A 255,559-nucleotide genomic window follows, 5' to 3' on the forward strand; every position below is an offset into this window, starting at 1 on the left:
ACTTACTATGTAAAAGAAAATCTTTGTTTACAGTGTAGATGGCCGTATAAAAAGCATGTGGTGGGCCGGATCTGGCCCCCGGGCCTCGAGTTTGAAACATGTGGTTTGAGTTGATCTCATGAGTTTTTGCATTTAATGAGTTTCATTAAATTCAATCAGAAACAGAACGCTGAGCAAAATCATTTCCTGCGTTTGTTCGGGTTTCTGAGTCCCGTTGTCCCGGTTACCGGTGACTGACCCCAGTTTCCTTATCGGCTCCTCGTCTCATCTGGTCACAGGTCCGTGTAACCATGGTAACCAGTGTACCCAGTGTAACCAGTGAGAGTCTTTGCCTCTGCTCTCCTTTGCTGCCTGGATTGTATTTTATGTGATTCACCATTAAAACCATCATCATTTTGTCACTTCAGCCTGGATCCACTGTGTCTGCCTCTCCTCCTCCAGAACCGCACAGAATGACAGTAACATGATAACAACAAAACAAAACTAATTTCTAAACACACACACACACACACACACACACACACACACACACACACACTCACACACACACACTCTGAATTACTGTGATAATTAACATGAAAATGTGCATTCGATGAAACTAACTCCTGGAATCCATCTTCATTCCTTGTTAGTTTTGTTTTGGTTGGGAAGTAAAATCTCTCAGACTTGTTACTGTTTTTATTGCTGATGTTAAACGGATCCAGGTGTGAGAACCTCTAATGGGAACCAGAACCTCCTGAACCGAGTCCCAGTCTGCCGGCCAGTTCCAGACGATTTCTCCTGCTGAAACTAAACGATAAATTCACAACTAAAATCTAAAAATTACACACAAACTTCACCGTTGTGCATCGTTTTTCATTTGTTTTGATAAAATGTCAATAAAATGTAAGATGAGGTCTGATATCCATGATTATACGGAAGAGGATTAGAGCAACATTTTAAAAATTATTCAGATTTTTCAAATTAGAATTATAACTTTAATCTCAGAATTATTTATTTCTCAAAATTTAGATTTTGTTTCTTCCTCAGAATTCGGAGATAAAGGTCAAATTGTTTTTCCTTTTCGTTCTTTTAATAATTTTTTGTTTGATTTCTAATCTCCTGGATTCTCTGTCAGGACCAACATCTCCGTCTCCTGATAATCCAGCCAGCCGTTTTATTAAGCTGGTGAAGAAAATCTAAATCTGATTGGCTGTTTTTCAACTTAAAGAATTTATGATTAATATTTTCACATGGGGCTTTTTAAAAACCCTGCAGCTCACCAGCTGATAAATCAAATGTTCTTTGCTAATTCTTGTTTTGTTTTTGAATAATCTGTAATCTTTAATCCCTGTTAGGTCGCAGGATGCCACTGATCTCCTACATCAGGATCTGGTGCAGGTGAGAGAAACGTGAACTTTCTCTGACTTTATCTCTGGTTGAGTCAGTTTAACACTGAATTCACTGCAAACTAAACTGCAGAGCTGGGATAGAAAATTCAACCAGCTGTTTGGATTCATAACATGGAGATTTTCATGGCATCAGGAGCTTGGAGACCTAACAAACCAGCACCCTACAGAGGCATCTAAAAAGTGTCTGAGTCTGTTTGTTGCTCACTAAAATGATTAAAATATCATTATTATAATTTGTACTCTATTGCATGAATTCTTCCCAATGTATCCGATTTAGTTCTACATTTGGAAGTGACGCAGATCGGAGCATAAATAACGCGCCTGCCTCGGTCTGCGAGCCGAAACACAGCAGGAAGCGTAACAACTCTCCTTCATTTGGCTCAGACACAAAGAAAGCTAATTATCAGGCTGCGGATCCCGGGGGATTGTTTGGAGGGGAAAGTGATTAATTGGACCTAATCTGGAGACATTTTGTAGTAAAGGAGGAGTGACCTATCTGTCTGATAAACTTCCTGCTCCGGCTATCTGTGCTACATGTAGCACAGATACATGTAGCACAGATACATGTAGCACAGGGTTTGGGGCTCCGTCCCTTAAATCAAAGATTCATTAAAATGCTTTTCCAAAACAGATTTCCTCTAAAAATGCTCACTTTTATCAGGTTAATGAGGACAACAACAAGTGGTGGAAACGAGCCACAGGCAGCGTCCATATATGGGTCTCACTTCCTCTTTTAGCAGCGCTGTGGTTTTAACAGGCCTGCCTGTTGACAGAAGGCAGATTTCAAATCTGCTTTGAAAATAAAGGGAAGGTCAGATGGGATTTATTTCAATTTCATTCTCTTCATATTTGCAGGTTTTATGGCTCTGAAATGTTAAACTTGTGGCAAGTTTTGTAATTAGTTAATTAATTGCATTTTAATCATTAAATTAGCAAAATTTTCAATTCAAAATCTCTTTTTGCTGTTAAGTTATTGAATAAATAGAGATTTGATCTGAACATCAGAGATATTTCTAGTTTTAATCTTCTAGTTCTTCAGATTGGACCAAAGTTCTGCTACACTTTAGCATTGAGATGCTATTTAGCTAGCATAGCTTCACTGATGGGCTAACTGCTTTTAGCACAACTTAAACACAACAATCATCTTTTCCAGCGTCCAGTCAGATCGTTTAGAAGCAGAAATCAACCCCAGTGGGACCAGAGGAGACGCTTCGTCCTCCATCGCTGTTAGCAAAATTAGCTACATGTCTGTAGTAAATGAACCTGCCCTCCAACCATCTCCGCCTCCTGCTGGTAGTTTTCTCTCTGGTCACGCTGCGGTGTTTCTCCGGTTGACTGCAGGTGGAGCAGCGGGTGGAGCCGGCCAAGAAGGCGGCGCAGGTCCTGCATAAGAAGCTGCAGGCCTGCATGCAGAGTCCTGTAGGACTGGAGGCCGAACGGAGAATGGTAGCCGCCATTTTTCACACCGTGTCTGAACGACTTTCATGGATTTCTGGGACAAAACGACGTTTTTTTTCTCTGTTTCTGCAGAAGAAACTTCCTCTGATGCTGCTGTCCATCAGCATGGCGGAGAGCCTGAAGGACTTTGATGCTCAGTCCTCCATCAGGTGACGGTTCCCCCAGAAAACCTGCTGGTATTAAAAGATGTTAAGCAGGCAGGAAATGTAAAAATATTCCTGGGTAATTATATGTTACAGGAAAACGGCATCAGTGAAACGATATTTAAACCCAGAACTAGTTTTAAAAACAAGAATTCAAAAATGCAATTAAAATGAATATCAATTATTTACATTTCTGTTTAATCCAAATGAAGTCAGCGGCTCCAAAATATTTCCATTGGATAGATGCAGAATATTTAGATCTATTAACATTCAAACATCAAAATCCCACAGCAGAAAATAAACCTATCACATTTTTTCTTTATTTAAAAGCATAAAAACAGAAATAAAATTGTTATTATTTAAATATTACAGATGTCCTGTAGTAGACGTTTATCAAAATGATTTTAAAAATTGTCTTATTTTTTAAAAATAATGTAATATTTGTGGCTCTAACAGTTTTATTTAGTTAAACTGACACTAAAATGTCTGAATTATAAAAGTTCAGACATTTTAGTGTCTGAACTTCTCACAGGAGCCAATAGATTAACTTTTTAACTTAAAGCAAAATCTCATCAGACCTTCAGGGTAGATTATAATAAATTAAGGCTGCAACTAATGATTAATTTGATTAAATTACTCATTAATCTCTGCAGATTATTCTTTTAAGAACTTAATTTTTCATAAGAAAATAAACATTTTATTGCCTTTAAGTGAACAACAGCATTTCTTTAATGAATGTTTGATCATTTGTAGCAAAGGATGAACATCAACATCTAATTAGGAGATCAGATATTGGGGACTATTATTGATAATCTGATTAATAACTGGATGCAAAAGGTGATGAAATAATTTTTTCTTATTGAATCAGGTGAAGCTAAACGGAGTTCTGGACAGATTTAAATCTATTCATCGTCCAGTTGTGGCTTAATTTCTGATCTGAGTGCATCGTTCTTTCAGTTGATGGCCTTTTTGAGTCTTTATGCTCAAATCAACAATTAATCCATTACTAAATTAGTTACCGATTGTAATATTAATATTAATTCATCAAAATGTATCCGATTAATTCGACCCTGCAGTGAATATTGAACGGTTAGCCCTCTGCTGCGTGTTGCAGGCGGGTGCTGGAGATGTGCTGCTTCATGGAGAAGATGCTGGCCACCATGTTGGCCGACTTCGAGCTGACGGTGGAGAAGGAAGTCCTGGAGCCGCTCAACAAGCTGAGCGAGGTGAGAAACCTCCCGGCGCTGCAGCCGACGGCGTCATGCAGCTCAGCTCCACGACTTTCCACTGATTCATCAAGGTGCCCAGCAGGCTGGCCTCAGCTGGACCGGGTTCTTCTGAGACGCAGTTTGGACCCTTATTTTAGAAAATGCATAATTAAATGATCAAATATTTAAAGGAGTAATTTTATGTAAAATCCACTTTTATTAATCTTTCTGTCATGTTTTAATCCCGGTATGTTCTTTTGAGTCTTTCAAATCTTTTAATCTCCATGGCAACCATTCAGCTGTTAAAAGGCCTGGGTGGACCTAGCCCCGCCTCCCAGGCGCAGCTCCTCCCCCTCTCAGCTCCTCCAGACTAGCAGCAGCAATTAGCAAACATCAGCTGAGCTCATTATAGGAGCTGCTGCTCAGAGCAACACTGGTCGAAACTTTAAAGGGTTAATAAAGGAGCCATGTTGGGACGACTTCCTGGAGGCGGAGCTTCAGAAAGAGCAGGAGCTTCTTAAAGAGACAGAGGCCCAAATTCAAGGCGTTAAATCTGGTCATATTTGATATAAAAAGCATTTTTATAACAACTGACGGTAACATAGCTGCTTGATTGTTCTATGAAACTGTGCTATATGTCTGGAATATACATAATACTGCCTCTTCAAATATTTAAATATCTGTCTGTATAATAAGTAGATTCAGTAATGTGTTGCATTAATTTGTTGGACAGCTAGATGCAGCAGATTTTGCTCTTTAAGATGAATATTTTTTTCTCTCCAGGAGGATTTACCTGAAATCCTGAAGAACAAGAAGCAGTTTGCGAAGCTCACTACAGACTGGAACAACGCGCGGGTCAGGTGAGTCCCAGGAAGCCGTCTGCAAACACCTGGACATGACGTGGCAGGCACCAGACGTTAGCATCCGCCGGATGTTAGCATCCGCCAGACGTTAGCATCCGCTGGACATTAGCATCCGCCAGACATTAGCATCCGCTTGCGTTTTCACAGGAGCCAGGCGAGCAGCGGGCCGCAGGCCAAGCAGGACGGACTCAGGGAGGAGGTGGAAGAAGCCTGGAGGAAGCTGGAGAGCATCAAGGTGCCAGCAGCTTATTTACTTACCCTAAAAATGAATCCATACCTGCTTTTGCTGCGCTGGGATTGGATAACACATCTTATGTCACTTCCTGTTGTTGCTGTTTGTATTTGAGACTCTTGAATTTATTTAACTTCTCTGTCCTCAAACATTATTGAGTTATTCTAACTAAACATAGAGACGTTTTTCTGTTGCTGCACTTTGCATTTTGGGAACTCTTGATGTTTCACATGATTTTGTTGGGGCTTGTTAGCTTAGCTAGCCTAGCACTAGCTTAGCACCAGTGCTACTATGGCTGCTCCTTCTGGTTCTCCTCCTGTCTCTACGTCTCTGAGTTGTCTCTCTACGACTGCTTGTTAATGTCGTGGAGAAAAAAAAATCTCCAGAAAAACAAAGAAAATTTGAGATTAATCTCAGAAATTTTCTAGAAGAATAAGAACATTTTTGAGCTTGAAAAGTCGAATTCTGAGTATTCGAGTTTCAAAGATTGAAAATTATTCTTTTAGAAATTTTCTTTATATCATAGGTTCTTGATATGGGCGATATGGGCACTTTCTCAGGGCAGCATCAGAAATGGGAGGGTTAGAAAATGTTTGAGATTCATTTCTTTTTTAATTTTTTTACTGTCAAGCTCAGAAAATTTCTGACATTAATCCAAACATTTCTGAAATTAATCTCCAAATTTCAGAATTTCTTTAGCAGAAATTGACTCATTTTTTCGAACTAAAACACGATCATACATCTGTCTGGGGTTGGGCATTTATCATATTGTTTATCATTTATCGTGATAAATTTCTTGTCATGTTGAGAATTTTGATTTATCTTCAATAAATATGAAATAATTATGTGTTAAAGAAAAACTGCCCGTATTGTCGGGATTCTCCACTGCTGGTTCAATGAGAGAATCAACAGATATAAATGATTTCTAAATAAAATTAAATGGAGTTTAATGAAGCAAATCATTTGAAGAACCTGATTTCATATGGTTTTGTTTTTTATAATAGTTTTTATAACAGTTCCACAAAATATTGTGCTAAAACTTTAATCCCATGTCGCCCACCTCTCCCTCTGTCTGGTGTTGACCTCTGACCTCTGTAGGACCAGTACTCTGCAGACCTGTATCACTTTGCCACTAAAGAAGATGACTATGCTAACTACTTCATCCGTGTGAGTTGTGGTTCGAACACGCAGCCCTGATGGACTCCTCTCTGCCCGCTCACCTCTGTTTAATCTCCTGCAGCTTCTGGAACTGCAGGCGGATTATCACAAGAAATCCCACGAGTTCCTGGACAGAAACATCAGCGAGCTCAAAGAGAACCACAGCCAGAAAGGTGAGCGCCGCCGCGGCCCGTCGCCACTTCCTGCCCCGGAGAAAACGGGCTTTTAATTTGATATAAATACATAAACGTATGTAACCTTTCAAATAAAATAACCATGTTGTTTACTGATACAAAATAACCAACAGTGATGTAGAAAATACTGAGTAGACGAGTTCAGATTAGCAGAAACTTTAGCTCACACGTTGCAGAAACAGTTTCCAGTAAAACTCTGTATTATCACAGATAGAGAAAAGGTATAAAAGCTCAGAAACTTTCTAGGAAAAAAAGGAAGGACAAGTTGAAAACTTGCTAGAAAAATACAGAAATTTTGTGATGAATCTCAGAAATTTCCTATAAATTTTCCAGGTTTTGTTTTAGAAAAGAGTTTTTATTCTGTTTTCTCTCTACAGTTGCTCTAATACTCCAGTGTCAGACCAGGATTAGTTCATAATGTTACTTCAGTAAAAGTATAAAGTGCAGGGCAGTAAAACTTTGCTTATGAGAACCATTTTCCCTAAAATGTTGCTCCAGTAACCGTAACCAGCCCCGCCCCCTGCAGGTGGTGTCATACTAGCATTAGCATTATTATCTGCATCCAGCAGCACCAATCAGATCCCTCTGTTAGTTTTCTGCTGGTTTTTTCTTACACTGATCTGGACAGCAGCAGCATCATAAAACCAGAACAGGCATCTTAGTGGGCATGTTGCGTTTAAAGGCCGCTTGGAAAAACCAGTTCTGACTTATTAACGATGGATTAAACAGTTGTAACGGCTGACGAAAGTGTGGGAGCCCCTACTGTAACAAATCGAGATAGGGATAATAGAAAGATGACCACTCTGAGGTATAAATATTTAAAAAGTCAGCTTCCAGTCCAGGGACACGGCTGACTCTGGGTGGCCAGCGGCGCCCCGTTGGCCGCCGGGCGTTCTGACTTCCTGCCGACGTGTTGTGACTTCCTGTTGGCAGATCCGGCGGTGGGTCTCTCCAGCCTGAAGGTTTACGGCGAGCCGCTGCTGTCTCATTTGAGCCAGAGCGGCAGGGCGATCGCGGCGCCCATCCAGGAGTGCATCCACATGCTGCTGAGGACGGCCATGAGGGAGGAGGTGGGCGCACCGAGCCGACTCTCACTCACCTCTCAGACTTTATTCAACCAAACTGTCCCAGAACGAGGAAATGAAACTGAAATTATCTGATGCAGAAACTATTATAGCATGTATTACATTCATCCTCATTTATTCTGATACCCCAAAATAAAGACCAGAACAACCAGCTGAAAAAATGCAGATGTTCTGGTTCATTTCCTCAGAAATTCATTATAATAACCACCATTTAATAAATGGTTGCTCTGCAGAGGGGCTGAATATGAAGCCGGTTTGAATGAAATATTATTTTTGGTTTTTGTTGGGTAGGGCCTGTTTCGTCTGGCGGCCGCCGCCTCGGTGGTGAAGCGGCTGAAAACCTGCCTGAACCAGGGAGCGGTGGACCACGCCGACTTCAGCATGGACCCCCACGCCGTCGCAGGTACGCCTCAGCTCACTTCCTCCTCTGGCCACTCCAGCAGCCGCCTGATGTCACTTCCTGTCATTTACCACATCCTGTGGCCACCAGCAGAGAATAACAAAAAATGAAACTATGTCAGCCAATCAGAGGAGAGCAGATTTAACTAATGATGCATTTCTGATTTTGTTCACAGGAGCCTTGAAGTCTTACCTCCGGGAACTCCCTGAACCCCTGATGACCTTTGAACTGTACAATGATTGGTTTGCAGCTGCAGGGTGGGTAGCATGAGCATCACTTCCTTCACTTCTTCTTATTCCTGCTTTCAGTTTTTATGAGTTTGTTTCTTCAAACCCACAGAGAAAAAGATCTGAATGTGAAGCTGGAGAAGTTCAGGGAGCTGCTGCAGAAACTACCGCCAGAAAACTACAACAACCTCAGGTCTGTTCAAACTACAACAACCTCAGGTGTTTCCGTGACAACGATCTGTTTCACTATGAAGGCCAAATGAGCCGAGCTAACATCAATAACACAGCTGGTGAATTTCAAAATGGCTGCTGAGAGACAGTTTGCACTATGTTGCAAATGAATATAGAACAACATCCTGACATTTTGGGACATATTCTGTTCAGATATTTTATTGTAAAGAAAGTTTTCTTTTCTTTTTGACTAGCCGTTTTCTGGGAATCTAAATTTTGTTCAATCATCGCAAAAATGACAATTCAAGTAAGATAATTAGTGTTAGCAACCTCTCAACAGAACCCCTAATCAACTCACTGTGCAGATTAACTGTCTGGTTTGCTTCTGTGCAGATTTTGACATTTTAGTGTAAATTTGTTTAATTTAGCCTAAAACTGCCTCAGTGCCGCCCTCTTTGGGTCAGATGGCGGTACTGCAGTTTGGTTGACGTTCACGTCACTCAGCCAAACTTCAGACGTAAAACCAAAGAAACCAAGAATTTGGACTTTTGATCACAGAAGATTAAAGTCGGTATTTTGAGATTAAAGTCGGTATTTTGAGATTAAAGTCGGTATTTTGAGATTAAGGCCATTAAAGTTTGGTTCACTTCAGCAGACAAATGTTTCAGTGACTGTTTTTGGTTCAACCCCGAACCAAGATGGTGGCCGTCCTGAGGCCATGTTACTGCTGTTATCTTTGGGGCTACAGAGATAAAATGGTGCAAACTGTTTTATATGAATTTATTCGGCTCTAAAAGATTAATTCAGTCGTTTAACAACAGTAAGTCTCATTATGGTATCTAGACGACACACAACCAGCAGAAAGTTTAACTTGATGAGTAAATATGATTTAGCTGGGGGTGATATTTACAGTTTAAGCGTTAGCATGTTAGCGTCCAGTTGTTCCCGTCCAGCTCAGAGGTCCGTTGTAAAGCTTTACAAACTGCTTGACGTTCTGCTGTCGGTCCAGGTACCTGGTCCAGTTCCTGTTCCTGCTGTCGGAGCAGCAGGCCGTCAACAAGATGACTCCCAGCAACATCGCCATCGTCCTGGGCCCCAACCTGCTGTGGCCGCGCGCTGAAGGGTGCGTAGCCAGCTCCTGTTTCTGTGGTGACCTCTTCAGAAAGGTCAAGCAACACCCAGAGGAGACCAGCAGTCAGACAGAACAACGCTGGGGAGAACTGTCACATAACGTAACCTGTGTTTCCCTCATGAAGATTTAAAACATTATTACACGTTTTAACACCTTAAACATGTAAAAATGTTTATAAAATCGCTTCATCTTTTCATCTTAGATCTCCAAACAAATGAGCCGTTTCAAACAGACTTTTACCAACAATCTACAGCAACAGTGATTTATATAGAAGTTCTCAAGACCCGGCTTTTATTTTGATAGTCCACTTCCACTTTTTGACAAGTGAATTTGCATATTAGCCAAATATTTAGCTAGCTCAGAGATTGATGTTTGGAGCTAAATATTTAGCTTACTAAACAGGGAGGGAAAAAATTAATCAGTTTATATTCGTTAATATTTTTAACTAATGGATTTTAATTTCACATCTAGTTTCTGATTTGTTTAATCATCCGGGACGTTTTCCACTGACATCAATAGCAACAATGATAGTTGGATAATCCTGAGGGATTTTTATGGATTGAGATTAAATCCACAGAGCTCAAACGTTTCTGCTTCGGTTAGTTTGGCAGCAAACGAGCTCAATCCAACGTTTTTAACCAATAAGCTTCAGACTCTTTACACGTCAGAAAAACGTTTTTAAACTTATTTATCTGCGTTGAAAAAACCACAGAGAGCCGGATTGGGACGGGTTTATGTTTCATATTATCGTGATTTCATGTTTCCTGCCTGCAGTTCTTGGTTTTATATCCTGAGTTTTGTGGTTCTTGTTTGTGCTGCTGCTCAGGGAAGCTGCTCTGTTCGACATGGCTGCAGCATCTTCGGTCCAGGTGGTGATGGTCATCGAGCCGCTAATTCAGTTCAGCTCCAGTCTCTTCCCAGAAGGTAAACGCAACACTTTGAAAATAATTCAGAATATTGTGAAATTTAACTTTACAACCACATCAGTGAGTGCTGCTCTTGTTGCTGCTCTTGTTGCTGCTCTTGTTGCTGCTCTTGTTGCTGCTCTTGTTGCTGCTCTTGTTGCTGCTCTTGTTGCTGCTCTTGTTGCTGCTCTTGTTGCTGCTCTTGTTGCTGCTCTTGTTGCTGCTCTTGTTGCTGCTCTTGTTGCTGCTCTTGTTGCTGCTCTTGTTGCTGCTCTTGTTGCTGCTCTTGTTGCTGCTCTTGTTGCTGTTCTTGTTGCTGTTCTTGTTGCTGCTCTTGTTGCTGCTCTTGTTGCTGCTCTTGTTGCTGCTCTTGTTGCTGTTCTTGTTGCTGTTCTTGTTGCTGCTCTAGTTGCTGCTCTTGTTGCTGTTCTTGTTGCTGCTCTTGTTGCTGCTCTTGTTGCTGCTCTTGTTGCTGCTCTTGTTGCTGCTCTTGTTGCTGCTCTTGTTGCTGCTCTTGTTGCTGTTCTTGTTGCTGCTCTTGTTGCTGCTCTTGTTGCTGCTCTTGTTGCTGCTCTTGTTGCTGCTCTTGTTGCTGCTCTTGTTGCTGCTCTTGTTGCTGTTCTTGTTGCTGTTCTTGTTGCTGCTCTTGTTGCTGCTCTTGTTGCTGCTCTTGTTGCTGCTCTTGTTGCTGCTCTTGTTGCTGTTCTTGTTGCTGCTCTTGTTGCTGTTCTTGTTGCTGTTCTTGTTGCTGTTCTTGTTGCTGCTCTTGTTGCTGTTCTTGTTGCTGCACTTGCTGCTCTACAAACTCAAACCACAGCTCAACACAGCAGGTCAAAGTGAAACCGCAGCGTTAGCTGGTGCGGCGCTCTCCGTTAGCATGTCGGGTTTTTAGAGCGTTAGCTGGCACAGCACCAGCTTCAGACAAACCCAGATAAGTTTTGTGGTTTTGTACCTAGTTTAGATAACAACGAGAAAGATAATCATCTGTTAAGATGAAATGATGTCTGATGGAGTCGTCCTTTTGTTTCCAGCTGTTGACTTTGAGATCCCTGAGCTTCCTGACGTCTCAGACGCTCCAGCTCCTGCTGCCCAGACCTTCTTCTCAGAGAAGGACCGACTGAGCAGAACCGTGTCCTCCTCTTCGTCCACGTCCTCCTGCTCCTCCTTCCACCTCCCCCTGTCCAAAACAAACAGGTGCTGCTGAAGGCTGGAGGAACATTTCCTCCTCATTCTCCCACATCAGCTGAAATGAACAGATCAGGGTTGAACACAAAGAATTATACCTAAACCCCAGTGGTGGCTACCGCTAACTAAAGAGCCAACTGTGCTAACTATAAGGCACTAATCATAAACATTTGTTCTGCTAATGCTAAAGTGCTACAACATGATTTTTAGCAGAAGCTAATGCTAATGCGTTAGCTTGAGCAATATAATTTATCTGGAAAAAGCAATTTAGGGGAAGCTAAGTGCACTAAAATCTTTCAAAGTGAGCAGAAAATGGTTGAGTGCTAAGCTAAAAATTAGCTCTCCTATTAGCCGATTTGCTAAAGTGTGTAATTTTGAATGTGTGTGGTTTATTGGATTATAAAGTTTAAACTTTTGCTTTTAAAATAGTTTGTTGCCTTGTTAAGACGCTTCTGGTTCTCCTCCCGTTAGCACGGCTTCTCAGGACAGCGGCTCCGTCTTCCGGGCTAAATCCGGTTCTGTTGGCAGCCGCAGCGGCACCACCACCTGGGGAAGCCCCGCCTCTGACCCGGCAGAGGCCAATCAGAACGCAGCATCCAGCAGTTCGTCCGAGTCCAGCACAGCTCCAGCTCCAGCTCCCAGGCCGTCCTGTGGATCCGGATCCACTGCGGACCGGATCCCGACTCCGTCTCCCAGGGCGACGGCGCCAAGCCCGGCCGCGCCGATGAGGAATCTCACCCAGCGGCAGAGTTTGGACCAGACCCAGCTGGAGCCCATTCTGGAGGCGCCGCCTGATTCTCCCAAGGCGATTCTGACGATATCATCACCGTACAAACGTAAGCGATGGCAGAACTACTGACTCAGCATTTTCACTTTATTAAAATATATTTTAAAAAAAGGTAAACAAGCTTTAAAAGTTGAAGATTTTCCACTTGGGGACCCGATGTGTGTTCTTCACAGTTTGAGGAGTTTTTCTCTTTTTTTTTATCTGGTACCAATCGTTTATTTCCTCTTGTGGTTGTGAAAAGCAGCACGAGAAGTTAAAAACAGAAACTAGTGATCTGGTTTTTAACATCCAGGATGTACACAGGAAACAGGAAGTTTCTCACACCAGTGACCAAAATGTCAGCAGATCGATTTCCACAGCAGAAAGGGAAACATCTCTTCAAACTCTGAACCGTTTCTTACCGATGACCACAATCTGATCACCTGAACAAAAAATCAGCCGATGGTTCTGTGTGACCCAGTCTACAGGAAGATTTTTTACCCGGAAACAACTGACCGGCTTTAAAAAGGGATGAATAATCTCAGCAGGTTCCTGGTCAGTATTTCTGAGCGGTTTGTACGGCTGCCCTGCAGAAAGCAGGTCCTGCATCGGGTTCACAGGTTCTCTCTCTCTGTGCGTTTGGGCTCACAATATGGCTGAAAAACCCGTCATAATATAAACGTTTCATATCAGTCTAATCAATAATTATTGATTAGTTTTTTGTTTGAGATATTTGAAATGCCACCAAGCTGGGATGTGACTTTTCCAGTTTAATTCAGGTTTTATTTTTTAGCAGTTATGAAGAACGGTGGGGAAACGGGTTCCTCAGCATGTTGTTGCTAGGCAACCAAAGAGTGAGTGAGTTGATGCTACCAACCTAGCTGAGTTAGCAATGACAGGTTGAGTGGCTAACATCTGAATATTCTATCAGACATGTTATTGATTGATAAGTGTCTATCAGGAAATGTATTATTGATTTCTGGTCCAGTTTCCTCTCTGGGTTCCTCCTGCGGTCTGAAACTGATCAGCTGATGAGCTGTCAGTCGGTGTTTCTGTCGCCTATTGAACTGAAACACCAAATTCTGCAGCACATCTACATGTCAAGGTTGTCAAAGTCAAGCTAGCATAGCTAGCATAGCTAGCATAGCTCACATACGTCCTTTTACTCAGACAGGTTAAATAGCCCAAATTATTGTTAAATTTTTACTGTGAAAGTTTGCAAACTGGATCTGTTACTGTTGTTAACAATTAATAGATTACAAAATTAGCTGATGATTATTCCAATTATTGATTAATTTGATTTATTCTGATTAATCGTTTCAGCCTTGATGTAATTATTATTTAACTAAAGCAGAGCAGCAGAACTTGGTTTGAAGGTCCATTTTGTTTGTTTTTCTGTCCAGCGAAGCGAACCTTCAACCTGACCAAAACCAGTCAGACCAGTGAGCCGGTGGGATCGGTCCAGTTCTCCAAACCCAAAGCACCGGACCCGCCCAAGGCTCAGGCTCCGCCCCCTATGACCTCAGCCCCGGCCGCTGCCGCCACGCCGATGCCGGGCCCTCCGCCCACCAGCGTGAAAAAGCCTCCACCAAAAAAGGGCGGAGTCAGAGCGCCGAGCTGCCCGCCGCCTCTCCCTCCGCCGTCGCAGCCCAAACCGTTTCCCTCCGTGGCGCAGTGAGGCGCCATCGCACTCTGGCCCACTTCCACATCACTCCACTGATTGTAACGTTTTCGTCCCCAAACACGTCATTTATTTATTGTTTATTTGGTCCGAGTCTCTGCAGACCTGGAAGCAGCTGTTGGTGTTAAACTGATAAAATCATCCAGTTTTACTAAAAACATGTCAATGAATGCAAATCTAATTAAAAATGTCTTTATTGTTCATTCATATAATCATCTTTTATAACTGAAGCTGCGTAGCGGCACTGCAGGTGCTCTTACATATTCATAGGTCAGCTAATATCTTCATGTACAGGAATGTAATAAACGACGTATAAACTCGTCCCTTAAAGGCAAAACTTCATAAAAACAATAAAGAAGGTGCACTTTGTGTTTATAGAGAAGATCTGCAGCATTAAAGAGCAGCTACAGGGTTAGCCTGTAGCGTCCAACATGGCTGACCAGCAACAGGAAGAGCATTAGAAAAGCTACACTGTAAAAACTTAACAGCAATTATTTGAGTTTTTTAGCTTGTCTTAAGAGAAAAAAACCTTTTTATATCATTTTCATTATTTATTTAGTTATAAATGTCAGTTTCAAACTAAATATTTAGATTTTAAACTATGTGAAATATTTATATTCATATTAAATATTTAGCTAAATAGTTTACTCCAAATTAAATGTTTATTTTGCTAACTAAATATTTGGTTGTTAAACTAAATATTGATCTTCAAACTAAATACTTAGCTCCCTAACTAGATATTTATTTTGAAGCTAAATGTTTGGTTTCATACATTAATATATAATTTGGAGGTAAAAGTTTAGCTTGCTAACCAAATATTGACTTTGTGTCTCAACATTTTGATTACTTGGGTTGTGAGCTAAATATTTAGTTTGCTAATTTAATATTCAGTTAATATTTAAGCTCAAGGATCTCAAACTAAATATTTGTATGTCTGAATTATTTTTAAACCATGTGTGTCTCATTGTAATTAAAAATCCCAGGAGAGGCTCAACATTTATTATTTAGTTTCTAGGCAAAATATTTAGCTTACAAATCTAAAAGTTCAGTTTGTGATGTTTCTAAATGAACAAGGCGGTAAAACGTCCACAAACCCCATTTTTTCCTCAAACAGGTTAAATAACCCAAATTATTGCTGTTATTTTCTGACTAACTTTTCAAATGGTGAACAGAAACTGAAGGAAACTTTAATAAAATATGTTTTAATTAACTTCCTTTCCTCTGACATTCCTGGTAGAACAGGAACGTTTGTTTGCTCCTGTCAGTGTTTCCATTCTGCTCCATTCTAGAAACTCTAGATCTGCCGTGTTAATGACTTCTGTTCCCTTTTTGTGCCATTTTTCCTGAGTGAAATCAGTTTGTAGGGATGCAGTTTGGTTCGGACTTCCTCTCACCCAGAAAGTCGCTGCTGCAGAACAGGAAGTGTGAGGGGAACCAAGCGAACGGCAGGCTGTGAAACTTCCACAAAAAGCAGTTTTTATCCTCCCTGAAGGTGATCTGGCTGCTGCTTTTGCCACGCCTCTCATTTCCACGTCTTACTTTCTCCTCAGTCTCTTTCTCTTGAAGCCGGTTTCTGAGAAATGGAGAATGGATCCTTACCAACACTGGACCTGTGTTGCTGTTTGCAGAGCAGCTTGATTGGAATTAAAAAGGAACGACTGTCCCAGTTTCAAGGAAACCTTTTATACAGAATGCATGTTTTCATATTTCCATTCTGGTTTCTACTGCTTCTGAAAACAACCTGCTTTAAGAAACAAGACATTATTTGGCAATGAGTTTGTTTTTAGTGTCTGGAAAATGAGCCGTTTCAAAACCCCCCGATTGTTGAGTCACACTGCACCGTTACCTAGCAACCCTAGAAAAGCCAGCCTGTTACCTAGCAACCCCAGCAGAGCTCCAGCATGTTTGGTCAGCTGGTTTTCCTGATGTATGCGCTGTACAATGGCTGCAGGAAAAGACGAGAGTTTGGTTGTTGACTCACCATCCAGAAAGCATTTTCTACGACGGCGCATTAGGACCATCAAAGATGGGAAAATAAAACTGGAGTAAAACTGTTTGCCAAGTTTTGACATTAATCGCTGAAATTTTCTAGAGAAAACTTGGAAAATTATGAATTTCAGAATTTACTGAACTTTTAACATTTTTGTCTTTTTCTAGAAAACTTCATTTATAAATTTGAACATTTCTTGAGTTTACTCTTTTTCTACCCACAAGAGCCCAAAACAGGCCCTTATAACTTGCTGCATTCTTGTTGGTTGCGCACAAGGCGCCACTTCTGCCTTTCTAAGATGTACTGTTGTAAATTTGTGCATCTTTTTGCAGCCATTTTCACTAAGCAGCAACTAGTTTGGATTTAAAGTGACAGACGCCCTAAAAAGCTCATTCTTAGAGAAAATCTCATGATTTTGTGCAAAAACTGACAGACATGTTTGTTGTTGAAGAGTCCTGACCTCTTCCAGGAAGGTCACCGTCAAGAAGGTTCATTTGGTTCCTTCCTGTCAGACTTTGATTTCGTCCTCATCGTCCATGAAGCTGTAGGATATTTTCTTCCTGGGTTGACTCCGGAGCTCCTCCATCTTGTTCTGTCCTTTTAAGAGGCCGACGCCATAGTGGCGTGCTAGCACGTCAGTAGCGCTCTGAAACCGCTCGCTCTCCATCCGGACCCCGACCCGCTCAGCAGAACCCAGCAGCACGTCCGGTACTTCCCCGGAGAATCCCCTCACCGCGTTTTCCTCCTCACTCTGGTGAGGACTCGTCCCGCCACCGCCGTCCTCCCGCAGCAACGAGTCCACGAAGGACACGGTGGCAGAACCGTCCGACCCGCACGCCGACTCCGCCTCGCCCGTCCGCCACACGGCGGCGCTCTCCTCTGGGCGCCCGTCGATCAGGCCAAACACTTCGCTCATCAGGGACGGGCCGAGGTCAAAGGTGAAGGTGTCCAGGGAGGTGAGGGAGGGCAAGGAGTCGGAGTACGCACTGCGGGTCGTCCGTTTGGGTTCAGAGGTCATGATGGCGGTGGAGCAGGTGGACAAGATGGCGTCGGTCTGATCAGTGAGAGAGCCGCGCTGAACGCTGGAGGAGATGGACGGCTGCTGGCGCTCCAACCGGGACAGACGAGGCAGAGTGACGAACCCGGACTCCGGACCTGAAGATCAGAACCATCAGAACCATCAGAACCATCAGAACACGTTTCATCAGCAGTTTTCCTGCAGCCATCTTGGAGCAGAGCAGTAGGAAAACCATTCATGGTTTTAAATATTTGACTTCTAACAACAGCAGAAGTCACCAGTGGTGGGATCACTACTGCTAAGCCGCTAATAGCAGAGCTAGTTTTTTACTTAGCTCTCATCGCTAACTTTGATAGCACACTTAGCTTCCACTAAAGTTATCAGCTAAACTCAACGGCTACAAAACTGAAACCAGAAGTGAAGGTTTGTTCCACAGATTCACTTCCTGAAGTTCAAGTCTGCAGAAACTCGCAGAATAACTCGGTGGACTTGTCGGCATTGATTCATCAGCAACGAGGCGCCACGTAGCATGAGGTTCAGCTAGCCTCTCCACTCCGCCGTGTTGTGATTTAGTCTCACTGCAGGCAGAGATTCTAGAGATAGTTTAGTTTAAAGCACATGCAGAATGGCCTAGTCAAAGTCCAGACCTAAATCCAACTGAGACTTGCATTTTCAGATGTTCTTCATCCAGCTGAACTGAACTTGACCCATTTTCCAATCATTATTTTAAAATATAAAATCCATGTTTTAAACATTGATGATTTCCTCTTCCTGGGCAGCCAGGCTCTGCTTCATGTTGGTCTGTCATTTAAAACGAAAACCAAACGTTTTGTAGTTTATGGTTGAAACGAGACAAACTGAAAAGGTTTCAGTGGAGACAGAACAGCTGCAGCGCTCTGCGGTTTAAAAAGACAGATCTCTATCAGAGTGAAGCCAAACTGCATCTCAACGATGATTTCTGTTCAGATGGAGGCGTTTTATTTCTAATCAGAGTAAAATTATTACCAGCATAACGAAAATATTCAATACGACAAAAAGGATTCATCTTTTTATAGTTAATATAATAGTTAATATATTTCCTGAACTAAATAACAAACAAAGAAAGAATAGCTTCATTTTTTACATTTTTTATATCTTGTTGTTGGTAATGACTCTAATGTTGGTAATGTGACTCTAATTTCGGCCCATTTGTCAAAACATTTGTTCTCCCTGAGAAAAAACTTGAACTCCTCACGATGCGCTATGACGCGCAGATCCAGCAGGGGGCAGCACCGCCTTTCCTGGACAGCTCTGGTACCAACGAGGGGCTGAAATGTTTCTGTTGGCCTCGCAGCCTGTGGCATCATGAAGCCATGAGCAGAAAACCACCAGCTTGAATATTTTAGAAACCAACATGATCTGCTTTCCAACTCCTCCAAACTGAAGATGGAGTCAAAAATATTTTACATTGAAGAAAAATAAAAAACTTGTCTGTAAATCTGTTCTACTCAGAACAATCTGCAGTTTCAGCTTCAGCTGGTTGTTTCTATAAAAAAACTAAATAAAAAAACTCATTAAGTAGATATGTTGCTATCAAAATCATTTGTTACAAATGATCAAATATTCACTAAAGTTACTGACGTTTAGGCAATAAAATGTTTACTTTCCTATTTTCAAAATGAAGGTTTAGCGACTAGATGAAGAGCTTTGTGCAGTCATTCGGTCTGGGGTGTGATTACGTTTCATTAGTCTGTCTTGGTTTGGATACTTTCGTTACCTTAAAAACTGAAATCATAATTTCTTCCAGTCATGTTTGCTGTTAGTTTGATGATCTTTGTATTGAGTACATTTTGTTTTATGAGGTTTTATGATTCTACGACGCCCCGTTCATCTCTGCTGGAAAGCCAACATGACATCATCTGGGTCTGCTCTGCTATTTTGGGATTAAGACGGGGAGTGCCACTAAATCCCTAAATTGTCCCAAGGCTCAACCTTAAATGTTTTCCCTTCAGATGAAACTGCAGCTCTGTTACAGAGTAAAACAAGAGTAAAGGTCAGATGAGTCAACCGACGTTAGCTTAACGCTACGGACAACAAGCTATCGTCTGGGTTAGCTGAGTTCAGTCCTCCAGAGACATTTTTGTCCAAGATGTCCTCATAAATCCCCTCGGCTCACAATCAGCAGCGTTTGTTGTGAAAACATGGAGCTGTCTGGGCCTCACACACACGACTCAAGCAGTCTGGGTCTGTGTGTGTGTGTGTGTGTGTGTGTGTGTGTGTGTGTGTGTGTATGAAAGACTTAGTTATTTAAATTCAACACACTGTTGTCCTTTCGTCTGTAGGTTACCACTCAAGTTTCTCTTTATATTCCCTCTCTTCGAACAGCTTAGTTAACTTTAGCCAGTGGTGAGCCCTCCTCTGCTAATAAGCTAATAGCACAACAAATTTTTCATTGAGCGTTAGCATTATGCTAACTTTGAAAACGGTTAGCGCTATTAGCTTCCCCTAAATCAGGGGTGTCAAACTCCCGTACTCGAGGTCCTGCAGGTTTTAATGAGCCTCAGGTACAAAACCCTGGAATGAAACGGCTTCATTTCCTCCTCCTTGTGTGGATCGGTTCTCCAGAACCTTAATGATCTAATTATTCTGTTCAGGTGCAGCAGAGACACATCTAAAGGTTTCAGGACTGTGGCCCTTGAGGACTGAAGTTTGACACCTTTGCCCTAAATTCAAGTTTTCAGATAAAGAATTACTGAGCTGCTGGGAGCTCATTTTTTGTTTGCTCTTTTAGCGTTTCTGCTACCTTTGAAAACGTTTGTTTTCTAACTTAACTTCCCCTAATAATTTAAGCATTCTGGATAAAATTATAAAGTTGCTTTCAATTGGTTTTTGCTAAATTCCATGATGGTGTAGCGTGTTAACGAAGCTAATGTCCATGATTAGTGCTTTAGGGTTAGAGCACATAGCTTTTTAGTTAGCAGTACTGCTAACGGAAAAGTCCGTCACTGGTTGATTGTATCTCTGACTAAAGTACCAGTCATGTACTACAACTTTTTATTTTCAATGGTTGACTTTGTCTGATAGTTAAGCAGTTTTATAATCTAGAAAGTGTGGAGGGCAAGAGCAAAAACAGAAACTTTCTTTTTTAAATAAATTAATTTGTCTTTACGGTTCATTACTTTACATGTATCGGTTCATACCTACTGATGTATAAGACGACCTATTAAATTCTCACCAAACTGTCTCCAGCCCCGGGCCCCCCGCCCAGTACGTCCGGCCCCGGGCCCCCCGCCCAGTACGTCCGGCCCTGGCTGTGAAGATATTTTTGGCTCCTTTATTTAAAAACCGGGAGATTTTTCCGACTCACCGTAGGAGCTCTTCTCCCGGTCCGGCGGGGATCCGGGGAACAGCGCCCTGGCGGTGGGACTCCCGTTGGGTGCGTCGACGTCCAGCCGCGGGAGGGAGATGGCGTTCTTGATGATGGGCGACACGGCGGGCGGCGGCGGCGACAGCTCCTTCGCTGCGTCCCGGGGTCGGTTGTCCGAGCCCCGCCGGATGTGACGCAGCGTCCTGGAGAAAAACGCGCCGATCTTGCTGTCGGGTGAGGCGACGGAGTCGACGTCGCCGTTGCCGCTGTTGGCCGACCCGCCGTGGTTGCTCAGGAAGGACGTGTCTCCGAAGACGTCGCCGCCGCGTCCCACGTGCATGGTGTGGCGGAAGTCGCCCAGCGGAGGGCTGATCATATCCGCCGTCAGGTCGCCTTTATGGCGCCGCCGGCCGGGGGACACCAGGCCCTTTAGGCCGGACAGCTTCTCCTGAAGATTCATGACCACAGAACCCGACGGATGTTCTCCCAGTAAAGATCCGAACCGAAACCAAAAAACAAACCTCAGCTCAAAGTTTGGTCCTAGTTCAAGTTTTCAAGATTAAAGGGCAAATCCAGGTGTGCAGGACCAAACTCTTCACCAGACTGTTTATTATTTACTAACCAGTTTCAGTCCCACTTTATGATTTGATGTTTCGCATCATTGAAGAAGTTAAATTTTCAGAACCTGAGGGAACCGGGTCCAGTGGGGTTCAGTTGGGTTCCTGTTGGTTCTGCAGGTGGCTCCAGGGTTTGTCCTGGAAACAGGAACAGGGCATCTATGGAGAGGAAACACATCTGTGTTAAACCTGGAGACTCTGGCTGTTTCCATCTGCTGCTGTATTAATGTAAACATGAAACATCGCCGCGGTTCAGAGACGCATCAATCCTGAGAATCAAAACCTTCCGTTTTCCCTATAAATCTGTTCCAAGTGTCCGCTGGCGTGGAACCGGCTAAATTTAGCCCACAGTCCCTCAGAATCTGCTTCTCATCCCGACATGGGATGGACTTTGGGCCTCCGCTCTTCCTGTTGTGTCTCGCTCACATTTCAGCCGCTCAGACCGGCGGCCGACGCCTCGGTCAGAACATCGGACCAGTTCAGGACAGGAAGAGATGATAATTACTGCAGCCGATGCTCAGATTACTGACTGTAAGACCCACAGAGTGGATCCAAAAAATCATTTTATTATTGATTTTTATGGTTGTATTGTAATAAAAGTTCAGAGTAATAATTAGTAGGGTTAGAGTTGTAAAAATGTTCTCTTTAATTCGCTCCACTCAGGACTTGTGCTGGTCAGGGGTCAGAAAAAGGGAAGCTAATATCTCTGCAGACCCCACACATCCTGGACACAAACTGTTCAGGTGTTTGTCTTGACACAAGATAAAAACAATAAACATTAACCAACCTATATGTTTTAGAAAAATAATGATCTTTTCAGTCCTAAACTGAAGCTTTTCTAACTTCCTGCGGTAGTTTGCTGTTCTGGTCGAAAACGAGCATTTTTAACAATTTTTAGTATCTTTATCAAGATAAACGGACCGGACTGACAAACCGATACAAGAATAGATAGAGATCATATCGCAACATTACTTTTAAAAAATAGCCTCTAAATTTAACTACAAAGTGGTTTGAACTTGTAAAGCTGCGAAGCTAAAAACTTCTGATATTTTTAACTTCTGTTTTAACAATATAAATAGACCAGATGTAAAATATGTTTTTAATTATTATTTCTGTTTCCTGAAGCAGCTCAGCAGCTGAAACGTCTTTTTTTATTTTCAGTAACTGTTTTATATCAACACATACACATGTCCACCCCTGTCACAATTCACATCTTATTTATGCAGACCAGTCCAAACATTTAACCCACACCAAGGAAGCTGGTCGTACAAATCCAGCTCTGCCAAAAGTCGTCCAGGGAATGTTGATGAAGGAAACAGTCCAGCGGAGAAACATCTCCCTCAAATAGACATTGGACCCGTTAAGAGCCACTTATATTCTGAAACGTCTTTTAAAAGTTTTTCTGCATCCATTTCAGGAAAGTTTCTACATCCTTCAAGGTTCAAACCATGAAGCTAAATAAAGTTCAATTTTTAACTCATTTTTTGCAGCAGATGCCATCACTGTCCCAGTAATTCCTGGTGATAATTCTGGTTAATTTTCTTTTTACCCTTTATCTTTACCATAAAACCTTCAGCTTAGTTCTGCTTTTCTTCTTGGTAAGTCTTTGTAAAACCATGCAAACCGGCTTTTTGCCACATGTTTTCTGTTCCAGAAGAGTAATTGAAACCCCGTCTAAAAATATTTTGACAGCACAAAGAGCTAAAAAATGCCCCTCTGTTTCTCTTTAGAGGTTTTTCACAGCAGCTAAACGTCTGCAGGCCTCCAACGCACACGAAGCCCGGCCTGGTCTCATTAATGAGCCGCTGCGGTTCACAACACGCAGGATGGCACCGGGGCCCAGGCGGCCCCTGACCGCAGACCAGGCCGGCCCTGCGCCCGCTGCTCAGGGCGGCCGCCGGCAGAGGGGTGTCGCAGACATGCAGCAGAGCAGTGCAGGTGAAGCGGAGCTGGAGGAAAACAGGATTTCCCAAGTTTTTAAAGCGTAAACTCTTAAACAATTGAAACCAGAAGTTTACATACACAAATGAGACATACTTTTTATTCTGTTTCAGATAAATTAGGATTATTACCAAAAGTTTTTCTATGTGCTAAATCCCAGAATAATGAGAATTTTTTCAGGCAATTTTTATAACTTTATTCAAAAGTTTAGATACTTTACATCATGTGAATTTTCCAACTGTTTTTCCAGTTTGCTACATGGAAATTTTAAAAAGTCAATTTTTTCCATAGGTTTTTGTGCTGCAATGATGCAATTTTTCAGCTGAATCAAAAGTATTTCACAAAACTACAATGGAAGAGCTTTGTTTCACATCACATGACCAACAACAGGATGTTACTACTGGCAGAAACGACGACAGGAAGTTGTAAGATAATTACTGATCGCATGTTTTTTTTACATCTTATTATGTAAACAAACGTATTCACATGTGATTTTAATTGCATTTCTTATTTAATGGAAAAGCCACATTGTGTTTTTTTATATTGGTGGATAATAGATGAGGTTTTGTGCACATTGATAAAGGAAATGCAGCTTGTGTGAAAAAATGCATGTTTTTTTATGTAGTGTTTGTAAACTCCTGGTTTCAGCTGTAACTCCAGGAAACGCAGGCAGGCGTTCCTAATTACTCTGAGGTAAACCACAGATGTAGTTTATCTGGATATAATCCCATTAAAAGACCTTAAATCACGGCAGGAAGTAGCCCCAAAACTTCCTGCCAGGCATTTTTAATGAATAACTTCTTCTCTGCTCCTCGATGAAACGTTTATTATTAGCTACACAGAATCCTAGAGATTCAAAATATCCCAAAAACATGCTGACAGCATTAAATCTGAAGGTTTTATGGTTTAATCCCAGATTGTCTGTCTTTGTCTTAGAAATTAGAAGAGTAGGGAAGCGTTGACAGCAGCCTGGATTATCCTATAATCCTAGTCTCTCCCATCATCCCCCTGCTCAGCTGACCTCCCCGTCAAAATCTAATTAACTTGAACAAATTAATTAGAACAGGAACCGGGGAAAAGACAGCAGAGTGAAAAAACGTCTAAATTTAGAGGAATTAAAGCTGTGAACTCAGGAAGAGTTCAAGAGAAGCTTTCCCAGAAAACTGAACCATATTTAATACTTAATATTATTATTATTGCTCACTAATTCTCATTGCAGACAGAAACTGCAAAAAACCATTTCTGACACAAAAACAACAAACCATAAACAGTTTAAAGTCTTTCATGAACAGTTATTAGTGTGAGCGTAAAATTCAAACCCTGAGTTTTAAATCTGTATATTTTCTATCTCTTTAATCTGCTGTCCAACTTTTTGGACCAAACAGAACAAAACTCTAAAAAACAATTCCTGTTTCTCTACTCTGCTAACATTCAAGCTCATTTTTAGCTTAGCACTTTAGCTAACTTTGAAAACATTTAGCAAACTTAGCTTTGCCTGAATTAATTTCTTGGCATAAATTCTAAAAGTTAAATAATTTATTTGTATATTTCTGTAAACTTTCAGCTGAATGAAGTTAGTTAAAAATTCTTCAAGTAGTTTAGACATTAATATTCATGCTATTATTTTAAAGTCTGTTTAGCATTTTAGCATTAGCTGTTTTTTTTTATCGTTTTCTTCAGTAGTTCGTTGTGCAGCGCCCCCACAGGCCAGGAGGGGAACAAGTTTCTCAGTTAGTTTGGTTGTTATGAACTGCAGCAGCTGAAAATGCAACAAAAGTTGCAGTTTTGATCCTGGATCAAACAGAATCTGCTGGATTATCAGGCGGGAAAACAACCTAAAACTTCTTTTGTTGTTTAGTTAGTTAAATTAAAGTTAATTCAATTTGTTTTTACTTTTAAAAGCTAAACTACCAGATGAAGAACTGCAGTCTAAACATCCATCTAAAGATGCTGCGGTCGGGTTTTCTCTCTGATTTCATTCTTCGGAGACTCGATCCAATGTTCCCATGTCGTCTGAGCCGTTTATTCTTTGGATGGTTTTGTTAGATGTAAACCAGAGTAACCACAGTCTGAAGGGAGCCGAGTGTTTGAACACATTCCTGAGCAAAGCATCACTCGGTGGAGTCTCCATTACGACCATCTGATTGAAACCATGTTTGGGATCTTTCTCTTCTCCACGCTGTCCTCTTCCTCCTCTTCCTCCTCCTCTTCCTCTCCACCATCCTCAGCTCCTCTAAATGACATCAGGTTTTCATTTGTCTTGTTCTTAAATTTACGTAGATTTCTGCTGGTTTTGTTTCAGTTAAATCCACATTGGATTGAATATTTTAACTCAAGTCTTCCTCTCCTCAGTTACTCACTAACCAGGTGAACAAACACGCGATAAGGCCACGATTTTCAGGGCCACTGCTTGACTTTCAATTACGCTCCTATTTTCACCATCGGCTCTCAGTCCGGATCCAAGAAAAACAGCTACGTTTCCTCCGCAGCCAAGAAAAAACACTCGCATGCCTCCAGAAAACGTCCAGCCTGTTTCCTGGCACTCCTGACTTTCCTTCTTTGTGTTTGTGTTGCTGTCGACTTCCTTCTGTTCTCTCCTTCTCTCTCTGCCTTCTTATATTTCACAGATTAAAACGTTTCAGTTCTCAGACCCAAATATTGATGCTGTTAGTCACCGACTAATGCAGGAGGATTTTTAAAAAGCTGCAGATACGAATTTAATAAAATCTACTGACATTATTAGACAGTTTCTCTGACTGATGACATATAATGAACAGTGGCGCCCCCAATAGGTGGCCACGGGGGGCCTGGCCACCGCTAGAGAAGTTCCTGGTCCTGTAATAAGTCATATTGTTTTTTAGTCAAGACATAAATATAAAACCCAATAAATACATAAATAAGTGAATAAATTCATATGTCATAATTTAATCCATCCTAATCAACATTTTCTTAGTGATGAGTAAAAGTCATTATAAAAGGAAACAAACTTTATGCTCACAAACAACAACAGAAGTCCTACTCTGTTTTTGTCTCTCTGTAAAAATCTCTCTCTCTTTTTCTTTACAGTCAAATTTCTATTAAAAATTTCCTTTTTTTAAATTGAGTAGCTGCTTGGAAAGCCCAATTATTATTTATTAGCAGTTTGATGCCGTTATAAAGTGACGTTTGCCCTTTAATCTGCAGTAGTTGGTGTCGGGACCAAATTGTGTGCTTGAAGCTCTTAACAAGATGGTGCGTCGCTTAACAGGGGGTCAGAGGTCACTGACAGACAACTGGACTGTGACCATTTGCTGGTGATGTCAAAGGTTTCCAAACTTCACACTGTGAGGCCAAAAGGAGAAACTCGGCGAGCTCTGCAGCGTGAAAATCAACACGGCGGGTTGAGGAGCGGCCGATTTTCACGTCGGCTGCGTCAGTCACACCTGGAGGTCACCAGGGGTCAGAGGAATGTTAGGACCTCAGGAAACGTTTGTCATCAGCTAACAGCGCGCCGTCGCTACTGGAAATCATTTGATTACAAGGAAACATGCACGTGATAAATGATCCCAGACGTTATCGAGATACACAATAATATCGTTGGTTAGAGACCATTTTCATGAAAACATCCTCAAAGATCAATAAACTTTAAATTCTATTGAACATCCGACTCTGGAACTGGAAGATATTTTAAATATCCAAAGTAAATAAAAACAACAAATCGAATTAATCGTGAAGTTTCTGCTAGTTGAGACCAAAACACCAAACTGAAAACTTTTATCATCCAGTAGAAAGAGAAAAACAATAACTGGAAATGATTGAGTTTGTTTTCATTCATCATGTAATGAATTGATTTGTTGTTACAGAACCAGTCTGGATCCGTCCCAGCCTGTTTGCTATCGGCTTTTGTGCGGCCGTCTCTGCTTTTGATTGATCGTTGGTGTTTGTTTGCTGCAGGGCTGCAGCCAGACGTGGTGGTCCCGGTCGGGTCAAAGGGCACCGAACCCCAGAATCACGCCCACCTCACTGAGCCCTGCTTGTTTCTAAATTTAAAGCCTCTGGTTGTTTAATGTGTTTCACAGAATCGGAGGCGTTCCACAGGCGTGTAATTACAACCAAAGCCCAGCTGAAGTGTGGAAATACAGTGAATTATTGCTGCTGCTCCTGTTTGGATATGAATCTATGAATCTGCTGCAGACAGTTTGATCATTAACACCAGAATCTGAAACTGCACCAAATCTGTTCAGCTTGAGATAATAGAGTCTAATAATTAATCCCAGCATGCCACAGCGCTGATGTGGGGCTGTTTTGAATAACTGGTATTTTTGCTCAGCCTCTTGTTCCTGTTTTTTTTTTTGTTTGTTTTGTTTTATCTGTAACTTTCTGCTGGTACACCTGAATAAATGTTATTTCGGTTCTGTTCTTGTCCTCTTGGAAGTGGAACAACATTTCAAAATGTGTTTGAAATGATGTTCATGCAGCAGCAGCAATGAAAGCAGCTCCAAAAAGCCCCTGAATGAATCACACTTACTGCAGACAAAGCCTCTGCATGACCAGGAAAGTTCAAATCAGTTCACATTTACCTAAAAACGAGGCTGGATTCCCGCTAAGCGGTTCGGAGGCTCACCTGGCCGCGGCGGACCGGGATCAGGGCGATGAGACGCAGCGGCTCCAGGCTGGCTGTGCTTCACGCGGTCAGGACGCGCGCTTCGGGTCCGGGTGGTCCGAGCGAGCCGCCGGAGCTGTGGGTCTGTCCCGCTGGAGAGTTCGGGTCTGCGGGGCGGAAAGGGGCGGGCTGAGCCTCACATACCAGCAGAACCCTGGGAGAGCCGCTCCAGAGCTCCACATCCAAATCCGCCGATCGATTACTGATTAATTCAACTAAAATAAATCAGTTTCCTGATTTTTAATGTCAGCAGACGTCATCAGATGAATGTCTGCTGACTTTCAGCGCGCTGAGAAACTTAGGAAACATTTTAGTCATGTGGAATAATTAGGACACCCTGCCGTTACTTTCTGATTCATTTTAGCAAAACTGAGACATTAAAGTTACATTTATAAAAAAAAAATATGTTTTTACATATTTGCTAAGACTGTCTCCATGTCATGACAGTTTGTTGTGAGATAATCTGTGAAAGATCATCTCCTCCTGAGTTATCACTGATTTCTGCAGAAACAAACCACTCCCATCAAAAACAGCCAATCAGAGTCAGGAGGAGGGGCTTAACGCTGCCAATCAATCTCATGTTCTTACGAGAAACACCTGTTACAGGAAAACCATTTATCCACCATCATTGGAAGCTATGCCAACTAGCTTGAGCATTCACAGCATGCTATGCTAGCTGCAACTTATTAGATTGTGATTGACAGCGCTAAGACCCGCCTCCAGACTGTCAGTGGTTGGTTCTAGCTAGTTGATTCTTTTCTAGTGAGAAATAAAAGAACAACCAACATTTATTCAGATCCTGGCTATCGATGACAGAACGTCACATTTAGGAGATTGTCCTGTTTAAACAGGACAATCACAAATCCAAAAAGTTACCCAAATAATGCTTTACCAAGCATCCAATCCATCCTAAAGATCCAAAATGGCTGACATGTGTAATCAGCTGCACCTGGTTACCAAACTCCATTGTTGTTTTGCTCCTGCAAAAGTCATGAGCTCACTTCCTGTTTCCTCACTTCCTCTATGAGACTCAGATCTGTTTGAGAAGTTTTTATATCGTCAGAAGGAATCGCTCTGATTGCCATTCACGCTCCAGTCCGGTAGGTGGCGGTAAGTTGGTTTGTCAACAGTAAAAACCTAAAAGAAGGAGAAGAAGAAGAAGTGGCTTTTGGACTTTCAAAAATACCTTCCTACGCACAATAAGCGGTGAGTTAATTTTTTTTCAGTATTATTAGTAAAGCCTCTCATTGTTTTAACTGTTTAACCAATTTTACAAATTCAGTTTCCAACCTTTCGTTTCGCCAGTTATAAAGCTAACTGTTAGCTCAGCGCTGCCAGCTGCACCCGATCTCCATCATAAAACAAGATTTGGAAATCAAGGTTTTTTATAGTTTAATGATTTTATGTGCTTTGTATTAAGATGCAAACAAATTGTTCATTTTAGTATATTTAGTTTTGTGGATTTTCTTTTGAAAACAAGGTTGAAGCTAAAGCTAAAGTAAACATCTGTTTTGGTTAAATTTTTTGTTTAATCTTTTCTTTGTTAGTCAGATTTTATTTTTGAATGATTTAATATACCTATGAAATTTCTATATTTTATTACGATTGTTTATTTTGAACAGACAATAAAAAGTAAAATCAGAAGAAAACTGAAATGTTATTTTTTATTGATTTTGTTCTAAAAGCAGGTAGATGTTATTATTTTGAATAATTGCTGATGCCTTTTGAGTCGGTAGGAACAGTTGACTTTTAAACATTTTTATTATTTTGTTGGTCTGAATTGAAGCTGAAATGCTTTATAGTTTTAGTTTATTTATTTATTTTTGCTCTGATTTAAATACAAACCATTTTTTTCATAAACTTGTGGTTGTGGTCAGGAGTGTCCAGTTTGGCTTTGGGCTCCTCCAGAAATGAAAGTATCCTGTTTACTGATGAAAACCGCTCAATTCAAATAAAAATTTGAGGTAAACAGTATTTATTAGCACTTCACACGGTTTTAATGTCGTTCCATCTGCTGGTGAGCACATGAGTCACGCCTTGTAATCTGTTTGTGTTGCTGCTGCTTCTTAGCAACACAACAATTAGCAAATCCCTCAGATTTCCCAGCCTGCACCTGAAAAACACTCCACTGCGTTGTGACAAATTGTTGGTTTGACGTCCAACGTCAGGTTTATTCCAACCAGGACAGTTTTTGATTTATTTAAAAACTGAAATAAATTTATTTAAAAACTTTGATTAAATTTGATTTAATCAAATTTATTGTGATTTATTGCAGCTGCTGCCGTTAAACTTTAAATCAGTATATCGTCTCTATCGCCTTGTTGTATCTTGAAAGGATGGAAACGTTTTCATGCTGAAGCAGGACGAACTCAACAGGAAGAGGATCGCGTCCTGACCTCTGAGGTCAGCAGCTCGGACCTGCTTCCTGTCTGCTCTCCGCTGACATTTTATCTGCTTTTCCTGCTTTTGAATAAAATCAACTTTTTAGACATGCAGGCATTTTAAAAGCTTAACCTAAGTTATAGTCTAATTTCTACTCTAATTTAATTTCTCCAGGTAAATTCAAAGGCACTAATTAGAGCTAGTTTTTTTGTTTAGCACTTTAGCATTTTGCTAACCCAAAAACATTTAGCGCGTTTAGTTCCTGAAGCCTTAATTTCTTTAGTTTATTCCACATAAGCTATATGATGAATAATCCAACATGTGTATTGAAATCTTGGTTACTGACTGTTAAAAGTTCTTCAAGTAGTTCAAGATTTATATTCATGCTTTTATTTTGAAGTTGTTTATGCAGCATTTCCGTTTCCTTTCTTGTTCTTCCGTTTTTAGGAAAACTTTATTGAGTAAGTGGGAAGTGTACAACACAGCTAGAGGTGCTAATTGAACAAATGAATGCAGTAATTCACATATATGAATTGTTTTGGTGCATTAAGAAACTTTTAATTTTACCCACAATGCATGGCTGTTGCAAATTTAACCCTGTGAACGGTGGTCATGTTGTATCCTGTCAACACGGTTGAAGTTAGTGCGTTAGGGTGTTAGCATTAGCACAGCTAATATTTATGGTAAGTTCGTTAGGGTTAGCATAGCTAATGTTTTAGTTATCGATGCTCTCCACTGGTTTTAGCTTTGCACTTTAAAAAAAATACCTGAACAGGCAAATTTTCCACAAATAATCTGTTCTGTTCCAGAGTTAAATCTCTGAATTTGTGTCAGTTTATTAGCGAGCGATGTGAATCATTCATCCTGAAGTGACCCAGTTTGGTTCCGTTCTGTGAGTCCAGTTAGATTCTGGTACCAGAACTGGGATCAGCTGGTTACAATGATTCTACACTCTGGAGGAGGATTTATCGCTGGCATGAATCTGGACCAAACCAGCTGGCTGTGTGTCTGAGACCAGGCTTGCCACCTTTGACCCCTGACCCCTCAGGGTCCTCATGCAGGATTCGGTCAGGCTGATCGATCCATCATGTGAATCCTTACTGACTGTTCCCAAACCTTTGGCTCAGGTGTTGTCAAGGAAACGGGCCGACCAAAGAACCAAAGAACTGTTGATCTGCCTCTCAGAAACCAGTTCATCAGGAATTGTTACTTTTTAGTCTTTATTATATAAAATAATTTTAAAAAGAATAAATGAAATCAGGGACTCTTGGTGTCACATTTTATGTGACGGGATCAAAGCCACTGGGAAAAAACAATCTGACTTAAATTTTTTTCTTTTGAATATTAAACCCCCCCGCCCCCCCGCAATTTCATATTTTAATCTAAAAATTTAGATTTTCAGATCAGAATTCTGATATTTGGTCCTCATGACTCAGAATATTAAAGTCAGAATTCTGAGAAAAAATCAGAATTGATTTTGTTTTGGCCTTAATCATCTTCTGTACATTTTAAAGTTGGACTCCAGATTTTTGTATAAAATAAATCCAAGTTTATTTTATACATTTCATTTAGATATGATTGTGTTTTTATGAAATAAAGATTTGAAGCCTAATTTTTAAAATTTCCCTCAGATGCGACCGCTGGCGGGCCTGAAGGATGGAGACCGGAGCAGAACCTGTCTGACCACATGAAGTAGGAAAAGCAGCACATCCTCTGTTTTCTCTGAAGTTAGCAGCTTTCTGTCCCCCCTCCCCGCCTGTTTCTGCGTGCCTCTCCTTTCTCTCTCCTGCTGCAACCCAACATAAACAACTTCTGTCCTGAAGCATGTCAGCTATTTGCTCAGAAAAGCTTTTGGACGCCGTTCAGAGTCCCTGAAGGGAGGCAAGATTACAAATTTAGAGCTTTTCACAATCTCCCTCCCACTGTTTTCCATTTTTCTTGGTCTAAGCTTGTGTTTCTTCTCTAAACTCTCTCACGACTCGATCGTTTCTCACTGATTTGAGTTTTGTCACCTTCAGATCTGACCTTTTGTTCCTGCTGCTCTGGTCAGTTTTACCATATAGAGCCTCTGGGTTCCTGTCTTGTTTGCAGATTTGTCAGAAACCTTCATCACTTTGCTCTGATTAAGGCTCAGCCTGACCAGCGTTTGGTTCACACAGACTCCCAAACAATCCCAGTTTGGCATTTGCTTATCTCAGGCCTGTTTGGGAGAGCTTTTCCTAGAGTAATGACCCAGAGTGTTTGTTTTCTTGACAGCAAGAACGCATGAAATAAGAACTTGATGTGAGTGATCAGGGTCGGGATGCAGAACGTTGGAATTAAACAGCTTGTTTCTGGAAAACAGATGCATGAAATGAGCAGGAAACAGAAGAACAAACATCCCCTTCATACTTGTAGAGTTAGCTAGCATAAAGCACAACCAGGTGAATAACGAATGTTTTTCAGGTTACACACTCAGGTACAGTGATCCCTCGCCACTTCGCGGTTCACTTATCGCGGATTCGCTATTTCGCAGATTTTTATAATGCATTTTTTTTTTTTTTTGGTGCATTGTGCTCTGCATTCTGATTCGCTAAAAACTCACTCCCGCTTCTTGTATCAAAACATGCTACGAATTGTGCTATCATTTTGTCGTCTCGTGCAGTTATATGTACGCATAAAAACAACAGCAAATTAACATTAAGTTGGCCAAATTATCTTGTAATTTCGAACATCTCCTAAACCCATAATGTCGACGAAACGGCCTGGACCGACAAAAGCACCTTGCTAATTGTAAAAAAAAAAAAAGTTTTCTATTTCGCGGATTTCACTTATCGCGGGTCATTTTCGGAACGTAACCCCCGCGATAAACGAGGGATTACTGTAAACTACAGGTGGGATGTTGACTTGGACAGCTGCGCAAAAATCAGTTAATCAAGTTAAAGGACCAGGTAGTTTAAAAGAAAGCTAATAAAAAGGACTGAATGTAGTTAAAATACGTTTATAAGCTGATGACACTGTTGTTTCTAAAGTAGTCTGGTCAGATACGCAGGAGCAGCAGGGAGATCATTTTTCTCTGTTTGTAGATTAGATATTTAGTTTCTTCTAACTAATTGTTTAGTTAGAAGCTAATTATTTAGTTGGCTAATGAGTTTGAATGTTAATTAACCTTTTAGCTCCATATTTAATTTGAGCTCAATTTTTAGCGTAGTAGCCAAATATTATTTAGCTTGCTAGCTATACATGTTTGGTTTGTAGCTAAATGTTTAGTTTTCTAGCTGAATAGTATTTAGCTTGGAGCTAAATGTTTAGCATGAAACTGACATCTATAGATTAATAAATAACGTGGTGAAAACATGACTTTGAAACATGAAGGCCATTTTTGTCTGTCGGGTTAAATAAAATAAATGATTATTATTTTGTGTGTAACTTTACAAGCGGCTCCTCCTGGAAACCTGCAGCCAAACGCTGATGTTGGTCTTTAAAAACACACTTCAGAGTTCAGTTGATCTTTTCGTTGTGTTTCAGCTGCAGGTTCCTCTGCAGACGCGTTTCGCTGTTTTGTTGTTCTGCTCACAGTCAAAGGCTAATTTTATCAGCCTAACAAAGGAGAGCAGGGGTCAGGCGGGGTCAAGACGGGAAGAGGAACGGCAGATTTTCCTTCCTGGAGCCACCCATCGTTTTCTGGAGCCACAGATTTTCCCCTGAAGAGATTCTGATAAAAATATCTTATTCAAATAATTTAATCTCACTGAAAAGCTTCATATTTAACAATCGCTAACATCCAAACCTGCTTCCTGCCATCAGTAGGTGTGTGAGGAGAGAAGGCGTTACAGAGAACGAGAGAAAATTTATCTTCAAAACCAGAGAAATATCCTAAAATAGTTTTTTATGAAGGGATATTTCTTCAGCCTCTGCACCCAACGCTTTAAATGTGAGTCAGTCTGCTAACGGACGTACCTACAGAAGATTTGATCTAAAGATTTCAGGTAATGAAATTACACACAGTAGTTTGTAAAAGGTCCGTTCTGAAACGGTGCCAGACGTTTATCAGTGACTTTCTGCAAACAAGTTCAGTTTGTTTGGCTAAAGTTCAGAATGTTTCTGGTTTGATTCTCAGAGACAGAAGAGTTAAATATAAAGAGGTGAAATGCTGGTCATCCCTCCGTTTCTATGAAAAAATGAAGGTTTTCTAGAAAGAAATTAGAAATTTTTGAGTTTAACAAGTTAAAAATTGGCTAGAAAAAGAAAACAGAACATTTTTAGATTAATCTCAGAAATTTTCACGTATTTGTTTAAAAAATTAATTTTATTACTTTTGAAACTTGTAAATGAATGTAAACAGTGTTTACATCGGGCAGCTGCTGACTTCCTGCTGTGAGTCGATGAGTTTTCTGTTTTTTCTGCTCCGTTAGCGTCTGGATAAACATGAAACGTTTCTAGAAACTATTTTTCATCTGCAGAGAAACAAACAGAAACAAAACAAGGAGCAGAAACGACAACGTCCTGCTGACCTTTGACCTGCTGTAAAGAGACAGCAACTCACATTACTCATCCAACCGTCCATCCAACTGATCATCCATCCGTCCAGATTACCATGAAAACATGATTATTATCCATAGTTACTGGTAATCTGAATTATTATCCAGTTATTTTATTTTTGGGAAGATGAGATAAATCTTTTTGGACTCATTTTGCTTTAAATATCTAGTAGTTTCTTCTTCTGAACTTGGAGTGTAAACATTGTATTCCTAAATGTGAAAACCAGACGACGTCGCAGCGTTTCCAGGCTGAGTGATGTCACAGACGACCGGCCAGAAACCTCGGCTGGAAATCCCCGCCGCCGGTTTTATTTTACTGACTCCGCCCTCCGTCGTTGTGCTGCGGGGTCGTGGGGTTGCGACGCCCATGAGCTTCCTGACAGGAGCGGGGGCCGGGTTCCCCCCGAGCGGCCCCGCGCCGCCTGGAGGGCCGCCGCTGTTTGTTTGCTCTGCGGCGTTTCCGTGAATTCTGGCCCAGCAGGAAGCGGGACAATGGACCATTGTAGGAAAATACTTTCTGCTGCTGCAAGACCCGACAGAAAGACGGACAGACAGGAGGACAGAGAAACTTTATGTCGCCTTGGTGACCTTTGACTCCTCCAGGTTTACCTTAAAGGGGCAGTATTATGTGTCTTCCAGGCACATCCTGTCATCCATCCTTTCATCCATCAATCATCCATCCATCTGTCCATGGACTTTAGCAAGATTACCTTCAGTTGTTATTTAAATACTATATATACAAAATATGATACATGTAAAGGAGTTAAATTCAAGGATTTAACTCCTTGAATTTGGGTCTCTGTCTCTTTAAAAACTCCTGCTCTTCCTGAAGCTCCGCCTCCAGGAAGTCGTTCCAACATGGCTCCTCTATTAACCCTTTAACGTTTTTACTCCTATAATGAGCTCTTTGCTAATTGCTGCTGGCTAGTCTGGAGGAACTGAGTGGGGGAGGAGCTGCGCCTCAGAGGCGGGGCTAGGTCCATCCAGGCTCCCTGGACAGCTGGATGGTTGCCATGGAGATTAAAGTGTTTCTCAAACATTAAGTGAACTGCAGTAAATTCTCAGGTTTTTGTTCCTGAAACTCTGCTCAGGTTTCTGCGTTCAGGTAAAAACTTAAACCGACGCAAAGAAGGAATGAAGAGATCAGGCGGAAAGAGCTGCTGAATGCGACGTGTCACAGAGCCGCCGTGGTGTAAACTGTATGAACCGCTGTGTTTACTTGACCTTTCCACAGAGCGGTGACCTCTAGAGCTGTGATAAAAGAAACCGTGAGCCCAGAGTGTTAACGTGGTGAGGAATGTCTGCCTGAGCCGTGGGGCTCCCTGCAGGAGCATGACTGACCCTGCATGTACTGGCTTCACACACACACACACACACACATGCATACACACACAGACCTACACACACACACACACAGACAGCTGCACACTTTTACTGCAGCTTTGCAATCAGAGCGTCATTATTTAATGGCAGCAGTCATAAACATTCATTAAGATTCCTTCATGTTCATGCCCGTCTCATGCTAACCCTGCAAATAATGAGTTACCAAATATTTTTAGAAAAGCGTTAAAGATCGGCAGTCGGCCTGAAAACTGCAATCGGTGCATTAAACCAAATGTCTGAGCTGCTGGAGCTTCATGAAGCTTCCTGTTTCTGTCTTCAAGGTTCTGGTTGGTTCGCTGGGTAGCATTCCTCTGACTGAGCCAACAGGAAGTCAGTCCTGCAACCTTCCTGACGTTGATTTCTGGAGCGCCATCTTGGCCGTAAATCTTCCTGTTTCAGCCGTTTATAGACGCGTCCACTCAGACGGCCGGCCGCTCGCTGCACACACTGTCCTCAGAGAAACCCAGACAGTTTCTGCAGCTTTCCACCAGAGTTAAAACCGGCTGCTGCAAAAATAAAGGATTGGCTGACAGAGCAGAAGGAGACTCAGTCTGCCCTGAAGCTCTACTGTCTTCTGAACGTGTGTGTGTGTGTGTGTGTGTGACAGAGTTTACAGCCAGTCCAGCAGATTTCGTCAGAGCTGGGCAGAGCAAGCTAAAATTAAACTCAAGGATGTTTTGTCACTTGGGCCAAAAATAGTTTTTACACTCAACAAATTAAATATGTAAAACTTAAATGAAACTAAATAATCGGATCTGATGATGGAAAAGGATGTGCAGAATAGTCTGGAAGTGAATTTGTGTATTAGTTGAGTATTAAGCTCTGATGTCAGTATTTAGTTTGAATCATAAATATTTATTAATGTATGAATAAGATGATATAAAAGGTAATTTGTCTCTTTTTGATCCTGTTGTGTTTAGCAGACTTGTAGCTCATTGTGGTTCTGACTGAAAGTCACTAAACTGATGATTTTCTATTTCCTGGAAAACATCATTAAAACATGGATCCATTATCAGAAGATTTTGTAATAATTTTGCATTAATTAGCTGTACAGTCTGCGGGCCACATATGGCCCCCGCACCACACTTTGAACACCTCTGCTGCAGTTTTCTTTTTTAAGGTCAGAATATAAACTCTTCACATTCGCGCGTTTAAAACCTTTTTCCCACTGTTACTATGGCAACCGGCGGGCCGATTCCTCAGCAGGAGCAGAAACAAAACGACGGAGACGTTCTCTCTGCCAGGCTCTAACGGTTCAGAACGGCTGCAGGCGGAAAATATTTGGAGCACAAAGCAGTGAGTCATAAACCAGAGCGAACAAAAACCCAGAACCTAAAACATCTGAGGCTTTTTCTGGGCCCATTTGGTTCTTCTGGTCGGCCTGAACCCGATTCATTCTGGTTTTACCATGGTTTACTCTCCATCGGGCCGGACTGAAGCGCATGCTGCCTGCGGCGGCGGCGGCGGCAGCAGCAGGCGTCGTTTCATGGCTGAAGACTCGCTGGACAGGCATTTCCTGTGGGCGGGGCCAATCTTCCAGCCAGGAACCCCACTTCCTGTCTCTGAGCGGCGCCACGTCTGGACCGGCTCGTTCATGTCAAACCAAACTTCCTGCTGGTGGAGCGACGTGAAAACGTCTGACCTGAATGAAGCCACGGTGGTGGCAGCAGCATGCTGAGGGGTTTAGTTTAGACAGATACAAGGTTCCATATTGATAAGAATAAATCAATTAATTTTTGTTTAAAAAGTTCATAATTCATTTTATTTGCTTTATTTATTTTGAAATGTTTTGAACTTCCTGTGTTAAATATTAAGAATTTAAAGTTTGAGGATTTGTTCTTATATTATTATATGACTGGAAAATGATCTCAGAACAGCATTATTGTTTATCACGATAACTTCTGGGATGATTTATCGTCTAGTAATGTTTATTGTAACAGGGCAGTGAGGAGGCTGCAGCTTTAACTAGGACAGTTGCACAAAACATGAATCATAATTTATGCAGCTTTGTTTTTATCGTATAAAATCAATTAAGCTGCTGAATCTGATGTTTGGTGTCAGAAAAGCCCATAATGTTTGAAGCTTCAGAAGAACCGGTTCCCTGTGAGGTTTACGGCTCCGTCGGGTTTCTGACCCAACGCTGGAGCACCAACAGAAACAACCCAGCAATAAAAAAACAAATACAGGCCTGGCATGGTAACTAATGTTGCTGGGCGATAAACCGTCCCAGAAGTTATCGTGATAAACGATAATTTTGCTGTTTTGAGATCATTTTCAGTAACATGATGAAGTCAGAACACATTCTGACATTTCACCTGCTAATCAGCATCGAACACAGGAACAGAAAGACATTTAAATATCCAAAACAGACAACAAATAAAATCAATTATGAATTCTCTGTAAACAAAAATTACCTTAAAAAAGCATTAGTTGAGACCAAAACACCAAACTAAAACTTTTATCATCCAGTTTGTTGTAGAAAAAGAAAAATGATAAATCATAAAAATGGAAATTGAGAATTTTTTAATCATGTGATTAAAACATTTATAAAAAGTTGATGGATGAAACCAGAACCAACCGGTCCAGTACCAGCAACTGGACCTGCTCAGCAGATGAAACCATACAGTTTGGAAAATAGAAATTAAAATATAGATTTTACCTTCACAAACGACTCATTGTAAAGGATTATATAAAAGTTTTGGTCAGAAAACTTGTCTTTATTTGCTGGTTTTCTTTCTCGTAGGAATAAAGTTTGTGGAGTATTTCTGAAAGTCTGCTGCCCCCTAGTGGCCCAACAAATCCCTGCAGGACCAGATTTATTTAAATTGTTTATTTAAGGCAGAAAAATGGGAACATTTGTTTAAAACAGGTTGGATGGTGATGGAGAGTTACGGCCAGACGAAGAAATAAAACTGAGGACAAAGTCAGAATATTAAGAGAAGAATAAAAGTTATATTTCAATAATTATATTTTGAGAATGAAGTAATATGACTATTATCGCAATACTGCAACTTTATGATTGCATCATTTTGACTATTGTCTTAATTTTATGACTTTAGTGCCACTAACTTCTCATAATACTGAATATTTTATATTGAATTTATTCTCAACTTTGACTATTCTCGTAAAATAATATGATTTTATTCTTCTTTAGTCTCGTAATATGAATTTATGAATTGTATTACTTTAGCCTCATAATTTTTTTTGACTTTATTTTCATAATGTGTCTTTATCCTTTAATTTGATTGTTTTATGTTCTTGCTGTGGCCCTCATTGTTTCTGTTTTCTCTCATTCTTTATTTTTCTCACACAGTGAGTATAGAAGCTCGATTTGCTCGCCGTCTTGGAATCCCGGCCTGCAGGGAAACAAAGATGGCGGTAAAACCTGGAGCTGAACCGTCTGCCTGATGGTGTTTTCGGCTCTCACCGTCCGGGCGTCTCCAGGATCAGCGGGATGCCGTCCAGCCGCGGCTCGTTGACGGCGTCCCGGAACGCCGAGAGCCCGATGTTTCCTCTCCCGATGTCTTCATGCCGGTCCAGGTTGCAGCCCAGCTTCCCTGCAGAGAGCAGCAAGTAAAACCAACAAACATCTTGGTTATAAAACGGTAATTAATGGGGAAAAACAAGTGGAAGTAAATCTCACTAAAACTGAAGTTATAGTTATGATATCCTTTGTTTTATTGGTTATGAATCGATTTATCAGCCTTTTGAATTGATGTGAAATTTATATTTTCCCCCACAGAAGAAGTTTACAGCATTCATGCAAGACGGCAAAAGTTTGGAGAAAACGATAAGATTTTTTTAGAAATGTTATCTTCTGTTAAGTATTCATTTCCAATCGGTGCATATATAATCACTTTGCCTTCATTTTTAAAAAATTAATCAGCGTATGGAAAAACTAAAACTACTGCTGTGCCTAAGAAGAAACAACAATAACTAATTAATAAAAACTAGCAAACACTGTAAAAACTAATTAAAACAAACTGAAATAAACTGTAAAGTTAAATTGTGATGGAAAACTCAGAATTATTGTAATTTAGAATCAAAGACATCGCAGGTTTTTCCAGCTGCACCTTTGGAGTCGTTCAGGTGAACCGCTCTCAGGTAGCGAAGCCCGACCTCCTGATCAAATTGATCCAACATGGCCGCCACGCCGCCGTCTGCTGCCAGGTCGTGACCTTCCCAGAAGAAACGGAAAAAATCTGAAAGGTTTTGATCTCGTGCCTCTGCTGAGGGGAAGTGGAGGAGAGTTACCTGCAGCGAAGGCGTGGCAGGTGTCCAGACACACCCCCACTCTGCTCCGGTCCCTGACCCGGTCAATGATCCGCCGCAGCTCACAGAACCGACCCCCCACTGTGCTGCCCTGACCGCTCATGTTCTCCAACACTGAGCCACAAAGAAACTAAGAGTTTATGTCCAGTTTATGAAGCCAATGTCTCAGTACACTTCAAATAAGACAAAACTAACTTAAAGAGTAACTTTTCAGGGAGATACAGGAGTTTAAAGTCAATAAATCCTTAATATTGATGAAAACGTTTTAGTTCCACTGAGATTATTTCACTCATAACATGGACATAATATTTACACATAAATTAAATTATATATATATTATACACTATACGGAAATACTTGGTTAGTTTTAGTGTTTTGCAGTGCTTTTCGTGTTGATTGTCGCCTCGTTGTGCAGCAGAACCAGCTCTGATCTTTTTGTGCTGGTTGTTGCTCCGTACCTGTGACCACAGCAGGAGTTTGCTGGTGAGCGTGGTTGATGGCTGCGGCGATCTTGTCCAGGCACTGCTGGGTGCTGATGGCGCCCAGCGAGGATCCGGGGTGGAAGTTGTAGAGGCGGAGGCCGAGGCGGCTGCAGCGGCTCAGCTCGTCCACCAGCAGGGCGCGGCTCTTCTCAGACACGTCTGCAGCGGAGCGCAGCGCAAAGTCAGAGGACCGGCCGACCCGAGGCGACCGGCTCGCTGAAGGACAAACCGTCTTTGGGCGATCCGCAGTTCATCAGGTAGGAGCCGTGAGGCAGGATGTGATCCGGGTCGAAGCCGAGCGCGGAGCATTTCTCCTGGAACCGATCTGCAGCGGCCGGGTCCAGCGCCGGCCTCTTCCACGAGCGCTGAGAGCCCAGAAACAGAGCGAAGGCGCCGGCGCCCAGCGCCGCGCTGGACTCCACCGCCTTCCAGATCCCTCCTGCAGAGAGAGCACCAGCAGACGAGGTTATCCGGATTTATCTCTTTTCCTCACTTCCTTCTCCTACTACTGTCCCATTTGCACAATCTGCTGTTATTTAAACTGTTAACTTTCTGTTTCCTGTCAGGAAAAGGCGTCGGATGAGATGTTGCTGCCATCAGTTAATTGTTCTCCCTCTGCTGCTGTTGACCTGAAACTGGACTGAATTCATTAAAAAAAATACTCTGCTGTAGGAAGTCAAGTTTACCTTGAATACCAACATGAGCTCCGATGTATTTGTTGTTTATCCTGATCCTCCTTCGTCTGTTTCCTCCCTCCTCCTCCTCGGTTTCATCTCCCAAACCTTCACTTTTCCTTTTCCTGTCTGCTGCCATCCTGTCAAGGAAAAGTTAGGACTTGAAATCACAGCTACAGATCTGCCTTTGTGATTTTAGTTCTTGCCCAAATGATCTGAGGTGTACGGAAGAATATTAGGGCCACTGAAAAAAAATGAAATCTGACTTTAATCTTAGAAATATGAGAGAAAAGATGGAATTCTGATTTTTAATATTGTATTTGTGGTGTTCAATGTATGATTATGAGCAAAAAAGTAAATTCTTTGGCTACATTTTTAATTAGGGGGTTAAATGCATCATTTTGTGGAAAAAAATGTCATTCCGAGATTAAACCAGAATTCTGACAAAAAAAAAGTTACAATTCTTGGATTAAATTTTTAATTCTGGGGTTAAAGTCAGAATTTCGAGAAAAGTAAAATCAGAAACGGGTTTTAATCTCAGAATTTTGACTTTATTAAAAAGTATTTTGTCATTATTTCTTTAGATGATCATACAAAGAATGTTTTTATATAAAATCAATAAAATTAGAATTCTGACCATCATCTTTATGAGATTGTCTTAGAAAAACAGAGCATCTTCAGTCAGAGGTTTCTTCTTATTTACTGTAATACAGACCGCTACAGGAGATCTTTCTTGCCACTAACCGTCACTATCAACGACTAAAGAGTTTGAACGACATTTAATTTCCCATTGGGATCAATAAAATACTCTTACATTTGTAACGTTCAACTACAACGTAGCATTGAGCTACCAGTGCTTGGAAATCACCGCAGTAGCCGTATCTCGTTAAAACGACAAACAAAAGAGAACGATTCCCCGCAGCTGCTTCTGGCTAACCACATGACGTAAAAACGAGAAACTTTCTCACTTTAACAACGTGTAAAAATACGGTGTAAAGATACGGCCCTCTGACGGATTACAGATCCTTAAAAAGGCATAAAAGGCTCCCTCCGACTCTCCAACTTCTCACTCTGTTTCTGAACGACTCTTGAACGCTTCCGTCCCGTAGAGACACTATGCAAAGCGGCGTGAAATCAGCGTGAGGTCCGTAAAGGTCAGCAGGCTGTTTTACCGATTCCTCCCGCTGGGATCCGGCCAGTCAGAGCGCTTCCCCGCAGCTGCTTCGGGCTGCCCATTGGAGACGCTACATGCTGAGCAGCAAAATGGCCGCCCGTCAACCGACTGACTCCACAGCGCTTTGAAATTTAAATTCTTCTGCACATCAGCGTTTAGACGTGGAACATTAGTACTTATTTGCAAACCGGTAGCGTATTATTTCTTGGTGTTTTCATCATTTTCCGCCTACTTGACTCTCCGCTCAGGCGTCCAAGTCCTTGTAGCCTCGACGAATGCCTGAAAAAGAGAAAGCTCGCACTGAAGCACTTTAGCTAAGCTAGCTAGCAGGCTAGTCAACCTTCATATGTGATTCCTGAGGTGAGTCGCTGGTGCTGCTGATAACTGCTGATTTGGGTTAGAAATGGTGTGCATCCAAAAATACCGCAGCTGTCAGAGAAAAGCGGTGCTTGTAGCCTTGCTAACGCCTTTAGCTGCGGCTTCTAGCCGCTGTCAGGAACCTAGCTTATGTGTAGCGGAGCGTTATAGCAGATCTAGGGGTTCGGCCTTCTGTGTTTGCTGGTACCAGTTAACCGAACCTAACACTGGGTAGTCTGGTTAACATGTTTCTAGGCGCATTTATTTGACCGAAGAATGAAACCACGCCTTGGTGTTAGCATTAGCGGTCTATTAAGAATCGAGTTTGATATTCAGGCACCAGTTACTTTGGGTTCTTGGTTCTGTCCGTGCTCAGTGAATTTATTATAAAAGCCTTTTGCTGCATTTCTCCCTTAAGTCCCCCCAATCATTCTGACTTTGGCGTTAGCTGGTCTGCAAGCTGAAGGGATTAGAAGAATACATCTTGCATGAACGTTTCCTGGTGGAGTTGAGCTACACCTGTCACCTGGGGGTCCCTGGGGTCTGACTGATGGGAACATCAGCATCTGGGTGAATCGGAAGGCCTGAGGTCAGAAATGCTTCAGTCAGATGCCAGGTTGAGCTCAGGAATCCTGAGGGTTGGAAAAATCAAAAACGAAACTAACATCCAGGGCCGACCCAGCTGTTCTCAGAACCTTCCTGTTTATCTCTGACTTTATGTTCAGGCTGTCCTTATGATCTCAGGCGTCTCCTGTGATTATAAGTTTTGCTTCAGCTCACATTTTCATTAAGTTTATTTGCATATAGATGTATATTTCATGAACAGTGCATCTGCCTCTTAATGTCTACACATTTATATGTTCTAAATGCTTTTCATACAAATGATTACTGAGCGTTTTGTTCATCATTACAGATCTAGATGGATGTTTGTTTTTCTAAGGCTGCAGGATATAAACAGGTTTATGCAAATAATTTGGTTTTCCTGCCAATGTCAATCAACAGACCAGATCCTGCTGGGTTTTTTATTAAATGTTTTTTATTTCAGTATGAGGTTCTCTACTCATCAAGCCTGATGAATCTCACAGATTTATTGTTGTGTAGATTTAAAGCAAAATGTTCTGCTGAAATACTTTTATTTGCATAAAAAGCTGCAACTGTTTGTACTACTGATAATAAAACATTTATTATTCCAGTTACTTTGCATCACATTCAGCATTTAGTGGTTGTTTAAAGCCAACTATTTAATTAGCTAATAATTACCAAGCAGCTTGTTTAATGCTTAAAACATTTTAAAAGTAAATTATTGTATTCTACATTAGTTTCAGTTGTTGAGTCACTGTGAGCTAAAGCTGGACTTCATAGAGTTATATAAAGTTTTTTACAGATGTATGGAGAGATTAAAGACTTAATAAAATGATGTTCTTCACTATGATATTATGGTTTCTAGCAGTTTTGTTGTTGATTGGCCAGAATCTGTTTGGCTAGCCTGCAGTCTGCTGCTTTACAGTCATGCTGACTGAACTTTTTAAACCTTATTAAGCTACTCTTAGTTTCCAAAGCCAGATATAATCTTTTACAGTTGAGGTTACTTTTTTAAAATAAGTCATAGTTTGTTTTTGTTTTTTGTAGAAGGGAGAATCGGGTCGGGAGCAGCAGTTCATGGAAGACAAGAAAAGGAAAAAGGAAGACAAACGGAAAAGGGAAGCCTCTCAGAAGGCAAGTCGATCTGCAATCTGCAACGATTCGAGTGATTCAGATTCTCAAAGAAATTAATTACACAGAATTATGGGTTCAACATCAGAATCACAGAAAACAACTAATAAACCACTTAAACATTCCCTAATTTGCTTTGATTTCTTTGGATACTTTGGTTGTTGTTTTGATCTTCTGATTGAGGAGAAATTGTCCAACTTCATAACGAGCTGATCCTCAACCTTTTTATTTAATTTAACGGAGCTAAAACTGTATGTGATTTATTATGTTTGATTAGATTCAAGATCTCAACTTGATTATTTACTGTGATGTGAAAAATATTGAAAAAGCTTCAATACTACAGATTTTATTCCAACGTGTTTTTTTTAAAGAATAATTTATTTGTGGATTATAATGAAAAGATTAATTTAGTTTTCTTTATTTCAGGTTGCAGAGCAAAAAAACAAAGGTAATCTGAATTTTGTGTTTTTTATTTAACTGCTGTTTCTAACTGTCTTGTTTTATCTGCTGGATTAGTTTTAATGTTTGTCCTTAAATTTCTTCTAATTTCTTAACATTAACAGAAAAAAAACATTTTTTGTTTAAACAAAATGTTAACATTTGTGGGAAACAAGTTAGATTTTTCTGCAAATGTTAATTATTTCTTACTAAATCCTAATTAAATAACTGGCATGTTATTATTTTTAAACATTTGTCTTAATTAATAAAGAGATAAATTTGAAAAAGGTGTTTAACATGCGTCTTTGATTTTTGCTTCTCGTTTCGTCCCTGTTGGTTCTCCTCCGTCTGCTGCTGCCATTTATCAGTTTCTTGGTATTTCCTCCTCCGCTGCAGTGACGGACGTGACCAAGCCGGCTGCCGCCCAGTCTCCCGCCGCCCAGAGCAGCTCCGCCTCCCCCAGCCCTGTGCCCGCCCCCGCCGCCGCTCCGACCCCGCCCACCTCGGGCCCCGGCAGCGCCGCCGCCCCGGCTCCGGGCGGCAACAATGCCAAGCGCCTGGCCGTGGCCAACGGACAGCCCGCCTCCAACACCGGCTCTTCCTCCGCCGCCGGCCTCGGCGCCGCTGGGAACGGCGGCGCGGGCGGCGGCGGAGCCCAGGCGAATCAGCAGCCATCGCGCTACATGCCGAGAGAAGTGCCGCCGCGATTTCGCTGCCAGCAGGACCATAAAGTGCTACTGAAGAGGGGGCAGCCGCCGCTGTCCTCCATGCTGCTAGGAGGAGGGGGGGATGGCCCCAACACAAACATGGCTGCTGCTTCAGGTAACGCGGCGCGCTCCTTTACGCTGCAGGTTGTGATGGAGCAGAAACACAACTGAAACATTCAGTTCAGTCACACATTTTATGGTGCAACTTTAGAAATATTTCCAGGGAATTTGTGATATTTTTTTCTCATTAAACTGCTTTCAAAATTTATATGCAGAAAGAAAAACCTGATAAAAAAGATAAAATAAATAAAGATAAAAAAAAAAACAGATTTGAAAAGAAAAATCTTTAAAGATTTAAACACGTCGATTATTGTTATATTGCCAATATTAGACATCAGGTCAGGCGGAGGCAGCAGTGTAGTAGAGAAAATAAATGCTGCTCCTTTCTGTGTTGTTTTGGGGTTTTTGTAAAAATTTCAACAGTTGTGGAATTGCAAAACCCTGGAGGGACTGAGTAATGCAAGAATCTTTAGTATAGCTATGTTTTTCCTCCTAATGGTCCGGTCGACCCGGTTCTACTGGAACCAGAACTCCATCATCTGCTGTGGTTCTGAGTCAAACCAACCTGTTCCCCTCCTGGCCTGTGGGGGCGCTGCACCAACAACCACTGAAGGAAACCACACAAAAACCTCTGAAGACACTGAGAGCAACTTCCTTCTTCACCAGATGGAAACAAGATGGAGGCGTCAGATTTTAGTGTTGGAGGATTTCTCTTTAGTCTTTGGCTGAAGACCAGGAGACATTTCTGCTGCTAGCGCTAGGCTAACATGTTAGCTTTGGTTGGATTTACCCAGAAAGACTAAAGAAAAATCCTCCAACCAATTTTTGTGTTGTTTCCTTCAGTGGTTGTTGGTGCAGCGCCCCCACAGGCCAGGAGGGGAACAGGTTGGTTTGAGTCAGAACCACAGCAGCTGCAGGTGGAGCAGATGATGGAGTTCTGGTTCCAGTAGAACCGGGTCGACTGGACCGTCAGGAGGAAATCGCCATTGGACTCAGACTGGCCTGTTTGACTCCCGCTGACTTCCTGTTCCTTTTACAGATTCTGCATCTTCATTGGCTCTCACCTCACCATCAGTTGCTGCTTCTACTAATAATTATGCAAATTCCATGTGGGGGGCAAGCTCAGGCAGCCAGGCCCCCCCTCAGGGCAAAGAGAAGGTCATCGTTGACGGCAACGACCTGGAGGAGTGGCCTAGTATTGCTGGCAGTGATGGAGGAAACGGCGGCATGCCTGTGACGAGCATCAGTGCCTCTGGCGGCCAACCCTCACCCACTTCCTCCTTCTCTTTGCCCAATGAATGTATGCAGTTGCCTAACAGTGCGGTGTGGGGGTCAACTGCCCCCCAGGGTCATCTTGGAGGAGGTGCAGCTGGGCCTCTGCTGCAGCAGCCCTCCTCTGTTTCCAAAGCCCCTGCTGTGCCCGGGTGCCACGACGCCAGTGGCCACCTGGATGGTAGCAGTGGAATTCCAGGTGCCAACTTCAGTCCAAATGCCAACCCTTCAGCCTGGCCTGCTCTGGTGCAGCAGGACGGCCCCGCCGCTGCCGACAACGCCGCCTCCTTGGGGCTGGGGGGCGGGGCAGCCGAGGGTGTCGGGGGTCACCCATCTATATCTGTGAATCAGTCAAGCACCCATCAGCACCAACTTCACCAAATGCAATCCAGAGACAGAGACGTTGGAGGGGGGAAGTGGGACGGTGAATCAGCGGGACCAAATATTTCAGGGGGGGGAGGAATGGACCATGGTGTTGGGGGGAGCAGGGTAGGTGCAGGAGACCCGAGCCATGCCCCCTCCTGGAGAGGCCAACCTTACCCTGCAGCTTACTCCAAAACAGGTGCCTCAAGGACTGACGGATGGGAGGGAGGGGCAGCAGAAGGGGATAAAGGGACGTTGGGTTGGGGGCACCCTAGTGCTGAAAATGGGGGTCAAACCTCCGGGGCATCTCAGGGAGGATGGGGGTTACCAGTGGGAGCGGATCGAGGGGTTTCCAGTAGTGACTGGGGTGGCGGGTCGAATCCTGCAGCTGAAGAAATGAGAAACTGCAGCAGCAACAGCAGCAGCAGCGGCGGTAGCAGCACTGCAGGGAACCCCCCCACTGCGCCCTCATCCACCGCCCCCGCTGCTGCCAGAGCCTGGGACAATCAGAAAGGAGACGGGGAAGTTGGGGAATGGGGCGACGGCACCGGCGGGCAAGGAGGACGCGGAGGTTCTTCATCCAGCGGTGGAAACTCCCGAAGTGGAAGCGGACCTAACAGCAACCGCGTTCGTCGACAGGCGCCCAACGCAGAAGCTGCCTTACAGAACCTGCTCAGCCGGTCCGACCTGGACCCCCGGGTCCTGTCCAACTCTGGCTGGGGCCAGACGCAGATCCGCCAAAACACGGCCTGGGACGTCATGGAACAAAGCAAAGCTCCATCAAAACACCCCGTCGCTCTGGGCGCACCCAGAACCCTCAGCACTGACTCGTCGGGTCCGGGGGTCAGTCCCTCCTTGGTTCCCTCCACCGGGTCGTCGGGTGAAGGCTGGGAGAGCAGCAGCAACAGCAGCAGCAGTGGGGCGTCTCTGTCTGGGAGAGGCCCCCCATCCGCATCCACCAACATGAGGAACATGTCGCAATCTGGATCGGTGGCACCGGGTGTGGGGTCGGTGCTGACCCAGGGCAAGGCGGCGGGTTGGGGCGGAGGGGATAATCATGAAGCCAAGGACTGGGGGGGCGAGGAATGGAGGGGCAACAGTCGGGCAGAAAAGGGCGGAGGATGGGGGGAAGTCGGACAGCAGGAGAAAGGGACGGAGGGCTGGAAGGATGTAGGGGGGAACAACGAAGGCAGCGGCTGGGGGTCAAAACCCAAAGTTGGGTCGGGTAAGAACTGGTTGGAGCAAGAATCAAAATCAGGTGGAGGTTGGAATGAAGAGAGGAGGAGCGGCGCGCACTCAGGGGGGGATTTAGGTGGAGGTGGTTGGGGGAACTGGGACAGCAGCGCCCCCCGGAGGAGCTGGGGGGGGGCAGGCACAGGGGGAGGGGGCGGGGTGGACGGCGTTGGAGGCATGGCGCCCAAACCTCACCCGGGTTGGAGTGGAGGAAACAAAATGCACCAGATGCCAAACAGCCAGTCGGGCTCCATGCCAGGCCCGCCGGCGCCACCGCAACAATCACAGCCCCGCAATCAGAACCCGCAGCTGCAGCAAGCGCTGGACCAAGGGGCCATGCAGGGCGGCGGCGGCGGGAGGAAGATGGCCGCTCAGACGCAGAACCAAAGCTCAGGCTGGAACGCCGGACCAATCCCTGCCGGAGGCGGGACTGGACCAGAACCGAGCGGCTGGGAGGAGCCATCCCCGCAGTCCATCAGCAGGAAGGGCGAGATCGACGACGGGACGTCGGCATGGGGAGACCCGACCCATTACAACTACAAGCCGGTTAACCTGTGGGACAAGAACAGCGGCGCTGCTAGCCAGCAGCCACACGGGCCGGGTCAGAACCAGCAGCAGCAACCGGGACCGCCGGTCCAGCAGCAGCCCAACAGGCCGACCGCGGCGCTCCCAGGTACCAGAACACGATCCAGTTAGAGCCACAGTAACTTTTTTAAATCACCATGTTGTGATGATCTGTGAACTGATTGATCTGAAAAAATGAACCGCGAACAACCAAAAACAGCCAGGAGGAGGGACTTACTGCTGTCAATCATCCTCATGTACCCACTGCTAAATGTGCTGATGGCTGAGAATCAACAGTACAGGAAAACCGTTTCACAGCTTCATCAGTGGCTATGCTAACTAGCCTTACATCACAACATGCTGCCTGTTAGCCACACGAAGCGTCAACATCTGGCAGATTGACGCTTCGCTGTTTGATTTGCTCCAAACTAGTAGATTCAAAACATCATGCATGTTTTAAACGTTTGCTCAAAATTTACATAACCTTTGGTTGGAAGTGGCTCATAGCGATCAGTAGCTTTAGCAGATGTTGAGCTGAGATGGGCTGAGGTCTCAGACTCATTGTGTTCTTTATGGTGTAAATCCAGGAACGTTGTTGACGTTCTCTGTGTTTGTCTGCAGAACCTTCGGGTTGGGGCGGCGCGTCTCCCGCTAGTCCGTCGGTGGACAACGGTACGGCAGCCTGGGGGAAATCCAGCGACGCTCCTGCTGGCTGGGGGGAAGCCGCCGACGCCGGAGGGAAGCCAGCAGGCTGGGGAAACGTTCCTTCAAACCCAATCAGATCCGGTTAGAAAAACCTCCGCTTCATTTTAAACATTTCAAAATAAATCGTTTTCATTTCTTCAGTATGTAGGGAGCTGAATTTCAGACGGATTGTTTATCAACATGGCGGATACTTGACTGCATAAAGAGCTGGTTCCCATGGTTACCTCCCGCTATCTTGCTGTTTCAGCTAGCATGTTGTTGACGCACTACATCTCTGCCTGTTGCTGGTTGATAAATAATAATATTGTTGTTTTGACACCAGTTTCAGGAAGTTACTTGACACCATATTAAAATAAGTAACTTCGTCTCAGAGAGCAGTGAACTTTGGGGAGACATTTTAAATATCCAAAATAAAATCTGGTTCATTCTTTGGTTTTTCTGTTTCAGAACAAAATGCCTAAAAAAAATCTGTTTTTAAAATCTTGTTTCTGAATTCAAAATAAAATATATTGTTGTTTTAATATGCAGATGGGAAACAGATCCACGGTGAATAGTTTTCATAAAGAGTGGTATTTATATTTTATGTGCAAAGAACAAATGAAAGGACATAATTTCTGATTTCCGTCAGCCGTTTTCACTGCTCAGAGTTTCAGTCTGTTGTAGTTCAGCTGTTCCAGCCTCTGCTGGTCTCTTACAGAAACAACCACATGAAAAACAGGCAGCTGACAAGCTGAGCCTTCAGGAATCCAAACGGAGGCAGATCATCCGTTTGGATTTTGATCAACTGTTGGTTAACTCTGATTTCTGACCCTCATCTAAAGGTTCGAAGTCTATGCAAGACGGCTGGGGGGAGAAGGAGAGTTCGGTGGCGGCGTCACGCCACTCCAGCTGGGAGGACGAGGAGGACGGAGGAGGCATGTGGAACAACGCCGGCTCCCAGGGCAGCGGCTCCTCCTGGGGTCAGGGCAGCAACGGGGGCTGGGGGCAAAGCAACCCGGGGAAGAAGACCAGCAGCAAGGCGAGTTAAACACCGAGAATACCTCAGTGGGGTCAGAGGTCGCATCACAGGCAGCCGGTTACAGTTTTTCAGCGTTTCCTCTGGTGAAGCTCTGCTCTGGTTTCTTCAGGCTCCGCTGAAGGCTGCAGGAGATTCCTGGATGAGTCCCATCAACAGGCAGTTTTCCAACATGGGAATTCTGGTACGGCTGGAAACCAATGACCCAATCACAGCGAAGAGCAAGTTTTACATCCAGACAGAACTCCAGACTCGAATGTTTCAGGACTTCATGTGACAGACTGACAGACACAGAGTGGGACAAACCATGGAGCTAAATGGCTTTACTGAGATTTTATTATAAAAAATCTTTAAAGTGTGGCCTGCATTTGTTTTGTCATTTTAATTTGGATTGAGCACTGGAATTGGAAGACATTTTAAATGTACTATACCCAGCTCAGAGTTCCCATTTCCCAGGTACCTTAAATCCAGCATTTGTTGTCATGGTAACTCTGCAGCTCCTCCAGAGTCGCCATGATCAATTTTCTCCTGTCTCCATGTTCAGTTAACTGATCAGAGCTCTGGGAGAAATGCATGCCACACTTTTCAGATTCTTCTCCAACCTGCTGCTTAAAATCCCACTAAACACGTTAAAGTTTGTCGTTAGCTGTCTGTTTCCTCGGTGGCGCAGCAGAAGGTTTCTGTCTGACTGCGGTCCGATCTATCGACAGAACGACGAGCCCGGCGGGCCGAACATGGACCTGCCGCCGGAGAAGAAACTGGAGGCGGAGAAGAGAGGGATGGCGATGAACGACTACAACGGAGAGATGAGGAAAGGAGGAAGAGGGCCGAGTGGAGGAGTGCTGTACCGTCCCGGGTCCAAAGAGCCGGCGCCGGCGGACGCAGCGTCTTACTACGATAAGGTACGGCCTCACGCCCGCCGCCGCGTCCGAACCTGGTTCCCTCTTGTGACTCTGCTTTTCTTCCTGCCTGGTCGTTTCTGTCTGCGGCTCTGATTGGTCGGCCTGTGGCTGTCGCTCTGACAGACCTCACATTTGGCCAATCAGGATGGTTGCCTTGGAGACGAGGCGCCTTGCTCTCTGAACTCGCCTCCTACCGCCTTCAAGCCCCATTCCCTCTTCAGCCACTCTGTCCCCTTTAGACAAGTAAGACCTCTGTCCTCGGCTCGCGTCTCGCCGCCTGCGTCTCCGTTCTCTGGAGATTTTCTCCGCGGCCCGCCAGCGCTCCGCTGTTAGCCGCTAAGCGCTGCGTTTTCTGACTGCAGGGCGGCCACAGTATCTTTGGCGGTACCGGAGGAATGACCCAGTCACGGCATCAGCCCGGTGTCCCGCCCATAAATCAGTCCCCAGGGATGCGAGCACAAGTGCCTCATCAGTTCCTGTCTGCCCAGGTAACAAACGTCCCAACTTCCTGTTTCACAGGTAGAAGCATCACCTGAACCGGTGGCATCATTTACACCAAGCAGATCAATACATTCTTGAAAGTTTTGCATTTTATTGATTGAAAATGAAAAATGATAATAATCTGCAAGTGTAGCATCTTGGAGGTTTTTTTGTTGCTATAGCAACCTGCTAAATTCAAAAGTTTTCTTTTCATGAGGAGATGTTTGAGAGAGAAAATGTTTCGTTAAATTGTCGTATCGTAAAACGTTTTGGTAAAAATCAGTTGCATTCAAAGTTTCTTTCTATAACAAAAAAAGTTTTGTAGCAAGATTTTTTTACAAGACTTTCTAGTTTAAGGAGTAAAACATCTCGTTAAAAAGATTCAACAAGAAACTTCCTCGTTATGATTAACGCTCCTGAATTTATTTCTATTTTTGTAGAAACATTGTTTTTTTATTTCTTGCTCATAACTAGAAAGAATCCTCCAGTCCAATAAATCTTGGCGCAGAGTTGAAATGGTTTTCATCTCTGTAAATAATATTGAAAAGGTTATGGTTCAGTTAAAGACCGACTCTGACTGAAACACTTTATTATTATTAAATTCAGTTCAGACAGACTTGATTATTGCAGATTTTACCTGAATCTGCAGCTGAAATGTGTTTACATATTAAAAGTTTCTCTTTCTACTGATTTGACATCAACTCAGAAGTTTTTATACTTTGTTTGACCTGATTTGTGTTTTTATGCATCTTATGTTTTCTTTTTATTTTACTTTGTCTGTTGTAAAGGTTTTATGATTCTCATGTTTTTCTGCTTTTTAATCCACGTTTAGGCAGAAACTCTTCCTGTTCTCAATAATCTCACTAAAAGTCGTTTAGCAGCTCAGCGTGGCGACGTTTCAGTCGCATCTGGACTCTCTGGGGTTTGATGTGAGCAGAGTTTCTCCAGCGACGGTGGAGCTGCGAGTCCCGCTGCGCAGCGCGTTGCTAGTCTGGGTCACATGACCGTGCACACAGGAGGACGAGGGGTTAAACCTGCAGTCTGCCCCGTTAGGAACGAATCCCGACTTCCTCTTTCAGAAAAACAGATTTGTTTTCATCTAAACCTCAGGTGTCAAACTCGAGGTCCGCGGGCCAAATCCGGACAGCCGCAGCTTTTTATTGTAGCCGTCACTAAAACAGCTCTGTGGTTTAAATAATATTGAATCAAACTAAACAGTTTTTTATCTGCATACTGCTGAACTCCATCAATCAGTCCCTGCAGTTTCACACTAATGTGTAATTATGAATTTATTTAAGTGATGCTAACTCCCACATGCGCTCAGCAGTTGTTCTTTCTTCTGATGCTCAGTTTGCTTCATGTCAATTTAGTAAGTTAACATACAAAAACTCACATGCACCACCTGAAGCACAAATTTCCAACTTTATTTGGAAATATTTCTAAGTCAGTTCCACAAAACAATGATTTTAAATACAAAATATTACAAAATCCTGGTCAGTTTGGGAAGATATTAAACACATTTAATGTTAATAAGTATTTATGAGATGCAGCTGTTTTGATGGGTTGTGTTGGTGGATTCTCCAAGCGGTGGATCTGAGGATCATCTCAGGTTAACTTGCAGCCGCCTGTTGCTCTGCAGGTGCCGGGCTCCATGCTGAAGCCGATGGCGCCGCCCAGCGGGACGGTGGGGGCCGTCGGGGGAGGCGTGTTCCCCCCACAGCTGTCCCCGCAGCACATCGCCATGCTCAGCATCTACCCGCCTCAGATCCAGCTGCAGCTGGTGAGGAACCGCACCGCGTTCCTCTGGAACAACCGGCCTCTAACGGCAGCAGCAGTAAATCAGTTGATCACATGATCAGTTACAGCAAAATCAATCATTTACATTTGCACCGTTGGATGATAAAAGTTTCAGTCTGGTGTTTTGGTCTCAGACATTTCGTAATTAATTTAATTCTTTTATGTTTTATTTGTATATTTAAATGTCTTCCAGTGTTAAATCTTGATTAGAATTTAAAGTTTATTGATCTTTGATCATGTTTTTTGTATTATTACCATTATATTACTGGAGTTTGGTCTCAAAACAATATTTATTGCCATAACTTCTGGGACAGTTTATTGTCTAAAAAGATTAGTTATTATGGGCGGCTGATTCAGCTGCAGTTCAAACTGTCATTTAAAGGGCCAGTGTCACAAAAAATCAGCTTTTCAATCTGTCCTTCATTTGAATGTTTTTCCCTCCTCAAAATCAAACCTGGAGCGTTGCTTTGACTATTTCCTTTAATCTCCATGGCAACCATTCAGCTATTAAGATGCCTAGGTGGACCTAGCTCCGCCTCTGAGGCGCAGCTCCTCCCCCTCTCTGCTCCTCCAGACTAGCCAGCAGCAATTAGCAACCAGCTGAGCTCTTTAAAGGAGCTGCTGCTCAGAGCAGCGCTGGTAGAAACGTTAAAGGGTTAATAGAGGAGCCATGTTGGGACGACTTCCTGGAGGCGGAGCTTCAGGAAGAGGAGGAGCTTCTTAAAGAGACGGAGACCCAATTTCAAGATGTTAAATCAAGAAGTTATCTTGTGTTCAACTGAAAGTAACTATTAATTTATTTTGCTATAAAATGGCTCCATGTGCCTGGAAAACTAAACATGACGCTGGCCCTTTAAGAATCAGAGTAAGTTGAAAGATTTGCTAATTTCAGGACCTGGTTTCTCTTTCTGGTCTCGTTTCTTGTTTCTCTTTAATAAATTAATTTTAATAGTCGATCTGAACGTTTGTCCTGTTTTTGTGTTCAGGCTTGTCAGCTCTTGCTGCAGCAGCAGCCGCCGCAGCCGATGCTGCAGAACCAGAGGAAGTTCTCACCAAACGTTCGTCAGCAGACCGACCCTCAGCAGGTACCGCTACACCTGGCTGCTGCTCAAAGCGCCGCCAGCAGCCGTTTGCTGGGCTGTACACTCAGAAACAGGCCAGTTGGTGAAGGAACGCCGCAGTGGGAGCAGCAATGACGCTAAAACTGTACAAACATAGAAACATTTTGCATTGAACAGGTTCAATTATTAATCCTGGAAAGGAATAGCTGCGGTTATTCCTTGCTGTATTTATGCAAGGAATATAACTAAATTCCTGGAATATTTTCTAAAGTAACCACAAATCAACAAAACTATCATAAAATCCTGGAGGGACTGACTTTAGAATGGTCTAGTCAAAGTCCAGACCTAAATCCAGCTTAGAATAGGTGATAAAAACAGATGCTCAGTTAAATCTGAATGAACATGAGGGGATTTGCAAAGAAGAATTATAATATGAAAGTACATCTGATAATGTGCCAGTCCAGATTTTTACTTCAATAACTCTTCCTCCTCCTCTTCCTCGTTTCCTCCTCTTCCTCGTTTCCTCCTCTTCCTCGTTTCCTCCTCCTCTTCCCCGTTTCCTCCTCCTCTTCCCCGTTTCCTCCTCCTCTTCCTCGTTTCCTCCTCCTCTTCCTCGTTTGCTCCTCCTCTTCCTCGTTTGCTCCTCTTCCTCCTCCTCATCTGCCCAGCTGGCCCGCATCATGGCCGTCCTGCAGCAGCAGCAGAGGCAGCACCAGCAGATTGGCGGCCTGGGGGCCGGCTCCAAGTTCTCCCCCTCCCACCACGGCGGGTCGGGTCCCAAACTCCCCGGCGCCGAACCGCTGCCCCATCCGGGCCTGGTCGGGTCCGTGGCGGACCTGCAGCAGAAACCCTTTGGACCGTACTCTGGTCAGTGAGCCGCCAACTACCTGAATAAAGTCATAAACAACAGAAGGAAACAAAATTTAACCTGAAAAAGTTTTGTTCTGTTCATCTGTTTCGTTCTTCCATCGTTCGATCGAATGAACGATAACTCGATTAATCACATTCCTGGATTTTGATTATTTAATTTAATACTTTCTGTGCCCTGGGCGGCCATCTTGTTTGTTTACAGCTTCCGTTTTTTTGTACTTTGAGTTTTACAGTTCTGCTACTGCTAATAATTTGATGCTGATTTATTAAAAGGTGAAGGATTTTTTAGGCCAGTCATAACAACAAAAGTTTTGGGCGATAAATCGTCCCAGAATTATTGCGATAAACGATAATATTGTTGTTTTGAGACTCTTTTCCAGTAGTATAAAGATAACAATGACAAAATGATGCAAGAACACATTCTCACACCAATAAACTTTAAATTTTATCAACATTTAACACTGGAACTGGAAGACATTTTAAATATCCAAAATAAATTGGAGTTTCTGGAAACCAAATGGTCCTTCAGAATAAGAGCTTGTTTAGACCAAAACTCCAGACTGAAAACTTTTATCATCCAGTTTTTGGTAGAAAGAGAAAAACTAAATTATTGAGCCTGTTTTAAATGATCATGGATAATTGATTTATTGATTTCTATAAAGTATTATCGCTACAGTTTATTCCAAAGTTTGCTTAACATTATTTATCTACTTTTTAATTTTGGAGTTTTCATAAAATTCTGACATTGTTTTTGCAATATCATGATTTTATTCTCATAAATAAAAATAAAAACACCCGATCGGAGATCTAACCTGAATTCAAAGGACAAATAAATAGAAGCTGTAAACAAACAAGATGGCCGCCATGGGCGCGTCGACTCCTCAACTACAGAGTTTTAAACCATCAGAAACCAAAATGTGATTAATTACCGATTAATATTATTATGTTTGCTAATGGTTGTGTGTTCAGGCTTCGGTTCTGCTGTGAACCTGCCGGGTCTGGACCTGGGCGGCTCCATGGTGGGCGGCGCCGGCGCCATGAAGGACCCGGCGGCGCCGCAGTCCCGCTTCAAATGGATGATGGAGGGCAGCTGCTCTCCTGACGCGTCGTCACCGGAAAACGCTTTCCACAAAAACGGTGAGCGGCCGACGATTCTTTACAGAGGAACTGGAAAAATGATCCAGAGTGGATTAAAACCTTCAGGTTTCAGAAAACAAGCTGGTCAATTCAGGTTTGGTCCAAATCTGATTCATAATCAATTAGTTTGTTTTCTTCCATTATTTCCTAAAAAAAATCACAAATGATGGAAAATATTTTCAAAACGAGATTTTTATTTCAATCTTCCCTTCTGAGTCAGAAAATGGCGTCTCAGGGTCAGAGTGCAAAAATTAGTTTTATTATAAGAACATAGATATAATATATATATAAATTTTTACCAGAACTACAAAACAAATGTTGTTTTCAATGAGGAAAAAGCTCAAATAGTTAATTTTTAAACAGATTTTTTATGTAGGAGTTCTTTACACTTTTCTTCTAAAGTGAACTTTATTCTGGTTTTACTGCAGCTGAACTCTGGTGACATCATGACTTTATTCTGGTCAAATAAATACACATTTTAGCCTGACTCTCATGTTTCATCATGAAGTTGACCTGAATTTAAAGTCCGAATAAATAGAGGATGTAGATAATGTTTGTCAAACAAGATGGCCGCCGTGGGGCGATGACATCACTCTGAACTACAGAAACCAGGGAGCTTATTGGTGGAAAAACGGTTTAAAAATCCAGATTTTCCATAAAATTCAAACTTCAAAAATTAAAATCAGTAACTAAAAAAATTACATCATCAGACGGACCAGAATATAAAGTTATTTGAAAAATTTTAAAGACCAAAATGAAAAAATTCAAATAAAATTACTCAAAAGTAGAATGTACAACACAGGTGTCCAAAGTGTGGTTCGGGGGCCATTCATGGCCCTTTAAAATACTTCAGTTCGGCCACAAACTGCAAGTCAATAATAATTAAAAATGTTACCAATAAAACAGAAAACATTAAACGACCCAAAAGTTATAAATAGTTTTATTTTTCTTTAAATAAGGCAACAGTTTGACGTGATGTTTATGATTTTAACAATAATCCTAAAAGTAATTTTTTTCCAGCTAGTTACTAAAGTAACTAAGTACCTAGTTACTTTCTGGTTGTGGGTCACATTCATCTCCTTCCTTTCAGTCCCTGTGACCCCCATCAAGATGCCAGGCGCCTCCCATTACTCCCAGTTTGACTTGCTTGCTGGAGACGGAGCGACCGACAGCTGGCATCGCACCCCCGGCAACAAGATGGCCGCCAAGCCCAGCAGCGCCCCCAGCTGGCCGCCCGGTTGGTGCATCCCGCCGGGAAGCGGCGCCGGAGGAGGATCGCCGGCGCCGCTGACGGCCATGTTTGTTCCCGCTGCAGAGTTCCAGCCCGGCGTCCCGTGGAAGGGAATCGACCGCGTGGACCCGGAGTCCGACCCCTACATGACGCCGGGGAGCATGATGGGAAACGCGGTCTCACCCGGCCTCAACGACTCGGAGCACCAGCTGCTACAAGACAATACCGGTACAGACTGGAGGGTCAAAGGTCATGATGCAGGAAAACGACAAATTATCCAAATAATCGTTATGATGGACGATAATAAAAACGTTTTGAGACCATTTTCAAGTTGTTTATTGATGGTAGCATAAAAGTGAAAGTTCACTCTGAATAAATCGATCAATTAAAAACTTAATTAATTAAACAGATTCAATCATTTCCATTTTCATGATTTATCGTTTTTTTTCTCTTTGTACCAAAAACTGGATGATAAAAGTTTCAGTTTTGTGTTTTTGTTTCAATCAAAACTTTTATTGAAGAATAATTTTTCTTAGAGAGACTTCATAATTAATTTTATTTGTTTTGTTTATTTATTTAGTATTTTTAAAATGTCTTCCAGGTTCAGTTTTAAATATTCATCAGAATTTAAAGTTAAAAAAATTATTAATAATTTTATTTATAATTCGATAAATTATCCCTTCTTGCATATTTGACTTTTCAATGTTATTGCATTATTATTATTATATTACTAGAAAATCGTCTCAAAACAACAATTTTATCGTTTATCGCAATAAATTTATCGTCAGTTTGGTGACTGGATTAAAACCTCGTTAGTTTCTTCAGTTGAAGTGAGAAACTGAAGCAGCTTCATTACATTCATTCTTTTCTTTTGTACACTTCTAAATTTAATTCTTAATGGTTTGAAATGTTTGTGAAACCTGCAGAAACTTTGTCAATATTTGAGGACGCTAAACTTGTTTTTCTTTTTTTATGCTTATTTTTGTCTTTAAAACTTAGTTTTAATATAAATTTAAGCCTTCAGTCACAGAAAAATCTTCTTTTTGTGACTTTTTGACGTTTAAAGTTTTATTCCTTTGTAGCCACATCATTTTCTGAGTTGTAACTGATGTGTGGATGTTAAAGTGACCGTGGAGCAGCAGGTGAACTCTGGGGTCAGTTTGAGGTCAGACTGTTTGCCCCTGTGTTGCAGACTCCACCCCCCCTCTGAACACCTTGCTGCCTTCACCTGGTGCCTGGCCCTATAGTGCCTCAGACAGCCTTCTTAATGCACACCACTCAGGTAAATAAACTCACTGCCCTCCTTTTGCATTTTGATTCTGTTTCTTACACACATCACAGCAGAACAGGCAGTTGGTGAAGTTTGTTTGTGTTTGCATGTGTGTGTTGCTTTCTGCAGCAAAGTACACAGACTATAAGACCAGCTGGCCTCCAGAACCCATTGGACACAAGTCCTGGAAAGCTAGCCGCAGCAGCAGCAGCCAGGCCCAGCTGGCCCGGCCTCCGCCCGGCCTCGCTGGCCAGAAGCCGCCGTCGTCCTCCCCCTGGACCGGAGGAGCGCCGCGGCTCGCTGGGAGGGGCTGGAGCAGCGGCTCCACCAACACCGGTACAGCTAATGACGCTAGCCAAGCTAATGACGCTAGCCAAGCTAATGATGCTAACCAAGCTAATGGAGCTAACAACGCTAGCGAAGCTAACGATGCTAATGGAGCTAACGACGCTAGCCAAGCTAGTGGAGCTAACCTTATCATTTATCAGAAAAAAAGTTCAACAGATTTTTCTTTAGAAATAGAAATACTTTAAAAGATGCAAAACATTTAGAGAGACGTCGCGATCAGCTATAGTTCAGTTTTGGTTTAATTGCTGCTCTGAATGTGTTGATATTGCAGCAAACAGCCTTTTTTAATTAGCTATTGATTACCAAGTTAGTTAATTATTTCAATAATTGATTCATCCAGTTAGTCGTTTCCGTCATAACCTCTAATTCCACATGATTCTAGTTATAAAACCCAGACAGACGATGTGGAATATGAACAGATTTTTCATTGTGTATTTATTTTAATATGATGAATGTGAACGTCGGCACCAGAATAAGGTGAAGTTTGTCTGCAGGTTCGACCTGGAGCGACGGGAACGGCCGGGAAAGTTGCTGGTTGGTGCTCAGTAACCTCACGCCGCAGGTACGCCACCCGCCGACCTTACCGTAAACAGGAAGTGAGCTCCGGCTCTTAGCTTGGCGCCGTCTGGCTTGCTGTGTGTCCGCAGATCGACGGCTCCACCCTGAGAACCATCTGCATGCAGCACGGCCCCCTGCTGACCTTTCACCTCGGCCTGACCCAGGGCACCGCTCTGATCCGCTACGGCTCCAAGCAGGAGGCGGCCAAGGCCCAGAGCGCGCTGCACATGTAAGGAAACAGGAAACGCCAAAACCGTAGCCGAGTCCACCTTAGCAGAACAAAAAAAAAACGTTTAGCAGCTAAAAGATAGACACCAGTTGAGTTAGCATGCTAGTTAGCATGCTAGTTTCCTCAGTTGAAGCTTTTCACATAAATAAAAAATGAAATTTTTCATGATGGGGGTAGTTGGCCTTTGACCTTTGGAAACATTTATTAACATTAAACTGATTTGCTGCAGAACTGTTGGACAGGGAGCGTGCTAGCTTTAATGCTAGCTCTAATGCTAGTTTTAATGCTAGCTCTAATGCTAGTTTTAATGCTAGTTAATGCTAGCTCTAATGCTAGTTTTAATGCTAGCTCTAATGCTAGTTTTAATGCTAGCTTTAATGCTAGCTTTAATGCTAGCTTTAATGCTAGCTCTAATGCTAGTTTTATGCCAATTTTCCACCTTTGAAAGCTTTTTGCAGTGACAACAGTGACGGCCTCCATCTTGTTTTGCCCCAGGTGTGTTCTGGGTAACACCACCATCTTGGCGGAGTTCGTCAGCGAGGAAGAGGTCGCTCGTTATATTGCACATTCCCAGGCCGGAGGAGCAGGGAGCGAAGGAGCCGCCGCCGCCGGGACCGGCAGCAACGCCGGCGACCGGGCTGGAGCTGCCGCCGGGGGAGTGGAGGGCTCCGCCCCTTCCAGCGCCGTCAGCGCGTCTTCCAGCTCAGGGTGGCAGAGTCTGGACGGCGGCCCGTCGGACCCGGCCGGCGCCGCCCAGGCGACCGGCCTCGGAATCTTCACGCAGTGGAGCAGCAATGGCGGCGGTGTGGCGGAGGCGTCCCGGCCGGCGTTGTGGGGTGGGATGGGGGGGTACCCCGGCGGCGGCGGCGGCCTCTGGGCGTCTCCGGCGCTGGAGGACCGCCACCAGATGGGAAGCCCCGCCTCCCTGTTGCCGGGTGACCTGCTGGGCGGCGGCGCCGACTCCATCTGACCCGCCGAACTCCAACATGCAGACAACAGCAACACTTGAACTCAAAACCTCACCATCAGCATCCAGACCGCTCAGGCTCTGCCCCCTCTGGGTCGCCATGGCAACCAGTAAACTCGCTGTTTTTAGTACGCCACTTTGTTTTTGTATCTGTATTTAATGGTCAGATCTCAGACTTGCAGACTGAGCCCGTGTCCGGCCCGGCGCTCCGGGGCGCGTTCGTTTTCCGTTTCCGGAGGGAAGAGGGGGCGGAGCTTAGGGACGGCGCCACACTACTGAATCACACGGCGACACACGTCAGCGGAGGTTAGTCTGCCGGTACGGAGCGCCGCCATCAGAGAGGGACCCAGGGTAAAACACAAGCATCGTTAGCCAAACTTGCACTATTAGCCTCTGGGTTCGTCGACTCCTCCTCTTCCTCGTTTAGTTTTTTACTCCTACAGGTAAGACGTTGCGACAGTTGTGGCCTTGGCTGAATCCCATCATCACCCACTCTGCTCATATATTTGACAGTAACGTATCTCTCTGTCGGTGTACGTTGGTTGTTTATCATATTTTTTATGTTTTAAAGTCGGTGAATTTTTGTGTCGTTTTTTGTTTTGATGCAACCATGACTCGCTGTAAAGCTGCCCTCCTGCCTGCCTGAGTGCATGAAGAGCGTCCAGCGGCTCAACATGATGATGATGATGATGATGAATGTTTTTCCTTTATGTCCAGGAGAGATTCATGAGAACTGCTTCAGCATGTGTGTGTGTGCGTGTGTGTGTGTGTCTGCTACCAGTCAGGGAAGCGATTGGATGTAAACAGATTTTCTGGACCGTCTGCCTGAAAAGTTCAAAAACTGCTCTGGCTCTACACGTCTCTGATGTCTGTTGTTTGTTTTTTAGCAGCGTTTTTTTGTTTTCCTGTTAAATGCAATAAGAGAAATGTTTTGTTTTGAAGACAAAGCAGGAAACTGACGGCATTTGTGTGAAGATGCCATGTCCTACCATACCAAGCTGAGCTGGAACAGTGTTTTACAGACACGTTAAAGACATTACCTGTTTATGTTTTACTGTGTTTTTCTCTTTTTTTTTTTTTTTTTTGGGTTTATGTATCCGTTTAAATTAAGTCAGTCTTTATTATCACTCCTGTTCAGGATGTTTTCATTTATTTCATATGTTACAAAAAGGAGAGGAAGTTAATTTAAAGCAGAAAAGAACAAGATAATAAAGGTTGAGTTGAAGTCTGGTTGTTTGTGTGTTTAATTATTGGGAAAGGTTTGACTTTTATCATGAGATTATTAACTTATCCTGAAGGAAGTTCCAATGAAAATGCTTCTAAAACAGCCTGGATTTATGCAGCTTCACATATTCTAAATATATTTTAACCAGGGTCGGGACTTTAACACGTTACTTTCAATCAATTTACTTGAATTCCACTTTAGAGTCATTGGTTTAGAATTATGTCATAAACGAATTTAAACTCAATTAAATTTACTGAAACACGCAGAAAATAAAGTGCTTTTGAAATAATTTCACACATAAAACAATTTTGTCCTTTTTTATCAGATGCACAAAGTTTCTCTCCTGGTTTCTCTCAGATGTTTCTGAACAGCAGAAGTTAATTCCAGGTTACTTTAAAACAGATATTTAGCTAGCAGGCTAAGTATCTAACTTGCTAGCTAAGTTGGCAAGTTAACACTTTGCTAGCTCAGCTAAACGTTTACCTAGCAAGTTAGGTACTTGGGAAGCTAAATATTTAGCTAGGAAGCTAAGATTGAGTCTTTTAAACTAAATGTTCACAGCAAATGGGTATAGAGGGTTGAATACATTAAACAGTACTGTAGAAATATTTAGTTTACTAGCTAGATACATAAACTAGACATTTATTGCTATATTTAGCCAGAAACGACATATTAAGTTTACAGCAAATATAACAAAACTAAGTATTTAGTTAGCAATATTTAGTTAACCTAAACGTTTGTTAGCAGCCATGCTAACAATGGTAGCAGTGTTGGTGAACTTTTCCTGGAATCGTTGCAGGATGTGTGTGAATAATTCTGGTTGCGTAATCTCTGGATGTGCTGCTGCTTTAAGAACATCCGGGCATCTCTGGCTGTCTGCGGATGACATCATTGATATTGTGAGCGGTGTAAACCGAGAGCGGACTGGGTGTGAGGCGCAACCACGCAGCGGAGAATCAGCGACTTTGAGGCTTTTATTTATATTTTATTTCTCCGACTGAAATAAAATGCAGTGAAGTTGAAGCGCCGCAGCGGGAGGGACGGAGAGGCAGCGCAGCGTGCGGGCTGCGCGTTCAGGTCACGCATCTCTGAGGGTATGATCCGTCCCGGACTCCGTCGGCGCGCCGCTGTCCATGGTCCTGACTGAGACGGAGCGACCACAGAGCCGGTGAGGAGGTTCTGAAGGTCCTGGAGGTTCTGGGAGTTCTGGGGGTTCTGGGTCGTGTTGGGCTGCAGGGCGCGGTTAGGATCCGATGCTGCGGCTGCGGCCGTCGCTATCTGGGGCAGATGCGTGAAGCGTCCCGCCTTGTTGTGGCTCCTGGCGGAATATCTGCACAGATGCGTTAGAGGCTGCTCATTTTCCTGCGTTTGGATGCGGGTTGTGGGTTCCTCATGGAGTCGTTGGAGTGAAATGTGGAGCTGGTCCTCATGGAGCAGCGGGAGATCCGGCTTCCCTCCCTGCAGCTGCAGGACGGATCAGTTACACAACTCAGCCCGTCCTGCTCCGCTCTCACTCATCCAGCATCAACACAGGGGAGAACCAGAAACAGTTCCTGTAGGGAAACAGGAAACAGCAGCGATCATTAAGATCATTAAATCATTAAATCATTTAGTCTGTTAGAAGAGGGGAAAATGTTTTAGTCCTTCAACATCTTCACCATATGATGCTAAATATTTAGCTACCTTAAATATTTAGTTAGCAAATTAGATGTTTATTTTTGAACTTTAACATTTATAAATGAATGAATAATAAGGTGAAAATTAATCCTGTTTCTTTTCGTCTCTTCTGACAAATAAACCAAAATGTTGCTGATCATTTTTCTGTGGCTCCGTCAGTAACTGACTGGTTCCAGAGTTTCTTGCTGCCGCTGCAGCTCTCGGTGTTTCTGCGGTTCTTCGTTCCTCCTGGTTCCTCTGACCCAGACTCATCTTCATCACTGCTTTTCCTCCTCTTCCTCGTCTCCTCCAGTTTTCTTTGCGCTCATGACACAGCAGAGTTTCTTTTTCCTGCAGCTTTGCACCACTTTGTGTTTGCTGTATTGATCAGCAGTGACTGACCGATGGTTGTGTTGTGTTGTGTCCCAGAGAGGTGAAGCGCTCCGGAGCGATGGAGCTGCGCGTCGGGAACAAATATCGCCTCGGGAGGAAGATAGGCAGCGGGTCCTTTGGAGACATCTACCTGGGTGAGAATCACAGCGTCCTTGGTTTACTCACACACTTCCTCAGGTTTTTGTTTCTTTTTTTACAGTACTATACTCAGACCTCTTCTTTTTCAATCTGAAAAGTGTGGTGTGCATTTTGTATTCAGTTGTAAGTCTGTGCATAGAAATTTCATGTTGTGGGATATATTTAAGTCTAAAGCCTTAAACTTTTCCTCATTTTTGCTAAAAATGAGATCAAACTCAGTCAGACTAGATGGAGAACATCTTTAAATATCAGGTTTTAAGTTCGAGTTAGATCTGGACTTTGACTAGACCCTACAGTAAAGTGGGTTCTGTGACTTGAGGCAGTTGAGGCTACTGCTAATATATAACAATAATTTATCCTTGCTAGCTAGCAAAGGTATATTAGCAGCCATGTTAGCAGGAAAATTGGTTCTGGTTCCTGCAGTGGAAACAGAGGGAGGAGAAAAACTAATGTAGCTAAAACGATAGTTAGCAATGGTCAAAGTTTAGCTATCGTGCTAATTCCTGCATATTTACACTGCCATGAATTGTAGTCATGTTGATTAATGTGCACTGTGCTAATTAAATCAGATAGATTAAATTAAATGAAGCTTTTTGTGTCTATTGTTTGTAAATTTATGGTCAGTCGGTTTGACAACGTTGTTGATCCTTAATTCATTCATTCATTCATTCTGCGCTTTAAGTCTGTTTCTGTCCGTCTGTCTCTCTGTCCGTCCATCAGGATCAAACATCGCTACAGGAGAGGAAGTGGCCATCAAGCTGGAATGTGTGAAGACCAAACATCCGCAGCTCCACATTGAGAGCAAATTCTACAAAATGATGCAGGGAGGAGGTGAGGCTTCCAGATGACATGAGTTTAAATGGATCCAGTTTCCTGATGCTCCGATGTTTTCCCTCCAGTGGGAATTCCCTCCATCAAGTGGTGCGGCGCCGAGGGAGACTACAACGTCATGGTGATGGAGCTGCTGGGGCCCAGCTTGGAGGATTTGTTTAACTTCTGCTCCCGCAAATTCAGCCTGAAGACCGTCCTGCTGCTGGCCGACCAGATGGTGAGACAGACAGACAGACAGCAGTAGATAGGCTAGTGTTAGCATTGGATAGGCTAGTGTTAGCGTTGGATAGGCTACCATTAGGATTGACTAGTGTTAGCATTGGATAGGCTACCATTAGCGTTGGATAGGCTCGTGTTAGCATTGGATAGGCTACCATTAGCATTGACTAGTGTTAGCATTGGATAGGCTACCATTAGGATTGGCTAGTGTTAGCATTGGATAGGCTACCATTAGCGTTGGATAGGCTTGTGTTAGCATTGGATAGGCTACCATTAGCATTGGATAGGCTAGTGTTAGCATTGGATAGGCTACCATTAGCATTGGATAGGCTAATGTTAGCATTGGATAGGCTACCATTAGCATTGGATAGGCTAATGTTAGCATTGGATAGGCTACCATTAGCGTTGGATAGGCTAATGTTAGCATTGGATAGGCTAATGTTAGCATTGGATAGGCTACTATTAGCGTTGGATAGGCTAATGTTAGCATTGGATAGGCTGCCATTAGCATTGGATAGGCTAATGTTAGCATTGGATAGGCTACCATTAGCGTTGGATAGGCTAATGTTAGCGTTGGATAGGGTACCATTAGCATTGGATAGGCTGATCACTCACAGCTCTTACTTGTTTCTTTAAACAGAAAATGGTTGTCATGTCTGTAAGTGACAAACATTGACGTGTTTTTAAACAGTTTACTGTAATGCAACATGACATAAAACATAAACAAACTGTACAATAAAAAAGCAGAGCTGAAGTTGGCTTCAGGTTGAATACACTAATGTTATTTAATTTTCACAAATCAAATAAAGGTTTAACAAATCAATGTAGGTTTTAAATGTTCTGGTTCTAATGTGGAATAGTCCATGTTTGAAGAGCCTCAAAGTTTTTAAATTTAAACAAATTAAAATGACTCAGTTCAGTGAAACATTAGCTGGAATCGCCCTTTTTCCATTTGCTGAGTCAAAGTCTGAAGTTTGGCACCAAAATTCACAGTCAGAGGAGCAAAATGGCCGAACACCAGGGAGACAGAAATGTTTGGGTTCTGACTCGTCGTACCAACGCCGGGTCGACCTTTCCTCCCCAGATCAGCCGGATCGAATACATCCACTCCAAGAACTTCATCCATAGAGACGTGAAACCCGACAACTTCCTGATGGGCCTCGGGAAGAAGGGCAACCTGGTCTACATCATCGACTTCGCCTGGCCAAGAAGTACCCGGGACGCCGAACGCACCAGCACATCCCCTCATGAGAACAAGAACCTGACCGGGACGGCGCGATACGCCTCCATCAACACCCACCTGGGCATCGGTAAGTTTCCCCTGCTGGCCTCCAGTCTCACCGCGCCGCCGCCGCTTCACGCCAGTGAGTTTTCCTCCACAGAGCAGTCGAGGCGAGACGACCTGGAGTCTCTGGGTTACGTCCTGATGTACTTCAACCTGGGTTCGCTGCCCTGGCAAGGACTCAAGGCTGCAACCAAGAGGCAGAAGTACGAACGAATCAGTGAAAAGAAAATGTCCACCCCTATTGAGGTCCTCTGTAAAGGATACCCCTGTGAGTGGGAGGTCAGATGAGAAATGCATCATTTTGCAACAGTTTGTCCTTGAGATCCTCATCATTCCTTCCTGTCTCCGCCAGCTGAGTTCTCTACCTACCTGAACTTGTGTCGCTCTCTGCGGTTCGACGACAAGCCCGACTACTCGTACCTGAGGCAGCTCTTCAGGAACCTTTTCCACAGGCAGGGCTTCTCCTACGACTACGTCTTCGACTGGAACATGCTGAAGTTTGTGAGTGTCTCGTTTTTCTGTCTTTAAGTTCAGGAAACATCTTCCAGAAATGGGAGAACTTTGGCTTGTTTGAATGCATCCGTTTTCCCCAGATTGGACTCTTTTCTCTGTATGTTTTGCCACCGTCTTCAGCCCTACATAACAGATCTAGATATTCCAACTCTTTCCTAAACACATCGTCCAGAGATGCATCCCTGATCTTCAGGTCCACAAAGTCACATCCAAACCAAACCCTTCCGTCTGGGTTCTGTCCACCATGTTTGATTGGAGTTAGGAGGTATTTGCGGTGATACTGTGTGTCGTGTTTAATCCTCGTCTTCGTCTGTTTCAGGGTTCCAGCAGGACAGCAGAGGACGGGGAGCGAGAGAGGAGAGAAGGAAAGGAAGGTGAGGAGCGAGCCGGCGCGGGTCAGAGAGGAGCCGGAGGTCGAGCCCTGCCTCCAGGTCCGAACCCTGGTGCCGCCAACCGAGTCCGGAACGAGCCAGAGACCACTCCTTCCAACCAGGCGTCGCGTGGAGCCCAGCCGTCAGGTCCGGAGGCCTTCTGGGTAAAACACCGTCAGACCAGGTTTAGTTTCTGACCGCTGTCTGCTGCGCGCAGGAAACCGGTCGCCTCAGGCGGGCCGGGCCGAGAGAGCCGAGAGAGAAAGGAAGGTGGCGATGAGGCTCCACCGCGGCGCCCCCGCCAACGTCTCGTCCTCCGACCTCACTGCACGCCTCGACCAATCACGGATCACTGCCTCACAGGTAGGAAGTCTGGGATGGAGACCAGGCTCTCTGTTAGCCTGTTGGGTCTGTTGGTGTTTGGACTTTTAGGGTGATGGTCCAGTTGACCCGGTTCTACTGGAACCAGAACTCCATCATCTGCTCCACCTGCAGCTGCTGTGGTTCTGAGTCAAACCAACCTGTTCCCCTCCTGGCCTGTGGGGGCGCTGCACCAACAACCACTGAAGGAAACCACACAAAAACCTCTGAAGACACTGAGAGCAACTTCCTTCTTCACCAGATGGAAACAAGATGGAGGTGTCAGATTTTAGTGTTGGAGGATTTCTCTTTAGTCTTTGGCTGAAGACCAGGAGACATTTCTGCTGCTAGCGCTAGGCTAACATGTTAGCTTTGGTTGGATTTACCCAGAATGCCCTGTGCATTCACTTCCTGTCTTTAGAGCGGTTTCTGGTCCGCTTGGTGTTCACATTCAAACCGAACCCAGACCGAGGTTTGGAGGACCAGAGGTCAGAGGTCAGAGGTCGGTTAGTGTTCACACCTCACTAACTGAACTGGACTTTGACTAGGCAGACGGACTGGAGTTGGATTAAACCATAACCCTGGGCAGAGCTGAGGGCTGAATGCAGCCTTAAAAAATTATTAACAGATTTAGAAAACTTCCTGTTTTCCTCTAATTCTGAAAAAGGTTGAATTTTAACTGATGATGAATCGAAGCAGATGAAGAAACGGAGGACTGAAGAAAATATTCAACAAGAGAGAAAATTTAATCACCAAGAATCTGTTTCCTGTATTTCTACAGATGTTGGTTCGTCTTTAACAGCGTTTTAATAATTTAATGTTTTTTTTCGTGTTTGACCAGAATATGGATGAAGAACCTTTTTGTTCATGTTCTCAGATGATCTGAACCAGGAGGGCCTGGAGGTTTTTAACATCTGAGTTGCTTTAAGCTCCTCTGTTCTCCTCCATGTAGGTCAGTGTGCCGTTTGAACATCTGGCAAAGTGACGTTCTGCTGGTGAGCTGCAGGTCAGAAACACAGAAACACAGAAACAGAAACAGAAACACAGAAACAGAAACACAGAAACACCTTCACAGCATCAATCATCTGTTCCTGGTGGAAACATGGCAGCAGCTGATTGTAGATCAGCCTCAGTCAGACTCAGCTTTTCCTTTTACTGACTGACAGGATGCAGCTTTAGCCGTCCTGCAGAATGTTCACATCTTTAACTCTTTCACCTTATGAGGTATTAAAACTCAAACTTTATTGAGGCAGCCGACAGACAGCAAAACACGTAAACTCCAAAACACATATGAATGAAAAAAGAAAATCCTCCAGATAAAAAATGCTGCAAGTGCAAAAAATACAAGTAAAAACCTACAATGAAGAAAACAGATGCAAAACAAAATTAGCTGAAGCTAATGCTAAGCCGTTAAACACAGAAAATGATGGAAACTCATTTTAAACTCCTAAACACAAAAAATTAGCAGATGCTAACTCTAAATTACTAAGTACATAAAAATAGTTGAAACTAACACTAAACTGTTAAAGACATTTAAAAATTATTTAGTCTCTAAAACAAATTTATCCTTCAATAAAAGGTTTAGCTGAGACCAAATCAGCAGGTTTTATTAGAAAAACAATTAATAACGCAAAGGAAAATTATTGATTTTGTTTTAATTCATCATGTAATTAATTGATTTATTGCTAATTGTGACAAGCCCACTGCCCCGCCGTTCCCTAGCAACCCCTGACGAGCCCCAGCCGTTCCCTAGCAACCCGTTCCCTAGCAACCCAGTTCTAGTTCCACTGGCAGATTATTTCACTTAAAACAAAACATATTTCCCATATTATAAGTGAAATAATCTGCCAATAAAGCCAGAGCTATTTGATCAATAATGAGGAATTATTGATTTAAAACAAGTTCCTGTATCTTGATGAAAAGTGATTTGTATTGTTTTATTTCAACTAAACTAAAATATTTGCATTAGAAACTAAACAAAAATAAGATTTTTGTTTTTACAGTTTTTGACCAACAAGTCAGGAAACTTTTAGACCCTTTTTCAAAAGTTAAAACTTTACATGTAAATTTTCTGCTGAGCAAGTAAAGAAAATAATGTAAAAAAACTATTTTTCATTTGTAACTGAAGGATAAATAAATTAGTTCTGAGTTCTGCCGTTAAACCGTCCGGTTTTGTGACGTTTCTTTGTTTTGTGTCCCATCATGTAGCAACCGAAGGGCATCGAACCCCCGACTTTCAAATCCAAATCGAACGAATGAAGGCATGAATGGTGAGGGAGGCGGCGGGCGAGCGAGGACCCAGAGCGTCTGTCCGTGTGTCTTCCGGTGGGAGCAAAGCCTGATGGGAAACCAGTGGAAGAAGGAGAACCTCCAGCTGAACCAGTTTGGTTTTTGTTTCAGCGCTGGAACCAGGAGCCGGGCGATAAACTTCACTCCGTTTCACCTCCACATCAACACTGAGGCTCAATTTGCACAAAAACAGAACGAAAACATCAAAGTGCACAAAAAGGACTAAAATTACACAACTGTGATTTATACGTGTAATCGATGAAAAAAGATCGATTTGCTTTTGTTTGAGAGTTAAATCTGCTGTTATTTATTCTGATCTAAAGTTGAAGCCAGATATTTACATGCTCTGTATAAAACGACATTCTCACACTCTGAGGGTTATTTTCCTGTTTTACTGCAGTTAGGACTAACTTTATTTCTGTTAGTTAAATGTCAGACTCATGAGGAAGATAATGTTTCTTAATTTCCTCTTGACTGGGATCAAAGCCTCTCAGGACGGTTTGCTGGAGTGGATCCAGTGGTTTCAGACACGACTCTGATTGGACGCCATTAAAATCTTTAATCAAGTTAATAACAGGGTCTTTAATGAATTAGTCAATTTAATCAAAAACTAGCAACAAAATCTCAATTCAAAACCCCGATCATTCATGGAGCTTCTTTGGAAATGTGGATTGTGGATCCTAACATTAGCACTAGCTAATGCTAACATGTTTAGCATTAAGAATCTATCACAGGCTAACATAGCTTAGCTGATAGGCCGTCTTTTCCAAGATCCAATCAGATTGAAGCTGAAATGAACCAGAGAAGAATCTTCCTCCTCCATCACTCTTCTGTGTGCGTCATATTTACGGGCGTACCAGAAACGCATAGATACAAAGGTTCCAAACAAAAAAGATTCATTAAAATTTTTACTGTAATTAATTGAAATGAATGTGTCAAAGTTCCTGTGATGTTTGTCTCTGTGTCTGTTTACAGACTGTAAATTATTTTTTTATGTTTCTTTTTTAGCGATGGCTTCTTCATCTCTGAGCGGCCTTTCAGCCCAGGCTGATACACGACCAGGAAACGGAGCTGTTTTCAAACAATAGGTTTAGTTTTTGATGCTGTTTTATGCCTCACTGCAAAAACACAAAATCTACCAAGTATTTTTGTCCAGTTTCTACTGCAAACATCTTATTATACCTGAAACAAGACAAAACTAACTTGCAAGTGTAACCACCGCCAACCACCAGGAGGGGGCGCTGTTTCACCCATTACACATGAACCCAAACTTGGAAGTGATGACAAGTGGAATTCTATACAACATTAACTATGTTACACAAGACACAGTAAATACTAATACCTTTATACTAATGAAAAAGCTTCAGTTTCACTGAATCAAACCAGGATGGTTTATGTAATCCTTACTGAGGTAAAACAGGAAAAGTTTATTCTGATTTATTGTCAGAACCTTTTTACACAGAGGATTTATATCTGGTTGCAACCTGCAGCCTTGGAAGCTAAATCAAAAGTTTGGGTCTCAGTAGGAGAGGATCAGAGGAAAAGAGTGAATGTGAAAAAGTTTCTGCTTTTGGAAAGTCTCCATCTTTGTTCGTGTTCTTGTGTCATGCTTCTGTTTCGCCTTCAGCTTTGCTTTAAGGACCCAGAGGAAATGTCCGGATCAGGAAAGACGTGAAGAAGTTAATTGAATGCGAGCTAGTGGACGTGTACAGCAGTAGGAGTGTAGATACGACTCGGCAGAATGTGACAGAAAACTTATTTTTCTTTGATGAACCTTTAGAGTCTGAGACAAAAAGGAAAAACTGGCGACTGTTTTCCTTTTTCCTGCTTCGGTTTTATGACTATATTGGTGTTTATTTTCAGATTCAATAAAAGTATACGCAGCTTACCCAGACTCCTGGTCTTGTTTCATGGGTAAGAACGGCCTAGTCAAAGTTCAGACTTAAATCCTGTATCCAGTCTGACTGAACTCAAGCGGTTAGAGATGTAAATAAGTTGCAGCAACAACTACAGTGGATGGAGGAGAGCATTCATCTTCAACAACATGATTTCTGAAAATAGTTCTGTTCATTTGACATCTGACAATAATAGAAAAACAATTAAGCTTGTTTATAAATATAAAACTAAGTCTCTTACTTGTTTTAGTCAAGAGACCTTCATAATATAAGAGACCTTCATAATAATACTCAAATAGAACTAACAAGCACTTTTTTAACCCAAAGTTACTGAAGTAACTAATGGAATGAGTAAATATAAGTAGTTAGGAAGCTGATGAGGAGCGTCATTTCCCACGCCAGGCCCAGTTTGGACAGGAAACCGGAGGATACTGTGAGTGGGAGCAGTTATACGTCACTGTCATCTTCTGCGAGTCCCAGAATAACGCTGCGCAAACTCACTGTGCTCAGGACATAAGCCCCGCCCTAAACTGGAGTGCTTGTCATCTGATTGGTTAAGACAGTTCGCCCTGGTGTAATGGGCGGAGCTACTGTGATGTGGCGTTATTAATCCAACTGAGATTCTACATCAGAGCCGTTACCAAGAGAGAGAAGGACGACCCGAACCGAACTGACTGCTTATAAACTCAAACACCTACCCGAAACGTCAGAAATGGACCAACGGAACCAGTTAAAGAAGAGAACCGAAGCTGCGGAGCGGGCGAGCTGAACTTTTAGCGGGGAGTTTAGTTGTTTCGGTGGGAGACGGTGAGAGTTGACGGGCGGTCGGTCGGTCCTCCGGGGAGCCAACATGGATGTCCTGGGAGACACCGGGCGCCTCTGAGGAACACTTCCTGCCGTTTCTGGGTTACTGGAACCGAACAGTTCTTGTGGAGCAGCGCGGAGAGGTTCTGAAGCAGGGCTCAGTTCACCAGGTGAGTCCGGACCGGAAAAACTATCATCTGTTCTCATACTGTAATAGCAGTATATTCTGTCTTTGTTATTTAATTAGTTTAAAAAAACAGTAATTTTTATGACACCATTGTGACTTTTATATTATAATTTAATCACATTATTTTTCATTCAATGCTAATCATGAAATAATTATTTTTTAATACGATTAAATTGTTCGTTTCAATATATTTGAAATACAGTTAAAGATATTTAACCACATTATCAGTTTATTGGGATAATTTTTAAAGAAAGCAGAAATATAATTTTATTGTTATGGCCATTAAGATAATCCAGTCTGGCTGTCACTAATGTTATGAATCACACCCCGACAACTTTCCATCTGTTGCTTTATCCCTCACTTATTACTCCTGTGTGTGTGTGTGTGTGTCTGTGTGTGTGTGTGGTGACCTTTGTCACCTTCCTAATGAAACAGCCAGCTGTCCTTTTGCCTCCATGCAGCATCGTTATGCAGCATCGTTTACATCCCATTGTGTTCCCTGCTGCTTCTGGTTGGTCCATCAGTTTAATGAAACCCCCAAAATAAAATAATCTCCTGGTTCCTACTGGAGATCCACCAGCCAGACATCAGAACCGGACGATTTTTCTCAACAGGTCAAATAGTGACTTGATTTAATTTTTCAGAAAAAACAGTTTCAACTGTTTTCTGTAACGGTTTGCTTTAACAAACGTTTGTGTTTGAGTGTTTGGGCCGGTTCTGACTGATCTAATGGCTGCTGGGTCGAAACCAACAGAATCAATATGTGAAACCAGAGGGTAACCACAACACACTGACTCACTGTTCAGTGAAACCGGACCGGTCCGGTTCTGACCCGACGGCAGGCGGTCAGATCGGAGCAGCAGGTTGATGATTGATGATGATCGACCGGTTCTTCGTCTTGTCTTCCTCCAGCTGGTCAACGTTTACTGCTTCCTGTCCAGATGTTCAGGCTGCGGCGCCGGGACGTCCCGCAGCCGGACCCGCCGGGCCTGGACCCGGACCCACACGCCGCCGCCCCCATGGGGCCCAACATCTCATGGGTCCACGAAGCGCCGGTGCTGGGGTCGGCCCAGCCCACCTTCCTGATGTCGCCGGCGGCGCAGGCGGTGTCCGGCTTCTTCGTCTGGACCGCGCTCATCCTCACCTGTCACCAGGTAACGACCGGACCGGCAGGACCGTTAGCCACAGTTAGTTCTGGTTCTGACTCTGGTTCTGGTTCTGTGTCCAGATCTACATGCACCTGCGGTTCTACAGCGCGCCGCAGGAGCAGCGGCACATCGTCAGGATCCTCTTCATCGTCCCCATCTACGCCCTGGACTCCTGGCTCAGCCTCCTCTTCCTCACCAACGACCAGTTCTACGTTTACTGTGACAGCGCCAGGGACTGCTACGAAGGTCAGCCGCCATCCAACCGCCATCCAACCAGACATCCAACCAGACATCCAACCAGACATCCAACCAGACATCCAACCGTCATCCAACCAGACATCCAACCAGACATCCAACCGCCATCCAACCAGACATCCAACCAGACATCCAACCAGACATCCAACTGTTCATCCAACCAGACATCCAACCAGACATCCAACCAGACATCCAACCAGACATCCAACCAGACATCCAACCGCCATCCAACCAGACATCCAACCAGACATCCATCCGCCATCCAACCAGACATCCAACCGTTCATCCAACCAGACATCCAACCAGACATCCAACCGCAATCCAACCAGACATCCAACCAGACATCCAACCAGACATCCAACCGACATCCAACCAGACATCCAACCGCCATCCAACCAGACATCCAACCAGACATCCATCCGCCATCCAACCAGACATCCAACCGTTCATCCAACCGTTCATCCAACCAGACATCCAACCGCAATCCAACCAGACATCCAACCAGACATCCAACCGTCATCCAACCAGACATCCAACCAGACATCCAACCGCCATCCAACCAGACATCCATCCGCCATCCAACCAGACATCCAACTGTTCATCCAACCAGACATCCAACCAGACATCCAACCAGACATCCAACCGCCATCCAACCAGACATCCAACCGCCATCCAACCAGACATCCAACCGACATCCAACCAGACATCCAACCGCCATCCAACCAGACATCCAACCGCCATCCAACCAGACATCCAACCGCCATCCAACCAGACATCCAACCAGACATCCAACCGCCATCCAACCGCCATCCAACCAGACATCCAACCGCCATCCAACCGCCATCCAACCAGACATCCAACCGCCATCCAACTGTTCATCCAACCGCCATCTAACCAGACATCCGACCAGACATCCAACCAGACATCCGACTGTTCATCCAACCAGACATCCAACCAGACATCCGACTGTTCATCCAACCGTTCATCCAACCAGACATCCAACCAGACATCCAACCAGACATCCAACCAGACATCCAACCAGACATCCAACCGCCATCCAACCAGACATCCAACCGTTCATCCAACTGTTCATCCAACCAGACATCCAACCAGACATCCAACTGTTCATCCAACCAGACATCCAACCAGACATCCAACCAGACATCCAACCAGACATCCAACTGTTCATCCAACCAGACATCCAACCAGACATCCAACCAGACATCCAACTGTTCATCCAACCAGACATCCAACTGTTCATCCAACCGTTCATCCAACCAGACATCCAACCAGACATCCAACCGCCATCCAACCGCCATCCAACTGTTCATCCAACCAGACATCCAACCGCCATCCAACCAGACATCCAACCGCCATCCAACCAGACATCCAACCGCCATCCAACTGTTCATCCAACCGCCATCCAACCAGACATCCAACTGTTCATCCGACTGTTCATCCAACCAGACATCCAACTGTTCATCCAACCAGACATCCAACCAGACATCCAACCGCCATCCAACCAGACATCCAACCGCCATCCAACCAGACATCCAACCAGACATCCAACCGCCATCCAACCAGACATCCAACCAGACATCCAACCGCCATCCAACCAGACATCCAACCGCCATCCAACTGTTCATCCAACCGCCATCCAACCGCCATCCAACCAGACATCCGACCAGACATCCAACCAGACATCCGACTGTTCATCCAACCGTTCATCCAACCAGACATCCAACCAGACATCCAACCAGACATCCGACTGTTCATCCAACCGTTCATCCAACCAGACATCCAACCAGTCATCCAACCAGACATCCAACCAGACATCCGACTGTTCATCCAACCGTTCATCCAACCAGACATCCGACTGTTCATCCAACCAGACATCCAACCGTTCATCCAACTGTTCATCCAACCAGACATCCAACCACACATCCAACTGTTCATCCAACCAGACATCCAACCAGACATCCAACCAGACATCCAACCGCCATCCAACCAGACATCCAACTGTTCATCCAACCAGACATCCAACCAGACATCCAACCAGACATCCAACCAGACATCCAACTGTTCATCCAACCAGACATCCAACCGCCATCCAACCAGACATCCAACCAGACATCCAACTGTTCATCCAACCGTTCATCCAACCAGACATCCAACCAGACATCCAACTGTTCATCCAACCGCCATCCAACTGTTCATCCAACCAGACATCCAACCGCCATCCAACCAGACATCCAACTGTTCATCCGACTGTTCATCCAACCAGACATCCAACTGTTCATCCAACCAGACATCCGACTGTTCATCCAACTGTTCATCCATCAGTCTCTGTTTTTTCCACATATTTTAAATCCAATAATTGTAGAAATTTTTGTGATAAACTGTTGATAATTTTTTTTCTACTTGGACGTTAAAATCTCTTTGAAATCAACTGAAAATTATGAAACATATTTTGGAGAAACTGTGAGAGTTTGACATGAAAACCTTTTATTGAACTGATGTTGAAAGTTGAACTTTTCAAATTCAACAAATATCAGCTGGTGGAGGTTCTGGTTCTGGTGGAGGTTCTGATGGAGGTTCTGGTTCTGGTGGAGATTCTGATGGAGGTTCTGGTTCTGGTGGAGGTTCTGTTGGAGGTTCTGGTTCTGATGGAGGTTCTGGTTCTGGTGGAGATTCTGATGGAGGTTCTGGTTCTGGTGGAGGTTCTAGTTCTGATGGAGGTTCTGGTTCTGATGGAGGTTCTGGTTCTGGTGGAGGTTCTGGTGGTTTATTGTCAGGATGACAGTTGGTGAAAGTCGTCTGATTGTCTTTGTTTTCCTTTTTGGACTGAAATATTCTGGTTCTGACCCGTTGATGTCAGAGTGAAGTGGATCTGATTCATCAGAAACGTGGATCTCCTACGTCACATCGCCGCCTCCTTCCTCCTCCATCCTTACATGGAGCATCTCTCCTCCTCCTCTTCTTCTTCTGCTCAGATCTGTTTTCCTGTTGCTTGGCAACCGTGCTCAGACTTCCTCCCCCTGCATCAGATAATGGATTCTGCTACAGAAGCTCTCGGCTGTTGCATCACCATGGCAACCGCTGGGTGAAGGATGGGTGGAGGCCCAGGTGGAGGCTGCATCTTTTGACCTGGGTTCTGTCTTTCAGGCGTCGGGTCGGGTGGAGTCGGTCCAAACGGGCGGAGAGATGAGAATCTTTTAGTGACTGAAGATTCAGAAACAAATTTTTCTATTCAAACGATCCAAAGATTCTGGAAAAGACTGTAAATAAATCAAATATTTAAATATTCAAATTCCATCAGTTAATATTTAAACAAAAATAGATTTGTCTAGCTCTGTTACAATAATCAATAATCAGTTAATATTGATATTGATTAAAACAAGATCAATAACTTCCATTTGCATGATTTATCACTTTTCTCTTCTCCACATTTTGGTAGAAAATTCTTCAGTTTGTTTTTAACTAAACCTTGTCTGAAGTTTTGTTTCCATAGATTTTATATCATTTCATTTGTTTGATTTATTTTGTATTTAAAATGTCAAATCCATCAAAAGTAACAATCTGCTTCTTCTTCTTCTTCTGTCTCTGCAGCGTTTGTGATTTATAACTTCCTGAGTCTTTGCTTCGAGTATCTGGGCGGAGAGAGCGCCATCATGGCGGAGATCCGGGGGAAACCAATGGAGTGAGTCCAGAGAAAACCAATAATCTAATCAATAATCAATGAATCTACAGATTATTCTCACAATTAAAAGATTAGTCACATAAAAAATTCAGGTTCTGCAGTTTTCATAAATATACAGAATCAGAAATTTGCTGTGTTTCTAATTGAAAGATGTGTTTATATTCCAGTTTGAAGTTTTCATGTTTCCAGTCACTAACAGAAGCTGCTGGTCGTCTCCAGGTCCAGCTGTTGCTACGGTACCTGCTGCCTGCGCGGCCGCCCGTTCTCCATCGGGTTCCTGCGGTTCTGTAAGCAGGCCACGCTGCAGTTCTGCGTGGTGAAGCCGCTGATGGCCGCCGTCGCCGTGCTGCTGCAGGCCTGCGGCAGATACAGAGACGGAGACTTGGAGTGAGTCCGGCGGCAGACCCGCACGCCTCAGACCTCTAATCTGTGTCTAATCCCATTCCTGCCGTCTCGCCGCAGCGTTGCCGGCGGTTACCTGTACGTCTCCATCGTCTACAACGTCTCCGTCAGCCTGGCGCTCTACGCCCTCTTCCTCTTCTACTCCTCCACCAGAGAGCTGCTGAGCCCCTACAGACCCACGCTCAAGTTCCTCACCGTCAAGTCCGTCATCTTCCTCTCCTTCTGGCAGGGTAGGAGTCTTCATCACTCTTCATCACTCTTCATCATGGAGTCTTCATCACATCCGTTAGCAACGCCAGGCTACCAGCTTCTCTGTCTCAATGCGAATAGATGTGATAAAGTACTGGGACGTAACGAGTGACAGAACGCCAACGCTACACACACCCTGGGTCACGGGGGTGGCAGCATCATGCTGTGGGAAGCAGGTTAGGGTTGATGGTCGGATTAAATCAGGACCAGCAGCCAGAGACATAGTTCAGATCACAGCAGATTCATGGCTTGCAATGGCCTAATCAAAGCCCAGACCTGAATCCAGTGGCCCAATGTGAAAGTTCACAGATTTTCTACAACCAAAATAAAATATTCAGAATCTGGAGAATCAGGTTTCCCTCCAAGTCAGAAATCTTTTACTGAACGTTTCTGGTTTTAGTTTCACTTCCTGTTGTTTTTCTGTTCAGGCATGTTGCTGGCCATCCTGGAGAAATGTGGGGCCATTCCTCAGATCAACTCTCCGGAGGTTTCCGTGGGCGAGGGCACGGTCGCCGCCGGTTACCAGAACTTCATCATCTGCATAGAGATGTTTTTTGCAGCTCTGGCCCTTCGGCACGCTTTCACCTACCAGGTCTACATGGACAAAAGCCTCAACTCCACAGGTCAGGGCGCTAAGCTAGGTGATAGAGTGCTAAGCTAGGAGCTAAAGCACTAAGCTAGGCACTAGAGCGCTAAGCTAGGCGCTATAGCATTGAGCTAGGTGCTAGAGCACACTAGGCTAAGCTAGGCACTAGAGCACTAAGCTAGGTGCTAGAGCACTAAGCTAGGAGCTAAAGCACTAAGCTAGGCACTAGAGCGCTAAGCTAGGCGCTATAGCACTGAGCTAGGTGCTAGAGTGCTAAGCTGGGCGCTAGCTTTCAGAATGCTAAGTGCTAGCTGCTCCTCATTCGGTTCTCATTTGCTGACTCAGCATCGTGTTTCTTTCCTCTCTGCTGCACATGAAGGATTTCTTTCCACATGCGGAGAGTTTGGTAGGTTTACCTCCAGAATCATTTCTACCGCCTCGTTGTGTTTTTATGTGTCTGGTTTGAATCCAGTTGTTGTTGTTTTTGTAACTTTTGATTGAAATGAAACCAAAACCAAAATGTTTGAATCATTTGACCAAAAATCAGAAACATCTTAAAATCCTTCAGTGTCAAATAGAAAAAGTTTCACACTGTGAGGAATGTTTCCGTTCATCTGGATTCATAAACATTTATTCCTAGAACATAAACACTGACCTGGTTTGAACAGTAGATGGCGCTGCACATTTATAGTTGAAACAACAGGAAGTTATGACTGAATGTCAGACTCACTGGATTTAAAGAGAGAGAGAGAAAAATCCAAATATGAACAGAATAATTTCTAACCAGATGAAATCATTGCAAGAGTTCTCATAAAATTACAACTTTATTCTATTTTCATCATTTAAAAATCTTAATCCTGTTTTATATCTGTGGCAAGAAGTTTAATATGAAGATGTTTTATTATAAATCAGCTTGTCACACTCCAAGTCCAGATCCTGCCCTGTGATGTCATTTCCTGTGTTTCTTGCATTGTTTTGGTGATTTTTTTAATGAATCGGTTTGAGCCGCTGACCCTTCCTCCTCCTCCTCCTCCTCCTCTTCCTCAGGCCGCTGCGCCCCGATGAAGAGCATCTCCAGCAGCCTGAAGGAGACGATGAGCCCCGGCGACATGGTCCAGGATGCCATCCACAACTTCTCGCCGGCGTACCAGCAGTACACTCAGCAGGCCACGCTGGAGCGGGGGCCGCTGCCGCCGCCGCCGCGGGCGCCACGCCCTGCCACGGGCGCTGAGCGCCGCGGCGACACAGAGAAAACGCTGCTGCTCAGCTCAGACGACGAGGTCTAGAGCCCAAAGCTTTCTGAAATCTAAAGAGAATCAAACCCGATGCAGGCTGGTTATTCTGGGAGGATTTATGGGAAAATCAGGAACCTTCAGGCAGAAACTGGAGCAAAACACTCAGATGTCTGAGTCTGTGGAAACTCACTGATTTAAATCTGAACACTTTAATATCACCTCATTTTTATATTTTCATTTTTTCTTCCTAAATACGTCGCTCAGTCGAAATCTATTCTTTAAAACTGATTATTTTTACCAAACGATGGAACGATCTGAAAATATGGGCCAAGGCCCATTATTACCAATTAAATATCAATATAATTGTTTATTATAGTCGTGCAATATGATGGAAAGGAACATCTTGTTTTATTTCAAAAATATCTTTAGATTGTTTTCCAATATTCTGATATTTAAATAGTTAAAGATCAGTTTTAATAACTCGTGGAAGTAAACATTAGCTAATATCGTCTTCAGATTGTTTTACCAAACGATGAACCATATTGATATCAATTAAATATTGATATTGTTTATTTTTTATATGATTGAACAATGTGATCAAAGAACATGATAGGAATAAACATCAGTTATTAATATTGGCTCAGCTTTACCTGTTGGTCCAATATATTAATAAATGACTAAGATCGGCAGATTACGATATTAATTGCGATAACAATGACTCCGGGTGCCGTGCACCGATAAATCGGCTCTGATTTCCTTTAATTTGAGAAATCGGCCGATGAAAACGGCCGTCACTCTCTGTTGCAATTTTTCTTGCTATATTTATCGACGTTTCAGACATAAAATCGACGTCGGTGAAAATCGTCAGGTGGTAAAGATTGATGATCGGCCAGAAAACTGCAGCTTTGATTCCTGGTCGTCACCCGGCTCTTAAATCTAAATATTTAAGAAAATATTATCTTAAATATTGAGTGGCTTAAAAATGTGACACACTGTTTTTCATTTTTGTTGTTGTGTCTGTAACTCTAACAGTCAGGCCCTGAAATGCCAACAGACTCAGTTAAAAAGTGAACATAAAGTTTACATTTCCTGTTTTTCTTCCATTTGGAAGCACTTTTTTTCTCCCTCTGGAGCTTTTCATGTGGTTTTTGTTTAGATCTCCCCTCAAGCAGCTGCTCTTTCTGTTTTTTACTCATAATTGGACCTGTTGAGTCATCTGGATGAGTCATGGTGAAAATACCAACTTGTTTACTTTGTACTTTCATTGCTACGCTGTAGTTCAGGCCGTGGCCACCAGAGGGCGCGCTAAGGGGCGCGCTGCCTGTTCAGTCCAGAGAAAATCTAAGATGTTAACCTGATTCTTTTTGTATTTTTATTGAGTAACTTTGTTTTTAGTTGTTCAGTCGTTGCTGTGATGAACGGATGAATAAAATAAAAGCACACTGGGTTTGAATTGAGGTGAAAACGTTGTTGATCCTGGATGTTTTGACATTATCGGCACGTTTCCAGCTGCTCCTGACGTAGTGTGGGTGGGTGTGTGTGTGGGGGCGGGTGTGTGTGTGTGTGTGGGGGCGGGGGTGTTCGGGAGCAGGACGACTCAGCATATTGAGGTTCCCAGGGAAACCTGAAAGGAACCAGTTTGGAGCTCAAACCAGTTCCTCTTCTTCTCTGAGCCGCTGGAATTAAGATGGCGCCAGGATTCCTGCCGAGCCTGGAAAAACCTGGAGAACAGTTTAAGAATTCTCAAGGTTTGGATCAAATATTCAAGAGAAATTTTATCCAAACGCTTCATCCATCATGACTTTTCTCCCGTGTAGTTTTTTTTTTTTTTTTTTTTTACTATTTTTCACCCCATTTCATGTTTTTTTTCCCTTCAATCTGCCCTTTTTGTGTTTTTCTGTTTTCCTTTTATTCTTTTTCTTATTTATTGTTTTATCTTCCTTGTTATTTTTTCCTTCTGTCCATCCAGCCTTTCTCTCCTCCTGCCTCCTCCTCCTGTGCCGTTGAGCAAGGCATTGAACCCCTCCTGACCTGCAGCTGTTTTTGTCTCGACTACATCTCCATAAATTAAAACATTTCCTTCTCTCTGTTTTCTTCTTGTTGTTTTTGTATTTAAAATCTGACAGTAAATTAATTCTAATATTCTGCATTAATACTCCACAAACAGTTGTTTTATGTACAATATGTACAACATTTATTATAATTAATATATAAAATAGACAATGTACTTAAATTTTCACAATAGAAAAAATACAGGTAATAAATACAAATACCATTTTTGTTTTGCAGGTATTACAAAACATCCAGCACGATTGGAAGAACGTTAAGATATCGGGAATAAATGCTCATACTTAGCTAAACATGTCTTACTCTGCAGCATGGTTGGTGTTATAATTCCTACTCGTATCTATATTGCTATGAATATTCAGTGGCCTAAACATGTCTCCATTTCTTCAAGTCAACCAGCCGTCCTCTCTGCACTTTCTCTTCCAGCCTCTACTTTCTGTTTCCATCTCTTCCGCCATCTTTCTTTAGCTTTCTGTCTCCCCAGATTTTCTTCTTCTTCTTTTTTTAAACAAACGTCATCGTAGAAAAATAAATGTCCCTCCCTGGAATCTGCTGCGACGAGCTGGTACAAATATGGCAATAAAACACAAACACACACAGAAAAATAATCATACATCAATATGGCCGTTGGCTTTGAGTATTTCTACGCAGCTAATCATTAACGTTTTGTAATCTTTGTCGCCACACAACACAGTAATAATAATTAGACGTGAGAATCTTCTCAGACTAGTCATAAGTACTTTTGAAAACATGTAGAACATCACAGCACTCGTTAGCTTGTCTTTTCAGAATATCTACCTTTAAATACAAATAAAATATAGAATATATATCTCTTAAAAATGTCACTCAACATTTTCGTCTCTGCAGCACATACGGACGTTACAAATAACACAAAACTGGAATGTTTCAGAGGATTTGCATCGAGGCGAGAAGGAGCGACGAGGGTCTGAACGAAGCCTGGAGATAAAGTCTGTTTGTAATGAAACTGAAGCTGACGGAACCCAAATTACTGCACATTTATGAAATGATTGATGTGAGTGAGTGTGTTATAGGTTTGAAAACCTAGAAAATCCACAGCAGTCATTCTGAAAGTGCAGCGGCTCTAAAAAGGGAAAGGAGGAGTGGTTAGCTTCTGCTTTTCTTTGTTTGGGTTCTGCGTGAACCGAAGGCACTGCGTTGATGGCCGCCATGATGGAGGAGTACAGCGGGGGAAGTAAACCCAGTAACACTTCCGGTCGCATCTTTAACATTTGAGACGCGGGACAGCTAACAGTCACTGCTATGGTAGGCTAATATCCACTGCTAGTCTGGACGGTGGGATCAGAATATGACAGAACCCAGAACTTCAGACAGGAAGTAGGCGTTTCCCCCCCCCCTTCCTCTCCCAAAATATGTTGTTTTGACACACCTGACTGGACAAACTAAATCAATTGGACGACAAAACCAAACCTGATTGGACGAAATTAAAGCGTCATTTCACGTTCTGCTTAATATTAGCTTAGCTATCACTAGCTTACATCTCTGTGATCGGAATTAAGTCTTCCGGTTTAATTTCAAAATAAGAGCTTCAACATATTTATTTTCTACTGTTTCTGTTCATAATAATATATTCTAAAAGTATTTTGTAGACAAGTTAAAATTTTGTCCAAATTCTGTCTTGACTTTTAATGACATAATTCAAATGTAAAACCACAAAAACAGCTGAAGGTCAAACGTTTGATGGTAATAGAAAGTATCGGTACCGGTATCTTGGTCTTGTATTTACTTGGTATTGGATCAACAGTTTCAGTTTCTGCTGCTGGAATGAGCCAATCAGAGTTTGCGCTGAGGAACCGCCCACTTCCTGTCTGCAGCAATACGGTACAGTAACTCTGGTGTCGGTCCGGTTCAGGTGTGGCGCGAGGACAGGTAACTTTCTGCTCCCGGATAGAAAAGCTAAGCTGCTGTTGCTAGGCAACGACGCACACTTTACTGCACTGAGGTAAATCACTTCCGCTTAACGTGAAAAAGGTGCAGAGAGCATGTTTAGTATTTTCCTACTGACCCAGTCTGTGCATCCTGTGTGTTTGTTCTGAATTTCCACGCCTCTGTGTTTGTTTGCATTGCAGACCACCTGACCCCGCCCCCCTCTCATCCCCCTGGTTCCGGTTCCGGTTCCCCTAGGACGGCTCCTGCTCTCTCTGTTGTTGCGGCTGCTGCGGACTCTTGACGATGGTGATGACGGAGGCGGTGTTGAGGCGCGGCGCCGTGGCCAGCAGCGTGCCGCCGCCGGCCTCCAGGCCGCGGGCGAACCGCTGCAGGGCGGCCAGCCGCGCGCCCAGCCCCTCCAGCTCCTTCCGCATGCCGGCGTTCTCGGCGCCGAGCCGCTCCACCTCCCTCTGCAGCTCCATCTTCTGCTGCTCCAGCGCCTCCCGCTGAAGACGCGCAGCTGGCGGCATAGCGGTTCTTCAGGGTCCGGCGCTGCTTCAGCTTCTGGATCTCCTCGCGGGAGAGGCCCCGCAGGTGGAGGTTCAGCTCCCGCACGGAGAGCGACATCAGCTCGCTGTCCGACAGGAAGGGAACGTTCTCCCCGCACTCCTGCTTCACCTGGCAGGAACACAGAGCAGGACGGTCGTAACCTGTATATTTAGTCACGTTCCAGCATGACCTCACGCACTCAAGAAACAGCTTGCTAATGACGACTAGCATTGGTTTTAGCTGTCAGGTTTTTAGCATAACGCTCTAAATGTTAAATGCGAAGGTACATGTGATCTGCTACTAATTGCCAACACTTCTATAACTAGATAGGGACAGAAAAAAACAGCAAAGGAGAGGGAGATAGGTCAGTTATGCTAGCTAGCTTGACATCTGAAACATATCGATGTGCTGTGTTTGGGTTCAGTTACATTTTTTTTTTAAATTTGACCCAAACACCAACTGACAAACAAAAGTAAAGCAGGAGGTTAAATTAGCTAACCTACCACAGCTCTGTTAGCTTAGCTAATAGCAGCGATAGCTAATCTACCACGACTCTGTTAGCTTAGCTAATAGCTGCGATAGGTAATTTACTACTGCTCTGTTAGCTTAGCTAATAGTGACTCGCTAATCTATCACAGCAATCACTTATTAATAAACGCAAAGTAACATCAACCCTGTAAATATAAAATTGTAATGGACTGAATGTTCTGCTGTGCATTTGTTTGGTACTGAATCCTGATACATTAGCGTTGTTGTTGTCAGTTGCTATGGCAACAAGTCTGTGTATGCTAGTTAATGTGGCAACAGCAGGTAAACAGTCTTCCTGTAACGGTGAGTTGTTTCGCCGTCATTAGTGCATGTAGAAGCAAGTACATGACAGTGATTGACAGCACTAAGCCCCGCCTCCTGGTTGGTTTTGGTTCATTTCTTCAGAGGACAATATTATCTTGGGGAGGAGGAGGAGATGGATCTTTTCACTGTCATGACATCGAGGCACGTTTAACAACAAAAACTATTTTCATAAAAGTTAAAACATGAAACTTTTCCGATTGTTGCCACATTAGAACCTCAGAGTCTTAAGTCTGAACTGCACCATGAAAAGCTTCGTCAGACTGGATGGACAACATCAAGTCATTCTGCATATTCAGGGTTTTTTTTTAGGTCTGGTCTTTGACTAGGCCATTCTAACCCATGAATCAGCTTTGACGTAAGTCATCAAAGCTCAGTTTGATTTTGTTCCACATTAAGATGAAGAATCAAACAGGATGCAACATGGCCGATCAGACGCCTTGGAAACTACGGGTTAGAGATGGACCGATCCCATATTACTATCGGTACCGGACCAACATTTAAAAAATAAATCTGGACTGAATATCTGTGACCATCTAATTCTGTGCTTCATTAATTATTTGACATTATATTTAGAGTGTTTGTTCCAGTCAACCTGATGTTTGTGTCAGTTTCTGTTTCTTTGTTGTTTATTTTAATTGGCTGTTTTACTCCTGACTGCAGTGACTGAACAGTTTTTTAAAGTTTTTTACATGTTTGACCAGCTGGTTCCTGGGTTTCCTGGGTTTAGGTCTGTTTAAAAAGAAAGAAACGTTTTCAGTAGTTTCAGTCGACACTGAGCCAGTGAAAGCAGTGGATCGGTCGTATGGAAGTGGATCAGATCAGATATTTTTGGGTGAAAAAGATTTTGGTCGCGTCTTCCTGCTGGCTGTGCATCTCTGCAGCTCCTCCAGAGCAGCTGCTGCTCATGAGTGCATGTTTCAGCGCAGTTGGCCTGCAGCTGTGCTGGTTAGTGGTGATAATGTGGCAGCTCTCGTGTTGCTGTTTGTTCTGCCGGGTCATAAAGACGGTTCACCTTCAGGGCTTTGTTGCTCCTCTCTGTCGTCATGATCCGATTGTCTTCGGCTCTTCAAACAGATTCAGACTCTGTGGAAGAAGAATAAAAAAAAGCTGAATTAAAACTTTATGGCTCCTCATGTGATTCAGGCATTGTGCTGTTTTTGGCTCGTTTCTGGCCTGACATTTCCCATCCGCTCACAAGACGGCCGGTCATGCACACTCTGTGAAGAAAAGGAGAACCCGCAGCGCTTTCATGCTTCTCCAAACACGCTCTGTCATTAAGCGCTGCGGTTTGATACGGAGGAAGAGGAGGTTCTGAAAACCCGGCCGCTTTGCTTCTATTCGCTGGAATGGCGAGGGGAAGTTATATCAAGTGTGTCTGGTATTTAGTTGCTCAAAGGCAGGTGTCCCAATCAGTTCGCTCAACACTTCCTCTTGTCAACATCAACGGCTCAAAGCTTTCACTGAGAAATAAAACCGAGTGGGGAAAAACCTGGAGCGGCGCTGTAACAAAGCAGGGTCAGCGTGGGATGACCTCTGAGTGGGATGACCTCTGAGTGGAATGACCTCTGAGTGGAATGACCTCTGAGTGGGCTCCGTGGCGCTCCACATCACTTTCATATTGATAAAGGTTCTGGTCTGTTGCCAAGGCAACCCGAACACTCGCATAACGGAGGTTATTATCGTTAAACAAGACTGACAAAATCTAAAAAACATCTTCATTAACTGAAATAAATAAAACTAATTGAGGAAAAACTATAACTGGAACTGTATCGTATGTTGGAAAACTAACTAAACACACTGAAATATAGACATAATGTCCTTTATTTTGATGTTTATAAATCATTTATTAGCCTTTCAAAATGATGGGAAGGAGTTTACAAAAGCAGTTTTTGCTCCATCACATCCTGGCGGCGCTACGCTAGTCAGTAAAATATCGACAGGAAATGTTGGGATAAAATGTCAGTCAGCTTGTTGTTCATCAATAATTAAAAATATTATCATCTGCTGAGTATTCATGACCCAAATTAATGTAAACATGATCACAACACTTTGACCTTTTTGAAATCTGCACCTAAAAATTTACCAAAACATGGAAAAACTGAAACTACTACAATAACTGATAAACTGAAACTAAACAATATTAAACTAATTGAAACTAATTAAAACAACCTGAATTAGACAAAGTAAATGAAATAAAACCACAGTGAGAAGCAGCCAGAACCGCTGTGACCCAGACGAAGCGGCTCGGGTTTTTCCCTGACCTGCTTCTGCAGAGTTACAGAAAACTTTCTCCTTTTTCGCAACACAGGATTTTTCTCTGTGGAAAGTGATCGTCCTCCCTCCATGTTGTCCTCCAGGTGAGGCTTTCTAGTCCCGATGTTTGAGGAATAAACGGGCCGGTTCCGCTGAACCCGACCTCAGAACCTCGTCAAGATGTTCTGTCTTGACGAGTCCAAACATGACTAAACCCAGAGAATCACAAGGCTGCAGTTCAGTAACATCATCACATTATTTCATATTATTAGGGCAACCACCGCAGGTTTCTCATTATTGATCACCAATTTTGATTTTGGCCAATACTGATTTATTTAGTCCAAAATGTTGCTAATAGCAGTTAGCAACCTGAATCAGAACCAACTTTATTGGTTAAAATCTTCGGCTCACAGCAAACAGACGTCAATAAACCAGAATATCACTGAAAATCTGTTTATTTCAGGAACTTCATCACTAAATGAATTAATCATTAATCACACCCAGTCTGGTGACTTTCTGCTTCAAAATTAGAATATTATGTCAAAGAATAAAAAACTATTATTCGTTTAATGAAAGGAATGTTTAATACCTGCTTAAATGTTTTTAACTGACAGATGAGACTCATAGGAAAGATTATTCTAATTTATTAATATTATTGTGTAAAAACGTTGAAGCAGGAGAAAAAGATCAGAATGTATTTATATATCATTTAGTAAATCGGCTCTGATTTCTCTAATTTTGGGCGTTTATGTCAATAATCACAACACCGTCACCAAACGACAGAAATAAACCCAGTTTGGACGTTTTTCCTTTGGTTCACATGAGAAGCGGCCATGTTGGATTTGAGGAAATGTCTGAATGTCCAACAGAATAATCCAACCAGGAAGTTAGAAACTTTAACTGCTGAAGAAAAGTTTTTACCTTCTTTTCTCTGACATTAAACACTTTTAAAATGTCCGAGTAGCACTTGAAGGCACCACGACCAGACAGACTTGGTTACACAATCTAAATCCTGCTTGCATAAAAACTGCATAGTAGTAAGAGCTTCGGTGTATTTAGGGCTCACAATCACTGGAGGATTAGTGCAACGCAGCAACACATCAGGGCAACACGCGTTTCTAAATCCGAGGTTCTCAAACGGTGGGGCGTGGACCACCGGCGGCACCCGGGTCTCTCTCTGTGGGGCCCACAGGACTGATTTACAAAATAAATGCAAAGCTGATTAATTCTGTAGTACAGCTGATGAAGTAATTGTTCTGGGAAGGTTGAAGCTTAAATGAGAGAAAAATGTTGAAAAATGGAAACTATTGGTTTGTTTCCACGGTGATTAGACGCAAGGCGGCCATGTTTGGGTTTGAGGGAAAACTCTGACTTTCCTATTTAGTTATTTAAATAAAAGTGGAATTTGGCAACAGGGAATGTTTTCTCCCTCCTGGTTTTTATTAAATGTGTATATTTCAGGTTTCTTCGTGTCCATTTTTAGGTGAATATAAATTCATATATTTCCTGAATTTCAGCTGACTTTGTCTGTTTTTTTGTGTCTGCTTCACTTTTTCAGGCTGCAGTTGTTTAGTTTCTCCTTTTTACAGTTAAATTCTGTTATTTTCAGTTATTTTGTCTTGAGCCGTTTCAAGTTCCTCCAGCCTCTTCTGAAACGTCGTCCTGCTTTTTAGGTTTTTCTGTTTTTGTTGCAGCGTTACTGAATTACACGAGACGTTCACAGACTGGCTCCAGGCTGGGAAATCACAGACTTCTTGGAGACCCTCACCTGTCCTGGCTGAGTTTTCCAGGTATGAAACAGACCCGGGTCGTTTCATACCGATCATCCATCACTTAGATTACAACCTGAAGTAATTTTCTACAATCTGTTCAGATTACAGACAGGAAAGGTAATAATATGAACCAAATGAAAGATGGCTGTGTATTTATCTCTACAAACTGAAAACGTTTGTCTTGTTACAGCAGCACAGGAAAACATTCGGGTGGGTCTGGTTGCCCTGCAGTGTGAAGGTAACTTTTCACAGAATGAAAATCCAGTTGACTTCACTAAATGAATCTAATCAATGAATCAATTATCTTCTTCAGGCAGCAAATCAAAGACCAGAAACATAAACACAACAGTGACAAAAATAAAACTAAAAATGATCACAAAGAAGAAGAAACTGAAACGTTTGAGTGTCTCTAACAACAAACAATCAATCAATTACGTTACATGATCAATTAAAATGAGTTACATCATTTCCATTCTGGTGAAATTTCATATATAGAGGCTTCATAATTAATTGTACTTACAGTTTTGGTTATTTGTTTTATTTTGATTGTCTAAAATGTCGTTCAGTGCTAAAATTACAAATGTAAAGTTTATTGATCTTTGAGAATGAGTTCTTGCATTATTATGCCATTATTACCATTATTATATTTAAATAGTCTCAAAAACAATAATATTGTTGATCGTGATCACTTCTGGGACAATTTATCGTCCAGAAAAGTTAATTATAACGGAGCGGTTAGAAAATGGAAGTGAGGTGACCAGGTGTTTCTTTTATGTAGCATTTCAGTTTAGTTTGGGAATCCCGGCTGGTTCTGTTCTGGTTCTGGTTCTGTTCAGAGCATGACTGAGGGAGCAGCTGAGGTCGTCGTTAGGAAAGCCGATGACTAAAGAGTTTGGGACGGACAGAGTTACATTTATTTTAATAATTTAATTTCTTGTTTGAGTAACTGCTTTTGATTTGCATAAAACTATTCTGTTATTTATTTAACCTTTAATAAGCATGAAAAAATATTTTTAAATAATTAAAGTAAGTTTAAACCAATACGTCTAATTACCGTATTTTTGTTGTAGCTATTAATAAAAAAGTCTGTTATTAAAATGAAGCACTGTAACAACTCAATGATGGGTTGGACTTGTGGCTTTGGTTACAGAAGCCACAAGTCTTCTGTATTTAAGATGTTATTTAACATCTTAAATAATGTTTAACGCTTTTCATTATTCACACCAGCAATAAGATGGAGAACTTACAATTAATGTGAAATTCTGTTTATTTTGAAGACAAACAGAAATCCTCTCTGAACTCTGAGTGTCGTTCATAAAAACAGACGCTGCTGTTTATTTTATGCATTTTTTGGTCACTGAACTTCCTCTTAATCTTATGTCATAACTATTTTGAAACGCCAGTTTAAAGGCCTGCCTTGCTTCAGCAGGACTGTGGGTTGTGTAGTTACCTAAACAATTTAGTCAGATCCACTGACAGGAAGAAGCTCTAACCTCAGAATAAACATTGTTGTTTTTAAAATGAATATATATTTAAAGATTTGCGTATTTACATGTATTTTAGGTCTCCCATTTAGACATGATTTTGTTTAATTTCCGTAGAATTGCACGAAACGGCAACGAGAGGGAACGAAACAGAGGTACGAGTCACCAGCCTCCCGCTCCTCCACGGCCCTGCGGCTGGTCCACTAACGCTGGATAAAATAAAATCTTTGCATGGGCGAGTGGGTTTGCTGGCAACAAGCTCCGGTTCCCGACAAGCGTAGGAAGTCAGCGGTCGCAGCGGAAAAAGTGTCCGAGCCGCCGGGCAGGACTCGGGCTGCGGACCGAGGGGACCGCCTCTTTGTAAAGTCAGGGTGATTCAGCAATACGCCTTCTGCTTTAGCCCTGCCAGGACTGCCAGCTAGCAGAAACCCAATAGCACCCACCGCTACGAGGCGAAGCCAGTTCTCAATATTCCGCTTTAATTAAACCAAAACACCGAGCGAGCTGGATGAAGCACTTAAATAACAATATGGAAGCAACAAGTGAACGCAACACGGTCAAACCTGCTCGATTCTTAACCATTCTACCCTTTAGTATCCACTATTCTTGTTATTCTGTTTCAAATAGCTCACAGCGCTCATTATTATGTTGTTTACCATGTTCTTAGGTGTTTAAAATCTACCCGTAAACCGTACAGGAGGAGCTGGCCAGCTTAGGGCGCCGCTGCTGTAGTAAACAGCCATCACGAGTCCCCGGGACATTTAGGGTTTAAACAACTTACCGAGTGGCTGTTAATATATTCAGAATATATAGTTTAGTAGATAGCATCTGTTTATGGCAGATAACACGCGAGGAGAGACGCTAATTAGGAAGCGAGCCTAACTTTGTAAGTATTTCTTAATATGCTAGTAATGTTAACCGTTAGCAGCTAGCATGGACGGTTTAAACCGAACAGCTGCCTGCTCACTTGGCGAGCCGCCCGGTGGACAGCATTCCTCCAATACACGGTAATTACCACCGAATAACAGCGTCACAGCACAATATTTAAACATTTACCTCCACATTTAGATATAAACAAGTGATAATTTACCTGCTGATTCGACGCGACTCTGGCGACAAAATGTCAGTCCGCCTTTTCCCGGAATTACTCCGCTGCGCTCTGAGGTTGGATTCTTTCATTCATAAAAAACACTAAGCGACAATGACGTCAGCCCAGAAGAATGGGGGCGGAGCTAACCGCCCACCCCGGCGCGCTCCGGGAGGATGTAAACAAGGAATCCCTGCAATCCTGCAACTTTTCCATGGCCGCCCCTTTCAATGTTCTCAGCAGCGGGAAAAACAGCCGAGGAATGAGGTGAGAATAAACCAAACATTTTTCAGAGTAAACGCTCATTTTCCAAGAAACTGAGAAAGGTAGGAGATAGCTTAGTTTTACTTTGACGAATGAAATTAGACTTGACTAGGTAAAAAATATCAATACACATTTATGACTGATTTCAGAAAAAAGTTATTGTTTTATTTGTAAAATGAAAATTTTCTGACATCTGAATAAAATTCAAACGGTAAAAAAAGCTACAATTTGAAAATAACAAAATTCAACAATATGAAAAATCTGAAAATTATTTAAGATTCTAGCTTCTGATATGTTGAAAAGTCATGACTGTGGGCTGGACAAACATTTTTCTAAGATAGACTCACTATCTTCACTTCTTCTTTCTCTTTGGGCCTTTCCCTTCAGGGGTTGCCACAGTGAATCATTTGTCTCCATTTAGTCCTTTCCTCTTCATCCTCTACCATCACATCAGCTTTCCTTCTTGCTAAAAATATTTAATCACACCTGACACTTATTTATCTACTACAAACTGCTTGCATATACTTCTTCACCTCTGTACTGACGGCTAATAAGATAAATAAACAATGCAACTATTGCAAATGTGTCTTTTCTTCTTTTAATTTCATTAATTCAAATTAATAGGGGAAGGTAAATGATGCTAAACTCACAGAGAGAAGAACTGAGTAAGTCAAATTAAAAAATACTTTATTGAATTAAATGTTGTAATCTGAGTTGGGTAGTAATCAGCTACATTTATAAATCACATTTACTTGAGTAACATTTTTGAAAAATTTTACTTATAGAAGTATTTTTACTATGCTGTACTTTTTACTTTTACTTGAGTAACTTTATTATGAAGTACTGGTACTGGATTCTTATGTCTCTACCCACCGAATGAAGAACCAACCTGCTTTAATTTTTTGGGTACTCTACCCACCTATTGTTCTAACTCATTTGATGAAATAGTTATTGTAGAAGGTGATGGCTGTCGGTATTTGTTCGATTCAAGATTTGCTATTAGACCGTCCTCACGGTAGGGGGCGCAGTTTGTTTTGCGTTTTCTCCAAACTGACCCCTGCCCTTCCACCGTCATGCGACCCTGACAAGTCTCACGTTTTCCCGTCTGTGACCTCGGAGTGTCGGTGCTCAGACTCGTCTTAATCTGAATGAAAGAACGCTGGAAATTGTTCAGAAAAACTAATTAAGTGAAAACCGCCCCGCGGCTGCCAGAGAATCGTTGGCCGTACTAAAGTGAGGTTAGCCGGGCTTCCACCAGGGGAGGTGAATACGAAACATGGCTTCCGTGGAAGAACTGTCCCCGGCGTCAGGCCCGGTGTCTGCTCGGCTTCGAGAAGATGAGATAGACGACGATGAAGATGAAGATGTTAGCATATTTCCTCTCAGATATTTATCTTACTTGCGTTAACAAGAGTAAAGATGTAGCGTAATTTCCTGTTAGCTTGACTGTGCTAATAAGTGAGCTAACTGTGGTGCCTGTTGCCAGTCTTCCCTCAGGTTCTGCTGCCACTAACAGGCCGATCAAGGCTTTAAACAGACTGTAACCTCCCGTATAAGCTGATCTGTCTCAAGTTGTTTTTATCGTGATAACTAACGGTGTTTTGTGTGTCTGCTTCAGCTGGATGAGACCCTGGTGGAGAGGTTGTGGGGTCTGACCGAGATGTTCCCGGACACAGTGAGGACAGCTGCGGAGACTTCTGCGCAGTGCTCGGTCTCCGTGTTAAAGAAGTTTTATAGGTACAGTCCCAGCAGTCAAACACGGGCAGAAACACAGCAATGATGCACAAGTAATCAAAAATGGGAAATATTTAAAGATGCAGATGTTGGACACAAATTAGTTTTATGGTTATTAAACGCTTAATATTTACATGTAATGTAAAAGTATCTGTTTATTCAGAAATGAATATTTTTCTGAAAGATCTGGACTACAAGTTTTAGATCCTTCAGATCGTTTTAAATGTCAGAATCAGCTTTAATCCTTGTTTCTACTCACAAACAAGGAATCATTATTCCTGGCTACAGTCTCGCATATTTACTTTGTGTTTATTAATATGGATCATCTCCATACAAATGTAAAAATTACAAATGCAATTTGAGGGCCTGCACTATTAACCAGAGGTGATTAGAGTTCCTAAAAATGTACTGAAGTAAGAGTAGCAGTACTTACTGAAGTAAAAGTAAAGAAGTATTCATCCAAGAAATTACTCTAGTCAGAGTTAAAAAGTGTTTCATAAAAAGTCAAATTAACAATTCTTTATTTTTTAACAGACCAAATTATTAACATAAGTGGAAATTTTGGTATTTTAAGCACCAAAATTACAATAATTCATTTAAGTAACAAAAAATAACAAAATCAGAAAAAGAACATTTTTACAAATCAGTTTCTTTCAATGAAAAACTTAAACTTTATCAAAAACTGCAGGTGTGTGTCTGTGTGGAGAATTTGTTTGTTTGTTTTTCATTTGCAATCCAGAAATTTACTCAAGTAAAAGTAAAGATATTTCATAATGAAATTACGGCGCAGTAAAAGTACTCCTAAAAGAACAGGTTATTCAAGTAAAAGTAACTAGTTACAACCCAACTCTGAATAATAACAGGTTTCAAAGCAGAATTTAATCACACAAAATGCATATTTTCTCTTTGTGTGAAGAAGTGCATCTCAAAGTTAAATGCTTTGTTTTTTATGGTTTGGGAAATAAATTTGGAGAGTTTCCTTTAAAACATAAACTTTTGCTGCATCACGGTGGAGTTTTGTTTTGGTATCTGAGAAAAGCTTCAGTGGCTGCTTGTGGACGTTGTTGCAGCTTTTCCGCTCGGCGCTGTGGGTGGGGACGACCTCCTTCATGATCCTGGTGCTGCCGGTGGTGTTTGAGACGGAGCGGCTTCAGCTGGAGCAGCAGCAGCTGCAGCAGCAGAGACAGGTCAGGCTCCAGTCCTCTGTGCACCGCTCAGTGACTCTGACCTACAGGGAATCTAAAATAATATCTGCTAATATTTTCAATCAGCCTTATCTGTGGAGCCCGTTTGAGCAGTAAGGCAGCTCAAAGTGCTTCACATCATAAAGACACAAACTGAGAACACACAGCCACCAGCTGAAATATTACAATCGTCACCCATCAAAGTGTTTGTGTTTCATTTATTATGTTTCAGAAGCAGCTGTAACCAGGAGGGATTTTAGTCTAGATTTACAGGAACTCAGTGTTTCAGTTTTCTGTAAGGTGGTTCCAGATCTGTGGTTTATAGAAGCTGAATGCAGTTTCTCTATGTTTGGCTCTGGGGATGTTTTAGGTACAGTAAAGGCCAAATGAGTCCAGTCAGTTCTGTTTGTCGTTACTAAAGCTATATGCTTTTATTTTATTAGCAGCAAAACAGGAAAAGGATAAGAAACCACTCAGTTTTAGTTTCAGTCCATCAGGTCAGTAACGGTGATTGAAGTAGATTTTAGTGATTTGAAATCTTTGAATTTGAATTGAATAACAAACAGTGGAGAAAACAATTGTAATTATTATTTGTTCTTTTCTAGATCTTACATTGGTTGATGATACGGAGAGTTTAAATAAATCATTTAACCATCAGATGCTACAGTTCATATGACAAATGTTGGTTCATATAATAAACAGATTTTCTGTGACAGAACGACACTAAAAATACCATCCATATTGTTTTAGATCCGTGTTTTTCTGTCATTAAGTTACAGTTTATGCCTTTTTAAATTTTCTGTTTGCCATCATTTTCAACATCCCACAAAAGAAAATGTAAATCCTCTTTTCTGCAAAAGTTATTTTATTTATTTAAAAACCTGAAAACAAAAATAAAACAAGGCTCTTAAAGAATGACAACAAATTTCCTGAAGTAATAAAACAAAGTAAATGTTCTTTTTTTTTTTTCTTAAAATAGCATTACAGGAATCAATAAAAAAAAAAAATCACTTTGACCTTTAACTGAGCAACAACCTGAAAAGATGTTTCATTTTTTGATGTTTCATTTTTTTGTAGATCCTGTTAGGACCCAACACTGCGATGTCGGGCGGGATGCCCAGCATGATGCCTGCTGCACCTTCCTTAGGCAAGGTGTAAGGAGCAGGAGGAGTCTGGGAAAATCTGCCTAGCAACAGCGCTCTGATTCGCCTCTCTCCTTGAGCTCAACATCATGCAGAGACTGAAATCCTGAAATCCAGGAGCAGCTATCGCTTCTGTCAACTCGTTTGTGTTTTTTTTAAAGAAATACTGAGAGTAAACGTTTGTAGGATCTGAGTCAGGATGGTTGTGGACGTTGTCTGAAGTCTGATCAGTGTTTCTGTTTTTAGAGGTTCTGTCCTGGTAGTAGAAACGGTGCGTTGGTATAAATGATGTTTTGTTTTTCATTGATTGTATGTAAAAAAAAAAAATTCTTGCTGCCATTTAAGGAGAAAGTCTTATGCTTAAACATGTCACTTCTTTTTTGACTGCAACAATTAAAACCCATTGAAATACCTTAAATGACTTCTGGGATTTGATCACCTGCTCAGGTAAACCTGAGAGAAAAACGTTCGTCGGGTGAATTAGTCGGTATGTTTGACATGCAGCACTCTACCATCTCCACTGTCAGACACAGTGGTGGCAGCATCATGGTGTGGGAAACATTAGCAGATGCAATGAAGCTGGTAAGATTTGAGATTATAAAATATTCTCCTTTAAGGCAATAAAGTTTATTTCTGGAGAAATAATCTTTAGAAATATTTCTATCCAACATTCACACTATTAATAGCAAAACTTTGCTACTAACTGTATTTATAAATGCAGTGAAAATAGAAAGTTAAACCTAAATTGATGATCAGAATGACTTCTTTCCGTTATTGCATGTTTGTATTACAAAATATAAAAGTCATAATAAAGGTTTATTACAATGACTATTTGGGTTTGTTTGTCTGAAAAAAGAAATTAGAATGACATAAAACTAAAGCATTATCAGAATTTTTAAAAAATAGTTACACGTGAAGTGGAACCACGATTGTCTGGTATCACAATCAGCTTTATGCACCAAATTTCTGCACACCAGCAAGAAATTTTACTTTTTTGCTCTCAACAAAGACATTTAATATATGAACAAGAAAAAACAAAAGTTTTTTCTTTCTTGTTTTATAGATAGTTTTTACAAAAGTTAATTTTTTCTCTTTCTCTTTATAAAGCGATGAAGTCCGAGTCCTTCATATCATGCTATTATTAGCATATAATGTTGCGTTCACATGCATTTCTGTTCCTCGTTCAGGAGGGCTTCAGGGTAATAATCTGCTCGTGTCCTGTAAGTTTCTCAAACCAGATTCTCTATTAATGCATACACAACAGTATAAAAATTAAATCTGGTTAGGTTCGTTGTGTAAAAACCAGCAACAACCGATTAAACTTTATGAGGGAGTGTATAATCATATATGCGTTTATTTGACTAAGACAATCCAAATTTCCGCTAGTACTTGAATACATCGCAGGTCCTAATTTCCCGCCAGTGACAGACGCCGGCCGTCAGAGGAAACAAAAGGCTATAGTTTTATTTTAGGATAGGGTTTATTTTATATATATTATCCGTTACATTTTTTTTTTGCTAACATATCCAGAATCGACTAATTCCATCCGCTTTAGTTTATTTTTTAGTCGGTATTTTGTGAATCAATTTAGAGACAGCCAGCTAGCTTCCGATTAGCTAGCTGCTCTGCTTTTTGGCTAAAATCTCCTGTAAGTGACAAAACTGAAAACTTTATATTTTATTTCTAAGCTTCACTCTGAATTGAAAATGAAAGTTGCTGTGGATCAAGTTGTTGAGGATGATACAGGTTTCCAGGATGATGAGGTAAGATCAATAGTTAATACAGTTTAGTATTTTCCTATAAAAGTAGGTATTAATAAATAATATGATGGAATGATTTAAAAGTGATTTCTGTCTGGTTTTGTGGTTTAATATGATGATTTCTTCTGAATCAAACAGGAGTCGTTTTTTCAAGACATTGATCTTCTACAGAAACATGGGATCGTAAGTAAAATATCATAAAATCACCTGGAAAATGTAGTTTTTAACATTATGACCACAAACTAAATGTATCTCATTTGGATTTTATGTGATAGACTAACACAAAATTGTGTATACCAAATCAGATTCATGTCTTGGAATGGCCTAGTCAAAGTCCAGTCTGAAGAACTACTGATAATCTTTAGCACAATATTTTGTGGTAATATTGTGATAATGATAAATGTGATGATAATAACAGGTTGGTGCTATTTCTTTAGGTATCTGTGTGGCTCAGACTGTGTCACGTCACAAACTCTGCTCTTGGAAAACATTCCTGTCACATAAAGTGTGATTTGTCCATAAAGTAACCGCATTTAATCAGATTTTCAAATTTATTGATATTTATTGATGGTCTTCTGGAACAAACTGTGAAGAAAATAGTAAAAATAACAATCCTAACAATCTGGACATGTTTTTATTTTTTTTACTTCATTATCCTGAATTTACTGTGACAGAGATAAATCAAAATTCTTATAAGAAATTGTATCACAATAAATGATATGATAAATGCCTATTACAGAGCCTCTCTGAATGAGTCTCAAATGTAAAAATCTACTCTTGCAAAACTGATAAAGACCCAAAATTACGGTTATTTTTCCTCTTTGTCTCTTTGAACTGTTTTGTGCCTCTCGCATCAAATCCTAATAAATGCTGTGAATTTTGTGGTTGTAAAGAGACAGAGTGTAGTATTTTGTGTTTTTGTCCAGAACATGGCGGACATTAAGAAGCTGAAGTCGGTGGGAATCTGCACCGTTAAAGGGATCCAGATGACGACGCGTAAAGCTCTGTGCAACATCAAGGGCCTGTCGGAGGCCAAGGTGGAGAAAATCAAGGAGGCGGCAGGAAAGATGCTGGTTAGACGCCACTCTGTTGTTCTGTTATGCAGAAATGGACAGGAGCGTAACTCTGAGTCATTTTGGTTTTCCTGAGCAGAACGTTGGATTCCAGACGGCCTTCGAGTACAGCGCCAGGAGGAAGCAGGTCTTCCACGTGACGACGGGCAGCCAGGAGTTTGAGTTAAGATCGCACAGTTCAGCTGCTGCGGCTTTTATCTGGGTTCACTCATGTGTGTGTGTGTGTGTGTGTGTGTGTGTGCAGTAAGCTGCTGGGTGGAGGGATAGAGAGCATGGCCATCACTGAGGCCTTCGGAGGTGAGAAGACGTGTCACTTTTTAACTTGTTATGTAATAAGCAAGTTATTACATAACAAGTAATAACTTGTTTATTAGTTTTAGTTTATTAAAATAAATCTTTTAATAAACTAAAAGATTTATTATAAAATCTTTTAGTTTATTTAATAATAAACTAACAGATGATTTTATTTAATGATCTGATTTTCCTCAGAATTTCGGACGGGAAAAACGCAGCTTTCTCACACACTCTGTGGTGAGCAAGTTTATTTTGTGACTATATTTTAATATTTTGTGACTATATTTTAATATTTTGTGACTATATTTTAATATTTTGTGATAATATTTTAATATTTTGTGATTATATTTTAATATTTTCTGACTGTTTTGCTGCGTGTCGGGTTTTCTGTCTCCAGTCACGGCCCAGCTCCCAGGAGAAGACGGATACTCTGGTGGAAAAGTCATCTTCATCGACACGGAGAACACCTTGTATCCTTAGAGAGAGTTTATCCTTCCTTCTTCCTTCTATTTCTTAAGGATCCATTAATGTTTTTCCATTAATGGATCCTTACTTTCATCTTTACTTCCTGCCTTTCTTCTTTTTTGCTTTCTTTCTTCCTTGTTCATTCTTCCTTTCCTTTTTCTTTATTTCTTTTCTTCTTTCCTTGTATCCTTCCTTCTTTCTGTTCTTCTTTAGTTTGATTCTTCCTGTCAGTTTGATTCAGACGCCCAGAATTAGAGATAAAAAATTAATCTGGAACATTTTCCAACAGGTTTTAAATCTGAATTAAAATCAGGTCTGAGGCTGTTCTTCTGTTTGTTGTGACCTTTGACCTCCTTGCAGCCGCCCAGACCGGCTGGGACATCGCGGACCGGTTCAACGTGGATCATGACGCCGTGCTGGACAACGTGCTTTACGCCCGCGCCTACACCAGTACGACCAGCTCACTTCCTGAAGCCTTGTTCCAACTTCCTGTCGCTCAAACTGCCTGCTGTTCCTGCAGGCGAACACCAGATGGAGCTGCTGGACTTCGTAGCAGCAAAGTTTCATGAAGAAGGCGGCGTGTTCAAGCTGCTGGTGAGCCACAAACCTCTGATTGATTTCCTGCTGCGTCAGGAAGGTAGTTTGACCTCTTTCATCCTGAAACACTCAGAGGTGATTTCAAGGTTTGGAAAGTCCTGGAAAGTCCTTGATTCATAATAAAGCACAATGAAATTTTATACTTTAAATGTTACTGAAATTGGGGATTTTGTTTTGTTAAATTAATGTTTTGTTATCGAGTCAGTAATGAGGTTTATAAAACAAAACATTTGGTTATATTTTAGTTTTACTGGTCCCTGCTGTGTAACGCTGAATATTAAAAACAGTAATAAATCAAATGTTGGTGAATTTAAACTGTTTTTAGTTCATTTGTGTTGTTTTTAACCAAATCCTGCGTTCACGGCGCCATGTCGCCTCTTCCTCTTCAGATCATCGACTCCATCATGGCTCTGTTCAGGGTGGACTTCTCCGGCCGCGGGGAGCTGGCCGAGCGGCAGCAGAAGCTGGCCCAGATGCTCTCCAGGCTGCAGAAGATCTCAGAAGGTGGGAACCAGAACCAGAACTGGTCCTGGTTCTGGTTCTGGTTCTGGTTCTGGTTCTGGTTCAGTTTAAGCTCAAAGGACGTCTGAGAGCCTCATTAAAACAATGAATCTTTACTCCAGTGTTAATATCTGGAGTTGGGAACTGCTGAGAATTTATTGGTACCGATTCCATAATCGATTCTTGGTGAGTTTGGAAATAAAGTCTTTAATTGAATTAAATACACCAAGTTGCATTCGGTTCAAACTAAATTTAAAAAGTAAGAATCTGTCTGTTAAATGAACATTTAACATGAAATTAAACATGAACAGACAAGTCCTCATCCCCTACAGACCAATTTGATCAATTAGAATATTAATGAGGTTAATTAGATTAATCTTGATGAATTGATTATTGAAATAATCATCAACTAATTTAGTAACTGATGAAGTGTTTTGTTGTTGACTTGCCGTCCAGAAACCACTTGCTATGACGCCGCGTTACGGCTTTTAAAGAGAAAATTTCCACACAAAAAACTGAAATTTTTAGAAAAATTCTAGAAGAAAATTCCACATTTTCCCCTTTGCTCCTTTTTTTCTATCTACAGTGCTCTAATACGCCGTATTAACTTGCTGCATTGGTTGTGCAGGAAGCTCCACTTCTGCTTTTCTAAGATGCATGGTTGTATAACTGTTAGCATCCATTTTCACTGTGTAAATGTTGGGGTGGGGGGCGTGGCCAGCAGCTGCTTGTTTGGATTTAAAGGGACGTTAAAACAGCTCATTCTGAAGGATTTTGAGCAAAGAATGTGACTAGCATGTTTTGTATAGGCCACAGACTGATCCTGTTTAGGGAAGCATCATAAGTCACTTTAAGGCTCTCTGCTGTTTTTATCCTAAATGAGGCTCAGTTTCTGTTTTCTGTCTGTTTTCATCCGTTCATCACGTCCTCAGAGTACAACGTCGCCGTGTTCGTTACCAACCAGATGACGGCGGATCCTGGAGCAGGAATGACGTAAGAGCTGAGAAAGCCCCGCCTCCTCCCCGCCTGTCCTGTGCTTTAAACGTTCGGATGTTTCAGATTTCAAGCCGACCCCAAGAAGCCGATCGGCGGCCACATCCTGGCCCACGCCTCCACCACACGCATCAGCCTGAGGAAGGGCCGCGGCGAGATGAGGATCGCCAAGATATTCGACAGGTGAGCCGCCGCTCCACAGCACCTCCACTCTGTCGGCCATATTTGCAGTTTTGATGGATCTGTTTGCGATCATTCTAGCCCTGATATGCCTGAGAATGAAGCCACGTTCGCCATCTCTGGAGGAGGAGTTACTGACGCCAAAGAGTGAAGCATCTGATTAATATTTATTATTTATTATTTTATCCTCTATTTATTGGATTCACATCCATAAAAGTTGTCCAGTTGATGTTGTACTGCAGTAATTTTACTAACCGTTTGATGTATGCACTCAGTTGTGATGTTTCAGTTCACTGAACGTTCAATTAAATAATAAAATGAGTTCAATCTGGGAGTTTTATCACTTTTATTTGGATTAATAATCAGAAATGTTAGAACAAATCAGTTACATTCACAAGTATGGATGGAAAAACATCAAACACTATCACCATTATGGGAAGTGTATTACCATGCATACATAAAATAAAATAAATTAAATGTTTTTCCTCCTTTTCTGAGGTTAAATTAGAAAAATTCTTTTACATCAGTTAAAATAACTAAAATTATTTGAATTTGCTAAAAGCCAAAAGTTGGTTAGAACATTTTTTGTAACTTTATTCAAACTTTGGAGTGAAACATGATATTATCTGGTAATAAAGTTTCCACCTCAGAACTCACTGCTGTTGAAAATCAGGTTAGAAGCAGCATTTATGCTAAATGAATCTAATATTTATGGCAGAGGTGTCCAAGGTGCGGGTAGTGTTAAACAAAGTTATTCAAATAAATAATTGTGTAAATGTAACCAGTCACTACTCCACTCTGTTGAAAAAACGTTACTAATGTTTTTCTGTCCGCCTGTTAGAAAAACACGTTGGTTTCAGTGGCGGCGCTATGCCGCCCCCTCGCGGCGCCAGCGGGACTCGCAGCTCGCTCCCAGCGCACAGCTACTCACGGATCCATATGCTGGTGAAAGCCAGACTGAAACACTATGGGAACTTCATCAAGCGAGTTCCTCCGAGTCTGAACCGAAGCAGCAACTCATTGCGTCTGAACAGAACCGCAGAACCGGCCCACCTCGACTCGGAGGGCGGCCCACAAGTTGTTCAACTCCAGAAGAAGAAGAATCTATGGACTCGAGAGACACAGCCCCGGATTCATGGGAGCAGGAGGAATATGCCGAGGCCCCGGCTCCCTCGGCGGAGCTCCCAGCCGCCTTCGCCGCACTCAATGTGAACGCCAAGCCGTTCGTCCCCAACGTGAACGCCCCGGTGTTTGTGCCGAGCTTCCTTCAGGGCAGCAGCGCCGGAATCCCGGCTGCAGACGGTGGGTGAAAGCCAGTCAGCTGGAGGTTAGCCCAGGCTGCTAGCTCTGATGCTAACTTAGCTTTTCTGCTTCAGTTAATCACGTTTCAGCCGCTGATCAACACGTCGGCCCGTCACTTTGGGGCTGTGTTAGTGGAACAGCGATGCTATAACACATTTACGCTCATATTTATACCTAAGATGCGGCCAGGATGTTGTTGTGGATATTTCTGAAAGTTGTGCTTGCTGTGCTGTGTGTCCCCTCAGGTTCTCCGGAGCCAGCTGCTAGCATGGAGGTGGCGGACACAGCCGGTACGCACCCTGGACTCCACATGTTCTGCTTCCAATCTGTCACGGTTTGGCGTGGAAGTGGGGCTCATTTCACGCTTTCACACCCGGTTTTAGATCTCCGCTTGAGTTGGTGGCTGCACCTTATTTGGGTTTCTGGCCCTGGACGGTCCCTGTGCATGGGGGCTACGCAGAGAAAATGATGCAACCTTGCTCTGCCCGGCTCAAAATAGACATCCCATTGACACTTGGTGTGATGGGCGCCATGCTGCTGGCCCTGGGGCCCCGCCGGTTGTGTTCCTGCAGAGGAATGCTGTAGGAACTGCTGATTCTGTCCTTCATGGGGTGATCAGTTAGAAACAGGTTTACTTTCAGTTGTAGTAATGTCACATCAGCAGATAAATCTGCCCTTTTTATTGGTCTAACCTGTTATTTTTCTCACCAATAGCCATCCATCCAGTTAGTTTTTCCCTCTGCTCACTTTCTAGTTCCCTGTTTGTCACCTTTCCTCATGTCCTCATTCAACCTCCCTGTAGTTTAAGTTTCTTTTGCCAAACATATGATTTTTTGTCACTAAAAGCAGTTTGTACCAGTTAGTTCTGGTTCCTGTGTTTTAGATCCAGTTGGGTCCTTGTTTTTTTGTTCCTGTCACCGTCCCTCGTGTCACTGAATCACCCTCTCTGTAGTTTAAAAGCCAGTTTCTTTTCTTCCTTTCCAGATTGATTTTATCCTCCATGCCGGTTTCAGTCCATCTCCATTTTGTCCTGTTTAATTTCATTTTCCGCTTCCTGTCTGCATTTTGTTAGTAAACCATGACAGAGGGACATTATTCCAGACTTGCGTGTTCTGATGCAGGATGAGTTTGTCTTTGAAATCCAGAGCTGGCTGGATTTCTGAGTTGCTCACTTGCAGTTTGTGGAGGCTGAGAAGGAAACGTACTGAACAGTTGCAGTGACGGTCTGACCGTCTCAGAGTTGCAGAAATGAGAGGCGTGTTTGGCAAAATGTTCTTTTCTTCCTGTCTTCATGAAAGACTTGGCTGCTTGTTCGATGTGTTTTACTAGATTCTTTATGATGGACATCAAATGATGCATAATTGAGACATGGAAGTGAAATTATTGACTGGGTTTTGAATAATTTTACAAATACAAACATGTAGCATGCATTTATGTTCACCTGCGATTTTTAGCTTAATAAAAATTCTGATAAAGGTTTACAACACAGGATTTGACAAACAAAGGGAATTTTACAGGTTGTTTTTCTTTTGGATGCTAAATTATTGCCTCTGAAATAAACTGCAGCCAATTTTTGTGTTTAGAATCTAAAGGAGGTTTGAGGCATGAAGTTGCAATAAAATCAGATAGAGTTAGCAGTTGGAGTGGGATCTGTAGATTTGCAAACTGAAACTTAATTTGAATTGATTTTATTAAAATGTTGTCTCAAGTTTTCTTTGAACACAAAAATCCCCTGCAGTTTATTTCAGAAGCAAAATATAAACAACTTACAAAATTAGCTTTATGTCAAATCCTGTTGAAAATTAACCCTCATAAGAATTTTATTAAGCAAAGGAAAATGAATGCCACATGAAGCGCAGCTCCTCCCACACTCAGCTCCTTCAGACTAGCCAGCAGCAATTAGCAAACATCTGAGCTCATAATAAGTGCTGCTCTGGTAGAAACGTTAAAGGGTTAATAGAGGAGCCATGTTGGGATGACTTCTTGGAGGTGGAGCTTCAGGTAGAACGTGAGCTTCTTAAAGAGACAGAGGCCCAATTTCAAGACGCTAAATTAGGAAGTAAATTTTGTTATCATATTTGAGATGTGTACCATTTTTATAACAGCTGATGGTAGCAGTAACTTTATTATGCTACAAAATGGCTCTATGTGGCTGAAAAACGTGATGCTTAAACAATTTGTTTAAGAGGATCACTTCCTTCCTGTAAAGGAAAGAAGTGACCATATTTGGAGGAGGAGGAAGAGCTTCAGAAGGATTATTTGTTAGATTTCTGCAGCACTGCGACAGACTGGCGACCTGTCCAGGGTGAACCCGCCTCTCGCCCGGAACGCAGCTGGGGATGGGCACCAGCAACCCTCCTGACCCCATTAGGGACGAAGGGTGTATAGACAATGGATGGATGGATGGATTTCTGCAGCAGGGATGAGCATTTCATCTATCATGTATCGTAAAAAAAAACCTTGACTTGAGTTTTGACTTACTGTCTTAATAAATCCCAACTAATGTTATATATAAAAAAGTTACCATGTTCGCCGCTATGCTACAGCAAACATGGCGGCAGAAGAGGAAACGTGGACCAGTGTTGTGGGAAACACACAGTACTGTCCCTTTAAATAAGAAAAGCAATTAAAATCATGAGAATAAGTTTGTTCATTAAAAACAAACCATGACATGGGTTGTGCTGTGGTGGTGCAGGGGTTCAGCACAACCCACATAAGGAGGCCTTAGTCCTCAACGCGGCCGCCGCAGGTTCGATTCCCGGCCTGGCGACCTTTGCCGCATGTCTTCCCCCTTCTCTCCTTACCAACTTTCCTGTCAATTAACTATCAAATAAAGGCCACTAGAGCCAATAAAACCTTAACAAAAAAACAAGCTGTGACATCATCCTCCCAACACTTCCTGTCGTCTTCATCATTTCTACCAGTAGTAACATCCTGTTGTCACTCGTGGGAGAAAATTGATCATATTGAAGTTTAGCAAACTGCAGAAGTTTTGATAGAGCTGAAAACCTCTTAACTAAATTAACTTAATTTATCTTTTTTTTAAAATTGGTGCGTTTCCAGTAAGCAAATTTATTCTTGTGATTTCAGTTTGTGCAGCTTTATGGTGAATAGTACAGCCGGGTCCCGCCTCACCAGGTACGGGAGCTGCAGTGACCAAAATCCTTCAGAAACGACTGTCTGCCCTTCTGTTAATTTGCGTTTCGTTGTGGATTCCATTTTGTTTTCTAAGTTCTGCGGTTCTGTCCGTGTTTTGACGGAAACTAGGGGCCGTGGTTTCAGGAGTCGTCTGTGTGTGTTTCCAGCGCCAGTGGAGAACGGAAACACAGAGGCTGACATGGCGGCGGAGGAGGAAACGTGGGAGCAGAAGGAGGAGCCCGGGGGAGGCGAGGGAGGCGGCGGACAGGAGGAGCTGGGAACGGAGGGAGGCGGCGAAGAAGGCGGCGCCACGGGGAGAGAGGATGAGGAGATGATGGAGGAGGAAGAGGAGGAAATCCCCCTCCCTAAGGTGGCCCCGCCGCTGCCTGATGCTCCCAAGAAGGAACATGTGAACGTCGTCTTCATCGGTCACGTCGGTGCGTACGCTTCCTCTCTGCTTCTTCTTCTTCTTCAGTTTTATTCACATTAAAGATGTTTAACGTTTGTTTTGTCCGTTTCAGATGCTGGTAAATCCACCATCGGAGGGCAGATCATGTGAGTTTTCTTAACACCTGATGGGTTGAATAACGGTGTTCATCCAGACCAACCAGATAAATTACACCACTGAGCCTTGCATGCCACACCCACAGGGGGCAGTGCAGCGCTAAGCTAAAACCTGTCAGCCAAACACAAACCACTTCCTGTTAGGAATTAAACATGGCGCCAGGAGACTCAGAGAGGTTGAACTACTTTTAAAATTTAAAGTTAATGAACGGAAGACAAAGTTGATCTTGTTAAAGCAAAGATGGAGGTTGAACGGCACTGAGCCTCCATGTTGGGGAGGGAAAGAAGCAGCTGATCTTCCTCCGTTCCAACTCAACGTGTTGACTAGTTAGGCTTATCTGAATAAACATAAAAAGTTTCCTTAAAATACCAAAACTTTCATTTAACTCATATTTCTAATTATCTAAATTACTTTTTTCCAAAACCTTTGTGCTGTGTGTCTTCAGGTACCTCACTGGGATGGTGGACAAGCGAACACTGGAGAAATACGAACGAGAGGCGAAGGAGAAGAACAGGGAGACGTGGTGAGCCAGGCGCTCTCCGGGTTCTGGTTCTGGTCACATCCAGACCTTCTGGGTCTCAGCAGTAAGTCGGGGTAACGGTTGGGTGTTGCAGGTATCTGTCGTGGGCTCTGGACACCAACCAGGAGGAGAGAGACAAGGGCAAGACGGTGGAGGTGGGGAGGGCTTACTTTGAGACGGAGAAGAAACATTTCACCATCCTGGACGCGCCGGGACACAAGAGCTTCGTCCCCAACATGATCGGCGGCGCGTCGCAGGCCGACCTGGCGGTTCTGGTGAGGAGAAACTCAAGTTCTGCTCAAAACATTTTGAATGGAGCAGTTAGTTCTTTACACACAGCTGGGCTCTAGTCGTCAGTGACGGGACGTTCAGAGGCTGCTACACTGGACATTATTTAGGGTACCAAAGTAAAAGAGGTCTAAATAGAAATGTATGCCACACTTTTCAGATTTCTGGGGGTAAATAATTGTACTCTGAGTTAATTGGTCTTGAAATCCACCCGAAGTTTCTAGTTGGACGGAGTGTGAAGACTTATGCAAGGACTTGGGTGTGTTGTTATGCTAATGCTAACAAATGCTAGAATGCTTTACCAACGTGGTAGATAGCCAAAGCTAATATTAAAGCGCTAAATTGAACCATTTTTAGACCCACCATGTATTAATGATGCAATGTGCTACAACATGGTATATCGCCCCCAGCAGGATCAGGTTTGTCATTACACGTCTACCTGCACACTTCCAGCTTCAGGAACAAACTTTCCACTCATGGTTTCAGTTTTATTGCTAAGTTTGGGGAATCTAAGTAAACGTTTTCAAAGTTAGTAAAAAAGTTAACTTTTAGCTTTTTTGCTAACTGTCCAGGTGGAGCTGAATGAAAAGTTTGCTCCACTGTTGGCGGTGGTGATCCCGCCGCTGCCTGACGGTAATTAACTCTTCTGATTGTCTCACCTCGATTATCCGTCTTGTTTCAGGTCATTTCGGCCAGAAAAGGCGAGTTTGAGACGGGCTTTGAGAAGGGCGGCCAGACGCGGGAGCACGCCATGCTGGCTAAAACAGCCGGAGTCAAACATCTGATCGTTCTGGTCAACAAGATGGATGACCCCACCGTGAACTGGAGCCTAGAAAGGTGAAGGCTGTTGAACACCTGGATAATTTTACACACACAGACAGGTTGCCGTCACCATAGCTACCCAGGTTGTCCTGTGTTGACTTCCTGCAGGTATGAGGAGTGCAAAGAGAAGCTGGTGCCATTTTTAAAGAAGGTGGGCTTCAACCCAAAGAAGGACATCCACTTCATGCCTTGTTCTGGACTCACAGGTGCCAACCTCAAAGACCCAGTGCCCGAGTGTCCCTGGTACACGTAAGTCTGAAGGACTTCCTCTGGGAACGAAGCACCGGGTAACCATGGCAACAGAGGGTAGCCATGGCAGAGACAGGAAGTGACCTCAGCTAGCATTAGAGTCAAACAAGAAGCGGTTAAAATGCAGGTCAGCTCTCCATTAAAGGGCCGGCGAGCGCCTGACTGGTTGGACTAAAGGCCCATTGTTATCCAACCGTACATCCAACCATCCATCCAACCATCCAACCATTAAACCATCCAACCATCCATTTTATAAATTCTAATATTTTGGCCTCGGTTGTTCAGTTTATAGTTTCTGTAGAAAACTCTAAATGATTGTTTGTTGATGAAGCTTTGAATGTGAACAAAACTAATTAAGAGTTAATGAAATCAAATGTAACGGATCGTAAAGCAGTGATGCAGATTAATGGCAGCCATTTTGTTTTGTTTCAGGGGTCTGCCCTTCATCTCCCACCTGGACAGTTTGCCAAACTTCAACAGATCCACCGACGGCCCCGTCAGACTACCGATAGTGGACAAGTACAAGGTGCGGACGCTCTGGGGTCTGGAGACCATCACACACACACACACACACACACACACACACACACACACACACACACACACGGCCTGTCCTGTCTTGTTTTCTGTCCTGAAAGACGTTCAGAAACACTCTGGGTTCATCTGTGCAGCTTTGGTTTCTGCAGCTGCATTGTGATCAGCCTGAACTGGAGTTAATGGGATTAGAGTTCAGTAAACTGGGAGCTGCTGGACTTGTACTTGGAGACAAGCTGTGAGCCGAGGAGGAACAAATATGTCTGCTGATTTTAAACGTAAATGAGTCTCTAAATCAGGAATAATTAGAGAAATTATTCAGACTTTACTGTCACAATTAACAATAAATCAATAAATCACATAATAAATGAAAATCAATCATTTCCATTTGCATGATTTATCGTTTTTCTCTTTCTACTGAAAACTGAATGATAAAAGTTTCTGTCTGGATTTTTTGTCTCAAATAATTTTTTTTAAGGATTTTTTTGTTTAGAGACTCAAAATTGATTTTGTTGTTTTGTTAATTTATTTCCGATATTTAAAATGTCTTCCAGTTCCACAGTTAAATGTTCATTAGAATCTAAAGTTTATTTGAGAATTTGTTCCTGCATTATTATTGTTCTCAGAACAGAAATATGATGGTTAATCAGGAAAACCTCTGGGATGATTCACCGTCCAGAATCATCAGTCTGGGCTTCGGTTCTGTTCGTCCCTGCAGAGACCACTGGCTGCGTCGGTTGATGTGTTCATTGAGTTTCTCTCTGTGTGTCTTCCAGGACATGGGGACGGTGATCCTGGGGAAGCTGGAGTCCGGCTCCATCAGTAAAGCTCAGCAGCTGGTCATGATGCCCAACAGGGTGAGGAAAACTGACCTCAACCTCCTGAAGCCACCAAACGCCTCGGAAAAGCAGGATGGCGTCAGGATGGACTGACGAAACCAGTTTGTCTGAGTGATGTCAGCGCGCCCAGGGCGGCCATCTTGTTTATTAATTATGAGATAAAAGTTGTAATTTTATCAGAACGCCAATAATAACAAATTCCAGTGAGGATTGTTAGGGTGTTTTACAGAAAAGGAAATATTTCATCAGATTATTACCATTATTAATGTCAAAATGTTTGTCTGGTAAAATAGTGACTATTTGCTAATATTCCGACTATTTCATCAGAATTAAATCTCTGCATCCTGTTATTATCTGGATCTAAGGAATATTTCAGCAATCAATTTTTCCATTGATTAATCATTAATTCTGAGAAGGAATGACTGAAATATTTGAAAAAGGAAAAAAAAAGATCAAATTGCATCTGGTATGAAAAATATGAGATTTTACTTTTGAAATTTACTTTAAAATTTAGAATATTCATGGAATGTTGAGTGGAAGGAAAAAGTGTGGCAGGAAAACCTGAAAAGATTTTCAGTCAAAATTTATTGAAGAGGTTGAGTTAGTCTAGATCCAGAGGGATCCAGAACCGGGCTGCTGCAGGTCCAGACTGAAGTCTACTGCTGGTTCTGGTTCTGATCCACTGAAATTCAAGCAACAGGAGGCCAGACCCGGAACTGGGAACAGAATCCTGACCTTTGTGGTTGAAACCCTTTAAATCCAGATGATTTTTTCCTGGTGCCATCCGGGCCGAGCCGGACTCAGCAGCAGCCTGGTTGTTGTTGCAGCACACGGTGGAGGTTCTGAGCCTGCTGAGCGACGACGTGGAGACGGACGACGCCGGGCCGGGGGAGAACCTGAAGCTGCGGCTCAAAGGGATAGAAGAAGAAGAGATTCTGCCAGGCTTCATCCTCTGCAGCCCAGACAACCTGTGCCACTCGGGCCGCACCTTCGACGCTCAGGTGAGGCCAGAACCGGTCAGAACCAGTCAGAACCAGTCAGAACCAGCTAGAACCGGTCAGAAGATCTGAATGAAGAGAGGAGAAAAAATCATTTCAGTTTTTCACTTTATGTTACAAACTTTCCAACAACGTGGAAAAAGGTTTTAAAGATTCTCCTGAATTTATTGTCAAACGTAACAAATCACATGAAGTTTTTAGTTTTTCTGAATATTTTGTAGATTTATGTTTGGCAGAAATTCTGCAGGTTTTTATTTGATCCGATTCTGTAAAAAACATTCATAAAAATCAAAGTAATTAAATTCCATTTTAAAATAAGAAAATCAGCATTTTATTGCGTAAAACGTAATAAAAATTTCTCTCTGCATCCTGTTATTATATTTCAGCAATCAATATTTCCATTGATTAATCAATAATTCTGATTGATTTATTTTGATGATTGGATGCACTCAAAATTCTGCAAATTTTTCATTAAACCACTTCAGTGTTTTTCTACAAAATTAGAAATAAATGAAAAGATGTAAAAAAAAAAGTCAGTTTGTTTATAAATAATCAAATCAACATTTTATTTCCCTTTCTGATCGTTGATCGTTGGGTGGATTTGGAGCTGCGGCGGTCTTAGCGGTTGTCATGGGAACCAGCTGCAGTATAGCGTGCTGAATGTGTGAATGTTCCCACAGATCGTCATCATTGAGCACAAGTCCATCATCTGTCCCGGTTACAACGCCGTGCTGCACATCCACACCTGCATCGAAGAGGTTCAGATCACGGTGAGTCGCCGCGTCCTGATTGGCTCCTGATTGGCTCCTTTCACTCAGCGACAGGAAACCCCACAGCAAGACGCTTCCTCATTGGACGGGTTTTCTGTCGCCACAAAAATCCTTTCAGAGTTTCAGTAGAAAACTGTTCAGATCTGATAAAAAAACACCAAATTAGTTTCAAACACAGATAGAAGCTCATCTTTGATACTTTTATGTCACCATATCTTGGCAATAAATGGATTTTATTGATCAGTCAAGTTTTTGGTTTTAAGACTAAATTTGAACCTGGTTTGATCCTGAACTTGTGACTCCAGGCTCTGATCTGCCTGGTGGATAAGAAGTCTGGCGAGAAGAGCAAGATGCGGCCGCGCTTCGTGAAGCAGGACCAGGCATCGCCTGCCGCGGGTCACGCCGGCCATCTGCTTAGAAACCTTCAAGGACTTCCCCCAGATGGGACGCTTCACTCTGAGAGACGAAGGTGAGACGCCGTCGGCCATTTTGAGGCCGTTTTCAGGTCCCTTCATGTGAAGCCGGATTCATGACCTGCAGGCTGGAAATGGGAACTTTCAGGTTTAGATAAAACTTCAACTAAAGGCAGAAATGTTTCCCGCCTGTAATAATTATTAATTATTAATTATTACAGTAATTAATAACACTAATAATTTAGATGAAGAAATGGAGAAAAAAGTCAAAGACAAAATGAAAAATAGAGGTAAAAATGGAGGAAAGAGAAGAAGGAAAAAAATACAAGTAATGCTGTGTTGTGGTCATTCCTGCCATCAAGTGAAGGTTTGTGACCTTTGACCTCCGTGGTTCTGCTCTGCAGGGAAAACGATCGCCATCGGCAAAGTGCTGAAGCTGGTTCCAGAGAAGGACTAAACGCGGCGGCGCCGGCATGCATGGAGTTCCTCCACCTGTTACCGGGCGGAGAAACGGCGCCAGACCCAACAGCCACTCTCTCTGTTTAAAACACAACGTTACTGAAGAGGAGGAGGAAGAGGAGGAAGAGGAGGAGGAGTGGAATCATGTCGCGTGAAGAAAAGGCAAACGAGACTGAATCAGTTTTTTATGAACATTATAGAATGAGAGCCCAAGTCCAGAGTGTCAGCTTTCTCATATTGAGAGCTCAGCTATGCCACTAATGTAGCTACACGCCCCCACCCCGTCACCATGGTTACGCTGTTGGCTGGACGCCATGTTTGCTTTTAGGATGGAGGTGGGATGTCCAGTTCCTGCAGAAGCACCAGAGTTAGCTCGGTGTTCCACTCGGCGCGGTTTCAGGAGTCGATCTGATTTTAGGGAAAGTTGCACCAGATCTTTAGTTTGGACCGGGCTCACACAGTTCTGCTGCTGATCCCAGGATGGAAACATGCTCACATAAACCGGCGCACAGAGCTGTTACATTAATCCAGTCTGAAAATAAACGGTCAACCTGAAACCACAGCCTGTTTGTTATTTACTCACTGAAACCGTGTCGCATAAAATCAACGTTTCAGAAGTTTTTCCCTCAAAAACAAACCTGGAGCGATTGAGAAATCCTTTAGTCTCCATGGCAACCATCCAGCTGTCTGGATGGACCTAGCCCCGCCTCCGAGGTGCAGCTCCTCCCCCTCTCAGCTCCTTCAGACTAGCCAGCGGCAATTAGCAAACATCAGCTGAGCTCATTATAGGAGCTGCTGCTCAGAGCAGCGCTGGTAGAAATATTAAAGGGTTAATAGAGGAGCCATTTTGGGACGACTTCCTGGAGGCGGAGCTTCAGAAAGAGCAGGGTTTCTTAAAGAGGCAGAGGCCCAATTTCAATTCATTAAATCAGGAAGTTAAATTTCTTTTGAGTTATATTTGAAGTATATTTAGCATTTATAGCAACTAAAGGTACCATAATTACTTGATTATGCTATAAATGGCACCATTGAAAACACATAATGTTTCTATTAAATATGAGTTCATATTAGTGTTCATAAGACTAAAAACAGTGTGAATACAGTAAGAAAATAGTTATTTTTCAGGTTTCATTGTTTCTCATTTTATTCAAAGAATTTGCGATCTGAACATCAGCCATCAGCTAGTAACCCTGTTCTGGGATTGATTGGTAGTGTCTCCATCCTCCACTAGAGGGCGTGCGCACAAAGCGAACAACCAACCTGGACTGTAAATAGGTGACAACGGGAATTTAATCTGACAACGGGAATCTGACATGTTGCTGATATAATTGGCAATAAGCAGGAATACATAAACGGATTGATAAAGTATTTAACGTACCAAATATTGCATCCAACAAATAGAAAAATACAACCTTTCCCACTTATTTCATTATACAGTGTAACATAAATTAGTTTATTTTCAACTGTATTAATTTACACAACTGTTTTCCATTTTATTTCAAGTCTTATAGTTTTAACTTTATTTCATTTTCTCTATATTTTCATATTGTATTTAATTTTATTTGCTTACTGTCCTTTTATTTTTTATATTCAGAATTTAAGTTTTCTGTAATGTCACTTTTAATTCTACATTGATTTATTTTCTCTTCTAATGAGCAGATATTAATTTGTTACATTGTATAATCAAATAAGATCTGTTTATTTGTTGAATGAAACAGTTGGCACATGAAAAATTTTATCAAGTCATTTATTTATTCCGGTTATGACAAGATCTGTCCTCCATACCTGAGAAAATAAAATTATAAAATTAGTAACGCAGAGTAACTTTAAGTTGATTACTGGAATGTGAATAGTAACGCGTTAGATTACTCGTTACTGAACAGGCGGTTGGATTAGTGTTTTGTCATGCGCTTTCGTACCGATAAAGTTCCACTTTGTATACCGTGACGTAGACCTGACTGCCTCCTCAGTGCGCATGCGCAGCCTCGGCACACGTGAAGCAGGCGACATGGCAGAGAACAAAGAAGTACCGTTGGACCGGGCTCAGGTAAGGGTTTATCTCTGGTTACTTAACGGTTCTACTAGAACCCGAGGGGCAACTTCTGGGCCGCCGGTCGGGTTCTGGACGGAACCGTCTGTAGCTTCGATCTTCCTCTGCGGGGTTCGGCTAGCTGGATGCTAGTTAGCCGGGTACCTCGCCGTCTATCCGCCACCTCCAGTTGTTTACTGCCGGCTTCAACTAAACTCGCCTTCGCCTCCCAGGTGAAGAAGGCCGTCCAGGCCCTGCAGGCTTTCCTGAAATCAAAGTCCAGCGGAGATGCTCTGCTGCTGGATGAGAGCCAGCCGATCAGCCTGCTCTTCACCCTGTGGAAGATCCCCAGACAGACGCAGACCATCCGCATGTGAGTCCTGGTGGTGGGAGGTTTGCTAACGGGGAGTAAATTGTTCATCTGCAGTTTGTTTGGTCGGTCAGAATCGATGTCAGGGGTCCGGACGTCGATTCTCGGTGTTTAGAGGGCAGATATATCGGTTATCGATCGTAACAGCGACATTAATATTGGATATCTGTGAATCCCTATTAAAATGTTTAGGAATGACGTAAAACAGGAAGGGATGGGACTAATTTTCCTGTAGTTTCCTCTCCATCGCTACAGACTACATTCTGTCTTATGAAATTGATCATTTGAAGTTTTAATGTAAACAAATGGGAAGAAATATGTTGCTTCTATAGTTTAAGTGCAACGTTTTCAAACAAAGTAATTTAATGTAGGGTTGCAGCGATTGTAGTTTTCTGGCCGATCACTGAAAATGTAGACACTGTTGTGTTGTGGTTTGTTTTTGTATGGAAAGCAAAGGCTGCATTCAACGCTCTTCATGTCAGTCTGATCGGCTCAGGTCCGATCATTTCACCCCAAAAAGTTTAAATGACACGAAAGTTTTCCATCCCTGTCAGGCTGAATCATGATCTCTGTTCTCAGTCCTCTGCCTCACGGCCAGCGTCTGACACCCACGAGGTTTGCCTCTTCACCAAAGACGAGCCCAGGATGACGGCGGAGCAGAACCAGAGGTTCTACAAGAAGCTGCTGGAGGAGCGGGGCGTCACCAACGTCTCAGAGGTGCTTCAGGAGCTGCAGGCCACAGTAAGTACACCCTCACCAGGTTTTCTAACTGAATGTTTCTTCCTTTAGATCATCCCGCTAAAAACCCTGAAGATATGAAGCCAAGCGGCGGCTGCTGGGAAACTTCGACATGTTCCTGTCCGATGAGCGGATCCGCCGCCTGCTGCCGTCGCACCTGGGGAAACATTTCTACAAGACCAAGAAGTGAGTTTCCTGATGTCTGTTGTTTCTCACCTTTGACCTTTTATTTAAGGTCATCAATTATCCTGTTGATTAATTCATTTAGAGCTGAAAGGATTAATCAATTATTTGAACAATCCAGAATTAGAAATACATGAAAGGTTGCTAAGAAATAAAAAAAAATAAAATTCAATAACTTTAATCCTTCATTGATGCTTGAAAAGGATTCCTCTAATAAATAATAAATACTTTGATTATTTTATATGCAAATTGTTTTGGATGAATTGATGCTCTTTGTTTGTTGTTCTTTTTCAGTTTGTTTAATCCAGTTAATGATCATTTGATCATCAAATTGGTTTCATCGATCAATTAATCAGGATTATTCTGATAAACAGTTTCAGTCCTGCTTCAGGTCCAAACGGATCGATCGCGATCAATCGGTTAATCGATCAATCAGTAAACGTGTTTTCTGTGTTTTCCCAGAATCCCGATCTCCATCAACCTGCAGAGCAACAATCTGGGCCGAGACGTCCAGCGGCTCGTCCAGGGAACCAGACTGACCATCACCAACAAAGGCTGCTGCAGGTCCGACCCGACCCGACCCGACCCGCTCTCATTAGAACCACAGTAACCTGCAGGTCCAAACTGGTTCTGATCGGTTCTGATCGATCCAGTCAGAGGTTCTGCAGCAGCAGTACCGCCCTGCCGACTGGTTCTGTCAGTCAACGGGGCGTTAGAACCCGTCTCTAACGCTTCGACACAAACGTCAGCTGATTGAATCCCAGATTAAATCCCAGATTAAATCCCAGATTAAATCCCAGATTAAATCCCAGATTAAATCAGACTAAAGGTTTCCTCTTTAGTTAATGAAAGTTTTTCTGTTTGTTAAACGACAGAAAATGAGTTTAAAGTTCAGCTCAGTTTATCTGCAGTTTCTAACTTCAGCGTCAGAATAACGATTTCCCTCTTGCCCCACAGCATGATGCTGCCACCACCATACGTACAGTTTTTGTTTTCCCTCCTAATGTAACGATGCTGATTCTGTCCAGACATTTCAGACCAAAACTCTCGACTACAATCAGTTTATTCTCAGTAATGACTTCTTCCCCTCTGAGCCAGTAGCAGTGCATTGTGGGTAACAGGGATGTTTGGTGGCTGCTTCCATGGTGAATATAGTTTTATAATAATTAAATGTGGAGCCTTCAGGACCAATAATGATCCAGAAATCTTTGCTGATTTATTCATGATGTCATCCACTGGCGCTGTGAACGGACCAATCAGAAGCTTACAGGGCTGTGACATCATGTTTATATTTGCAGAAAGTTACAAATAAAAAAATTCTGCTGTTTAGCTGATAGAAATAATAACTGAGCTAAAAACCTGACTGGTGATGTTTCTGGGTGTATGTAAACTTGTGGCCTCTTCCTGTTTCTGGGTGTATGTAAACTTGTGGCCTCTTCCTGTTTCTGGGTGTATGTAAACTTGTGGCCTTCCTGCAGCATGGCGCATGTGGGTCACGCCAACATGACGGCCGACCAGGTGACGGACAACGTGGAGGCGGCGGTTCGGACGGTGGCCGCCAAGCTGCGGATGGTGAGTGAAAGGTCAAAGGTCAGCGGGGAACTGCTCCCTCCGGCCCAGAGGTGGCAGCGCTGAGCCAAATGACCCAGAATGAAACTGAAATGTGACAATTTGGACAGAAAACCTTAAAGATGGAAACCGTTCATAAAATTCATCTCATATTTTTGAAGGGAGATTTTTCTTAGACTTTATTTTCCTTTTATTTCTTGTTTTTGTTTTTTGTGTTTTTATTTTTGATGTTTAAAATTTCTTCCAGTTCTGAAAGGTTCTTAAAATTAAAGTTTATTGAAGTCGCTTTACGCCATTATCAGAATGGTGTTAAAATGTTTTTTATAGTTTATTGATCTTTGAGAACGTTGCATTATTATAACTTTATTACCGTTAAATTACTGGAAATGGTCTCAAAACAACAACATTCTGGTTTATCAGGATCATTCTGGAACAATTTGATCATTCCTACATTTCAAATCCTCCTGAGTTTTAAATCTGCGATGATGTAGAAAATGTAGAAATCCGATTTTATTCTCCTAACTAAAATATTGTGTGCTTAGATTCAAACTGAACAGTTTTAATCAGTGTAATTGTTTTGACTTGTTGTAATTAATTTCTTCTGGAAAACATTTTTGTTTGTTTTTTTAGCAGAATTTATTGAACAAGTTTTGAAACTTGAAACTTTTTTGTTTCCGTTGTGACAGAAAGGACCAATCATGAAGCTGATCCACTTGAAGAGTCAGAGTTCAGTGGCGTTGCCCATCTACACGTCCGACCTGAGCCACGTCAGCGTCCTGCAAAGATCCAAGGTCAGATAAAAACCATGTTCAAAAAAATCACAGGTTTTATTTTCTAACCAACCAGCAGCATGTCTGTGACCTCCAGAAAAATTCAAAACCAAAGAAGAACGAGGCGGGAGATGAAAATGAAAAAGAAACAACAAAGGAACAGAAGAAGAAGAAACAGAGGGAGGAGGAAGAGGAGATCCCACAGCTGGTTCCCATAGAAACGCCCAGCAAAAAACCCAAAATGGAGGTCGGTGTTTCCTCCTCCCTCTGCAGCAGCTGCAGTCTGACGTCTTCACCACGTTTATCGATTTTATTTTATTTCTTTCAGAAATCGACCAGAAACAAACCGATGCAGAAACCAACCAAACCTGCCGCAGCAAAGAAGGTCACCACGGGGTCAAAGGTCACCAAGGCTTCGATCAAAGCAACCAGGAAGGCCGGCAAGGTGGCGCAGAAAGGAAGGAGAAAAGTCCCTGGAGGGAAATGATTCTCCTGCACAGACTGAGAGTTCACAGGATCCGATTCTGTTTGATTGATTTGTATCCAAATCACCGAGTTATTAAACCCGTCAGCTGGAAAAACCTTCAACGTTTCATCGTTTTCCGTCTGGATAAATACAGCAGCTTCCTAAATCCTAAGTTTATTGTTCACAACTGACTAAATTTTGTTCCTTTTTTATCAATTAATGCCAAATAAACAGTAGTTTCTTTTAATAAGAGAAACTTACAGAACTAATTTATGTCGTTTTCCAGCAACCAGCCTGAATATTTTAATGAAATCCTGCTTTATTGTTTAGGAGTCAAAGAACAATTTTGTTGTCCAGTTAAATCAGGATTTCAACATGGCGACGCACAGAGACCCGTAACTCTTAAAACTGTATCAAAACTTTTATTTTCCAGAAGCAAAACGGTTTTTAACTGGTTCAATGCAGCGTTTCAGGTCTACATGGAACAACTCCAGTGTATGAAATAAATGTTGATTTTATTTTATACGAGGAGCGGCCATATTGAATCACAAAGTCGCCCTAATTCGTAACTGGAGTTCATCAAAGTTAATCCCAGTTTCCCAGTGGAAGATCTGACTATGGAGGGTCTTCCAGTCGATTTTACATAATGTTCCTGTTCAGAGTTCAGCTGGAACAAAACATGATGGTCTGCTGGTTGACCTTTAGGGTGACGATGGTCTCTGCTGGTTGACCTTTAGGGTGACGATGGTCTCTGCTGGTTGACCTTTAGGGTGACGATGGTCTCTGCTGGTTGACCTTTAGGGTGACTGCGGTCATGGGTCCTGATGTCCAGGTGTGACTCCGCCTCCTGGTCAGTGACTGATTGATGGAGGGATAGAAACTTGTCTGCCTTATGTTACCGGCTGGCGCTGCGTGCGGTGGCCGTGGAAACGGTTGTTCTTGCTGCGCCTGTATCGGGTGACGCAGCTTTTGTCCAGCGGGGATCAGCTGGTGAAGCCGTCTGCGCTGATGTGTGGATGATTGATGCTGAATGAAAGCAGATGATGACGGGCGGCTCTCTGAAGCCCTGCCTCCGGTCTGCGGCTGCCTCGGTCCTTCTGGAGTTACCGGCTTGTGTTCCCGGGTTACTGGTGAGGCAGACGGTTTCTCCTCCATGGGAGCAGAACCAGTCCAAACGGACCGACAGAAAAGAGGATTTCTCAGGACGCCATGGAAGAACCCGACAGACTGTCGCCTGAGGATCAGAGCCTGTGCTCAGACCAGAGCTCAGCAGGTCCAGCTTGGGCCTTCCTCCACAAGCCCATCATCTCCTTGGTGATGGGGTCTCTGATGTCCGCGGCGGGCGCGCTGCTGCTCCTGCTCCGCTCAGCCGGGGTGAGCGCGTCCCGGCCTGTGGCGTCGGCCTGCCTGTCCGTAGGGCTGATGTTCGTGGCGGTGGGCCTGGTGTGGATCCCCGTCCTGAAGGAGAAGCGCCGGCGGAGACGCCTCAGCCAGGGGCTGGAGGACGAATGTTGAGGCCTCCGGCGTCGGCCATCTTTCCTTCCAGCTTTTAGGATCTACCGGAGAGGAGAGGATCTTCCTTCTGCTCTCAGTGGGATGCAACATTCTGGTTGTTGTTTCATCTTCTGTGGGTCCATCTTCAGGTTCTTCAGCCTGGAACTGGAGGAGGACATGAGTCTGAGAGGAGGAGTTGGGCTGAGCTGGGTCACAATCACAGAGTCCAGCTGCTTTTCTTCTAGGATTAACCTTCCTGTGTGGCACAGCTCACAACGAACTTAATGCCTTCAACTGGGCGCCGCATGAAGCTTATTCTGTCATCCTGGTTCTGCAGAGGATCTGGAAAGAGTTCCTGCACTGATGCCACGTGATGCCTCCTAACTTTAACTACATTAATCAGAATAAAAAATAATTCCTCTAACATCAACTCTACACCAACAGAGCATTTAGTGGAAATTTCAGCAGCAAAACCTAATTTCTAGATAATGTTATCTTCAATTAATAGAGTCTTTAAAAGTTTAAATGCTGAGTTCATTCAAATTATATTTGTCCTTAAAAGATTACAACGCTTCAGCACCAATTTTATTTTGATATTATAATTTACATGTTCTATAATCCCCTTTGATGTTCTGTTTAATGTTGTTCTCTTGTGTCCGTTTTAGTTTTTCTGTACGTTTCTTAGTTTAAATAAAGTTAGGAGAGGAAGTGGAAAAATCTTCACCGATGTTGAATAAATCTGGAAAAAGTAACTTATGGAAACCTATAAGTGCCCGAAATGTTTTCAAAGTTAGCTAAAGCACTAACCTACAAATTAGCTCCGCTATTAGCCGTTAGCGGATTGTGCCCACCACTGAGTTTGTGTGACCTTTTTGCAACGGAAATATCAGAAACTGCTTCAAAGCTCAACAGTAAATAGAAATGACCAAACGTTTCTCAGTGGGAATTTCTCAGGAATTAATCTGCTGCTTGTTTGTCAGAGATGATGCAACATCAGATCCACTGGATTCCAGATAACAACTGGTGAACGTTGTACTTTGAACAGCAGCTTGTTCCATACAGGGATTTAACCTCACAGCCCTGCAGCTGCTGTCGGACCAGGTTTCTTCTTCTTCTGGTCTGGAGGACCTCCTCTGCCATCATGTCCACCTCCATGCAGATCGCACCGGTCATGGAAGAGACGTACGATGGAGTTGGCCGCTGTAAGTGTGCCTTCTGGTTGGCGGTGGTCCACGACGTTCTGGGCGTCCTGGTCATCATGGTGGGGGTGTTCGGAGGCCTGGTGATCCACGACGTCTTCATCTACGGCGGCGCCATCATCATCTTCCTCAGCCTGATCTGGTGGATCTTCTGGTACTCGGGGAACATCGACGTTCCGCCGGAGGAGCTGGAGGACGACGTGGGCCTGATGAAGCCCCAGAACAGGCGGCTCAGCCGGGCCGTCAGGCGGGTTTCCAACAGGATCAGGAACTCCTTCAGGAAAAAGGCTCGGCCTCTGGAAGAGGAGCCCTCCGGGGGCCCCGGGCCCTCAGACTATGGTACGGATGTAAGGCTCTCCACCATATATGGCAGCTCTAAAGGCTCTTCATCAAAACAACTTGTGAGAGAAACTTTGTCCATATGAAGAGTCAGAACCTGGAGCTGGAGCTTTATTTTGTCTTTATTCACAGTTATTTTTATGCATCTCTCATCATTAGTCAACACAGAGGTGATGAATGATAAGCTGTAAACTTTGCACACAACAACAGCGGTTTGCTGACACATTCAGAGACTATTGACTGTTTTTACTGCCGACCATCTGTAGCTCATTTACAGATTTCGGAGGAGTTGAAATGAGTGAAGTGCTTAATTTTATCTGCATGATCTGTTCATTTATCATGGAAGTTGAAACAAAACACTGACACACCTGAAACAGAAAACAGTTATTATTAAACAGCTGCTGCAACCTTTTGCTTTCCAAATGTTCCCTATTTGCAGCAGAAATACTAAATTATTGCCTGCAATATATGTCAAATATAAATTAATGATGATCCACATTGAACTTCCTTAATAACTCGTAAAACATTTTTATAATTTTTGTGTGAGATTAAAAGTTGTGTAAATATCACATTTCCATCTTGTTGTTTAAACCATTAAGGATTTAAAGTGTAACTGAACTGTCATCTGAGTGTTTAGCCCCGCGATCAATGTCAGAAAAGAGGGCGGGGCTTCCATGGTCTGGGGGCGTGGCTAAGTGTGGGGACCAGAACGGGGGCTTAAAAACCACTACCAGCTTTTCAGATTCTTTAGCAGCCTTTTTTTCTAAAAGCGATACGTCTATTGTTTTTGTTTTTTTCTGTTTTTGAAAACCTTTATGGTGACGTGAAGCACCAGACGTGCATCCAGTTGAGAATTTAAGTAAAGAATTGAACATCTCTGTGCACAGATGTTCTCCATTGGACCTGACTCAACCAAGTAGAATCAGAGTATTTCATTTATGCCACCAATGAGAAAGATGAATCTGCAAAGTAATGCTCAATAATATGTATGTCAGACTTTTTAGATTTTAATCTGGGGAAAAAAATACAGTTGTGTTGTATCATTATTTTCCATGTAGAATAAAATGTTTTGTAGGTGGTATGTTATCCTCGTGAGGATTTAACAGCTGGTGGCTCGTTACATTATTTTAATAAGGGAACGTGTTATTTTTTCTTTAAAGAGGAACAAAATCTGACATTAGTTTGTCATTATAAAATTGCCACTGGATAAATCACAGACCGAGGAAAACATTTTTAGACACCAAGAAGAAGAATATTTATTCACCTGGACTGCAAAGAACCAACGGAACAAACCTAAAGCGACGGAAATCAGTTTTTCAGGTAAAAACTACAACTCCCAGCAGCGCTCGTCATCATATGACCGGAGTGTGTTTGGTCACGTGACCCGCCGCCGTCATGCGAGTGGTCAGTTTCGGTTTTTCGCAGTGTCACAGGCTGAACTGATTATACTCTGATAACTTTTGGTTTCTGGACCAAAACGGCTCCCGGTTCTGGTGACACGGGACCAAACGGCTCGGAGTTCGGCCTCGGAACCGCGTCCATCACAGCCCGCCGGGTTATTGGACCGTGAAGCGGCTCCCCAACAGGCCTCGCTGTTCACCGAGCGAGCATCAGCGCTCACGCCGCTGTTGGGTGGGTCCAGGTCGGCTACGGCGGCGGCATGGAGCCGGGGCACCGCTAGCTTGGTGTTGGTTCTGGGAGATGAGAAGAACCGTTTCCTCAGAGCCATTTCCGGTCCAGGAGGTCGGATGTCAGGATGAACGGTGAGTTTCTCATCCAGCCAGAGAGGTTCTGCTCCAGCACCCTGCTCAGAGCTAACAGAACCAGAACCAGCTACTTCCTGCACACGTTCAGCTCCAGCTGCTTTATTCTGTGGTTCGGTACACTTGGGCTCGGTTCGGTCAGATTCTGCTGCTGGGAAATGAAAGCAAAAGTCCAACAACACCGACACAGCGCTCAGGTCACCTTAACAACAGCCTAGAAACATTCAACTTTTATTTTGAAAGGAAGAGTCCAGATTCTGCCCGCTAGTTTGGTTCTGAACTTTAAATCCACTCACCACGTTTTCCTCCTTTAAAACCAGTAAAACCATTAAAAAGCACAGGACAGCTCAGGTTAGGTTTGATTTTTAATATCATTTTAATTTAATGGAGACAAAAGATTCTCCTTATGGAATCACAAGGCAAAAAGCAGCCAATCAGAGTTCATTTTATCCGTTATTTATATTAGAGTCAAATTAACTTGGCACGTTTTGAAACCGCGCTGAGCAGCAACCCTCTGTAGAAACTATTTGATATTAATATTTTATTAATTTAGATTGAAATTGTGTTTTTTCTGTTTTTATTCATTTAATTTCTCTTTTATTTCTCATATTTATAAATTTATTAGAATTATTCCTCTCTGGTCTGCCTGCTGTCTTTAAAGTGTTTTATGATTAAAATTGGCTCAACTGGATGGAAACGTTTAAGTTTTTAATTATTAAAAGAATCTTTCCACAGTTATGAAAATCTTCTTTCAGCATAAAGTTTGGCTGCAGCCCAGAGTTTCTTTAATTTCAAATTCAGTTCAAAAATACTTTATTGATTCCAAACAAAAATTAATTCTTCAAATAGTGATTAAATTGAGCTAAAATCCACTTGTTTTTGCTCAGAATCAAATTTTTTTTCATTGGAGACGTAAAAAAATCTACAAATTTCTTTTAATGAGGCAAACCTTCAAACTCTTTAAGCTTTGAATCCAAGATAAATTTTCACTTTTTAAACAAAACAAATCCAGATTCTTATTTTGGCCCATGTGGTAAAAAGTTTGGACTCCCCTGATTAATGAGAACTTCAGTAACTTTTAGAGGTTTATTCAGTACAATCTGGAGCAGAACCGTTTCTGAGCCCAGAGTAACTTTGTTCTGTTTTAACGGAGCTTTCAGGGAAACTGCCTCCATGTTTCTCTCCTCTTCGTCCCTCGTCATCATCAGTGTGTTTCCTTCCTCTGCAGGAACTCAGCAGAATGATGCAAAGAGACAGAACCTCCTAGAGAGGCTGCTGGACGCCGTCAAACAGGTGAGTTAGCTGTTAGCGTTAGCTGTTAGTGGTTAGCGTTAGCATCCTTCCTGCAGGAAGCAGCAGCGGTTCAGTTCAGTTGAGCTCTGGGAGAAATATGATGGTAAATTCTGAATTCAATAGAGATGCAGCTGCAGAACCATCTGGAAGTATTCACACCCCGTGAACATTTTCTCGAATACGAGCCAGGGCAGCTGGGCAGCGGGGCCTTGGCGAAGGGCGGGGCCTTGCGTCTGAAGGCGAGGCGCGATGCGAGGGCCAGCGATCACGAGGCGCGATCACGAGGGCGATCTTGAGGGCCTTGATCACGAGGGCCTTGAGGCGCGATGGCGGGCGAAGCGGAGGGCGATCACGAGGGCCACAGACGATCTGAGGGCGATTTTTCATCTCGAGGGCAGGCGATCTGAGGGCTGAATCAGCGAGGCGCGATCACGAGGCGGCGAGGCAGCCGGCGAGGGCCTTGAGCGAGGGCCTTGGCGGGGCGCGATGCAGCGAGGCGCGATCGAGGCGCGATCTGAGGCGCGATCACGAGGGGAGCGATCAGTCGCGGGCAGCGAGGCGAGTTGTTTGATCTTTGAACATCCAGACAAAAACTTTTGCTCAATCTTATTCAGACTGGATTTTTTAAAGACTCATCTCAGATTTGGTATTGGATTCAGGTCTGGACTTTGACTAGGCCATTGTAACCCATGAATCAGCTTTGGTCTAAAGCATCCCATAATATCTCTGCATGTTGAGAGGAAGGAGAACCTCCAGTCTTTAGGTTTTACTCCGTCCATCTTCCCATCAACTCTGTTCTTCTTGTTCCTGCTAAAGAACATTTCCACAGCATAATGCTGCCAACACCATGTTTCACTGTGGGGAGATTTTCATTTAAATCTGAAAGTTAAAATGTGATTTTATCTCTTCCTACCAGACTTGGGACCAATTTAATGATAATAAAATTTACTTTGCTCTTCTGCCGATCCTGTCAAACTGAGATTAACTTTCTTCTCTGCTTTGTGTTGATCTGTTTGGTAAAACCTTGATAAAATAAACTAAACTACAGTTTAGGGTTTTAATGTGGATCTGCGGTGATTTTACTTCCTTCACCTGCTGATCACACAGCAGGAAGTAGAAACACGTTTCCTGGGTCAGTTTTTGTGGAAATTTGTAAGAAAACATTCTGGGAGGATGAGGAGGATGATGAAGAGCAGATGGTCTAGTGGGCGTCGCCATGGCAACGTGAGCAGGTTGGGCTCAGGTTGCAGAGAAAGCAGCTGCGTGACTCTGATCGAAGGTGAACCCTGATTGTTCTGCAGCTTTAGGTGGTGTTGCTTCCTGCAGGAAGCTGCTGTGCTGCATTTTGAAACGTGAAGAAAATCCAAACTGGAAGGTCACAAAAAATGTTTCTGAAATCTGTTCTGGTTCTGCTGCCTGCAGACGGGAACTTTCTCATGTTTTCATTCCTTTCATATCTCTGCAGTGCCAAATCCGCTTTGGAGGAAGAAAAGAGATCGCCACGGACTCAGACAGCAGGTAGAGCAGGTCCAAACCCGAAATGTTTGAAATGTTTGTTTCAAACAGAACCAAACAGATTCAGACTGGACCATGTGTCTCTTTTTACTGTTAAATTGAAAGCAGCTTCAACTCTACAGCAACGAGTTCAGGAAGTTGTTGTCAAATTTTTTAAGATAGAAAACCTGACTGCGTTCTGTGAATTGTCTTAAAGGGCCGGTATCGTCTAAAATCAAACATTTTTTAAAAATCTTTCCATCATGTTATAAAATCAAACCTGGAGTGTTGCTTTGATTCTTTAATGTCTGAGAAATCCTTTAATCTCCATGGCAACCATTCAGCTGTTCAAAACACCTGGGTGGACCTTGCTCCGCCCTCATGGCGCAGCTCCTCCCCCACTCAGCTCCTCCAGACTAGCCAGCACCAATTAGCAACCAGCTGAGCTCGTTGTAGGAGCTGCTGTTCAGAGCAACGCTGGTAAAAACATTAAAGGGTTAATAGAGGAGCCATGTTGGGACGACTTCCTGGAGGCGGAGCTTCAGAAAGAGCAGGAGTTCTTAAAGAGACAGAGACCCAAATTCAAGATGTTAAATCAGGGGTCTCAAACTCCAGTCCTGGAGGGCCGCAGTCCTGCAACTTTTAGATGTTCCTCTGCTGCACCTGAACAGAATAATTAAGGTTCTGGAGAACTGAGCTACACAAGGTGGAGGTAATTAAAACCATTTCATTCCAGTGTTTTGTACCTGTGGCTCATTTAAAAACTGCAGGACTGGAGTTTGAGACCCCGGCGTTAAATCAATACATTATTTGAATGAATTAACCTGATGAATTGATTTATTGTGAAAGGCCCTTGGCTGTATGGAAATCTTCCTGTAGATGGTAAACATGATGTATGCTGCATAATAATTCATTAACTTTATAGATATAATTGGGAAAGAGTAGAAATTAGGACTGGTGCTGTCAGAATAAGCAAATCATTTAATTTCATAATAAATTGAAACAATTTATAATTTCTGTGTTTCTAAAACCTGGATGATAAAAGTCTCAGTTTGGTGTTTTGGATCGTTTTGTTTACAGAGATTTTACAATTAATTTTATTTGTTTCTGTTTAGTTTTATTTGTCTTGGATATTTAGAATGTCTTCCAGGTTCAGTGGAAAATGTTTATTAGAATTTAAAGTTTATTGATTTGTGAGAATCTGTTCTTTCGTAATGATGTCATTATTGCCTTTATTACTGGAAAATGATAATAAATAATCATTTATTGTGATAAATTAAATGTATCATCATGATGGGCCGACTTGTGAAATGAGTAAAAATGAAATGTGTAAATATAAATATGGGAGACAATTGGTGTCATAACTTTCATGTTCTTTCTACTCCTTTTTGGACTGGATATGGAGGTTTTGTGTTTTTATGTTAGATATATCTAGTTATTTTATTAATAATTATATTTTCTGCCGTCCTGGTAACTGAAGGTTTAACTGAAGCGCTCTGTGTTTGCAGGGTGATCTGTCTGTGCGCTCAGTTCGAGGCGGTGCTGCAGCACGGCCTGAGGAAGAGCAAAGGCCTGGCGCTGACCGCTGCAGCGCTGAAGCAGGCTGCCGGCTTCAGCAGCAAGACGGAAGCAGGTGAACGCATCACCAGCTGCTGAGAAACAGGAAACATCTCACTGAATGTTTCCTGTTTGTTCTCTGTTTTGAAGGTGTAACCCAGGGGTCCCCAAAGTGGCCCCTGAGGCCCTCCTGCATGTTTTAGTCTCTCCCTGGTTTAACGCACCTGGATCAAACGATGGACTAAGACTAAGAAGAACATTGACCTGCTGGAAAGGTTGCTGGTAAAACCAGGGAGAGAATATAACATGCAGGATGCAATCGGCCCTCAGGGACCCACTTTGGGGGCCCCTGGTGTAAAGCGTTGAATTGTGCAGGAACAGAGTCAGTCTGAGGAAGCAAACCTTTGGAAAAATGTCTGCTTCCCCGTTTCACTTGTTCACTGCAAAACACAAAATCTTACTAAGTATTTTTGTTTAGTGTGTATCGCAGATATCTTATTACAGTTAAAATGAGAAAAGCTAACAATAAGTCACTTTTGAGCAAGATATAAGAGCTTGTTTAAATACTTAATTACCTAATATTTATGAAAAATCTTCTAATTCACCTGGCACGTTACCTAGCAACCCAAGCCCAGCCCGTTACCTAGCAACCCCAGCCAAGCCCGTTACCTAGCAACCCCAGCCCAGCCCGTTACCTAGCAACCCCAGCCCAGCCCGTTACCTAGCAACCCCAGCCCAGCCCGTTACCTAGCAACCCAAGCCCAGCCCGTTACCTAGCAACCCAAGCCCAGCCCGTTACCTAGCAACCTAGCAAAGTGTGGTGCTGTGGTCAGGCTCCTCTGAGGGACGCTGCGACGCCTCTGCAGCTGGTTTCTCTGCTGCGTTTATCTGCCTGGTGTGAAACGTTTCTTCCGTGTTTCACTCATAATGACTTGCAGGTCCTCATGAGCTCTAAACACGCTCATCAGGATGAATCAGGCTGTAACTTGCTCAGTTTGTATCAGAATGAGTGAAAACAAAAAAAATGTTTTTAAACCATCAGGAGGGAGAAGTTTCTCATCTCCAGCCTTTCCTGGTCCGGAGGAACAGAGTTATTCTCTGTAGGGAAATTCCTTCTTGAAGATGAATAACAGTTTGCTACTAACAAGAGAATCTAAATAACACTGACTACTCCTAAGTACTCCAGATGACCACAGCTGACAGAAACAGACTTTTTTTATTGCTGCTGTTGGTTTTAAGTGTTTATTTGTAAGCCTGTCTGAATTGTTCCCGTGGATTGGGGCCTGCGGTGTGTCCTGAGCTGGACACTGAGCTGAATGAATTTTCTACCCCTGGTTCTGAGGTCGGAGGTCGTCCTGTGATTCTGCAGATCAGCTGCTCAGTGGGGCGTCCCAGAAACCCCCACAGCTCAGAAACCCCACTTCAAATCGCTTTAAATTGCATTTCCTGTTTCAAGTGGGAAATGAAACTCTGGTTAAAAAAGGTCAATAGCAGCGGCTGAGATGAAGCTAGCTAGCATTAGCCAGCATTGCTAACGATTCCTCCTCCTGCAGAGCTGACCTTCTGGCTGAATGTGAAGGAGCAGCTGAACCGCCATGAGCTGCAGCGGTTCTACTCGCTGCACCACATCTCATCCGAACTGGGCCGGGGCCGGGCCTGGCTGCGCTGCGCCCTGAACGAACATTCGCTGGAGCGCTACCTGCACACGCTGCTGGCTGACCGCCCACGGCTCGGGTTAGCATCCTGCTGGTTCAGGTTCTGGTTCTGGTCAGCTGGATGGATTAACAGGTTCTGGTTCTGTCTTCTCTAGAACCTTCTATGAAGACTGGGCTTTTGTTCTGGATGAGGAGAAAGCAAGTATGTTGCCAACCATGGCTGCAGGTGAGCGACCGTCTGTACAAACATGAAGAAATGTTAATAAACAGAAATAAATAAAATACACATACAATAAAACATAAATAAACATATTTTGGGCAGAATACTTCGAAGACCTCCTCAATCCCACCAACATGTCTTCCATTGAGGAAGCTGAGGCTGGGAACTCTGGGTTGGGATCTTCAGTCTCTGGAGACGAGGTCGCCGAGGCCAAAAGGCACCCCGGTGGCCAAAAGGCACCCCGGTGGCCAAAAGGCTCCCCGGTGGCCAAAAGGCTCCCCGGTGGCCCTGGGGGTGGATGAGATCCGTCCAGAGTTCCTTAAGGCTCTGGATGTTGTAGGGTTGTGTTGGCTAATGTGACTCTTCAGTATCACATGGACATCGGGGGCAGTTCCCCTGGATTGGCAGACCGGGGTGGTGGTCCCCCTGTTCAAAAAGGGGGACCGGAGGGTGTGCTCCAATTACAGGGGGGTTACACTCTTAAGCCTCCCTGGCAAGGTCTATTCAGGGGTTCTGGAGAGGAGGGTCCGTCGGTTTGTCGAACCTCGGATTCAGGAAGAGCAGTGTGGTTCTGGTTCTGGTCGTGGAACACTGGACCAGCTCTACACCCTCAGCAGGTCCTGGAGGGTTCTGGGAGTTCGCCCAACCAGTCTACATGTGTTTTGTGGACTTGGAGAAGGCGTTCGACCGTGTCCCTCGGGAAACCCTGTGGGGGGTTCTTCGGGAGTATGGGGTACCGGGCTCCTTGATACGGGCTGTCAGGTCCCTGTAGGACCGGTGTCAGAGTCTGGTCCGCATTGCCGGCAGTAAGTCGGGTTCGTTTCCGGTGAGAGTTGGACTCCGCCAGGACTGCCCTTTGTCACCGATTCTGTTGCTGAATCGCCAACAACGGGGCGACTGATGTTAACCGGCAGACGGGACCCGGTCAGCTGGTTTGCCAGTCCGGCTTCTCACAGGAGAAAAGAAAAGTGCAGCGGTTGATTTTTCGACTGTTGCTGAGCTTGATAACATCATAAGATCGGCTTCACGTGTAAAAATCGGCCGATTACCGATCTCCCTAAATTGAGGAAATCAGCACCAATAAATCACCACACTATTATAAATATATGAATATATCTCTGAAAAAATATAAAAATGTCTATAACTATATAACTAATATTGAAATGTAAAATATTAAATTTTACCGGAACAGGAAGTGAGACCTTAAACTTCACTTCCTGGAGATTCATAATGTAGGTTATGAATCTTTATAATTTAAACAGATTCATTACTGCCTTGTTTTCTAGGTAATTATATTTATATTATATCTATAATTATATTTTTGGTTATCGCTCATTAAACCTAAAAATGAAGGTTCTCAGAATGTCACTGAATAGAGACGTGGATTTTCTAGGACACTTTTTCCCTCCACTCAACTGTAAAAACGTTTCTGTTTGAGAATTTATTGTTTTAAAGTTTTGTTAACTTTAAGATGAAAAACTACAAATGTCCCTTTTTGAACTGAGTTGGTGGATTAAACCTGACCCAGATATTCTGATTTCCTGTTTCCCCTCCAGGTTTGAACTCCATCCTGTTTGCCATCAACATCGATAACAGCGACCTGAACGGCGGCGCGCCGCGCGGCGGCGGCTCGTCCGTCTCCAGCCTGCTGAAGGAATCCACGCAGGGCATCGGCAGCCTGCTGAAGGAATCCACGCAGGGCGTCAGCTCCCTGCTGCGGGAGATCAGCACCGCCACCGCCGTGGTGCCCGGCTTCACGCCGAAGTCCGGCGCCGCCTCCGACCCGCTGCCCGTCCTGCCCCGCAGCGCCTCTGCTGGTAGGAAGCCGCTCTGGTTCCTACTGACACGGCTTGGTTAGGAAAAGATGTTGACGTTTACAAATTTAGTTTCAAAATATTGAAATTAAAATGTTTAGTTCATGCTGTGCTCGGTCTGCGGTGGTTAACATTCACTCACCTCTGGATTACAAACGCTTGATGTGTCGCAGGGCTGGCCAATAAACATGATGACACGTTATCGGTATCAATAGACAATACTTAAAATAATATGGATCATTTCATTGAACTCTGATCCAGAATCGCACGGCATTCTGGGAGATGGAAGCTAGCTACAACTTGTTGTGTAGCAGCAGTTTCAAGTTGCCCCAACATGCTGGGCGTACTTCACTCCACCAAACATCGGTTGGTTTCTGCGACCCGGAACAGGAACCGGGCCAAACTGCTTTACTCCTTCTCCTTCCACTCATCCCTCTTTCTGCGTTTGTCTTTCGCTCTTTTGCTCACACTTTTTCTTTCTTTGGCTCTCGTTCTTCTGTGAGCTTCGATTTCTCTGTGACTGAACCGTAACTGGGTTCAGAGGAGCGGCTCCATGTTCCCCAGGAAGCCGCTCTGCCCCTGACAGGAACAAACGTTTCTTTTCTGTTTGAAATGAACACAGTTGATCTTTCTGATCGTTTCTGTGTCCGCAGTGATTCCTGGCGTTCCGCACCTAATCGGTTTCCATTGATTTTCCCATCATGGAGTTTCTGATGTCAGCAGCAGCTGTTTCATTTCTCTACATTTGTTTAATAGCCAGAAAACTGAAAATGTGTAATTTGAATCGTTTGTTGAAAAACGATTTGAGTTTCAATCAGCAGTTTTTAAAGAAAACAAAAGTTTCTTTAAATTTGAGTTTCTGGTTTTTGTCTCGGCCCAGACTCGGGGCTGAGGAAGGAGCGACGGAGGAGGAAGAAAATCACCAACATCATTTCCTTCGACGACGACCTGGACGGCGGGGCTGAGGATGAGGAGGACGGCGATGAAGAGGCGAAGGCGAGGAGTCGCCGCGGCGCTCCGACTCAGAGCAGCGTGGAGGAAGGCATCGACCCGCTGGAGCCGCCGCTGTCCGGGTCTCCGGCCCAGAACGGCGTCCCAGAGCCGGAGGACGCTGGCTGGGTCGGGTCGCCGAGGCCCGGCCGCACGGCGCCCCCTGCTGGGCCGCCGCTCCCCGACAGCCAGAGCGCAGAGAACGAGGAGGAGGAGGACGACGAAGAGGAGGAGACGAGGAAACCCCGAACTGGAATCCAGGACGGACTGGCCTCTGACCAGTGAGTCTAAAACAAACCGCAGAACCACCAGCCTCTCCAGAACCTCTGCTTGATTTGGACCTCAGGCAACAGAACCACAGAACGTTCTGGACCTGGGAAGAGGAAGGAAATGCAGGGATGCATCCGATGTTAGCAGTTAGCTCTAGAGGCGCTAAGGCTAGGTTAGCACCGAGACTGAATCCGATGTGTTTCCTTTCATATCCGACTCTTTTGGGTCGGTTCAGACCGACCCGTTCAGATCTACCACCTGGAAATGAATCAGGAATATTGACAATAATATCGGCTGTTCCTACCGATGTTATCGTCTTCGCAATATTTACCGATATTATAGCTAATCCGATATTTTCCAACAAGCTGCAGCTTTCAACTCACTGATGGAATAAATTCATCTGGTTTGTTACAGAAACCAAAAATTTAAATTTAAAACTTCAGTAGATGGAGGATTCTGCAGGAGATTTGGTTCTGACTGGCCCGGTACTGACAGGTCTGGTTCTGACTGGTCCGGTTCTGACTCGCCTGGTTCTGACTGGTGGTTCTGGTTCCAGGCTGGTGGTGGGCAGCCTGTCCAGTGTTTCCACCTGGAGTCCGGTCCAAACCGTGACCGACCAGACCAGTGCCGACATCCTGATTCCTGTGAACCCGGCGGATCCTGATCCAGGTACCGGACCGGTTCTGTGTAACAGAACTGGTAATCTGAGGTACTTTCCGTGGCGACTGGTCCTTTCAGTTTCACTTCTGTTCCTGCAGTGAGTTCTGTGGAGGAGGCGGCCGGGTTCCCCGCCCCGTGCCGCTCCATCGGGTCGACGGAGAACTGTGAGGCCAGCAGAACCCAGCTCGCCTTCAGGTCGGGTTCTGATGTTTGGATCGGCTGCAACCTGACCGGAGTCCAAACTAACCATCTGATTGTTCATCTGTGTTGCTGCAGCATGGAGTCCAGTCCGCCGGTCCGGTCCGGTCCGCTGTCCGCTGGGCTGCCGGACTCCATGACGGTCGGTGAGTCTCTGTTTTTATTCTGGGCCGACTTCTGGTTCTGTGTGCTTCCAAACCGGTTCTGACGATGAATCATCCGGGTTTCCTGCAGCAGCAGAACCAGAATGCGTTCTGGTTCTGCTGCTGCAGAGACATTTGGACCATCTGACCCATCCCAGCAGTTAAATCCTCACTTCCTCTTCAGGTTCTGTTAGCTTAACCAGTTTGACCCGGTTTGATCAAACTGGACTGGTTCTGCGTTTTCCTAAATTATTTTCTGTCTGAACGTTTTCTGCATTTAGTTGAATAAATTAAATAAAAGCTGATTTTGGCGAAGCATCGTCTGGATTAACATGATTCTAGTTATTATAAAATCTTGGCTCTTAAAGATCAACTCTCTGTTTTGTACTAAAGATTTTCTATTATGAGAAAATTATGTGGTGATAATTTTACCCTGAATATAAAAATAAAGTCTCCATCTGCTTCTCTCACTGCCGGGTATTTATTCCTAATAAAACACCTGGTTATTGAAAAAGTTAAATAAATAAAAGTCAAAGGTTTTTCATGCTTGACCTGCAGTCAGGGCCACAAACGGCCCCCGGGCCACAAACGGCCCCCGGGCCACACTTTGGACACCCCGGCCTTAAAGGAACAAAATGAACTGGGAGTGAGAACCTGGAGGAAATTTCCTGCTGCTTTGACTCCGATGAACCACCAGGTGGCACTGTGTCCACGCTGTGCAGCCGTTACTGTATCTACTGTAAATATTTCCTCTCTGCTCCCGCTGCAGCCGAGGAGCCGTGAATCTGTTGACTTTCATTCAGCGATTCTCCAGAGACGCTTCAGTCGAAACGAAGAAAACCTGAAAATATCTGCAGCACAGGAGCAGCTGTTTACCGTTAATCTGAGTCAGGCTGGATTTATTCATCTGCAGCTTCAGCAGCAATGTTTCCCACCGCAGTCTGGAACACGGGGCTCAAAGTGAGGTCCGGGGGCCATTCATGGGCCCCCATGATCTCAGTTTTAGAAAGGAGGAAATCCGTCAAAAATATGAGAAACAAAAAATGGATTTCTTTTTGTCAACAAAGTTTTTTCATTAATATTAATTTCAAAACAACTAGAAGCAGAAATGACGACCTACTTTTTCTCAAAAGCAAATCTTTCTTCTTAGAGAGGAAAACAATCGACTCAGAAAATGTTTCTTATGGTCCAGATTAACGGACGGACGTTTCCCAGGTTTTCAAGATAAAATAGAAAAAACTCAAATTCACTTTGCATTTCGTTTTTTTAGTGTTTGATAAAGTTAATTGCAGAATCTATAATTAATAATATCAAATAAAAAACCCTTTTTCCTGCTAGATCATGGAATAAATATCAGATCTGAACGACAGAGATGAGTTCATCTCAGTTTCTCTCATCGTTCATGGAGCTTCTTTAGAAATCTGGACTGTGGACGCTAACATTAGCATTAGCTGCTACATGCTAGCAATCAGATGCTATTTTAGACTAGCATAGCTTCTGATAGGCTAACTGCAGTTAAAAGACTGAAATCTACACCAGGCCTGAAATAATAACTAATAATACAGACGGTCTTCAAATAAACAAGATTTTTTTCATTTACCGTAATTTCCGGACTATAGAGGCACTTGATTAAGCCACACCCCCTACATTTTTAAAGGAAACACATTTTGTACATACATAAGCCGCATGTGCCTTCATTGAAACATGAGATATTTACAAAGAAAGACGGTACACAGAAAGTGTTTTTAAAGTTTTAATAATATGCCGTAGCTTTTCTTTCTGAACAGCAGCAGTATAGCAAAACACTAACAGGGCTGGTTTAAATAACGTGCAGTTGGTAGCGCTGTTGCCTTGCAGCAAGAAGGTCGTGGGATCGATTCCTGGCCCGGGTCTTTCTGCATGGTGGGTTCTCTTCAGTTTCCTCCCAGAAACATTCATTAGTCTGAGCCTGGTTGTTCGTCCGGTCTGCCTCTGTGTTGGCCTGTGATGGACTGGTGACCATTCGTAATCAGAGGCGCCGTCTCCGTCCCCGTCTCCGTCTCTGTCTCCGTCCCCCTCTGCGTGTCGGACCCTCTGCAGTTGTTTCTTCTCCTCTGCGACCCGTTGGTTCTCCGCCGGCGGTTCTGATTTCTGCTCACTGTTTGTGGTCGAAGTGTTGGGCTTCAGTGATTTCCTGCTGGATGTGGCGCCTTGAGGCCGAGCGGATCGCTGATTGGAGGCGGACGGCTCTGATTCACAAGGCAGCATGATTACAAGGCTCGGTTCTGCTAATGCTGCTGTTACCGGACCAGCAGAGTTCTGCTGAATGTTTGGACTCTGAGCAGAGGCCATGACTTCATCTTCCATCATCGGTTTCCTCTCTGAGAGAAGAATTACATTTTTCCATGTTTGAGGTATTTTAGTAGCTGTTGCTTGTTTCTGGGGGGAATCTAAAGAGCGACGCGCTGGTTCCTGAAGTGACAGCAATATGTTTAGAGGTCCCTCAGCAGGTTATCTGGCAGCAGGTTAGGAGTTTAATTTAAAGTCAAACTGATGATGATGATGTTCTGTAACTTCTAAAACACTCAGCGTTTCATTCTGGGCCACGCAAACATTTTAATATCCTCATCAGAAACGGATGTTTTATTAAAGGCTGAAATCGATGCGTCAGCAAGTTTCTGCCATCTGGTTTGATCTGATGCAGCTTTTCTGTCCTGATTAAAACCGGAGAGAACAGGAAGGTTTCCTTATTCCTATAAACCTCTGCAGCAAACTGTTTACACCCTTAGAGATCCATTTTCTACGCACGTCAACAATTCACTTTCAACGCTACAAAATAAAATAAGAACTTCTCATGTTTGTTTTCTCATCCAGCTTCTTGAGTCCTTTCTCTGTTTTTGTTGCTCTTTTGAATATTGTCCAACTTTTCTTAAACATTTCTGTTTTTTGTCCTGTTTTTTAAAACAGAAATGGGTAAAATGCATCAAAGACTCAGGACGTCGTTCCCACAGGAAAATTGATTCAGATCCTTATTTATCCTAAATGTGAATTAAATGTAGCTCAAATAAAGCGCGTGTCTTTAGACTCGGGGACGCCTGCGGCCTCAGGCGCCCGTCAGCCCGGCCTCATGCGGGTCGGGTTGAACTGAAGTCAGTTCCACTGTTCTGAATCTGAGTCGCTGAGGATCTCCAGTAGCAGTCAGTGTTGCAACAAATCTGAAGAGTCCTCTGAAAGCTGTTGCTCTGACAGTTTCATGACTTTCCTGACATGCTAACATGCTAACAGCATCAGCGGTTAGCTAGCTCTGCTAATCCTCCTCCTTTGCTTTTGCCGCTCCTCTTTAAATCAGCCGAGGTTTCTGCGTATTTTTCCATATTGACAAACAAAAGTCTGTTGGGAAATAATTTCTGGACAAATGGATGTTGAGATTGGATGATGTCAGAAGTATGGCAAGCTGTTTCCAACAAAATCAGTGGCATCCTGCGCATGTTAAAATCCTGAGATAATTGAAAACTGCTCAACTCTGGTTTCTGAATCCTCACCAACGTCACCAATAAAACATTTTTTACTGGTTTTTCTGGCAGGAAAACACAAATGATCAGGAGATGCTGTTATTCCTGATTTCTGCCAAATCACAGAAACAGGAAGTCTTAAAAACCCGGCTTGAGTTTTTCCTTCTCCTTGTTGTTTCTGCTTTAATATCTGAACTGTTTGGATGGGAATATCAGTTGTGGTAAGTAAAGCAGTGAAAATGTCTGATTCTGGTGTTTATTTGTTTCAGTGGAGCTGCGTCAAGCCATCGTAGCCATGATGAACAGGAAGGACGAGCTGGTGGAGGAGAACACGTACGTCCCTCTAAACCTTCCCCCAGAAAAACATTCAAGACGTTTTATTCAAGAAAAATCTTTGATTTCCCAGAATAAAATCTCAGTTTCCATGCAGTTTGAACGCAGCCTGTTGGACAGACTTTTAAAGTGCCGTTAATCAGAGTGATTGTAAATCTGTTGAGCAGCATTTCATTTCTCCGTGATTTGGCTATTAAAGTGATGCAGACACATTTGTGTTGATGAAGTGTTTTTACGTCGGGGCTAATTGTGATTCATCGTCTCATTTCGAGCGCCAATTAAAACGGCGTTCCTCTAAATTATTGTTTATGAAAACAGCATCAGCAGAACGGCGGAGGTAAATCCTCTGAACGGCGGGAGCAGGATGTTTGCTAACGCAGGCGTGACCTGCTGCGTGTGTGCAGGTCGCTGCGCGGCCTGCTGGACGGCGAGATGGAGCACTCAGCCGGCCTGAGGCAGGAAACCGAGCTGCTCAAGAAGAAGCTGGCAGAGCTGGAGGAGAGGCACGGGGCCAAGGTCCAGGCGCTGGCCAGGTACCGCTCGCTCCGTCTCCGCACCACAACCTCAGCAACAAGGCCCTGTGTGTACAGCACCAGCCCACAGCATCACACTGCCAACACCATGCTCAGCAATATGGTTGCAAAGTGTCACCCAGCATGTTTCCTGTCACTGAAGTTTTTGTTGAGCTGAAAGTTCAGTATAGTTTTTTTCCAAAAATTATACTGAACTAAGAGCTGAAATACTTCCAGGTATTTTTCCTTTAATGTGTTTCCTGATCAGATGATGATCAGGAAACGGTCAGCGGCCGGTCAGCGGCCGGTCAGCGGCCGGTCAGCGGCCGGTCAGCGGCCGGTCAGCACAAAAGGAGAAACATTTCATTGGAAAAATTTAGAAAACTTTATTTTTTCTTCCACTCTGCAGCTGTGTGATGTTCATGTTGGTCTCTCATGGTAGAAGTCAGTGATGTGGCTGATTGGTGACCAAAACCTTTAACTCAGTAATTTTCATCCATTAATTACTAAAATTAGAAACATTTTGACACAATTAATTTTTCCAGGTTTTTTTCAGGGTTTTTTATTAATTTCTGGGAGCCTGTTAGCTGTTAGCTGTACATCCTAACAGCAGTGGGAGCTGCTTCTCTCTGGGCTGGTGACCTTCTGACCTTTAAACTTTCAGTAATGGTTTCAAAACAAAAGCAGCACAAACGTAGCAGAGTGGATTTGTTAGATTTGACTAGGATTGGGTTGTTTGCTGACCTTTCGTGACCTCTGGAAAACATTTATTAATATCTGTAAAGTGATAGCGGCGCGTTCACCCCGCTGGGTGCCGGGCGGCGGGTCAGGATGGAGCGAGGCCTGGCTCTGGAGTGGCTCTATCGGAGGCTGCTTCTCTAACGAGGAGCGGCTTCATGCCAGCTGCTGCGTTTGGGTTAAATGTTTATTTCCAGCACCAGATGGTCCGTTCTTCCAGCAGGAAGCCAACAGTTGTCGGCTAATTTTAGCGCTTTTCTGTGTGGATGCTCTTCGAAAGCAACGCAGCACCTAAACCCAAGGAGGCGGCTCACTGTGTGTGTGTGTGTGTGTGTGTGTGTGTGTGTGTGTGTGTGTGTGTGTGAGAGAGGTTGATTGGGCATGGGGGTGGTAGAGGATGATCGAGCCTCCATAGATAGATCCCAGTCTGACGCAGACGCCAGCACAGGGGAGTCGGCTAAAAACGGGCCGCTGCTCATTTACTGACTTACTCACGCAGAAAAATCAGAAACGGAACAGAACCCGTCCAAACCCACCCACCCAAACCCACCAGCAGATTCACACACAGCTTTTACTGGACCTCCTGCAGACAAACGTCCAACCTGAGAAACGCCCTGAGGAATGAATGAATGAATGAATGAATATCTGCAGGATTAACAAGTTCAAATCCACTTTTTTTTTATCTTTCCATGTTTTTTCCTCATCAAGGACAAACCTGATTCATGTTTGAAAAATACTTAAATCTCCATGGCAACCATTCAGCTGTTAAACGCCTGGGTGGACCTAGCCCCGCCTCCGAGGCGCAGCTCCTCCCCCACTCAGCTCCTGCAGACTAGCCGGCAGCAATTAGCAGCTGAGCTCATTATATGAGCTGCTGTTCAGAGCAGCACTGGTAGAAACTTTAAAGGGTTAATAGAGGAGCCATGACTTCCTGGAGGCGGAGCTTCAGGAAGAGCAGGAGTTTTAAAGAGAAAGAGGCCCAATTTTAAGTTGTTAATTTATGAAGTCAAATTTTCTTTGTCACATTTGATACATTGAGCATTTTTATAAGAATTTAAGGTGACGTAGTTACTTGGTTGTTTATAAAATGATTCTATGTGCCTGAAAAACAGGATGCCGCCCCTTTAAGACTTTGGTTTGGCTGCTTCCTTCCTGTAAACCAGAAGTGACCATATTTGGAGAAGCAGGGATTATTTTTGAGGTCATCTGCAGTAGAGATGGGCAAATTGTTTATCATTTATTGTGAAATATTCCTACAAGAATTTAGATTTACTGTTCTTTTAATAAATGCCAATTAATGTTAAATATCTACATATAAAACTGAAAGTATTATCGGCCATGTCTCTGATTATAGTGTTGTGAGTAAATCCAGATTAATCAGTTTATTATGTTCAGTTATCGCTCTGCCTTTTCAGGAAAATCAGACTTTAAATGGAGAGGTAATGAGTTTAGTGTAACCTTTCTCTCCATCTGCCAGCGTGGCGGCTGCTACAGAAACCCAGACTCTAAACCAGATCTGGATTGGGTGTGATCTCCATATGCCTTTAAGGCACTGTGTAATCCCGGAGCGGCGGTGTGGTTCTGAGGCCCGGCCCCGTGGTGAGTGGACCATCTGCCGCCAGGCGCTCTGCTCTCTTTCTGCCGCCGGCCGTTCTGGTTCTCAATGTTTGTTTCGGGGCGTCAATAACCAGGAGATTTGGACCAGTCGGGTTCCTTCTGCAAGGGATTAAACAAAGTTCACTTTCTGGCACAAAGACGAGTCTGAAAGTGGAGCGAGGAAGCCAGTGTGTGTGTTGGGCGGCGGTGATAAAATATGAATCATGATTATTAAAACCTCCAGCAGCCCTGCTGTCAACTTATGGAAACCATTTTCTCTCTGTGTTTAAATCCCAGACCAATTCTAGAGGCCTTTATTTTTTATTGATGCACTTTATTTAAATAGATTTTCATTTGAGATACGCTTTTGTTTGATAGATTTGGGAAAATGATGGATTAGTAATAGTTTTTTAAATTCAAAATTGTATATTTTTTCATGAGTCATCTGTTTTGAATCTTGATTACAGTATTGATGTCAAGGTCTTACATTTTTGCTTACTACCAGGTAAGCAAAAATTGCCCCCTCAGTGGAGCAATTTTTTTTTTGTAATAATTTCTCTGTCATTATAATAACAAAAACAGACTCACCTGGTATAAATTTGATTTTGAGCTATTGGAGAAACACTTAAGAGAAATAAATTTCATATGTGTGTAGGGCTGCACCGATTGCAGTCTTATAGCCGATCCCTGGTTACTGATCTTTAAAAAGCCTGACCTGCCCATTTTGATTTTGGCCGATACCTTTTGTTTTTTGTCTGAAATGTCACTAAATGTAGCAAGGAAGTCACTGAGTTGGCAACAGTGTGGTGAATATTGTTAACTGTAAACATGCTGACCTGGTCTGTCAGTCAAACCTCTCACTGCAGAGCAGAAGAGGACAGAGATGATTTTTAAACCAGGTGTGTGATTGATCTAATGACCAGACTGCTGATTGCAGCCGGTCCACATTGTTAGCAGGAATACAGGGCCCCAAAATCACATTTCGCTTAGGGCCCCATGGAAGCTTGGGCCGGCCCTGCTTACTACTAAAGGTGTTATCGGCTATTGACATTTGCAAAGAGAAAACTATTGGTTATTGGTTTTAAAAAATGTTATTGTGCATTTTTAAAACCAATACTTCATAATGATTTCTGCTTCAGTCGATCGGTGATTAAAGGATCCTCCTGCTTCAGTCTGAATGAGACACTGAAGTGTAATTTTCACATTTATTAAGTTTTAAATATTAATCCATGCTTTAGAGTGAATCACTTCCTGCCTGTATCCTCCATTTTGTTTTAATGAAGCGTTACAGAGAGAGAGAGAGAGCGCCATCTTTCTGTATCGGTCCAGGAGGTTTTAGCTGTCTGACTGTTAAAAAGTTTACTATTCTTTAGCCAAGAATAGTAAGAATATTCATAATTTCTCATCTTGTCAGATAAACGTTTCATTAAGGTATTCATGCCGCTTACGGATACAGAAACTGGACAGGGGAAGTGAAATATCTCTGATAGTTTACGTGTAAGCCACGCCCACAACCTTCTGACCAATCACAGCCCGCCCCCAGGGCTTGTATCGGATGGTCTGACCAATCACAGCTCGCCGCTCAGAGCGGACCTTCTGTTCGCCTCTCGGAGCTCAGTACCGGGAGGAACAGCGTAGCTTGGCTCAGCTGTAGCTTAGCTTCCTGTATTAGCGGTGTTTCAGATGTTCTCCGTCTCCATTTTGTGAACTTTGAACTCGGTGAAGCTCGTGTCCAGCACAGTTTTCTTCCCGGGAATTCAGGTAAAAACCACAAAAAGTCCAAATATTTCCTTCAACAAAGACGGAACCGCTTGTTTCCATTTTGTTGCGTTACTTTCGGCGCCGTTTACTTCCAGTACCGTTTCCATGGCGACGCCAAACCGTCGGGCGTAGTTACAAAATGAAGACGGACAGAGGATTTTTTTTAACAATTAATAAATAAATTACATTTTGGAGAGTTTTAAAATCAATTCTGAATTGTAATAAATGAGAATCGCGATTCTTAATCGGTTTCTCCTCCGGACTGCTGCTCTGCTGGGAAACAAAAACAGAATATGTACTTTATTTAATCTCCTCTTCGTTTATATATTTCTGCTGTTCTGACGCTGTGAGCCTAAAACTGAAGTTGGATTCTTTGTGAACTCAAACTGGAGCTGATTTTGCTTTTCATAGAATTAATTGCTAAATTATTGGATTTAGATTGGAATATCTTTGAGTTGAGGTCATTTATCTCTGCAGGTTTAATAAGGAAAGCTGCCTGAAGCATTTATTTGGTTGTAACGTTGAGCCCGTGGAGGCGGTGATGTGCTGAGTGAAGCTGAAAGCTTCATCCAGTTAGTTTTCTCACACCAACCTTGTCAGGATGGAAGAAAGCAGATAAAAAATATTTTTTTCTTGCTTAAGCTTGATTTACAGCTCTGTGAACTGCTCTAACACTGCTGGAAGTTGCTGGAAATGATATATTTTATTTCATTTGGTTACATCACTGTTGCTGCTGCTTGTGATGACAATCTGCACAACCAGGAACAATAATCCCCTCTGGATTTAGATTTCCATCTCATTTAGAGCTAAAAATGCAGTTTGAAAGTAAAATAAGGCACTTCAACTGGAATTAGAACCAAAATATCCAGTTATTGATGTTTGTACGGCTTTATCAGTTTGCAGGAGGTTGATCTGCAGATTTAGACGGGATTGAGCTGCAGAGACGCATCGTTGTGTTTCTGAGTCAACCGTTGCTCTGTACCTGCAACTTGGTGCTAAAGCTGCGGTTCTGATCGGGTCAGAAAAGTATTCAGACCCGATGTAGCTGCTGCTGCAGTTCTGGTGGTTCTGTAGGAATGTTTGTGATGATTAAAGCAACATCCACATTTCCTGGGAAACTCCGAGAATAAACCGTTTTTTACTCCATCATCTCTCTGACGGTGGAGTAATTGGATTATTGGAGCCGCCAGCGATTGTTTTGGGAAATTTAATTTACTATTAAAGGCCAGTTATTATTGGAAACCATAATGTGATTTATCAGCATCAGTTAATATTATTTTGTTTAGAATTTACAAAACTGGAAAGAGATGAAGCTTTGAATTTCTCAACAGAGAAAGAAAACAAACTTCAGTCGTTATGAGCGTCAAATCTCAGTAACCTTGAATTATTATTATTATTATTGTTATTATTATTGTTATGAAACGGTCCTTCAGAGGATATGATTGTCCAGCTGCTGCACAGAAACTAGGAGCCGGTTTTAGGTTACGTTAATATTATTGATCCTTTATTGATCCTGAAAGGAAACTAAATGTTTTTGTATCTCATTTAATTACAGAGTTACTGTAGATCACAGGGGCCTCCCGTCCTGGAGGCCCGCTGCCCTGTAACCTCTAGCTGAGCCTCTGCTGCTTCACCTGAACAGAATGATGAGGTCATGAAGGTTCTGGAGAACCGATCCAAACCAGGAGGAGGAAATGTAGCCGTTTCATTCCAGTGTTTTGTACCTGAGGCTCATCTAAAACCTGCAGGACGGCGACTGGAGGCCTGGAGTTTGTAGATGATGTAGATGATGATTGTGGGTAGGAAGGGTCTCCTGTAGCAGTCTGTATTACAACGTATTTGAAGAAGCCTCTGTTTCTCTACATCTTATGAATTAGATGGTCATGGTTCTTCATAAAGTTACATATTTTGTTTGTTTCTCCAGTTGTTCAGCTGAATATTGATGAATTTATTTTCCTCAACCAACTCCATGATGGAGATTGAGTTTGACCTTTGACCCATTTTAGGGTCAAAAACCAATTTTTCTATTAAAACAATGTAGAGAATCTGATGACAGTGTAAACAAACAGAACATTTATTTAAAACTATTCTGTAAGTTTCATCAGTTTGTATTTAAAATCAGTTTGTGCATAAAATTCTGCGATTTAATTGACCAATATTAGCTGAGCTGCTCAGCTTTTCCTTTAAATAAAAAACATAAATAATATTCAGAATACATTGTCAACGTCAGATTTAATCATATTTTCAAATGTTTTTATCCTGTGGAACAAAGTGGGAAACAACAAAAACAACATTCAGGTTTTTTATTTACCATTAATAACTGAAACTTATCATGACAACAAAAAACCTAAATTGTTCTAGAAAATTTTCCTGATAAATGATAAACGTTGTGATAATTACCCAACACCCGGTTCTTCAGGGACAGCAGAACCTCAACAAACCCGTTTCCTCTGGTCTGTTAAACATTCAGAGCTGCACCCAATAAACTGAAATGGTGTTTAAATATTTATCTATTTGAGTTTTTTCTGGGCCGTTTGGCTGTAAATTGGCCTCTGGAGCGTCGTTCTGCCTCTACAGGCTGCTCACCTGAACAACGGCGGTTCAGCCAGTTTATTGCAGATGAAGACGACGTGCGAGGAATCCTGCAGAGACGCAGGGAAATAAAGACAAACGCAGTAATTACTGCAGCTACGCTGGCTGCAGCCTTCCTCCTGAGACCTTGTTCTCTGTAATATTTCCCTCCTTCAAACCTTTTCCTAACCTTTACACTCCGAGCTTTCAGACTAAACATTTGTCTGTTGAACACACACAACACACACACTTCCCGCTCTGCAGTTTCTGTATTTCTACTTCTGAGGGACGAGTTTCCCTTCAGCTCGTGATCCGATCCTCACCGTTCAGGTTGTAGATGCAGAAAGAAAAGAAATCACTCTCCCCGATTAATCCTCACAATGACCAGTTAATCAACAACTAAAATAATCGTTACTTGCAGCCCTGCATTGCAGACGTTGTGATATTCCTGATTTTAAATTTGAGCGATCCCGTTTTGTTTTTATTTTCCATTTGGAAAAAAACACAACGTGGAATCAAACCACAGATGAAATCAGGTTTTTAACCAAAGTCGTTCCTGGTGTGAATTAACCCTGGATGGAAATCAGCCTCATAGACCAGATTATCATAACTAGTATTTTTTAATCAATATTAAGGAATTATTGACTTAAAACAAGCTCCTATATCTTACTGACAAGTTACTGGTAAGTTAGTTTTGTTTTATTTCAAGTGAACGGAGATATTTGCACTAAAATCTCGACCAAAATACTTGGTGAGATTTTGTGTTTTTGCAGTGCAGCTGTCTGGGAGAACCTCCTCAAATGTTTCTATAGTTGTATTTTTATGATGGGATGTAAATAAAACTCCTGCCTTGTTGTCCTGTCAGCTGTTTTTACCACAGATCAAACTGAATCCGCTGTGGATCAGGAATCTGCAATAATTCCCAGGTTGTGATTGATATTCAGCGGCGAACGTGGCTGAGGTTGACACAGCAAACCTAACGAGGTGAAAACAATTGGCTTGTTCGTTTCGGCTGCAGCTGTTTCTGCGCTGAATAATGGAGAAGCCCGGCCCGTTACATCAGCTGAAAGCCTCTTGGTCGTATCAAAGCCATCAATAATTCAGTAAAATGTGTTAATTCGCCGCATCGTAACCAGAGAGCGACTGTACGTCCTGGATTGTTTGGTTCAGAGAAGCGTTTAGTTCTGAATAAACTATTTCCTGCTGAACAAACGGAGGAGTTCCTAGTTAAAGTAACGCTTCACTAGCAGCATGTGTTCCTCCCTCTGGACCCAGAGCTTTCCATCACACCAGATGATGCAGCAGCTTGAACCGAACCTCTGATGGTCATTTAATCAAACCTCAGGATGGATTTCATCCAATCATGACGCTGCAAACGTTCCTTATAAAAGTCATACTAAACATGTTTCATATTTAAAGGAAGACTCTTCTTCCATAAAATCAACATTTCTTGTAGCCATAATTATTCCCAATCAGCTGATGTATTTATTTTTTATTCCTTGTGCAGCAACGTGTGGGGGAAGGGCAGTACCCATATACTTCTTACTTCTTTAAAGTGACATATGATTCTCCTTGGCAACCATTCAGCTGTTAAACACCTGGATGGACCTAGCCCCGCCTTTGAGGTTTAGCTCCTCCCCCACTCAGCTCCTTCAGACTAGCCAGCAGCAATTAGCAACCAGCTCATTATAGGAGCTGCTGGTCAGAGCAGTCTCTTGCTGCTGCCATGTTTCCTTAAGAAGACGTTTAATTGAACCTCCTGCGTTTGAGATATAGCGCTCTCTGGTGGCGTAGGTTGTTTTAAGATTATTCTCTTAATTTTCTAGGACCAAAACTTAATTAGCATTATACACCCATTAAACACTTAAACAAACATGATTTACTGTAATATTTACTGAAAGGCTGTTGAAGTGCTCCATTAGTAGCAGGTGATGATGTGAATAGTTCACACATACTGGGACCAACGCTGTGGGTTTCAATGGTTTACCGCATTAATACTGGAAAAACTAGACAAAACAATTTTCCTTTTGTTTTATTATCCAGCTAAATCATTTCCTGACATTTTCAGTCGTTTTTCACATAAAGCTGCAGCATTTTTATAGCAGCTGAAGCTAACAGTTACTGTAAAACACGTTTCACTGCCCCTTTAATGAAGTGATGATTGATTTTAAAGGTCCAGAAGCTAAAATAACCTGAACACTGGACCGGGTCGGTAGAATCAGAGGGCGTGTGTGTGTGTGTGTGTGTGTGTGTGTGTGTGTGTGTGTGTGTGTGTGTGTGTGTGTTCTGGTGTCAGTAAAAACGCACAGTAACGGTCTCAGGCCCGGAAGCGCCTGGGCCGCCGCCGTGCTGATAACGTTTCTCTGAGCTCTTCATGCTTCCTGCCAGCTTCTCCTTTTGTTGGCGGTGAAAAGAGTTTGATAAGCTGGGCAGTCGAGTCCGGCCGCACCGCGCTGGGGGCGGAGCCAGACAGAGGCGGTCAAATTTAACCGGCGGCGGCACAAAGCCGCTCCGTCGCTGTGATTGATTCGATGGCGCTGTGGGACGACCGCCGTCTCCGTGTCCTGTTCCCACATTTCCATTTCACCTCAGGGCTTCAGAGCCGCCGCCGTTCACCTGCTGCTGCTTGGAGAACTTGAAACTCTGAACAACTTTCAGCACTTTATTTATTCTCAGCACACAGAGACGATTTTCCGCCTGTGGATTGTTCACTGAATATTCAACAGAGAAAGAACCTGATGGATGAAACACATTTATCTCTGCAGAAGCAGGACTTTTCCTTTCACCATGACAAAGTGAGCTGGACGGTAAATCGCCCCAGAAGTTAAAATAAATATTATTGCAATAAACAATAATATTGCCATTTTGAGACCATTTTCAAGTAATTTCACAGTAATGGCATAATAATTATACAAGGACTCACTCTCAAAGATCAAACCTGTTCTAATGAACATTTCACTCTGGAGCTGAAAGACATTTTAAATATAAAAAAACAAAATGAAATATGAAGTCTCTAAATCGTCCTTCAAAGCCAGGGCCAGTTGCTGCTTCTACCGTAGAAATGGACCCGTTTCGACCCCGTTTCTGTTAGAAGGAAACGGCCTTGTGTCACACTGGAAATCTCATCCAGTCTGTTGGGGGAGAAGATGAGGGATTTTAAACGTTGCGTTTTGTCGACGGCTTTCTGAGACTTTCCTGTGTTTGTTCAGGGAGAACGAAGTCCTGAAGGTCCAGCTGAAGAAGTATGTTGGCGCTGTTCAGATGCTCAAGAGAGAGGGGAGCCAAGGCAACGACGGTAAGACGCTTTCTACTCCTCCTTCCTCCACGTCTCCCCGACCAGAAATCAGACGTTCGCTTCCAGAAAATCTCACAAAGAGAACAAATGAAATTTCACCTCATCAGTTCATCACTTTTCTCAGGATTTTCAATAATCGGTTTGTGAAACTACACTGTCAAAAATGAATATTTACTTTGAAGCTAAATATTTATCGAAGCAAAACATTTGGTTAAAATGTTAATTAACTTTCTGATAACCGGACGTGGACTGTCAAAGTAAAGCCTCTTCATTAACTCCTGCTTTAAATGGCTGATTATTTGGCTTGCTCAGAGCTATCTGAACTAAATATTCAGCTATGCAAAAGCTAAATACTTAGTCTGGAGCTAAATATTTAGTCTGGAGCTAAATATTTAGTCTGGAGCTAAATACTTAGTCTGGAGCTAAATATTTAGTTTGGAGCTAAATACTTAGTCTGGAGCTAAATACTTAGTCTGGAGCTAAATACTTAGTCTGGAGCTAAATACTTAGTCTGGAGCTAAATACTTAGTCTGGAGCTAAATGTTTAGTCTGGAGCTAAATATTTAGTCTGGTGCCAAATATTTAGCCTGGTGCTAAATATTTAGTTTGGAGCTAAATACTTAGTGTGGAGCTAAATGTTTAGTCTGGAGCTAAATGTTTAGTCTGGAGCTAAATGTTTAGTCTGGTGCTAAATATTTAGTTTGGAGCTAAATACTTAGTGTGGAGCTAAATGTTTAGTCTGGAGCTAAATGTTTAGTCTGGAGCTAAATACTTAGTCTGGAGCTAAATACTTAGTCTGCAGCTAAATACTTAGTCTGGAGCTAAATATTTAGTTTGCAGCTAAATATTTAGTCTGGAGCTAAATATTTAGTCTGGAGCTAAATATTTAGTCTGGAGCTAAATGTTTAGTCTGGAGCTAAATATTTATGTGTTCAGCTAAATATGTAGCTAAATAGCTACATATCAAAATACTTAGCTGCCTCATAGCTAAATATTTAGTTTTTAAACATTTAGCTTACCAATTATTTTTCTTTAAACTTTGACATTTCTAAATGAGTAAATGACATGGTGGAAATGTGACGGTTTAAAATCTGAAGTTATTTGTGCAGCAGTGGTTCCTCTCGGTCTGACGGCCGTCGGGTTAGGGTTGAGATTCGACTTTGACTTTGCGTTTTCGTTGCCGGGGGACAGAAGCGCTGCTCCGTGTGAAGAGCAGTAAGATAAGCCGCTGCTTTTAAAAGGAGCACGGCAGATTACAACGGGACACATAATAGTTAATTGCATTTTGGGGGAGCGAGGGGAGAGCGGTTATCGCTGTCGCTTCAAGGGTTTATGTGTTTGTGAGCTGCTTTTTTTGTCTGTTTTTGTGAAAGCGCAGTAATGAGCTCTGCAGACCTTTGTCATGTTAATGTGTTTTTTATGTCTATAAATCCTTCTTTTATTGCACAGCAATATCAGCTGCCTACAAATTTTCAGAAGAAATATTGGCTTTGGTCACTTGTGTTGTTTTTCACCTGGTAAATGGAGTTTCTGTCAGAGGGAAACACTTCAGGCTGGAAAACTGGAAATATTTTTAGGAGCGCTACAGAAACGGTTCTGGGTTTTTGATTTGGTCTCTTTGGGTTTTCGTCCAGGATCCTGTCAGAGCGTCGGTTCTCTGAAGGAACCAGCCTTTCACACAGGAAGGTTGTTGTTGGTGCACCGCCTCCAGCCTCCATTTCCTGTGTAAATAATCAGCTTCTCTGCAAAAATAGAAAAGAATAATTAAATCCTAATGTTATCGTCCACATTTCTAAGGAAGCTCCTGAAACTGGAAAAAGATGAACTCTGCTCCAAGAACCTGAAGAAAAGATTAAAAACTACAAATACATTTATAGTTCATCTCATGTGGCTCTTCATTCAATTATTTAGCAGCAGAAATGAGTTTTAAATGGAAAATGTTGCTGATTTTGTCAATAGTTTTTGATTAAGAAAGGCCTCGTAATTTGAACGTTTCTAACTTTTTAATCAGTTCCCACCAGTTATAAAATGAATTTGAGCCATTTTTAAATCCAGGCATCTTTATATAAAAAAATTCAGTTAAAAAACACAAAATGATCTGGTGCAACTGCCTCAGTACAACTTTAAAAGAAAAGAGTCGACTTACAGGGAACCTTTCAGCAAGATAAAGGAGTTTATTTCAACTCCTCTAATATTGATAGAAAGTCCTCTCACTCATAACACGACGTTTTTCCATGTTGTAACTGAAATAATCAGTTAATTTCAAAATAATCTGTCAATATTAAGGAATTATGGACATTAAACAATCTCCTTCATGTTGCTAAAAAGTAACTTGTAAGTTAGTTTTCTTGTATTTCAGCTGACCTAAGATATTTGCTCTAAAAACTAAACGAAAACGCTCCGTAGTATTTAGTGTTTCTGCAGTCCAGAACCTCCTGTGTGTCCCGTTGGACCCGGGACGGTTTGGTGAGGATGAGGAGCGATCGGACTGGTACCAGTGAAAATCAGGAAACCAGTGGGATCTGTGTGGATCTCTGGCTTGTTCCTGGTTTTCCTCTCAGCACCGTCTCAGTGATTCCTCCCTCCTGCTAATGATGCACCTCTCTCCATCGTGCTTTGATGCTGACTACCACGCCGCGTGTGTGTGTGTGTGTGTGTGTGTGTGTGTGTGTGTGTGTGAGCAGACATCATGCAGAGTGATGTTTTCCTCTGTGTTGCCCTGTGTTCAGTGCACTGCCTGTCTGACTGCAGATGCGATCGCTCCTCAGGCGGCTCCCTGTTCCCTCGCAGTCGGCCATGATTACTGTTTCTGTGTGAGAGGAAGTTTCTGAGTCTCTCTGAGTCTCTCTGCGTCTCTCTGCGTCTCTCTGAGTCTCTCTGAGTCTCTCTGCGTCTCTCTGCGTCTCTCTGCGTCTCTCTGAGTCTCTCTGCGTCTCTCTGAGTCTCTCTGCGTCTCTCTGAGTCTCTCTGCGTCTCTCTGCGTCTCTCTGCTCTTCAAGCTGCTGGTTTGTTGATTGTGACTCGTTTTCCTGTTTGAACGTCTGCGTGTGAGCTTCACGTGTCGCGTTAGACATTTAATGACGTCTTCATTAGCTGCTCTGTGACTTCAAGCGATTTTATTTTTGCATGTTGTTTAGATCAAGTTTATTTGTGTCTCATTTCAGCAACAGAGTCTTTACATCATAAAAATGATAGAAATATCGAAACAGAAAACCAGAAAACATCGTATCTTCATCAGAATGTTGATCAAAGTTTCATTAACGGTTCAAAATCAGCTCTGACCAGGCTTTTAGTCTACATTTAAAGGAACTCGGGGTTTCAGCTCTTTTTCAGTTTTCTGGATGTTTGTTCTAGATCTGAGGTACATAGAAGCTGAATGCTGCTTATCCATGTTTGAACCAGAACCAGCAGGTTGATCCAGCAGCAGCAGATCTTTAATCTGTTCAGTGATGTATTATCATCCAGCAGCGAAGGACTGTAGAGCCGGGCGGTGTGCTTCATCTTCCTGGTTTTAGTCAGACCTGCAGCAGCAGCGTTCTGGATCAGCAACAGCTGATAAACGCTGAAATTTTCTGCTGCGTTTGGAGAGAAGAGCTGCTGCTGCATGGAAACGTGGCTTCCCCGTTGCTGACACCCTGTAAAGGAAAGCTGTTTGTCTCCACGGTGACGGCGTTTCAAAGCCTTTCCTTCTCTCAGGCGGCGCCGTAGCCGCATGGCGGCGCGTCGCCGCGGTGGCGTCCGGCCAGCTGGGTTTGACTGACAGCGGCTCCTCTGGGAATCGCTTCCTAACGGGAAACACCAAAGATTGCTGTGCTCAGAATCGGCTGCAGCGCTCCAGATGAACCAGATTAGCTGGCACTAGAGGCATAAACTAAAATAAAATGAAAATGCAGACCACTGTTTGAAACGTTTAGTTTTCCTTCTGCGCCTCAGACTGAGCTGCTGTCGGTCTGTCACTTGAAATAAAGACGTTAAAGTTTCATAGTTGGAAGGTTGACGGCCTCAGAAGGCGCTAACCATGTTTGGCCCATAAACAGCCTCCGCCCCCAGCGCACGCCCGCCCTGTGGACAGAGTCGTATTCATCAGCAGTAAGGAGATGGATTACACGGCCATTTAAAAGCCAATAAGCTGGTTCTCTGCTGCCTCTGGCCTAATGAGTGGATGAGAGGCATTTGTCACCGCCGCCGCCCCAACAGGCCTGTAACTTATTCATTACACTCTGGGCTCGGCGGTTATTGCCTCGCCTTCGGCCCGAACGGCGCCGGCGGCTGTCAGCTGTTCCTCAGCGCTGCTCTGGCTTAACGGGTCAACATGGAGGAGGAACTCATCAGCAGTGTTGGGAGGTTAATATGAAACAATGTGTGCAGGCATGTTGGCGGTTTCTGGATGAATCTGCAGACAGGCACGTCTACACGACATGCTGCGCCCCCTAGAGGCAGCGTGGGGGAACTGCAGCCGGCCTAAATTAAAAAATGAGCGGAGCTGGCGTGACGGTCAGAAGTTATTTACATCCCAGAAAGTAATGAGTCCCGGTCGATGTGCACTGCAAAAACACAAAGTCTCATCAAGCACCTGGCCTGGACTCTGCTGCAAGTTTTTTATTACAAAAGTAACTTTTCAACAAGACATTAAAGCTTCTTTTACTTGAACTATTCCTTAATATTGATGAAAAAGTCAGATTATTTCACTTATAATACAATAAGTAAAATAATCTGCCAGAGGAACTGGTAATTTTTCATCAATATTAATGAATTATTGACTTAAGCAAACTCCTATTTCTTGCTGAAAAGTTGCTTGTAAGTTACTTTGGTCTTAATTCAAATGGAGATATTTGCTCCATAAATAACTAAATAGTTGGTTAAATTAGTTTTTACAATGTGAATGGAACCTAAATGATGGCAGGAATCAGAAAACGAGGAGCATCGTTAGACCTGTCCGATAAACGATAAATCAATTAATACGATAAATTAAAACTATCAACCTCATTTTAATTATCGTCTCTTCCAGCCTTTTTCTCTTTCTGTTGATGACACTGAATGAAAAAAGGTTCAACTCCGCTGCTCTCCACTGACCCTCCCTTCCTCATTTCCTCAGTGTAATGTCCAGTTCACACTACACCATCTTAGAGCTGTCGGCCGATTGTCGGCCCATTTTCATAACCTGAGAGATCACACGTTAGCCCACAGAAATCCTAGGTAGAACGGTTCCATCGGGTTCCATCGGGTTCCATCGGGTTCCATCGGGTTCCATCGGGCCGTGTGGTGTCCAACAATGGGCACAAAATAATGGCTCCAAGTCCAGTGAAGTCATTTTAAAACCAGGCATTAATCAATGCTTTACTACAATCTACCTGCAGTGCATGTGGCTCTAGTGTCAGCGTAACGTCCTGACTGAATGAAAATCATTAGAACCTTTTTATGTCACGTTAACGAAGAACAGCTGAAAAGTTACCGGGTTCATCAACTGGTACCAATTTGGCTCCAACTCCTCCCCTCATCATTTCTATATTCTTTACACCAAATGTTTTATAAACATTAATGTTGTTTCCACATATCATCTCCAATGTCCGCTGGACTTCGGGTTGCTCCGTGTCAGCTGTTTGGGATTCCCCTCTGTAATTTCCCCTCAGAAAGCAGGAGGAGAATGCTTTCTGATTGGCTACCTGTCACATTCAACAGGCTGCGTTAAGCTCCCAGTGGGGAAAACCCCTGATTTAGATCGGAGCGCCACAACGATCTACCGTAACACACCACACACTACAGGATGATCGGTTATGAAACCACAAGAGACAATCTGAGAACATCAACGTTCTCAGATTGTCTTAAGGGGAAAATGTAGGAGTGAACTAACGTGTAGTGTGAACTATTGCATCAGGTAGTCGATGTTCCATCTTCTCTATTTAAATCTAATGATTACTGAAGGACAATATGGTTTACAGACTTTATAATCTGAACTCTTTTGGTTGAATCCAGTATTTATTTACACTTTGGTGTTTTTATTCATTTTTGTTAATGGAGACTGAGAATCCATTTTATTTTAGTTTTTGGTTGTTTTGTTTATTTTATCAGTTCCAGTGTTAAATGTTCTTTTGAAAATAAAGTGTATCTATCTTTGGCAGGAAATCACATGAATTATTATGTCATTTCTATTAAATCAATGTAAAAAGATCTTCAAACAATAATATCGTTTATCGCAATAAGTTTTGAGACAATTAATCACTCAGTAAAATTTGTTATCGTGACAGGCCTATGAATCGTTTGGCCATTCAGGTCGGACTCCAGCAGATCCGACATCTTTACCAACCCAAAGGGTGTGTGTGTGTGTGTGTGTGTGTGTGTGTGTGGACGGCATACGGCAATTAATTTCTCAGACTCTGTTTACTCACCTGGCAGCAGAAAGGTGACATCACCTATTGTTTGCTACAGGTGGGAGCAGGTGGTCGCTGTGTGTGTGTGTGTGTGTGTTTCTGAACGGTGCGTCCAGGTGGGCGCCGCGGGGCAGTGACGGATCTCCTCACCTGGTCGGGTCGGTGTTAATGAACATTTTAATCGCTCCGTTGGGCTCCAGAACCTGCTGGCAGCCGCAGCGTTTTGACAACTTTTAACTTTTTATTCATCACTTTTAAAATCCAACATTTAAAACTAGAACATTAACTAGATTTCTGTCCAGTTCTGGAAAAGCTGCACTTCTAAATACTTTTTTGTTCTTTTCATCTTACAATAATTTACAGATTAGTTTTGTTTCATAATCTGTTAAATATAGACAGTAAGAAGATGTTTCCTAAGTTCATGAAAATAATGATTTTTTCTTCATTTAAGATGCTGATGGATTCTGGAGAAAATTATAAACAGGATTATAATCAACTGTGTTAAAATCAGGAACATTTAAAGAAAAAAACATTTTCTATTCTGCTGGAAAAGAACAGAAACACAAATATTTAAAAAAGAAACAATAAAAAAGAAACAAAATAGATTTTTTTGTAAATATGCATTTTATATATATATAAAATATACCTTTACATAAAAATAATGAAATAGTGACATATTGTTTTTAAATAGTCTCTGGCACACAAAATACTTGATTTAAAATAAATTATTGATAAAATATATAAAAAGGAAAAAATTAATATTAAACTGCGTAGATAAAGTTCAAAGTGGAATAATATAAAAATAATCAGTTTTTGATTTTATCCAACATGAACATTAATGTGATTTAAACAGTTTTTTAGCTGCTGCTCTCAGATTGAAGGTTATTAATATTTGAGTTTCAGTCGATATAAAAATATCATCCTGAAACTCCAAGAACCACCCAGTTCTGATGGAGCAGATCCTGACTGGACCCGGCCGGTTCTGGACCCGGCCGGTCCCGGTTCCTGCAGGACTTCACGGTTCAGGGCCGTCGATGTTTTCAGGCCTTTCCTTCGACGACGTGATGAAGCGGTGAGCAGCAAACGTCCAGCTGCTTCTTTAAACTGCAGATTTTGTCTCTAATTTATTTTATTTTTGTCACTTAATTTATTTAAACGAATAAATTAAGAAAACATTTAATTTGTTCATTTAATTTAAAGCTGTAGAAACGTTTCTAAATAATTGAGTTTGTCTCAGTGCTAACTAGAAACAACCAATCAGAGCCAGGAGGCGGGGCTTAGTGCTGTCAATCACCACTCCCCTTTTTCTCTGCTAAGGATAGTTAGCATAGCCACTGATCACAGCAGATAAACAGTTTTCCTGTAATAAGTTGTTTCTCTGCCATTAGCACATTTAGCAGCAAGTTGATTGACAGCATGAAGCCCCGCCTCCTGGTTCTGATTGGTTGATTTTGGTCGTCCATTTCTTCAGGTGGAGCAGATCAATCTTTCCACAGATTTTCTGTCACAACGTGGAGACAGATTTAATAAATAGTTTAAAAATGATTTTCTTTCTGAACGTGAAGAACGGCGGTTTAACGCCCGAGGCCGCCTGTCAGACCTCCACGCCGCTCCGTGTTGTGCTGGAGGATCTTCAGGCTTCGTGTGAAATTTATGGAGGTGTTTATTAAAACCAGCTGATCAGTTTCCTGCCACAGCGACACACTGAGCCGATAATGAAACGGTTTGGAGCATCTGCTGATCAGCACAAAGTCTGGAATATTGTTCCATAAACACGACAGAGATTATCCTGAGGTCAGAGTAAAAACGTATCTGGGACAAAAACCGACTCAGGAACTGGTCACATTTTCTACCATTTAATATTTAAAATTACTCCATCAGATGGAGCAAGGTATGAAACTAAGTGGAAATTTTGGCATTTTAAAGAGTAAAATGACAGTAATTTATACAAAAAACAAAAAGCTTTCAAATCAGGCAAATAAAACCTGAACATTAAAAAAACAACAAATAAAAGTAAAATCTGGTCCAGAGGAAACGAGGAATTAACAGGAGGATCCGACAATGAACCAGAGAATGAATAAATATTTATCCTGAGGATAAATAGATATTTATAAATAAATATTTATAAATCCTGAGTTTCATGTTTTAAAAAGATGATTTTAGGTGTTTGGTTCAAAAAGCTGAATTTACTCCCAACAAACGAGGCGCTGTTTGGATACAGAAATAAATCCTAAATTAAAGCTGTTGGTCTGTTTTTGTCCCGTCCAGAGCCGTTTCCATGGTAACCTGCTGATGTTTGATTACTGGCTGTGCAAAAGGTCAGCAGCACAAAACTGACGGATCCGATCAGCCCAGATGTGACCGGCTGCTGGTCGCTTCAGGAAGCAGTTTCTGCTCTGACTGATGCGTCTCGCCTTGATTAGGAGGTTTATTTTCCTTTCTGGGCCACTGCTGGGATTTGGATATGAATATTTAGAGGCTTATTCAGATAACTATCCACGCTTGTTTGGAGGCTTTTCATTGGAAACCCAGCAGTGAGACAGAGCCACCAGCAAACCTGCAAATCTCTATCTGCTCATCGCCGCCCGCAGCTCTCTCCGCTCACACCCAGCCGAGCCGCGTGTGTGTGTGTGTGTGTGTGTGTGTGTGTGTGTGTGTGTGTGTGTGTGTGTGTGTGTGTGTGTGTGTGTGTGAGTTGGTAATGTGCTGAGGTAAGAGTAGCTCTCTGAACATGGTAATCCTTCTTGTATGCTAAAGAGCACCGTGTATCTCGGTGAAAGGCCTGCAGGCTTAAAGGTGAGACGGAGAATCTGCTTCCTGAGAAGTTAAAATGTGGAGGTTACAGTTTAAAAAGTCCAGGAGACGAGCAGCAGGAGGCGAGCAGCAGGGGTCCTGCTAATGAGCCGTCATGGCAGCTGATGTTTCTGGACGATAAATCAACGCGACGTTATCACGATAAACGATAATATTGTTGTTTTGAGGCTGTTTTCCAGTAATATGATGGTAATAATGCAAAAACACATAATCCTTAAATTCTGATGAACATTTTGAACAAAGAAATAATAAAATGAATCATGAAGCCTCTGCTAGATGAGACCAAAACATCAGACTGAAGGTTTTTACCATCCAGTTTTTGGTAGAAAGAGAAACAATAAATCATGTAAGTGGAAGTTATTGAGCTGGTTTTAATGGGATTATCTGATTTATTGCTTATTGCGTCAGGCCTGTGATTTATCTTCTCTCCCAGAAACTGGAGGATAAAGTCTTCAGTGTTTTGGTCTCAGCTGAACTGAATCTGTTTCTGCGTCGCCGTCTTTCTCTCTGACTTATTTGGCTCATTTCTCTCACATTTTGATTCTTGTCCTCCATTCTGTGACACCCTGAGACCAGCTCAGATTTTCTCTGTGCCTCCTTTTTTAAATAGTAAATGTTTTGTTGTTGGGTAAAGACGGGATGTGGGTCGTCCGTTTCTCTGCTGCGATCATTTAAACGTTTCATCAAGCAGATTTCTGCATCTGGTTTCAGTCTTAGACTGAGAATCTGGCGTTTAAGAAACGTGACCCAGGAGGAAACGATCGCAGCGGAGCCTCTTATTCTGCCCCACCAGCAGCTTCATCTGTTGGACAAACACTGCAGCAGCAGATAAGCCGGGGTCTCTGAGGGGCCGCTCGTGATTCCTCCTCATTGCTGCGGCTTCCTGTGGGAGCAGACGAAGCTCTGAGCTCCACGCCGCCGTCCAGCATGCCGATGACGCCGCGCTGCAGCGGCTCGTTATCCGTTACAGTCAGAGCACGAATCGCCAGAAACCAGACGATTTACACGCATCACCGGGATGAAGCACAAGTCCTGCTCATCATCATCGTAATGAGCAGATTCATAATTCCTGCTGCTGCTTTTGGCTGGAAACGAAGGAAACCTTCAGCGGCTAACGTTCAGCGGCTAACGTTCAGCGGCTAACGTTCAGCGGCTAACGTTCAGCGGCTAACGTTCAGCGGCTAACGTTCAGCGGCTAACGTTCCACATCACTTCTGATGTTCAACTGAAGAGGAATACATGACCGGCTGCATTTCATTTAGATTTCTCTTCTTAATTACAGACTCTACAGGTTACAGTTTCACTGTAAATAGTCACTTTATTTATTTAAATCCTGAGTTTAAACCGTTTTCCTGGTTTCTGGTGCAGCTGGAAATCTGACAAACAACAAAACATTTTAAATCTGAGTGAGTAGAAAAGCAGTTTGCTGCTAAAAACAGATCAAAAACATTTCATTCACATTCTTTTAGTGAAAATGTTGCTTACTTTGTCAATTTATGTTTTTCAATTAAAATACGATCAAGTCCCACCACTGAAAGGTCACCGTTGAAAACAGACATGTGGTCCAGGTCAAAGGTCACCGTGAATCTTGGAGCACGTTGAGGCTTCATGCATGTTTAGAAACTGCAGCTCAGATTCAGAAACAGGAGATTAAATGAGGCGTCGCTGTCAGAGAATCCACTTTTTTTTGTTTTGTTAGTTTCTCTGTGAATTTTGCAGCGCGGCCAACAGCAGAGATAAATAAATTAAAGTTTTTTCCTGCAAAGATCTTTTGTGTTTTGGATGAAAGTGTTTTTCTTGTTGCGTTCTGGCGGCGGTGAGAGTCCGCCTTCGTCTCCTCCATGTTTGGCCTTCCTGTCCCCCAAGTGCTGCTCGTCCCGATCTGCTGTTTCTAATGAATAATCCAAACAGGGACGTTTGATTGGCCGATACGGCGGCTGCTGCGACTGATGTGTGGCAGCAGACAGACGATAATGGAGGAAGAAGTACTGCTCCGTGTTTTTACGGCTCTTTCATCCTCCGCTGTGTGAAAAGCTTCTGAAGTTCAGGTTTTCTGTTTCCTCCTGATGTAAAATGCTGATTGCTTCCTGAAAGTTCAGCGTTTAATGATGACATTCGTGTTTGTTTAACACGCGTCAGTCAGGCGACCTGAAAATGTTCTGCTAGCAGCAGGACCCCGCCGCAGGCAGCTGCTGAAGTTACTTAATGAACTTTGACAGGTTTGGATTTTGTGGTTTGGAATCGGGCTGGAGCGATTTGCAGCTCCCTGCAGACGTTTGGGTCGGGGCGGTTCTGGTGGTGAGGAGCAGGTGGCGCTGATTAGACGTGGCTCCAGTGATTAGCTCGTCTGGAGCAGAGGGTGACGCTCTCATCTCCTCCTAATTGACCCTGATGTTGATTAAATAACATATGCAGGAAGTTGTTGAACTCATAGAGTTGCTTGTTCCTGCTGTTGCTGCATGATTGGATTCAGAATGTGTTGCTTTAGCATCCGGTGCCATTAGCATCTGACACCATTAGCATCCGGCTGGATAAATATTCAGGAGTTTATCACATTACGTCTAATTAACTCCACAAACTTCAGAAGGTTTTATGTGATGAACAACGCAGAGTTTTAATTTGAAAGGGAAGGAAGATGAACCCTTTGCTCCTATTGGACAGAAATGACCAGGGGGCGGGGCAAAGCACAGATACAGGAAGTAAACACACCTGGAGATCCTGAAGTGTAAATGTCCCGATCGGCTTGTCTGATGCTGGTTTTGATTGTCGGGTCGGTGTTGGAAAATTCTGCCGGTTCTGACCCACAACCTGCAGCAGCGTGAGCAGCACTGGAGGCTCATCGTTACCATGACGCCCGGCTGCCATGGCTCACGGGGTCCAAAGAGACCGGACGGGTCGGACGCTGCTGACATCATGAATCAGCGCAGCCCCAAGAAAAACTGCGTCTTCAGATTGGCATTCAGGATTAAAAGCTTCTGCATGTTTGATCTGCAGTTCTCATCTGAAGGGGCGGGACTCCGGACTCGGGACTCCGGACTCCGGACTCCGGACTCGGGACTCCGGACTCGGGACTCCGGACTCCGGACTCCGGACTCCGGACTCGGGACTCCGGACTCCGGACTCTGGACTCGGGACTCCGGACTCGGGACTCCGGACTCGGGACTCGGGCTGCGAGGGGCTCGGTTCTGGTTCAGACAGGAAATGCTGCTGCGCTGAGGAGCTTCCTGTTTTATTCTGCTTAATGCTCTTTCTCATCTGACAATTCAGCAATTAATTGATTATTCTATCAACTATTCAAACGATTAATTGATTAATCGTTAGAATAATGGATTGTTGTAGCAAATATAATCATGATTAATCAATCATTTTGATGATTAATTATCAGAATAATCATTATTATTTATTGAAGCACTTCTTCCCTTTTTATAGAATATTAGAAATACATGAAAAGATACAAATAAACAAATAATTAATTTCCATTTTTAAGTAAATTTATAATTTCTTGCCTAAAATTCAACAACAGCTTTCCTTTAGTGAACGTTTGATCATTTATCAAAGGATACTAAAAGAAGAAAGTGAAAAGTTCAGACTTGATTTCACATTAATGCAGTATAGGTGATTAGTCCAATAATCAATTTTCCCACCAGTTTGACAGGAAAATGTGCTAAAGGAGATTTATCTTCCACTTAACTGAAACATTTTTTGAACATTTCAGGGTTAATCATCGCTGTCGTTGTGTCGTCTTATGGAGTCTGTGTTCTCCAGTTTAATGATTAATCAATTACTACATAAATTGATTTCAATAATTGATTAATCACCATTAACCTGATTAAATGTGTCAGCCCTGACCAGAACCAGAGTCCTGTGCTGACCCGTTTGGTCGGTTCTTCAGGTTTTCCATCGGCTCTGAAACAGGAAGTCTCTAAATTAGCGCTTCCTCCTCCCGTGGTTCTCCAGATCACGTCTCAGCGTGGTAATCGAGGATTTAAATGAGCAGATTGTTATCGGCTCCTCTCTCATCTCCAGATCTTCCAGATGGAAACATCAATTCTTAATGTTCGCTCTGCCATGTTGGCGTTTCCTGCCCGGGGCGTACAGAACCAGAGCAGCTCCTCGCTTCCTAGAGACCGGAGCCAAGCGCTCATTAAAAAGCACCGACGCCACGTCACCTTCGCCACCAGACAGTGGAGTCGGCGAAGGCAGCGAAGGCTCCCTGACTGGCAGCCTCGCGCTGCGCTCTATGATGCCTCTGACATTGAAGGAGCCTGACTCTTATTGCCTTAAGGCCGAGATGAAGCCGCCCAAATCAAACGGCTCAGTTGGAAAGTGTCGCCGGCGCTCAGCGCTGAACAGATTCACCATGTTCATGCCAGTTTAAGGGATGAATACTTGGAGCTAATTTAAACCAACAGCCTGCTCAGATTTACAGGAATTTTTCTTTTTACATAAAGTTGTTTTTCTGCTGTTTATCACAACCCAGTAAATCTCTCAGCTTTCTGCCGTGTTGTTCTGGTTTCCTGCTCTCTGCCTCTCCAGCTGCTGGAGTCGATGGAGTTGAAGTAGGTCTGAGCAGCGAACCGTGTTGGACACAGTCGCTCATTTGTTATCCTGCCTTCATGTCGGCTTTTAAATGTGCGAGCGAGCTCCGGCGTTTTACACTTGTAAACGTCAAGGCTGAATGATTTCAGGCCGCATGCAGATGGATGGGCTGCATTCTCAACATTTCTCATTTCAATCTCCTTAAAGAACAAGAAAAAAAGTGACGTTGTTCTGAAACTGGGCGACGGTTGTCAGGAATAAATCAGTAAAACTGGGCCAGTATTAACAGCTGGTATTTATTCAACTCTTGTGAAATAGATGCATCTCCAACAGGAAAGTTTGTATTCTGCTTCCTGTCTAGAAATTGTCTTCAGTTTTATGTCTCCGTATCGTCCGCAGTGTGACGGTTAACTCTGAGTTTGGAACATCTCTAACTGTTTGACGATGCATCATTAAAGTCCGCTGTGCTCTGGATTTGAAATGCTCTCAGGATATTTGGAGAGGTTTTGGACAAAAATAGATTATTAAGCAGTTTATCAAATTCTGACTTTCATTTTCAAAGTGGGATTTTTACGTAGTACTTCTGTCATGAAACTCTTCATTCAGAGGATTTACGGACAAATTTAGTATTTTTCATGACTTTTCCTGTTGCTGTGTTGCACCTGGAGCTCGTTTCAAACTGCTTCCTATTCTAGTTCTTCTGTTTTCTCAACGTAGCAAATTTATTTTCTTGTCAGTTGAATTGTAAGAAGTTGCCTGAAAGGTGGGAAATGATCAAATATTAGTATTTCAGGTTATGTTTAGATATCAAACACCTGAAATCTCAACAGCAGTGAGATCACTCAGGTGAAAACGTAACGATAAAAATGTTCCAGCAGCCATTACATCTGGCACCAGTGACTCTAAACTGAGGGATTGTTTTCAGTAATCTGGATTTCGTCCCAGATGACAGATGAACAAAGTGTTGAAGAGTTTTTCTGCCTGCCAGCTGGGAGTCGGCTCCTGACTGGTGGCTCTGTGTGATTCAGCCGGATGTCGGCAGCATTGATGCTCTTTAACAGCGCAGACTGTTTAACTTAGTGACCAAAAAGCCACTTCATTGACTTTTAAAATGCAGCCAATTAGCAGAAGTGCTTTGCTGCAGAGGTGAGGAAGATGATCTTCATCCTTCAGTCGCTGGAGGCCTGAGGAATCCTGCTGGTATTTCACAGATAGTCTTTTATTCAGAAATGTTCTCCGGTAGCATTCAGTGGCTGCAAAGAAAGCATATTTTATTCATAAAGTGCATTTTTACCCCCACAAATCTCAAATGTTGATGTTTTTTTGAATGTGTAAAAAACTTTAGATTTACAGAAGAATTAAAATATATTTGATATTCTGGAGGCGGTTTCTTGCACTGGATTTTATTTAGGAGTAAAAGAATAAAGGGGTTTGGAGTCTGCTGTCGTCTGGAGTTTGACTCCTGACCTTATGACCTTATGACCTTTGTTTTTTATTTCTCATGTTCGCAGCAGAAACACAATTTGTCATAGAATGAAAAACTTTGTCTGCAAAGATTAAAAAAGGTAAAACATGAAAAGTAGAAATCACCTCATGAATATAGAAAAAATATTATCTGATGGTACCAATTAGAAGATAAAAGTACTAAAGATGAACATATTTGATATAAATATAGACACTTCCTACCTGGTTGTTGTTAATAATGATACTAGTGGCTCAAAATGTCTCAACAACAGAAGAAACACCAACCTAGCTGAGCTCGCTGTCAACATGGCCGCCTTCAGCCCAGGCTGGGGTCTCTGTGTGGAGGTTCAATGTTGTTTCCACACGTCGTTTCTGTCCGTCTTTCCCCCGCAGCCCAGAAATGAGAGCTGGTTGTCTCTGTGTTGGACGGCTCATCTGTCCTTCCTGTTCCTGCGTCTCGTTCAGTGACTGCTGGAAATGGGAAAACCGGATCTCAGCCGTATGGACCATTTGTTTATGGTTGAAGAAGTTTTGGTCCAAACAGAGAGATATAAACCGTCCAACCCTTGAAATAAAATAAAACATAATAACAACTCAGAGGCTCCAGAGGAGTGTTTTCCTGTGAAGCTCGCCGTGTTTGTTATTCAGGAGGGAGGCGCGGCGCTCAGAGAGCGAGAGCCACGTTCCTCCTCATGCATATGAGAGCCGTTGGTTCTGGTTGGACTCTGTTCAGAAGCCAGAGCACTCTGGGGCTCCGCGAGGAAAAATTAATAAAAATTAAACCCAGACTTCACAAGGTGTGATTGAACGCTTTGCTCTGCTTTAAAATAACGCTCATGCTGCGCCGGCTGCCGCGCTGCGGAAAGTCATGTTGTCATAGCGATAGACGAGATAATAGACGGTGTTTACAGAGCCGGGTCGCTGTTCTGCAGGTTCTGGAGCTTCTGGGTTCATAAGATTCAGTGAAACGGCTCAATTAAATACGAGACGAACGCAGATGTGTGAGACTCTGAGCGGGGAAACGTGATTCTTCCCCTGGGCTCCTTCAGAACTGCATGAGACGATTATTCAATTCTCTGTGTTTACATTTCACTAGTCTGACAAAAAAAGCCATCACAATTCCTCAAACACTAATCTATATTTATATTTATACATCAGCTCTTCCAGCAGCAAGTTTCTGCCGTCTGTTTTAGAAAACCACACAGATCCAGCAGAGAACCACCAGCTGCCGTCTGTTTACTCCAGATTAATCGATTTCTAGATGAACTGACGAGTATTTCAATAATCAACGAACCGTTTCAGTTCTAGTCCAATGTGACCTGATTAGCATTTAGAGCTCACTGGTGTAGTTAAAGCTCAGCCGTTCTGTGAAACATGGTGGTGGCTGCGTCATGCTGTGGCTGCAACTAAAAACAGTCACATAAACCCAGATCAGCCTGAGCCTTTGGTTTCTATAAAGAGGGATCAGTTTTTACAACCAGCAGTAAAAACTGGTTGTGTGAATCAGGAGGCGGAGCTTTAATTCCTCCTCTAATCGCGGGTTGAGCTGCGATGGTTTCCAGCTGAGACGTTTCTGGGTCACACCTTTTATTTTCTATCCTTAAGATGGCTTTGATCACAGAAATAATTAGGTTTTCCTGCTGCTTGTGAAAACCTCAGACACTTACACACACACACACCCCTACACACACACACACCCCTACACACGCCGCTCCTCCCAGCAGTCGTCTCAGAGATCAATCACACGTCTGACAACCCAAACCTGACAGATGTAGAGATGGTTGGGCTTTTAAACGCCACATCAGGAATTTGCCAGCAGCTCCAGATGTGCCTTGCTCTGGGTCGAAGGCGAGGCAGCTAGCTGTTAGCAGCTAGCCACTAGCCGCTAACAGCTAGCTGCCTGGAGAGCCAGGAAACTGAACCACATCCTGACTCTGCTCCTCTGTATCCTGAACTTGGAGGCATGAATGATTTTTCTGGTTTTCTGATTCCAGAGTTTTTGCATTAATAATCAATAAATCACTGAATCGCCCTGGACAGTTCCTGAAGAGACTCTTCCTCCTAATATTATTGAAAAGTTGCCATCTTGAGAAACCCAGGATGAAGGAGTTACTTTGCTCTCTCTGCCACTTGCCTGTTTTCCTGAGCTAAAGCTGAATTAATATTATTTTTTCAAATGCAGTTTTGTTCACTGACTAAAAGTTCTCCTCTCAGTTTGGTTCTGTTGAGCCGGAGCGGTTCTGGATTCGCTGCACGTCTCGGTCCCTGCGGGTCTCCGCTCCAAACAGCACGAGCCTCGCAGGGAACCATGCGATCCGTTTGGCATTCTGACGATGTGTCGCATGCAAATTGTGCTTTTTATGGAATTAATGATGAAGCCACATACAAGCATTTAGAATCCCATGAATATTAAATCAGACCTTCAGGTTCTCGTGATCAGAATAGCGACGCCGCCGCCGTTTATGCAGAAAGGTGCAGTTCCTCCGATGAGACAGAATGAAACTTTAATACCAATCCCATGCATGATGCATGTAAAATTACAGATGAGGACATATGGTGATGAAAATTGGGTTACAAGGAGACAGAGTTCACTTTGACTCAGATTCAATCATGATTATTAACGGCAGCCATAAGTGGTAAAAACAGACAACTTTGGACTTATTTGTTTACACTAGTGCTAGAGAAGCTTGAAGGTGACTTTCCTTGACAGGTTAGGATCAGTCGATGGCCTACACAAAACCTGCGAGTTACATTATTTTCACAAACTTACTCTTCTCAATGAGCTGCTTTAGGGTCTCTGTCACTTTAAATCCAATAATCTGCTGCTGGCCACGCCCCCAACTCAACATTCGCTCTCACACCTGGAAGTGCCTGCAACCAAATGCAATCGTACAGCTTTGAAAAGCATTAGCGGAGCCTCCAGCACAGCCAACCAGAATGCAGCAAGAGCTTTCTGGATGGGGAATCAACCAAACGGTCTTTTCCAGCAGCCATTGTACAGCGATAAAACCAGCTGACCAATCGTCCTGGAGCTCAGCTGGGGTTGCTAGGTAACGGGCAGTTTGATGTTTTTGAAACTGCTCATTTTCCAGACACCAAAAAACATGAGCTCATTGCTAAAATACAAGTTGGTGATTTTTTGAAGCTTTGTTTTTTTTAGAAGCAGTAGAAACTCAAATGAAGGCACAAAAATATGCAAAATGTAGATTTGACTTAATACATCCACTTTAAAGAAGCTTAAAGGTCGTAATATTCATCTAACACTGAAACGTTTAGTCCAGCTGATTTTACTCTTTTATCAATGGATGTTTTTGTTACTGAAATACATCAAAATCCAAAAAAATCTTTCCTGGCTGATACTCTCATCTTAATGCTGCATACAGAGCTCTACGTTTTATACACCAAAGAAGAAGAAACAACACACACACGCACACACACACACACATGTCCATTCAGAGCGTTTAACTTTCTCCTGACCAGAAATAAACATCAACTTTTTCTTATTTGCAGAAATATGTTTCTGCAAATGCAATATGACAAAGATAGTTTGTAACACAGATGTCACACTCTGATTGAATTTCAAACATTGTAATTTTACCCATTCTTGGTATGAATTTAGTCGCATAACTATCTAACTCAGCTATCAGCTTATTTCCATGTAAACTAATTTACTGTATTTGACTGAATGTCATCACAGTCGTATCTCCTTTAAAATAAAATTTCTCATTAAAACCAAAATGTCTCCTGCATAAGAAAGGTTGTAACAGTAAAACGGGAAACTCTCTCTGGGAGTTATTTGTGATGTTGAATCTGGTTTTAGTGAAACGCCGTGATGTCAGGCGATGCGCCGCAGTTTTTCTGATGGAAGTTGGTCTGCAGTTCCTCTCACCTTGAGTTTGGAACCAGGCGGAGAGCTGAAGGTCGTTAGCGGAGAGCTGAAGGTCGTTAGCGGAGAGCTGAAGGTCGTTAGCGGAGAGCTGAAGGTCGTTAGCGGAGAGCTGAAGGTCGTTAGCGGAGAGCTGAAGGTCGTTAGCGGAGAGCTGAAGGTCGTTAGCGGTTAGCGAAGCTGCTCTGGATTATTTCAGGAACTCAAAAGAGCTGAAAGTAGAACAAGCAGGCAGATGGTGCTTAGCGGTGGAAGCTGTGTGTGTGTTGTATGATTTCTGCATGTTTTTCTTCCTGCAGGCGATAAAATGTGAACATGTTGCACAGAGTTTCGTCTAATTGAAGCCCTTCATGTTTAATCTGCGGTGCAGTCGACTTAAATGAGCTTCTGGCTCTCGGTGCCAGAACATTTGTTCCCGTTTCACTCTCGTCTTTGCTCAGGAGAAAACCCTCACGAAGCTCGAATAACGAGCACTCGGAGTTTTCCTCTCATTAAAATTGGAAAAGGCTTTCCCTGTAAGCCTGAGCCGAACGGAGGAGGAGCCGACCGGGCCTCCTGCTGTGAGTTGCACATCTGGAGACGTCGTCCTGCTTCCCTCAGAGCCTGGAGTTGGTTTATCTAGAATCCGTTAGACGAGATGAAGTCAGCGATCCAACAGTCGCTGGAAAACATGCCACCCTCATTCCCTCTGACACCTGCACCTATAGATGGCGCTGTGGCCCAGCTGACTTGGTTTATTATTCCTAAACTGAAAGCTTGAGTGATTCTGCATCAGATGAACTGAACCACATTAATCTCTGATTAAAATTAGTGAAAAAGATGATGATGAAGAGGAGGAGGAGGAAGATGATGAAGGGAGTGGGCGGAGCCGGAGAGAAGAGGAAGGAGAAATGGAGGTGACAGAAGAAGAAGTTTGAAAGGAGAACAAAGACAAACATGTTTTATAACAGAACGACATGGTTTGTTTCTAAGTAACACGACATCTGGGCATCATTACAGCACGATTCCCTTTTTAATTTTAAAGGGCCGGTGTCGAGTAAAATCTTTTTAATCTCTTTTTTAATGTTTTAACCTCATCAGAATCAAACCTGCAGCGTTGCTTTGTTTCTTTGAGAAATCCTTTCATCTCCATGGCAACCACTCAGCTGTTCAAAACACCTGGGTGGACCTAGCCCCACCTCCGAGGTGAAGCTCCTCCCCCTCTCATGTCCTTCAGACTAGCCAGCAGCAATTAGTAACCAACTGCTGAGCTCATTACAGGAGCTGCTGCTCAGAGCAGCGCTGGTAGAAACGTTAAAGGGTTAATAGAGGAGCCATGTTGGGACGACTTCCTGGAGGCGGAGCTTCAGCAGCTTCTTAAAGAGACAGAGGCCCAAATTCAAGGAACTAAAATTGGATATTTGATATTTATAGTATTTTTATATCAACTGAATGTAACACAGTGATGGATTATGCTATAAAATGACACAAAGAACCTGGAAAACACGCTGTACTGTCCCTTTAAGTCAAGTGAAGTTTATTTGTGAAACACATTTCAGCAACAAGGCAGTTCATCATAAAAACATCATGCAATCATCAATTATGGAAACGACGATAAACATTTAATTTAGTGAAAAATGAATCTCTTCATGCTCAGAAAGGAATCCGACAAAGAGAATAATTGGTAAAACAGGAGAGCTGCTGAGTGAGACTGAATGATGGAGAGAAGAGGAGAGACAAAGAGGAGGAGAGACGAAGAGGAGGAGAGACGAAGAGGAGGAGAGACGAAGAGGAGGAGAGACAAAGAGGAAGTTTGAAAGATGGAACACAGACAGGCATGTTTAATAACGGATAAAAGGATTTTTCCTGAATGACATTAATGTTGAGCTCAGAGATGAGAAAGTCGATCGTTACAAACTTTGTTCATGTGGGAGAATTAGAGCGCGGTTTAATTTTAAATTTTAGTTTGTTTCCTCTGGAGGATTTGGACCCGTTTCTGATTTGATTTGTTTAGTGACAGAATAAGTTTGAGGGATTCAACCAGGATGTTTTATCAGATGTTTTTTTTAATGATGTGAATGTTGAGCTCAGTGATGGAAACTGAAGGAGTGATTTCATCCGGGTTTCACGCCGGCGCCTCTACTAGCTGCACTTGGTTGCACATGAGTTGTGTTTTTCTGTTGCACATGTTTTATTGAGCAGCGCTGCTTCGGCGCGTCGCAGCAGAACCGAGGTTTGTTTGTTCAGAACCGCGGCTCGGTGGCGCGCCGCTAATGGACCGAGCAGCACCAGAGGCGCCGATGTCATCATCGCCCATCAACGCTCGACGTCAGTGGAGAAGCTTCTGGATTCATCCTCATGTTTCTAACACTGTAAAAGCTCATCTGCTGCAACTAAGGATTATTTTAGTTAACGATTAATCGATTATTCTGGTGATTAATCAGATCAAATATTGGCTGATTTTCCAGATTTTTTAAATAAACTGTTTTTATACAAAATTAGGAATACATAAAAAATGCAAATGAACATAATTCCTGATTTTTAAAAGGGAAATAAGCATATTGTTGCCTAGAAGTCAATAACGGCTTGTTCATTTGTAGCAAACAATAATTCTGCAGATAAAAATCCTTCCAACATCAACATGAGAAAAGCTCAGGCCTTTCTGCTGGACTCAACATCAGTACAGATTAGGACTGATCTGGAGATTATTTTCAGATTAACGGATTAATAATTGGATGCAAAAAGATGCTTTAAGAGTTTCTTTCTGGATTTGAACCAGATGAAGCTGAAACTATCATTCTGGGCTAAAAAATCCTCAACAGGATTTTTCCACCTGTTCCTCCACCTGTTCCAAAATCAAACATTTTAATGCAAAATGTTTGATTTTGTGCAGTTTGTTCTTAATTACTGCACTGAATATGTTTCTCCCTCAGCAGTTTTAAGATGAAATCGATCAATAAATTAGTTGATGATTATTTCAATAATCGATTAATCAGATTAATCGTTTCAGTCCTGTTCAGTCCTTTCTCTGGTCTTATGGACAGTCTGCTGGTCGAACCTCTTCCTCTCATGTTGCTCCTCATCCAGAGCTGATTTAAAGGCTTGTTGCTTTAATTGTGAAACAAACAGGTTTCCTCCAGTGAACATCTTCATTTCTCTGTTTACAGACGCGTCTGCAGGGTTTCGGTTTGTTTCCTGGTTTCTGGCTGATCAGGGGAGTAGAAACCGACAGACGGGGATGGATGGAGTGTTTCTCCTGTAACTCCGGGCAGAATAAAATAAACATGAGTCGACTTGCAGGCGTGTTTCCCGGTAATTCAGCAGCCGACGCCCCCTGGTGGATTTATCAACTGCCTGTTTGTTCCCGGTGAACGTGGAGCGCCGTTCACTGCCTCACCGAGCGAACTGACGGCAGGAACCACCGGGTCGTTCAGAACCGGGCCGTTCAGAACCGGGCCGTTCAGAACCGGGTCGCTCAGAACCAGGCCGTTCAGCACCGGGTCGCTTAGAACCGGGCCGCTCAGAACCGGGCCCCTCAGAACCGGGCCGCTCAAACACGTCTGGGACGAGGAGCAGCAACACGACACGCCGTCAGGTTGGAGCTTCTGATTGGGACGATTGAGATTTTAATCCTAAACAACTGATTGGAACACATTAACACTCAATCAATCGATTATTGAAAACAACGTTTGAGAGTTTTTAGTAAAGAGTTGATTTTAGAAGATGTTTGTATTTAAATGTTTTAATCCAGTGGAAGTGAAAGGTCTCCATAATTTGACCTTTAACCCCGGTTGGACAGGCGTCAGTTCAAAATGACCATCATTTAAACCAGGGCTGAAATGATTAATCGCGATTAATCAGTTATTGAAAACATCCAGTTGGTGAAAGAACAGCAGAGTAACGAAGGACAAACATTTTCCAAGTTACATAAATAAAATGTTCTTCAGCTGTAAATCTTCTCTAGTGCCAGATTTATCTTCACCTGGTTCTGTAAAAATCTCCTATTGATCAGCTTTTGTTAATCAGTTAATCAATAACAACGTCCAGATCCCGACGAGCAGAAAGGTTTTCCTCATGTTGATGCTGGGATTCTAGAAATGATCAAACCTTCAGTAAATGACAGCTGTTGTTCACTTTCACACAATAAAACCTGTATCTGCATAATTTAACGTATTTCTAATATCGTGTAAAAAGCCGGGTGCTTAAAGGAAATGTCTGCACAACGACAGGGTTTTTTAGGCCAATAATTGTGTGATTAATCGATATGTTAATTGATTATCACTGATCGTGTGCAGAATTTCACCAAGATCTCGCTGTTCCTCCAGAATCTGCCCAGTTCTGCTTCTTGTTTTCAAAGCTCTCAGATTTTCTCGTCTGTGTTTTCAGGTTTGCGTTTCTCGTGCCTTTGCGGCCCTGAGGGACTCCTGCATGCAGCTGCTGGCTTTCTGGCCCACTTAGTTGTTATTTCAGACCAGCTGTTTGCTTCTTCTCCCACGGCCCAGAGCAGCTGCCTGATCCGTCCCTCTCCTCTCGCTGCTCCGTTCCTCGCCTACCGTTTTCTGCTCCCGTTTGTTTCTCATTACCTGAAGCATTTAGCCGACTCCATTAATCCACCTGCATGGAAACAGGAAGGGAAGCAGTGGCTGCCAGTCTGCATCGTTTTATTTTCGTTGCTCTGTTTGGGTAAAAAATGTGTTTCATTCCTTGTTTGTGTTTGAGATGAACAAGAAGAAATCTGTTCGACGGCCACTAAATACATTCGAGCTGAAACGATTAATCGGACCCATCGTGATTAATCAACTAATCATTAACCGTTTGCTGAAAGATTAAATCACCAACATCAGTAATTCAGACAAAACTACAAAAAATAAACGTGTTGGTATTTAAGATTAAGAAACCTTCTTTTTCTGTAAATCACTTTTATTTTCCGATTAATGGTCAGAATAATAGATTAATTGATACCTAAAATAATTGTCCATTGCAGCCCTAAAATTCATCCTGGATGATTTTAGGTTCCTCGGTGTTTATCCCATGATAACTCATCTTGTTTTAATACTTTAATACTTGCTCACATTTTGCTGATGATTTAAATCGGCTCCAGATCTTTAACATCATGTGAGCAGGTTGCTTCCCTTTGCTTTGATTAGGCCATCTTGAGTTTGCATCTCGCTCCTTCTGGATGTTCTCGTCTCCACCGGCTGTAAACGCGTCTCCTGGAGAGACATCAGCAGGATTACCGGAGCGCCGAGGAGCGCCCGGATTTCATCCCCTGTTCCTCCACCTGTTCCTCCACCTGTTCCTCCACCTGTTCCTCCTCCTGTTCCTCCATCTGATCCTCCACCTGATCCTCCACCTGTTCCTTCTCCTGATCCTCCACCTGATCCTCCACCTGTTCCTCCACCTGTTCCTCTGGGTGTTGGTTGTGTGGAGGTGGTGTAGTAACTCTGTTTTTTGGTTTCACAGTGGGAGGAGGTCCATCCATCTTCCTCCCACTTGAAGCCCCAGAAGCTGCAGCTCCTCCAAACTCGTCTGTTATTGTAACGTTCTTTACGGAGGGAATCAGATCAAGTCGATGCTTCTGGCTGCCGTGTCACGACTTCAGTCTGTGATCAAGCAAAGAAACAATAAAGTCCATCTGAGCAGAAAGTTTGAGACGCTCCGTCCTGCACAGCCGACGGTTCAGAGTCTGTCTCCCTTTAAGATCTTTAATCTCTCTGAACATGAGCAGTGAAAATAAATTTATAATTCATAACTTTGTTTGCTGTGGCATTAAGTGTAACAAATACAGTTGGGATTGTGTTTAAATATTAATGAATAAATCAGCAGAAGATAATGGAGGAAAACGATCCTCACTATGATCAGAGGAATTCATGTCTGCTGGAACATTTTGTTATATTTTGTGTTTAGCGTAGCCACTAGCATGCAGGTTTATCTGTCTGACCTGAGAGCGATCTGACGGTGAGCAGCGCCATGCGCCGTGCTGATTAACAGCACCAGAACACCTAAAATAAAGTATTTACATCAGCCTGAAAGATTTCTGCCAAATCAACTGCAGCCTGTTTTTCTTTTATTATGCTCCTAAATTACAGATATCCCTAAAATATTTATTTGTTTTCATTAATAACACAACTAAATAAAAATCTGTTTCCATCATTGGAGAGATCAGAACCCAAACCTTCAGAATGTTAATAATTCATTTATTGAACATTATTTCCCTCATCATCACAATGAACAGAAACACTAAGAGGCTGTTTTCCTTCCAGGTTGTAAATATTTAGGTGCTGTTATTGTGGGTTTGTTTGTTAAATGGTTTCAGTTTGTCAGCCTGGAAAAGTTTGAGAAAAACTGAATCAGAGATCAGTTTCTGCTTCTGGCCGCCCTGCTGGGTTCAGAGGAACCTGACCGGTCTGTGTGTCCTGCAGGTCTGTCCGTCCTGCGCTCCAGCGAAGACCAGCTCCCCTCGCTGCAGAGCAAATGCATCGGGGACATCGAGGAGCTCGCCGCCAGCTACGAGCGAAAGCTCATCGAGGTGAGTGTGAGCTCGGCGTCAGGCGGCCACAGATCCATCCTGACTTCGGTCCGACTGAACTTCAACTGTTTGACGTCGGTTAAGAGATGTCAGACTTTTTTAGAGAAAAAGTTTATAAACTTTGTCTGGTTCCTCGGTATTTGGTTACCTTTAAACGTCTGTTTATTACTGACCTTTAAAAAGCCTTTAATTAATTTTTAAAAGTCTTCAATGCGTCGCCCACGGCTCTGCACTGTTTATGTTCTGTGAGAGCACTGCTAACTAGCTGCTAGTAGCTAAACAAACTGGCTAGCTAGCTGCTAATAAACCCTAGCTAGCGAGTTAGCTAAAAGCAGATTGGTGGCAACGGTTCTGAAACATGGACTTTGTCCTCAAGCTGTTCGGTACCGCTCCATGGTCCCATAGATGTTTTTTCTGCCTGTAGAAAAACACCATCAGCATGATGCTGCCACCACCGTGCTTCACCGTGCTTTTGTAAACTTCCTGTTTGTTCCTCTAACTGGGAGCGATGGAGATCCTGTCCAAACAGGAAACAATGTTTTGCTTCTGGATCGATGGACCCTTGTCGGTACCGGACTGGTTTCACTGGCTGCTTGGTTTTTAAAACTTCCCACTGGGACACCAGATAAATCTAAAAGTTTTAGGAGTTAATCTGAATAAAACCCTCCTGTTGCATTAAGTTATTGTTAGTTTCATCTGTTTCAAGCGTGGCTAACTATTGTTTGGTTTAATAGAGATGAATGTTTTGGACTCTTCCTGCTGCCTGCAGAGGAATCAACCAGAGAAAACATTTTTTAATTTTGCATCTTCTTCTTTGTCCCAGCTGTTTTTTAAACCCTAACCACACAAACCTGCATCAAACTGGGAGTTTGTTCTTCATTCAAGACTTTATTCTGTTTGTTTAGCTGATCTTCCGTCTGCAGTTCACTCTTCGGATCGTCTGCCGGCGCCAGAACCGGATATTTCTGTTGGATGAAGGCAGCCTGTCGGGTTTCCTCTCAGCTTCATGCCGAAGCTGAGAGGTTTTCAACCTCAAAACAACTTTATTCTATTTGGAAATAGAAGAACGTTTATTCAATAATTCAGCAGCAAAAAGGAGTTTTTGAGCTGAAATGTTGCTTATTTAAATGAACTTTCCAATCCGGTCCGGTCCAGTTTGGTCCAGTCCAATCTGGTCCGGTCCAGTTTGGTCCAGTCCAGTTTGGTCCAGTCCAATCCGGTCTGGTCCGGTCCGGTCCGGTCCAGACTTGCTGGTCACTTCTTCTGTTTGTGCTGCTGCTGCATTTTTTTATGCTGTTTGCTAATTTATCTCTTCATTTGCTCTCGGTGTGAACGGCACCGCCGGGGGGGGGGGGGGACCGGGTCGGGCCGGAGCAGCTGCTCCGACCCGGTTCCTCAGTGAGCGTAGCATCCGGACCAGCGTTGGGGTCGGCCCCCGGTCGCCATGACGTCGGCCCAAACGCCTCGCTCTCCGAATCTGAGCGGCCCGGTTATTGATTTCCCAAAATGTCACATCGAGCCTCGTTAGAAACATTCTTTCCTGGGAGAGACAAACAAATATTGGAGCGGGCCGGCTCCGACCCGGCCCAGGTTTTAATTTGATGCTGCTGATCCGTTATATTGACTCTGAATGTGTTTACATTTGGGCCGAATCTCTAGGCATCCTCTGATCTTTACCGTCTTTGTTCAGACGGATCAGAGGTCCAACAGAATCCGGATTCTCCTTCTACAAAACATCTGGATCTGCAGCATCTAAACCCGACGGATCGCAATGTTTCACGTTTCTAATGAGCCTCGTTAAGCTTTTAATCAGATACCTGATTATGATGGACAGAAATGGATGAACAGCTTGTGATATTAAAACTCAGAACTTGAAGTGTGGTTCTGGTTCTGGTGGCCGGTAACTGAGTCAGAGCTCTTATTATAACCCAGATATGAAGGTGAAAGCTTTATTAGATGCTCCAGTTTTTCCCTAGAAAAATATCAACAGATTCTTTCATTAGTAAAAACATTTCAGTGACTCCCAACGTTCACCTGTAGGTGGCAGTGTTTCTTATTTATACTAATGAGTCGCATTAACGGAATAATTTACGCATTTTACCAGATTTTCTTTAACCAGACAGAAACATCTGCAGCCCCTACGTCATTCTGTCGCCTGACCACTAGGTGGAGACAGACAGACATTTACATTTTTTATTTCAAATGTACTAATATAATTGTATTAGACGCTAAACCAAAACAAGGTTTTATTTTGAAACGGAAACATGCTGAACCCGACCAGCTCTCTGGTTTAACCCGTTACTGGCTTAAACCCCGACGTACTTCGCTACCTGAAATAAAGCAGAGATAAAGACACTGGGTGTATTTAAAGTCACAGACAGAGATCTGAGAGAAAAGGCTCAGATTGGTGACGGTCTGAAAGTGTGCAGCTAAGAAACGGCTGAGCAGGAAGTGATGTCACACCGTCTTATCGCGGCGCGAAGGCTGCTGGCGTTGCGCTGAAAGTTACCCATTCCTGAACCCTCGGCTCCATCGCTCCGCTCGCGGTGAATTGTTTTTTGGGCGAATCTTATGTTATGAAACATGCAGGGACAAAAAGGTGGCGAGGGAGCGATTCCTCAGGAAACCCGTTTTATTCCGGCATGAAACATGTTTACTAAACGCTACATTGTTTCAGACAAAAGATCCATGGTGCTCTGGGCCTGTTGTTCTCCATCGTTAATGGATGAAGTTTCTGTAAAAGGAGATCAAAGCAGATTTTTGTTTCAGAAGGCTGAGTTAGAGGGTTACCCTAACCCTACCCTAGTCGCTTTCAACAGATCAGGTTGAGCGTTTTTGAGCCGAGACAGCAGCATGGCGTTTAGAGTTGAGGTTTCCATTGGAGCCGCCTGGAAGAGCATCTTCCAGATCGTCCAGTTTGTGTGAACGGCGGCGCGCCGAGTCACAAACACGACGCATCGCTCCGCGCCACGTTGCCGCGTTGCGTTGCCGCGTTGCGTTGCCGCGTTGCGATGCTGTGTGCTCGGTTCAACATGTCAACAGTAAACCTAGCTTCAGCAGTTGCTAGCTGCTCCAGACTCCGAGTTGAAATTGATAAAGTGTCAAAATGACCCGAACCCGTCCGCGGTTCTGAACGGATTTGAATTTGTGTCGGTTCTTCATCAGTGACCGGCAGCCTGATGTTTCTGTTCTCTTGGTTTGTTGAACTTCGTGTCAGATGGATTTCAGGATGACATCGTGGCTCTGTGGTGGTGAAACTTGTAAGATCTGCTGTTGTAGGCGCGTCTGTGTTGTAAAGTTAAATTATCATGAGCTTTATTATTTGGGCCCGGTCATTAGCCCCGCCCCCGGCCCGGCGCCGACTGGTTCTGCTGGTGGAAACCTGAAGTTCCCTGGTGACCAGGAGCAATGTCAAAACTAATAAACCACATTGTTCTAAATTAGCTTCAGTCTTTGACGAAGTGATTCAGATTTTGTTTCCATCCAACAGAAAATCGTCTTTGCAGTTTAACGGTCAGATTCTCCAAAATAAAAGCCCTCAGCAGAACCGGCTGAAACCAGAACCACTCTGGAGGTTTGGGCCGATCATCAGAGGTTCTCAGACTGGGAAAGTTTCCTGTTGCTGGGTAGAAGAAGAAATGTGGGTCAGAACCTCCCCAGCAATCAGAGATTCTCTTTATCCAACAGCTTATTAATTAACAATAAGCAACATGAAGAGCACAAACCAAACATCTCCAGACTGTAGTAACTACAAAACTACCAGCCTGTTTTCCTCACTGCTGCAGAATCTGATGCTCAGAAAGTAAAATAACTCATTATCATGTGATCACTTCCTTTAGCATCGTGAAGCTTCATGTTTTTAATAATGAAACATGTTTAATTCAACCCATCAGTGTTTGCTGGTGGAAACCCAGCAGCTCCCAGTTCCTGCTGCAACTGGTTCAACTGGTTCTGCTGGGGAAGCAGATCCTTTAAAGGTCGGATCTGTTGAACATTTAGTGACTTTTGAGGCTTTTTCTGTCAGGAATCAGGCAGAAAACAGGTGGAGTGAGCAGAACCAGGAGGTCCAAATGCAAGATGGCCGCCGTGCCGCTCGCCGTACGTTTCCCTCCAGTTTGGTGTTTAAAGCACCAAAGTTCAGCCCTGCATCCGAATCAGAGGAAGACTTTACCCTTTTTAATAATTTATTAAATACATCTTGTATTATTTTATTTAAAATTAATCATACATAATAATAATGCAATAAAAATAAACTAAGGAATGAGTTGAGTTTAAATTTCTTCCTGACTTCCTGGTAGGAGCCGTGAACCGCGGTTGGTTTAAAAACTAATTAAAAACGTTGCTTGAACAATAATTGAATAAATGCAAAATCAATTAAGCTGTTGGTTTAATTTAAAATCTCAGTGTGGAGCTAAACCTGTGTGTGTGTGTGTGTGTGTGTGTGTGTGTGTGTGTTTCTAATACCTCGTTTGGACCATTTTCCTGACATGTACCAGGCTGTGGGACTGAATCCTGGGCCCCTCAAGGGGAAACGCTGTTTGTGGGTCAGAGGTCAGATTGAGGACTGAGGTATGAATTGGGTTTTGGTTGGTTGGGCTGTAGAATGAATGGAAGTCGATGTTTTTTGTTTTATGTTATTAAACTCACACGGCAGTAATCTGTAAAAAGGAAACAGACTTTCCACATGGTTTCACTTTAAACACCAACTTGTACTGATTTTAGTTTTCCTCTGTTTTCATACTAAACGTCCAGTGGGAACCTTTATGTTTGTGTGTTTCCAGTACTCCCATAAATCAATCCTAGGGCCAAAATTGGCCCCCAGACCTCGCTTTGGCCCCCTTCTTTATGTGTTTTTGTCCAGGAGAGGGTCAGCCGGACGCTGAGACCCAGACATGACTAAACGATCAGGAGACGGCGTGAAGAAGACGTCCTTGCTGCTGAATCGAATCAGAGCGTGAGCCGCTCTCCGTCGGTCAAATTGAACAAGCGTGGCGTGACGCCCGCCGTCTCATCGGCCTCCTCTCTCACCTTTAATTGGTTTCCTTCACGCCTCAAATTAATTTGCAATCCTGTAATTTGCAACCTGAGTTTAGCGGCGGCTGAATAAATAAAGGTGAAACGCGTCTTGACAGGAAGCGTCACGTAGCGCTCTGTCTGACGGCTCAGGTCTCTGTTTGACATCCTGCTGCATCCTCAAACATTCACACACACACACACCTACATACACACACACACACACACACACACACACACACACACACACACACCTACATACACACACACACACAGGTTTGGCGTTATTGTTTCCGCCTGAGGTGGCTCCATGTTTTATGTTCAGATTACTGTTAGCTTTGCTGGTCCGTCTGAGCCTCAGATTTGTAGCTTCTTCGTGTTTCAGACACTTTTATGTCTTTGGGTTTTTCTGTTTAAATAAAACATGGCATGACAGAGGATCAGCTGAGTCCAAACGGTCCCAGCTGAGCCCGGTTCTGATGCTTCACAGCTCCTTGGTCCCAGGAGCAAAGCCTCCTGCTCCATGGTGCTGAGCAGATTCTGGTCCAGGTGTTCAGCAGAGACTCCTGGTTCGTCCTGTTGCTGCGTCTCCACTATAAATGAGCAAAACGTTTTAAAACTGTTTATAAACTGTTTCCTTCCAACTGTCATGAATTTTGAGGTAAAGTTTAAAATGTCAGAAAAAACCAAACAAACATTTGAATCAGGTGTTTCTATCTGCTGGTTTGGAGCGAAGCAGCCAGGCTGCTCTGTAAGTTCATCAGTTATTGACGTTATGGCTGCAGTGAACAGGAAGTAGAGCAAAATGTCTTTTATTCTGAAAATATATGAAAACATACTTCCACCTGCAGAATATCTCCAAATACTTCATTTTTAGATATTCTTATCTTGAATCTTATCTCTGTTTAGACTCCTTAATGTCAAGTTTAAAAGCTAAATTGAGGAAATGAGGAAACAGAACTACGTAAACAGTTACTTCAAAATAAGAGCGTGAATATAAATGATGGGCGAAAACAAAAACTGAACCACGGTTCAGTCTCTTAATATAATTGACCTTACAGAAAGGTAAATTATCACTCTATAATTTATCAGGAGAAATTAATAGAGGGTAAGCTAACGGTTTTCAATGTTAGCTGAAGCGCTAAGCTAATCACAAGCTATTAGTGCATTAGCAGAAATGTGTCCAACACAAATATTTGGGAAAAGATTTATGTAAAGAACGACTGAAATGAATCCAGATGATTGTGACGATCAGCTGATTGTTGAACAGTTTGCAGTAAAACATTCAGGTGATTCTGAAGCCGGCGCCGCCTCACGGATCCGTCTCTGCTGCTCTGACGACTTAAAGGTAACGTTTCATTTCGGAGGCCGCTGTTCCTCTGAAATTAACGGGACGTTTGTTATCTGTGCCGCAGGAGCAGCACCTGCTGCAGCTTCAGGGTTTCAGAGGTTCTGCTGCTGGTTTCTGCGGGTTTGAATCACGTGACATCATCGTGTCGTTTCTGATCCGAAGAGTCGGATCCATTCCGCCGCTTCTGATCTCAAACCCAAAAAAAGGACAAATGTTTGTCATTCTTCCTCCCAGAAGCAGAACAAATCTACTGTACAGCAGCCCCTCTCTGCGGTCCTTTTTGTGATGTTGTTGCCATGGTAACTGTGATTTTTATTTGTATTTTTTTTCATGGAGCTTCGCTGTGTCACCTCTAGAGGGCGTCACGCTTTGACAGAGTCTGGCTCCTGGCACAGGCAGCGACCCAGTTTCAGTTTCACCCACTGGAAACCAGTTTACCCTGATTCACCCAGTATGAGCTAACTGGGACATGGGTGCATGATGTCCACATAAAGATCTGAAAAGTGTGGCATACATTTGTGTTCAGCTCCCTTCGACTCTGATTTACCTGAATAAAATCCAGAGCAACAATCTGCCTCCAGGAGTCGCTACGGACCTTACAAGCTCCGCCCACAACGACCCACGTGACCCTAAGTCTCACAAGCAAAGCCTGGCCGCGCCTTGTTTCTATGGAAACATGACTCCATTAGTGCATCATTTCTGCTGGATTTTCACAACATATCAGCTACTATAATGGACAGAGGAACTAACAAGTTCATGTCATCAACTGGGAGGAGGTTACTGGTTTCTCTGTCACAAGCTGGTTGCAAACCTGAGGCCAGCAGGTGTCAGTCAGTTATGATAGATCTGACCTTTGACCTCAATATGAGAAGCTACAGACTGACAGGAGGAACCAAAGAGCTCTGGAAAGGAAAAGGAAAATCTTCTGAAGCTGGGATATAATTCATTTAATTTCACATAATTATTGCAGTAGAAGCCATTTGTTTGTTAAAATGTAATGAAATCTATTTGTTTTATGTGATGTTTGTTGTAAATGATGTAAACTCACAAAGGAACGAGGTAATTAGTCCAACATTTAGAAACTACAGCGGCTGTAATGAGCCACAGCAAAGGTAAACAAAGGTAAAATAACCCGAACAGGTGATCAACTCAAAACCACTCCTACCTTTTTACTCTCTCTCTCTTTGTAGTTTAAACACACCTGTTACCATGGCAACTGCCTGCGCCGGCAAGACGAGCAAAGATTACGTTAAAAACAAAACATTCAGTCCGTTACGATATCAAGTTTATTTGTGGATTATTAATCGTTGGTTCCCTGAACACAGTGATGGTTGGTTGACCAGCTGTACTTGGTGCTAGAGAGGCTAACAGGAGGAACAGTTTAGTCCAAAACCTTTTCTGTTAAAATAAAATCTTCAGTGTGTGTCAGATACACTTTGCATATTGATCTGTTTAGCTAACGTAAGACTGTAGCAGACAGGCTACAAGGTGTAGAAGTTGTATCAGTGCTGCTATTATGCTGTACTTAGCTAACAGGAAGCTGTTTGTGAGACGGCCAATCACGTGACCACGTAGAACGGGCATCAGCCAATGAAAAGTGGCCCTGTGATAAGGTCCATGGGATGCTTTGGACCAGGGGTGTTCAAAGTGGGGGTCGGGGGCCGTCTATGGACCCTGGACTGATTTTTTTTGCGGCCGTCTGTCCACAATTCAGAGGTAAATTAGAACCAAACTGTGATGTTTTAGTAGAAAATGCTTGATGAACACAAAGTGATCTTCTTCTCTAAGCATCCTGGTTTCCTTGTGTTGCCATGGTAACTAACCATCTGCTCGTTATCTCTAAAATCCACCTCAGCTTTTAGCTGCTGTATTAAAACTGAGCTCAGAAGACAAAATATTGTTGAATTGGTAAAAAAAAAAAATAATAATTTTTATTTATTTTTTATTTTTCCTTATTCTTTGGAGTTGATGATTTTGACTCACGCGACATGAAAGCAGGTTAATGGGTTAGAGAGGCCTAGTCAAATCCAGGCCTAGATCCAAATGAAAACCTGAGCGTGCCGTGGTGGCGAAGGGGTCAGAGCGGACCACGTTTAGAGGCCTGGAGTCCTCAACGCGGCCGGCGAGGGTTCGATTCCCGGACCCGTCGATATTTGCTGCATGTCTTCCTGTCAGCCTGCGCAAAAAAACCCTGGAGGGGAGGAAACGAATTGAAAATAAAGAAATATCAGAGTATTTTTATTAAAAAGAAAATTATTTAGTTTTAGTTTTGGTATTTCGTATAAAATCAAAATCCGATGTTCTACATTCACAGAACGACCAGCCGACCCGTTAGCCGGATCCCAAATGTAAATCAAGGTAACTGTGTGGCTGTTGCCGTTGGCAACGACCCGGGTCAGCTGTCAGTCGGTGACGAGTTTCCGTGGAAACGGCACTGACAGCAGGTGTTCTCCATGCAGCCCAGAGTCACTGCCATCAGTCCACAGACACAGACCCTGTGTGTGTGTGTGTGTGTGTGTGTGTGTCTCAGTGTGTGTGTGTGTGTCTCAGTGTGTGTGTATGTGTGTCTCAGTGTGTGTGTGTCTCAGTGTGTGTGTGTCTCAGTGTGTGTGTCTCAGTGTGTGTGTGTTCTCAGTGTGTGTGTGTCTCAGTGTGTGTGTGTCTCAGTGTGTGTGTGTCTCAGTGTGTGTGTCTCAGTGTGTGTGTCTCAGTGTGTGTGTGTCTCAGTGTGTGTGTGTCTCAGTGTGTGTGTCTCAGTGTGTGTGTGTCTCAGTGTGTGTGTGTGTGTGTCTCAGTGTGTGTGTGTGTCTCAGTGTGTGTGTGTCTCAGTGTGTGTGTGTCTCAGTGTGTGTGTCTCAGTGTGTGTGTCTCAGTGTGTGTGTGTCTCAGTGTGTGTGTGTGTGTGTCTCAGTGTGTGTGTGTGTCTCAGTGTGTGTGTGTCTCAGTGTGTGTGTGTCTCAGTGTGTGTGTCTCAGTGTGTGTGTCTCAGTGTGTGTGTGTCTCAGTGTGTGTGTCTCAGTGTGTGTGTGTCTCAGTGTGTGTGTGTCTCAGTGTGTGTGTGTGTGTGTCTCAGTTTGTGTGTCTCAGTGTGTGTGTGTCTCAGTGTGTGTGTGTCTCAGTGTGTGTGTGTCTCAGTGTGTGTGTGTCTCAGTGTGTGTGTGTGTCTCAGTGTGTGTGTGTCTCAGTGTGTGTGTCTCGGTGTGTGTGTGTGTCTCAGTGTGTGTGTGTCTCAGTGTGTGTGTCTCAGTGTGTGTGTGTGTGTGTCTCAGTGTGTGTGTGTCTCAGTGTGTGTGTCTCAGTGTGTGTGTGTCTCAGTGTGTGTGTGTCTCAGTGTGTGTGTCTCAGTGTGTGTGTGTCTCAGTGTGTGTGTGTCTCAGTGTGTGTGTGTCTCAGTGTGTGTGTGTCTCAGTGTGTGTGTCTCAGTGTGTGTGTGTCTCAGTGTGTGTGTGTCTCCACTGTAATTAGCCTGAGCTCTGATGTCAGCAGCTCCGTGTTCTGGTTGTTTATGTTGAATGAAAACAGAAAAGCAGGCAGGAAAACCTCTGGGCACCTTGGAGATTTAGGAGTTTCACACCTTCGGTCCGACCGACCCGGCTCGGCTCGCCCGGGTCCCAGAACCCGTCCAGAACCTTCAGCTTCCAATCGCCTCACCTGGCCTGTTCAGTCTGATCGAGAGGAGCGTAGCGAGCTTTTAAAATGAAATGTCGGTGCTGTGTGTGCTGCAGGTGGCGGAGATGCACGGCGAGCTGATCGAGTTTAACGAGCGCCTGTACCGCTCGCTCATGGCCAAGGACCACCTGATCGTCCAGATGAGGCAGGAGCTGATCGACCTCAGAGGCCCGGTGAGTGGCTGCGGCGGTTCCCCCACCCTGATGCCGCCATGACACGTTCAGATGGTTCAGTCATTATAGAACGGCACCAAAATCCTCCAGATTTATAGGAATCTTCTCAGAAAAGACATTTTGAAATCAGATTATAATGGCTCCCTGTAGTTTGCAAACACTAATCAGAAATATTAGCTCTGCTAACGCTAAAGCGCTACACGCACACGGTAATTAGCTGAAGCTAATGCTGATCATAAACATTAGCTCTGCTAACGCTAAAGCGCTACATTAACATGGTAATCAGAGGATGCTAATGCTAAATGCTAAATTCTTTCATGTTGATTCTCACCATGTGAGAAACTCAAAATGATTCATGTATTTATGTAACACGCCTCATTGTTTATTCATGTGTTGTTTTCTTCTCAGTTGGTTTTTTGCCAATTTCTTATTAAAGTGAGGAACCAGAATTACAGCATAAACAGTTGGAAACAGATTTATTTAATTGTTACTGAAGATCAAACTTCCAGGATCTTCACTTGATTTTTTAGAGAGTTTTTAAACTCTTTTTGGGTGAATCTTCACACCTCCTGAATTTCTCCTGTTGCAGGAAAATAAAGGCTGTTTTTATTCTGTTATCTGGTATGAAGCAGAAACCCAATATTAGTCCAGAACTTTCCTTTCATCCTTTTATTGCTGTTTCAAGGAAACAATTTTGTCTCAGTCCCTTCAGTTTTGTTCTCAGAACAGAAACCAGAAAGTCTGGATGTCAGCAGGCGTCTGCGCTGACCGCCAGAGCGATCTGCGCCGCCTCAGGCTGAACGCCGGCCTCTTATCCTTCAGCCTCAGCCGGCTCTGCTGGACCGCGCGGTCCGAGCAGCCGGCCGACCAGCCGCTTCCTCGCCTCGCCCTCGGGTAGCGTCTTGTGTTTACGAGTGTTGGGGGTAGAAATGGTTCAGATCGCCTCGTTGAGACGCCAAGAAGCCTTCAAAGGAAAGACAGAAAGGGAAGGAAACGTTTAATTTTAAATTTCCATCCCATCCAGAGCAGAAACTGTTCATCTGTCAGATGATTTGATCCAAAACCGTCCCGATTCAGGCCTGATGTAAAGGAACCAACAGTTTCTGATCAGCTCAGGTTTCCATGTAATTAGTTCCAGATCTGAGGAGCAGAGAAACCTAAAGCTGCCTCCTCTGTTCTGGTTCTGGTTCTGGTTCTGGTTCTGGGAACGCTGACCCAGAAGGTCTCTGCTGACAGGTTCAGACAGGCAGCAAACGGTGAAAACGCGCTGAAAACACTTGAACGATGCAAAGTTTGAAAAAAGAAAAATGAATAAAAAGGAACGCTGCAATTGAAACAAAAAAGAAAATGCATTAAACAAAGTCCTCCAGACCACTAGGGGGAGTCAGTAATACAACTGCTGTTCTGCAACACTGTGAAAGATTTAACACATTTTCTTTCTTTCTCCATCGTTCTTCTGGACATCCTGTCGTTACTGAGCGCCTGGTCCTCGAGGTCTGCAGGTTGTTTCAGCTCCTCATGTTGGACCTCAGAGCCCTGAAGGTCGGCTTGGTGTTCGTTGTCCTTCTGACTGCCTGACTGGAGTTATTATTTAGACCATTTCGACTTTTGAGAGTTTGACTAACTTGGAAAACTCGTAGTAAAGCAGGACATCGATCGGCCATGTTTGTTCTGAAACCGTAGCTAACAGCCAGCTAGCTGCCAAATGCAGAACAATCTGGAGGAAAATGGTTGATCAGAGAAGAGGAACAAAAAAAGATAATCATAACAACTGGGCTGACTAAAAATACTGTTGTGGGCAGATTGTGGTTTTCTGCCCTGAGGGACAAACTGACGTAGGGGCCAGGCGGCGCAGCGGCGGCTATAATTAGCATTAATGGAGGTGTGTGTTTCTGAAATGCGTCAGACGGCGCCGATGGGATCAACTAGTGATTCAGGAACAAGAAGAGCATTTTTACAAAAGATCTGGTTTTATTTTAGAGTAGCTTCTGCTCCAGTCAGCTAACGGAATCAGGCTAACAGCGCACAGCTAACAGCGTACAGCTAACAGGGCAAAGCTAACAGCGCACAGCTAACAGGGCAAAGCTAACAGGGCAAAGCTAACAGCGCACAGCTAACAGGGCAAAGCTAACAGGGCACAGCTAACAGGGCAAAGCTAACAGGGCACAGCTAACAGGGCAAAGCTAACAGGGCACAGCTAACAGGGCAAAGCTAATGGAACAAAGCTAAAGATTGTAAAAAGTGTAAATGTTAGTAGATTGTAAATCCAGTTTTGTGCGTCTCCAACATCCTTTTTCTTCCAGTTTCCCTTCAAATGGAAACCTGGGCAGAAACATTTTCACATCTTGTGATGATTTTTGCTCAGGTTCTGATGATCCACGTCTCATTTTTCCAGATCCCAGGAGATTTAAGCCAGACGTCAGATGATCCCAGCCTGTCGGATTTTGAGACGTAAGGACAGCTCTTTAATTTTGACAGTTTAATTTATGGAGGGAGTTCAGGACTTTTCTGTCAGGTGAAACTTTGATTCGCACGTCAACATCTTCACTGGACTCTACCTCGAGGTGGTTGAGGCTACCGCTAACTAGCAGCTAATATGCTTGCAAGCTAGCGTTGTTTCCCTCCATCATGACAGGTTCACAGTTTTTGCAATGCTTGATTGTTACATACCAAATTTTCCCCAAATCCCCTCTATATTTATATTTTTTCTGTCTTTGTCATTCATGGTGGCATTAAAAGGTCTTAAAAATTAAAAAGTTACTGAGACCTACAGGTTCCCTGAATATGGATTTTGGTAAATGAAACTGCCTCTAACCTTTTAGCAAAACCTCAGTGTCCTGTCCCTTTAAATCTACCCTCTACATATAAACTCCCACTTTCCGCCGCGGTCTCTGCTGCTAACCGGAGGTAGACATTGTGCTGATGCTAACGATGGCGGTAACGACCATGTTGGTGTCCCTCAGGGCTCATCGGGCTCTCATCAATGTGTGGATCCCCTCCGTGTTCCTGCAGGGCAGAGCTGCCAACGCCTACCACGTCTACCAGGTACGTTCATCTCCACTGACCAGAGGACAAAACCATCTTCTGTGTGTGATTCATAATGTTCCTTCGGAGTTATGAAGAGAGAATTATAGGATGGGAAGTTCATTAAGAAAACAGCGAGGGGCCGACTGAAGGAGTTCAACATTAGCATGAAAAGCTCATCATGTGTTGATTAGCTGTGTTGGTCTCGGTTCTCCTCATTTACTCTGGTTCTCTGCTGCAGCAGCTTCATGCGGTTCAGGTTGGTCCATATGCTTGATGGTCAGGGCTTCTGTGTTGCATTTTTATAAACCTGTGATTCGAAACTAAAGGATGATGCAGGATATAAAGTTCTGTTGATGAACGTATTCTAGTGTAAATGGAGGAAAGAAAGATGCAGAAGTTTGGCTGTAAAGGTGTGTGTAGCTCCGCCCTCCTGCGCTCCCATCACTCACATCCCACAAGAACTGCAGCTGATTCTGCACAGATCAGAGTCATCAGCCCATCTGTCTGTGGTCATAATGTTTTGCCTGATCAGGGTAGCTAGTGCCACTGTAGTCATCATGTTTACCGAACATCTGAGGAAACATGTAGAAGATTTAGAACCAGAAACACCAGAGAGTCCAGAGAGTCTGGATCCTGATGATGATGATGATGATGAAGGTCAGCCCCTCGTCTTCATCGTGACCCCACTGACCTCTCCGGTTCCTCCAGACTGAACCCTGTCCAGGAATCCTGGCGGTTTGTTCTGTGACCCTTCAGTCTGATTGGTCACATGATAAACGCTCCAACAACACAGCTGCTAAACTCGCTGAGATGCTCCACTCGGACTGAGAATCGCTGACTGGATGCAGGAAGCTGAAGGAGCTGAGATCCTGCCGTTTCATCTGACAGGCAGCGCAGCCGAAGAGACACCTGAGGCCCGTTACCCGGACGACTGCTTCACCGACTCTGTCACATTAACAAGGTGTTCCACCTCAGCTCTGTCAGCTCACACACACACACACACCTGGTCCAACCTCCAGAGACAGACAGACCTTCACAACCTTTAGACTGTCACAATGTGTCATACATGTGCAAACACACACATGTTCAGTTGATACAAATATGACGTTTGTTGCACATACACATTCATCACGATGCTTCACACACCTATGTGACACACACACACACACACACACAGGCATGGTGCTGAGAGGTGCAGAGTGAAGCAGGAAACCATGAAGGACAGCAGGAGACAGCAGGCACATCTTCTCTAGTCGCTGATGGTCAGGCTGGCAACCAGGCTCAGCTCCACTTATGCATAATAGATGCAAATTCAGACCCGGGACTCGGATCGCAGCGCGGGGAAGAAGCCTTTCTGGGTGAAAACATCTCCTTCCTGCTGACAGCGCCGCAACGGAAAATGAGATGGATTGTTATAATTCCTGCGTTTTGCAGCGTCTGTTGGGGAACGGCACACATTTCATTAAACGTACCGCGGATTCATGTCCACAAACTTTAATGTATTTCACTGGGATCATATGAGAGAAACTCGCAGAGCAAAGCAGCACATGATGCTTTTCTTAATCTATACAAATACAAATCTGAAAAGTGTGGCATGAATTCACTCAACTTCCACCCTCAGTAGTGTAATTATTAAGCATCTGTGTTTTTACTTTTATATTTCAATAACTGCCTTCTACAAATACCTCAGTTTGACTGCAGAGGTTCTGGTTCTGGTTCTGGTCACAGTCTAGACCTGTGAAGTAAATCTGCAGAACGAAGAGCTGAAGCAGTTTGAATGCTGTTGGTTCTGATTGTTTTCAATGGAGTCGTTTCACGGGGAGTTTTGTTAGACTGGAGGATGGACTCCAGCCTGATTCCTCCTTCCCAGTAATGATCTCTGAGAGACTCAGTTCAGCCCTGGAGCGCGGATGAAGCGCGGCCCATCTGGTGTGTTGGATGCTTCCCTTCCCAGAGCTATATCCGTCTAATGGCTCCCTGTGGAAACGGCTTTTGTTCTTAGGCGGCTAATGGATGGCCAAGGTTAGCGGAGTTGCCGTTGTTAAGGTGAGGCTGCTGAGGGGATTGAACGTGAAGCCGACTCTTTTAAAGAGCTGAGAGTGTCCTGAGGAGAACACGCTCACCGTTCCTCCGGTTCAGGCTCGGCCTGCTCAGCTGGAGCCGATCAGAACCGAGGCAGAACCGGGTCTGGGGAAACTTCTGCTGCTGATCCTTCTGTATTTCAGCAACGCTTCATTACCTGGTTCTCCTGTTCCCAGATTACATGGTGGCCATAATTGTCAAGGAGAGATGAATACATTTGGTGTTAAATCATACGGAAGTTTTTGATTTTCCAAGATGGCCGCCATGGTTGGCATGGAAAATGAATTTGTCCACTAAAATCAATAGTTAGAAGTTAAATCATATCCTTCAGATTTTGAACCAAAGGAAATCATAGCAATTTTTTCCACCTTGTGTTTCCGTTTTAGTGGACATTTTTCAAAATGGCTGCCATAGATGTAATGGAGAATGTTTCTTTGAACTAAGATCAGCTGTAGTTATCACCAATGGTGGGAAAGTTGAGTAAAAAGTTTGGTTCACTAACCACCAATATGCAAAACAAGAATTTTAGCTTTGCTAATGCTAAACCACTAAACACAAAAAACAATAGCAGAAGCTAGCGGTAAGCTGCTAACACATAAAATACACTGGGCATGCTAATGCTAAGCCACTTAGCACTAATGCTAATCTGCTATAAAGCTAAATTAGTGGAAGCTAACACTAAATGCACTTAAAAATTTAGCAGGAGCTAATGACAAACCGCTAAAATCATGAAAACTTAACAGAAGTTAGAGCTGAACCTGTAAACATGAAGAAATTGCAGAAGCTAAAACTAAACTGCTAAATACATACAGAAAAATCAGTGGAAGTTAAAGTGAAGCTTAAAGACACAAAATGCTAACGCCGGCCTGTCCCTGAACGCCTCCCATCCTCATCTCTCTGTCCTTTCTGTCTCCATTCGTCTCTCCTGCAGCAGACATTTCATTCTCTGAAATGACTTCCATCCAGAGTGCAGAAAGGCTCTGGATGGATGACGGCAGACAGACAGTGATGGAGTGAGGGGCTGATGCGTTTTCCCATTAGAAGTTAGATTGAGCTTTTAGTGTCCTCTGGGCCACCGTCCCTCCGGCTTCTCTTCCTTTCTGGAGCCGTAATGTTGCTTTAAAGCAGCAAGTTAGCGCTTCGCTACCAAAAGGTTTGCGCTTCCCGAAGAGAGGTATCAGTGGATGATGATGATGATGATGATGATGAAGGAAGTGCAGTGAAATGAACTTCTGGCTGATTTCACTTCCAGCTCTGAACATCTGGAGACTCAAGTTCTTCGTCTGTTTTTCAGTGTAAAATATTTGGTCAGATCAGATCAACAGTTTCAAGTCTCACCTTAGTTGGACTCAGGTCTGGACTTTGACTAGGCCGTTCTAGAATATCGCCGCTCATGGTTGGAGCAGCTCTGTTCGTTCTCATTGCTTCTTTTTTAGACTTTTCTAGATCATTTTTCTGGTTGAGTTGTTGCATTTTGGACAGTTATTCCCTCCTCTTCTGTTTCTGGAAATGTTGACAGTTGTGATGCATAACCATGGCAACGAGGTCTCATTTCACAACCTGGATCAGCTGATTAGCATCTCAAAGACTCAAATAATATCTGATCTCTGACCAGGGTTGTTTACGCTTTCGTTAGAAATACACATTTTCTATGTATTTGTTTAAAATTTTGACAGTTTAACATTAAACAGATAATCTGTGAAAACATTGGGCTCCTCTGCTTTCTCCCAGTGCTAACCAGAAACAGCCAGTCAGAGCCAGGAGGCGGGTCTTGGCGCTCTCAATCACCCTCGTGTACGCACTGCTGCTTCCTGATAGCAGATTCTGCTGTGAATGCTGAGGCTAGTTAAAATAGCCACAAAGGTTTTCCTGCAACAATAAGGTGTTTCTCAGTCATTGACACATTTAGCAGCAGGTGCACAAGGATGATTGACAGCACTAAGCCCCTCCTCCTGGCTCTGATTGGTTGTTTTTGGAGCATTTCTAGCAGGAAATCAATATTTTCATAGATTATCTGTCTCATAACAAACATGTTTAATAAATATGTCAAAAGCATGTTTGTCTTTAATAAAAGTTACAAACTGCAGCTTCATGCGAGATTAGCAGAGGATAAAGTTTAGTTGATGCTCACTAGCTCCATCTATTGGCTGGTTTAAGTATTTGAGGTTTTTTCCATCCCAAAGTGTTCTTCTTCTGTCCCGTCCTGTTTACTGGTTTTCTTCATTCTTCTTCTCCTCCTCTTCCTCTGTAGCTTGTTTTCCTCTCCCCACCGACCTTCAGGCCTCATCCAATCAGGGCGCAGCGCCGCTGGTGACTCAGGTTTGACCTCAGCTCCACTGCTCGGGTGAAACAAGGCGGGAGGATCAGGAGCTGCTCAAGCTCACCAGATAAATGTTCATATGTTTTAAACGAGCCGCTCTCTTTGATCGGCGGAAAGCCGCGCTCGTCTTTCCAGCTGAAAGTCGAGTTTCAGCTCCTGCTGCTCTAGTGATGCTAACGGCCAGAGTCTGTGCTGCAGCTTCCCTCCAGCTCCTCTGTTTCTGTCCGTCCTCCTGGCTGCTAACTAACACCGCCTCGGTGTAAAGAACGCAGCGCCTCTTGCTGCAGCGGTTTGTGTCCTCAGAGAAGAAGAAGTGGCCCCAGCTACGAGGCGTTGCATAAAACGCCCCTCCTGCCACGGCGCCACCCGGAGGCTTTAAATCGCAAACCGCAGAAATCAGCCGGCCGATGAATAATTGACATGCGCTCGTTGACGCTGCACGCATCGGTGCTTGAGTTGGTCCGTTTCCCCCAGAGGAGTACGGCGTGTAAAATGTGTTCAGACCTTTAATTTGTTCTGATTAGCCGCAGGCGGCGCTAGCTGTGCAGATCCATCCATATGTATTAATATGAACTTTAAATTCATGCATCGGGGTAACAATCAGAGGCAGGCGAGCGTTCTGGCTCTGGCTGACGCCGCGCTGTCCATCATCCTCTCCCCTCGACGTCGGTGTGCGCACGGGAGGCATTATGCTTATGATAATGGCCGGCTGGTGATGGAGGGAGATTATACTGATGATGAATGTTTTACCAAAACGATGATGATAATTCCAATTGTTGTGCTGGTCGTTCATCCGTCAGTCACAGATTGAGCGAGCGCTGTCATCAGCGCCGCTCTGTTCGCCGCCATTTTAGGCCGTTTAATCAGCGCAGCTATCCAGAACCTTTCACCACAAACAGGCTGAGATGCTGCCGCTGCTCGGGTGCACTAAGAACTGAGTCAGAAACTTCAAATTGGGAACTTTTTCCAATCTGTTAATGGCCGTAGGAACCGTTGGGTTGTGTTGGCAACACTCTTCAGTGTGGAAGTTGCTACTTGGTGAGGAAGACTCAGAGTTGGGTATTGTTATCATGAAGTCTGGAGAAGCTCAGAGATCTGAGAAGCTGTTTACAGGAACACATTTCATTCAGCCAGGCTGCCAGAGAGCAAGAGAGAGCAAGACTTTAGTCAGATAACAGGAAGGTCTGAACTGAATGTAGCAAAGTTTCTGTTTTATTCCTCTGATTTTCATGTTTGCAGCCGTTTGAATATCTTTGAGGCTCTATAAAGATTAACACACACACAGAAAGACTTCTGCTTTATTTAAGCTAATTGTTCCAGCCATGCTAATCTCTAATAAAAGGCATCTTAAAATGTTAAAACTCTAATTACCCCACATAGCCGTGTGACCTCAAATTATTTGCTGAAAATTTGGAGCATCTAAAATACTCAAAATGAAATTCAGTTTAAGACGCTCGGTAGTTGCCACACTTCTGCTAACCCGCTAACGCGCTAATAGCAGATCTATTTTTTGTGTTTCACTTTAGCATTTTTGCTAACTTGAAGATGATTAGCGCATTTAGCTTTCCTTAACTCATTTTTTTCAATACGTGTTTTCTAAACGTCGAGCTGAATGAAGTTCATCAGTTTTGTTTATCAATTGTTATGAATTCTTCATATTTATCTTCATGCTCTTATTTTGAAGGGAAGCCTGTTTGCGCAGCAGCAATAACTTTATTTCATCTGGAATCGTACAGCAGCAGAGAACCTGACGTTCTGTTCAGACTCGCTCTCAGCTTTCGTTTCGTCTCCTCACGCTTCCTGCAGGTCAGCAGCGGCATTTAGAAAATAATATGATATAATATTTATAAAATAAGTCAGGCCGTTTATTTAAGACTAAATGTTGGTCCTCATGTTTGGGCTCGTGACGTTTTCTCCCGTTCAGAAACAGAACGAGCTGATTGTAAAACTTCTCTCCTTTCTGCTCCGTTTTGATGAGCAGAAAAAAGATTTCTCATATTTTCAGCCCACTGAAAACAAAACATTCACTTTTTCATTATGTTTCCTGCTGCAAGAGGTTGTTGAAGTTCTGCAAATGCACTTTGGCTTTTAGATGCAATTAAAATCATAAAATGGAAAATACAAAATATTTATCCAGGTTTTGGTTTAAATGATCAGCAATAAGGACCAAAAACGTCCAGCAGTTTCAGCTAAAATGCATTTAATAAACCTGGTGAAATAAAGCAAAGTGAGTAAAATAAGAAAAATCTAGAAAACGTTGATCTACCTTAAAGGTTTAGGATTTGGTTTGCAGGTTTTTTAATCAAAATCCAAATGTTTTAATTTAATGTTTTATTTAATATTTTTTAGCAGGTAAAAATAGAAAAGTAAAATTGTTTTTGTAACTAAAATTAAAATACCACAGATTTCATGGAACCTGAAGTATTTTGAATGTTTTTGGGCCTTTCAGCCTCCAGCAGCAGTTTTTATTTTGTTTAATTTTTTCCTGTATTTTTACATTTTCTCTCTTTTCCGTTTTTACTCTTCTTATTGAGAGGGGTCTAAAGTTTCTGCGACTCTTTAAATTTGGTTAAATATTCAGTCAGTCAACTTTGCTTTGTAAGTTTTGCTTCAGAAGTGAATATTTTAATTAATTCATTTCCATTTCCATGGTCTCGACTCACTGACTCTCTCTCTCATTACCATATCGCCTCCACCTGTTTCTAATTATTCTGCTTTATCTTTAAAATTCATTATAGTCCAAGTGACAGCCAGCTTTTTGTTTCAGCCAAATATAAAATCTGCCAAAAACAGGGTGAATATTTTAATTAAATGCTGTTTTTTTCTTAATTGGTTAATTTAATTAGTTTAACTCTGTAGCTGTTAAATAATGTTGGTGTGAAGTATTTTTTACTCAGGTTAAGGTAAAACCAAATCTCTCTGAATCAGAATATCATCAAAAACATGAATTTATTTCATTAATTCAGATTAAAGAGTAAAAACCTTGTACAGATTCTTCCACACAGTAAAACATTTAAAGCCTTTATTGCAGTTAATCTGGATGATTCTGATGAAAAGCAGAATTTTACATCAAATTGACAAAATATTGTTGCCATGGTGATTAAGTTCATTTAACTTAAGCCGATCAGCCGATAAACTAAATACGTTGTTTAAAATTCTGTCTTTGTTTTTCTGCTAAAGTTTCACGTTTGTGTAAATTTTAGTTTTGCACTATTTTATCTAAAAGCGTCTGTGATAAATTAAAATGTTAAATAGGTTTCAGTCAAATTATGTTAATAAAACATTTATTTGCAGCTAACAAAGCAAAACCACTCTAAGCTTTTTATGTTTGACCCACCAAATTTACTTTTAAAACTGTTTTCTCTCGTTTTGCTATGAGAACCAAACCTCCCGACCCACAATGCATTTCAGGATGAGATCAGCGGCGAAACATGTAAACATTTATGGAGCGTTTGTCTGGATGCAGCGGCTGCATTTGATCTGTCGGGACCAGAGTTTTAAATTCTGTCCTGGTTTTCATGGATTGTCTTCCTGAAGTTTCCCACAAACCTGAACAGGAAGTGATCGGCGCCATCTTGGTGATCCAGCGCAGCGCAAAGCGTCAGAACGATGGGAGAAATATATGTAAAGAAAATGTGATCTGTGTGGATCGACCCGTATGAGACGGAGAACGGAAACATGTCAGACGGTGTGAACGAGCTGCCTCTGACCTCCTACTGTGACACAGTTCACTGCTTAGTGAACAGGAAGAGTTTATCCAGCATGGAGGAGCTTCACAGCCTGAAATCCAGACAGTCAAAGTTTAAACGGATTTCTAGAGGACCTACGAACTCTTCGTGTCAAAAACGAGGTTCTGCTGACTGGCAGAGTGAGTACATGTAGTAACAAACACCTAGGCTACATGTCCGTGTTAGCTAGCAGATAAAAGCTACATTAGCTAAGCTAACGCTGCTAGTTCGGCAGTAAGTACTACAGGAAATATCACTGATGTTTATCTTAGTATTACACCGGCGGATAGAGTACTGAAAAACTGTAATTGATTAATGGTTGTAATATACTTCTATTATTCATAAGTTAATTAGGAACGAGGCGAGAGCTAGTTCTAAACTTCTGGCTTGTTTATTGTTGTCATAGCAACTGTCTACCAAGATGGCTGTCAGTTAGAATGTGACGTCACATGAGAACCTAGAATTGATTATGATTTGGACTCATGTTGGTGTTTTTTCTGACTCCATGCTGACCTGCAGTGGCGACTCGTAACGCAGCGAGGTGTGAAATCTGGACGACCTCTGTGGGATTAAACCCCGTCGGTGTTTTCATGAAGTGATCAGAGGACTCTGGACTTTCTCTGAACAGATCCTGAATCTCCACACCGATAACGTTCGTTTCCTGCCCTTCGCCACCGTCTCACTGCGCTCCTCCTAAATCCTCTAAATGACTTCTATTTTCTGCATAATTAGGTAAATGCACGACCAACAACGATCCGTGAAGAGAAGGGAGATAACTTGAGACGGTTCTTTTGCTCCCTCTCTCTAAAATAGACCGGCGGTCGGGTTGCTCTTACGTCTTCATGTCTGTTTTTATAAACGAGCTCCAATCAGGATCTGTAGCTCAGAGTTAATGATTCTTTTACTGAACTGCTGATGTTTTCTCTCCTTCGACGGTTCAGCAGGCGAATGTGAACCAAATCCAACTTTTTACTGCAGTCTAAACGGCCTGATTCTGATTCTTTCACCAGAAAATGGATCCGATCGGTTCCTGGAACTAAATCGTATCGGATAGTTTTTATGTTCCTGCTCTGTGGTTGCAAACCGTTCACACCGACTTCCTACTGCCGCCGAATTAAATGCGACGCAGGAACGACCACGCAGAAAAAAATCTGATGTTAGCATGTAGCTCAGCTTCACCATATGCTACCGTCTCCATGGCGACGGTAAAGCATTCCACGTTGTTGCAAATTGGAGGCCGACAGACAGAGGGTTTAGTTTGGTTTTTATTTTTTAAAGTTGGTTTTAAGATGTTTTAAGTTGATTCTGAATCGTAGTAAATTAAAATTGTGATTTCTGGATTTATTTCTTTAGCTCTCTGCTAATAAAGTAGCATGTTCTGTCTGCTGCTCTGTTCCTGTATGAAATGTTTTGTGTTGAAATGCAGCCATATTCAGAGAGAAAACCTTCAGCACTGAAGGTTGGTATTAATTATGCATCGGCCTCGTTAGCGTGGGAATGAACACGTTGCTGATCAATGAAGAAACAACTTTCTGCACCTGAATCCTTCTCTAGTGGACGGACAGAAAAATCTCTTGCTGTAATGATGAAACGTTTCCCTTCGCCGCGCCGGCGGCTGACAGCAGCCGGTTTGCTGCTGACATGCGACAGTAAACGGCGGCGCTGTACCGGCCCGGTTCTGCTGACTGGTTCTGCTTTCATCGCAGCGCTGATCTAACGGGCCTTTTAAGTGCAACACAATGGAAGTGGGTTTGTCACAGTTCATCACATCAGACAAACCCCATCAACTGGTTTCCACTGGATCCGTCTGAAGCTTCATTACGGCCCTGTCACCGCGGGGGGGCGGGGGGACGCCCCCCCCCCCGCGGCCGGCGCCCGGATTTCTGATGCCGATAAAGACAGAGCTTCATGATTCAGAGAGGAGGCTGGTCTACAGACGTTAAACGTTGTTGTTGTGTTTAAGACGTTAGAAACATAAAACACGTTCCATCTGCCTGCTGTTTATTTGTTTCATACAGCATTAACCCTCTAAAAGCAGATTTATGGTATTTATGTTCATGACTGGACACAACGACGCCTGTTAGCCGCTAAGCTAACTGTCAGGGATCCAGTTAAATCAGTGACAGCTGACACGACCAGACATATGAACAAAAACGTTCATAACGGCTCTTTTCTTATCAGATTTCTGTAAAATATGGTTCAAATTAAAGCTGAGAAAACTGCAGATGCGTAGATTAAAATATTTTTTCTCAATATAAATCTATGAAATATTTGGTTTCTGTCAAGAGAGGACTAAACATTTGTTTCTTTTACAGTGAAGAATTAATTTAGTTTTACATTATTGTTGCTGAAGGAAGCATAGTTTGCTATTGTTTTTTTAAATTTTATCTTATGAATATTGCAAAACGAGACAATAACTCCAGTTTTATCGTTTAACTTTAATGAACTGCAGTGCGACACAGAAAAAGGAAAATAATGCCAAAAAAACCTCAAACTCTCTGTTTCCTGCCGTTAGCTTTGTGCTACACCTGCACGCTGGTTGCCATGGCAACCCACTGACAACATCCCCATTAGTAAACAGATTGCATTCAACCATATTAAAACCAAAAAGATTTTAATTTTGCTTCATAATTCTGCACCAGAGGAGAGTTTCCTGATTCTGTCGACAAAATGTTTTTTAATATCTGAACATTATTTCAGATATAAAATCCAGTGCAGGTTTGGAGTTTCATAAATCCACTTTTCCTGTTTTTCTGCATCTGAGTTTGATGCAAATTTAATGCCTGAATTTAATCCAGCGATGTTTTTCACCGTTAACGTGTCAGAAACCTTGGCGGCTGTAATCAAGTTGTCGCAAATTGCAGCCATTTGTCACAAGCTGAAATTGTTCAAGGTGATTTTTCTGAAATGTTTTTCACGTCAAACATAAAAATTGGACAGAATAACAAACCAGAAGAGTGATTGAAATTCATTGATTCATGAGTTTAGAGTCGCTAGATTTCTTCTCTTGTTTCATTTTTAACATAAAACTCTGAGTTTCTGTTAAAAGTCACATATCGACGTTTGTCGCTTGCATTTTTAAGCCCAGTGAATCTCAAAGTGAAACGGTTTCTACTCTGCTCTTTACATCCTTTTCTGTTTTGTTTTGCATCAAATGTTAAGTTGTTAAATATTTGTTATGTTCAGTGGTGACCTTTAACCCCTTCCAATATGATCTGCTTTAGAAACGTTAAAATATTTCCTGGTGTGATCATCTGAACTTTGAGATGCAAAATAAACTCTAAAATTCTTAAAAATCATTTTCAGAGTAATAATAATAATAATAATAATAGTAATAATGTTAATTTCTCCTGCTATACTCCAAGCAGACGCTCTGTCTGCGCTGATGAAGATTCACTCTCTGCATGGGGGAAACTTGAACTGGCTCCAACTGACAGCAGCCCAACCTACTTCCTGTTTTATCTGAGAACTGTCTGACTGCTTGGCACTAAAACCGTTAAGTTCATAACAAGTCCAGGCCGCTTGTTTCCCGTTTGGCTCCATTTCCTGTTTCTGACTAATTTACACTTTTTAGTTGTAAAGATTTGCACAGTGATGCACTGGAACCCGGTTTAAGCTGCTTTAATAGAAAATCCTGCTGAGGAGAGATGAGTTTTTCCTGGATCGGGCCGCCAGCTGTGGACGTCCTGATTGGTCAGATAGGAACACATTTTAAACTTTAGTGAAATATGTATTAAAATATCTTATTTTCTGACTGAATATCAGGGCAGAAAACGTGAAAGATGTTTTTTATCTGAATTTAAAGCAACAGGAAGTTTCCTCGTTGCCTTCCAGAAGTTTTTTGGAGCTTCGCTCCTGAAGTGCTGGCGGCAGCGGCTCCGCTCCATTAGCGGCGCCGTCCGCTCCCATCATGTCAGCCGCTGCTGTCGCTTCATCTGGGCTTCCTGCTGTGCAGCATCACATCAGAAAACAACAGAGACACATCAGCCTGTCCCAGCCAAATCAGAGTCCATTTCCTGTTGGGTTTACTCCTGAGCTTCCACGCCGATCAGAACCACTTCCTGTTGGTCTAACCGGGCCGTTAGGACAAAACTGACTAAAAATAACTGAGTTATTGGAAAATGTGCTCCGTTTTTGTTGTTTCATTCCCATGAGGTTTCTGGTTGTTGCTGGTTTTTCTTGCTGTGCCGCTTTCTGCCAGCAGATGGCGCCACTTCAGCAGAAGTCAGGAAGAAGCGCTAAAATCCGATCTGGGATGACTTTGAGTTTCACGAGGGTTTTGGATGACGGACAGTTCCAGATGAAATGTGTTATTAAAATGAAAAGGCTGAAGCCAACCTGCCGCTGCTCTTATTATCTTTACCGAAACTTTGAAAGTTTCTCTGCCGTAAATCTTTTATACCTGCCTGAGATGTTTGAAATGAAAACATTTTCTCAAACTGTGATGTTTTCTGGGATTTTCTTACAACTATAGAAAAACAGTTTGATTCTTGTTCCTGGTATTATATATAAAAAAACTAAAAGTATAACTGAAATAGATAAAAACTAAACTGAAAAGAAACATTTTCAAACAATGAAAACAAAACTAAAGTGAATATGTGGTCCAAACTAATAAAAATGAGTTTTACATGAAAACAATGAAGCTGTTCTGATCGCTGCTGGACGCTGGGAGGTAAAACTGTGAGTTTTCTCCCAGCATCCTCTCTGGGCGTGGGCGGAAGGAGACGCTAATTGTTTAATTAGACGATGGAAGCGCCGAGTTTCACAGCCTCTCCTGGAAGCGGCCGCCGTGTCGAACTCATCGGCACACCGGACCAAAATAGTCGTGTGAAGAACGAGATGGAGAGTTCAGGCGCTGCTTACTTTCTCACACACACACACACACACACACACACACACACTGTTGGAGCGTAGCGGTTGGACGTGGCAGATCATGAAGTCTGGAAATAAAAACCCTCCACGCTGGACTTTGATTAGACCATTGCTGTCGGATGCAGCTGGAGCCGAACCCAGATCCGTTAAACTCTGGTTCTGGTTCTGCTTGGACCCGTTCATCCGACCGTTAGTCAGATTTAAAGTTGCTTCCTCTGATAACCCGGCAGTGAAAACTAATTAAATTCACTGATCTAAATGTGTTTCTGGTTCATTTAACAAAACCAGCAGAAAACCTAAATTAACAGCCAGTTAATTTATCCAACCTGAAATGAAAATATGAGTCTAAACCATGAACACGTCTGTTTACGGATTGGTAAAGTTTGGATCCCAGGTTTTCCAGTCAAACAGGTGCAAATTAAAACACCAGTAGTTCTTTACTACCAGGTGAGACAGTTTTATAATAGCTGTTTCTATTAAATAAAAATGAAATTAAAATCACAGTAAGTCATTAATTTTGGCAGCAACGGATTTAAACATGAGATGATCGTAATTCCTGCTGCCAGCGCTCATCTATCAGCCAATCAGAGGAGTCTTATGCAGTGATAAGCCCTGCCTACTTGGGAGCTCTTACACATGCAGCGTTTTGAGTCGGACATTTTTCATTAACGTTCTCAATTCAACATGTTGAAATGAGTTTTTATGAACCGTGAGGCTCTGAACAAACCATGAAGAAGAACACTTCCTGTCGTCTTCTTCATGGTTTTCACCAGTAGTAACATCCGAATGTTGATCATGTGACTCGTACGAAGTGAAAAAAATGTTTCTGTTGCAGTTCAGTGAAACATGTATTTAATAAAAACCACTTCATCCCAGCAAAACAGCGTTTTACTGAAAACGGGAGTTTTTCCATTCAGATAATTTAAGTTAGAAGCAGCTAATCTCCTCCTGCTTCACATCGATCCTCTACTGTGAGTTTTTCTGTCATTTGATTTCATGAATTGTGAGGATGTTGAAGGGCTGCTGGCGCCTCAAACGGAGAAGATAATTGATGTATTTTTCCTGATGTTTCTGTATTCACGTTTCTCTCTGTTTGTGTTAAAACTCTTCAGCTGTTTGTGTGTTTTGTGTCGCCTGTTTTTCCTTCAGTGAGAATAAAACCCGACTCTCCTCTCTGTCCTCTAAAAGGCTCATCTCTCTCTCTCTCTCTCCATCTTTCATGAGTCTGAATAAAGCAGCTAATGGTGCATGGAAATGGTGGCGGTGCAGTCACGACTGCAGACACTTTCTGCTCTGTTTCTGTATGTAAGTGGTAAAAAGGCCGAGCCGTTTATCCTGAAGCCTCCACTGAGCAGCGTGCAGAGCGCAGCCCGGCGCTGTGTGGCTTCCTGTCGGCTTCCTCACACAGATGAGTGACGGTTGATGCGTCTTCCTGTCCTCAGGTTTACATCCGCATCCTGGACAACGAGTGGAACGTCTACAGACGCTACACCGAGTTCAGAGAGCTGCACAACCAGCTGAGGTCCCAGTTCCCACAGGTGGACACCTTCAGCTTCCCACCCAAGAAAGCCATTGGGAACAAGGTGAGGTCGCACTGTTTGTCTGGATGCTGCCATGGCAACCTGGGCCAAAGCATTTAATTATGATTCAACGTCTGTTATGAATAAATCAAGTTTCCAGCTCAATACCTGGTAGGTGTACCTAATAAAGAGGCCAGAGTTCAGTGAAGTTCAGGTTCTGTTGGGTTCAGCTGAAGGACTGAACCGGTTTAAAAAAAGCATCTTCATCACCAAAAGCAGAAGAGAAAGATTTGAGGCCCGACTGAGAGAAACAGGAAGCAGCTGGATAAAGCTTTAAAGCTTCCTGAGATTTAAGTGGCAGATTAGTGAAGTCTGGGTGTGTCTCTGTGCACACTGTGTGTGTGTGTGGGCGTGTGTGTGTGTGTGTGTGTGCTCAGTAAAACGCACACACACACTGATGCTTCATGGAAAACTGAGCATAAAGCAGCAGTTTGATCTCTGTTTGCTCCCCAGGTTGCATTTCTACAGAACGGATTGTTTTTACCAGCAGTCGGCCAAAAGATTGATTCAGAATCATTTTAACGTCCTAATATTAATTTTAAACAATAAAACACACAGCCTCTCCGTCGGCTTCCATCTTGTAACTAAGCGGGAGTTCTGGCGTTGCCATGGAGACGGTACTGAAACGTATGCCTGGCAGGAAGAAACGAAGAGGAGATGAAAGAAATTCAAGTGGCTCTGTCTTTGTTGAAGGAAAATATTTGGACTCTTTTTTTTGTTTTTACCTGAATTTCTCGGAAGAAAACCGAGCTGGACACGAGCTTCACCGAGTTCAAAGTTCACCAAATGAAGACGGAGAACTTCAGGAACACCGCTAATACGGAGCTAGTTAAGCTACAGCGCAGCCAAGCTAGCAGTTCTGTCCGGTATAGAACTCTGAGCTGATTGGTTAGAAGGATCGGTACGGAACACAGAGGCGGGATGTGATTGGTCAGATGGTCCGGTCTGAGAGCTGAGCTGTGATTGGTTGAAAGGTTGTGGGCGGGGTTTCTGTATCTGCAGGCGACATAAATATTTTTAAGAAACGTTTATCAGACACGATGTTAAATTTTGAATATTTTTTCTGATTTTTCACTGAATAACTCCAAATACTTTCAGATGGATAAAAACTCCTGGGTGGAAATTTAAACCCGCTCTGCAGAAAGGTGGCGCTCTCTGTCCGTGACACTTCGTTAAAACAAAATGGAGGATCCAGATAGGAATTTAGTTTAAGCATGGATTAATATTTAAAACACTTTAATGTCTCCATTCAGATCTGCTGCAGTCTGACTGATCCTTTGATCACAAATCGACTGAAGCAGAAATGATGAAGAATCATGAGTTGGTAAAAGAGTCCCACTTATAGTGTGTGTGTGTGTGTGTGTGTGTGTGTGTGTGTGTGTGTCTGTCTCCATTATTTCCATCCAGTCTGTGCTGGTTTTCAGAGGTCAACACCTTTCCTCCTCCAGGTGAGCTGCTGTTAAACTTCTAACAAAATGAAAGCAGAACTCGACTCTTAGACTGTTGGTTCATAACAAGTTAAAGCCGTCTTATTAAAAGCTCATGGATGCTCCGTTACAGCCATTAATTCAGCAGCAAATTAATTAAAATCCTAAAATTAGTAAATCCACGTGCATGTTGACCTACCATGGTGGTTATATAACCACTTCCCTGCTTCAACATATTCATTTAATCTGTGAAGCAGCAGCAGTGACTCAGTTTGTTGATGATGTTCCCACCAGGTCTCTGCTTCCTGTCCGCCAGATGACCTCCAAACGACCTCATGACTCATAAACCATAAACACAAACATGTCCAGCTCTAAGCAGCTCCGTTACATTTAAAAGATATGATTTTATTTCCGTACATGTGACTCAGGGACCAGATAAACTCGGGGGCCATTTTGTTTTTAGAAACTCAAAATAGTTTTGTGAATTTTTTTATGCTACTCAATAAATTAAACTAAATATTTTAGTGAAACAAACATTTTGAGTAATTTTTTCAGTTTATTTTGGTATAAAAAATATTTTTATTCCTAAACAATAAAATTTAGAACTTTGTTCAAAACCAAAATTAAAAGAAAACATGGCTAGTAAAATAAAAATACTTTGTGCCTAACACTTTCCATGAAGGAAGAATTAAATGTGAAAAGTTTCCAGTAGAGGGACAAATTTGTAATCCTTGAACTGCAGTCTGGGGCCTCAGAATTACTAACAGGGCCACAAATGGCCCCCGGGACACACTTTGGACACCCCTGATCTACAGTGTGCGACAGATGTAAACACACAAACCTGAAAAGATAAAAAACCAGCAGCAAGTATAAAACCCTGTAAACTGGCTCCACAAAACATTTTTCCTCCAGGCCAGCAGGGGGAGTCGACCAGCAGACCCTCAGTAAAGACGGGATGTCCAGTAGAAAGTTGGAGGAAGGACAATACTTTGTGTTGAATATTATTATTCTGTAACAATGTTAGCTGCCAACCGCTAGAGTTGGTAGCTAACATTGTTACTCTGTCTCCCCCTAGTGGCCTGGAGGACTAACGTTTGTGCAGCCAGTTTTCTTCTTGATGCAGTTTTTGCTGTTAGATTCGTTGTAGCCTTATTTTATTCTAATTGCAGTTTGGTTTGATGTTTCTCTGAAGCTTTGGACCAAACCGCAGGAAAACGCGTTCCTTCATATTTTCTGTTGACAGTGACCCTTTAATGCATCGTCATAGATATCAGACCTGCGATCAAAGCTGCAGAGAAAGATTTTACACTGAGCCCAAAACTCGACAGCCATGATGGCGAGAGGAGGAACGACGGCAGCAGCGAATAAAATCAAATGTTTGGTAAAAAGTTGATGAGAGCTGCAGCATGGTGCGATTCAACAGGCCGAAAAATCAGCTGGTTAGGAGCTGTCAGTGTGTGTGTGTTGGTGTGTGTGTGTGTGTGTTGGTGTGTGTGATGCATCGGCAGCTGGCCGCTCTTGCCTGAAGCATCAGCAGATGCAGAGAAACTCATTAGCAGGACTGAAATGACACACTGCAGAACGTGAGAGAAAGAGGCTGCAGTGCTGATGCAGAGACTGCACAGCTTCAAAGGTCAGAGGTCACCCAGCTCTGTGACCTGCCTGGAGTCGGCCCTTTTCCTCTTCAGACGGACTCATGATGATCCTGTTTGATCTGCCACAGGCAGCATGTGGGAAAAATGAACAAAGATATCCAAAAACATCTGTATTGATATCTGCACTCCGGGTCGGAGGTCGCATTAAAGATTTTCCATCTTTGACCATTTTTAAAAAAAAACACAGACAGAAAAATCTTAAGGCGCTCTTTACTTTTTACACCCCTCACCACTTGGTGAGACATTTTAACGCAGAGTTCAGGTCACTAAATAAGAAACCAAGATTCACTTCGCAGCTTCGTCTCTGAAATGGAAACGACTGAATGATCAGGCGATGCGTGAGGACGCCGCAGCGAAGAGTTAATATGGCGGCTTTGGAGCTAAAACTCTGCTCTGGGAAGTGAAGGCTGATCAGGAAACACCGTCTTTATGTCACTTCAGTGGGAGAAACGTTCCCCGTTCTCAAAACTTTGGCTGAAGTGGAGCTTGTAATTCCAGACCAGCATGCTAACAACCTCATGCTAACAACCTCATGCTAACAACGTCATGCTAACAACCTTACAATAACAACCTCATGCTAACAACCTCATGATAACAACCTCATGCTAACAACGTCATGCTAGCAACCTTACAATAACAACCTCATGCTAACAACCTCATGCTAACAACCTTACGATAACAACCTCATGCTAACAACCTTACGATAACAACCTCATGCTAACAACGTCATGCTAACAACCTTACAATAACAACCTCATGCTAACAACCTTACAATAACAACGTAATGCTAACAACCTCATGCTAACAACCTCTGCAGCAGTCCCACTGCTCAGTCAGCTGACTCATCGATTTGGACCGGGACAAAGACGATGCATTCAGGGCAGCTGGTGAATCAGAGTTTAAATGTTTGCATCAGTTTTTGGATCCTCAGTGGGTTTTGAATCATTGTGGAGAAAAACTTTGACGCATTCGTCTGCTTGATTGTTCAGCTGGTTTAGGCTGAATATTAATTCAGCTGAATGAAAATGAAATGCAGTTTATTACTTTAAATGGCAGAAGCAGAAGTCGCTTGTGCGTCAGATTTATGGGCGTACCAGAAACACGCAAATACAAAGGTTCCACTAAGGACATTCCTCTGTTAAAAAATGTTTAATCTAAATCTTTTTGTGTATTAAAGTCTGTAATTAACTAATGAAAATGACTAAATTGACCATCTGCTCCTGGAGAATCCTTGGGATGTTCTGGAGAAATCTTCATGAAGTGGCAGAACCCTCCCATCAATTAAAGATCCTGCTGGGAAGTTAAACCAATGCCTTATGGAAATAGATGAAAATAAATGAATAAAAATAATAATTCTGACGAAAACAAAACCCCGGTGAATGGCTGCCGTCATGTTCTGCATCAATCTGAGGAATGTGACGGGCGCCTGTGAGCAGCAAGTCGTTCAGGTAGCAGAGAAGCAGAAGTTTCCCTCCATCACAGCACCGCTGCAGCTGCTCCTCACTGAGCTGTCAGTCTGCTTCAGAAAGCGTCTCTGCATGGGAGCGCATGTTAACAGGCATGAAACTGAAAGTCCTTGGCATGTAATACAGTTAGCAGAGTGTGTGTGTGTGTGTGTGTGTGTGCTTGCTCATTTCCCCTGCTACCTGATCACCACTGACAGCTGGTGTGTTTCATCCTCAGCAGAGCGAAGTGCAGCTGAGCAGATATTCATGGTGCCGTTAAAAAAGTCTTTGAAGGTCTCGCAGTCAAATATCAGAGCCAGAATGCAATCCAGCATTAACATTTCTTCATCATTAGCTGGAAATAAAATATAAAAGCCCCTGCTGGCGTGTGTGTGTGTTTACATGTGCATGTGTATCAAAGTCACTTTTAGATTCTCAAAGAGTCTATTTGTAATTGATGAAAGCAAGGCTAACAGAAAGGAAGCTAACAGCAGAGCCAGACTCTGCAGCTCTTCATTTCCACTGGTCTGCTGTCCAAACGGATCCGAACTCAGAAACAAGGCTGGTACTTTGGACGCATTCGCACCAGCCCAGTCCAATCCACTTTAACCCGACTCCAGTCCGTTTCTCTCTAAACTCTGGTCTGTTGGTGAGGTGTAAACGCTTATTGACCTCTGACCTCTGGTCCTCCAAACCTCAGTCTGTTTTCGGTTGAAATGAACTCTGGTTCAGTTTGAATGTGAACGCCAAGCGGACCAGAGACCGCTCCAAAAGCAGGAAGTGAACTACAGAGCATTCTGGGTAAATCCAACCAAAGCTAACATGCTAGCCTAGCGCTAGCAGCAGAAATGTCTCCTGGTCTTCAGCCAAAGACTAAAGAGAAATCCTCCAACACTAAAATCTGACGCCTCCATCTTGTTTCCATCTGGTGAAGAAGGAAGTTGCTCTCAGTGTCTTCAGAGGTTTTTGTGTGGTTTCCTTCAGTGGTTGTTGGTGCAGCGCCCCCACAGGCCAGGAGGGGAACAGGTTGGTTTGAACCACAGCAGCTGCAGGTGAAGCAGATGTTCTGGTTCCAGTAGAATCGGGTCGACCGGACCATCAGGGGGTTTATTTCGGGTTTCTGCAGAGTTGAAGGGGAAATTCAGCCGTTTGACTCTCGTGGTGGAGAAGGGAAGCATGTGAAAGGATGGGCCTGGAGTTGTTGTGTATCCGACCCCTCAGAAGTTGTTGATGTTTAAAGCAGCAACAAGGAAATATCTTCTGATCCCAAAGTGTGGGAGGAAATATTCAGCTGTCATAATATTTCCCTCTGTGTCAAACAACTGGCCTCGTCTGCGTCTCCAGGAGGAATCTGTCACAACTTTCATTAGTCTCATTACTGCTGCAGTGTGAAAGCGTCTCTCATTGTGTTGATGCAGCGTGAAGGCGGCCATTTTCCCCTCCTGCTGGCCCAGCATGCATCTCTCCTCTGTACGGCGGCTCTTCTGCTCAGGCTCCGCTGCGGCTGCCCATGAGGGGCGGCCATGTTGGAGAGACGTTTGGCGACTCTCTGTGGCAGAAGTTCCTGTCGTTTCACGGCTTCGTTTGGACGCAGTGATTCCCACAGACCCAGGCGTTCTGTCACCTCCTGGAAAATCCTGGAATTTAAGGGTTTTCCAGGTCCGGACAATTGTCAAAAGGAGAATTCCCCATTTCATGATCCAAATGTTTCTGTTTTCATTTTTCCGTCTTTGTCTCTTTATTTCTTCCAGCCTTTCTATCCATCTTTCTTTGTCTTTTTTGTTTTTCTTTGTTTCTGTCTTTCTTTCACTATTTCTATTTTTATTTTACTCATTACTCTTCCTGTCTTTTCTCTTTCTTTGTTTCTTTAATCTTTCGTTCTTTCATTCTTGATCGCGGACCGATCAGCGAGCGCGTTCCGCTGTCAGCTGAATCACTTGTTCTCCGCACAGTTCAGCTTTTACCAAGCAGGAAGAGCTGCGCTGGATCTGCTGGCGGAGTCGGTTCTGGTCGGGTGGAACTGGGGCAGAACCAGTTAAAGTTGCTCCAGTAGGTGAACCGGGTCGTGTTGGTACCAGCTCCAGGTTGAAAACATTCAGCCTGAACGATGCAGAGAAACGGTTTTAGGCAGATCAGGTGAAAGTCGATTCATTTTTCAGCTGCAGTTTTTCTCTCCTCTCCTTTAAATGGTTTATTAGTAAATAATTCTGACCTTCAGTTTTCGTTTCGTTTTCTCTCCTTCAGCCTCATTATTTGTTGCAGTTCAGAATAAAGTGAGCAGCTCGGCTGTGTTTCGAGCAGAACTGATCGAATCGACCTGCTGAGGGATCAGAAGCAGAGCAGTTTTTAAAACAGGTTGTTGCCGTGCCGACGCCGCGTGCCGATGTTGCGACGCCGCGCTCCCAGCTGCAACATGGAGGGTTGCTCAGGCTTTGTTTGAGCCGTGCTGGACGCTGATTAGCCAGGCTAACTGCGGCCATGTGGCTCAGAGGAAGAGGCTCTCAGCATGGGCAACGAAAATTAACAACAATAATTTAGTTTATTTAGTCTGACAAAGAAACATGGGGGTTTTGTCCTTGTTAATTTATAAATTTCATAGTTTCACACTAAATATTTAGTTTGGAGACTAAATATTTAACTCCAAATTAAATATTTAGTTTAATTAAATGCTTATTTCCAAAGTAAATATTTATTTTTCATTGTAATTTAGTTTGCTGACTAAATATTTAGCTAATATGCTAATTTGTTTAGTGATAAGTGGAAGTAGACTATAAAAATAAAAGCTAAATAATTAGTTATATTTAGCTTAAAATATAAATATTTAATAAACTACCTAGCATGCTAACTAAATAATTAGCTTGGTAGCTAAATGTTTAGTTTGAGCTTAATATTTTGGTTAAATTATTTATTTGTTTGGAAATTAAATGTTCAGTTTGGGGAATTATTTTTAATTTGGAGCTAAATAATTAGCTTTTGATTAAACATTTAGTTTGGAACTGTGACATTTATAAATGTATAAATGATGAAGATGTGACAACAATGTCTTCCTCTCTGTGAGGCTGAATAAACCCAAATATTCTTCACGTTTTGGACCGTTGGTAGAGTCCTTGGCCTGTAGTCTTACTGTGGATCTGATTCTGCAGGTGTAGAAGATTCCTTCCTCCTCTCATCGTCTCTCTGCCTGCAGGATGCTAAGTTCGTGGAGGAGCGGAGGAAGCAGCTGCAGGGCTACCTGCGCACGGTGATGAACAAGCTGATCCAGGCGCTGCCAGAGTTCACCGCCCGCCCCACCAAAGAGACGCTGCTGGCTCTGCTGCCGTTCTGCCAGTAAGTGGAACTACACCGCCATGTTGGTCACAGGCAGCGGCCGCCATGTTGGTCACAGGCAGCGGCCGCCATGTTGGTCACAGGCAGCGGCCGCCATGTTGGTCACAGGCAGCGGCCGCCATGTTGGTGACAGGCAGTGGCCGCCATGTTGGTCACAAGCAGCGGCCGCCATGTTGGTCACAAGCAGCGGCCGCCATGTTGGTGACAAGCAGCGGCCGCCATGTTGGTCACAAGCAGCGGCCGCCATGTTGGTTTCTGTTTTCATTAAAGGCATCAAACAATCTTTGAATCTTTCTGTCATGTTATAAAATCAAACCTGCAGTTTTGCTTTGATTCTGTTGGTCATGTTTGACCTCCTGCTAGGCTCTCACCCAACTCTCCCCATCAGACTAGCCACCATCAATAGCCCCAGACTGCTTCAGAGCCCCAGATAGAAAGCATTAGGGAGCTGTTGGAGCTTGGAGGTGGAGCTTCAGAAACAGCAGGAGATTTAAAGAGACAGAGGCCCAATTATAAGGTGTTAAATCAGGAAGTGAATTTCTTTTCAGTCATATTGGATATATGTAGCATTTTATAACAACAGAAGGCAACATTTTTGATTGAAACAAGCTGTGTAAAAACACATTAGTGTTTCATTTTCTGTTTGAAAGAGCAGTGTTTTCTGTGAATGTTTCTGAATCAAAAAAGCAAGCTGAAGACAACATCATTAGCTCCCTCATGAAACAAATCAACATTAGAAACTCAGGTTCTTTCCCTGAGATTAAAATGTTTGATGATGTGAAATGTCCAATGTTTAAAGGAGAAAAAACAGAATCAGTAAAGCAGTAATGCTGTGATTTCATATTTAAAGATAAAGAGAAATGACTGGCTGTCAGTTTAGGGTAGCTTTATTATCCAGTTTAATCTAGCATACATTCACAAAGACTCAGCTGTCCCAGCTGCTCCACTCTTACACACAGGATTAATGTCAAACCTCCTCCAGACAAACTGAAGGTTTTTCACACATAAATAATAAAAGTTCCTCGTTTCTCAGTCACTCTCATGCAGCAAAGTGTCTGCAGCTTTGGCTGCCCACCTACTGAGCGATCCAAACCTTCTGTCATTTTCTGTCCATATTCCACATCTGTTTCCACTTAGCGATCAGTCGGCGGACGTGATGTGCCACCCGTCTGCCCTGAATGTCACTTCCTCCCTGGAGACGCCGGCTGAATGCAGCGGCGCACCGGCGGGGCGTTAGCGCTCTGAGGCCGCCTGCCAAACGCCCCGCATGCCGCCCGCCATCATTCGCCGCCGGTTTGTTGCTAACGCTACAGAAACTTCAGAACGGATTCAGATGCTCTGATGCCAGGACATAAATTTAAACCTCTGTCAGTTCAGAAACATTTTCATTAAATACAGTAAATAAAAGCCACTGGAGCCACAAAACCTTTAATAAGCATGTAAATAATTTACACAGATAAAACATTTGGATTTTAAATCAGTTTGTTTCTGGTAAGAAATCAGCCGTGAGGAGAATCACTAAATAATGAAACCATAAAAATAAGGATCAGGGTTGTTTTTATTAGTTTTTCATAACTCATCAAAAATCATTAAAACTTTTTATAAAACATTTGGAAGCATTGCCGAAATAAATCACTCTTTCAGTAGAACTTTTAGTTAGCCTTACTAACTTACTAAAGCGCTAATTACTAACATTGACTCTGTTAACGCTAATATGCTATATCAACATGGTGTTTAGCTGAAGCTAATGCTAATATGCTATATCAACATGGTGTTTAGCTGAAGCTAATGCTAATATGCTATATCAACATGGTGTTTAGCCGAAGCTAATGCTAATATGCTATATCAACATGGTGTTTAGCCGAAGCTAATGCTAATATGCTATATCAACATGGTGACTCTGTTAACGCTAATATGCTATATCAACATGGTGTTTAGCCGAAGCTAATGCTAATATGCTATATCAACATGGTGTTTAGCCGAAGCTAATGCTAATATGCTATATCAACATGGTGTTTAGCCGAAGCTAATGCTAATATGCTATATCAACATGGTGTTTAGCCGAAGCTAATGCTAATATGCTATTTCAACATGGTGTTTAGCCGAAGTTAATGTTATTGCGCTATATCAACATGAAGCTAATGCTAATCGCTTCCTGCCCGACATAGCCGTATTAGTTGAATGAAAACTGTTTGACATGTGACCCTGCAGGTGGTATGAATAATTATGAGCCTCGGTCTGCGGTCAGCTGTAAGTTTTTCTGTCTTGAAAACTCGACTCACACCAACAATGTGGTACGATGAGTTTGTAGATCTGCGATTTTAGAAGCAGCTCATTAAATTCATTCTAGGAACTATGAATGAGGAACTGGAGCGCTGTGGTAACCATGGCAACACATTGAGCCGTTTGGAGGGTTATTCCCAGACACCAAACAAGAAGAGGAGAAGTTGAGCAGAGGTTTGGTGTTGTTCCTTAGTAATGATAATGCGACACGCTGCATAATGCTCATAATTAGTGATTTCTGTGGAGTTGAAGAGAGAAGATAAATGAAGCGAAGCCTTGCAGCCTGACCTGCTGTCAGCAGAGATAGGATGAGCGCTCAGATGGTTCACTCGGGTCAAATTTGACACAAAGTGGTTCATAATTAAAGCTCTCAGATGGATGTCAGTGTTTGCTTTCATAGCATAAATTATTGGTTACCCAGGATTATTAAATTTAAAATCTGAATCATCAAAGCTCCAGGGGACAGTGAGGGTTGCAGGTTCAATTACCATCCACTCCTAAATGCAACAACAAGGGCGCAAGACTTTGACTAGGCCACGTTCAGTTGGCTATAATCTCATAAAAGCAATTATAGATGCTCATTATTTATATTTAATAAGAGGCAGTGAAGGAGTAAAGGAGAGTAGAAGTTACAGACAGACAGACAGACAGACAGACTTCCTGTGTGCAACTAATTAATGATTTAATTAGTAAATTAATAAACAATAGCTCTGCTGATTAACTGTTTGTGCTTTTAGAGCTCAAACTTCAGAAAAATGAATAAATAAAAGTTTTATTCTGCTTTCTGTCTAAAGCATCAACCAATAAAATTCAAATTATAAAATAGTTTTTATTGGTTTAAACCCTGAAATATTTCATGTCCATTTCAGTGGACGACCAGTTTTACACTCTGATCTCAGCGACTCTGTTAGCATCTCATTCATGCCAAATGTGATGCTAAATGCTATCAGTTAGCAATACACTCATGCTAAATGCTATCAGTTAGCATGCAGCTCCACCTGATGGATCCGCCGCGTCTCGTCTCCAGACTTCAGTCTCCATCTGAGGAAACCATCAGTTCATGTTTGGGAAGGAAAGTTTCTTCTGGAGACCCAATAACCGTTTACCGCTCGGCTTTTTGCTCCTCCACACTCATTTTGATTTATGCGAGCATTTATGTAGCTGTTTACTCTAATTAGCTTCCTCAGCATTCACGTTATTAATATTCCAACAGTGCTGGGGAAAGTTATTATCCTGCACAAATCAATAAAATATCCAAATGGGGAACCAACACACTGAGAAAAACCCATAAACTCAATTAATCCCACACATTTCCCAGTTTGAGCTGAAAAAAACCAGGCGGCTAGCAGGTTCTGCTCTGCAGTTCAGGAGCAGTTCTGATGATGTAGTGCCTCGCTGCAGCCATGTTTGGACCCGTTTGGACCTGTTTGGACCGGGTCTAACAGAACCAGCCTGGTGCCGGTCGGATGGGGAGGAAGAGCCTCTTCTGATCCAGAGGAAAGTGATTCAAATTCACTGTAATGAGCAACATCTCCACCCCAACACACCCCAACACACACTAACATACACACCAATACACACACACTAACACACTAATACACACTCAGGCCCTGGTCAGTTAAACTCTGCGTTTCTCGCAGATCATTGGCCCAAATGTCGCCGCCTTCAGCCAATCAGAGGGCAGAGTTTTATTTTTAGTCCAATTGAGCGAGGCCGACCGAACCCCCTGGACCGGGTCCGGACCCAGATGTCCGGCTGACGGTGCTTTGGCGCCGCTCACCCTCAGAGTGTTAGCATTAGCGTTAGCGGCTCTTCGCCTCGGGTTGCCAGGTTGGGATGGAATCAGGTCGACAGAGGAAGCGTTTCATTTCCTCCGTCTGACCGGCGCCTCTCGCTCATCCTCATCCCTATCAGCCTCGGGGATCAGCCAACCGCGTGTTTTCAGGATGGTTGCCCTGGCAACCGGGCCAGTGATGTCACCGGCTGGACAAAATTAGTTTCCCTCAGAGTGATGGGAAAAGTGCGGGCCGTCATGGAGCCCAGACTCTGATGGGGAGATAATTCACTTCCTCTCATCAGATTCACACCAAGATTTTATTAAACACTAAAATCTAAATGACTAAAATACTGAAAGCTGTTCTGGATTGAAACTATTAGCAAATATATTGAGCTTTGATTATTTCAGGATGCATCTGCTGTTTCTAAATAAATCAGTTTCACATTTAGATTTCTGAAACATGGAACAAGCTGCAGGTTCCACAGATCTGATTTATTTATTATTAATAAACTGAAAACGTTTTCGTCCTGCTTGGATGGAGAGCAGATTTAATCTTCTGATGACAGAAACATTTAATGCAAAAAGAAAGTTAACATTTAATTACCAAAAACAACAAAAGAAGCTTCACAGATCCGGTTGGTTCTGGACGGTTAACGGTTCTAATCGTAATAAATGTTTTCATCAATAATTCATCTGTTTTGTGGAAGAATAATTAACATTATAGATGGATCATCAGTCGGCCTGGTCAGAGAAAACAAACATAATTCTTCTATTCATTATAAAATGATTTACTTTAATTTTTAGTTTTAAAAACTAAATGTTTCTTGTGCTTCATGGTTTCACATGTGACTTTCAGATGTGAAATTTGGGAGATTTTTCTGTAAAAACAGAAACTCTTTGAAAACTGTCCTTTATTTTTAAACTGGCTGCTAACGGGACCAAAATATGTCAAGGTTCTTCAACTTTCTGTGTAAATAATAAATATAAATACTGATGTTCTTTCTGATTTCACATTTTCTCTTCATTTATCATCTTCTGACTCGTTTTGGTTTTAAAATGTTTCCAATTCTTTACGTCGGTTTGGCAGCAGAACTTATTTTATAACTCAGTTGTGGTATGCTAACAGCATGCTGGCTAACGTTAAAACAGTGAGATAACTATGCGTAACCATGGCAACCTGTGATCACTTAAAGGCCTGCCGGCCCTTTCTGCAGTCCAGAACAATGGACTTCCTGTTTGACCCAGTCAGCCAATCAGCAGCCTGATGGACGATGACATCACTGGCGGTCTGTTTTCATTGGTCGGAGCTAACATGTCCCTCCTCTGTCTCCGTCCTGCAGAGACGCCCTCCAGGGGAACGAAGGCGGCTCCAAGACGCCCCGGTCCAGAACCTCGTCCCGTTTCCCCCGACTGGGCCGCAGCCGCACGCAGGACGCCCGACCCGAGCCGCAGAGCGGCGACCTTTGACCCCGGGACGGCACAGACTCTGAGGACGTTCAGGGGCGGCTGTGGAGATTTATTTAAATTGGTGGCGCACTGGCCGACCCAAACATCCAGAACCGGTTCTGGTGCTCAGACAGGAAGTGGAGCGGTCCGGACGGTTCTGCCTCGGATCAAACCGGTTCTGGGACTTTTTACTCACTTTTGTAGTTAAAGTCTTCACAGTGCCTACCATGTTTTGTAGCTTCTCTCCTGGACCTGAGGGAGGTCAGAGGTCAGAGGTCATCAGCTGTCTCGGTGCCACCATTAAACCCAGACTGGACCTCACACTGCTGGCATTCCTCCTCCTGCCTTCATCATTATTGTTACTATTATTTCCTTGCCTTGCTTTTATAAACGTGCTGCATCGTGTCGTCGCCACGGTGACGTCGCCACGGTAACTCCTTTTATTTTCTACAATAGCAGAGGAGGATTCTGGGAAACAGGAGGCTCAGATGAACGTGAGCGAAGCGACACCATGAGATGAATAATCTGTAATTTGACGTGTTGGACTCAGATTAGGCCTTCCTGGTTTCTAACCACTTAACGAAATCATGTTGCTATGGCGATGAGATTATTAAAGCCAAAACTGAAAAGCAAAAGCTCTGAGCTGCAGTCATTTCAGGGTTTGGGTTCAAAACTCCCTTCAGTTCTGAAAACATAAAGTTCTTAACTTGAACTAAACCTTCAGCCTGCTGTTCGTTCACAGCTTCACCAGAAACACAAACATTTTGTAGACGTAAACAAGCTGCTGATGGACGGTGGACTCTCCTCCTGTTGGGACCAGCAGGTTGGACCGGGCCGTTCCAGAACCTTAAAGGAAACAGAATTCTTCTTTTACATTTCAATCATCCTTTGTGGCCTATTTAAAGCTGAACCTCAATGTTTTGGTCTGAATTCCTGGTTTTTGTAGCTCCTCAGGCTCCACTTTGACCCCTGACCTGAGAGCAACCCGCCTCACTTACAGGTCGCAGAAACTTCGGCCATTTTTGTAGTTTCATATCAGAACATGATTATCTAACGTTCCAGAAACTTTTTATTCCCAAATCAATGAAAAGACGTGAACAGCAGGTTTCGGTCAGACAAGTTGGAGCCACAACAGGAACAAACTCAGCTTGTAAACAAAGCCTCAACTGAGTTAGCGAGTTAGCTGTGCTAGCACCAAGAACATCACTCCATCAAACGGTTCAAGTCTTAAGAAGAATACAGAAAAACTGTTTACATAATAAAACTTATAAAAGCCTGGCTAACAGCTAGCTCACAACGCTAACAGCTAGCTCACAACGCTAACAGCTAGCTTACAACGCTAACAGCTAGCTCTCAGCGCTAACAGCTAGCTCACAGCGCCGACATTAGCAGAAGCTACAATGCTATTGCTATTGAAACAATGGCCAGGATGTGATATCAGTAAATAAATGGTCTGAAATAAAGTTTGTTCACATGTTATTGTTATTTACAGCTTATTAGACTACAGATAGTTGTAGTTAGGGGTCGGCCCCCGCCCGCCGGCCCCCGCCCGGCAGTCAGCCCCCGGCTGAAGCAAACGGCGTCGTGTCATCCTGCTCGTCTCATCCTTTATGAATTTTTGCACTGAGAACATAAAGCAGAACAGATCAGCGCTCAGATAGAGCTACACACATAGATCAGCCTGAAACACGCGGCTGATTCTGAACTGCAGGTTTTTGTTCCGGTTTTTAGCGGTTCTGGGATTCCAGCTGCACACTTTGTTTCACTCAGTCGGAGGTGAAGGAAACAGGCGAACACCACGTTCCCTGACCACTGACCAGAAAATTGGTTACAAGCTTATTAAGGATGTGGATGACTGCTTTTGGGCAGTGTTTAACATCACACACACACACACACACACACACACACACGCGCGCACACACACACACACACACACACGCCGTAGCGACTGGGGAAATGTAGGCCATGAATGCTGACACAGAAGATCTTCTTCCTGGTTTTTCCTAAAACAAAAACCTTCCTGTAAACATGGCTGTAGAGCTTTCAGTTTTCATACTTGGTTTTATTAACTGCTGGGAACATGAAGCAAGTTTTTCTCTTCCTGAATCTCTAATTTTACAGATAAATGTTTTGAGAAGAAAACATTAATAATCTGGATGTTTTATGGCAGATTAATTGTAAATCTTTAGATTCAGATGCGCTTTACGTTTGGCTGCAGTTTTCACTAAAACATGTTGTCTGTTGCCATGGTTCCTCCTGGTTTCTCCTGGTTCCTCCTGGTTCCTCCTGGTTTCTCCTGGTTCCTCCTGGTTCCTCCTGGTTCCTCCTGGTTTCTCCTGGTTCCTCCTGGTTCCTCCTGGTTCCTCCTGGTAGGTGTAGAAGCAGACTTGTAGTTCTGGTTTTTTTATCCTCTCATCTCCTTCTTTCATTTTTTTCCATCTTCATTTCATGAGAAATAAAACAAAATATTTCCTAGTAGTTGAGTATCGGGAGAACTGCAACGCTCCACCTGTGAAAGTGAATCTGTTGTTTTGACTGACAGCATGGAGAGGAAGAGGAGCTGTCAGTGAGGAAGGTCTAATTCACTTTTCTTTTTAAACTTTTTAAAAGTTTGCGTGACATTTAGCTTCCATCCAGATTTTATGCTAATTTTGAGCAAAGAAGAAAAAGCCAATCAGTTATGTTTCCATTTCCTGGTTTGGAGCGAATCAGACAGGTTACGCTAACCGTGATGTCATCAAATGTTGATGCTGCGCATGGCTGGAATAAACAGGAAGTAGAGGTGGCTAACTAGCTAACTAGCACGGAAGTTTGGTGCCTCTGGTAAGGTGCAGAGTTTGTTATATCAGAGTTGGCCCCCCGGGGCCCTAGAGCCCGTCATGGCTAACTGGCCGTGTTTCCGGCCCTGCGTCGCGTCAGCAGCCGTCTGCTGGATTCTGGAGGTTCTGAGCTGCAGCTGCTTCAGGCTTCAGGACAGGAAGTGGATCCTCTGGATGCGGACGCCTTCCTGTCGTTATCAGGATGAAATCTGAGCAGATTAAAATAATCTGGACGGCTTCAGCATCTAGATGATCTGGTTCTTTATCCTGCAGCAGATAAAGAGGGATGAGAAGATAAACCAGGAGATCCTGATGCTGGATCTTCCTCCTTCCTCCTCTTCCTCTGCTAGCTAACAGAAGCTAATAACTAACTGCTTCCTGCAGACACCTGAGTGGCAACGGGAGGTCAAAGGTGAGTCGGACTGTGAGATCCGACTTCACAGCTTCATGGCAGAAACTGGTTTCACTGAAGAGGAGAAAAGTTTCTAACGGTTGGAGTGAGATTTTTTACTTTGAGTTTTATGTCAACATGAATATGAAAATAATTTCTGTTTCTTCCTTATTGCAGAAGTTGTAAACTGTTTGGCCGGTTTTTAGGATTCACATCAACAGTTTAAACTTTTCTGATTCTTAGATTAAAATCTGATTTTTTTCAGTGAAACTCCTTTTAGGTGAGAAGAAAACCATCTTGAAACCACAGAAGAAGTCCAGCTGTGAAATAATCATTTGTATTTTCAGGTCATTTCTCTTATAGCAACACAGTTTTTCATATTATAAGTGAAATAATTCACCAGTGGAAGTGGAATTGTTGATCAATCTGAAGGAATTATTAGATTATTAAAACAATCTTTTCTCTTTTGTCTCGTTTCCAGTGGAATCAGATTTTTGCAGCAGAATATTTGGTAATATTTGGTGTTTTTGTGCTGCAGTTGATGCTGTGATAAAACATGCGCTAGCTGAAACAGACGTTTTGGACTCTTCTGGTTCCGTTGGTTCTGCTCTGCCCGGGTCCCGGTCCGATCTCTCCAGACGTTTTTGGGTCGAATCGTTTCAGTAAAATGTTCTGCAGAGTGAAGTGGACGGTTCCAATCCAACACTTCGCTGCTCGGGTTAATTCAATCTTCATCAGAACCGGCTGAGAGACGCTCAGCCAATCAGCTGGAGGACTCTTCATCACAGGAAGTGCAGCTGCACCGCTTCACCTGATGATCCTCCACAGCAGGAAACGGTGGGCGGAGCCAAGAGGAAGCGCCTTTCACACCTCCGCCTGTTCGGCTTTAATACCATTTTCTGCCCCAGATTTCTGCAGAACCTCAGAGTCTGAGGAACGCAGGCGGCAGGAAAACCGAAGATCTGGTTCCTCCAATTCACCAAAGTTCATTTATTCACCAAGAATCCAGAGGTTACAACAGAACAGACAAAAACAAACGAGCCCAGAACTCCATCTGCAGAAACAAGAAAACAAGCCAGAGGCGGTGACCTTCACTCTCCAATCCAAGGTCACTGATCCAAGGTCACTGATTCAAGGTCACTGATTCAAGGTCAGCCTCGTTTGACACAACAGGATCCTTCATGTTCTGAGGAAGAGGAGGGCTGAGCTGAGGAAGAGCGATGGAAACATGAAGGTTGCTTCCATCCTGGGAATCTCCAGGAAACAGGAAGTGAACCGGGTTCTGCTGGTATGATGCTGTAGAATGACGGCTCCATTCTTTCCTTCCAGGCATGAAAACAAAATGCAGATAATCAAATTAAATCTCGTGATCAATAACAGGATGTTAGGAAAACCTTGGAGAAGAAAACAGGAAGTGGCAGGAGGACCATGGTGTCTGTTAATGATTTGTCAAGAGAACAAACCTATTTATGTGTCATTTTAATTTCATTTCTTTTTAATGGAAACACTGCAGCTGTAAATAGTATTTCTTATAATTAGTGGAATATTGACAAAGTTTATTGTTATGGAAACGCAGCCAAGCATCAGATCAGGAGACGCTGTCGTCCATCTCAGAAAACTTTCTGCTCAGTTTGTCACATTTAGCAGAGCTGCTTTTAAAAAGACTTTTAAACTTTTAAATTGCTTTTAAAGAGACAAATGTTGATGCAGAAGTTTGCTAGCTGCGGACTCACAGGTGGAATCCTCGTGATTCGCTGCGAAGCTGAGAAAAATCTCACTGTAGATTCCCTCCTCGCCTCCGCCAGGGTTCCCTCCCGGCGGCAGGGAGGCGCGTCGTGTGTGTGTGTGTTTGTGTGTGTGTGTGTGTGTTGTTGGTGCTAATGATCTTCATTTCTCAGCCTAAGTGTTGAGCGCTGCTATTTAAGAGAAGTGTAACAATCACACCATCATGGGTCGCCGGGCGTTTTGCCGCGTCTTCGCAGGTTAGCGGCGCAGCGTTAGCTTCAGCGGATCGGACTGTTTGAGCCAATCAGGTGTGCTTTCACGCAGACAGGTGTCAAGACGGCCATTAATAGATCTAATGATGTCAGCTGTGCATATTTTCCTCCTGGTTGGACTCGTTTAAGAATCACACTTCAGATGAAACCGTCAGGTTTCTTCTGTTTAGCTGTTCTTCCAGCAGCCGCATCTTTAGCTAACAGCTAAAATCTGAACACAGCAGAGCAAACAGAGAGCTGCTTTTAGGAAACATTAAAAGTAAAAACTGTTAATTTTAGGTTATCTGTCACAAGGGAAGCCACTTTTTTGCCATAGTAAGCAACTAAATGAAGCTGAATACTTACCTTTCAGACTAAATATTTAACTTCAGACTAAATATTTAGCTTTGCTGTCTGGACTGACTGGTAACTGGTAGAACCTCCATGACCCCCAGCAGCGCCGCTGTAGTTGCTGCTGCGCAGCGGCCAGCAGTTTTGTTGTTGTGGTTCATTGATTTTGAATGTCTGGATGTTTTGTGGCATAAAGAGGAGAACAGGAACCGTTCTCACGGCTCATCGTTGCTGTGGCACTGATTAGCTGTGGCGCAGGGCGGAGCTGCGGTTCCATCTGCTGCTGATAACCAACAATAAATCATCCTGAAGTTATTGTGATAAATATTGTTTTGTTTTTAAATGGTAATATTAGTATAATAATAATAATAATAATAATAATAATAATTAATAATGCAAGAACACATTCAAATAAACATTTAACTGTGGAACTAGAAGACATTTTAAATAACCAAAATAAATAAACAAATAAAATAGGCAATTTTAACTTAAATCAATGAATTCACTAAATAATTATTTTATTAGCATTTTACTCGTTGCTTTAACTTTTCTGAACACATAAATTTAGCAAAGTATCATAAAATAAAATCCTGCTCTTGTTTTTTTTTCTCAACAAAATCTTGACAGTAATTTCACATTAGTTTGACATTTTTCACCATTTTTAGGCATTAAACTTAATCTGGTTTCTATTAAATCATTTTCTTGTCCGTTTCAGAAGCACAAATCTTTTCTCCTGACTGACCGCCGCGTTTCAAACTTCCTCTCTCCGAACGAATCACTTCACAGACGAGGAAACGAAGCGGGTCGAGTGTGTTTGTGCTCCTGCACTAATTACAGTCTTTAGATGTTGTTTCCTGCAGCTGCTGCTCGGTCAGCTCACATCAACCTTGTTGTACTCCTGCTTCACTCCCTGCCGACATTTAACAACAGAAGAAGAAAACATACTCCTTAAAAATACTCGGTCCAATTAAAGCCACCTGGCAGCGCGAGGCTTTCTGCTCAACGAGAGAAACAAACAGAAAATCCGACCTGATCAGCGGACTGAGTCTCTGACGTTCACATGTTTCATTTAGCTTTTGATTTCAGAAGGTTGACAACTGGAGGAAAAACAGTGTAACTTAAATGTTTTTGGATGGAAATCAAAACCAGAACAAAGAAAAAAACAGGAAATGATGAAACATTTCCTGTTCACGTTTGATTCGCTTTTAATGTTCCTGAGCAACTAATAAAGTTTAAGACTTTCTGTTTATTCGAGAGAAGTGTATGACGTCATAATGGATCAATATATTATTTCCGTGAAAACCTTTTCACAGTGTAACTTCACAGCCCAGCTTCAGAGGAGCTCCATCAGATGTTATCCGGTGTTTCACTGCAGAGCTGCTGTCATGTAACGATGTTAGAAGTGGATTTCCTCTCTCGTCTCACAGCTTCGTGCCTCTAACCGCCCATCAGTGACTCAGCGCTGAACCAACATGCTGTCAGCTGCGTTACAGTCAGACTTACAGAATCGGGTCGGAGAATAAAACCCGGAGAAACCAAAAGTTCAGAACCCGTCCGTTTCTGGGAACGAGCGGCTTTTATTCCCGCCATGTTTTCTCTGCTGGTTTTCCACATCGGAGACGAGCTGGCGTCTCCGTTTGTCCCAAAATCTTCCTCATCAAGGTCTGAGTCAAAGTGAGTCAGTGAGAAATTAAATTCCCCTAATTAGGTCAGCAGATTTTCCTCCTTTATCCTTCTGCCTCCCAAACCTCCAATCATCCAGACAAATCTCTAATTGATCAGCGACGCTTCAGAGGCTGCAGCCAGTTTCATCCTTCACTCCAGAGAAACACGAGGTGTGTGTGTGTGTGTGTGTGTGTGTGTGTGTGTGCTTCACACAGAGCAGGCCAGTCATAATAACTGTTACTGAACGACAAAATCATCCCATAAATTATTGCGATAAACAATAATGTTATTTTGAGATATTTTCCAATAATATGATTTTAATGCAACAGCACATTTTCAAAGATCAAACTTTAAATTCTAATAAACTTTTAGCACAGACATTTTAAATATCCAGAATTAATAACAATTATGAATTATGAAGATCTGTAAACAAAATGATCCTTCAGAAAAAGGTTTAGTTGATATTGAAACATTTTTACACAACTTTTTTTTCAGTTTTCAATTCAGTTCAGAAATATTAAAATTTAAATTCTCGCTGCGCCGGAACTTTTGAATTAGTGTTTCTGGTACGGCCGTAAATCTGACGCACAAGCTAATCCCGCTAACAGCATGGAGGACGGAGCGCCTCCTCTGGTAATCTCTGCTTCTGAACGATCTGATTGGACGCTGGAAAACAATGTTGTTGTGTTCATGTTGTGCTAAAAGCAGTGAGCCTAGCAGTGAAGTTATGCTAACCTAAAATAGCATCTTAATGCTAACATGTAGCAGCTAATGCTAATGTTTGCGTCCACAGTCCAGATTTCTCCATGAACGATGAGAGAAACTCACATATGAACTCATCGCTGATATTTATTCAATAATTTAGCAGAAAAAAGAGAATTTGAAATAAAAATGTTGCTTATTTTGTCATTATTTCTTGATTAAAATGTGATTAATTAATCACAGTCCTACCACGGTTGTACATGTAAGTTTTGATTAAAGTTACAGTTAGAAAACATTTCTGAGTTTGGCAGAAATAATTTGACTAAAATGAATGGAAGTGAAAACAAAGTCCTGAATTAGATGGAAGTATAAGGACGTGTGTGAGAGGGTGTGTGTGTGTGTGTGTGTGTGTGTGTGTCTTGAGGTTCCTTGTGTTTACATCAAAGGCAGACGCTGCAGGCTCTAACTGATGATGGTAAAGTTTAGTGAAGTAAAACTTGGCTGTTATATAATCTGATCTTTGCTGTGTGTTGTCTGTGGTTCTGACCCAAACGGGTCGGCTGGACTAGCAGCCATAATGAGAGCAGAGGATGGAAGTTTTATTTACCTGGCAGTTACAATCAAATCCCCTTAAAGGGACGGAGCACAGGCTGGTTATGGGTAGTCAGTATCCTACCTGCAGCAGAAATGTCTTCATTTGTATAAATCCAGATAGTTGTTCCTAGAAGCTGAAACCAAACCGACCCAATCACCGAACAGATAAACGGATAAATGTCTGGATGAGTCCAAACTGAGGCTTTTATCTTTGGACCGAAAAGATAAAAGAACAATCTAGAGTTGTGGATCTAGAGTTGTGGATCTACAGTTGTGGATCTACAGTTGTGGATCTAGAGTTGTGGATCTACAGTCATCTTCAGTTGTTCCAGCTGTAACCCAGAGCTCAGGCTGACCTCTGACCTCTGACCCGACCCTTCAGACGGTTTCCAGACGTGAGGTTGAATGAAACTGTCCGTTTGTCTGATCGGTTCTGCAGCAGTTGATTAATCGTGTCTGGTTTCACCGTAACGGTTCAGACTGCAGACGATGTTTATTCCATTTAGTCAGATTGTTCTTCATTCTTCTAATGAATTCAGAATAAAAACCAATACTTTATATAAAATAAACATTTATTGGTGAATAGATTGTAGTGACTCAGTTTACTGTGAAAACTGTTTAATTCACTGGGGACACTTTGAGATCTAATTTCTTTCTGCCGTTTCTCTGCTGTGATGGTCGACTTCAGGCAATCATGGCGCGGCGGCTGCGGTCAGAGCTGTTTACCTCGGCGCTGCGGCGCTGTGCTGCAGTCAGAGGCTAATAGGAAATTCACCTCAGACTCTCAGCTGGTCTGAAGCAATCAGTCTGATGGGATTCCAGTTGCTGCTGCTGTTACATATTCAATCTGTCTCCATCCTCTGTGGGTAAACATGGCTGCCTGCTGCCTGCTGGCGGCGGCGGCTCCATTCCTCCACTCTGAACCTGAAACTGCTGCTCAGAGTCTGAAACATGAGCTGGACCAGAACCGAGGCTCATCTTCTAATGCTCAAATCTTTGTTCTGCTAATTCTGAAAAAAACAATTTCACTAAATAAGAAATGAAATCAAAATCATGTGAATAAGCAATAAAAATCATGGATTTGGTGGCGCCATGGTGGCGCTAGAGCTCATCTTCTGTCAGCCAATCAGAGGAGACGTCGGTGGTGGCGCAACAAGCCCCGCCCACCTCGGAGCGGCTAAATGCGGCGTTTTGGTGGAGCTGTAGTCGGCCATTTTCCAGTAGAGTTCTGTTCTGTAGAAGTTGAGCCTCACAGCGGCCAGAAGAACCAGAACCCAGACGGGTTCTGGTGGGTTTCATCCGAACCTCTGCAGCAGGAAGCCACAGCCTGTGGAGCAGCCGAGCGCCATGCTGGATCCGGGTTCTGACCGAACCGCCGGTCCGTTCGGACCTGCTGCAATGCTCCGGTGCTGCATCCAGTTCCTCATTTTGTCCTAATATGATGGAACGGCGGCTGAAATCTAATGAGGCTCTCCGTTTCCATGGTAATGTGCAGAGGAATAAAAAGGCCCGGTTGCCATGGGGTTTTTATGTTATTGAGTTAAAAGCTCCCTAAACGCTCCGCCCGCTCGGCTGGTTCCTCCACACGCTGCAGAGCCGGAAACAGAACCAGAACCAGAACCAGAACCAACTGGACTAAAACCAACAGACTCTAATGAGCAGAACAAACCCCGCAGAAAGATTCTTAGAAATCCCTGTGAACCAATCAGCTGCCAGGATCGTCTCTGATCGGTCCGGTTCTTTTCTGCCTCATGTGATTGATGAACTACAGCAGTAGTTCCCCGCTGCTCTGCATGTTTTAGATTTGCCTCTAAACCAGAACAGCTGATCCAAATGATTCCATGACGTTTTCTGCAGCCACCAAGTTGATACCAAAGTATCAAAGATTCAATCCAGGTGTGGCAGAAGGAAACACCTAAAACAAGCAGCGGGGGGATGGACCTGAGAAACACTGAACTAAAGAACATTGATGTAACAGTTCTCATGTGACGTCACATTCTAACTGACAGCCATCTTGGTAGACAGTTGCTATGACAACAATAAACAAGCCAGAAGTTTAGAACTAGCTCTCGCCTCGTTCCTAATGAACTTATGAATAATAGAAGTATATTACAACTATTAATCAATTACAGTTTTTCAGTACTCTATCCGCCGGTGTAATACTAAGATAAACATCAGTGATATTTCCTGTAGTACTTACTGCCGAACTAGCAGCGTTAGCCTAGCTAATGTAGCTTTTATCTGCTAGCTAACACGGACATGTAGCCTAGGTGTTTGTTACTACATGTACTCACTCTGCCAGTCAGCAGAACCTCGTTTTTGACACGAAGAGTTCGTAGGTCCTCTAGAAATCCGTTTAAACTTTGACTGTCTGGATTTCAGGCTGTGAAGCTCCTCCATGCTGGATAAACTCTTCCTGTTCACTAAGCAGTGAACTGTGTCACAGTAGGAGGTCAGAGGCAGCTCGTTCACACCGTCTGACATGTTTCCGTTCTCCGTCTCATACGGGTCGATCCACACAGATCACATTTTCTTTACATATATTTCTCCCATCGTTCTGACGCTTTGCGCTGCGCTGGATCACCAAGATGGCGCCGATCACTTCCTGTTCAGGTTTGTGGGAACTTTGTCATGGGAATGTTTTTCTGTTTGTGTTTGTCGGACTGTAATTGCTGTGACACACAGTCACAGTCATACAGTTACCTAAAACTGAAAACATGATCATCTTTATTATCACAATATTACTATAAAATATGATGATAAAACTTTAAGTCCAGCTGGACCGTCGGCATCAATCAGAGACGTTTCCTCATCAGAGCATGAGCAGGTTGCTGCAGGTTGCAGGTTGTTGCAGGTTGCTGCAAGTTGCAGGTTATTGCAGGTTGCTGCAGGTTGCAGGTTATTGCAGGTTGCTGCAAGTTGCAGGTTATTGCAGGTTGCTGCAGGTTGCAGGTTGTTGCAGGTTGCTGCAGGTTGCAGGTTGCTGCATCTGCATCTCTTCAGTTCCCTCTGATCTTCAGTTCAGTCTTCCTCAGAGCCAGGCTGAGGTCAGAGTTCAGGTTCCTCTGAATTGTTCCTGAAAGCTGAGGAAGGAACTCCATCTGTCTAAACCTGCTCCTCCTCTTCATCCCCTTCCTCCGTCTCTCCCTCCACTTCCTCTTTTTCTTCCTCTTCCTCCTCTTCCTTTCCTCTGACTGAAGTGGATTTTATTTTCTGGAGGATTCAGTGGGATGATGTGGGTGGAGGCGTGGGAGGTGGATGATTGGAGAGCAGCTCGATGCTTTGGCCTGATGGCGGCTGCCTGCTCAGTAACAATGGTCTGTCTGTAATAAGCCCCTCCCCCTGCCCCCCCTCGCTGCCCCCCCATGACGAGTCGAGGCGCCAACAAAAGGAAGCGTTGGAATTAGGAACGGATTAAACATCTATTTTAACGTCTTTTGTCAGGTCCAAACGGAGGGAGAGGCAGAAGTGGGCCAAGCTGCGGTTCTGCATACCAAGTGCAGCTAAAAAAAAATACAAATAAAAAATAATAAAAATAAATTAAATAAAAGCTGCAGCTGAAGCTCCGTATGCAAAACGAGTCAAATAAAAACAGCAGGTTCAAACCTGCATCTAGCTAAACACTAGGGCTTTGTTGCCATAGCAACAGGGATCGGCGGTGTGTGTGTGTGTGTGTGTGTGTGTGTGTGTGTGTGTGTGTGTGTCCAGCTCTACTTGTTGCTCTAGTGAAGCAGCCATCAGGCTGCTGCTCAGCTTCACCTCACGATTCTTCTTCCTGTTGACACTTTGCTCTCACTTCCTTCCTTCCTTCTCTACTTCCTCTCTGGTTGCCGTCGGTTACCAGATGTGTCGTCTGTGAACGTTAAGCAGAGCAGAACTGTCGCTGAAGCGTTCTGGATCCTGGTTCTTCTCTCATGGCCAACGTGTCATGATGCTGCCACTACCAGCCGCTGCTGTGTGGCGCGATGAAACAGGAAGTTCTGGCAGAACGGGAGGAAATGAGAGAAACGAGGAGGGGAAGAACAGAGGAGGAGCACAGGAACATGATTTATAATCACAGAACGACACTCGACCCGAACAAACTGAGTAATTAAATAATGAAGCAAAGAACATCATTAATGACTAATTATCTGTAAACTCATCAAAACAGCTCATTTAGCAACAACTTCATGAAATCGCTCTGAAAAACCTTTGATTAAAATCAAATATATTTAGTAAAGAGCTCAGTATTTACAGGCTGGATATTTCAGATGAAGGCAGCTGGACCATTTCTTAAAGACATTTTGCCTCTAAAACCTGTTCCCCTCCTGGCCTGTGGGGGCGCTGCACCAACAACCACTGAAGGAAACCACAGAAAAACTAAAGATTTCTCTTTAGTCTTAGGCTGAAGACCAGGAGACATTTCTGCTGCTAGCGCTAGGCTAACATGCTAGCTTTGGTTGTATTTACCCAGAATGCCCTGCGGTGCAGGGCTGCACAGTGGTGCAGTTGGTAGAGCTGTTGCCTTGCAGCAAGAAGGAGTTTCCATGTTCTCCCTGTGCATGGTGGGTTCTCTCCGGGTTCTCCGGGTTCCTCCCACAGTCCAAAAACATGACTGTCAGGTTAATTGGTTTCTCTAAGGTGTGTGTGTGTGTGTGAATGGTTGTGTGTCTCTGTGTTGCCCTGCAACAGACTGGCGACCTGTCCAGGGTGACCCCGTGACCCCGCCTCTCGCCTGGAACGCAGCTGGAGAGGAACCAGCAACCCTCCTGACCCCATTAGGGTGAACAGAAAACGGATGGATGGAGAAATAGAAATGGCCCTGCGCTGTAGTCCACTTCCTGCTTTGGAGCGGTCTCTGGTCCACTTGGTGTTCACATTCAAAGTGGACCCAGACTGAGGTTTGGAGGACCAGAGGTCAGAGGTCAATTCACAGATTCCAACCAGTGTCCTTAACGTCCTGCTCCCCAGTTTTGACCATATTTCTGAATTAAAGTTTCTCTGCCTGGTTTCAGGCAGAAGTTTGTTGTTCTGTTTTTGCTCTCGTCTGTTTTACCGGTCAGATCGTCCATCAGCGGCTCTCAAAGCTTTTTATCGCTGCTATAATTCCTGATAAGCTGATTAAAGGCAGACTTGACGACCTTCCTTCATATCAGACACAACTGAAGCGTTTCAGTGACTGCTGAACCCTGAGCGCTGCGGCGCGTTAATCAGCGCGGCTCATTAGAGAAACGTTGCCAGTTCCTCTGGTGTCGTCCTGATTTGCTGTTTGTCCACTTAGTGCTGACGGAGCTCAGAGGCAGCTGTTCAAATGAACTGTGATGGCCAAAGACTTTATATAAACACTGCTGCTGGGATTTTAATGGAGGCAGATGAACACTGACAGCTTTACTGCTGAGACTTGGAGCGGCGCCCCAACCGGAGAACGGGTAACACCGGGGACTCACACCGACTGACAGCGGATACTGGAAAATCCTCCTGGACAAAACTGGAAACGGCTTTTCAACTTTCAGAGAGCAAAAAACAGACAACTAATTTAATAGAAACGTGCAACAAAGTACAACAAGGTCATAAAAATATCTACAATCATTTTACTGAGAGAAAACCAGCTGCTCATGGAGATTATATTCATAATTTAACAGAACATCAGAGATGCACTGTAAAACAAAGTTATGATGCATATTAGATCAATCAGAAACCAGCTGGTCCACTTCAACCATGAAGATAAAAATACAAAACAGAATCTGAACCAGATCAGAAAGTCTGTGGATAGAAATGAAAATGTTTGTGATTTGTTCTAGAAATGTTGAGCACAAATAAAAATGAAACTAATCTAATTTGAACTCAGAACTGAAAAACCTCCAGCTTTTATTTCTCTGTTAAGCCTCATTTATTGCAGCTTTTCTCCTTTTTGTCCTTGTGAAAGTTTTTTCTCAGAAGATTAAAACATTTATGAGTTAAAATAAAAACAAACTTTATTCAGTTCATGTTAAACTGAGAACATCCTGAATGCATCAGTGTCTGAAATCACACTGTAAATAAATGTGCTTTTAATTTTATTACAATCTTTTTAATGCAAGAGGAGATCTGCCAGACTTTGTGCAGCAGGAAGCGGATTGTGTTTGATTAAATCAAGTTGAACAGATCAGAGGGAATCCTCCAGAGACGCTGAGTGGAAACTGGGCTGCAGATAAAGCTGCTGTTTTTAAGAAGCTGAAACTGGTGAGGTGAGTGAGTTTCTGTGGGTATTCTCTGCAGAGCGAGTCGATCAGACGGGCGGCTGCAGCACAGAGCCGCGCTTTCTGCTTACCTGGCTGAGCAGCGGCTCCCTGCAGGAGCTTCTGCAGCCAACAGAAAAACTTTCTCTTATTTTCATCCTGGGTTTGAATTATTTAAAAGTTGTGCTTCTGTTTGTGCATTCAGAGCGTTTCCCCGCGGAGCGAGGAAGACGCAGCGGCTGAGGAGGAAGAGCGGCTCAGTGTCGATCTGTTGTGTGATTCCTCTGTCGGAACCGCGGCAGAAAAATTACAGCTGGAAACATGAAAATGATTCTTTGGCCACCGAGCCGCTCTGCTCTCCAGATTATTCTGGAAATGCTCTATTCATGCAGATGTTCCATTCTGGGCCTCCTACACACCGACTTCAGCAGGACGGAAACACAGATGGCATCTCTGAGTGTGTGTGTGTGTGTGTGTGTGTGTGTGTGTGTGTGTGTGTGTGTGGGTGTGTGTGTGTGTGTGTGTGTGTGTGTGTGTGTGTGTGTGTGTGTGTGTGTGTGTGTGTGAGCGTGTGAGTGAAATGACAATAATTCAAGGCAGGAAAGGGCGGAGAAAGAGACTCAGGAAAATGGGCTGAAAGAGGAACAAATCAAAACCTCCTGCTGAGTTTGGACCCCGTCCAGAACCGACGCAAATATTAACACATTTTAATGTTTCGGTTTATTGCTGTTTCCCTCCTTCAGTCCGGTCCACCCGGTTCTACTGGAACCAGAACATCTGCTCCACCTCCAGCTGGTTCTGAGTCAAACCAATCTGTTCCCCTCCTGGCCTGTGGGGGCGCTGCACCAACAACCACTGAAGGAAACCACACAAAAACCTCTGAAGACACTGAGAGCAACTTCCTTCTTCACCAGATGGAAACAAGATGGAGGCGTCAGATTTTAGTGTTGGAGGATTTCTCTTTAGTCTTTGGCTGAAGACCAGGAGACATTTCTGCTGCTAGTGCTAGGCTAGCATGTTAGCTTTGGCTGTATTTACCCAGAATGCCCTGTAATTCACTTCCTGCCTTTGGAGCGGTCTCTGGTCCGCTTGGCGTTCACATTCAAAGTGGACCAGAGTTCACTTCAACTGAACCCAGACTGACATTTGGAAGACCAGAGTTAGCTTAGCATTCACACCAAGCAGCGGTGCTGACCCTAGCCGAACAACCCCACCGACCCCCACTTTCCCTCACTTTCTTCTTCTACTAATATCCAATTAGCATTATCTGCTGTTACTTCAGCTGTTAACTTTTAGTTTTTTCCCGTCCGTAGAGCTACGCCTGGTCCGGCGTTCTGTTTTAGCAGTCGGCTAACAAGAAGTTCTGAAACATAGAAAGATCTCCTGGTTCAGTTCTGCTGCTCTGTCTTCTCAAACCTCCAGATGGCAGCTGGTACTCAGCCAGGTTCTGGTTCTGGTTCTGGTTCTGGTTCTGGTTCTGGTTCTGGTTCTGCTGGAGGTTGTTCCTCTCCACTTTCGCCCCCTGCTGGTCAGGAGGACAACGACTCGTTGGTCTGCTGAGTTTCCTTAGATTGAATCTTTTTAAACTTAAAGTAATGCATTAACTCATAACTAGATTAACTAGAAATGATTTTCTTTGTAAAGTGTTTTGAGCCGCCATTGTTGTGAATTGTTGCCATAGTAACAAACTGAATAAATATACAGTAAGGTTCATTAAGATTACACCAAGAAATATCCAGTCAGTTAAGATTGAATTCATGAATCTGAACAGATTCATGTTCAGACTGAACTGAACATAAACAGATTCATGTAATCAGTCGATTCATTTTGTTGTTTAATTGCAAATAAATCACTTTATTTTCCAGAGATAAAGAAAAACAACGATAAAACGTGGATAAATGAAGCTTAATAATGAATATTTAATAAGTAGTAGAAAGGTTAGAACATATTCCAGGATGGTTTCCAGGTTGACCATCGCCTCTCCGTGTTGTTAGAATATCACACCAACTTCGAAGCTCCTTGTTTGTTAAAATTAATATTTTTAGAGGCTCATAATGACGACTTCAGAGGAGAGGTTGGTGAACATCCCACAATCAAAGGAAGTGTGTCCCCGACCTGTTTCCTGTCTCACCCTTCTACTCCCCTAATTGCCCACCTGTGGGCGTCCTAATTAGCCCTAATCAGGAAGAGGAGCTCACCGGAGACCGAGAAGGCTGGGCGAGAAAGCAGACACCACAGAAGAAGAAAGAGGGCCATGCTGCAGAATCAAGGTTAGAAATGACTTTTAGTAAATTAAAACAAAGTACTGGTGGCATTTTGAGAGACGAGCTAATGATGTGCATTAAAGCAGAGATTTATTACTGCGCGCTCTGCAGAAAGCTATTAGCTGCAGCTTTGATTTATTCATCGCAGGAAACAAGCGGCACAATAAATATGGAAATAACTGCAGGAGAGGCAGAACCTGGATCTGAAGACCAGCTCATCATGGAGCCTCTTGATTAACCACAGACCACATCATCTTCCACTTTACGTCACAAATAATCTGAGCAGATGAAAAATGATCGTAAATCAATACTAATGTAGCTTTATTTACTTCATGATTAATATTAATGGTATTATTGTTTCCGAGTGATTAATTAAACAGATCTTGATTAAACCTGCTGATTTTCTGCCACCACTGAAATGTTACTGATATATTTTTAGTTTTTTGTGGCTCTAGTGGGAAATAAAGTTTATACAAGAAACGGGACGAAGACGCGCAGCAAGGGACGACCGTAGAGTTACACTGTAAAAAGTTAACAGTAATTAAGAGAACGGGAATTCATATTTCACCATTTCATTTATTCATCTATCAACCTCATTTTCAAACTAAATACTTACTCAAGCTAAATGTTTTGCTAAATAATTAGCTCATACTCTACAGCAGTTAGCAAAATATGAATCGGCTAGTTAGCTCCCAACTAAATATTCAGTGTAAATATGAAGTATTTAACCTGAAATACTTCATTGACACTTTGTAACGGCGCCTCAATCGAAGGTCCCAGGATCCATCATCAAACCTTTTAGGGTTTCCTCTTCCTCCACCTTCACAGCATCGCCTCAATTTCTAACAAGATTCAGTTTGGATGTGAGACAGAAGGACTCACTGCTCCTCAGGATCGTCTCTTCACTTTGGTTTTCTGTTCGATTATATGGTGGATCTAAAGTATTGATCATTATATCATGATTTATTACTGCTGGGAAAATATTCAGTGTCTGTATGTGGAAACCAGAGCATGTTTTATTACCAGAACATGTTGAAGTTTCTGAGCTTTAATGTGACAAAGTGTGAAACGTTGGAACCTGTTTAAACGTGAGGAGAAGTTCTGCAGACAGAATATTTACCTGAATTCGTTTACACCAGTCAGCCTGCCTCTCAGGAAAAACCCAACAATCATTCTGTGTGTGATAATGCCAACAACGCCGCTGTGCATCGGTGTGAGCGCAAAGCATCATGGGAGATGGCGCCGCTTCCCAAACACGTGAAAGCTGCTGGCGTCCGGCCAGACGTCAGTCTGCTCTGAAAATAAAAAATCATATTCTCTTCTTCTGGAAAAATCAGACATAATCAATGCCAGCTGTCATGTTACACTGCAAAAAGTAATTCTGGCAGTGTGTTGAATACAAGTTATTTTTTTACTTTATTTTTTATCTTTTTTTTTACTTTTCTTCCTCATTTCTCTGGTTGAGTCGTTGCTGGTTGGATCATTGTTTGCTCTGGTTCTGGATGCTGAGCAGCTGGAAGGATTTCTGCTCCGACTGTTTTACTTTTTGACAGGGTTGATGGGTAACCGTGGCAACGAGGTCCTTCCTGATTGGTCAAGAGGTCGAGATTTGTTTTCCGTTGATGTTTTTCTAAGTCTTGGCAACAGAAAGGAGAAAATGAAACATCAGAGCAGACATTATGTTTTATCTGACAGATAAAGATATTTTCTTTATGTCTGACGTATGGTTGGAGTAAATAAGGGTCAAAAGGTCAAGGTGACGTTCTTCATGTCATGTGGAGCAGGAAGGTTAACCTGAGGCTTCAGTTGTTTTCTCAAAAAGTTTTTTGATTTAAAGATCTGTTATCCTGCTTCATGTTGCCGATCAGGTTCTGTTTAAATGACGTGACTTTCATCCACTGCTGACCCCTAGTGGATGGAAATGTTCACTACATCAGGATGTATTCTCTTTCCATATCCCCTAAATCACATTAAACTGTTTCAAACCAACTCAAGCAAAACTTTAAAACTTTTTTACAAACCTGAGGAAGGTTTTCTGATTTCTGCTGTTTTCATCAACTTTTTCTGATGTGATGCTTCAAAATCTGCATAAAAAATGTTGTTGGGGACTCGGCTACAGTTAATTCAGGATTTCACAGAGTCAGGCACATCAGGCAGAGATGACATAATTTAAAACTGATTTTTATATCTGCTTGTTTCTCTTTGTCTGATATTTGGGACAAATATAGAGAGTAAATCTGTAAGGAATCCAGTAGTTTTTCACAGAACTGATAACTTTAACTCTTTTTCAGCAGTTAGAACTTTATTCTGTTTCAGCTCTAACATCAACAGAAAGTTAATCATTTCCTGCAGAGGAAGCTCCTCTTCCTGACACATTTCTTCTCTCTTCTTGTTCTTCTGACCTTCATCTGTCTCCATTATTACATTTTCATGTCATCATTTAGATGTCAAGCGACGGCTGCATGCAGAGAACCCGGCCTCACCTTTATCCCGGACATGAAAGATGGCGTCCGACTGATGCTTGTGGCCGTCGGAGTCAGATTGGAGCGGCTGACAGCTGCGGCGCTGGAGCTGCTGCCGTTGCTCCGCGTTGCATCACGCCTCGTCTTCGTTGGACTCCGGCGGGTTGCTGCAGACTTGCAGATGGATTTAAATGAGATCCGTGGACTGACTGTTGCAGAACCGCAGGCTGTGTGTAAACACGGGGCTGGATGTCGCCGTTCAGGCTGGAGCTGGAATCCTTGTTTCACTTCGTTAATTAAAGACACCGAGAACCGGATCACAACTTTCTGCCAGAGAGCGGAAAGTCCTCAGATCAAAGCAGCAAATGTTTATCTGGTATGATGGGATGTTAATGCTGTTTACAGGAATCATTGGTGATCTCATGCTAACAGCAATTAGCCAGGGATCGGAAATAATGCTAACATAAAGACATAACTTAGTTTCTCTCCTTGTGCGGAAACTGTTATGCTGCGTATTAGATTCGCATTGTTGACTGATAGTGTTAACTAGCTAATGCTAACATGCTATTCCTGTTTTAGCTCAGTTAGAATTAGCAAACATATTTCTGTCTGCTGACTAATTAGGAGTCAGATTTTGTTTAGATAGTTTGTGTCTGAGCTTTGACTTCCTTAAATGTTGCTTTAATATTTCCAAAAGTGCACCAGTCCCTCCCTCACAGCATGATGCTGCCACTCCCATACATTACAGTTAGGATGGATAGTGTTCAGTGTTCTCTGTGTTTTTAATCCAGCTAGCTTGTGCAAAACGTGCAAAAAATGGAGCAAATTTCACTTCTTTCTGAATTTCCCCCATAATTTGAAACATTCAGATGTAAATTTTAGTTTTGCTTTTATTGTTGCTCAACTTTGTTTATGTTAACTGTTTTCTTGTTAAATTGAAACCTACGCACCTCACTGGGTCTCACAACTTTCATCTGTTGCACTTTAATTAAAAAAAGGTGTTTATGTTGTTTACTCAGTTATGCTAACATCTCCCAATAACACCTCTGAATATGTTTCTGGTTTTGCTGAAAGCAGAGGAAGCTGCTGCTGCAGTGACTGAACTGTTTCTGGAGGTGTTGGTTGATCCTGCTACTGCCAGCTGGGCTTCATCTCACAGGTTAACCTGACAACCTGCTGCTGTCACATTCAGCTCCTCTACTGAGGGCTAAATGTTGGGATGAAGCTGGGTGTTGGTTTGTTGGCATTTCTTACTGCCTGCATTGTGTGTGTGTGTGTGTGTGTGTGTGTGTTTTTTCATGTGCATTAATGCCTGCAGCCGTCCCCCCCGGCGCTGTGTGGAAACGTAATCCGATTGCCACCAGTGGCTCTGATGTCAGTCTCGCTGTGATTCATCATCATTCAGTCGTTTTTTCACTCCTTTAAAACAACTTTCTATCACATCAGAGGCTTCCTGAAAGACCAATCAGGGACGTTTCCCACGCTGAAGAACGACAGCCTCTGTCAGGAGATCCTGAATTCTTATCTGGTTTTTATTTCTCACTCACCAAGTTTCAGAGTTGAACACCGGGTCTGGTTTTCCGTCTCTGTTTAGAGTTTTATTATTCTGGCAATAATAAAACTCTAAACAGAGACGGAAAACCTGGTAATAAACGCTAACTGTTAGTGTTTTATTAGAATAAAAATTGCTAATAATAAGTTATAAAACTAGTTCAAACTGATTCTTCATAATAATTTCTGCTTCCGTCAATCTGTGATCAAAGGAACCTCATGATAGATGATCTATCATAGATCATAAGGATCCATCAGACTAGAGCAAATCTGCTCCATGTCTCCTTGTGTCTGAACGATACATGGAGACATTAAAGTGACTTTTTAACATTTGTTAAGTTTTAAATATTAATACATGCTTGGAGTGAATCGTTTCCTCCTTCTCTCCCTCCATCCTCCATTTTGTTTTAATGAAGCGTCACAGAGAGATAGTGCCACCTTTCTGCAGACCACGTTTAAATGTCCACCCAGGAGTTTTTCAGTCTTTGGAGTTATTCAGTGAACAACAGAAAAAATATTAAAAATTCCTCATTGTGTTTGATAAACGTTTCTTAAAAGCATTCATGTGGCCCACAGAAACCAGAGAGTAAAAGCGGAGTAGTTGTAGCTAAATATCAATATTAGGGCATAAGCCCCGCCCATAACATTCTGACCAATCACATCCCGCCTCTGTGTTCCGTGCCGGACCTTCTAACCAATCAGCTCAGAGTTCTATACCGGACGGAACTGCTAGCTTGGCTGCGCTTCAACCACAGTTATTGGCTCTAGTTCAGGAATCATTGCTCTGCTTAAATGACAGATAATCTGCTAAAGAACAGATGTAGTAATTTTTAAAAAAAGATTCACGTCCATTTCTTTGTAGAGTGTGTGTGTGTGTGTGTGTGTGTGTGTGTGTGTGTGTGCGTGCGTGTGTGTGTGTGTGTGTGCATGCATGTGTGAGTGTGTGTGTTGCTGCACTCTAACCACTAATTAGGCTGAAGACATCCAGTCCTTATGGCATCTGACTGAAAACTGTGAAAACATGCATAGTAATCTTCTGCTGTTGGTTTGCTTCATCCTGGTGGCGTTCTGCGCTGACCGTTGCTGATGGTTTGGAGGGGCGATAACAATTCATGCAGCATGTTGATGCAACATTTATATGACCTTTGACCTCTGCGCCACCAGTCCAGATTCAGCTGGTCTGGTTGCTGGAAAATGCAGAATGTTTCTGGAGTGTGGATTGTTGGAAGAATCTCATTGTTGGACCTGTTTTTGGATGCAGCTGATCAACAGCCAGGCTGATGGGAGAATAATCTGAAAGCCTGCAGGTGTTTTCACTGAAAGTCGCCAGGAGAATCCGTTAACAACACCTTCAGGCTTCAGCGCCTTGGTGGGATTCATTCACAGCGATCGGAGCAGAAACACAGAAATTAACTATTGTAATTACTTCTTCTGATTGGAGTTGAGATATCAGAGCAAAGAAATCTCATTTAGTTTTATGTAAAATCAAGTTTCTTGATTTTTCCTCATCGATCAGCTTTGATTATTCATGCATGTTTCAGAAATACTTAAGTTTCCATGGGAACCATTCAGCTGTTAAAACGCCTGGATGGACCTAGCCCCGCCTTTGAAGCGCAGCTCCTCCCCTACTCAGCTCCTTCAGACTAGCAAGCAGCAATTAGCAAACAGCTGGTGGAAGTTCTTAGCTGATTAAAGGAGTTGCTTCTCAATGTAAAAACCTTAAAGGGTTAATAGAGGAATCATGTTGGGATGACTTCCTGGAGGCGGAGCTTCAGAACAGCAGGATTTTTAAAGAGAGAGAGGTCCAATCTCAAGATGTTAAATCAGGAAGTTAAATTTCTTTTAAATCAAATATATCTAAATAGCATTTTCTACAACATTTTATCATGGACTGAAACCTCCTGACAATCTGGAGTTGGATCAGAGTTTTAAATTGTTTGGCTTCACGTCGTCCTTAAGGAAAAGGGAACTTCCCTCCACTGTGGCCTGATAAACGAAGAGACGGATCAGAAGTTCTCCTCTGTCTGTTGGCTCAGCTGCCGTGTTCATCCGCTCCGAACAAAGAGGCTTTTTCCAAACCGCTGAACAACTGAGCTAACCAGGTGTGTGTGTGTGTGTGTGTGTGTGTGTTGCCATAGCAACAGATGTGCGTTAGTGAGGAAGGCAGAGGGGGGTCCACTCCATGCAGTAATGTGAAGTTCTTGTTGAGATCAGATTGTCGGCTGCACTGCCAGAATAAACATGATGAGAGGAACGATTCAGCCTCAGACATGATCACAGGTTTGGAAAACATTTCACCGGAATACAGTGGAGCTTTTATTGGTCATAGTAGGAGTTTTAGTTTGTTCATACGTTTGTTTTTTTAGCATTGTGATTATGTTTCCATTGAGTGGATAACAAATACTCAACAGAAGATACTAGTTTCAAAAAAAGTAAATTATTGTTGGACAACCGACTGACTGGAGTTTTCTCCCAACTTTTACTGTCGCTGTTTTGCGTCGCGCCACCAGGTGGATTATGGAGAAAACTGACGGAAACTGATTGGTTCTAATTTATTCTAATAAATAGATTCATAAACACAAAAACCAAGGATGTTATATCTATAATTTCAGTATGTTTTAGGTAGTTTTATAAACACAAAATATAATTCCATATAATGTTACAGTTAGTTATAGCTAGAATTATAGCTAACTATAACTAGCAGTTAGTCATAACTGGAATAGCTATAATTCCAGTTGGTTAGTTTTCCCCATTAATTATGTTTTCATTTGTTCCTGTTAAAGTTAATGGGTTATCAGTTTAAAGTTAATTGGTTACCTGTTGAGTCTGTGCCCAAACGACCCTGGTTTGTTCCTGTCCTAACTCTGAGTTTAGCTCCCGGTCAGGCTGATGTTTCACCTCCCGTCACGGCTTCCTGTCTCCTCCTCTTCTCCTCCATCTGCATCGTTTTGCTTTATATTTCTGTAGTTTTGGTTGACTCATTACCAGGATCAGCTGTCGGTGGAAATTCGTCCCGGCTGCTGACAGCTGGACCGCTGCTGCCTGTCACCTGACCTCATTATCTCCCTGCCCAGCTGCTCCACGTTACTAATTAGTGTCACTTTAATAAATGAGCCGTTGACACTTCCTCCCTGTCGGCGTCCAATTGGTACCGGATCAGTTCTAGTTTTGTCTTCGCTGACCGTAAAGGTGCTGTTTATAATCCATATTTACTGTCGGCTCGGTTTTAATGAGACGCTGACACCTGGGAGTTACCTGTGGGGAAAGAGGCTCAAACAGGAAGCAGTCACACCTGCCCCGCCCCAATCATCCCTGGCTACAGGTCCGTGTCCCGGCAGGACAGGAACTCATTAAGACTGTCAGAGAAAGCTCAGATTTACATCCTTCAGCTTAATAAGTCCATGCTGCTAGCATACAGTACCAACCTTTTCTATAAAGCTCTTTAGAAACAGCTTAAACTGTAAAGTATTGTAAAATTACAGTCATAAATAAGGCAGAAAATATTAAACACAGCCAGTTAAAACCAACAAGGTCAAACCATGTCTCACTTATTACGAAAGCTGAAGAATAAAATGGGACTAAAGCTGAGTTTTATCTGTGAAGGATTAGGAAGCTCCGCCCCCTCTGAGACCTTCACACCTGCAGGAGCTGCAGCTCAGCCGACCTGCAGGACCGAGACGGTAAGCAGGGAGGAAGATGTTCAGAGAGGCAAGGCGGGTTGGGAAGGTCATTCAGACACTTAAAAACAAAAGTAAGAATGTTAACTTGACCTGTAAAATCCACCAGCAGCCAGTGAAGTGAGGCCAGCACAGAGGTGATGTTTTCTGTTTTTGGAGTTTGAGTTAGAAGGTATTCAGCAATGACTGACTCACTCCAACATGAAGTCTACCGCAATAAACTCAGAGATGAAATAAAAGCTTAGATCTGGACAGAAAAGATTTCATTTTTCTCAACTGGTAAAGATTTTAAAACTGCTCCACGCTAAGATCACTGGCTAACTTAAAACCTGGACCAGTGACAGTTGATTTAAAATAACCTGTGAGGGATCACTGTGGCCTTGCAGCAAGAAGGTTCTGGGTTCGATTCCCGGCCCGGGGTCTTTCTGCATGGAGTCTGCATGTTCTCCATGTGCATGCTGGGTTCTCATGGTGGGTTTGCTCCGGTTCTCCGGCTTCCTCCCAGTCCAGAAACATGACTGTCAAGTTAACTGTTAATTCTCCGTAGGTGTGTGTGTGTGTGTGTGTCCTGTCTGTCTCTGTGTTGCCTGGCGACAGACTGGTGATCTGTCCAGGTGACCCGCCTCTCGCCTGAAACGTTGGCTGTAGAGGCAGCAGCTCCTGCTGACCCAGAAGGGTCAAGGTGTTAGAAGATGGATGGATCACAGGTCCAAACAATATCACCTCTGTTTTTGTTTTTATTCAAGAAATTCTGGTCTTCACAAAAACCTCTGAAGACACTGAGAGCAACTTCCTTTAGATTTTAGTGTCTTTAGTTTTTGGTTAAAGACCAGGAGACATTTCTGCTGCTAGCGCAGGCAGTGATGGCAAAGTTACTTTGAAAAAATAACCTTTATCGGATTACTGATTACTCCTTGAAAAAGTAACTTAGTTAGATTACTGACTACTTGATTTGGAAAGTAACTAAGTTACATTAAAAGTAACTTTTTAAATTACTTCCAGCAATTCTCCACCACCTGTAAAGATCACATTGATCTTTCCCAAAAACTTAATTGCAAGTTATTTTATAAAGGTAACATCAACAATGTGTCTCCACTCATAAGGTTGAACTGAAAGAAGATGTTTAATGGTTTCAAAAAACCATTAAACAATCTGGTTTTTGTGTGTTTTTGTGTGTTTTTGTGTGCTCCACTATTGTCTAGAAAACTTTAAAACAGATTTTAGAATGCCCTGCGCTGTAGTCCACTTCCTGCTTTTGGAGCGGTCTCTGGTCCACTGCGCGTTCACATTAAAACTGAACCAGAGTTCACTTCAACTGAACCCAGACCGAGGTTTGGCGGACCAGAGGTCAGAGGTCGATTAGCGTTTACACCTCACCAACCGAAGGGTTAAAGAGGATTGAGCTGGACTTAAGGGCAGATAGATCCACATCTACAGAGAGTCTCGGGGCGGTAAACACAATGAAAGACACAGGGGCCCTAAATCCGAGCCCTGTGGGGCCCCAAGTGATGGGAACCAGTGAGGGGGCGCTGGAATATGAATCTAATGAAAGCTAAATGTTTAGTTCTGATCTAACTACATATTTAACCTTATTGCTGATCATTTCTGACTGTGTAACTTTACCATTAGCATCCCATAATGATCTCAGTCTAGTTCATCCTGTAGTTCCAACCTGTGGAGACCTGCAGGTTAAATTCCCTGAACTTTCCCTCCGTGGTTAATTAGCTTCATGAATCAGGGGAGAAATGTCAACAACCAGAAGGAGAAGCTCCTGCATCCATGCTGCTCTCAGGCTCGGCGTATTTTTTGTGAACTGAGTGAAAACTATACTTTTACTCCCCCTTTGAATCCATTTTCAGAAGAAAGACGTGTTTTTACCAGTATTGTCTCGCTGCGATACTGTCAGAGATGAAAAGTGTTGTAAAGTCACCAACGTACAATCATCTTGTCATTTTGCTGCTTTGCCTTAAAGCGTCTGTCAGGACATTGTTCTGGGCAACTTTACTGTTTGTGCTTCACACTCTCATTAATCTTGTTTCTTATTTTCTGTGCCACTAATCAGTTTTTTCTCCTCAGCTGATTAAACTTGCTGTGATTAAACGACCCTTGGTTATAAAAACAAATCACAGCTTGCAGATTCCTGGGCAGACTCCATTTATTAATGCAATAAGAACAAATTAGTTAGAAAGTAGCGATGCTTGGCATGTCCTGACTGTTTAAATGTTGTGGGATGCTAATTTTATGATATCTGAGGTAAAATGTTTGCTTTGAATGAAGAACAAAGGAGTTCATAAGTATTCACATCCCTCAAAATTTAGATTTTTAACCAATTTCTGTTTTAAAATCTGAAACATAGATTAATTAAATAGATTCTTAACTAAGTATTTATATAAAATATAATAGGAATATGTAGGAAGTTAAATATTTAGCTGCATTTGTAGCTTCCTTCCTAAACGGTTAGCTTGCTAACTAAAGATCTAATCTGGTGCTAAATATCTAGTTGGTAAACTTAACATTTAACTTCCTAATTAAGTATTTAATTAGAAACTGACATTAATACATGAATGAATAAAATGGTGAAAATGTGACTTATGACTCAATAATCCAAATTATTGCTGTTAATTTTTTATTGTGTATCTTTACAAGCAGAGCAGCTATAAATCCTGACAAGATGCATTTAAATGTAGCAAAATATGAATACATTCAGGGGATCTGGATACTTTATGTACTTTTACAGATTAATTCAACTTCATGGCTTCCATCTGAGGTTTGCAGCTGCTTGGTGTGGTGGACGAAGGGCTGCCTGTGCTTTTAGCCTGGGACTCAAACATGCAAATATTTCACCTACAGTAACAGTGGAGTGATGAGCAAAGTGGATGGCAGACTGTGACTGAGTGACTGCTGGATGAGTAAGAACCCAGTCAGAAAATGTGCAGAGGAACTGCAGAAGCTGAGCTGGATGAGTTTGACTTTGTACTTTGTAGAAGAGAAGAACCAGACGGCTGAAAGAGAGGTAATAAATCTGAGCCGCTAAAACACAAAACTCACCGTTCATCACATTCAGACTGTTTTAAAGGATTATTTCTCTCTAAAGATGGATTAGCCTCCCTTTCTAAAGCTAACCGTCATGTTTAAAGGTGACCCACTTTGCTTTCTTGAACAAGTCAGAATACAAGACATGATTTTTTTTTCCCACAAAATAATTTTTTAGAAAATGAGATTTCCTTCTGCTCAAATCTAGCTCATTTCAGATTGAGCTGTTTTAGGGCGTCTGTCACTTTAAATCCAAATAGGTTGCTGCTGCTCACACCCCCAACTCTGTTTACAGACGCATGTGAAAATGGCTGCAAACACATGCGCAGTTATCCAGCCGTACACCTTAGAACAGCATCAGTAGAGCGTCCTGCACAGCCAACCAGAATGCAGCAAGTGGTTTCTGGAAAAGACAAATCTCTTGCCTTTTTCAGCAGCCGTTGTACAGTAGGAAAACCAGCTGACCACACATACTGGAGCCCTGCCTGGGTTGCTAAGCAACGGGTAAATGAGTCAGGGTTCAGTTTTTTTAAGGAAGTCTGAGTTTCAGCTGTTTTTCAGACTGTGGCTCAAACTGAATAACATCAGAATATTTACACATTTTCACAGTAAAAAAAATGCTGATTTTGTCTGAATGAAAATGATTTCTGTTTCCTCTTAGTCAAACTGTTGAGAGTTAAAAAATAAAATAACTGAAAGGATTTTAGTAATTGCTTAGTAAATAAAAATTTAGATCACAAATGTTAATATTTTACATGGTATTTAAAACCAATCAACATTTGTTAAGATTTTTTAAGAAATCAAAACATTTTTCAGTCCAGGGGATCCTTAAGGCTAATTTGATGCGTTTCTTTAATCTGGAGTTAATCCACAGTAATCCACAGTAATCCAGAGTAATCCAGAGTAATATTCTGGTTACACAGAAACAAACTGAATCCTTCAGTTTTCATTCAAACCTGCAAAACAAAACCTGAGGCCAGAGAAGAGAAGGTTCTGTTTTAACAGGAGTGTGTGAATGAAACACAATCTGTGGGATGGACAGTCTGCTCCGAGTGTGTGTGTGTGTGTGTGTGTGTGTGTGTGTGTGTGTGTGTGTGTGTGTGTGTGTGTGCGTGTGTGTGTCAGTGACTCTGTAAGGATGACTTTAGTGCTGTTGTATGTGTCGCCTCCCGGTTCTTCCTGTGGTTCTGGCCCATAATCTCTTCCTGACTCCCAGGTGAAATAACTCAGCTTTGTGACATTTCAATATTCTGATTTTCCTCTGGAATATCAATTAAGACCAGCGCTGTGCTCGTTAATGTCTCTTCTCAGAGATTCCCTGCTGCTCTGCTTTTGTCACTTTAGGCTCATTTTGTTCCAAAAAATAATAAAATGCTCTCACTGTGGAAGGATAATTAAATATCTGCAACAAGAAGATTTCAACAAACTTTTGGGAATCTTAACTTCCTGAAATCCTTTTAATTTGTGACTAATCCTGAAGACAGAGGTGCTGAGGTGTGTTTGATTTATTTTTTAAAGCAAGCTCCTGGGAACGTCTGTCAAGTCGGGTTGTTGTATCCACAGATTTTGCTGAAATATTCAGTTATCAATAATTTGAATGCTGCACTGCTCCTCCATCCCAGGAGGGTAAGATTATTCATTATATTTCACATGAAGATGAAACTGCTGGTTTTCGCCTCAAACACCAACAACAAATCAGGAAGGAAACCTTGTGCAGCGCGGTTCTTTCTGGATAGATTTATGCAATCACGTCCAACACAGTGGGACTTACGGAGCCCTGGGGCTCAGCAGTTCACCATCTACAAAATGACTCCAATAACGTTTCTGAGGCGCAATAAAGAGAGGGAACATCCGAGTCGGTTTTTCTGCTCCAGAGGAAAACAACAGAGAGAGAGAGAGAAACAGAGAGAGAGGGAGGGAGAGAGAGAAGACATTGGAGTGAAGACAGAGGAAGGCAGGAAGAGGAAGTAGAAAAGAAAAGGTGGATTTCTGCGGCAGATTTACCCAGAATGCAGCTGAAGCAGCCGCTGACTTACTGAGTCGCCTCTGAGCTGCTGATGAAAGAAGCTGCTGAGTAACTTTGTTTGGGATGAAGTTGCAGCCAACAGCCCAGAATCATCAACACCACGGCAACGGAAAACGGCAACTCCTCTTCCTCCCCCCTCCTCATTGTTTCTATCCTCAACTTTCTCGTTATCTCCCTCTTTTGAGCTCTTCCCCTCCATCTATTCTTCCCCACCTTTCCACAGCCGTTGCCCTGGCAACAATACAAAGAGGTTTCCTTTGCAGCTCTGTAACCATAGCAACGCTTGGCTTTCCTCCAGGCCGTTGTTAGAAGGAGGCCAGGCTCCGTGTCCACAGCCGCCAGCAAGAGCTGACCGCTAATCACTGCCAGCGTCCACCATGACCGTCCACCATGACCGTCCACCATGACCGTCCACCATGAGCGTCCACCTTGAGCGTCCACCATGATCGTCCAACATGACCATCCACCATGAGCGTCCACCTTGAGCGTCCACCATGAGCGTCCAACAGGCGTCCACCATGATCGTCCACCATGATCGTCCACCATGATCGTCCACCATGAGCGTCCAACAGGCGTCCACCATGATCGTCCAACAGGCGTCCACCATGAGCGTCCACCATGAGCGTCCACCATGAGCGTCCACCATGAGCGTCCAACAGGCGTCCACCATGAGCGTCCAACAGGCGTCCACCATGAGCGTCCACCATGAGCGCCCAACAGGCGCCCACCATGAGCGCGCCCAACAGGCGCCCACCATGAGCGCGCCCAACAGGCGTCCACCATGAGCGTCCAACAGGCGTCCACCATGATCGTCCACCATGAGCGTCCAACAGGCGTCCACCATGAGCGTCCACCGTGAGCGTCCACCATGAGCGCCCAACAGGCGCCCACCATGAGCTCCCAACAGGCGGCCACCATGAGCGTCCAACAGGCGTCCACCATGAGCGTCCACCATGAGCGTCCAACAGGCGTCCACCATGAGCGTCCAACAGGCGTCCACCATGAGCGTCCAACAGGCGTCCACCATGAGCGTCCAACAGGCGTCCACCATGAGCGTCCACCATGAGCGTCCAACAGGCGTCCACCATGAGCGTCCAACAGGCGTCCACCATGAGCGTCCAACAGGCGTCCACCATGAGCGTCCACCATGAGCGTCCAACAGGCGTCCACCATGATCGTCCACCATGAGCGTCCAACAGGCGTCCACCATGATCGTCCACCATGAGCGTCCAACAGGCGTCCACCATGAGCGTCCACCATGATCGTCCACCATGAGCGTCCACCATGAGCGTCCACCATGATCGTCCACCATGAGCGTCCAACAGGCGTCCACCATGAGCGCCCAACAGGCGCCCACCATGATCGTCCACCATGAGCGTCCAACAGGCGTCCACCATGATCGTCCACCATGAGCGTCCAACAGGCGTCCACCATGATCGTCCACCATGAGCGTCCAACAGGCGTCCACCATGAGCGTCCACCATGAGCGTCCACCATGAGCGTCCAACAGGCGTCCACCATGAACGTCCACCATGAGGGTCTCTGGCTAGGAGCTGCTGGAGACGGCCGGATCGATTTAGCCGTCCTCTTTAGTGTTTGTTTCCAGCAGAGACTCGATGGAGTGATTAAAAAGTCTAGACTGGAGTGACATTTGTCTTGTTCAGCTATTCCTCAGATTCTCCTGTGAAAATGGAAACATTCAGTTTAATCAAAGGAAACACGCAGCGCTGCCTGGTGGAGGATCAATTATTCCATTATTTCAGTCACCAGCCGACCTGTTGATATTTACAGCCGCCATGGCAAACGAACATAGTTTCTTTCAGTCTGCTTTAATCTGACTCCAGTCCATTTACCGAGAAAGTCCAGTTCAGTTGGTGAGGTGTGAACGCTAATCGACCTCTGACCTGTGGTCCTCCAAACCTCGGTCTGGGTTCGGTTGAAGTGAACTCTGGTTCAGTTTGAATGTGAACACCAAGCGGACCAGAGACCGCTCTAAAGACAGGAAGTGAACTACAGCGCAGGGCATTCTGGGTAAATCCAACCAAAGCTAACATGTTAGCCTAGCGCTAGCAGAAGAAATGTCTCCTGGTCTTCAGCCAAAGACTAAAGAGAAATCCTCCAACACTAAAATCTGACGCCTCCATCTTGTTTCCATCTGGTGAAGAAGGAAGTTGCTCTCAGTGTCTTCAGAGGTGTTTGTGTGGTTTCCTTCAGTGGTTGTTGGTGCAGCGCCCCCACAGGCCAGGAGGGGAACAGGTTGGTTTGACTCAGAACCACAGCAGCTGCAGGTGCAGCAGATGATGGAGTTCTGGTTCCAGTAGAACTCAGTGGGGTGTTCTTACTTTTTCCTGAAAGCATATTTGTCATTTTACTCAAATTCTAAAACAATTAGAAAGTTGAGGAGAATGATGATGATGAATGATGATGGTCCATTTGGGCCCATCATGGCTCCCAGACAGACAGATGCTTCTGCTAATGCTAATGCTAATGCTGCCCAGCTGCAGCAGCTGAGTGTCTGATCCAGCTCCGGCAGCTGACAGGAGACTTGGCCTTTTGAATGAAAAGCTGGTCGAAGAAGTCGAGGCGTTGGGTTTGTGTCTTGGCAGGAAGGCGGCGGTTGGGAATTTCTCCACTCAGCCTGGACCGGTGCTGCGGCAGCTGATTACAGCTCAGTCAGAGCGTTAGCACGTTGATATTTCAAACCTTTTGTCTGAATGTCAGAGAGTTGATTTCTTCTCCAAGAACTCGTCCTTCACTCCAGAGATGCCCTGCTTTCAGTGACACTGAAAGGGCGAATTATCAACAATTCTTTCATTTTCTGAAGATGAAGGAGGAATCTTTCATTATGTCACTGTTAGTTTCTCTTTAGTCGGAACCAAAGGTGGCAAGAAGCTGTTGGCTCAGCCTTATTGGTTTGGTAGATCTAAAAACTCATAAAAAAATTAGATAAAATATAATTTCAGTTCAAAAGGAACGATCAGAATTTTAACTCAACATTTTGAAGAAAATTTAATTTAAACTATCGACACAATAAGCAATATTTTCCATTCAAAAATATTTTGAATATATATATTTTTTCTGCTTAATTACTGAATAAATAGACATAGGAGCTCAACTACAAACATATTTTAAATTTTTAATCTGTTCTTGTGGAAGGACTGTAGAACCGAGTGATGTCTCTGTCTTCCTGGTTCTAGTCAGAACTCCAGCAGCAGCATTCTGGACCAGCAGCAGGTCCTGGACCAGCAGCAGGTCCTGGACCAGCAGCAGGTCCTGGACCAGCAGCAGGTCCTGGACCAGCAGCAGGTCCTGGTCCAGCAGCAGGTCCTGGACCAGCTGCAAGTTCTGGACCAGCAGCAGGTCCTGGACCAGCTGCAAGTTCTGGACCAGCAGCAAGTTCTGGACCAGCTGCAAGTTCTGGACCAGCAGGGTTCTGGTCTGTTGGTTTGTCAGTCAGACCTGTGAAGATGCTGCTGCAGGAATCAAAGGCTGGATGATGAACCTACCGTATTTTTCGCACTATAAGGTGCACCTAAAAACCTTCAATTTTTTCAAATGCCGACAGTGCGCCTTATTATCTGGTGCGCCTTAGATATGGACAAATATTGAGCCACAACAGGTCTCACAACTACGGTAAGCAGCCGCCGACTTCATTTTACCCCGTAGAAGAAGAACTCCAGCCGCTAGATATTGGTGTCACAGGGCATTCAAAGCTAAACTGCTAACTGCGTGTGAACAGTGGATGACAGAAGGCGAACACACGTTCACCAAGACGGGGAGACAGAACCAGACGACATGCGCCACAATCTGCCAGTGGATCGTAAATGCTGGGCTGATGGATCATTCTTGGTCCGAGCTTTCAGGAAGGCAGGAATTATCACTGAACTGCAGCGACACTGACTCCATTAATGACGACTTTAACGAGACGGAGCTGGACATGTTGGATGTTTTCACCCAACTGTTTAATTCAGACACTGAAGAAGAATTTGAGGGATTCATGGATGAGGAATAAATTATTAAAGTGAGCTTTACATGTTTATTTTCTGTTTACAGCTGAACAAGGTTGGTCATATTGTGAATATGGACATTAACGTTTGAACAACGTTGAGTTATTGATATATTGTTATTGCTTTGCACTATTTAGAGTTACTATATAGTGATTGCACTAAGGTTTGATTTACTGTAACAGTATCAGACTGTTTTTTACGTGTTTATTGAATAGAGGGCATCTGGACACCTTGCTGCCCCTCTGATGGCGACTTGACGCCCTGCTGCTATAAAGATTATAGAGACTAACTAAATCAATCATCAAAGAGTTAATTCTGTTAAAAACCATCTAACATTTAGTTACTCATCTACAGATTAAAGAAAATAAAATATAGACTTAGTTTACAGAAAACATGTTAATGCAATTATTTGACTGTACATCTTAGAAAAGCAGAAGTGGAGCTTTCTGCACGACCATTCAGGAACCAGCAAGTGGTTTGTGGATAGTGAGTTAGCAAGAAAACTCTTGTCTTTTCCAGTAGCCATTGTACAATAAGAAAACAAGCTAACCAAACCTGCTGGAGCTCAGCATGGGTTCCTAGGTAATGGGCAGGACTCCACAGGGGTTGCTAAGCAACAGTGCAGGGCCCATCGAATGTGACTTAACCGTTGAAACGGCTCATTTTGCAGACACCAAAAAACAAATGTATTTCCAAAAATAGTTTTTGTTAGCACTTTGGTTGCTTTTGGAAGCAGCAGAATCAAAACTGGAAGAACAAAAACCTGCAGAAAGTGAATTTTGAAAAATTGATCTCCTTTAAGGAGAGCAGAAAGCCTTTGAATCTTCTGTCATCTGGAAATCTGGACGAGGCGGCTCAGTGAACTCTGAGGGTCGGCTTTTCCTGCCAAATTATCTTCAGAAAAGGCGTTAAATACGCCCTCACTCTGACTTTGACTATGCCGCTAGCTTGTCTGACATTGATGTCTCTTTTTTTAACAGCAGCGTATCAGAAGGAGGAAACCGCCGCAGACGCTTCAGGCTGATGTTCGAGGGAGAAACGCCAGCGAAGCAGAATCACAGGTAAAAGCATCATTATGTCGCTGTGGTTATGATTCACAGCCGGCGTGAAACGTGATTTGGGTTCGGGTTGTGAGCATCACTGAGGCTCCAGAGAAACGGCCGCGCTGCCTTTCTTTCTGCTTTAAATCCTGGAAAAAGTCTCAGATGAAACGTTTTAAGGATTTATTTTTATTCTATTTTCCATAAAAACCAGCAGCAGCTCGAAACAAATCTTCCTCTAAAAAGTTTCACAGCTTTCTGCATGTTTCCTCATCCAGTGATGAGGCTGGAAGGCCTCCTCACCATCACCCTAATGTTCAGTCTGTCAGAATACAGTTAGAATTTTATTCAGAAACATTTAAAGGCAAAAATGAATAACAGTTTGTTACACTGCAAAAAAATTCTGAGTAATTCTAGTGCAACAAACTTATAAGTAACTTTTCTTAATATTGATTTAAAGATTTCTAGTTCAACTTATAACAAGACATTTTTACAGTATAACTTGTAAAGTATAGAATAAAGTTGCTCATCTTTCTTTGTTTTTACATCTTTTTGTGTGTTGATGATGTAATTTTTTATTAAAATGATTCATTATATTATGATGATGCAGTTCTCTGTACCAGTTTTTTATTTGTCTTTTATTTGACCTTCACTCTGTAAACGTCTCATTCAGATACAAAATCTAATTTCCAAGACAAATTTTATTTAATAAAACAAACTAAATTACAAACACAGCAAACAAAACAATCATATTTGGTCCAGATTCAAAAATGGAGTGAATGTAAAAACAACACAAACAAATAGTAAAAAAAATTTTTTTCTAGGCTCTGGAATTTAATGCACTAGTTTTGATTAATTACGTAAATTTGAGTGAAATTAAACAATTTTTTTTTACATATAAACCTCCCGAACTGGAACCCTTCCTATTCACATGTTTCTGCTACGTCTGTAAATCTGACACAGCTACATCCGCTAACAGCTACGTTTAGCTACATCCGCTAACAGCTACATTTAGTTACATCCGCTAACAGCTACGTTTAGCTACATCCGCTAACAGCTATGTTTAGCTACATCCGCTAACAGCTACATTTAGTTACATCCGCTAACAGCTACGTTTGGACTATTGTTGTGTTCAAATTGTGCTGGAAGCAGTTAGCCTATCAGAAGCTACACTAGGTTAAAGTAGCATCTGAATGGTAACATGAAGCAGCTAACGCTAATGTTAGCGCCATGAATGGACAGAGAAACTCTGGAAAGATGAACCTCGTGTGAAGAACATGAAGATTAAAAACTAGAAATATCTTTATTGTTTCGCTCTTATTGCTATTTATTCAATAATTTTATTTAAAAAATATTATTTGAATTAAAAATATTGCTTATTTTGTTCATATGAAATGCAATTAAAGTTTACATTTTCCCCAACATAGTTAGTTTTAAGGAAAAGTTGCAGTTTTTCTTAACATGATGCATCGTCTGCGTATGAACCTGGAAGGTTGGTGAACCTCAGCAGGAGAGCCAAGCCACAGTTTTCCCAGGATATTAAAATAGTTGCTGGATGTGATGTGGCAGGTTGAAGCTTTTAACAGAAGCCATTAGGACACATTCATGACGCGCTGCTGGATCCCAGAGTTCAGACCAACAGCAGAGCGAGGCGTCGCCGGTTCCCTCCAGGCTCCGCTCAGATTAGAGACGCCTCCTCCTGGGAGGGAGCGCTTCATTTCCACACAGGCACATTTCAGACGCCCTGGGCCAGAACAATAACAAACACTTTCTGAAAAGCTGAGTGATTTTTTTTCCATGCTGTGTAACTGATTGAGCAGCGAAACGTTTCAGAAAAACGTTGAAGAATCCTCAGTTTGACGAAGACGATGAAGAGCAGAAACTCTTCATCACTGATCCGAAACAGTTTTAGAAACAACATGGCTGCTTTTCCATCGTTTGGATAACAGGAGGTTCACCTGGACAGAATAAAGACCTTTTTGCTGTAAATCGTTTCTTGATGATTTATATGGTTAAAGCAAACTGAGCTCCAGATCAGATTCACCTACAGAACAAAGTGTGTAAAAAACCTTTTTATTCTTAGTCACCTTCGTTCTTCATGGAGTTTACCTTAAAAAGCTGCTGCAGATGTTTAATTTAGAAAGTTTACGCTCTGCAGGAAGATCCGCCATGACTGCAAAAATGACCGTCCAACATAACATATAAATATATACACCGTATTCCAGATTGTTATGCAAATTGGATTAAAGTGTCATAAAGACAAAATTTTTTGTTGTGCTATTATATTTCTAGATAGTATTGTGTGTCAGGGCTCTTTGAATCACTATCATTAATTTCAGAGAGCTGGTTGATCAGTTTGTCTGCTGAGCTCAATTAAAGGAAATCTACTCAAGAAGGATGTTCCACATTATTAATCAGGCCACAGGTTTCAAGCAATATGGGAAAGAGAAACAATCTCTGCTGATGAAAATCATCAGATAGTGTAGTGCCAAATGACAAGGTATGAAAACATGAGATATTTAATGAAAACTGAAGCGTTATGGTTCTGTGAAGAGATTTGTGGCTGATTCAGAACAAAGATGGTTTCTACAGATGAAGGCAGAATGAGGAAAGTTTCTGTTGGACACATTGATGGGATCAAGAATCAGCTGTTAAAATGTCCTTAAAAAGCAGCAAACAGTTATTAGAAGCTGCTGGAGCCTCAAGGTGGAGGATCCTCCAGAGGAGCATCAACCGACTATTGGGCCCCTAACCAGAACTCACAGGCAGAACCGGTACCAGTGGGCCCAGTGATCCCAGTGGGCCCAGCCAGACAGGAAGATTCATTTTCTAACAGATTTGTTCACTGATGACTGCTGGGCAACCCTGGATGGTCCAGATGGACGCAGCAGTGGATCGGTGGTGGACGACCACCATGACCCAACACGTCAGCAAGGAGGAGGTGGAGTCATGCTGTGGGCCGACATCATGGGGGGAGGGAGAGAGAGAGAGGGAGAGAGAGGAAGCTGGTCGGCCCCTTCAGAGTCCATGAAGGTGTGAAAATGACCTCAGCAAAGTATCTGGACTTTCTGACTGATCACTTTCTGTCTTGGTTCAGAAAGAGTTGAACCTTCAGCAGTAAAATCATCTTAATCATGACGATGAATCATCTGATGCTGAAGGAAAACCACTGAGTCATCGGCTGCTGTGGGCAGAAACTCATGGTGAGGTCACCATCCTCCTCTGACCTCTGACCCCAACCCTACTGAGAACCTCTGGACTTTCCTCCAGCAGAAGATCTGAATCCAGTTCAGATCAACCAGCAGCTCTGGAAGGTTTTCTGACGTCCTGCAGAGAAATTCAACAGAAACTTTCCACAAACTCAAAGTTAAAGGATGAAGAATTGTTCTGATACCAGAGAAGGTTCTGTTAACATGGAACCGGTTCTGTTAACATGGAACCGGTTCTGTTAACATGGAACCGGTTCTGTTAACATGGAACCGGTTCTGTTAACATGGAACCGGTTCTGTTAACATGGAACCGGTTCTGTTAACATGGAACCGGTTCTGTTAAGATGTTTCTGATTGAAATAGATCTGATTTTAGTACATGTGATGCTGCACATTCACAGAATGATCGTCTGTAGTTCTTTATAATCCATAAAATGTTCAGAAAATGTGCTGTCAGAATAATTTGGAACATTTTGAGTTTTTTATTTTTGAAAATAAAATCCTGTTGTCATGGGGATCTTTGTTCAGTAAAATTAGATTTATACTGAAATAGTTCATGACTTGAAAATTATACCATATAAGAAAATTTGAGAAAATATCACTAGCATGATAATTTG

General features: G+C 43.0%; 14 protein-coding genes and 2 long non-coding RNA genes across 28 annotated transcripts in view; 12 read left to right on the forward strand and 4 right to left on the reverse strand.

Annotated features, from left to right (window-relative positions):
- sh3bp1 (SH3-domain binding protein 1) overlaps positions 1 to 14,519 on the forward strand; it is a 21,867-nt gene extending 7,348 nt beyond the window's left edge. For both annotated transcript variants that reach the window (XM_044101766.1, XM_044101767.1), the window contains 17 exons: positions 1,338 to 1,380; positions 2,733 to 2,837; positions 2,922 to 2,998; positions 4,107 to 4,218; positions 4,984 to 5,060; positions 5,211 to 5,298; positions 6,394 to 6,462; positions 6,536 to 6,626; positions 7,581 to 7,717; positions 8,024 to 8,135; positions 8,308 to 8,389; positions 8,472 to 8,552; positions 9,540 to 9,653; positions 10,489 to 10,586; positions 11,599 to 11,761; positions 12,224 to 12,588; positions 13,922 to 14,519. In XM_044101766.1, coding sequence (XP_043957701.1) covers positions 1,338 to 1,380; positions 2,733 to 2,837; positions 2,922 to 2,998; positions 4,107 to 4,218; positions 4,984 to 5,060; positions 5,211 to 5,298; positions 6,394 to 6,462; positions 6,536 to 6,626; positions 7,581 to 7,717; positions 8,024 to 8,135; positions 8,308 to 8,389; positions 8,472 to 8,552; positions 9,540 to 9,653; positions 10,489 to 10,586; positions 11,599 to 11,761; positions 12,224 to 12,588; positions 13,922 to 14,196 — 2,089 coding nt within the window. In that variant the 3' untranslated portion in view covers positions 14,197 to 14,519. The remainder of the gene's footprint in view (positions 1 to 1,337; positions 1,381 to 2,732; positions 2,838 to 2,921; positions 2,999 to 4,106; positions 4,219 to 4,983; positions 5,061 to 5,210; positions 5,299 to 6,393; positions 6,463 to 6,535; positions 6,627 to 7,580; positions 7,718 to 8,023; positions 8,136 to 8,307; positions 8,390 to 8,471; positions 8,553 to 9,539; positions 9,654 to 10,488; positions 10,587 to 11,598; positions 11,762 to 12,223; positions 12,589 to 13,921) is intronic.
- cdc42ep1a (CDC42 effector protein (Rho GTPase binding) 1a) lies at positions 11,622 to 28,197 on the reverse strand. Of its 3 annotated transcripts, XM_044101769.1 has the most exons (4): positions 27,715 to 28,197; positions 20,554 to 21,329; positions 16,650 to 17,344; positions 11,622 to 11,744 (listed from the first exon to the last, which is right to left on the reverse strand). In XM_044101769.1, exons 2-3 carry the CDS (start codon positions 21,011 to 21,013, stop codon positions 16,698 to 16,700), a joined length of 1,107 nt encoding a protein of 368 aa, XP_043957704.1. In that variant the 5' UTR covers positions 21,014 to 21,329; positions 27,715 to 28,197; the 3' UTR covers positions 11,622 to 11,744; positions 16,650 to 16,697. The 3 variants fall into 3 exon arrangements, with proteins under 3 accessions (XP_043957704.1, XP_043957703.1, XP_043957705.1); XM_044101768.1 differs by lacking the exon at positions 11,622 to 11,744 and having other exon boundaries at positions 15,842 to 17,344; XM_044101770.1 differs by lacking the exon at positions 11,622 to 11,744 and having other exon boundaries at positions 15,842 to 17,344; positions 27,671 to 28,197.
- A 591-nt stretch (positions 28,198 to 28,788) lies between these two features.
- Positions 28,789 to 39,417, forward strand: LOC122822822. Of its 2 annotated transcripts, XR_006369233.1 has the most exons (4): positions 28,789 to 28,959; positions 30,089 to 30,156; positions 31,767 to 31,827; positions 39,352 to 39,417. It is a non-coding gene; the product is annotated as an uncharacterized LOC122822822 (long non-coding RNA). The 2 variants fall into 2 exon arrangements; XR_006369234.1 differs by lacking the exon at positions 30,089 to 30,156.
- si:ch211-141o9.10 (probable endonuclease 4) lies at positions 38,545 to 42,750 on the reverse strand. Of its 5 annotated transcripts, none has more exons than XM_044101775.1 (8): positions 42,639 to 42,750; positions 41,479 to 41,606; positions 41,022 to 41,231; positions 40,769 to 40,951; positions 40,293 to 40,424; positions 40,112 to 40,216; positions 39,466 to 39,595; positions 38,545 to 39,394 (listed from the first exon to the last, which is right to left on the reverse strand). In XM_044101775.1, the coding sequence occupies exons 2-8, from the start codon at positions 41,603 to 41,605 to the stop codon at positions 39,328 to 39,330; spliced, it is 954 nt and encodes a 317-aa protein (XP_043957710.1). In that variant the 5' UTR covers position 41,606; positions 42,639 to 42,750; the 3' UTR covers positions 38,545 to 39,327. The 5 variants fall into 5 exon arrangements, with proteins under 5 accessions (XP_043957710.1, XP_043957708.1, XP_043957706.1 ...); XM_044101773.1 differs by having other exon boundaries at positions 38,576 to 39,394; positions 42,537 to 42,655; XM_044101771.1 differs by lacking the exon at positions 42,639 to 42,750 and adding an exon at positions 42,281 to 42,400 and having other exon boundaries at positions 38,586 to 39,394.
- On the forward strand, positions 42,547 to 63,142 carry tnrc6ba (trinucleotide repeat containing adaptor 6Ba). 3 transcript variants are annotated; one of them, XM_044101764.1, is made up of 22 exons: positions 42,547 to 42,620; positions 44,627 to 44,713; positions 45,137 to 45,158; positions 45,545 to 45,970; positions 46,955 to 49,456; positions 49,969 to 50,133; positions 50,874 to 51,070; positions 51,180 to 51,251; positions 51,778 to 51,969; positions 52,093 to 52,212; positions 52,332 to 52,457; positions 54,089 to 54,229; positions 55,233 to 55,331; positions 55,976 to 56,174; positions 57,147 to 57,314; positions 58,405 to 58,551; positions 58,630 to 58,773; positions 59,738 to 59,827; positions 59,945 to 60,151; positions 60,658 to 60,725; positions 60,811 to 60,950; positions 61,446 to 63,142. In XM_044101764.1, exons 2-22 carry the CDS (start codon positions 44,657 to 44,659, stop codon positions 61,918 to 61,920), a joined length of 5,757 nt encoding a protein of 1,918 aa, XP_043957699.1. In that variant the 5' UTR covers positions 42,547 to 42,620; positions 44,627 to 44,656; the 3' UTR covers positions 61,921 to 63,142. The 3 variants fall into 3 exon arrangements, with proteins under 3 accessions (XP_043957699.1, XP_043957698.1, XP_043957700.1); XM_044101763.1 differs by lacking the exon at positions 42,547 to 42,620 and adding an exon at positions 42,863 to 43,000; XM_044101765.1 differs by lacking the exons at positions 42,547 to 42,620; positions 52,093 to 52,212 and adding an exon at positions 42,863 to 43,000.
- Positions 63,143 to 64,016: 874 nt separating this feature from the next.
- Positions 64,017 to 73,085, forward strand: csnk1e (casein kinase 1, epsilon). Its single transcript, XM_044101777.1, has 11 exons — positions 64,017 to 64,310; positions 65,228 to 65,325; positions 66,050 to 66,160; positions 66,229 to 66,377; positions 67,464 to 67,689; positions 67,762 to 67,932; positions 68,017 to 68,165; positions 68,497 to 68,695; positions 68,766 to 68,911; positions 69,861 to 69,914; positions 71,117 to 73,085. Exons 1-10 carry the CDS (start codon positions 64,276 to 64,278, stop codon positions 69,891 to 69,893), a joined length of 1,317 nt encoding a protein of 438 aa, XP_043957712.1. The 5' UTR covers positions 64,017 to 64,275; the 3' UTR covers positions 69,894 to 69,914; positions 71,117 to 73,085.
- Positions 73,086 to 73,680: 595 nt separating this feature from the next.
- On the forward strand, positions 73,681 to 81,881 carry tmem184ba (transmembrane protein 184ba). Of its 3 annotated transcripts, none has more exons than XM_044101780.1 (9): positions 73,681 to 74,066; positions 75,025 to 75,237; positions 75,312 to 75,477; positions 79,096 to 79,186; positions 79,406 to 79,573; positions 79,649 to 79,818; positions 80,266 to 80,460; positions 80,803 to 80,829; positions 81,471 to 81,881. In XM_044101780.1, exons 1-9 carry the CDS (start codon positions 73,947 to 73,949, stop codon positions 81,707 to 81,709), a joined length of 1,389 nt encoding a protein of 462 aa, XP_043957715.1. In that variant the 5' UTR covers positions 73,681 to 73,946; the 3' UTR covers positions 81,710 to 81,881. The 3 variants fall into 3 exon arrangements, with proteins under 3 accessions (XP_043957715.1, XP_043957716.1, XP_043957718.1); XM_044101783.1 differs by having other exon boundaries at positions 73,931 to 74,066; positions 74,996 to 75,237; XM_044101781.1 differs by lacking the exon at positions 80,803 to 80,829 and having other exon boundaries at positions 73,684 to 74,066.
- Positions 81,882 to 83,825: 1,944 nt separating this feature from the next.
- Positions 83,826 to 93,894, reverse strand: maff (v-maf avian musculoaponeurotic fibrosarcoma oncogene homolog F). Its single transcript, XM_044101784.1, is given in 4 exon segments — positions 83,826 to 86,146; positions 86,148 to 86,311; positions 88,047 to 88,117; positions 93,634 to 93,894. Coding segments are annotated over 3 exon segments (459 nt in total). The 5' UTR covers positions 88,080 to 88,117; positions 93,634 to 93,894; the 3' UTR covers positions 83,826 to 85,884.
- A 1,040-nt stretch (positions 93,895 to 94,934) lies between these two features.
- Positions 94,935 to 98,782, forward strand: tomm22 (translocase of outer mitochondrial membrane 22 homolog (yeast)). Its single transcript, XM_044101785.1, has 4 exons — positions 94,935 to 95,260; positions 95,513 to 95,631; positions 96,668 to 96,815; positions 97,890 to 98,782. Exons 1-4 carry the CDS (start codon positions 95,171 to 95,173, stop codon positions 97,968 to 97,970), a joined length of 438 nt encoding a protein of 145 aa, XP_043957720.1. The 5' UTR covers positions 94,935 to 95,170; the 3' UTR covers positions 97,971 to 98,782.
- Positions 98,783 to 99,367: 585 nt separating this feature from the next.
- On the forward strand, positions 99,368 to 104,151 carry dmc1 (DNA meiotic recombinase 1). Its single transcript, XM_044102077.1, is given in 14 exon segments — positions 99,368 to 99,717; positions 99,853 to 99,897; positions 100,641 to 100,787; positions 100,867 to 100,949; positions 101,032 to 101,084; positions 101,277 to 101,318; positions 101,479 to 101,551; positions 101,907 to 101,921; positions 101,923 to 101,996; positions 102,067 to 102,140; positions 102,533 to 102,647; positions 103,577 to 103,637; positions 103,704 to 103,820; positions 103,899 to 104,151. Coding segments are annotated over 14 exon segments (1,026 nt in total). The 5' UTR covers positions 99,368 to 99,660; the 3' UTR covers positions 103,969 to 104,151.
- Positions 104,152 to 104,551: 400 nt separating this feature from the next.
- On the forward strand, positions 104,552 to 115,271 carry gspt1 (G1 to S phase transition 1). Its single transcript, XM_044102700.1, is given in 15 exon segments — positions 104,552 to 105,119; positions 105,365 to 105,409; positions 108,425 to 108,694; positions 108,779 to 108,812; positions 109,268 to 109,345; positions 109,437 to 109,617; positions 110,313 to 110,467; positions 110,561 to 110,701; positions 111,134 to 111,227; positions 112,012 to 112,092; positions 112,902 to 113,075; positions 113,753 to 113,842; positions 114,148 to 114,233; positions 114,235 to 114,311; positions 114,660 to 115,271. Coding segments are annotated over 15 exon segments (2,043 nt in total). The 5' UTR covers positions 104,552 to 104,635; the 3' UTR covers positions 114,713 to 115,271.
- Positions 115,272 to 116,622: 1,351 nt separating this feature from the next.
- On the forward strand, positions 116,623 to 120,966 carry rsl1d1 (ribosomal L1 domain containing 1). The gene is given in 10 exon segments (XM_044102308.1): positions 116,623 to 116,761; positions 116,977 to 117,116; positions 117,693 to 117,712; positions 117,715 to 117,830; positions 117,903 to 117,925; positions 117,927 to 118,037; positions 118,497 to 118,598; positions 119,513 to 119,606; positions 120,290 to 120,394; positions 120,471 to 120,966. Coding segments are annotated over 10 exon segments (1,173 nt in total). The 5' UTR covers positions 116,623 to 116,689; the 3' UTR covers positions 120,861 to 120,966.
- Positions 120,967 to 122,048: 1,082 nt separating this feature from the next.
- LOC122823505 (phosphoinositide-interacting protein-like) lies at positions 122,049 to 122,354 on the forward strand. The gene has a single exon (XM_044103172.1). It carries the CDS (start codon positions 122,049 to 122,051, stop codon positions 122,352 to 122,354), a length of 306 nt encoding a protein of 101 aa, XP_043959107.1.
- Positions 122,355 to 123,291: 937 nt separating this feature from the next.
- On the forward strand, positions 123,292 to 124,323 carry LOC122823101 (transmembrane protein 238-like). Its single transcript, XM_044102372.1, has one exon. The coding sequence runs from the start codon at positions 123,475 to 123,477 to the stop codon at positions 123,955 to 123,957; it is 483 nt and encodes a 160-aa protein (XP_043958307.1). The 5' UTR covers positions 123,292 to 123,474; the 3' UTR covers positions 123,958 to 124,323.
- An 841-nt stretch (positions 124,324 to 125,164) lies between these two features.
- On the forward strand, positions 125,165 to 217,614 carry snx29 (sorting nexin 29). The gene is made up of 21 exons (XM_044102185.1): positions 125,165 to 125,634; positions 126,863 to 126,927; positions 128,393 to 128,445; positions 129,930 to 130,054; positions 131,532 to 131,712; positions 131,789 to 131,859; positions 133,410 to 133,670; positions 134,548 to 134,938; positions 135,484 to 135,596; positions 135,686 to 135,782; positions 135,864 to 135,931; positions 139,689 to 139,752; positions 140,157 to 140,285; positions 150,140 to 150,225; positions 175,698 to 175,804; positions 185,894 to 186,010; positions 188,406 to 188,461; positions 188,974 to 189,055; positions 203,482 to 203,622; positions 211,334 to 211,473; positions 216,874 to 217,614. The coding sequence occupies exons 1-21, from the start codon at positions 125,628 to 125,630 to the stop codon at positions 216,998 to 217,000; spliced, it is 2,481 nt and encodes an 826-aa protein (XP_043958120.1). The 5' UTR covers positions 125,165 to 125,627; the 3' UTR covers positions 217,001 to 217,614.
- A 3,545-nt stretch (positions 217,615 to 221,159) lies between these two features.
- Positions 221,160 to 227,827, reverse strand: LOC122823001. The gene is made up of 4 exons (XR_006369264.1): positions 227,772 to 227,827; positions 223,259 to 223,426; positions 222,532 to 222,796; positions 221,160 to 221,511 (listed from the first exon to the last, which is right to left on the reverse strand). It is a non-coding gene; the product is annotated as an uncharacterized LOC122823001 (long non-coding RNA).
- Between the last annotated feature and the right edge of the window lie 27,732 nt (positions 227,828 to 255,559).

Source organism: Gambusia affinis, linkage group LG20, assembly GCF_019740435.1.
Source record: "Gambusia affinis linkage group LG20, SWU_Gaff_1.0, whole genome shotgun sequence".
NCBI classification, from domain to species: domain Eukaryota; kingdom Metazoa; phylum Chordata; class Actinopteri; order Cyprinodontiformes; family Poeciliidae; genus Gambusia; species Gambusia affinis.

Bases quoted from the DNA above. Each gene is read 5' to 3' on its own strand.
- cdc42ep1a (XM_044101769.1), bottom strand. From the start codon at position 21,013: ATGAATCTTCAGGAGAAGCTGTCCGGCCTAAAGGGCCTGGTGTCCCCC. The intron at 17,345-20,553 runs GTGAGTCGGAAA...TCTGATCTTCAG, and splicing joins CCGGGAGAAGAGCTCCTACG to GTCCGGAGTCCGGGTTCGTC.
- si:ch211-141o9.10 (XM_044101771.1), bottom strand. The intron at 40,425-40,768 runs GTACGGAGCAAC...TTTGTGGCTCAG, and splicing joins AACTCCTGCTGTGGTCACAG to TGTTGGAGAACATGAGCGGT. The intron at 40,217-40,292 runs GTAACTCTCCTC...TCTTCTGGGAAG, and splicing joins CTGCCACGCCTTCGCTGCAG to GTCACGACCTGGCAGCAGAC.
- tnrc6ba (XM_044101764.1), top strand. From the start codon at position 44,657: ATGGAAGACAAGAAAAGGAAAAAGGAAGACAAACGGAAAAGGGAAGCC. The intron at 51,970-52,092 runs GTACGGCCTCAC...TCGCTCTGACAG, and splicing joins CAGCGTCTTACTACGATAAG to ACCTCACATTTGGCCAATCA. The intron at 58,774-59,737 runs GTACAGACTGGA...CCTGTGTTGCAG, and splicing joins GCTGCTACAAGACAATACCG to ACTCCACCCCCCCTCTGAAC.
- csnk1e (XM_044101777.1), top strand. From the start codon at position 64,276: ATGGTCCTGACTGAGACGGAGCGACCACAGAGCCG. The intron at 65,326-66,049 runs GTGAGAATCACA...TCCGTCCATCAG, and splicing joins CTTTGGAGACATCTACCTGG to GATCAAACATCGCTACAGGA. The intron at 67,690-67,761 runs GTAAGTTTCCCC...TTTCCTCCACAG, and splicing joins CAACACCCACCTGGGCATCG to AGCAGTCGAGGCGAGACGAC.
- tmem184ba (XM_044101780.1), top strand. From the start codon at position 73,947: ATGTCCTGGGAGACACCGGGCGCCTCTGAGGAACACTTCCTGCCGTTT. The intron at 80,461-80,802 runs GTCAGGGCGCTA...CTGCACATGAAG, and splicing joins CAAAAGCCTCAACTCCACAG to GATTTCTTTCCACATGCGGA. The intron at 80,830-81,470 runs GTAGGTTTACCT...CCTCTTCCTCAG, and splicing joins TTCCACATGCGGAGAGTTTG to GCCGCTGCGCCCCGATGAAG.
- tomm22 (XM_044101785.1), top strand. From the start codon at position 95,171: ATGGCTTCCGTGGAAGAACTGTCCCCGGCGTCAGGCCCGGTGTCTGCT. The intron at 95,632-96,667 runs GTACAGTCCCAG...ATCTGAGAAAAG, and splicing joins GTGTTAAAGAAGTTTTATAG to CTTCAGTGGCTGCTTGTGGA. The intron at 96,816-97,889 runs GTCAGGCTCCAG...ATTTTTTTGTAG, and splicing joins AGCTGCAGCAGCAGAGACAG to ATCCTGTTAGGACCCAACAC.
- LOC122823505 (XM_044103172.1), top strand. From the start codon at position 122,049: ATGGAAGAACCCGACAGACTGTCGCCTGAGGATCAGAGCCTGTGCTCA.
- LOC122823101 (XM_044102372.1), top strand. From the start codon at position 123,475: ATGTCCACCTCCATGCAGATCGCACCGGTCATGGAAGAGACGTACGAT.
- snx29 (XM_044102185.1), top strand. The intron at 133,671-134,547 runs GTAGGAAGCCGC...GTCTCGGCCCAG, and splicing joins GCCCCGCAGCGCCTCTGCTG to ACTCGGGGCTGAGGAAGGAG. The intron at 135,597-135,685 runs GTACCGGACCGG...CTGTTCCTGCAG, and splicing joins CCCGGCGGATCCTGATCCAG to TGAGTTCTGTGGAGGAGGCG.